Source organism: Paroedura picta, chromosome 10 (assembly GCF_049243985.1).
Source record: "Paroedura picta isolate Pp20150507F chromosome 10, Ppicta_v3.0, whole genome shotgun sequence".
Taxonomy (NCBI): Eukaryota; Metazoa; Chordata; class Lepidosauria; order Squamata; family Gekkonidae; genus Paroedura; species Paroedura picta.
This window is the reverse complement of record NC_135378.1, coordinates 14,838,336-15,073,940: the sequence shown is the minus strand read 5'-3', so window position 1 is coordinate 15,073,940 and position 235,605 is coordinate 14,838,336. Positions and strand designations below refer to the sequence as shown.

Genomic DNA, 235,605 nt, shown 5'->3' with positions numbered 1-235,605 from the left:
AGGCCCGGAAACTACTACTCCCAGCATGCATCGCGGTCAGTTAAGCGTGCAGGCGGCCCGTGGATGCGGCGCGGAGCCTTCTGGGTTTCGTAGTCCCCCAGGGGAGCCCTTCCTTACAATAGGTTCGCCGATGTGTCTTGCCGCCCGTGCCGAACACCCGCTGCCGCCGCCCGGCCTCGGCCTCCTTTTCTCCCCAGGCGTGGAAAAGGCGGCGGCGAGCACCACACTCGCCTCGCCTCGCCTCTGCCGCTGAGGGACCCGTTCCGGCGGGGTGGGCGGGGCGGGCGCCAGGGGGGCGGGCGCAGGGGCGGCGCGCGCGCGCCCGTATGCAAATGAGCGGGCGTGAGGTCAGAGGCAGATGGAAAAGGGAACAGACAGAATGGCCGCCGCGGCTCCCGCTCCCGCGGCCTCGCAGTGCCGGAGCCCCCGCTGCACGGCGGAGCGCAGGGGCGTCCGCCGCGAACTCGACTCCTGGCGGCACCGGCTCATGCACTGTGTGGGTAAGAGAGGCGGCGGGCGGGCGGGCGAGCGGAGGAGAAGCGGCGGCGGCGGCCGGGGATGAGATGGGAAGGGGAGCAGAGCAGAGCAGAGCAGGGATTTCCCCCCCCCCCGTCGCCCCCTCCCCCCCAGCTTAATTATAGGGGCTCTGAGGGGACGCTCTCCCCGGGCGAGGCGCGCCTGTCTCGGGGGCGGCGTGTGTCCCCCTTCGCCCGGGCGCCTCCGAAGCCGGCATGGCAGCGGCGGCCGTGCCTTTTGTGCGGGCAGCGTCTGGCCCGAGCGCGGCGGGGTCTTCCCGGCCGCCGGCGCCTTTAAGAGGGGAAGCCGCTCGTGCGTTGACGGTTGGGATTTGAAGTTCCCCCCCTCTTCTCCCCTCCCTCCTCCCCTCCCTCCCTTGCGCCGGCCTGACCGCGCGCCTCTCTCGCGGCGTTGCCATAACGACGGCGGTTCTCGCGCCCGTCCCCCCTCCCTCCCCTCCTCCTCCTCGCCCCCCGCCGACCTCCTGGGCCGTCCTGCGCCCGGCGGCATTCATCTGGTGCAGGTCGGGCTCGCGGGCCCCTCACCCCTCCCTCGCGCCCGGCCCCCCCTTTTGCAAAGTTTTAAAATAACTTTCTTTCCCAGCTCGTGCAAGGGGGCCGCGCGCTGCTGCTTGAGGACCGGATCTTGGGGGATGGCGTGAAGCGGCCGCCGAGGGGGGAGACGCCGGCCCGGATTTCCATAGAGTAGGGAGGCGGGTGGTCTCTTCTGGCATCTCTCCCGTTGAGGTTGGCAATTCGCCGCTTGGGGTGTGTGTGTGTGTGGCGACACCGTTAATGGAGAGTAATTTAGGCAGATCGTTGTGGCCCTATAGATCAGGGGTAGTCAAACTGCGGCCCTCCAGATGTCCATGGACTACAATTCCCATGAGCCCCTGCCAGCAAATGCAGCGAATTGTAGTCCATGGACATCTGGAGGGACGCAGTTTGACTACCCCTGCCATTGAGAATAAATCGTCAGGAAGATTTAAGTGAGTAGCAGTGTTGGTCTGAAGCCAGAGTTTGAGTCCGGTGACACCTTTGAGAGCAACGAAGTTAAATAAAGGGGGTAAGCTTTTGTGTGCATGCACATTGCCTCTGACACTTTAAAGGGGTGCATGCAAATGAAAGCTTCTCCCCAGCATTAAACTGTGTTGTCTTAAAGGTGCCAGAAGGCTCAAATTATCAGGAAGTTATTCTGAGCAAGCCCCATTGAAACAGAATGCACAAAGTTCCTTCTTAATTTCACTGGGTGGTGCAGAAGACCTTTACTATGAATTGTGACCTGTCCCTCGAGGGGTGCTGGAAGTGGGGAGAGGATAATACCATTTAGATTTTCTGCCTTGCACACTGGAGGATCTTGGCATGACCCTGCCTCTGTCAACATGCACCCCTTTGCCAGAAGAAGAGCAGGATGAAGATTGTTTTGACTCACTTTAGCAGTGTCGTACAATGGTTTGTGCCGGCATTTAAGCATCTGCAGTGTGCTGAATTTCTAGACTGCTGATTATGGTATGAATCAAGCAATCTATTTAGCTCCTTGGTAATCTTGATTTTATCCACATATAGTTTGGGAGCTTTCTTTTATGAAAGTTTAGGATTTCAGCATACTTTTTACCTTAAAAAAAACCTCTTCAGACTTCTGGGGCACCCTGTTGCCTATTTTTTAGAGGATAGATATAATCATGCCCAGCTGCAATGATGGGTATTGGATTACCTTCAGGCTGTATTGTTGATGTGTTCTGTCAGGGGAGACAGTTACAAACAGTTGAGATTTCTTTTTTGCACCTGACTGTCAGGCATCAAGAGCTGGATGAATTCTTAATTTTTTAAATTTTATAAGACCGATATTGTTCTGTAGTTAGCAAACAAAAATCTCAAAATGAGTTTCTATTCATTCACGGTTTAGAATGTGCACATTGGGTAGAGTTGGTGGATGAATTTGTTCAAATTGTGTAAGGTGTGTTGGTTATGGAGTCAGGGGGCTTAGTTGCCTTCAGTCACACTCTTCTGTGGTAGCAGGTTTGGTTGGGGGCTCCTTCAGTTCCTTCCATGTTAGAAAAGAAGCAGTGCTCTTAATTCTACAGTGTGCTTTTGTGACAGGTAAAGGGACTTGCATTATTATGATTTACATACTTGAACCAGACATTTAGCTGTGATACTTTTTGTGGAGTTTTTTACTCATTAATTATCAAAAATACACTCTCATCCAGATTCTGACTGTAACATAAGTCCACTGGAAGAACTGCACAACACATTGCCTGTTCTATTTATGGACCACTTGCACCCAGTTTTCATGGTGGATGTTGACAAACTCCTGGGATTGATGAAGGCCACTTTATGTGCCCTGGACCGTTTCCTATATTGACTTCTAAAATCATGTAAATATCACTTCAGCAAATCCTTAGTATCTGTTATAGATTGATCACTAACTGATGGCACCTTTCCTTGACCACTCAAAGAGGCAGTTATCCACCCTGGTGACTTTAGTTGATGACCTCTGTCATTGTTGCCCCTATTAGATTTATCTGCTTCCTTTCATACAGTGGACTGTGCCATCTTGTTGAAGCAAGGCAAAAGTAGTTATCAGAAATTGTGTATGTTGGACTGGTTCAAATAATTCCTTGTGGATTGAACCCAAAGAATTGCCTTTTGAGACCAGGTGTAATTTGTAATTCTATAACCCAGTGGTCCCCAACCTTTTTATCACCGGGAACCAGTCAACGCTTGACAGTTTTACTGAGACCTGGGGGGGGGAGGGTAGTCTTTTGCCGAGGGACACCACTGCCGCCTGAGCCCCTGCTCCACTTGCTTTCCCGCCGGCGTCCCTATCTTCCCGCCACCCGCTGGTGGGCACTACCAGCAGCAGCTGCACAGTGCCACGCCGAGGGGGAGCCCCAGCCATGGCGGCCGCTGGAGACCACCAAAGGTGAGCCAGCAGCAGAGTGGCAGGGTAGCCCCCAAGGCAACAGCTCGGGAGGAGGATGAGGAGGAGCCGCGGCCTGGTACTGACTGATCTACGGACCAGTCCCGGTTCCCAGACCGGGGGTTGGGGACCACTGCTATACCCCATGCTTTTGAATCTTTATGTATAGGCCTTAGGCCTAATCGTTCCTAGTTTGGGGGTTTGCTGTCATCAATGTAAAGAAGATACACAGCTATATATATTTTCACCCAAATCTCTTGGTGATGCACTAGAAGATCTTAATTGCTGCAGTGGTTAAATAGCTAAATTGTGGAAGGATGGAAATAATGCTGGTTGGAAATTCAGAGGTTTGGGGGGAGATTTTGATCCCCACTTTTGAGGAAGTTCATCTGACACCTGCTGACTCTCTTAGGAGCCCCGGGGTTATACTGGACCAAACATTATACTAGCTGGCATAGCTTATGGTAAACTGGTTACTATGCAAGCTCCCATCATTTAATGTGCATGTTAACACTTGCCGTTAGTTCGGGGTTCTTTTAGATTTGTGATTGGTTCTACAACACATCCTATTTCATTGTTTATTGAATCTTGTTGATTGTACTGACTCACTCTGTCTAATCTGCCTTGAGTCCCAGTGATGAAGGTGGACTATAAATAATGTAAATAAATAAAATAAATGTTTGCACAACAGGCTAAGGGATAAGGGTAGAAATCCTGGTTTTCAGCTTGCATAATCTACTGTGTAAGTATTGAGTCTGTAAAGAGCATAAATAACTTGGGCTTTATTTCTCCATGAACCAGGAAAAATGCCTTGAAAGTGATGTTCTTGGGAGCTGAGAAATAGTGCTTGTTCTCATCTAGATAGTTTCTGAATAAGACATATCTCTCTTGGTTAGTGAGATGTGGGCAAAATCTATCCTGTTAGTTATTCATTTTCCCTATTTTCATTCAGTATATCTGTAAACAATACGTCGTTTGATATGATATGAAGCTACTGTATCTCCAAGTGACCATATACATTTGAAGTAACTCAGGCAAGGCCTTTCTTTGCTAACTGCTGGTGTTTAGACATTCTGTAGCTCACGTGTGGATCTACATACAGTGAACATGTAAGTAGTGTTACCAAAGTATTTTTAAAGGATTACTTGATCTTGCATGTTAATGCACCAAGTAATCACATTCACTAATATGCTGCAAATTACAATAAAGTTTTCTTTAAAAAGTAAACCTTGCAGTTGGTCGGAGGAAACTGCATGATCAGAAGTAACGATGGTAAGCAACAAAACATTTTCAAAGAACAGATGTTGAGAACTTGTTATACAGATATGTACAGTTTATGAGTGATATGATATGATATGATATGTAAATCCTTAGACAGTATTCTCAAACTTATGCCTACAATCTTGACATCTCCCAAGGAAAGCCTTTATGCTGGCAGAAGAATCTGGGATATACTCAGTGGTCCCCAACCTTTTTGTCACCGGGGACCGGTCAACGCTTGACAATTTTACTGAGGCTCGGGGGGGGGGGCGGGGTAGTCTTTTGCCAAGGGACATCGCTGCCGCTTGAGCCCCTGCTTCACTTTCTTTCCCGCTGGCGCCCCTGACTTCCTGCCTCCCGCTGGGGGGTACTGCCAGCAACAGCTGTGCAGTGCCATGCCGAGGGGGAGCCCCAGCCATGGTGGCAGCTGGAGAGCACCAAAGGTGAGCAGGCAGCAGAGTGGCAGGGCAGCCCCTGAGGCAGCAGCTGGGGAGGAGGACAAGGAGGAGCCGCAGCCTGGTACTGACTGATCTATGGACTGGTACTGGTCACCGGACCGGGGTTTGCGATCCGCTGCTCTATAGAGCATATGGGTTTCATGTTGAGCCTTGAGACTGCTTTCTTCAAAGGAAGCAGAAATCTTCCAATTATATCATATTTAATTTTCTTGGGACTACCTAGTTTTTAATGCCACTGTTTCTTGTTTAAACTTGTACTGTATTATAGTAATGCCTTTTAGACACCTTAAACACCCTTTGGAGCAAAAAGATGGCATGTTTACCAATCAAAATGACAAATGTCATGCATTGTGAGAGAAAAAATAAAAGCCAGCATCAGAAAGCTATTTTTCAGGTACCTGGTCTTCCTGTTACCAACATTCCTTTCAAAGAATCCCTAACAAATTGTGTGGGGTATAGAAGTCCTGAGGCATGCGGTGTGACAACTTAGGCAACAGCAGTCTGTGAGGGAGAGATGACATTGGATGTTTCTGTAAGCCACTGGAGAGGACCAGAGTGTTGAGGTCAGGTCACATTTCCAAATAGTGCCTGTTACTTTCCAGTGTAAAATTTCATATACACCAAGGGCACTCTTACATTTTTGTGAACTGTGGTAACCACAGAAAGTCTTGCTGCATTTTTTACTTTTTAATTCATTCTTCATTAACCAGGCAGTTTGACAGTAAAAGTTCTGTCTGCCTGATGTTCACCCACTTCAGTGTTGGCGGCATGCAGAACAGGGACTCTTATGAAGATCTCAACTGGTGAACATGGGAGAAAGGTTCTTCAGATACGCTGGGCTAAAATTCTATACCAGAATGTGTAATGGTGTTCAGAAGCAAACTGGAAACTAGTGCTGATATCTCATCTCAGCGCTAACGTAATATGTCCTCTCTAGCTAACACCAGCAAGTAATCTGGCTATTGCTTTTATGAGAGCCAGTTTGGTGTAGTGGTTAGGAGTGCGGACATCTAATCTGGCATGGCACGTTTGATTCTGCACGCCCCTGCATGCAGCCAGCTGGGTGACCTTGGGCTCGCCAGGGCACTGATGAAAATGTTCTGACCAAGCAGTAATATCAGGGTTCTCTCAGCCCCACCTCCCTCACAGAGTGTCTGTTGTGGGGAGAGGAAAGGGAAGGCGACTGTAAGCTGCTTTGAGCCTCCTTTGGGTAGAGAAAAGTGGCATATAAGAACCAACTCTTCTTTTTCTTCTATGAGGCAGCTCACCATAGATTGCAATTGTCCAGGCTGGATATAATCAGTATGTAGATTACTGCAGCCAGAATATGCCATTGATGAAGAGCTGCAGCTAATAAACCAAACCGAGTTTGTTATAGGTATTACAGTTTTCATGCCACAGAGGAGATAACTGCCTCACACTTTAGCCTCAGATCTACATAGCATATTCCTCCAACTGTGAACCCACACCTTAAGGCAGTGGTTCTCAACCTGAGGGTAGGGACCCCTTTGGGGATCGAACGACTCTTTCACAAGGCTCGCGGCAGGGCAAGCAGCTTGGCCAAGGAGGGCACCATCCACACAACAGCCTTGCAGGGTAGATTGAGATAGAGCGTTCGTCTGTCTGGACCAGCAGTAAAGAGCAAGATCGGCATGGTGGGACAAGGGACAGGACTGAACTGAGAAACCCCGTGGGGGAAATAATTTATATACAATCCTGAACAATGGATCTTCACGCCATTGGTATATGGTTTAATTTGTGTAAAAGAACGCATCATTTTATGGTTGAGGAGGTCACCACAACATGAGGAACTGTGTTAAAGGGTCGTGGCATTAGGAAGGTTGAGAACCACTGCCTTAAGGGTTAGAGTAACCCCATCCAAAACAGATCAACTCTGCAATCCTCACCTGATCTTTATTTGCCAAAATTTCCAATTTCTACCTGGACTGAGTTTTGGGATACTACCCCTCATCTAGCATGTTACTGCCTCACTTTATTCTGTTGAAAATAGAGATGGATGTCATCTACATAGGACAGCTGTCCATGGACTCATAGCTACTCCATTTTCCCTCTGTACCACTTTGTTACTTTTTGTTTTCTGCTGCACAGGATTCTGCAGCATCCCATTTTCCCCTTTTGCGAATTTCATCTCTGCTTCTTGTCATTGAGTACTACAATATTAACTCAGAAAGCATGCCTGCTCCTACAAGTCCTACTAGTGTTATTTTGATGCTGTGCAGCATGGCCAGCTGGCTGAAGCAAGCTAGAAAACATGGAGCTGAGACCATTAAATATCAAAATCCTGGTTGATAACAATTAGTATGGATGTAGCTAGGCAGGTGTTATCCTACCTCATCCCCCATTTCTGGTGTTTGGAGAAGGGAAGACTGCCATTGGTAACCATATTGTTTTCCTTTTGTAGTTGACCCTTATGTGCATGTTTGCCTGTTACAAGGCACTATGTACATGAATTGATGTTCTGGTGTATAGCTGGACAAAATAGGCAAGAGTTTAGAAATGCAAAAATTGACACCTGCAGCACAGTTCACATTCCCCAAAGCAGCTTTCAGTGGGGGGATATTCAGTCAAACCAGAGATACTGTCAATTTTTTCATCTCTCTGGGTTCAGTACAAAAATCTCCCCATTTTTAATTCCTTTCTTTTTTTCATTTTGAGATATTTTCCCCTGTAAATTGTTTAAAATGCATATATATTGTTTTTTAATCAGTTGATTGATGCATAAATAATTGGGAACACCTGTCCATGTCTGTCATTGAATGAAAAAATCTTACAGCAACATAAACTGAAGGACATCTTTGTACATCACTATTATAAAACTGTTTGATTTTTATGTAGGTGGCTTCTTAAATGTGTAGGAAGTGTTGATATTTGGTACAATTATAAGCTCTCTTGTTGAGTTGCATTAGTTTGAGGGAAATTAAATAAATTTAATGAGCAAGAATGATAGCTGGCTATACTTTTAGGGATCTTGAAAGTTGCTCTTAGTTGTCTGCAGTGGCAACTGTTTCCAAAGCAGCATTATTAAAAAATCTGCACTTCTGGTCAGAAGGTGGTCCCACCCACTGTCTAAAAACATGGTGGCCTGCACAGAAAGTGTCAGCAGACACCATGGTGCCCATGTGCGCCATGTTGGGTCCCCCTAAACGAAAGTATTAAATGCAAGAGCTGCAAGACTAAAATCTTCAAGTTGCTCAAATCTTCCAAGTTGTGTCATAATGAACTCTATTGTGCCATAATACACTCTATGCAGGCCTTCCCATATCCCTGTTCTGGAAATTAAAACTGGTCCAGAATGCAGCTGCTCACATCCTTACCTGAAGACCATGGAGAAAGTCACACTACCCCAATCCTTCAGCTACACTGGCTAACAGTTGACTACTGGATCAGGTTTAAGGTACTGGTTGTCGTCTTCAAAGCCATATGCGATCTGGGTCCTGCGTAACTCAAGGACCGTCTGCTTGTCTATACCCCATGAAGAGTCTTATGTTCCATTCACTATAACAGATTGGAAATCCTGGACCCAAGAAGTCTGCCAGGCCTTTACAAGAGCCAAGGGTTTTTCCATTGTACCTCCAACCTGGTGGAACAAGCTCCCCAATGAGATCAGGGCTTTAACAGAACTTAAACAGTTCCATGGGGCCTGCAAAACGGAGCTCTTCTGTCAGGCGTCAGGCGTTTGGCTGAAGACCAGTGACGGAGGGCCTCCTGCAGCCAGCTCCATCCCTGTCAGCCAGCCCCACTGCCCCAGGCTGACAATCTTCACCTTTTCCATTGTTACAGTTACTCATGTTTCAAAGTTATGTTGCTGTTGCCTATTAACTGAAAGGATTATTATGTTCTGGTCTCAATTGTTATAGTAGTTTAATGTACATTCTGTTTTTACTGGTTCTAAGTACACTGCCCTGAGCCATCACAGTGCGCAGCGGTATATAAACTGAATAAGCAGAACTATGTGTATATGTGATAGAATTCTTAGGATGTTATAACTTTGATTTATTTGCTAAATGTTACCTCATGGTATTTGTGAAGATGATGAAGAAGACGACCTCGGGGTTTTCTTATTGCTCTATTTTCACTACCTTAAGAAGTCCCAGAGCTGTTTGCAAAACACCATTCCCTTCTTCTCCCCACAACAGACACTTTATGAGGTAGGTGGAACTTTAAGAGCTCTAATAGGACTGTGACTTGGCCAAGGTCACGCAGCTGGCTGCATGTGGAGAAGTGGGGAATCAAACCCAGTTCTCCAGATTAAGAGTCCACTGCTCTTTAATTATACACTATTCTAACTCTTAAAGAACCAAGGCTTGTGAAGCATGTTTATTTTATTAATTTATATATTTTTGCATGTTAATTGTATGTCATAATTAGGGATGGACACGAGCCAGGCCATCAGTCAATTTTTGGGCTGAACCTTAGGGGTTAAACCCCTCCTCCAATAATAGAAGCAGCGCGCCTCTAGCTTTAAGGAACAAATGGCAGTTCATCTTCTGCTTCTGTGCTGTCCCACCTGGGACTGCTTTCGCAGGCCTGCTGAGGAGAAGAGCTAGCAAGCTTTAAAGTGATGTTTTTAGATCCCAGGAGTGCTCCCGCTCCCTAACAGAGGAGGCTGACATTCCCTCCCAAAGTCAAATGATGTGGGAGGGGTGTGCACTCCTCCCCCAGTTCTCTCCTTTTTTCCCACCGATGAGAGGACTATTCAGACAACTGAAACAGAATGTTTACCTCAGATACAGAATGAGAGGTGAGCAGCTTATAATTCTTGCATTATCAAGTCATTGTTGTAAGGACATGACCTTGTTTATATAAATAATGAATAAAGGTGGAGCAAAAATGGCCCCAGTTGGAGAGCACTGTCACTTCTGTCCTAAGAGAAGACCTCAATATCTCAGCCCTGCAGCGAAATCACCCCAGAAATGGAGGGACGGAAGACCAGTTAAAATGGAAACTCTGAAAAAAGGTCTCAAGCAGGTGATTTATGTGCTGGTAGCCCTGTCAATGAGGTCAATTCCAGTCCCAGTGGAGCCTAATTGGATAAAGAATCTGCCCTGTCTAGGGATGCACCTAATCCCACTGGTAGGGGAGACTGAAGAAGTAGCCAGGGATTGGCCTGCTTGTTCTCATTTAGAGGCAGTTTGTTTCCTCAGTGCTGGCAAGCACCATCTCCTTGATGTTGAGATGAGTTGATGTTGGTGGACTCTCACAATCAGTGCCAGTAACCCAAGGGCTGCCCAGCACAGAGAGTCCTTGATCACGTAAAATTCATGACTGCATGCGTTGCTAAATGACATCATTTGGTGCCCTGAGACACCATCAATGTCAAGACGTAACTCACCGTTTTCTCAGTTCTCATACAGTGATGCCCCCAAGCACACTTATCACAGAAACGTCCATCTTAAGGGCACTGTTTTTCACACATCCAACTGTACATCCAACTGCGTTTGTACAAAGTGCTTTTCATTATGTATCCTGGAGGAACTGCACTGAGCCTGCTCTACATGGAGGAGCAGTATACAAAACTAATATGTGTTGCTTTTTGGCCTGGCGTCTGCAACTAGGTTATTTATGACATACTGCAAACTAGTTAATAAGCCTGCTGCAGTGTTAATTCAGCGGGCGCTAGCGGGGCCTCAGAAGCAACGGGGCTGGTGCGGCCGTAGGGCGGGGCAGGGCGGCGGCGCGCGGTTTGTCTGGGCCCCGGGAGTCGGCGGGGGCAATGTGCGTGGGGCGCAGCGCGGCTCGGAGCTTCCCCCCCGCTGCGCGGGCGACCCGGGGCCGTGTGGAGCGCTCTGGCAATAGGGTGGTGGCAAGGACCAGTGTCAATCAATTCGAGTGTCAATCCTGGACCAAGGAGGCAATGGGAAGGCACGTGAAGCCGCCATTGCCTCCGCTTCGATGTGGGGAAAGGAGCAGGGACACCGCGTCAAAGACGCGGCAGCCCTGCTCCTTTCCACCCGCACACCCGCCGAACTCTGCCTTCTCCCGCCCGCTGGAGCGGCTGCTGGTCAATCCTGGACCAAGGAGGCAATGGAGAGGCGCGCAAAGCGCGCCTCCCCATTGCCTCCTGGGCCGCCATTGCCTCCGCCTCAATGCGGGGAAAGACGTGGCAACCCTGCTCCTTTCCACCCGCACACCCGCCCAACTCTGCCTTCTCCCGGCCACTGGAGTGGCCGCGTCACAGACGCGGCGAGGCCGCTCCAGTGGCCGGGAGAAGGCTGCTGCTAACTCGCAACCTTCTGGCTTCGCCACCGCCGTGGCAACAGACTTCGGCCGTCCAAAATGGTGCTGCGGACTCCGACGCCGCCACCCAGCTGAAGCACACCCACCGGCCCGCCGATGCCTTGCACCCGCTGTGCCGAGCCACGTCGCCGGCCGCCTCGGAGCAGCTCGTGATCCACCGCCACCTCACGAGCAACGAGGCGAGACAGACAGGCCCACTTTCCATACTCAAACCCCGGCCCCGCCGAACCCTTCCCCAGTCCAGGTGTGGGGGGGAATCAGGGGAAATGTTCTGCAGCCTCGCAGACCCGCCCCATGCCATCTAGCACCCATTTTATTTCAAAATAAAATGGGCTTTTTATCTAGTCTCTGACATAATGAACCTACACTTTCTCCCCACAGCAACCCTGAGTGGTTGGACAGGTGGAGAGAGGGTCACTCTGCAGAATTCCATGACAGAGTTGGTACTTGAACCAGGATCTCCCTGATCATAGTCTACCATGATACCACATCTAATTTCCTCAGGGGGACACCACTGTGCCACCTCCCATGACCTTTGAGATCTTCATCAGTGCCCAATTAGATGGCTGGGGAACACATAGTGCTAATATTGTCAAACAGGGTACCCAGTCAGGATATGAAGTTAGACAACAATTAAGAATGTCAGAACTCAGGGCTACTAAACAGTGATTTGTTGGTCCACATGATTCAAGAGCAGCGGAGCCTTTTGCCTACAGATTTAAAAGGTAAAGGTATCCCCTGTGCAAGCACCAGGTCATATCTAACCCTTAGGGTGACGCCCTCTAGCGTTTTCATGGCAGACTCAATATGGGGTGGTTTGCCAGGCCTTCCCCAGTCATTACCGTTTACCCCCCCCCCCCCCAGCAAGCTGGGTACTCATTTACCGATCTCGGAAGGATGGAAGGCTGAGTCAACCTTGAGCCGGCTGCTGGGATTGAACTCCCAGCCTCATGGGCAGACAGCTTCAGGTAGCATTTCTGCTGCCTTACTACCCTGTGCCACAAAGACTATATGAATGTCTGTGGTAGACCCAGGTTCCTTGAGGTTATGTCACAAGGGCACGAGGCTCAGGTTCTTTACAATGTGGCATATTCATGTCTCTGCTACCAACATGACAAGGAACCTCTGTGCATGGTGCTGGTCTCCACAACACATAAGCTAAATTGGATCAATACATGGAAGATAATTGCATACAAGTGTCATTATTGAACATAGTTTCTTTTTTGCTGCAAGATGCACTTACACGGTGCCCATTTGCCTCAGGAAGTAATGTTGTTTGTGCTCTGGGGCATCAGTGGGTTCATAACCGACTGGGGACCATTTCCATTTTCAATGGATTGGATGTCTATTCCCCGCCCCCCACCCCATAGGGCTCTTACATAGAGTATTTGCAAATTCCAAATGGAAAGTGCACAGTGCATTTCCAAAGCAACCTATTGGCCAAGTGAAGTGTGATTCCCGCAACTGAGGGACGTGCTAAGATGCAGATTTGTCCAACTATGACAGAACCAGAATCCCTGCATAGAGACCTCCACCATCACCTAATGGTCAGGCAATTCCTACAGATGGAATTGTTTGCCACTCCTGGCTGGGGTCTAATATTTAGGGTCTTGAGGGTGTTGCTGGCAAGCCACAAACCCTGACCTAGCTGGTCCTTTCAGCATAAATGGAAACTTCCAGATTGGAACCAGGAAATATCATCTGGGTCCCATTTTCTATGATAGCCAAGAAACATATTTATTCAGTGAAGTGTTTTCCTTTTTTTAATACATGTACGGTTTGGAGCAGGGCAATTTACTGTATGTCTTTTTCATTCATAGAATATATCCTTTTTTAATCACCATTAATTCAGCCTGAAGAGTGGGGAAACGTGTACCTTATCCCAGTGGTCCCCAACTCCATGGCTCCTCCTCGTCCTCCTCCCCAGCTGCTGCCTCAGGAGCTGCCCTGCCACTCTGCCGCCAGCTCGCCTTTGGTGCTCTCCAGTGGCTGCCATGGCTGGGGCTTCCCCTCAGTGTGGCATTGCGCAGATGCTGCTGGCAGCACCTTCCAGCAGGCAGCAGGAAGTCAGGGGCACCGGCGGGAAAGCAAGTGGAGCGGGGGCTCGGCGGTGGCGACGTCCCTCGTCAAAAGACTACCCCCCCCCAGACCTCAGTAAAATTGTCAAGAGTTTACCGGTCCCCGGTGATAAAAAGGTCGGGGACCACTGCCTTATCCTATGGCCCTCGTTTTCTAAGATTTCATCAAGATGGGGTACTGTTAAAGCAAAGAATGTTTTTTTGCTCCAAGTTACTCCTAGGTCAAGTTGTCTCCCCTTGTTTTTCAGTCCCCCCCCCCCCAGCTCAGAAGCAGAGAAGATGTTCTCAGGGCCCTACTCTTTGCTTCATGGAGTAGGCGGTTCCAGGTAATACAGGAATCTATTAATTGCTTTACTGACCTGAGAAAGGATAGAAGAGCTTCAGGATAGACATTATCATTTTAGATTATGTCATCTATTAAACTGACTTAATCTTTGCATAAGGTAAATGGCCCTATTGGTTTCTTTCTGCGTTACAATTTGCTTAGAGTATTTTTATGCAGCCTTCACTGCTGGATTCCTGTTGCAGTGGGACAACTTGGTCAAAACCATATTCATCCATCACTGTGGCTTAGATGTCAACTCCTAGAGAGAGGTTGCTGTGGGTTCAAAAATATTTTTCCACTGTATAAGCCCACACCCATCTCCATGGTGAGTGATGTTGCTATTCTCCCATGTGGGACTGCACAGAAGCTGTGAAGATGAAAACAAGGTTGCACTTGTAACTTCTGTTCATTGAGTGGTCTTCAGTGCAGGCACACTTCCCTCCCTTTTCCCCCCACTGTGGGATTATGCTTATGGTTAGAAGTGCTCACCCATTCCACATCATGTGACTTTGGTGCAGGAACGTCAGCCTCCTCTATGGGGGGGGGGGGAAGAGCACGCTTGGGACCTAGAAACATTTTAAAGCTTGTTAGCTCTTTTCTAGGGTAGGCCTGCAAAAGCTCATTCTGTGTGTCTGCAAAGACTAGATGAACAACAAGGTAAGTGTTGTGTATACTTTTTACAAGGCAACCATAATTGTATTGTCAGCCTTCAAGCTTTGGTTTCTGTTAGTAAAAAGCAGAAGGGGGTGGCAGTGCCTTTTCCAGTGCTGTTTTTGCCTTTGAGAGAAGATTCATTGGGGAGACGACCAGGAACAGTTAATGAGTGACGATATTAGGTGACTTACCCAGGGCCAGCTGCTTGCTGCTTTTCTGCAACTGCCCCCCCCCCGCCAGTGTAGTGTAATGATTAAAGTTTCAGATTACAATCTAGGAGATCAAGGGTCATCTAGTCCAACCCTCTGCACATGCAGGGAATTCACAACTCCGTCTCCTGCATTCCCCCAGTGATCCCTGCACAATTCCTAGAGGAAGGAAAGAAACCTCTAGGTTCCTTGGCCAGTCTGGCCTGAAGCAAAAATTCAACCAAATGCCTGGCGGAGGAGCTCCCTTTTGCAGGCCCTGTGGAACTGCTTAGGTTCTTTCAGGGCCCTGCTCTTCTCTGGGAGCTCATTCCACCAGGTGGGGGCCAGAATCGAGAAAACTTTGGCCCTGGTTGAGGTCAAGCAGGCTTCCTTGGGGCCACGGACCACCAGGAGGTTGGAAGTAGCAGAGCGCAAGGCTCTTTGAGGAGTATAGGTGGAGAGGCGGTCCCTCAGGTATACTGGGCCCCTTCCTTGGGGTGGTCAGAACATCAGGCTATTCCCATTATCCCCCGAGGCCCGGGTTGGGGGTTGTTGAGTGGAAGTTAAGAAGGTTGAGCTGGGTTTAGAATGTATTTTTGCCACCAGGGGTCCCATTCACAAATTGGCTTAAAATGCTTAGTGTTCAATTCCTGGACTTCTGTGAAGTAAACAAACTTGCTCTGAACTTTAAGAAGTCAAAAATTGTGGTTTTTGGAAAGCCATGGAAGCTTCTTAAATGGAATGTAAGAGGTAACAACAATGAACAAGTTAAAAGCTTCAAATACTTAGGAATATTTTTCACCATAATTCAAATTGGGCTACACAGAGGAAATATGCAATCACATGTGCAAAAACTAGTACCCTGGCAATTACACGTTTCTTCTACACCAGTGGTAACCAGTACGTGCCAGCAGTCCTCAAAGTATCCAATGGGAAACTAAGTGCTCAACTGCTCTATGGCATCCCTATTTGGATCAATGCTTTTAACCAAGCAGATGAAAGTCTCTAATATGTCTTCCTTCATAAAATCCTTGGGACCCCGAAATGTGTCTCTTACGCAGTCCTATGTCTAGAAACCAGCCAAAGACTATTGGAAACCAGAGCATGGTTGTTAACAATCAAGTTCTGGCTTCGCATTCATTTTAGATCTCACCCCAATAGTCTAATTTCCCTCATGCTATCTGAACATGAGTCATCTACTTGGTTAAGACACATTTAGGGAAAAATTAAATGTATAGGAATCTCTTTAGACTCCTTGTATCTGGTATCTGAAAAGACTTCATTTTATTAAATTAAAGGCAGACTGTTAGACATAGGACTGCAGGAACTTAGCAGTAAAGCTAGAAACGTTTGCTCGCCATTGAGCTTGGGGATCTCACCAAGCTCTCCGCCCCTAGCTTCATATTTCTACCATCTAATCATCCCACAACAGCGTAGAGCATTCATGTTAGCTAGAACTAATGCTCTACCTTCTGCTGTGCCATATGGGAGATTTCAACAGATCCCGCATTCAGCTAGGTTGTACCCTGTGGACAATGCTGTATAGAATCAATTACACACGTTTTCTTCCATTGTCCACTTTATTCCTCGATCCGAGCTAAATTTCTTAACTCACTGCTGTGTAAAAGAGAACTGCATTCAGATGGACATAAGATTGTTTCTTTTGACATCCCAGAAGCCTGATATAATTGAACCAGTTGCAAAGTTTTTATATCATGCCATGAGAAATCATGAATGTATTTTGTCTTACTCTAAAGCATGATCTCTGCCTTTGTTTTCTCTGTGTAGCAGTGGATCCTTTTGCACTTTCCCTCCTTATATTGTACTTTTATATGCTATTAAAGGCTTGATGGGATGGGATAAATGTTAGGATTAATGTGTTTCATTGTGGGGGTTTTATTCTGTAACCCACCACGAGCCAGCCAGTCTGGGGGTGGCAAGTAATAAATTAATATATTAACAACAACAACAACAACAACAATTTCAGCTATTTAAGCTGATTAGCGTTCTGAGGATCTTGAGCTTGAATAAAAGGCCACTTGGGGGGGCTTTTGTTCAGAGACATACAGCTGTACCAATCAGCTGAGGCAATGGGAGCTGAGAGCTCCCATCTGAACCAGGGGGGGGCACTCTCCCTGTGCAGTCAGAGGCTTGGTAAGCTCTGCTGGGCAATCCGGTTTAAACTCAACCACCCAGCAAAGCCTGAATGTAGTGTAGTGGACTTTGCTGGGGCACCTAGTTGAGCCCATGGGGCTCTTCCTGCAAGATCAGCTGCCTGTTTGTTTAAAGCAGTGTTCTCAACCTGGGGGTTGGGATCCCTTTGGGGGTCAAATGACCCTTTCACAGGGGTCATGGCAGGGCAAGAAGCTTGGCGGGGGTGGAGTGTCATCTACATAACAGCCTTGCAGGGTAGATTGAGATAGGATGTTCGTCTGTTTGGAGTAGCAGAAAAGAGCCAGATCGGCATGGTGGGACAGGAGGCAGAACTGAACTGAGAAACCCCGGGGGAAAAAACAATTTATATACAGTCATGAACAATGGATCTTCACGCCATTGGTCAGTTTCGGTTTAATTTCTGTGGAAGAACCCTTGCATCATTTTATGGTTGGGGGATACCACAACATGAGGAACTTTATTAAAGTGCCACGGCATTAGGAAGGTTGAGAACAACTGGTTTAAAGGGACCAAAAAGAAGTCCAGCTAGCAGTGGCTTTTAGTGCCTTTGCTGCTGCTTTTTGTTTCTCCCCTCAGTGATTTTTAGGTTGAGTGTATTGAGCCTGAAAAAATGCAGAAATTCAAAAAAATCCTGGGTCCAAATATTCTACCAGTATTGGGATTCATCTTTTTTCCCAGGAATCCTGACTTTTTTTAAGGTATTACTCTGGGGGTGAGGAGGGGGATTGAATACCCCTAGTCACCTTTCAGTTGTCTCCTCTCCAGGCTGAACTTACCCACCTCCTTCAGACTTTCTTCACAGGACTTGGTCTCCAGACCTCTCCCCAAAATTTGTTGACCTCAGGAGGTGTTCGTCAACATCCTTCTTAAACTGCAGTACTCAGGTCTGAATTGCCATTCTGCTATGGAAACTCACTGGGTGACTTTGAATCAGTTATAGATTCTCAGCCTAAGTTATCTCACAGGGCTGTTTTGAGGATAAAATGGAGGAAAGGAGGATATAAAGTGCTTTATGTGTGTTTGTGGAGAAAGGTGGTATAAATGAAGTAAAACATAGCTGGAGATGGAGGGTACATAAGAGGTAGGTTGATTGGTGGATGGAAAGGAGAGAAGGGAGGGAAGGGAAATGGGACGATAGGGAGGCTACCAGGAGGAGGGAAAAGAAGAAATTGTGTGGAGAGAGTTTTAAGGGGAAAATGAGACACACACATACCCCACATAAACATATGTCAAGTTGTTGCAGGTTCTGCACACTCTTCACTGTGCATGGCCCAGCAACTGACACCATGCAGGATTTTCTTGAGGCAATTGGGGCTTTCATGGAAGGGAAAGTAAAACAGGGAGGGGAAGGGACAATGAGATGCCTCCCGTAAGATCTTGTGGATCTGCTGCTTGGGAAGATCACATCACATCACAATCACAACTCCTATATAATGGGGTTCTGTTGTAAGTGCAAAGTGATACAAATCCAGTGTTTCATTCATCGACTCAGGCAGACATAATGTCCCTCCTGCCCCAACTGCAGGTTACACAATGTGGTCTGGAAATATGCCCGGCACACTGCTTGCTCTTGTAGCGTGGTGGTAAGTACTTCATTGAATAGCCATTTGCTCTTTTCCCTTCATGAGTAGTGCAGAAACAGATGTATTCAAAGTTCGGAATAAGCAAACAGTTCCGCTCAAAGGCCCACCTCACTTCAGATCACAGATGGCTGTTCATGAGGGGAATTTGTGTGCGCGTGTAAAAAATTAGCTTTGTGTAAACAAGATCTAAGGCATTGTGCTTTGAGAAGATACAATCTTTAAATAAGACTGGAGCATATTTTTGATGGTGGTTACTGTACAAAAGAGTGGAAACTTTTCCCTTTATTTCTGTACTTTAATTCTGCATTTTCTCAACATACAAAAGCTTTAGAATGTGAAAAAAGAATAACCTTGAGTAAAAGAAAAAGTATATACATTTTTAATAGATTTTTTGTCTTGGAATTGATCGTTTTACACTGTTACCCTTTGTCTACTACTTAATGCTTAATTTGATTAATAGTATCTTAAAGTTCCCCAAATATCCTGTAAACCTTCCACACAGAAGTAAACTGGTGTCTACAAGAAAGCACTGGAGAAATCAAAGGGAGGAAGAACTAATTTTTTAAAACCTAGCTTTTCCTTTTGCTCGCCACTCTTTCTACCTTTCCCCCCTGTATATTTCATCCCTTCCTTCACTTTCTGTTGCACTTTGGGAAAAGAAAGCACCTGACTGTTGAGAATGCTGGCTGAGGAGGACATATTGCAATGGTTGATTCACACCAGTTGGTCAGGAGGCAGAACTGAAGCTCTTCAATTTCTGGTCTCCGAGATGGGAGTTGCCCCAAGTTCCTGTAGAGTTTACATATGCAGACAGGGTACAGCGCCAGGCTGTTTATAATTGTATTTGAAAGAGAAAAAGCTGCTATAGCTGTTGTCTGCAGTCATTCTTCTTTTGTTCAACTGTTGTTCTGGAGGGAAGTGAGAGGAAGTATGCCCAAACAAGCAGGAAGTCCCCTGTTGAGCGAATCAGGACACTGGAGGAGATAATTTGAAAATCATGAGGAAGTTCCTATCTTATACTAAATATATATATGTTTCTCCAGTGCCCCCTGCAGGATAACCTTTATATTCAGCTCAATCTTGCATATTGCAGATCATGCATATTCCAATTCTTAGGGAGTGCAGCTTTGGAGCTGAGCTCTGCTCTTTTTTATGTGCTTTTCTCCAAGAGCAATTTCATACCTGAGAAAGAGTTTTCTAATCTCCCCAGCCTGTCTCTCTTTCTGTTCGCAACTTCTTTTGCACCTCCTGGTTGTTCTATTGCTTTTTTGGTCTTTGCAAACATTTATCTCTACTTCTCCCTCCTTCTCCTTTCTTGGAGGAATGTGGAAGAGAATGGACCAGTGGCTCTGGAGATGAATGTACCTCTGAAAACAATGGAGATCCTTTCCTCCTCCTTTTTGTCTCTTGTGAGAAGAGCTCCCCCACTGAGTCTAGCCCAGAGAAGCTTAAGAGTATGTGTATTTAAATCTGTACAGCCACTCAGAAGCCCTGCTGAGCAAAAGCCTCACCTGGCTGTACCCACATTCTAAAAACATCTGGCAGGCTCCAGTAATGGTGTCAACAAGCACTATGGTACCCATGTTCACCATAAAGCAGAGATTCCCAACTGGGGTTCTGTGGAACCCCGTGTTCTCCCTTCTGAGAGGAGGGCCTGTGCACTGGGTGAGTCTTGTCTGTTGCAAGGGAGGCAGGAGGCAAACCTTGTTCATCAGCTTCCTGTTTCCCAGCAGGAATCACTCTGACCCCAGTTTTCCCTCCTGCCTTAGAGGGGGAGTAGTTAGCTAGAGTGCTCTGTGTCTTTTTGGAGTATAGTCTGAAAAGGCCCTGGCTCTGGTTGAGACCAGGCAGACATCTTTGGGCCCAAGGATTACCAACAAATTGGTGTTGGCAGAGCACATTGCTCTCCAGGGAACATATTGGGAGAGGTGGTCCTTCAGATACACAGGGCACAGACCGTCTGGACCTTGAAGGTCAATACCAAAACGTTGAACCTGATCCAGAACTTCACCAGTAGCCAGTGCAGCTGTTGGAGGGCAGATTGAACATAAGAACCCATTCATCTGCATGATGCACCAGATGTAACTTCTGAATCAAGGCCAGTTACCATAATTCAACCTGGACTATTGCATGGGTCCATGTGACTTGGTCTCCTGGGGCAAGATCGGACACTAGTCGTTTTGCCTGGCACAGAAGGTAAGCATCTGGCAGGCTACTTTTGTCATCTTGCGCCTCCATTGATATGGAGGCATAGATCGTGACCCCCAGGCTCTTGATGGTGCACAAAGCTGTTCGTTGCACTACATTGAGTCAGGGGGGTGCATACTTCCCTTCTGATCCCTTCTTCCCCTGCTACATTACCTCAGTCTTTGAGGGGTTGAGTTTCAGCCAGCTCTGCCAGAGCCAACCCACCATGAACATCCAGATATCTGGTTAACAAATCTGGGGGACCAGGTTGGACCAGAAGCTCCTGGCCAAGTTCTCTAAAGAAACAAGATAGAAAGAAGGGAACCCAGACGAGCATACCGAATAAGGACTAGTTTAGGACAATTCTAATCAGACATGAACCTAGCTGGATAAAACAAATGAATGGAGGGGGAATGCAAACAACATCGGACTAAACTTTATTGAACGCAATATAATGTTAATTGCAAATATGTATGACTATTCTGAAAATAAAAATATATTTTAAAAAATCTGGTGGGAGGGTGTCTGGCAAGCCACCCATCAACAGACCTGCGTGTCATCAACATACTGTGTCACCCTAACACCTCCAGAGGAGCTGTGCAAGATGGTGCCTATAGATGTAAAATAATATCAGGGAGAGAATTGTGCTTTATGTCACCCCACATGAGAGGGGATAGGGTTACAATTGCTCTCCACCAATGGCTGCCCTCTGTTCCCAACCTTGAAGAAAGGAGGTCAACCACTGAAAGGCTGATGCCTATATCCCCATGCTGCCAAAAACTCATGATTAACTGTGTCAAATGATGCCATGAGCTCTAGTAAGACAAGCATCGCTGACCTATCTTGGACTAGCTGTCTCCGGAGGTTATTCTTGCGGCAACCAACACCGTTTTTACCTCTTGGCCATGCCTGAAATTGGACTGGAATGGGTCCAAGACTGATGCTTCCTCTAGGAATACTTGTAATTGATCCAGGGCTGCCTGCTCAATCACCTTCCCCAGAAACATTAAATGCGAGACTGGGCAGTAACTGATGTGATCCAGCAGATCAAGTGATTTTTTTTCCAGTAAAGAGCAAATCACTGTCCCTTTTAGACTCCCCAGAATGTCCCTGAAGACAGGAACAGATTTACAATCTTCTGGAGAGGCTTCCCAATCTTTTTGTCACCTGCTTTCATAAACCATGATGGACAGGGATGTAGAGGCCCTGTGTTTGGCCTCCCTCAGGTTAGTACCCCATCTGGGGGAGACTCCTGAAATTATCAAAAACAACCCATAGACTGTCACTGGACCCTCAAGTTCATTTAATGTTTGGGGGAAGGTTATGGCAGAACACTGAGATTTTATCTATGAAAAAGTTCTCAAAAGGTATTTACCTTCAAGGCTATATGCGGCCTCGGTCCTATTTATCTGCAGAACTGCTTAGTTGCTTATGCCCCCTGCAGGGCTCTTAACTGTGGTACGAATTTACTGGTTGCCCCGGCCCCCCGAAATGTCTGCCTGGCCTTGACCTGGGCCAGGGCCTTTTTGGTCCTGGCCTCACCCTGGTGGAATGAGCTCCCAGAAGAGCTGAGGGCCCTGTCGGAGTTACCAGCTTTCCACAGGCCTGCAAGATGAAGCTCTTCCACCGGACATATGGTTGAGGCCAGAGTAGGATCTCAGTTTTACCATAAGAATATCCCCCAGATAGGTTAGATCTGGCTCCCCACTCCTATTGGAAGAGAACTTGGCCCTCAGGCTGATTGGGAATTGGGGGGGGGGGTAAAATTCTCTAGGGAAGTGATCGCCGTCTGTTTTGATTGTGATAAGGGGTGTTTTTATGGGTTTTTATGCAAACTATTGTTTTATAATTGTAAACTGCCATGAGACCTCAGAAATCAGCGGGATCCTATAAGATGTTCTTGACGCCTTGTCACAAGTTTTCTTCCCATACCATTCTAGTTGTCTCAATTTCTGCTTTTGTATAGGTCCCTGGTATATTATGGTACCAGCTTGAGATGGGGCTGGAGGCGATGTTGGGATGTGATCTCATAGATGGCTGTTGATTAATGCTGTTTCCAGTCCTTGACTAATTCATTGAAAGAACCTCTGGGAGGTATTTGGCCCCAAAGAACAATCAGGAAGCCGTTTATCCATAAATCTATGCAGGTGGGCATGAATATGAACATGCCCACCAGTTATACAGGGCTCTATGTGTGAATGTGTTTGCTTGCATGCAAAGCTGGGCCTTCAGGGCAGAATGATCTGACAACAGTATTCTATCTATAGCCAACAGATCACATCCACCCCTGTCCCAAAGATCAGATCCAGGCTGTGTCCTGCTTGATGGGTGGCACCAGTAACCAACTGTGAGATCCCTAGTGCTGCCATGGAAGATGCTAGGTCTGGATTAGAGGCAGGATTATCTGTGTGGATGTTGAAACCTCCCGAATTACTCATCCTAGAGTAGAACAACACTCAGGTAGCTGCTGCCTCCAGTAGATTCGATAGGTCATCTCTAGGTGCATTAGGCGGCTGGTAAGTCAGCCAGATGGCCAAAAGACTGAATCCCATCCCAGCCCCACACAGTCAATACCTGGGATTGTTGGGGCAAGAATGGACCTGCAGGAGAGACTCCCAGAGTCAGTTTGGTTCTGATAGATGCCTATCTAGTGTGTTTTGGGGAACATTATAACTTCCAAAAGCAAAATTAAATGGAATTAATTCGGGAGCCTTGAAAGCTCCACCTCTGTTTTACCCTGGGTTACAAGTGACTTGCCATGGTACAGAACCCCCTGCCTGGTTTGCTGCACCTCTTGGCACCTCCCATTCTTGGCATGGTCTTTTTTACAGTAGCATATTGTGAGTTTTAAGCTATTGCATGTTGTCAGAGAAGAACTTTCTTGAGTGCTTACCATTTGCTTAGATGGATATCATTTTGAGACAAGTAATCATAAATGAAGAGCCTCTTGTGGCGCAGAGTGGTAAGGCAGCTGTCTGAAAGCTTTGCCCATGAGGCTGGGAGTTCAATCCCAGCAGCCGGCTCAAGGTTGACTCAGCCTTCCATCCTTCCGAGGTCGGTAAAATGAGTACCCAGCTTGCTGGGGGGTAAACGGTCATGACTGGGGAAGGCACTGGCAAACCACCCCGTATTGAGTCTGCCATGAAAACGCTAGAGGGCGTCACCCCAAGGGTCAGACATGACTCGGTGCTTGCACAGGGGATACCTTTACCTTTACCTTAATCATAAATGGGTATGATTTCTGAACATTGGCTCTTTCTGCTCCCTGAAAATTCATGGAGGTGCTTACTTTAAAATGAAGTTTCAACTAGATTGGATTAAATGGAAGGGATAGGCAAAAAACCATCCTCTCCATCAAGAAAATTATCGTTATGCTAGCATAATTGCTGTGCTGCTGGTAGAGTAGCACCTTTGGGTCCAAATCATGTATTTTAAAATTGAAATGCTGAAAGAAACACATTCAATTTCTCCTTGAAAAAGAGTAAAAGGGAAGCAACTTGTGTCTCAGCTTTAAGCCAAGACTTCTCATATCTCAAGTGTCCGTTCACCATAGTACCTAGAGGCTTTATTTTGGTGTTAGTATTTTTAGCCATTCTCAGAAGGTAGCATAAAAGTCTGGAGCTAAACAGCTTTTTCACCAATGACAAAAGGGTAGAACAGAAATTCTTAGGCAACCAAAAAGGCTTTGCCGTGCACAGACAGACTGCTTGAGCAGAAGCTGACTGGATTCAACCCAAACCAGATTAATATCATTGCACATTAGAATGTCTTGTTGTGTAACATAAAAAAGCGTATGAAGTCCTTGCCATTGTTTGTTTATGTGTAACAACTTTTACACTATTCAGCAGGGGTAGATTAATTCCTTTTTTAACCAGTTGCTTTTTATACTGATTCCAACATTCAATTTAATTGCAATAATAATAAGAGGGGAAAACAAAGATAGGTTGGCTGCTTAAAAGGAGAAAAGGAACAGGAAAGGAGAAGCTGTGGGGGCTTTCAGGGAAGGGAAAGAAGAAATAGTGGGGGAGGGGGAATGAGATGCTCCCCTCCCAAGTCCTTGCTGGTGGCGACTTGCCTCCTAATATTGAAATGTCCAATAGGTAAGGTGTATGATATTTATAAACATTTTCGTTAAATATTTTGAACTACTGCACCAGTAGCCATGATTTTAATGCACCATTTAGTGGGAACTGCATTGTAAAATGTTGTCATTTTAATTTTTGTTAGGTTTTGAAAGTATTTTAGAAGGGCTTTACGGACCAAGGCTACGAAGAGACCTCAGTTTATTTGAAGGTAAGTAATTGTTTTGCAATATATAAAAATTAACTTCAATTATGCAGTGTTCGAAAATGGTTGTTGAAAATTAGACAGAAATTTTGCCTTCCTTTCTTAATGCTATATTGAATGCTCTTTTATGACAGTCTTCTCTGATTACCTGTCAGCATTTTAAAAATGATTTTCAGCAGATTTTAAACTTGTAAATGGCTGAGAAGAAATGCCAAACCATGGTTTGACTTAATTCTGTGTTTCACACATTCCCTCCTTTCCCAACTTGCTGGCATTCCCTTGCTCTGTTCCGATTTGGGAGCAAACTTGGTATGAAATTACATGCCAACTGTGAATCTGTAGTCTGTGTTTGCCTTGCATGCCTTGCATGGGTTCCAGTTCTGGTTTGAAGGACACACTAGCCATCATTTGCCAGTTCAAAGATTGTGGTTCATCACAAAAGGAAGAAGAAAAATGGACAATGAGAAGTAAGTCTTAGTTTTTAAAAAAAGTGTGCCCCTGGGTATTTTCCTCTTTGGAAACAATAAGCTCAAAGGAATTTTTCTTTGACATTACTCTTGTCCTGCCAGCTTGAAGTAGTGGTTAAGAATGGTGGCCTCTAATCTGGAGAACTGGGTTTGATTTACCAGTCTTCTGCATGCAGCCATCTAGGTGACCATAGGCTAGTCAAAGTTTTCTCAGAGACCTCTGAGCCTCACATACCAAGGGTGTCTGTTGTGGGGAGAGGAAGGATAAGCGATTGTAAGCCGCTTTGAGACTCCCTTGGGTAGGAAAAAGCATAGTACAAAAAAACAGCTCTTTTTCTCCCATAATGACAGAACTTTAGTTTTCTGCTAAAACTGAATTAACTGAATTTTCTGCTAAAACTGAATTAATTGTCAGATCAGAATCTATACTTTTCTTAATCCTGTGCAAATGATACATACATGTTCTAAAAATGATACATTTATTATATATTTTCCAAGTTTTTTTAAAATTTAGAACTAGTCAAATAGTTGCCATTTTAAACAGTGAGCAAAATCAAGACGTAGAATCTTTTCTTGACGTCACAACTGCCAGAATTTGAATGTTCCCCTATGAGGTACAGAGCCAGCACACAGAAATTAACATTTAGTCGGAGGGACTAAATGACTGTTCGTACAATCTTAAACAGAGCTACACCAATGAGTTTTGAAGAGTGTAACTCAGTTTTAAGATTACATTGTGAGACACAAACCTTGGGGCATTTTGTGTTTTTAATGTGTATAATTAGGATTACATTTTGTTAGTTAAAAATTTAATTCAAGAATTAGCTTGGATGGAAAATAATTGGTATATGGGTAGCCCCCTCCACCCAGTTAGGGAGACCCTTTCTAGAATCTTGAGCAGGGGTAGTCAAACTGTGGCCCTCATGGGAATTGTAGTCCATGGACATCTGGAAGTCCGCGGTTTGACTACCCCTGATCTTGCGTGATGATGAGTGGTTGGGAGATGATAGCTGAAGGATTGGCAGTTGAGGAGTGTACTAACTCAGGCTGAAGAGAACAATGATGAAGTCTGGGTGGGGGCTTAGAAAGGTGGTACAGAATGGCAAAATGTTACAGTGAAGAAGACTTTAAAAGTTAAGAGTATTGAGATTTCTTAAAATATGATTGAAAAGCTGGGGCAAGGAATTTAGGAATAAATCTTTTTGTTCATGTTGCTATAACAGATTGATACAGTAAGATAAGAACGGCCCAACACTGTCACATGGGCTAAAACCCAGGGCAGGAGGTCCACCAGTGGGGACAGAAGCCCTCAATTGTTTGCTCCCTGCCCCCAGCACCAAACATCACTGCCCCAGACATAGGGTTCCATCTTTGCCTTGTGACTAATAACCATTGATGGACTCTGCTTCATATGTTTATCCAATCCCTTTTTGAAGTTGTATGTGCTTGTAGTCACCGCCACTTCCTGCGGCAGTGAATTCTACAAGTTAATTACTCTTTGGTTGAAGTAGTACTTTCTTTTATCTGTTCTAAGCTTATGCTCAGGAATTTTGTGAGTGCCCATGAGTTCTTGTATCGTACGAGACAAAAGTACATCTTTCTCTACCTTCCCTATCTCTTGCATAATATTGTAAACCTCTATCATGTTACACTTCTTATCGTCATTTCTCCATGCTAAAAAATCCTAACCTCTTTAACATTTCTTCATAGGAAATGTATTCCATCCCCTTAATCATTTTATTGCCCTTAGTTGCACCTTTTCTAATGCTATAATATCTTTTTGAGGTGCAGTGACCAGAACTGTATATAGTATTCTCAAATTACGCCATACCATAGATTTATACAGGGACATTATGCTACTGGCTGATTTGTTTTCAGTTCCCTTCCTGATAATCCCCAACATTGCATTATCTTTTTTTATTGCACTTGCACGTTGAGTTGACATATTCAACAACAAGATTTCTTTCCTGGGCAATAGCTGCCAGTTCAGACCCCATACATGTACTGTATATTTATAGTTAGGATTTTTGCTCCAGTGTGCACTTGCTCATTGTGTTGTTAGTTGCGAAGACGTGTCCGACCCATCGCGACCCCATGGACAATGATCCTCCACACCTTTCTGTCCTCTACCATTCCCCCGAGTCCATTTATGCTCACACCGACTGCTTCTGTGACTCCATCCAGCCACCTCATTCAATATGAACACTTGCTCATATTGAACCTCATTTGCAACTTTGATGCCTACTTGTCTAGCCTCAACAGATCCCTCTGGAGTGTCTCAGAGTCCTCCTTGGTTTTCACCACCCTGAACAACTTAGTGTTACAAACCTAGCCACCTCATTGTTTATTCCAGATGATTAATGAACAGGCTAAAAGGTACCAGACCTAGTACTGAGTCCTGCGCTACCCCCATGCTTACCACATTTCACTGTGAAAATTGCCCATTTATATTCATCTTGTCTCTTGTTAATTAACAAGTTTTTAATCCACAAGAGGATTTGTCCTCTTATCCCATGACTGCTGAGTACTTAGGAGCCTTTGATGAGGAACTTTATGAAAAGCTTTCTGGAAGTCTAGGTAAACAACATCTACAGGGTTACTCTTGTCCACATGTTTGTACACCTCCTCAAAGAACTCTGAAAGTTTAGTGAGATAAGATCTTCCCTTGTAGAATCCATGGTGATTCTTTCTCAATATAGAGCCTTCAGGGAGGGCGGCATATAAATGTGAAAAATAAATAAATAAAATAGCTTTTGTTGATCAATGTATCTACTCATTTTGTCTTTAGTATTGTATTCCGCCAACTTACCTGGTAGCGACATCAAACTGACAAACTTGTAATTTCCCACATCTCCTCTGGAAAAATTCTTTAAAAAGGGAGGGAAATTTTAGTGATAAATGGCCTATTTTAAAAAGGAGATCTACAAGTTCTCATTTAAGTTCTTTCAGAACACTTAGGTGTATGCCATCTGGGCTTGGTAATTCATCAGTTTTTAATTTGTCCATCAGTTGTATGACCTGCTCTCTTATCCAGGTATTTTGAAACACCTGAAATTGGTGGGCAAGTACCTCCTGTCTTCCACAATGACGGCATTCAGTTTGCCATTTCTCTGTTATCCTTTAGTAATCCCTTTATCCCTTGGTTATCTAAGGGCCCCATTCCCCTTAGGGAATGACTGATTTTCTTCTTCTTGTGTATTTGAAGAAGTTTTTATTTTTGGTCCTTATATTTTTACAATATGTTCCTCATAGTCCGTTTTGGCGTAATCACCAACATAGCTGTCTGATCAACGACTTTTATTTGCCAAAGCCTGTGGTCCAATTCATTTTCTTCACACGGACTAGCTGCCTACCTTTTAGAGGAATCCTTCTTGTCTTTTATTGCTTCCATTACTTTGTTCACCCTGCAAGCTTTTAAAAATACCTATTCATACCTTTCCCAACTTGCTGTTTATATTATACCTGATCTTCCAGTAGTGGAGGGATTTGACCCTCCTTACCTTACCTTTCAGCATTTCCTTCATAAGCCCTCTTGTTTGAGAGAAGCTATCGCTTAAAGTTAAATGTTTGTGCTGGTCTTTTGGGGCAGCTCCCTGTTTATATGAACATTAAAGCTAATAGCATTATAGCCACTGTTTCTAGCAGGTGCTATAAACATCTACATCTCTCACCAGGTCTTGAGCATTACTTAGGACCAAGCCCAGGATCATCTCCCCCTGGTAGGTTCTGTTACCATCTGCTTCATGGCGCAGTCATTGCCAATCTCTTTTTCCTGATTTGAACACATATTGACCCAATCAATGTATGGATAATTAAAATCACCTATTATGACACAGTTGTTTTCACCTAGTTGCTTTCTGTAATTCTTTTTCTTTTTTTAAATCATCCCCTAACCTTTAATCTGTTGGGCGATAACAGACTCCCAGAGATAAGCTTCCTTTTAGGCCCACCTTTTCCTCCCATAGCATTTCTGTAAGTGAATCTGTTAAATTCTGTATACCTTTTCTGACCTATAGAGCAACTCCACCCTTGCATCTTCTGTTTTTTCACTTTCATAACTTTATTTTTTAAGAAACATTGTTAACCTCTCATACCTTTTCTCCACTTCCCATGAACAGGGCAGGAAGTGATTTATCACTAAACTGGGATTTCAGTATAAGTCTTGATAAAGCTGATAAAACATGGAGCCCTGGTCAAGATGTACAGTGTGGCTCAGCAGATTGAAGCTGATGGCAGTGCAAGGGCTGAACACTGCATGCAGTGAGGTGGATAGCTTGTCTCATGCATTGCTCAGCCCTGGCATTTCCATCTGCTTTGCCTCTCTTGAGCCAGGCGACACACATCTCACTTCTTGCATGATAAAGTTGCACAGTGGCAGCAAGTAGCTGGAACCATAGGGGTCAGTGAAACACCCTTCTTGGATTTACTCCTAGGCAAAATAAGTAGTATCAGAATGAGATGCTGCAAGCCATTATGTCATGCATAGTAGTCTTCTGGGCAGGGATTTTTTTTTCCATGGGGGAACATATCTAATTTGAAAGCAAGCCATAGATTATGGAGCTAGGGACAAGTGGGTGGGGGTTCTCTATAATCTTGAAGGAATTCCCAGGTTTGCCGGGAAATTTCGGGGGGGGGGGAGGAGAGACATTGGAAGATTAAAACCTCACAAAACAATAGAAATACCACTTGTATGTTTACGAGAAGAACGTCCACTGAGCTCCTGACATCCATTTTGGGGTTTCTAGGTCACCAAAATAATATTGCTGAACCTTCCAAACCTTGGTTTCTGTAAAGCAAAGATGTGAGGGGTGGAGCAGGGTGGATTGGGAGATCAAAAAAGTTCTGGAAAAGGCCCCATTCTCCTCCTGTCCTGATGGAGGAGGACTTGCTGGGTCCCGCAGCCACCATTCAACTTGGGCCTTTAAGTGGTCTCTCTACAACCTTTGCACTTGTCTTAACTTCTCCTGGGAGGAAGCTGCCAGACAGAGGCAGGGGGAATTGAAGACTGGGGTCAACTAAAGGTTGTTTGGCTAGTAGGTAGGGAGAAGGAAGCCAGAAAGGGAAAATGCTGTGGGCCAGTGGTCCCCAATGTTTTTATCACCGGTCAACGTTTGACAATTTTACTGAGGCCTGGTGGGGGGGGGGGGGAATAGTCTTTTGCCGAGGGACGTCACCACCGCCTGAGCCCCTGCTCCACTTGCTTTCCCACTGCACCCCTGACTTCCTGCCATTCGCTGGGATGTGCTGCCATCAGCATCTATGCAGTGCCATGCTGAGGGGGTGCCCCAGCCATGGTGGCCGCTGGAGAACACCAAAGGCGAGTCCCCGAGTGGCAGGGCAGCCCCCGAGGCAGCAGCCATGGAGGAGGACAAGGAGGAACTGCAGCCCGGTACTGACTGATCTACGGACCAGTACCGGTCCCTGGACCGGGGGTTAGTGACCGCTGCTGTAGGGGATGCGGGGGGATAGGGATACAGAGGAAAATAAGATCCTCCTGCAAGCCCTTGTGTGTCCTCAGCTTGATCAAATATATAATCTTACACTGCATTTGAAATATTAAATGATATAATGTAGGAGAAATTTACCACATGAATCTGTTGTTTGTTCAGGTATTTCCTTAACAATAAATGTGGTAGCTAAACCTAAAGAGCATGTTTTTATACATGCAAGTTGTGCATGCATACACACCTCATACTGGAATAATAACAGATCATCCTCATCACACTAATAATTATTCTTTAAAATGTATATCAGCTCGTAGTTTTAGAATTTCATTGGCATAATTTTGCTGACAGCCTGCTTGTGATCTTTTTACAAAGTTATACTTACATGCAAACTTTCTGTGCATGTTGTTTATAGAGGCCCTCCAAATGGGGGAAAAGGCAGCCTTAATTGGTTTCTTTGAAGAAAGAAGGCTGAGAAGACCTGTTTAACAAGGCATACATATGTAGACTTTTCTATTAAAATGTATAAAGTGCAGTCTTTCCAGAGTGAAGTGTTTGATAAATCCCCATTGAATTCAACTTCAGTTAAATTTATCAAAGTGTTTATAATTGGTTGATTGTATCTATTGTATAGAACAAGATCATATTGTTGTATAGAACAAGATTCCCTAGATCAAGGGGTATCAACCTGTGGTCCTCCAGATGTCCATGGACTACCATTCCCATGAGCCCCTGCCAGCAAAGACTTCATAATGGGAATTGTAGTCCATGTACATCTGGATGACCACAGGTTGACTACCCCTGCCCTAGATGGACCACTACAACTCCGTACATTTGACAGGGTCCAGATAACAACTTTGGCATTTGTCAAGAGTCTGGGTGTGATCCTGGATCCCTATTTGTCCATGGAGGCTCAGGTCCCAAATGTGTGCCTGGGCTTCTGCCACCTCTGCCAGGCACAACTGTGAGTGATGTCCGAACTAGCTACTGTGACCCATGCAACTGTCACCTCCAGATTGGATTATTGTAACTCGCTCTATACAAGACTACCCCTTAACTTCTCTGGAAATGCCACCTAGTCCAGAATTCAACTGCGTGGGTCCTCACCGGGACCCAATGGAGGGCTCAAACACAACCAGTGCTCTCCCTGCTCAACTGGCTCCAGATTGGAGACCAAATCAAATTCAAAGCTTTGTAGTTATAACCCTAAATGATCTGAGACCGTCATAGCTGTGGGACTGCCTGTCCCTGTATTGTCCCCCAAAGAGCCTTAAGATCCAGCAAGCAGAATTTGCTCAAGATCCCTGGCCCTAAGGAGATTAGATTGGCCCCAAACAGGACCAGGGCCTTTTCAGCCCTGGTCCTGGCTTGTTGGAATATTTAATAATGTTAGAACTTATTGAGCTATTAACTATTTAATTTTATCATATATATTTTGTGTATGAATTTTGTCTTGATGTAATTCCACCATGAGCCTACAGAGATAGCACAGAAAACAAATATAATAAATAATAGAAGTAATAATCTCAAGAATGCTACTCAGTAGTATCACTGTATCCAATAGCCAAGGGTAACCCCTTGTGCAACAGTAGGCTCGCTGCAGCTATTATTTAGGACTCTACAAATCACAGAGGTTTACAAGAAAATCTTAGTTTAAAAAAATTGGGGTAACCACCCCTATCCATAAATTAATAGTGATGAGTTTAGGAAGCACTTTGAATTACTACAGAATCCAAGATGGCATGGGAAAAATTAGTGGTGGCAGGACAAACAGGCAGCAGCTGAGGCAGCCAACAGGAAGGTGGGTAGAAAGGAGGGAATGGGCATATAAACCAGGGGTAATCAAACTGTGGCCCTCCAGATGTCCATGGACTACAATTCCCATGAGCCCCTGCCAGTCCATGGACATATGGAGGGCCGCAGTTTGACCACCCCTGAATTATAAACCATTTCCACTTTCTCACAGGTCTTCCTCTTGTTTGTACCATTAGAGCTGTGCTTTTGCTTCTCATTATGGCCTGATATACTGGTTCATTGGGAATTGTGACAGTTTATTTGGAGTTGGTGAATCCTGTACCAAGACAGAACAGACTTGGATTCTCTGCTCTGATGCTTTCTTAATTCTGGGTAGCTCACAGGTGCTGGAATTTATTGTAAGGAGCCTCGCACTGCCATTTTTCCCCCATTTCTTCTGGTGGACAAATAAGAACTACTTTAATCTGAGGAGGAAACCTATTGAGATCCATCCTTGTACTCTCCTTTGGGGCCTAGCTCAAGCAGTAGTTTTTCAGGAAATTTCAGCAGCCTCTCTGAGGTTCAAGGCTGTTGCTGATTTGAGCAAAACAGAAGTATTTATCATACCTTTATCCCAGTCAGTCCTATCAAGGGTTTTTTCAATTGGAGGATTGCTTCAAACTCTGCTGAGCAGAGGGGTAGGATAGAGGCCTGTTACTTTGCAGAAGTAACTGCAAGACTTCATAATGCTATGAGGGGTGATGTCAGGGGGAAAATTATAGGGGGTGGGAAGAAAGATGGAAACGTATATATGTACAGTATGGAGTAAATGAATGTAGAGAAAGAAACTTCCTTATTAGACCCTGGGATCAAACTTACATTTAAACATCCTTTTTGTTTTATAAATATGTAAATTAATTTATTCTAAAATGTTCAGTTCCAAAGAGTGGTTAATCAATAGTGTTTAATTACAGAATTATCTGTAGTACAGTGAACTATAAGCTGCTTTAACAATGCATTTTTACAATTTGCATTTAAAACATGTTTACCCTAGACTGTGAACCTGAAGAAGTGACTGACTGGTCTATGGATGAAAAATGCTCCTTTTGTAATTTACATAAAGAAACAGTCAGTGTAAGTATTAATGCCACATTTTTTTAAAAAAAGATTGTATAAGTAATATTTTATAGTTACTTTCATATAGTATTAAAGTCTGTAAATTAATTGTTGCATATTAAATTTTTGAAAATCTAAACCTTGTTTATAGCATGTGTCAACTTTTTTGGATTTCAAAAAGTCTTCTGCAACTTTTAGATCTATTGGGTTATTTTTCTCCTTTTTAGGATCATACAACAGTCATTGGTTCTTTGCAGTCAACCCCTACAGAGGAACTGTCATCTCAGGGCCAGTCCAACACTGACAAAATTGAATGCCAAGCAGAGAATTACCTAAATGCACTCTTTCGCAAGAAAGGTATTACTATTTATTTAGTTTGGAGACGTTGTATAATGCATTCCTCTCAAATTCATGCATTTTAAAGTTGAGATTTTCATGATGGAGTGTTTCTTGTTCCGATTTTTAGTATTTTAGCACTGTTTCCCAGCCTGAGTGGGGTTTTTTGTGTTCTGTTGTCAGCCTATTTGTCCATCTTTATTTCCTAGGTTACTGTAATGGTTACATTTTTATGTTGTTAAACTGTTCAAATGTTATTATTAATTATTATTATTATCTGCCCTAACTTGTGAGGGCAGTTTACAATGGAATACTATTTTATATTAGAACTAATTTTAGGGTGAAAGAATAAATTGCCAAGTTTTATAAATTGGTATTCTAAATTTCCATTTATATATTAGTGACTGTATCTTCAACAAGTACCCTGAATTCTCTTAGTGACTGGACTCCCTTATTAGGGACTAGAGGAATGCAGTGGATGGGGTGTTTCTTTTTAATTTGAAACACTTAGGTTCAGTTTCCCATTTAGCAAGGTCACTTCAAAATGCTAGTTGTGGCTGAAAGCTCTAGTGGTTTAGGTATCTTTGCAAAACATTTGTCCCCATCTGAACCTGTGACACACTTTTGTAGTATTAGGGAAGTCCTGCTTAAAAGGTGATTTCACAGCAAACCTAAGAACCGCCTTAATGGATTAAACCAAGCATCCATCTAGTTTGCCATTCTCTCCATTAAATGTCTAGCCAGTTGATCATCTTTTGTTGTTCTTCCCCCCAGCAACGACTGTTTATAACTGAAATTATATTTAGTTGTTATAGATCCAAATGGCAATTAACGTTCCATAAACTGTATATTTATTTTGTCCTGTTATTTTACTATACTGTGTAAAGTGCTATAAAAAGTGACTATCTACATGAGACTGTTCTTCAGAAAAAGTTGGATTTGTAGCCTGAATTCAACCAAATGTATTAAGAAAGTCCCTAACCTGAGGGAGGTTCGCCTGGCCTTGATCAGGGCCAGGGCCTTTTCAGTCCTGACCGCTACCTGGTGGAATGAGCTCCCAGGACAGCTGCAGACCCTGTCGGAGCTTTCACAGTTCCACGGGGCTTGCAAAATGGAGCTCTTCTGACAGGTGTTTGGTTGAAGCCAGGGCTAGGAAAATTAAGGGCCTCTCACATAGGTCATCAGCTCCTCCTAGGAAGATCTCTCCTCAGGCTTGCTTCCAGATGATCTGTGAGCCAGGAAGGGAGAGCAAGTTTCATCATCGAGGGGGTTAATTGAGGATTTTAATATTGTTTGTATGGGGTTTTATATTTGTGTTGTGAACTGTCACAAGCCTTTTTGGGAGCAGTGGTATAGAAGCTGAAGTATAAATAAATATAAATATATAGAAGCAAGATCTGCTGATTTAAGTGGGTCTTATTCCCAGTCTTTAAGTGCATTTAGGGTTGATGGCTCCCTTGACTCCCCACTAGAAACATTTGCCAGATGTTTGGAAGAGTGATAGCCTGGCTCAAGCAGAGCTGCCTGAAACTCAGTCCTTCTAAGACAGAGGTCCTGTGGTTAGGCAGGAAAGACCCATTCCAGGAAGTGCACTTACCCAGCCTGGATGGTGGGTAGTTTCAGATTGCACAGTCTGCCAGGAATATGGGTGTGATCTTTGATGTTTCCCTTTCTATGGAAGTGCAGATCACCAGAGTAGCTCAGTCACTGGTTTTCCATCTTTGCCACTAGAGGCTACTAGCACCCAAACTGGCCTCAAAGCATGTGGCCACAGTGATCCATGCAACAGTCGCCTCCAGCTTAAACTTCTGAAACTATGCGGGCCTACCCTTGTCCCTGACTTGGAAACTGCAAATTGTGAAAATGCTGCTGCTAGGGTTCTCACCAGAATGCCTTGGAGGACCCACAGCCAGCTGACATTGAGGCAGCTTCATTGGTTACCAGTGGAATTCCAGATCTGGTTCAAGGTATTGGTTTTGACCTTTAAGGCCATATGCAGTCTGGGTCCACCGTATCTGAGGGATTGCCTGTCAATCTATGTTCCCCGGAGAACTGTTTACTGTTTAAACACCAATAGATTGGTTCTCCCCAGCCTGAGAGAAGTCCGTCTGGCCTTAACCAGGGTGGGATGAGCTCCCGAAAGAGCTGAGCACCCTGAAGGAACTAGGACTTCCACCATGTGTTTGTTTGAGGCCAGGATGGTGACATTCCTTCTTGAGCCCCTCCTCGAAACCTTGATATCATATGCTGCTCGAAGACCACAGCCAGAACTGTTATAGTTAACCTCTGTGTGATGATGCTGTGGGGTTAATTTATAGTTTTAGTGTTGGATTTTATTGTATTCTAAAATGTTGTAAACTGCCATGAGCTGGTGACCCCAGGAATGGCAGCATAGAAGTCTAAAGAAATAAAAAATAAAATAAAAATGCCTTAGTCCATATCTACAAGATTTCCAAGGCAATGTAAAACCATTTCGTTTGAGCAAGATTAGGGATTAACATAGTTTGTTTTAGATTTTCCTTGACCTTGATTTGTTGTGTTTTCAATATTTGTTTATTTAATAGTTTTGTAATAATTTCACAAAACAAAATTTGAGTCCAATAGTATCCAACAAACCTTTCTAGTTTATAAACTTACTAGTAATCAAGCCTGCTGTACCTGGAATACAGCGGGCGCTAGCGGGGCCGCGGGTGGCCCCCGAGTCGGCAGGCCGCAATTGCCGGCGTGGCGGCGGCCTGACGCGTCGGAGGCGGTTTGCGCCTCTCGACGCATCAGACCGCCGGCAAGGGAGCAACTGCGAGCCGCGCTGTGCGCGGCTCGCAATTGCTCCCTTGGCAGCGGAGCGGCAATCGGAGAGCCCAATCGGCAGGCCAGGGATTACTAGCCAGTTAACGGTGGCAGAGCGTAGTACTCTTTTGGGGATATAGGCAGAGAGATGGTCTCTCAGGTACACTGGGTCCAGACCACGTATGCTCTTGAAGGTAATTATCAGAACCTTAAGCCTAGTCTGGAATTCAATTGAGAGCTAGTTGAGTTGTTGGAGTACCGGCTGGATATGGGATGTCCATGGTGCATTTGTGAGGATCCTGGCTGTGACATTATCAAACAGTTGTAGTTTCTGGATTGAGGATAAGAGTAGGTCTGCGTAGAGCGAATTGCAGAAATCCAGTCTAGAGGTGACTGTCGCATGGATCACTATGGCTAGGTGTTCTGGGGCCAAGTAGGGCACTAGTAGCTTGTCTTGGTGTAGGTGGTAGAAGGCCTGCCATGCCACACTCGTGACCTGTGCCTCCATAGAGAGGAAAGTGTTAAGGATCAAGTGCACTTTTCAGCTCCCCCATCACAGTGCATCAGAACAAGCCTGGGAAGATGACTGCCTTCTTGACAGGATACAGAGCCCTCTATGAGGGCAGAGAGCATGAAAGCTTTGGTCCCAGCCTGCACATTCCCTGAAAATAGCTGTGCTGGCCATGACAGAGGGAAGAACCAAAAAAAGAGCCCAATTAAGATGCATGGCACAGAAGGCAGAAAAGCATCTCTGGCACTGGCTTGGCGTGTTTCTGTCAAACCCTTTCGGCACAACAGTATGGCCTGAGGCCTGTGGGAGCCAAAACATGTTTTGGAAGGCAGACGGAGACCAGGGTCCCTGAAGCCTTCCGTGGTGATGTATGCCTTCCCGGTTCTTTAATCTGATAATGGGATACTTCCCCTTCCAAGGCCAACCATGAGGGAGAAAGTATATTAACGAGGCTGTGCTTCCCAGTTAAACTAACCTTTCATTCTCTCCTCTCCCCAAGTACAAGGGATATAGAATCTTGAAGTAGGACAAAAGATCCTCCGGATCAGATAAACTGCCTATAAGAAGTGAAGGGTCAGATGTTTACCAGGGCCTGCAAGACGGAGCTCTTCTGCCAGGCATATGGTTGAGGCCAGGTTAGCTCTCCCTCTAATCCATCAGAGGATCCCCTCCAATATTGAGATCTCTAACATCGAGATCATTGTTAGATCTATTGTATTGGTGCCACCCTCTTCTGAATATTATTCTCCCCACCAGGCTGAATTTGGGGGGAAGTCGGGTAAATACGATTAGAATTGTGACTATTGCCGCTTATATGTTATATGTGCCTTGTTGTTGATGTAAATTGGGGTTTTTATGGGGATTTTATTGTGTTTTAACTGTTTATGTTGTAAACCGCCCTGAGACCTATTTGGAGAAGGGCGGTCTACAAATTAAATAATAATAATAATAATAACAACAACAATAATCCCTTCCCAAAGAGTCTAGAGACTTGCTGACAGTCTAGAGGATGGCAGGCTAATTTAATCTCACCTGAGGAAGGGTTCATGCACTCAAGAACTCACACCTTTAATAAATTTGTGTTTGTCTTAAAGGTGGACTCAATTTTAGTTTTGCTACTTCAGACCAACATGGCTACCCAGTCATAAAAGCTTTAAAATTAAATAAATATCACACCTTGGAAGCTAAACAGGATTAAAGGCCCTCTTTAACTCTTGCATGGGAAACCACCCATGATGTCCAAGGCACCATGCAGAGGTACAATTAGTAGTAAAGCATCTCTGAACATCACTGGCAGTGATGGACTGATGATCTGATTTAGTATGGGTGATCACCAACCTTTTTAAAATTTGAAGACTATCAGGACCACAGCCCAGCCCTGATAGCCTTAGAATTCAAACAGTTTCCAGTACCTGATAACTAACCTGCCAATGAGCAGGAGAAAATTGTTATTTAAATTTCAAGACTGCCTTTCCCAGGCTAGCTCAGGGCAGTGTACATACATAGTTATGGATACAGTTATGGATACAGACAATAAAACAGTAAACAATGATACAGTAACAATTAAAACCAATTAATAATTAAAAGGGTTTTTCTGCACAGCATCTGCACAGCCAGACACTATATTCTGGCCACTCTGCATTATGTCACCAACCTCCCCTGTCTGGCCAGCAAACTGCTTGCTGCATCCGCCATTTTAAAGCGCTGGTTGGGGAATCACATAAAGTGGATTCAGCAAACTAAAAGAGCTTTCTCCTAGCGCAGGGGTAGTCAACCTGTGGTCACCCAGATGTCCATGGACTACAATTCCCATGAGCCCCTGCCAGCAAATGCTGGCAGGGGCTCATGGGAATTGTAGTCCATGGACATCTGGAGGACCACAGGTTGACTACCCCTGCCGTAGCAGACAACCAGCAGGCCACGAGCACAAGAAATATACAGGCGAAGAAGCGCCACATCTGCCACCAATGTCCCGCCCTTGCACCTGCCTCCCTCTTCCCGGGACGGGAAGTTCTTTTTAAAAATAGAGAACTGCCTGGATCAACGAATAGGTGGACATGCGCCTTGGTGGTGATTTTCTGTGCCTCTATGAAGATTCAGATAGGCATTTAAACGAATAAGTCTATTAAAAAAAAATTTGGTGGTCACTGGAGGTTCATATGTCAGTCAGCTATGCGAGGAGGGGATTGGTTGGTGACAGTGGTAGGCAGGCCAATGCGCAACAAGACTAAAGCGCCTTGCTCTCCTCGTGTTTCCAGCAGCAAGTGAGGAGTGCAAGATGCGCAAAAAGCACCCAGAAACATTCGGGACAGCTCGAGAGGTATGAAGTGTTAGTCTCGATTATTTTTCGTGCTTTGCCATTCAACAGGCTTCATGCAATGATGCCCAATGTGCAGAAAAGCCCAAAGTATCCGTAGAACAGCAGTATATCATTTTCGGCCAAAAGGTTTATTGCTTCTGATAAGTTTATCCCAGGCCAGATTTTACTAAAGGGAGGGGTGTGTTTGTCGGGAATGCTCACTGTTGCCTGGCACTGAACGAGCTCACCTGGGGAGGGAAGGAAGCGATCAGCTCCAAACCTACCTGAAACTGTGAAATGCAGTTCTCACTCCCCGGGGGGCTGTGGAGAGCAAGTGAGCAGCTGCCAGAGGTCCGTGCTGTCAGGTCTCTGCCTCCTGGCAGGCCTTGGCATCTGCACCAGTCCCAGCCCAACAGTGTCTTTTGCATGAGGAATGATGCTGGTCTCCCTACAGTTCAGGAAGACATATAAATTGCTTCCTGGCAGCTTGTTTTTCAGTTAAATGCTGCTTCAGCAAGTTACTCCACACACACACACACACAAACTTATTGAGGTTGAGCAAAGTTGAAGCAGAAAAAAGAGGTTTGCAGTCATGTTGGTCCAAATGCCAAACACACAATCCAGGTATTGTCTCTTATTAGGATCAACAAAATGGCACAGAACAATGTGCAAACTTGAATTCTCCAAGACTGTTACCAGATCATTGGCTCCATGCAAAAGCTGAATGGAAGAGCTCTGTCTTATAGGACTGTGGAACTGTGCCAGCTCCGACAATGCCTTGGGAGCTCACTCCACCAAGTGGGGACCAGGACTGAAAATGTCCTTGGTTGAGTCCAAGTGTTCTTCCCTAGGTGCCTGCTTGTTCTGAGTGAATTCTTGCGTTAACTCCCCATATTTATTAGCTACTATTGGTGGTACCAGGTTATTCAGAGAGAATGTTATCAGGATTAATGACAAAACAACTCCCAGGGCATTGGCTATATCTCAGTTCTTGCCAATAGCCCCTGGCCAGGGGAAAATAAGAGTTATTTCCCAGAAACATCTCTAGAGCTCCCCTTGGACCAAATTTTTTGGAGTTATAAAGAAAGCAGTGTAGGCTGTACATGTCTCCAGTTGTTGTTTTTTTCAGTATTTAACAACAACAACAACAACAACAAATAGCTTTCTAGCTATCCTAAGTAATTTTGCAGGTTGTTTGATTTGATGACTGTAGATGAATTTCATATATCAAGCTTGAATACAGTTGACCTGAAGTAGGCAAAGTTCCCGTTCTCTGATTGTTGGTTACTTTGAGAGACAGCAGACTACCTAGGCTAATGACATATAGCATTTTTTATTTTACCTATTACCTCTCTGCTGGGATTGCCTTCATCCCAAATCAAAGGTGTTTCTGACAGCACTGGTAGGACTTATTTTCCCATATTCTTGGGGAAAACAGAAGTGTTCGGCTGTTGTGCCTTTGGAGCCAAATTTAAGCAATTTATCTATTCTGTAGGGTTCAGTGTTGGGGGGAGAACGGTAATGACTGGGGAAGGCACTGGCAAACCACCCCGTATTGAGTCTGCCATGAAAACGCTAGAGGGTGTCAACCCAAGGGTCAGACATGACTTGGTGTTGCACAGGGGATACCTTTACCTTTACCTATGGTTCAGTGATAGTTTTTCATATCCAAGAGGATCTGATAGCACCAGTTGTAAAAGCCAGACATCCCAAGTCACTGTTAGGGACTAGGAGAGGCTCCATACCGATTCTCTTAGTTTACACTTATTTCCCACTTTAAATAACTGCACCATGGGACTAAGTCCCTGAAGGGGGTGAATGTAGTCACCACTTGGTACTATAACCTTGCTACAATCCCTTAGCAAGAGATGCTTGCTTCTATGGTCAGTTCTCTTATACTCTATGGCTAATAGTTTAGATAGCACTGCGTGTCTAATTTACCTGTAGCAGTATATGATTGCAGCAATCTTTGCTGGAATGGGAAATGGAGCTTCCTTACTACATCTTCCCTTGATGTCCCCAGAGAGTGGGTCATTATAAACCTTATTCTTTTCTCCATAGAATTTGATGTCCTGTAGCTACCAGGTGGTGCAGGTGACATACATGTCAAACTTGTGCCTTCATCTGGCTCATTCCCCTTAGTTAAAAGATACACATACAGACTGGGATGAGGGACGGTATGCCAGACTTCATACAGTTCATTTTACATGCCTGCCACCTTGTGGATTCAGACCCTAGATCATTCCCATCTCTCCTTCAAGGGGATTGCTCACTTCGGTAATTCATCATGGGACATAAACAAGTGCAAATCTGAGAATTCTAATGGGTTAAATCAGCCTTTCTCAACCTTTTTGCCATTCCCAAAATTGGCCGTTTGGGTAGGGAGGGGGGGCTGCCAGTTATGATTATATATAGTCATACCCCCTCATAACTACCACCCATTCAGGAAGACCTTCCAGGGCTATCAAGAAACCCCAGGGTTTCACAAAACCCTTGTTGAGAAAGCATGGATTTGAGCATACATTCAGAAGAATCTATTATCAGGCCTAAATCTTGTGGAGTAATAAAACTTTGCTTGATTGGCTTCTTCATTGTCAATCCTATGGACCCTGTTATCCCCCACTGTTACAGGTGAAGACTCCCAGTGGTAGAGGTCCAATATTCTTGTTATGCCTAGCTGTCCTCTTACACTTACAAATGGTTCGGAAAAACCCAGTGAGGATATTCTATGGCTGATGTTATCTCCATTGACTATTACTTCTGCTGGGAAGGTGACAGATTTAGAACCACCTTCACTATATTGGAGCCCTGCCTTTTCTCCAAGGGTTTAGAATAGATCTAGGTTTGTAGCCTGAGATCAGTTCCTTGCCCCATAATCCTTACCATACCTTGTCCTAATCTTAGACATCATAAAGAGAAAATCTGGCACATCCTAGATGCCCAGAGAGAGTTCCACACATCCCTAGGTCAATTCTTCACCATAGGTCTATTAGGGCATTAACAGCCTTATATGCTAGGCATCATAAGGAAAAGACAATAAGAAAAATGGGTTTGCATAGATATATTAGAACATCAAAAGAAATACCTATGCAAATAATAGCTTTAAAGTATAACAATTTCTGCAAGAGTTGTTGTCCAAAGATTTTTCATTCAATTTATTACTTGAAGCGTTCACAACAAATCAAGACGATAGTTTCTGTCAATATGACTTTTCTCAATTGATAGTTCTATTAGATATACAATATGTTTGAATATTTTACGTAATGCCAATTTTTAAAAAATGCATTGGAAACAGCTTAACAATAAACAAATATAAAAAAATAAAATTCACCATCCAAACCAAAATTTTTCATATACTCCAAGAAGAACGTTCCAAAATATACAGAGTTTACAAGAAATAAATGCTTCATTTAGTACATGGAAAAAAAATAAATGCAGGATTTAGTACATGCAAAAGTTTCAAAGAAAATAAAGGTTGTATTAAATAAAGTATCCTTGTCCATGGGGTCGCGATGGGTCGGACACGACTTCGCACCTAATAATAACAATTTTTCTTATAAAAAGTTCCCTTACTATTGGCAGCTTAGCCTGCATTTGTCCCTCAGGCTTCTGTGACTATCAAGCTGTTATTGTCCTAAGGTATGCTAAGTCCTTAAGTACAAAAAAGAAAACTGTAAGTGTTGCAGGAGTCTCATCAAAACATCCTTAATGTGGTGGCAATCTCAAAGTGAAATAGCAAACAGCTGTGTTATTACAAGGTGCAAATGAGTAACAGAAAACAGCTTTTGTGATTGTCTGCATAATTGCATTTATGAAGTTTGAACACACAAAAAAAATCAGATCCTCCTCTCTATGTCCTGCTTGAACAAAATGAACTGGTAATGGCATGTCAATATTCTTTTTCCTAATGCATCTATGATGCTCAAGCACATGGACCCGGACTGCCCACTTTGTCATCCCTTTACAAATCGGGGAGCAAGGATATGTGATAGCATATACAACACTGTCAGTTGAACATGTAGCAAAAAATCAAAAGATAAAATTACAATCAAGTTTGTGGTATGAATCCATCTTTAAGGCATAGTTGCATACAACACAATGTTGGCATTTTTAAAAACCTTCCGCAAGAATAGAGACATGTCTGATGGGCATGTCTGAATGAACTGATAAGTCTTTAAGAAAACAAGTCATCCAGAAAGCTACTCTTGGGGGATCGGAGCAATTTATAACATCATCCACAATATGCCAGTGTTTCCGAATAATCATAGTTATATAGACTTCAGCATATAAATATATTCAAAGGAGCAGGTAATCAGATACTTAGGATCTTTTATTTTGTCAATTGTTCTAAACAGAATATGTCTGGGTCTTTCCAAGACTCTACATTCAGCATCTTCAATGATGTACTTGGTATCATAAGAAAAAGGTATGCCACAGGATGTGAATAGGGCCCTGAAAACATTCATCCAGGATAAAGAGCAGGAGAATTGATAATCTCATCATCCAGTGTTCCTATATAATGCAGGCACTAATTTTCAAGCTTTGAGTAGTAGGCATCTAATACTGTATCAATAAAACAAACCAACAAAATGTACCAGTGGGAACCACTAGCCATTTTATAAGGTAGGCTATGACGAATGCAGCATTCACAAACTTACCCCTGTATTTGGAAGTGTGGAGGGCTGTTGCTTGATTTTCTGTTTCAGCTTTATGAGGCACTAGAAATTAAGCCCACTGTAGAAAAAATACAGCGGGCTCTAGGGAATTGGAAGGAAGAATAAAGGAGAGGAAGGTAGAAGAGGGAAGGAGGGATGAGAGGGAGAAAGGAGGGCAAGGGGTGGGTGAAGGGATGGATAGAAGGGAGAAAGAAAGGAAGGGAGAAAGGCAGAAAGATAGGAAGTCCGAAAGAGCAAGTGAGAGGGAGAGAGAGAGAGGCAGGAAGGAGATAGAGAAATAGAGGAAGGCAGGCAGACAGACAGACAGGTAGGTAGGTGGAATGGGATGGGACAGGGGTGTGTGTGAAGAGTCCCTGGGGGGTTTTGGGGGAGTTGTGAGGGGGGAGCGATTTGGGAGGGGGAGGTGGGGGGAAGAGCGTGGGGTAGAGAGGGGTGGGTGCATGGGTGTTTGTGGTGGGGGAAACGGCAGCGGATTGCGGGGACGGCTTGTGGAGGGGTGGGTATGGTAAGCGTGCGGTGGCTCAGCATATGGGGGTGCGTGGAACCAGCGGCGGGGCAGCGGCGGCGGCAACGGGGGCAACTTGGAGTTGGCGGCGGAAGAGTGCGGTGGGTGGGTGGCTGGGTGTGTCGGGTGGGGGAATCAGCAGCGGCGGTGGCGGTTCATAGGGTGACTGGGGGGCACGGCGGAAGAGCTTATCTGGCATGTAGGCTACTTCCTGGCCGGGGCTCTTCTGGCTCGTTGCGGGGCTGGTTCGTGTGGGCGCCTTCGAGGCGGCTGGTGGGCCTCGTGGGCAGCAAAGGGACAGGGCTGGTGCATCAGTGATGCAGTGGGGCTGTCCCTTTGCAGGGGTCGAAGGCTCCTGGGGCTGGGGCGGCTCCAGGCAGGGGGGCCGGCTTGGCAGGGGCGTGAGGGGCCCCCCCGGGTGCCGCCTCCACCTGCTGCCTCCCCAGCCATGCTGTCCATGGCGGTCGGCTGGCTGTGGCAGCAGCGGGCAGGCTGGTAATGGCGGCGTGGGGGGAAGGCGGCTCAAGAGGCGCTGCGCGCCTCCCGAGTCATCATCGCGGGGGCAAGGTCCTGGCTTCAGCAGCGGGAAAGGAGCAGGGCCCTGCTCCTTTCCCGGCGGAGAAGCATCTTCTGGCGGCCCCCTCACCCTCCAGTGGATGACGCAGCAAGTGGGCAAGTGGTCAATCAGGAGCCGCGCTGTGTGCATCTCCTCTGATTGGCCACTTGGCCCCAGAGTGAGTGACACTCGGAGGGCCCAATTGGGAGCCCTCAATAATTTGTTAATTATTAAATATTCAAGTATTAAAATAAAATAAAATAGTTTTTCGAGGTTTTAGAGCTCTGGCTAGAAATAGTAATTTCTTCAGTTGTCGCCCCCAGTCCTCTGCAACATCTTTCTGAAAATCTATTACTGCTCATCCTTGTTGGATTCCTGGGGAAAAGCATAAGATGCACCCATTTGGCATCCAAAAGGGAAAGACAAACAAGCTATAACTGCCACATGTTTGCTGTTTAATAATTGCTGAATTAAGAATATCTTTAATGGTTAGATGTAAATTACTTCAAGTCTGGCTAGCCTGCTCAGATAAGAAGTTTGATTCTGAATACAGGGATTTTTTGCCATTATATACAACCCAATTTGAATTCGGAATTTATCACTTTTATTTTAAGTTAGGGATAGGGATGTTACCCAAGGCAGTTAGCTGACATGGTCCATATGATTAGAAGATCATATATATTAGTTATGCTATAGTACTTCGCCTTATATCCAGTGCAGCATTTTGAGTGGCTTATTCTTAATTTTAATGTCTTCATCAACTAGATCTTTTCTGATTTTCCCTTTCCTTTTGCATCATTATACCGGATTCCTCGCACCTTGCGCAAAGCCCTCCTGACCCTTACTAGTAGGTTTTCGGTTGATTTGAGGTGCTTCATTGGAAAGAGAATTAGACAGTAATTTGTTTTGCAAGCTCTACTCACTGTTGTATGCATTCAAGCAAATGGTATCGTTCATACATAAGACCAAACTCTAGTATGTCACTAATAGAATGAAGAATGAACTCAGGAGTGCTTTGGATTTGAACTCTGTCCACCCTCCTTTTCCCTTGGTACACACAAGGTAGCATTTAATCATTTCATGTTATCAGCCAAGCACAATTTGTGGTTGCTTCCTAACCACAGTTGTAGTTTGTTCTCTCTAAACCAGGATTAAATTATAGATTAGGATCCTCATTTGGAGGAAAGGAAAACTACATGTTGAAATTCAGCTGTAACAATTAACATAAAAGCAAAAGAAATGAATTTCAAAATCATGCAAAAGCAAATATAAACTACAACGAAAGTCATTTTTGTGTTCTTAACCTTGACTCTGAATGGGCATCACTCAATTACCTTCCTATATGAAGTACTATAAATTGTACAGTTATTACTTTTCATTAGATGTTCAAAGAACTTATTTTGTATTTGGAGGTCCAGATGGGCTGTTCACCCCCTTTTAAGGTATTCCCCAGTCATTACCGTTTACCCCCCAACAAGCTGGGTACTCATTTTACCGACCCCGGAAGGATGGAAGGCTGAGTCAACCTTGAGCCGGCTGCTGGGATTGAACTCTCAACCTCATGGACAGACAGCTTCAGACAGCATTTCTTCTGCCTTACCACCCTGCGCCACAAGAGGCTCTTCACCCCCTTTTAATGCACTGCAAAATATCATAGGCATCTTAGGAAGGACATCTAACACAAGCTTTGACACTGGGTTGGATCCCATCCTCCAGAGAGCCTTCCAACTTCAGTGGATCTCTTAATTTGGAGGAAGCTTCTTTAGATTGGTGGAAGGCTTCAACGTTGAGCCAAAAGAAAATGTTGTGTATAAATATTTTAATTAATTAATAAATGAATAGACTTTGTTTAATGAAATGGTAAAATCTACTCAGCTCTTAGCAACTAACTGCTTCCTAAAGTAGCAAAATATTGGTCCTTAGGACAGTTCGTTCTGTATGTTTGTACCAGAGAAGGGGCCCACAGATCATTCTTCTCTCTGGCCTATTATGCACGGCCGCTGAAACAGCGGTATGGAGAACACGGAGGAGGAAGAAGCTAAACAAACCGCTTACGCTCAGGATGGAACGCAATGGCGGCAAAACCCAGAGTATCTGATTATCCATGCGGCTACTCCGGAGCCGCTTCTGGTTGCGCCCTAGTCCCGGGAAGCTCTACTTTCTTCCGCATCTCACTAACGCGGCTTTTTGGGCAGCGTACGTTGACTCTGTATCCGGTTGCCGCCTGCAGCATGCATAATTGGTGATTTTAGCCGCCGCCATTCCACCCTGAATGCGGACCTTCCACTCCGTGCATAATGGGCCTCTTGCTCATAGATCTGAATGAAGTGCATGATGATGAATGTACTTTCTGGTGTGTTCTAGCCTTAATGAGCATTGAGCTGTGTAACAATGAGCCTTGTTTTTGTGTTACAATCTTAATAACCTTTTTTTATAGCATTGACTTAATTTGACTTAATTTGCATTGTGTTTGATTAACAGAGTGCTGTCAAAATTTACAGCTTATGTAAACGGAATCTCGGCTTCACATGCTTTTCTGATTCTCAAAGTTAAATTACAATTAAGTGAGAGGCTGTAACTCACTGGGCTGTTTTTCATGTACACAGTGTTTGTATACATTCTTGACTGCCAATCTCACATCGTCATCGTCATAATAATAAACCAAACTAAACATGTAAAAAGTTTTGTTTTCAGCATCTTGAAGGACCTTTGTTTGGGAATGTTATTTCTTTAGCAGTTTTTGTGCTGGATTCAGCCTCTTGTGTTAAGGATGCAGTTGAAAAAATCCTGGGGATGTACACTTGGGAAACGGATGTGCAGTTGAGGCATTTCTTTGCTGTTTTTACTGCCAGTATTTCCTATGTACAAGAGCTCAATTCCTTTTCATACAAACTGTGGTCTGAGTCTTCAGCACTGGTGATTCTGCAGTGAAACTTGTGGAGAAATGTTAGACTATGTATACAGCTGTCTTCAGCTTTTTGGGTTGTAGCCCTTAACTTCTTTGAACCAACAGTACTCAAAGTAAATATTGAATTAGTAGTTAGATTTCAATAAGTGAAATATTTTGAGAACACTGACAGATTCGCAACTACTCCACAGATCAAGTGACTTGTTTTGCAGAAAGAAAAAAAATAAACATAATGCATTAAGTACTTTTAATTTTAATCCATATGTATGTTGTATTGTTTTTCTTCCCTTCTAGATCTTCCTCAGAACTGTGATCCTAACATTCCCCTAGTTGCTCAGGAATTAATGAAAAAGATGATCCGTCAATTTGCAATTGAATACATTTCAAAAAGTAGTAAAATGCAAGAAAATAGAAACGGTTCATCATATGAAACAAGTCTGATACGTAAAGGTATCCAAATGAACCAAACGGAAAATTCACTTCAGGAAGAACAGGAAAGCCCTCTAGACCTCACTGTGAATCGAACACAAGACCAGAATGCTCAGTCAGGTAAATCTTTTGTTGTTCTTCATTTGATGTGATTGGAAATGAGCTACGTTATATATCTGAGAGGCATTTTAAATTAGGAATTGCATATGTGTTGCTTTGCTGGTGTATATTGAAATTAGTATTTGAAATGGATAAGCAATACCTTTTAGGACATGGTAGCTCAGTTGTGGACATCAGAGCTTCTGTATCTATAAGTAGTTAGTGAATCAGGACAATTCACAGGGAAAGCAATTATTTGTTCTAGATAATGCTACGCATACACCACAGTGGCAAGATCTTTTCTACCCAGGAAGGGCTACAGCTAAGATACTGAAATGTATCCATGGTGAACAGGAGGCCCAGGGCCGTGAGCATCTCTAAGCTACAAATTTGTTTTTTTAAGGAGCGTGTATCCCAATTGGAACAGGGGTACCCTGGGTCAACCCTTCCCTCCACTGGTGGCACCTCTTTCTCAGGATGACGTTTTAGCTTCTTAGACCTCATCCACTCTGAAACTGCCTCCAGGCAGTACATGGTTTCCTCAGCCTCCATGAGATGAGTAACATCTGTACATTGGTGGCAGCTCAGTCCAGATGGCCTCTCTTGTTGGCTTTATGTAGAATGGAGCCTTGGGGAATGGAACAGAGCAGCTGTTACTCAGTTTCACACTCTGAAACTTACTCTGGTATTAAGACTGGAATTGCTGGAGGATGGAGCCAGTCAATCCTGGAAAGCAACCCCCCCTGGTGCCTTCTGAAAATTCTTAAATCCATCAGACTGCACAGGTGGATCATCTTAATCAGCCCCCTATCCCTACAGAGTCTTGGTACCCTTGTGGGTCTCAGCTTCAGCAACTAGAGATCTGTCTATGACAAGGGGGACATCTTTGATCACTCTGCCTTTAATCTTCCTTTCTAGAACAAAACACCTGATCAAAAGTTTGATTCTTATTACCCCAGTGTTGTCATGGAGACCATGGAATCCTGAGCTGTTCTTGACAAGCTAGACTTGGTGATGTTGTTGAAATCCCCTCAGACAACCAGCCTAGGAATTCTCAACCTCACACTAGATATTTGTTTTCTGGTTACTCAGGAAGAACATACAGTTAGGAAGAAAATAACTCGGAGGTTGGAGGATCTGGACATGCAATTCTCAGCCTCAACAAGTACAAGTGTATGCTCTCTGTACCGCTGGGGTGGATTGCCAAAATACAAATGCATGCCTCCATATTTACAAATATTAGATGATCGGTCAACTAAAGGCACAATTAAACATCTTGCCCTCGAATGTAGCGAAAAGTCGATTCTCACAAACTCCCTTAGAGGAAAGACAGTGCTTTCATGGATGTAGAAGGCCAGATACTCTGGCCCACATACTATTTGACTGTGTTAAATTCTCAAAATATTGTCAGCCCCTCTCAGACTATTTTAAGAAATGTAAATTGGATGTGAGCCTCTTGTGGCGCAGAGTGGTAAGGCAGCCATCTGAAAGCTTTGCCCATAAGGCTGAGAGTTCAATCCCAGCAGCCGGCTCAAGGTTGACTCAGCCTTCCATCCTTCCGAGGTCGGTAAAATGAGTACCCAGCTTGCTGGGGGGTAAACGGTAATGACTGGGGAAGGCACTGGCAAACCACCCCGTATTAAGTCTGCCATGAAAACGCTAGAGGGCGTCACCCCAAGAGTCAGACATGACTCGGTGCTTGCACAGGGGATACCTTTACCTTTACCTAAATTGGATGTAAATGAGAAACTTGCTGTAAGCAAGGTGTTGAATGAAGAGAACTCTACCCATATTGTGAGGATAGTTAAGTTTCTGTTAGAAGTTTCTAAAGGAATCTTTTTGTATATGAATCCAGTATTGATTAAATAATTCAGAGATGAAGTTGATCTGAAAGCTGGTACTTCTTATATTGCATCTCTGTATGTATATATAAACGGTAATTAATGGGAAAGGCACTGGCAAACCACCCTGTATTGAGTCTGCCAAAAAAACTCTAGAGGGTGTCACCCCAAGGGTCAGACATGACTCGGTGCTTGCACAGGGGATACCTTTACCTTTACCTTTATGTATATTCCATTGTCTTACTCCTGAATCTAGCAGTTAATGCCAATAACTGAACGTGTGCAGGCTAACCACCAGAGGCTCTCTTACACCCATTCTGGTATTTCTTTAACACTCTAAGGGGAGCTCCGCCCTGCAGTGTTCATTAGAGGCCATTTTCCCACCTAATGGTCACATACTTTGCAGGGAGGAGCTTCCCCTTTCCCTCAGTCTTTTGATCACTGCCACATTGTGAGGACATGTTCTCTTCAGCTGAGTATAATGTGTTTTCACTTGTTCTTATCTTCTAAGTTTCCTTCCTTCATCTGGAATGTTACAGTAGGCTTTATTTTAAAAACTAGCAAGAAAGCCCATTGCAACCAGGAATGCAATGGGCGCTAGGACCCAGGGAACATTGGCAGGCAGAGATCTCTATCTCTTTCTCCCTCTCCATCCCAGCAGGAGCCATAGGAGGTAATCAGGGCTGTTAGTAGCAGGGAATGAGGGCTCATTTGGGCGGCTCTCTCTGTCTCTCTCCCTCCCTCACAGCAGGAGCCATAGCAGGTAATCAGGGCTGGTTTGCAGTTTGGCGGGGCTCTCTGTGTCTCTTTGTCTCTCTCACACACACTGGCTTCTGCAGCATCTGAGAGCAAAGTGGCTAGCGTCCCGGGAGGGAGCTGTAGGTACAGGGCCAATCAGGGTGCGGCCAGCTTTTCTGGCTGCACCCTGATTGCCCCTATTCCAACTCAGACAGCCAGGACACTCTCCACCCCCAGGGCTGTTTCACAAATATTAAGAGGAACAATGGATAAGGATGTACACACTGGAGCACAAAAGTGACTCACTCATATGAGTACCTCCTCTTTTTGCGCTTAAGTGAGGCACATAATATATTTTTGTTATTCCCTGAACAAACAATGCAAAACCAAAAAGGGAACCGAAACCCAACCTGAACAGAAGTCAGGAACCCAAAGATTGAGCTGAAAAACTATATTTTAAAAAATCATTACAAGTATTTATTTGTTTGTTTGATTTGATTTGATTTGATTTGATTTCTATACCGCCCTTCCGTATGGCTCAGGGCGGTTTACATACAACATCATAGGGGATACATGGAACATACACTATCCTCATACACTCTGATTAAGCAAAGTGCACCAATAATATATTAAAAACAAAGTAAAAACAACACATATATAACTGCACATGACAGAACAGACCAAACACGTTTCAAGCCCAAGGGGTCTTCCTCAGTGGTCATTATATTGTGTGACATGCTCTCTTGTATAAGAACAAAATCTAAAGGCAAAGAAAAATCTGTTTGGTGTAGCTCCAGCTAATGTTTCTAAAGTATCTGATTTGGAGCCCACCTTCTAAAATATATATTACTTGATGCCACCACTCTCAGCTTTTGTCTAACTACATCAAGAGTACATTTCCATGTGTGTCAGATACAAGCTGCATACAAGATCTACCTTCCAGTTACCTCAAAAGCCCACTCAGATCAAGCAGTGTGCATGAAGGCAAGTTTATTGAAGAAATTCCTGTAATAGCTGAGCAGTGAAAACATCTGCCCTGGCACAGCACAGTCAGTCCTTGCTTTTGAAATCACTGGTTAGAACCAACCTACTTGTGAGTTCACCATCAAGTGTGTTCCAGGAATAGATCTGAAGCATTGGGTTTTATCACCTGTTTGTTCAGATATGAAGGCCTCACATTGGGACCCTTACCTAAGAAGGCACATTCCAAGTTGAAACACAAGGAGAAACAGTCATCCAGTTCTAGGGTACTCCTGGAGTCAAACAACTTTTCAGTTCCAGTCAAATCTGCATCTGTTCCAACAGAATGGAGGGAAGTCTCCATATGAACACCTTTTCCACATGCCTCCCTGGTCCATTTATTCTCCAAAGGGAAATTGGAGCCTGACCATTGACATTTCTAGCAGTTAGTCATCCATCAGAACCATCCTCCCTGAATCTGTGGCAGAGTTTTGTGCCTCCACCTCCTTGGCAAAACTACCCTTATTATTTTCCTTCCCTTAGACCTCAGGAATGGGGCAGCTGGCAATCACAGAAATCACTTGCAGAACCCCGGCACCTCTCCGCACATAATTGTGACACTGCAAGTCCACCAGTGTGATATCTTCCTGCAATTTCTCCTTACCCCCTGATGGACATTCGGTTTCCAAGGCTGACTCTCCTTCTGGTCCATGCACAGACTTATCATTGTACCTGTCCCCTGATGACACTGAACCTTGATTCTGTGTTACCTAATGAAAATCTGATGCTCCACGCTGAGTGAATGATGCAAATGGTGAAATCATTGGAAAAATCATTGTTGACTTCCAGCAACCCAAGACCTCGAGATAAGAGCTTATAAAGCTCTTTGCTGAGTCTCCTGTATGATTGCTTTCCCAGTCCTGTGGGTTCTTGGGGACATCTCCAGAAATCAACTAGCATGGCTGCCACATTTTTAAAAAGATGGAGAATTTGTATTTGACTGGAACTGAAAATTGTTCAGCAAGGTCACACCTACTCCCCAGTTTTGCCACCCCCACTCCCCAGTTTTATCCCTCATAGCTGAAGAGATGCAGGCAAAGCAGTGTACAGGTGCACATGCCTCATCAGCTGACAGAGAGGAGCAAAAAAAAGATGCACTTAATAGGAAAATTTATTCTTCTGCTGCACTTAACCTGCACATTGGCAACTATGGTGCGATTATGGATATCAGATGTTCCTCTGGGAAATGTGGGTGCTTACATAGAGCTTCTGCATGAAGTCAAGAAGCCTCTGGCTAAAGTTCTCCAAGCGGAAGCATTGCACCTTCCAAGCAACAGATCAATGCAGGCAGACGCTCTGCTGACTCCTCCTCCAGGGCAATGGCTTCAGTGCTGATAGGCATGCTTGGCTGCACTCCTCAGCTCCACCTCCTGACACTCAGCAGAAAGTGGACAATTTTTTTTATCCCTGATGGAGAAGAACAAGCAAACAGTTTGTGCATTTGGATTCACAGCAGGCCCTGTCACAATACTCTCAGAACTTGCATCAGCAGCCACTCTCATTACAGTATCCTGCACAGTGCCCTTTTTCAAGGTCTGTAGCTCAGGGCAGATGCAGGCCGAACCATAGAACTAGAAATTAGGATTCACACCATCAACCGCTTCCTAAAGAGCTGCAGCAGGCTCCAAAAGGTTCCTTCTGACTAGAAAAAGGAGAAAAATCTTAACCCATACAAGAGTCTGGGAACCAAAAAAGATTAGCAAAAAGGGAAATGTCTTTAGCCTATTGAGGGTGTATTGTAGAATTTATAAAGTATTATGTAGTTATAAAAATAACAGTATTTATTAATCATACAATATGAATTAAAGGAGCTAACATTAGTAAATTCATTATACATTTTTGCATGCTGTAGTTGCAGATATATACTCCAGATCATTGATAAAGGTAGCAACACCAAAACGTGTTTGGTCAGTGGCATTGAGGCACTCATTCACAAGGAAAGCATATGTAATATATCCTAGGTCGAGTCTGCACAGGGCTTTTTACCCTCTCACAGCCCGAATAAATCCCTCCACTCTGCACTGAATTCGATTTCCATTTTGATTTTGGCGCTTTAATTGTTCCCTCTGCAACATGTATGATTGATCTGCAGTGACCGTACCTTTCCCCTGCGACTTATATCCAGAAGCGGATATAAGTCGCTATATTTGAAAAACCACCTGTGAAAGCCACCAGTATGTGTAGATTTCTGCTTTTTGCGAATTAACTTCCTTCTCTGTGCTTGCAATGCTGACGTAGCAAAGCAGTCTTCCCTAATTGGCCAGTGTGTCAGTTCAAAGACTTCCTGGTTCCCGGTTGCAAGGCTTCCCTCCCTGTTTTAAAGTGACTGCGCTCCAGAAGCCCACACTTCTCTCACCAGAGATTATTTACTTTGTTCTCTGAGAGGCTGCTGCTGGCTCAAAAGAGAAGAAATAAAGCACTCATGGCTGCTGGACTTTGCCCTCCCCCTCGCTAATTCAGGAAAAGAAAAATAAGCAAAGCAGCTTTGTGACTACTTCTCCCCTCCCCCCTCTGAGCTCCCCCAATCAAGTGCAGAAGTCTTTCTGTTTCAGTTCGGGGGTGGGGGGAGGAAGACCCGGGTTCGAATCGATCTGAATTCAGCAGGATTGCCAACGGAAAGAACAAAGTAAGTGCAGAATCAGCCCTGATCACTCCCTTTTGGCCACAACAAGGACCTCTACAAACACCTTCCTTTAGCTGCAGGTGTAGTTCACGGGTCCAGGACAAGATGAGTAGGCTCAAGTTGACAGCATAATTAACCCAGAGAACTGTTTGAGTTCTCCAGCCAAAGAGTCAGTGCTCTTCTTAAGATATGTAGACACCCCACTAGGAGATCTTATATGAGTAAATAAATCTTGTTTTCTAATTGTGCCAGAGTGCAGGGAGTTTACATTAAAAATTGCCTTATTGACTTGATATTTGAATATTTGCTACTGTTTAAATAATCTGATCTAGTGGTTTCTTTCCTTAACATACATTTAACTGCTATATCTGCCAAGATCCATGACAGAATGTTGTTCTCTCACTCAGCAGCCAAGAGTTTTTTTTAAAGAGGTAATTTAACTTGTTTCTCCCATGGCCACCTATAGTACCACAATGGTCCCTGTCAGTGCTCCTCTCCCAACCCATTTGAAACACTAGGATGTTGTAACTTATGATTCCTCTTTTTGGTGGCAATAACTTAAAGCATAAGAGTGGGAGAACTGGTAACTTTTAGGGCTGACCATCCGTTTATCAAGTTTTAGGCTAGCCATGTAATCTGGAGAGTGAGCTTATATTTTTTACCTAAGCTGTCCTCTAGTTGCCACCATGCTCTAGTCATTGTCCTTCAAGTCTTTTTTCCATCCCCTACATCCCTTGTTCTTTAGATTTATGTTATTTGTTTATTAAACCTATATATGCTGCCCTCCCCTGAAGGCTCAGGGTGGCTTACAATCATTTATAACTTACATTAGTTAAAACAATTTTAAATGGATAATTTATATTTAAAACCATTCAAAGTTCACTGCTGTTTGTTAGAGAGGGAGAATAAAATGCTTTGCTAGTACAATTATAAAGTGCATATTCAGTTGTTTCTGTGTCCAGGTGTTTTTTAATTTAAGTTCTTCATTTTAGTAGGTTGGCCAGCTTGTTGATGGTATATATAGGTTTCAACCATAGGTCTGATAGAACAGCTCTGTTTTACAGGCCTGGAAGAACTATTTTAGGTCCTGCAGGGCCCTGATCTTGCTCGGAAGAGCGTTTCACCGGGCTGTCATCAGAGCTGAGAAGGTCCTGGTTCTGCCTGAAGCCAATTTTATTTCTCTTGGGCTGGAGACCCTGAGTATATTCTGTCTGCTTGAGTGTAATTATCTTTGAGGTGTGAGATGTGAAGAGATGTGGCTTCAAGAGGAAGGCCAGCATCAGCAACAGACCATTTCAAAATGGATAGTCTCAGCTATTTGGTTGGGGTATGACAGGTCAATCTACCATGTCCTTTGGAGTTTTGAAAATAATGAACTGGGAGGGGTGGGTCCCATTGAAAAAACAAATATAGAAAAATATATAGATGCACTGGGAAACCAATATGGAGTTTCAGGCACATTCTACACAGGTGCAGGCAGTGTTAGAGGCATTCCCTTGGAGGACATCTGGTGAGCAGCAATGTGGTCGTCATTGGACTGAATCAATCACTGTTCTGTGGTTGTGAATGCAAGAAGGGTTTCAGCAGTTGGCAGAGCTGTGCTACACTCCTTGTTCCACTAAAACTCAACCCCCTCTGAGGTATGGAGCTCTGTAGTCTCCTGATGAGGAACTGCACAGAAGACTGAAGATGAAAACAGTGTTGCCCTTACTTGTAACTGTTATTCATCAAAGTGTCTTCTGTGCAGGTACACATTCCCTCCCTCTTACCCCTCTGGGAGTTCATAGGATGGAGTTACATTCATAACACTTGTGGTGGTTCAGGAGGACTGAGGGAAAGGGGCAGCTCCTCCCTGCAGACTACATGACCATTTGGTAGGAAAATGGCCTCTAACTAGCCGTGCGGGGAGGGGCTTCTCTTGGAGTGTTAAAGAAATTCCAAAAAAACTTGTAAGAGAGCCTCTGGTGGCTGGCCTGCTCAAGCTCAGTTTCAATGTGTGCCTGCATTGAAGACATCGAGATGAGCAACATTTACAGGTAAGTGCAACACTGTTTATCTACAAGTTTCCAAGATCTACCAACTGTTAACATAATAGTTCTTCCTGGTGTGATCTTATAAAAATATCATCTGTGACAGTTGGGAGTCAGCTGTTGCCCTCTTAATTGGGATCAGTTGTGTGCTGTGCATTCTTTATTCAAGTTGGCTTGCTATGATTGTATGCAATGGACCTATCAGTAATCCTGTACTATAGTTGTTTTCTACGATGGCATATGTATAGTAGAAAATTTTTTGAATGAAATTGAAGAGATCTGCTTTTGGCATTCAGGTCTAGAAATAATTGCCCTGGTATGAATCCTTAGTGTTGGCTCTTTTATTGCTGCTTTCTTCATTTTATCATAAACCTGATTTCAGGCAGTTCTACTTTATGGGTTCAAGAAAATGAATTTGGAGGTATTGTGAATTACTAAGGTGCTTTTTAACTTATGATAACTTTAATCACATCTAATTCTGATCCAGGCCATATAACATGGATCAAAATGTACACACAATCGATAGGTGGCAGGACATTTTCATAAAACATAGAGAAGTCCAAGGTTTGCAGAATAATCTGAAAATAAAAATATTTAGTGGTGGTTAAAATAAATACCCAATAGTAAAAACAGTTTCTGTATTTTTAAGGAATTAGTGCCCTTTACTATCTCACACAACTAGAAAACTTGCTACCATGGGGCTTGCGTGGCTTGCCTGGGCTCAACAGTGGCACAACTTACCTTGGTGATAGGTAACTGTGCAACCTCTGCTTGACTTGCTCAGGTGCACCGTAGACACAGTATGATTAACCTAGGCCTGACAGTGACTACTGTGCAACTCAACCTGAGTGACTCACTACCACTTAATAAGCATGATTTTCCGAGGCTTGGTGGTGGCTACCAAACATCTCACCTTGATGACTTACCTACATGAGATGCTCCTCTGTGCATATCACCTCATGTATGTAACTCATGACCCAATTGAGTGAGGCCTGATGGTGGCCAACTTACAGCTCACCTGATCAACTTTGTCCCATGTCACTTGTGTGATTTGTTATAACTTGGCTGGACTTCTTCTAGGGAGGGAGTGACTAAAAATGATTAATAGTAGGGGAGAGGTGTGGCAATTGCTCCCAAAATTCCCACCCCTTCTCAAGGGCTCTGAACCAATTGTGTGTATGTAGCATCATCAAGTCACAGTTGACTTATTGCAACCTCAGCAAGGAGTATCAAGGCAAGTGAGAAGCTTTGCCTTTCTCTGCAGTCTATCTTGGTAGTCTCCCATTCAAGTCTAACACTACTTAGTTTCTCAGATCTCATGAGATTCTTTTTCTTTAACCCACAAATTACCAATCTCTGAAATTTGGAACATGAGTAAAATAAACAGCCAAGTTGGATCCAGTATAGCAGCAGTATAGTAGTGTGGTATTCCTAGCCATAGCAGATGTAGTAGAATGAATTAAATGTTTCCAGCATCCTTGTAGTCTGCTTTTGGTCTCTCATTCTCACAGAAAATCTGCACAATAATCCTACGTTTACTGCAGGGGAATACCCTTGTTGGTTCTCCTGGACCTCATACAGTATAATTGTTCTTCTGAAGCCCTTGTTCAGATTTGGTGGTCATGGTTCTTCATTGATTTCAGTTTTTCTTGGTGGGTAGGACCCAGAAGGTGTTAGTGGTTGTGATCCTGTGCTGTTTGACACATTGGCCTATTGGTCCCTTGAGGTTCTATTTCATATTTACGTGAAAGCCATTGGGACTTCAAGCTAAGAGTCACTGCTGGCTTGTGTTCATACTGCCTTTCCACCTAGATCCAGGGAAGCTGTGGAAACACTAAATATTTGGGGGGCATTGCAGGACTGGATGACAAGTAAATTAAATCATCCTTAACACTATTTCGCTCCCTTATATATTTCGGAAACAGCCTCCTGGGAGGAGATTGTCTGGGGCCCTGTCTGTCCAGGTCTATTCTGATTGGCCCTCCCCCTCCAGCTTCCACCCTCCCTCCTTTCCTGCTAAGAAGCTTTGTGGCTGCGGCCTCCATTGTCACCTACGAGGAGAGAGGCAGTGACAGGGCTTTGCGGTCTGCAGGTACACTCCTATTAGGAGGGAGCCGGGGGGGGGGGGAGTTTGCAGCCTCCCTGCGGGCCGCAAAGCCCTGTTGCTGGTGGTGGTGTGGGCTTTTCATTCCCTTTAGCCCGTTTTGCGGGCCAAACGGAGCCACGCCCACCCTCTCACGCCCTCCTGCCTGCTGCCCCTTTCAAAGCCCATTTTTAAAATGGGCTTTGATACTAGTAATCCATATAAAACAAAAAGACTGGTTTAGAAATAAATCTGTGTACAATTTATTTTGGGTGGGGTTATATTACTTTTAAGGAACATGTACACAGTTGGACTCCTTGCTATTCTTGGAAGGAATGTGGCTGAAGATGCTGGGGTTCCTGTTCCTCTTTCAGGCTGATACACCAGCTACTACCAGCTACTACCATCACCCATGAGATGGTAACATCCAGAAAATCTTGACTAAACTACCGCAAAATGCCCTGGAAGCCTGGAGCAAAATGTAGTTGCTAAGGTTCTGATAGGATGTCTTGGTTTGGGTTCAGAATACCTTAATGGATCACATTCTGCTATATTAGCTTGGCTGAAATTTGAGGGTGAGGCTAGTGGGAGGAGCTGGCCTTTTCTGGCAGCATCTCATGGGATCAGTCTATAAAATTCATTCCCCTGGTAGGGGAGATATGGGCCATTAAAATAATAGAATCATAGAGTTGGAAGGGACCTCCAGGGTCATGTAGTCCAGTCCCCTGCAGAATGCAGGAAATTCACAACTATCTGCCGACCGCAGTGACCACAATTCCATGCCCAGATGATCCCCCCCCCCCAAAAATAAACACCCCAGAATCCCTGGCCTGGAAGAAATTTGTCTCCCAACACCAAAGTGGTGATCAGCGTTCCTGCAGACCTCCCAGAGATGCTGGAACCTTCTCCCATACCTTTGAAAGATTATTTAGAAGTTGATTTTTATACCCCACTTTTCACTTCCTGAAGGAGTCTCAAAGAGGCTTATAATCACTTTCCCTTCCTCTCCCCACAACAGAGGTAGGTGGGGTGAGAGAGTTCTGACAGGTTCATTGCTGTCACAATCCCAAGGTCATCTAGTTGACTGCACATGGAGGAGCAGGGAATCAAACTTGGCTTGCCAGATTAGAAGCCGCTGCTCTTAACCACTGGCAGTTAGCTGATTGATGGGTTGCTGTTGTTTTTTTTCAGCTGCTAATACATTCTAAATTTAAGATAATTATAAAATGTTATGCTTTATATGAACTTTAACGTTGTGATCTGCCTTAATAACTTTTGTGCTAGACAGGTAGTATAGGAATTATTTGTTTGTTTGTTTATTTATATTTCTATACCGCCCATTTTTTGCAGCTAGAGTCTGTCTATGGATTTGTGACTTAGACTTCATGAGATCTACCAATTGTTGTATTTCATGCAAAGTGGCTGAGTAGTCTGGTAATTAAACTTTGGCATTTGTAAGATTCAAAAGAATATTTCTGAAATCTTGCATTATAATTATTTTTGCTGTTGCAAATGGTAGTCATTTCCAGAGTAATACTTAACTATTTTTATCATTATTATAGGGGATGGAGTGCTAGATCTCTCTACAAAGAAAATAAGTTTGGAACAGTCAGCATATGATGGATCATGTTCTGAAAATTCAGTGTCTGGGTAAGGAATATGTAGTAACATTGTTTTGGCTAATGTAAAGATAATTGAAGATGTAAACCTGTCCTGTGATCTGAAAAAAATGTCTACTGGCACACACAGTTATATTTTGCTTTTACCAAAGAGTTTTCCACTCATAATTGTGTGTTTATGTATAACTCATATGTTTCATTTTTGTGTTTTTCACTTTTTTCTGTTAAAGAAAAGTTATCAGAACAATCACCAAACTTTAGTTCATGCTATTGAAAGTGAACTGAAAGCATAATTACATTAGTGCAAATAAAGGGGGGGGGAAGATAGTAGAACGATTATTTCTGTGCTGCTGAAGCTTTCAAATTGGGGTTCAGGAAAAATATGTATTTTTCATAGAGTCCTTTATCTAGGAAGACGCTTGAAATAGCCATTTGCATCCTTGCTGTTTCCTCATATAAGAGAGGGAGAGAGAGAGAGAGAGAGCTCTTGATGGCCATTCCTGTATTTTGATTCTGCCTCTGGTGTGTGGTGGCATGCTGCTAAGATACCATTTATTAATGTGATGTTTGATGTGCTGAAATCTCACGTTTAACTGAAGTAATAGAGAAATAACCAATGTTATAATTTCGGCATCCTTCCATCCACGAACCATAGCAGTCTTTTTTATGTTACATGTGCATTTTGTTAAAAAGCAAACAAACAAAAAACCCTTTAATGATCTAGTAGAATTATTTCTTGCTTTGTTTTAAAATCTGCTTTTCAATTATATATACACATGTGAACAAATACCATTTTCCTCAAATTTAGGGTATAATTAGTAGTTAGGGCTTAATTGCAACTTATGGCTGTTGAAAAATTATTTGGATGTTTAGGCTATTTTCTGTTAGTAGTTACAACAAAGTTTCTATGAGGGGGTTGACTCTTTTATTACTTGTTTAGCGGTAACGTCACGTTTCTACTAACAAAACTCCTTTAGGAGGGGGGCATTCAGTGGATGTTAATTGAGGAAAGAAAAAGTTCTAAGTGTCGCTCTGCAAGCAGGTGTCAAAAGGGAGTTGTAAACAGATGAGAATGTGACCGAATACTGAGCTATGATTTTTAACACAAGGTCCTACCAGAACTGTAGCATTTGCTATGGTAATCGATAGTTACCACCTCTCAAAGACTTAAAAGTATCAGAAGCAGTGATGTTACCTAAGCAAGGAGTATAATAAAGGAGTGGACCCTTCCCTTCCATAGCTGTGTGAGAGTCTCTCATGCATCAGTTCACCATCGTTTCATTCCATCCATCCAGGAGACTCCACAGACACAGAGAGGACTATGTGGAAAGAAGTGCTGAGTTTGCAGATGGTTTGCTCTCAAAAGCATTGAAAGACATTCAGTCCGGAGCACTGGACATAAATAAAGCAGGCATACTTTATGGCATACCTCAAAAAACTTTACTTCTCCACTTAGAAGCCTTACCAGCAGGGAAGCCTGCACCCTTTAAAAACAAAACTCGCGATTTCAGTGACAGTTATTCGTACAAAGACAGTAAAGAAACTTGTGCAGTGCTGCAAAAAGTAGCCTTGTGGGCAAAAGCTCAAGCAGAACGCACAGAAAAAAATAAACTCAGTCTACTTGAAACCTCAGAATTAAGATTCCCAACAGCTTCCAGTTACCTCCACCAGTTAACTCTACAACGAATGGTCACTCAGTTTAAAGAAAAAAATGAAAATGTCCAATATGAGGCATCGACTCCAACCGTACAGTTAAAAATCCCTCAACTCAGAATCAATGCTGTGTCCAAACAGCAGCCGGATAGTGCTGGACTTCTCGACGTTATGTACCATGTTTCCAAAACCTCATCAGTCTTGGAAGGATCGGCTCTTCAGAAACTGAAAAACATACTCCCTAAACAGAACAAAATTGAATGTTCTGCCTCTGTAACTCAGTCAAGTGTTGACTCCTACTTTCTCCACGGGGACCTCTCTCCTTTGTGTCTTAATACTAAGAATGGGATGGTCGATGGGGCCTCCGAATCTACGGAAGACGGCTTCGATCGCAAGGATAATAAACAGCCGAGGAAAAAACGTGGTCGCTACCGGCAGTATGATCATGAAATAATGGAGGAAGCTATTGCCATGGTAATGAGTGGTAAAATGAGTGTTTCCAAAGCACAAGGAATCTATGGGGTCCCTCACAGCACTTTAGAATACAAAGTTAAAGAAAGATCTGGAACGCTGAAGACTCCTCCGAAGAAGAAACTCCGATTAGCAGACACTGGGTTGCTTAACATGACAGATTCAGGGACTGGCACCTGCAAGAATAGCAGCAAGCCAATGTAGTTGTTAGAAACTTTTGTGCGCCTGTGTGTGTGTGTGTGAGCGCCCATGCGCGCATGTGTATGTGCACGTGCGTATGTGTGCTTGTGTGTAAGACTACACACGTGAGAAACACAAATGTTCACTCAGACAGAAAACAAAACTTTACAGTTCAGAAACCACATACATGCCTTTTTGAAGAATAATTTTATTCAGGGTTTTCACTGTGGAAAAAAATGATAGAATTGATCACTTAATTGTGATAGTTTGTATTTAATATAATCCTTGTATAAATAAGTGAAAAAGATTCAGGTTTTATTTAGTAGTCAATAGCATAAAAATGTTTGGAATAACATGTATTTGTCATGTGAAACATTATTTTTACCGATGAAGAGTGACCCTAGCCATTCAATAATCCATCTTATAAAGGAACTATCTGATTAATGCTTTGAAGACATTTATGCCTCTCAGAATGTTTTCAGGAGTTGCAAGAGCTACTGAGAAACTAACTTGCAAAGTATTAGTTTAACACAGACAGTTTTATGAAAGAGAAATGCTAAACATCTGATAGAGTTAAATATTTCAGTTTTAAAAGCGTGTGTTAGGTATATAACTTGAGTTCTTAACGATTTTTGTTGGTTTAGCAAGAAATTGGTGTTTACAAAATATACACTTGTGAAAACTGACAAATATAGTGTAGCTATAGAATGATTATAAGATGGAATACTAAAGGCATAAAATTATTAACTGTTTTCCTTTAGTGTGGAAAATAAGCTAACTTGTAAGGGTTAAAGACAAGAGTTGGAATGCAGATTAGAGCATGTTCATAATGTGCACAGAATGAGCTTGAGAATGGTTATCTTGGTTTAAATGTGCTGGTTAGTTAGTGTTATGACTACTTACATTTATTTAAGGATTGTGTAACACTCCTACTGAAAAACCTCACTGTAACAGTAATGTACTTGCTGCTGTGACACTTCAAAACCTTTTCAGTTTATCAAAATGAACATCAGGTTTTCATTTTGATGGGCCGATCTATCATCACTTTGCTAATAACCAAATTTGCAGTTCAGGGTCTTGATATAATTACAGATAGAGAACAGTGAAGCTGTTTTGAACTTTCAGTACTAGAAATCCTTTATATATTTACTATTTGAAAGCCGGGCAGTTCATTTTAAATAACTTTTCATGGAACCTCAGAGCGCCAGTTACTTTTAGATAACAAATGAATTTTTAAATGAATTTTGAAGTATTCACATTGGGTCTGACCCTTCGCTGCAGAGATATGCCTGTAGGGCTCATAGAGAGCCCCTCCTTCCCCACTGTGCATGCAGGCAGACAAAGGTCTACTGAAGACTAGGGAGTGTGGGCATTCCTCCCTTCTCTCGAGCAAATGGCAGGAGAGAAGGAAGAAAGTGGGCCCTTGAGATATGGATGGTCCATACCTTCTGAAACAGCTAGTAGCCCACTGTGCTGGAGGTGCAAAGAAGTACAGGAAGCAAATCTCTGTGGGGATTATGCTGCATGCAGGCACTGCACTCCTGTGGAGGAGGATAATCTCTGTTGTATTTTGTGTACTATGTAACTTGAGTATGCTATCAAAACATCTCTTTCTATAAATAAGGGCATCCCTGCCCTTTTTAATAGCACTTAGGTGTTTATGGAAATCTTCGAACTTCCAGAAGCTTTACCTCTCTTGCCCGTATCTCTCACTCAAAACATAGCAAACTACAAACATCTAAACTCGCATGTAATCATATTTTTAGAGTTTGCCATTCAACTCCATTGGTAGCATTCCATCATCAACTGGGAAGGGGAATCAATACTTTCATACTAGATTTTTTAAAAATGAAATAAAATTGGAGCATTAAGTTATATGATAAAAGTAACAAATTCAGCCTAGCAGTCGTTTGGCTTGTTGGGGCCAAACGATACACTACATTGTAAAATCATATTTGGATCTTTCGATGTCTTGTGTTTTTAAATAGGTATGGCAGCCTATTTATGTGGAGAGTGCTTGAACTAAATCAGGAGCAGAGGGCTGCTTTCCCCAATCCAGTCTCCGTGGGGCCAAAGCCGCTACCAGCTGCAGTGGAAGGGGTGGGGTATAGGTACTGATATCGTGCTCGGGAATGGGTTAACCACCAACCCCAAGCTCTGTGACACCAACAGAATTTTGGCATGTCTGAAAGGTACTTTGTACCCTTTTATGAACATAAAGAGATCTGTTCACGCCTCTCCTGTGCAGTGTGTAGTTTGGCCCCTCAATTTTAAATGAATCTTCTTCCGTTCCATTACATTTTAGCAAACAAATGCATTGTAAAGAAAATACTAGTCATAAAGAGTCCATGAAACATCAGTGGTCAAGGCTATTCCTTTTAAAGAACTAAGCCATATTTTGCCAGGTTTAGAATTTTGTTGAGTCTTTTCCCCAGTAGACCAAACCATTCTGCTTGGAGAACTATTGAGATTTTCATTCATGGCTGAATACACGGGCCAGGATCCAAACTGTGGGGTCGGGGATTCTGCCCCACTTCCTAACAGGTCCTTGTGCTCACAAAAGCTCCTTTTAAGAGTTGAGGAAACCCCAGATCAAGCTGTGATATAACACAGAGATGTGCAGTTCAGGGTGGGGGGAACAACATCTTGTACTTCTTATACACAGGGTTCTTTGGATACTGGCCTCTTTTTTTAATTCCACAAACAATAGTTATATTTTAGTCGGAGGTTTTTATCAAAGACAAGTTACAGTACACTTTTAATATCATTTAAAAGGTGGCCTGACCAAAAAGTGACAGAATTCATAAAATCAGGGATCATTTTGCTATTGACTTTAACAGTGATTGGTAGTTTTGTATGTAATATTATAATTTTCAGCATTTTAGTACTTGTATTTATTTTTTGGTCAGAAATAGTATATTAAAATATTTTTTGATAGTTGTAGATAATGCTCAACCTGTAAGTTTAAAAAGAAACGTAATTATTTCTAATGAACACGCTGAACCTTTGATTATACAACTGAGGAAAGGCAGGGAAATATGTAGAGTCCCCTTATCCATCCCTAGTGTATTTGTTTAAAAGGTTGTTTAAATTATAATTTTGAAGTACTTTTTGAATTCAGTTACCAGTCGCTACTTAGAAATTGACAAGTTTCTGAAAATTCCTATTTCAACAGACTTTTAAATGAAGGTGAAAGAAAGCCCTACACGCTTTCTACTTATTTGAATGTTTCTCAAGTATTTTATATTAAAAAACAGTGCCTCTGTTTTTAGAACTACTGCTCAGTAAAGTTGTTTAAACCATTTCTGGTAGCTAATGACTATTTTATATTAAATTAAATTAAATTGTATATTAACTTTAGTGAGACTGATTTTTTAGTTGTTTACAGTACAAATACTTGTATTCTTTTTTTTTAATTGCAGTATTTCCATTGTTGCAGTAATTTAGTAAAACTCTGTGGCTGCCTTGATTTTTGACAGATTTTGTTAATAACTGATTTCTAGGCAATTAGTTCTATTTATGCATAAATCAATTGCACTATAATTCATGAATTATTTATTACAATATTTTCTAATGAATTCCATGTATTTGTCTTGTGTTGTAAATGTACTGTAATTCTGTTTCCTCTTTGTGTTGTTATATTTCTAAATCTGATCGTATGAATTTGTTAATGTGTTTATATGTTGTAATTTTTAGTAAAGCACTTCAATGCTTTTGCACATAAATTTACAGTACTGATGTGTGATTGATTTGCTCATTCAGTAAAAAAAAATACAGTGCGTTGGCTTTTTTTATTTACTTTGTGGGCATAAATGCTTTTGTGTTACGGCAGTGAAAGAGATCTTTTTTATACACTTAAAAGTAAAGCACAGATATTTGATGCAAGAAAAGTTATTTCTTAGTCCTAGGTACAGTTTGCATTTCATGGACATTTGCGCAGGAGAGCTTCCCAGAGTTGTATGCTTATGGCTTGGGGACGTTAGAAATATGAAAATCCAAAATATGTTATGATTGCAATTCACTTTTATATTAGGTTCCCACATGTAATTGATATACACACATCTTTTTGTAAACATATTCACTTACTCTGCCCATTTAAAGTTACTGGGTTGGATCCAGTTTCACCCAGTTCTTCTCTTTACAGCTCCTTTCCCATGATCATTGTTAGAATCTTTTTATGGTTAAAAAAGAACCCTTTCCAGTCCAATAAATAGTTTCCTTTCTCCCCCACAAGTGGATCTCTGAAATGTTTGCAAAATTTCCCCTTAATATCAAAGAGCAAGTAAATCCACAACTTGACTTGTACGTAGCCACTGTGCAGCAAGACTGCATTCACAGAGAGTATAGGAAATTTTTGCAAGATTTCGTTTCATAATATCAATTCCCTCCAACACAAAACACGTTCTTTCTGTTCTTATTATTTATCAGGGTTGTCTTTTCAAATCCATTTAACATTCATCCCTCTGCCATCCTGGATGTCCAGGTAAAATTAAATGTGTGCTCCTCCCCAGGCACAATTGGAATGAGTTATATAATTGATACAAAAGTCTAAAATAATGTATATTAATGAAAAGATGCAGAACTTGTACAAATTAATTGCCTGTGCAGTTGAAACTGAGTCACCTGTATGATGGCTGGCATCAGAAGTACATATGGGTGGGCTTCGCATAGCTTTTATGGAAAGAAAACTTTCCCGTGATGAAGTGACCATTGTGAGAATGTGTCTCTTAATGGGATGTTAGCTTAGTAAAATATGAGAATAATGTTTGCCAAGATAAGAATAATAGCGGGGCGGGTGGGGGGGAGTGCTTTCGCATCCTTACTGAGCCTTCTCTGCAAATTCCGCTCTCTCCCTGGATTGTTCTTCTCTCATAGAGGTTTACTTCCATCCTCACCGTGGTGAGAGCGAATCCATTATACATGGAAAGGTGGGATTCTGAGGAGAGAAAGAAGGCTAGGAAATGTGAAGAACCTCTTATCCGCCAGTTCTCTCATGTCTAAATGAGAAATCAGTGAAATTAAAGTGGAGTTGGAAGTACCATGATTTCCTGTTCCACCCTAAGTTCCACTTTCTTTTCATGGAGCTTCTCTACATTCCTTGAATCGAAGTATTACCAAATTTAAATCAGAAGCAGCTCGGTCTATTTTAGAGATCTGTCTCCTGATCTCTGAAAGGATTGTTAAGGTCATCATGACTCCCTGAAAGCCTCTCAGTGACCAATTCCGCATGGTGGCCACTAGTCCGCCACCATTTCCGTGCAGTGGGGCACGGGATTAAATCTGCCAGTGCACGAGGCCCGTCCCGGAGTTGTGCACGCACACATGGGGGTCAGCGAATGCCCCATTTGGCCCCATTATGCTGTGACACCAAACGGGGCATTTCGTGTCTCTGCAGGGACACCATAGTTGGGGGAGTAGCCGGGCCCAGCCTGGCTATGGGCACCGATGATGCCCGGATTCAGAAAGGGAATGCTGAAAAATAATTCCCTTACTCGGAGGCTCTAAAGCAGGACAGGGCTGGGAGGGGGCCATGCTGACAAAAGCATTGTGCATCTGCGGGGATTTGCCCTGCTGATGTGTAAGTGCTGGCCCGGTGCACCAATCCCATGTATAATTGGTCAGTGCTGTGAACTAATAGCAGCCAACTTCTACATGGGATTTACTGATACCATCAAAAAAAACATTTGTACCAACTGACCATTTAGCACTGTTATATACTTCACTAACACTAATTAGTTACCTGTGAACTTGTTGCCTTACCTTGAATCAGACCGTTGGTCTGTGCTAAGCAGGCTGTGATGCCTTTCTGCACCTGGTTTTTTTCTGATCCTTTAACTGTAGATGAACCTGGAATTTTCTGGATGCCAAACGTGCTTTAACATGGAGCTCCAGGCTCTTGTGACTTGGACTTTTGCTTGCCTTGTTCAGAGCCGCACGAGAATCTGCCACATGGCTATGGCTGGACACTAACATTGCTGATAGCTTTGAAACATCTATTTCTTTTGTTACAACCATTAATTATGACTGGAATCGTGCCAAGCTAGAGGGCGTCCAAATAGTTTGAGGCAAGAGCAAGACTGTTCTGTTAAAACTGGTCTAGCAGAGCAGACATTTCACGGGAGATGATCTGTCATTTCATACGATCGGTCGGAAATATTTTTTCCCTACATCCCACTATTCTGGAGCTGAAACATTGAGGATAGGAGACCGATAGGCTGATCAGTTAGTGCCATGTTCAGAGTTTGGTGATATGTTTGAACATAAACATACTTTTCTGAAACAGAACTATAGTAATATTGTTTGTTTTAATTGATATTTTTAAATAAAATGGATCGACAGTAACGGATTGACATTGATAACTGAAGTTTCTCAATTAAGCAATTTTGTTCTAAAATCTGTATTTTCTACTATAAGCTTTTAAATCTTTTGTTTTGAATTAATGCTTAGGTAAGTAGTAACGTTAGTAGTAGTCTTAATATTACATAGATTCAAGTGGGTCGCCGTGTTGATCTGAAGCAGCAGAACAACATTTGTGTCCAGGGGCACCTTGAAGGCCATCCAAGTTATTTGTATACATGCACACTTCTTCAGATACAAAGATAAGTTACATACATAGTTACTAAGTATTTGTGAGCTGTTTTAGCTGAGCTTTTATTTAGTACCTGTTGGTTTAATCCAACATGTTAAGTAAACTATGGTGGTTTCCCGATATACTTTTGGCTGGCTTTGCCCTTAAATCTAAAATATAAATATTGAATCTGTGCACGCATCAATCTGTGCATTGATTGTCTTCAAGATGGCATTCACACGTCCCTAAATTGCTCTGATCCAGCTGCTCATTGTAGATATCCACAGGGGACTCATTCATGTTCTGTTCCAGGAAAGGGATGCCCATGGGGAATTGCCTGTGCTATTTGAAGACCACCCCTCTATGCACCATGTGTGCATTTGAGTGTACAAAAAGTGGCTTCTGTGGTACATGCTTTTAAGAGGCAATGTTGATCTTTAGTAAAGGTTTCTGTAATGGGTTACTAAAGTAATAGAAAAGAGCAATAGTCCGGAAGCACCATAAAAACTAACAAAATGTTTGCTGGACCTAATCTTTTGTGTCCTCGCTATTTCAATAGAGGTGCAGTCAAATAGTTTTAGCTGAGAAAACTCCTCCCCTGCCACAAATGTTGTGAGTCTTTAAGGTGCTCCTGCTCTCGCTCTTTTCTTCTGCTACTGACAGACTAACACGGCTGTCCCTCTTAGATGAAAGTAATTCCTACACTTTGCAACGTCCTTGGAAACAAGCTTTTAAAGTTAATATTGATGAACCCAATATGCTATGTTCTGTAGCATTGATTATAGGAAAGAAATGAACATAACTGAGCCCAATGTGACCTCCTAGACTAGAGTGAGAATATGACTCACAGGCTTATGATAAACAAAACACTTTTTTGATCCTCCTGTTACTTCCTGTGTAAGCTTGAAAATAGTTACTATGAGTGCTTGATCACCAGTTCCTAAACAGATTTGCCTGGAAGTACCAGCTACTTCCCAAGTGCTCATGCGCCAAGAAAGTTACCTCTCTCATGTAAGAAATTTGTGGGTACACTTTTAGGCGACAATTCTAACGTGTGTCTTTTGGTGCACCTCCATTCTGTCATTTAATTGCACATAAAAATGCAGGGTATTTATGTAGAAAATTCCCCATGAATGTAGCAACCCTAGTACCCATTTCCCATTGAATTCGGTGTAATCGTCTTATGGCTCATGGTCATAGCCTGACTGAAAGGGACAAAATCTTCTCTCTCCAGAGTGATACAGCCTTATTTCTATAATGGGATGATGGAGTGGGAATTGCGGTAAAGTTTGTATTTTTAGCTGAAAAAACCTCCCGCTGATCCTTTTAAGTACAGTTAAATTTTTCTCAGTGGTTGTATCACTTAGCATACTACATAGTAGTGTTCATTTGGACACATTTCCTACTTACTGCATAGCCGACTCTCTGTGGGAATGTAACATTCCTGTAACTAAACTTCCAAATAGTTTTGCTACCATGTGATAATTAGCCTTGGAACTTAACTGTAATTTACTTTTTGTTTTGATCTGCTTTTTTTGTTTTCAGTTCACGCACAGCAGCGGGTGCAAAATCAGAGGAAACAACTAAATTGAAAAAAGGAAAGTCTGCTTTAAACAAGGTTCTGGAGTCGTTGTGTCCATATCATGGCCAGCAAATTGTAGCTATGTTGCAGTTTTTAATCCAAGAACAGAATATCTATTCGCTCGGCCCATGCCAGCCACCATGTCTTATACCTTCTTTGGAAGATGATGTGCGTGATCCCGCTTGCAGCTGCACGTTCACGAATCGGTGCTGTTTACAAACTCAAATGCCAAATACTTTTTTACCACCTCTGCTTGCCTGTGTGAGTGACTCAGATCATTTGTCGTGTCAATCGGTGGCTGCTGGATATTTTAACTCTGTGTTGAACAAAGGGATGACTACGTCTGACAATCATCGGTGCTGCTGCAAACCGTCCCAGCAGTGTAGCATCCAACCTGCAAGAACAGCACTTTGCATGACTCTTGGTTCAGCCAGGCCAAAGATAACCAAAGCCCGAAGAGGACGCAGCCCTTCACCTCCCCCATTATCCCCCGCGGAGGCAGATGAATACGATTCTGTGGAAGAATCAATTGCCGGTTCTTTAGCTTTAGCTAACCAAATAGAAATCAGTGCTAACCAGCCTCCACCCCTGGTGCCAGCTGAGCGAACCTGCTCTGTGTGTGGACATAAAGATAAAACGTGCATTGCTGAAGTCTCTGATAATTCAGAGGAAACTTCCCTGTGTGTAAATCTGGAGAATCGCCTTATAAATTCTGATAAGCTTGAAAAAGTTGAACATGCAGCCGCGTTTCAAGACTTAATGAATCGAATTAATGAGAAATTAAAATTGATCGAAACTACTGACATAGCCAACCCTGCAAAATCGTCGAAGGCTGACGGGAAAACCGGAGCTGACACTAAATTGCAAACTTTGATAGCCTCTCTCTTACGCAGTGCTGAAGCCAATGACTACAATCTGACAGAGCTCTTGAGCCAACACGACACAGAAGCGGAAAGCAAAATCATCCAAACCAGATTTCGCAAGCGGCAAGAAGCCTTGTTTGCGAGGCATAATTCTCTTGCTTCCTCATCTTTCAGGCGGCAGTCTTTGCAGATCAAGCGGGAACTAGCCAGTTTGGAGGAAACCTTTATAAGGAAAAAGGCAGGTTCAGAGAGAAATATGAAAAAGCAGACAAGAAGCGACAAACTGTCACCAGGCACAACTGACAATCGTGTGCTCAAAGATGCTTCTTTACAAAATGATGGAAATAAAGAAAAGCAATTTTCTCCCCTTAATTCGAAGTCTTTGGCAGTTTGTCAAGCAGAGTCGGTCGGGTTACCTCCGAACAATCTAGAAAGCACTTCTGGTTTTCTGGCACTTTCAGAAAAGAACTCTACAAAATCCCATCCCAACTTGGCTAAACTGCATGGAGATTGTGGAGCTGAAGTCTACACAGATCAGATCTCTGTGAAGGGAGAGGATAACGGAACATTGGATGGGGCCAAACGTAGCATTATCCCCCCTGTCTGGTGCTCTGTGTTTGTAACAAACAATTTTTTATTTTCCAAGCCCCCCAAAGCAAAAAAGCCTCCCGACTCTGTTGAGAAGGAGAAAATGTTTAAAGATTTTCAGGCCACAACATACAGCAGTGAAGATATAAATAAGATTGTACGGAACACAAACCTGCATGTGGTGGTGGAACGCTTGGAAGATACAATAAACATGGCTCAGAAGATGAAAAATCCGTTGTTCAGTGGGTTTAAGATATCCAACACGCTGAAAGATGTTCACAAATGTGATGCTGGCAGTTCTAAAACTGGCTTTCTTATCAGCATGAATGAAACTGGAAGCAAGGGTCAATATATACTATCACAGGCACCCTTGCCATGTAGCAATAACAGCAAGGACAGTTGGTCCCCCAAAGAAAAAGAAAGAATTGGGGAAGGTTGTAAAAATATTCCAAAATCATCAGCCTTTGATTCAGCTGTACTGACTTCTGGTATTGAGGACCAGCAACCAAGTTCTAATGCCGGAGATAGTTCAACGGTTCTCAAATACACCAGTCCTATAAAACTGATGTTCCTTTCAGAGAGTAACAGTAGCGAAGGGGTCAAATATACTCTAACTTCTGTACATGATTCGGCTAAATTGAACATTGATCTTTATCCTGTTCAGAAGGGAGAAAGTACAGCTTCAGAAAAGCCATCAGAAATACAAAATCTACCCAAAAACATTTCTTCTGATGAAAAATGTTACAGTGGTTACGGTGAAAAAAGCTCCCCGAATGAAGCGAATGCTGCTGTACCTGCAAAAATTACTGATAAAACAAATTCAGATGATCCTCAGCTCAGCGAAGAGGCTGCTGAACAAAGCAACAGCGGATCTTGCCTGAAAAGAAGACCTGGCCGACCCAAGAAGATAGGCCCTCAAGTTGTGAAACAAGCGAAGCGCCCGATTGGGCGACCCCCAAAACCTAAGGTAGACGTGGCTGAAAATGCAAGCAATCCAGGTGATCCCATTAGCATTGGAAAAGGCACCAAATCCAGTGCAGAACCTCTGGCAGAGGATGGTGTCAACAAAAACATTACTGTAACCGTTGTCTTTGGAAGATCACGAAGGATTAAGAGATGCGTTTCTGAAGGTAGCCTCAGTGGGGTCCCAGGCCCCCCTGGCGATGGTGATGCTGGAGACACGTCTGCTCTAGTGAAGCAGAACTCGCAAAACACAAGCGGCTCGACCAAAGGCAAAACTATGCAGAGTTCTGTTCCCGAAACATCCGGTGCGGCTGGGTATGAATACGTTACACCTCTAGAGAGCGGTTCGGTGCTACCACCCCATTGCAGCAATATTGTAAGACCGAACCAGAAGCCTTTAAATGTGATTCGGAAACCTGGTAGGCCAGCAAAAGTCAAAATCTCCGGCATATCAGTGACTGTTAATCAGATTTCATCTCAGGAAAGAAAAGTGAGCATCAGCAGCTGCCTGCCTCCTTTAGAACAAGAGACTGTGTTAGAAAAAAGCGTATTGCCTACGGAGGATCACGCACAGTGCAATAAGAGGGATGATGGGAAGAATTTTCCATCCGATGCACGGGACGATTGTTCCCACGATAAAATCCCAGTAGCCTCCATCAAGCCTGAAATCCCTTTGAGGCAATCCCTTAGAGAGAGGAAACCGTCAATGCCTTTCTTACATTCGCTAGCGTCTTCTAGCTCGTTGTCTTGTAAGAGTGCCTTTGTACATCAATCGTATAAGTTCTGCGTGAAAAATGCGAAAGATCAAACATTAAAATGTGACTTAAATGTGCCACCCAAAGATACCTCAGCAAATGAAAATTCAAGAAAACCAAATGAAGGCCCTGAGAATAAGCCATTGAGGCCTTTAAATGGAACTTCACCCGACCCCGTTGTTTCTTCCAGTTCTTCCTTTCGGTGGTGGGATCCATCCGTTACCAGCGACTCTCTGTTAAAAGAACTGAACAGTCGATACGAACACATCACAAACACTTGGCTGCAGGTAAACGGAGACGATTTTGACCAGTGCCTGTACAAAGAAGGGTGCCATATGGAGCAAGATTGTAGCATCGACGTATCAGACTCTTTGGACTCTTGCATTTTACATCTTGAACACTCACCTATAAAAATGCTTTTCCGGAAAAAATGTGATCTGGACGAGCTGTGCGCGTGGTTTATGCAAACAACGGAAACCCAGTCCCTTTCCTTAGTGAGAAAGGCAAACGCTCGCAATCCACTTGATGTCATTAGCACAAGACAATTTAAAATGGGAACGAGACAATCTGATTGTGATTCCAATCCTTGCAGGAAGCACTTTAAAAAGTTTGCACTATCCACCCCTTCGAAATCGGCAGGAAAACTAGAAATATTACACAAAATGGTCCGGTCTCGAGTTTTAACCAGGAAACGTAATTTTACATTAGCTAAACTAAGAAGCACAGAATTTGAGAATCTGCACCGTGATCGGTGGAAGCATGTGAAAGGAATGTATAATCATGGAATGAGTAACTGGAAATCTAAAAGAAGAAACTTGCGATTCTTCTGCCAAAGCCCGTGTTTTGCTAATAGATGGAAGATGAATGACAAAATGGGCATGTGCCAAAGGAATGGCAGAGCAGAAATCCAATCACTGGCACTTTCGGTGGGATCCCACAGAAGCAGGCCATCCACTGAAATGGAAAAGAGAGAGACGTACATTCAAGAGGAGAGAGAAATGTCTGACCTCAGCCCATCGTCTGACTCAATAAATAATAGCAAACCAAGCGCACAGTTGACCCCTGGAGAATTTGGGGAAGGAGCATGGAATGGCAAAACCCTCAAGGACTGTAGAATATTTCTGAAGAAAATCAATCCTAGCAAAGACCAACATTCGTTTCATAAAAATCCCACTCTGTGTACTCCAGATGGTCTTGATCGTAGTCCCAGCCGTAGCTCCTTTCAGGGAAAAGGGCATTGTACTTTAAGGTCCCATTCGTCTAGAGAAAATCTATCCAACAGGTATGAAAAAAACCTAGAGGCATCTAAAGAAGCTAAACATTCCAGCAGGGATAAAGGGCTAAACATTGAACAAGGCAGCAGGAAATCAAGCAAACGGGTCACTTTTGATGAGGGCTCTACTGAGGTCCCCAAAAAAATGAACAAGAAAAGGAGAATACAAGGCAAGCTCAGCAATATGGACATCAGAAAAAGGAACAAGACGCGACTGTGCAGCTCTGGCCAAGGGTCAAGTTGTTACACAAAATACCAACTAGGTAAGCTTGATCTTCCCACCCCCTAAAAAACTTGGTTAACTTTGCCTTACAAATGAAAGTTCAGTATCCTGTCCGGGAATGCAGCACATCGTGGTAGAAGTGCAGCTTTAATAAGATGGATTGAAATATTCCATATACTGGCCAAAGGGCGTTTCCGCTGGTGAAGGAAGGGAAGGCTTTCTTTTTCTTTTTCTTTTTTGCCAGTTTACCCTTTTCTGTCACAGATTCCTGTTCTATCTCCCCCCTTCCACAATGCCTGAGGGTCTCTTGTCTTCAAAGAGCAGAATTTGGGGGGCTCAGCGGGCCGCAGGAGGAGTGTGGAGACGGGGAATCCCTGCTCACTGCTAGGCTCAAGTGCTTTGGTGGCCCAAGTGGCTGTTCGAGCGCAAAGCAGCCAGCACCACAGCACTGGCCACTTCAGGCTCGAACAGCCACAAGCCTCCTCACCACCCATTGACGGTACTTTTGCAGGGGTCCCCAACCCCCAGTCTGTGGATCAATCGGTACCGGGCCGCAGCTCCTCGTCCTCCTCCCTGGCTGCTGCCTCGATGGCGGCCCTGCCACTCTGCCGCCGGCTCACCTTTGGTGCTCTCCAATGGCCGCTGGCAGCGCCCCCCAGCAGGCAGCGGGAAGTCAGGGGCACTGGCGGGTAAGCAAGTGGAGCAGGGGCTCAGGTGGCGGTGGCAACGTCCCTTGGCAAAAGACTCCCTCCCCCCCCAGGCCTCAGTAAAATTGTCAAGCGTTGACCGGTCCCCGGTGATAAAAAGGTTGGGGACCACTGGTACTTTTGATCAAACAAGAGGTGTTCCTAAAACACTCTTCTCCTCCTTTTCTTATAGATTTTTTTCAGGTATATGGATCACAGTCTTAAGGAAGTTAGCTTGTCTCGATTCCATTTGACAGCAGAGGAGTTTAAAGAACCTGTTCCTGGATGCGGGGTGCCGTTCTGCTGGGAACTGTACATGCCAACGGGTGCTTGGCATGCCGTCCCCCTGCCTGGATACCCTGGGCAGAGCTTGTGCATCACAGGGCTGGAACAGCACATGCCGTCTAAAAGGGATGACTGTCACAGCAGCGTTCTTTCTTTGTATTTCTTAACAATTTAAGTAATGTTTGCGCACCCTCTCCAGGAACCTAACTGAGGTGGCTTATAAGACAACCTCCATTACTTGCTGGGGTGTGAATGTTACACCCCCCCCCCCACAACCAGCGCACTGACCAGGCGGCCAAACTGTGGGTCTCCAGATGTCCATGGATTACAATTACCATGAGCCCCTGACAGAATGATGGCAGGGGCTCATGGTAATTGTAGTCTATGGGCATTTGGAGGCCCGCAGTTTGGCCATCCTGATACACAGGGCAATCTGGTGAGTGGATGGGCATTCTTGAGGGCAGCCTTTTATGCAATGCATATGTAGGCGTCAGCCTGCTAGAGCAGGGGTAGTCAAACTGCGGCCCTCCAGATGTCCATGGACTACAATTCCCATGAGCCCCTGCCAGCGAATGCTCATGGGAATTGTAGTCCATGGACATCTGGAGGGCCGCAGTTTGACTACCCCTGTGCTAGAGCCTCTTGCATCAGGGGAAGTCTTCCGAAAGAGGTCAGCCCCTCTGTGTGCAGGATGTGTGATCCTCATGCTTCTGGGGATCTGGAGCTACCTGTGACCACATCTAGAAGATCCCAGTTTGTAGCACAGATTTAAAAGCTTCCCCTCATGAATATATAATTAGATAATGAGGTTTGGTAAGAGAGGTGTTTTTGGGTACCCTGAAAACATTTCAGGAAGGTGCCCTTTCACACTTTGCGGACAGGAAAGGAAGCCAGCGATGTACACGTAACTCCTCGTTATGCGCACGTGCATTGGGCATCGTCTTCAGGTCGTAAACCAAATTAGGAGCTTGTTTTGCTCCTTCCAAATTTTTCATCTGTTAGACCTGAGGCCTAACAAGTTAAATCATTCAAAACTTGCTCAGGGGTTTTTTGGGGATTGTTTTGGTGTGTTCTGTAAACGGGACAAAGAAGATAAGCAGCATGAAACTGATTTCCTTTGCATTTATTTGCCTTCCACGAATAAAAGTGTTCTCTAGATGAAGGGAGTGGAGGGGGTAAGGCATAACCTGGGCGTTCCTGCCTGCTGTCTTGAATGTATTCTGCGAGTATATCTCATCTGTGCTCAAATGTAAATGTCCTGTCCCCATTCCTGTCCCCCAATTGTCTTGGGCAGTCTCATAAATCAAACAGCATGCCTCTTTTCTGTCCTGCATGCACAAAGAGCTCTCTCAAGGCTCCCTGTCCAACTCTGATCCTCTGGCTCTTTCTACCCCTGCCTCAGCAACTGGGACTTTGGTGCTCCGCGGGAGCCACGGGGGTCGGGGGGGGCACAAGGGGATGGGCAAGAGACTGGAGGAGGGAAGGGGCAGCAGCTGCTTACTCTGAGCAGGAAGAGCAAGAGCCTCAGGTTGTGAACTGGTAGCTGAAGGCTTCTCTTGGGATACATTTTACTAAAGTCAAAGCACAGATAAATGTCAGCAAGAGCACCTGCTACTCTTCCCTTTCAGGAAACTCAAACCCTGATAACTTTTTCAAAGTCTTCCATTATTTCCCCTTGGACTTCTGTTTTGTGTTCTTTTTCTGTTCATTTTGTGTCGTTCATATTTCCATTCTTGGGCATTTAAAGAAGCTCCTTGGACGCCTCTGAGGTCCAGGCAGGTGACGTTTCAGATCGACTTTATTTTGGCCCCCCCAAGGCTGGTTTCCTCAAGGGCACCCATCTAGAGAAGGTTCAGTGACCCTATTTGGTACATGTGGAGATGCCCCCCACTGTCCCAGGCATGCACCAAGTGAGGGTGTGAGTATATCATGAATGCAAAGTACAAATGTCACAGTTCCAAGGGGGTCATCATGTTGGTGTGAAGCAACTGAGCAACGTCGGAGTCCAGGGGCCTTTCGGACTGAGCCAGTTTGAGTCAAGGTCTAGATTAGATGAGGCACAGCTCCAAGCCAGCTATAAAACCGACACAACTTTAAAAATTATAATCCAATAAATGGCATCAATGAATAGATACTTAATGATCATCGATGGTATAAGATGGTATTCAAGGTATAAACTTTTGTGTGCACGCACACTCCCTTAAATACAATGAAATGAGAGTGACCGGTCCATACTTATAAGTAAAGTGTGAGCAGTAAATGTATACACAGTATAATGGAAATGTTGGATGGATTCCAGAACCAACGAGGAATAACAGGCTCCGTTTATAAAGTTACCATTTGCTTGGATGTGAGGGAAATAGAGATATCAAAATGGGAGAGGAACAGGCAGATCTCAGTTAATTGCTTTCAATATTCCACAATTAAAGACACATCTGCCTCTTACTCTCTGTTTAATAGTGGCATAACCTATTTTGTGAAATGCTACTGCTGTGGTAGGAACACCCAAGCATGCTCACCGGAGCGGGGCCATAAAGTGTTCGTGACCTTCCTAGGTTGGGCCTCGTGGCATTCATGGCTAGCCCTAGTCCCTGACACCTGCTTCCTTGTGGCCAGTCTAGAAGCATAGAGTTGGAAGGGACCTCATGGGTCATCTAGTCCAGCCCCTGCACTATGCAGGACACTCACAACCCTATCGCTCATCCACTGTCACCTGCCACTGTAACCTGTCTCTGCTGCTTTATCACTTGCCATGAACTTTCCTCTTGACACCATGCAAGGTCGCTGTCTCCAGCCACACTGCCCTGCTAATGGCAGCAGAGTCCCCTGGCGTCAAGAGCCTTCTGCCAGCGCAAGAGGCTTTTCCATGGGGATAACAGTCTCTGGTCCCAGAGGCTTTCTTGCCCCAGAGCACAGGAGGCGGGTCAGCTGAGCAGAGTGTCGGGACACAACCTTCCTGGGACGTACAGTGGGCAAGCTCAAACTGTGACAATTTTTTTAAAATATAGCAAAAAGAACCAGCTGGAGACTTTACAGTTGAAACTGACGGTGTCAGGGCACCCAAACGTTCTGGAAGACCAGAAGAGAAGTTGCTAAGAGGATGTTGTTTGGGGCAGTGGTCCTCAACCCCCAGTCCGGGGACCAGTCAGTACCAGGCTGCAGCTCCTCGTCCTCCCCGGCTGCTGCCTCGGGGACTGCCCTGACACTGGCTCACCTTTGGTGCTCTCCAGCGGCTGCTGTGGCTGGGGCTCCTCCTCGGTGTGGCACTGCGCAGCTGCTGCTGGCAGCGCCCCCCAGCGAGCAGTGGGAAGTCAGGGGCACCGGCGGGAAAGTAAACGGAGCAGGGTCTCAGGCGGCAACGTCCCTTGGCAAAAGACCCCCCCTCCATGCCTCAGTAAAATTGTCAAGTGTTGACCGGTCCCCGGTGATAAAAAGGTTGGGGACCACTGGTTTGGGGGATATTTCGATGACAAAGAACTGTGATCGAGTTTCTGTATATTTACTCCTTTGCAGCTTTCCTCTATCATCCTCTTAAACTGACTGTTCTGATTTTGCTCATATTTTCTACTGGAAAAGTCCGTTCAAGGTGTAATTCCCGCCTTCAGTGCCCTTCTGCCCACTGGTTCAGATCATGCCCAGATCCCCTGTGATAGGAAGGGAGCTGGAACTTCCATAAGCTGGTCCAATAAGTCTGAATGAATTTGGATGTTTCACTTTGCATGGTGACAATGTTTTCTTGAAGTAGTTGTTTCATAATTGTGGGGCTGCCAGTGAAAAATACTGAGCCCTGTGGCACCCCACTGCTCACCTCTCTCTGCTCTGATGAAACACCATTGGCAGCTACTCTTGGGGAGGGGTTTTCTAGCCAATTCCCCCTCCACCTAACCCTCTGGAAATCCAGTCTGCAGTCCCCCAGTACACCCATCAGGCCATCATGGGGAACCCTGTCAGAAGCCTTACTGAAGTCCAGCTAAATACTGAGTTTCCACAATCTAGTCAGCTCGATTCAAGAAGGAAACCAGGTTGGTCTTGCACGACCTGTTGGAGACAAATCCATGCTGACTTCCCTGGGTCAACAGACTGTCCTTCAGATGTTTTCAGATTTTAAATCTGCTCCATTGTCTTCCCTGCAATTGAGGTCATACTCACTGGCCTGTAGTTTCCTGGGTCATTTCTCCTCCCTTTTTTGAAGATGGGGATAATCTTCGCTCTCCTCCAGTCTTCTGGCACCTGTCCAGTCCTCCAAGAGGTCCAAAGGATGATGGACAAGGGTTCCACAAGCTCTCCAGAAAGTTCTCTGAGCACTCTTGGGGATTGGGACTCATCCAGTGCAGCCAGGTGACTCTTAACAACTGCTCTGTCCATGTCAACCTGCCACCCAGACATTATACCTTGCCTACTACCATCCCTAGATGTATCCCAATTCTTCTGGGGGGAAAAAACAGAGGCAAAATAGGCACTGAGCCTTTCTCTTTCTCTCTGTCCTCTGCCAGAGTCTTTCCCTCTTCACGCAGCAGCAAGTCTGTTGTCTCATTTACCTTACGTTTGCTCCTTAAATAACTGAAGAAGCTTTCCTTGACATAGTGGACTTCTCTGGCCAATCTCAGCTGACTCTCAGCTTTGGCCTCTGATGGCTGACCTATAGGGCCTAGTAACCTGCAGATACCCTTCTTTAGAGATTTGTCTTTCCCTCTTAAAGGTTTCCTTTTGCTTCCTGAACTCCTCGTGAATTTCTCCATTCATCCATATAGGCTTCTTGGTTCCCCTACTATGTTTTGTCTTGCTGTAATAGCTTGACTTGAGCGTGCCATAGCTCTTGTTTAAGGAGAGCCACTTGCTCCTTTCTCTTCCAGCTTCCTTGTCCATGGGATGACTCTCATCATGTCTCTGAGTTTATTAAAGTCCACCCTATGAAAGACTAACATAACGTCTGACTATTAACTTCCTTGCCCCCCCCCCATCTCAAAAGGAAATCTAGTAGAACACGGTCACTCCACACACACATCCCAGGATCCACCAGCCCTTGCTTGTATTAAGTAGAGTATGGCTGAGCCTCTTGTAAGTTCTTCTACCATTTGATCAATTAAATTGTCGGCCGGGCAGCTCAGAAAGCTGCCTTGCTCTGGAAGCTTAGCAGAGTTTGTTTCCCAGCACACATCAGGAAAATTGAAGTCACCCATAATTACAAGGTCCTGAAGCCTGGGTGGTCTATCAAGTTGCTCAAGGAGGGCGACATCCACATTTTCACCCTGGTTAGGCAGTCTGTAGCAGACACCAACCACTAAACTCTTGGTTTTCCTCTCCATTATCTTGACCCAGATACATTTCAGCGAAGTGTCACTTTCCTCCTCTAGTGTCTCTTGACAGGCAAGCCCCCACCTCACAGTGCCTCTCCACCTCTTCTTCGACCTTCTCTGTTTATTTGGAATAACTCGTATCCATCCATCACTGCATTCCAGTCATGGGAATCGTTCCACCAAGTCTCTGTAATGCCTACTAAATCATATCTCTCTGTCTGCATGAGAAGCTCGAGGTCTTTTTTTTTATTGTCCATGTTTTGGGCATTGGTATATAGACACCTGAAGCCTATTCTGTTTGACCCAGCCTTCCCAGACGGGCCATCGGTATTTGCTCTCCTACATCAGAATCTGTACATTGGACGTCGCCTTTCGCTTGTGGCTTCAGTTTAAAACTTTAAAGCTCTCTTGATGCATCTCCCCAGGTTCCTGCCAAACACATTCTTCCCCAACAAGAGAAGTCCCTCCTGTAGGCCTTCATCTAGAAAACCTAACCATCGTCCCAGAACCACCAACACTGCCAGTGCTTCACCTCCATAATCTTCTGCTCCTGACTACTGAAGTGCCCCCATTCATTTCAGCGGCCTCCCAAGATCTTCGTAGTCAGCCTTAATACCCACAATTGTGTTCACTGCCATGTTGTTCATTCTGACATGGCATAAGCCATCACAAATGGATAACGATCCATGTGTTTAATTGGTTTCAGAATCTGGTCTATAAAACCTTTAATCTTTGCTCCTAGCAAGCAATACAACTCTCATACTAGGGGGCCACATGATGTTCCATGCCCCTTAACAGAGAATCACCAGTGACCAACATATTCCGTTTCCTTCTAATGCTGTTTCCTCTTATCCCCATGCCCTCTTGTCTCCACCTTTGATTTTGTTTTGGTTCATCCTCTGTCCCTGTTGCTGCTTCCATCCCCTCCGCAAGGGCCTGCTATCTGTTCCTGAGTTCCAGTGACTCCCAAGTGCCATCTAGCTGGACGCCTTTAAGCTCATGTTGTAGCAGTAAGGGGACACTCCATAGGGACTGGTCTCTTCATTCTTATGCAGTTTGCACAGCTGTCAATGAAATCCTCTCCTTTCTTGATTTCATCCAGGGTTTTAATGCTTTCCTCCAGGCCCCTAATCTTCTCTTTTAAAAGCCCTATCAATTTGCACTCATGAGAAGTGTAGTCCATCCTGTCTTCAGGGGGGAAAGCAAACATGGCACAATCCTTGCAGGTGACAGGATAGGGGCCTTGAGTATCCATTATTGTCTTCCAAATAGATTTCCTTCACTCTGTAATCTTTATTGTCAAGATAATGTTGTTAGGGTGATCCACAGACAAAGAGCCACAGGAAAAGAGCCCTTTGGCTTGTGCCTCTGGAGAGGAGGAGCCTTCAAGCACACAGGTTCACAGCTCAGCACAGGTTGGGGCTTGTAATCAGAAAGATTACACAACTCCCCTCAATCAGTCACAAACAAAAGCACTTGATAGTACTTAACATAAGCCACTCTCTGGCAGGCTACAAACCCCATTCACCCTCAGGTACTGTCCTCATTCATACACACACAGCACACATACACACAGGTAGAAGAGGCAAAAAGAGAGAGAAAGAAAACCTCTGACATTGCCAGCAACTCTCCATGTGCTTTTTGCCTTCTCCTTAGCTGCTCAGCTCTGCCTCTGTTCTTTCATTACTATCTCCCAATCATTTATCTGGTGGATCTCCCAAAATTTTGAAATTTCTCCTACTTAAAATTTAGCCACTTTACGATAAGAATCTTTTGAAGGTTGTGTAGTACTTAAAATTGGAGACACGCCTGACAATGTACCTCCTGCACAGTGGGCGGGACAGGTCATGGGACCTTGATGTGACTTCATTTCCTGTTTCCTGCCAGCGGAACAATCCCTAGTGCTTCTTAACTTCAGGGGACCAACAAGAAGGGGCAGTGTCATGGGGGAGGGCCTTTTCTCTGCTGGCTCCCAGACTTTAGAACAGCCTCCCTCTGGCCAGACACCTACCTTATATGGGTTTTGGTGCCTGGTGAAAATGCATCTCTTCACCCAGGCCTTTGACATCTAATTTCCTCTGTGTACTGTTCCGCCAGGTGTGATGTAAGGGTAGGACTTTTTAATGTTTTTTTTAATTACAATTTAATTTATAGACCATCCCTCTCTAATGATGGGTACGGAGCAATTTTAAACAGTAATATACATTTAAAACTATAAAACTAAATCAACATAATCAATATACAATTTGTTCCATAGCCAGTATGGCTAGCAGATTCAGCAATCACAATAATGGGGCAAAATCTCCCTTATAGAGGAAGTCCCAGATAGGGGAAGGAGAAGAAGGCAGAGAGGAGTTAGGCCTGTGGAATTTTGAAGGCGGCTTGGACTCAACTATAGGCCTGGTGGAAGTGTGCCGTTTTAAAGGCCCTGCGGAACTTTGTCAGCTCCATCAGCTCATTCCACCAGGCAGGAGCCAGGGCCCTGGCTCTGGTCAAGGCCAGCCACATCTCTCTGGGGCCAGGGATCACCAACAAATTGATGTTTGTGAAACCCAATGTTCTCCAGGGAACAGATTGGGAGAGGTGGGTACTTGTGACCTACTTTACCTTTGGGTAAAGGAGTGGGATAAAATTCCTTTATAAATATATAAGACAAATGACACACGGGCCATTCAGATACAACAGCCGTGGGTATCTGGTGACCTAGAATGTTGTTCTGGAGCTCTTTCAAGCAACTCTGGGAGACTGTGCAGATCAGATTTCGGGGGGAAAGGGCAGGAGGTCGGGCTCAGTCGCCGACATGCCATCCTAAAGACATTGGATGTGAAGGGGGTAGCGTCATTGGTTCTTCCCTGCATCCCTAAGGTGTCACTAGAACTTGGATCCCGTCATTACACGAGGAATGGATGGCCCATCAGTGTGCTTCCTCGAAAGCTCTTCAGCCGTGCACTGTGCACGAATGACCCCACTTTTTGATGCTTGGCCCCTTCCGGCAAAGCACAAGGGAAGCAGACACGTCTCTCACCTGGCAAGTTAGTTATGCATCTGTCAACATTTCTTCTGTTTTTCTTTCGTACGACACACCCACCCTTTCCCCCTCCATAATGTTTTATTCTAGCATCAGTGTCCCGTATAATACCAGCTGAGTATTTATGCATTTTCCTATTAGCTGATCCGACACAGAGAGGGAAAACAAACTCTGCTGACCAGGGGTGGCCAAACTCCAGATGTCCATGATGCTGGCAGGGGCTCATGGGAATTGCAGTCCATGGACATTTGGAGACCCACCGTTTTGCCACCCCTGCAGTAGACACAACTTTTTGGTGAAACTAGGGGGGCACTTACAAAACCCCAACTCCCATGTGGAAGTCCCCCCTCCAGGCACTTTGAGTAGCCTTGTCTTGACTTCCAGGAAGCAAAGCAACCTTGACACGGTGCCTGTGAAAGATTGGTTCCCCAAGGCAAAGCATGCCAAAGGTCTTGGTGATACATCAAATCATGCCATCAGTTTCTTGTCACAGAAGAACCCCCACAAACTCCATTCCCTAAAATCCTCAAGAAGTTCTCCATCTGCCCCTGAACGCTTCATCCGTGAGGCATTATTGCCCAGTCCACAGCACTGTTTGCATTCCATTCCACCATGGGCATGCACATACGCAAAAGGGCGAAGCCTAAGGATCTGGCCCTCCTTTACGTCACAGATAGAGTGGCCTGTGAGTGGTAGGTTAGCACAGCTTTAAGTTCTGTAACACATATCATAATTTAAATCCATTTGCTCTTGAAGCCGAACACCACACGATCGAGGCACCTATATGAAGCACTGGCAGAGGAATACGTAATTCCATGGGAGATTCTGGGCACGATCCAGCCAAAACGAAGCACTCGTTTTCCTTTGATTGCTTAAATCAATAGAATGTGCAGCAAGTCCCAATTATTTTAGCGAGGCTTTCACTCTAGCAAACATCCTTTTTCAACCTTTTGACTGTGGAGGAGCCCCTGAATTATTGTTTAGACTTCAGGAAACCCCGGAAGTGGTGCCTTACCCCTTCAGAGAAGTGGGCACGGAAGTCAGATGCGGGAGCCAGCCAATCAGTCCATTGATCATTTGCCTGTAGAGCAATAGGGGGGTGGGGGGGCTCCAGTGACCTCTAGTGATATCAGCAGCCATCCAAATGTCTGGGAAAGGCCCCATAAGCCCCGCCCCCTGGGAGCCCTCATATAACCCCCGGGTTCTCCAGGACCCTGGTTGGGAATCCCTGCTCTAGCAAGTGTGCATAGAATTGTGCCATAAAACTCATAACAAATGCTTCTCCTACCACATGTATACTGACTGGGTGTGTGCATGTACTGTGTGTGTGTGTGTGGGGGGGGGGGAGTTGTATATAAAGTTTGGGCTTTAATGGCTTGCTTCTTTCCCACAGGGCCTCTTAAACCCCTGGGATTGCCTTTGCTGACAGGATTTGCGAGCAGAGCAGTGGAATACTCCATGATCCCATTTCAGTTGCCTCTTCATGGGAGCTCCCGTGTCAAACAGCAAAATCCATGAAGTCTCAAGCTGAGTCCATCCGTCACCCAGTCTCTAATAAGCATGCAATACTGTGAATGATTGTTGTTAAAAAGCGAGCAGGTCAAAACTGCTGCAGTGAACTAGACCTGAAACTCCTTTGCAGGCTGTTTTTAAGGCAGTTACAGTTGGGGGTTGCTTGAAAGGTGGCATGTCCCCCTCCCCCCTCCCAGGCTACGAGCCGCTTCCAACATCTAGGCACAGTCCACTAGGAAGAACAGCCCTCCCCAGGATTGAGTCCCTTCTTATGACAAGCAGGCACCTTACAGCTAACTGTAGGCCGTGCATGCCAAAGTGTGTTTAGAAATGGTTGGCCATGATCCAGTCGCAGTGCTCAGGCCTTGCATGCTTGACAGCCTGGCTCCCAGAATGGTTATTTTAACCCCCACCGCAGAGCAAAATGGGGGCCCGGTCTACTTTGCTTCAGGGGCCAGTTTGCACACATGTCGAAATGCGCATCTGTTTTGACAGAAAATCGGAAGCAACTTGATAGGATGTATTTGAAATTGCAGCTGCCGAAACATTTCTCTGGTAGTTGAGATTGCTACAATGAGCCCACCATGTGTGTACGTGTGCGTTTTGTTTTGATATTAGTTTTCCCCATAGAGCTTCCTTCCAGTTGCCCCTTTTGAAGGGCAAGTTAGCTACAAAGGGATCTTTACTGGACACCGTAGACTCCTGCACTGTTTCCTCCCCTGAGACAGACTTACAGGAATGTAGAACGCTCAAGAGCTATGGATTCAACCAAATGCCTAGAGAATAAAGGAAGATGATGGAGCAGACGCTCTTCCGCCCACCCCAACTCCTGGCCTCTGAGTTCCCCATCTCGAAATTCAGCTCCTGTAAGCCAAAGGATCCTCAGAAACGGCATGGAAGCAAAGCAGGCATCTGCCGCAAGGAAGGGGAAATTGGGCAGGGGTTGTCCTGCCGCTGGATGAGCGAGTTTTGTGCAACCGAAGCTGTGATCCAGCTCTAGCTCAGCACATGAATGCACATTCCCTTTCTACAGCAAAAGACCTATATGGCTAGTTGGGTCTGGCCTAGTTGAGTGTCAAGAGAGATGCGCATCCTCGTTGCTCTGGCTGAAAGAAACCCCCTTGTTGGGTGTGGGCTCTAGTCTACAGAATGGAACTGAGCATAGCGGGAACCATTCCAGGAAGCATCTTGAAGTCCAAAACCGAAGGAACCGGAAATGATGTCCAATTGTATAATTCTAGACCAGGGGTGGCCAAAGTGTGGCTGTCCAGATGTCTGTGGACTACAGTTACCATGTGTCCCTGTTACTGGCCACCCCTGTTCTAGACCTTTCGGGGGTTAGTGACATGGGGATTCCAGATATTAATGCAGGCAACAAAGCTGATCGTTGTACCTTGTGCATCTTGGATGGGTGAGACCAGTTCTATTGCACTTGTCTCCAAAGCTTTATCCTTTGGAAAAGGTTCTGTCAGCTCAAAGGAACGAGGATCTGCCTCCCTGAGGACTGAAAGAACTCCCTCTCTAGGGTCTCCTCTGGAGCAGGGCTTTTCTTTAATCTCGTCTGTCTTCTCACCCTGAGGGTCTGCACGAGAGGATCAAGAAACTGAGCCGAAAGGAGATGCATGCATGTGGTTGATGTTTCTTTAATCCTTGAGCACAGCAACCTTCCTCAAGCAAAGCTGGAGTGGCTTTTTTTTTGTCCTTGTTTTTTAACGTTCATGGCCGATCCCACTGAGCGGGCATCTTATGGAAGAATTCTATTTTGTGTGTATGTGGCTCCTCTACTCATTTTTTCCAACTAGATGTCCAGCGTATGTACCAAAAGGCAAGAATGTTTTAACGTTTCATAATAATTAACCATAAGCAGAGCAGATGGATTGTTAAAAAGTTACTCTTGGCAAATTCTCTGTAGGGCAGGGGTGGGCAAACTGTGGCCCTCCAGATGTCCATGGACTACAATTCCCATGAGCCCCTGCCAGCAAATGCTGATTTGATATTAGTTTTCCCCATAGAGCTTCCTTCCAATGGCCCCTTTTGAAGGGCAAGTTGACTACAAAGGGATCTTTACTGGATACCGTAGACTCCTGCACTGTTTCGTCCCCTGAGACAGACTTACAGGAATGTGGAACGCTCAAGAGCTATGGATTCAACCAAATGCCCTGTGCAGAACAACTGCATGCCTAGAGAATAAGGGAAGATGATGGAGCAGACGCTATTCCGCCCACCCCAACTCCTGGCCTCTGAGTACCCCACATCGAAATTCAGCTCCTGTGAGCCAAAGGATCCTCAGGAACGGCATGGAAGCAAAGCAGGCATCTGCCGCAAGAAGGGGAAATTGGGCAGGGATTGTCCTGCCGTTGGGTGAGCGAGTTTTGTGCAACCGAAGCTGTGATCCAGCTCTAGCTCAGCATATGAATGCACATTCCCTTTCTACAGCAAAAGATCTATATGGCTAGTTGGGTCTGTCCTAGTTGAGTGTCAAGAGAGATGCGCATCCTCATTGCTCTGGCTGAAAGAAACCCTCTTGTTGGATGTGGGTTGCAAATTTCCCCACCCCGAAATTCAGCTCCTGTGAGCCAAAGGATCCTCAAGAATGGCATCCTCAGCAAAAGCTGGCAGAGGTTCATGGGAATTGTAGTCCATGGACATCTGGAGGGCCACAGTTTGCCCTCCCTCTTGTCAACAGCTTTCTCCAGGGCATTTCAGCAAATCTGGTTGAGATCTTCACCCAGGACGTCGTAGGCCTGTCAGCTAAAGGGACAAGGTGTCCAGGGCTTTCTGACTTTGCAGCTAAAATCCACAAGTATAGCGGTCACATCTCTCCCTCCGAGGGGAGAGAGCAAAGCATCCAAGCATGTGTTACCACTCTTATCACATCAGGAGCGTAATTCTATTTAGGCAGAGTCAGTCAATGACCTCTGCCTGCCACCCGGAAGAGCTTCTGTTGGCAATGCTGACCCCAAGGGTCTGATCATGAGGCCGCTTCCTGTGTGGTCACGAAGGCCCAGGAGTATGTTTGCTGGCTGGCAGGAAGCGGCTAAAAGCCAGGAGCATCCTTAAAGACTCCAGCAGAGCACAGGACCACCTGAAGCATCCAAGGTTACCTTTCTCAAAGCCTTCAGCCATGATCATCCACCACCACGTACTTCAGTCAAGTCATGGAGACGTCATAGTCCTCAACAACAACAACAAAAATCGGCCAAATCTAACAAGAGCATTTTTTAATTAACATTTTTGCTTCAAGCATCACATTTAAAATCTGCCGAGGATTAAGAGAAGAGATACATTTAGCCTGTGGACACAGTAGTGAGAAATGGAATGAATTCAGAAGTGTCAAAGCAGCCCATAAAGTCTGTAGGGTGTCTTCCAGGGAGAGTGCAGCCTGAAGTGTGCATGTCTCTCAAGGCACTGGAGAAAATTATTTGTCTGTCTAAAACTTGTCTTTGCAACCAGTTAAGAGGCTAGTCACCAAGTACCAGCAGCTAACCAATGGAAGCCACTGTGCAGACAGGATTTGTACCAGCATCTGTCCCTCGCTGCTAGGAGGAAGCAGCAGTCCGAAGACCATGAGGAGCAGACATGCCGGGTTCGATTCTGCGCTCCCCCACATGCAGCCAGCTGGGTGACCTTGGGCTCGCCCCGGCACTGATAAAACTGTTCTGACTGGGCAGTGATATCAGTGCTCTCTCAGCCTCACCCACCCCACAGGTTGTCTGTTGTGGGGAGAGGAATGGGAAGGCGACTGTAAGCCGCTTTGAGCCTCCTTCAGGTAGGGAAAAGCGGCATATAAGAACCAACTCTTCTTCTTCTTCTACAGTCTCACCGCATTCAGTTTAATTAGCTAGAAAGGTGGTTCCCTCCCCTCCCAGAATACGGCACGCCATGAAAATAAGAGGGGCCATTGACAAGACTGGCTCTTTAGGGTCCTGAAGCCTTCTGGACCCATGGTACTTGGTCATCCAACAGCAAAAGCAGTCTGGTCACCAATGGCCCCTCTTATTTTCATGATGTCTCCCAGGCTATTGACAACTGAAATGCAGCCTTTAGCTCTTAAGTTCTGAGGAAGGGCATTCCAGCAATGAGGAGTGCATAGAAGGTGGTGCATGGGTACATTTCTGGCCTCCACGAAAATTCAAGCGGTTCCAACTCTGCATTTCAGACCTTGTGCTTAAGTTGTTTGTGACACGCTTGTGTTGAAAACCAAACCACTCCCACCTCTGGGGCTGGATTTGCCAGATCTCCCTTTGCAGTAGAGTCCTTGCAAAAGAAGAAAAGTCCTAGCTCCTCTGTTGTATGAAGTGTCACACAGTCTACACCAGGGGTAGTCAAACTGTGGTCCTCCAGATGTCCATGGACTACAATTGCTGGCAGGGTCTCATGGGAATTGTAGTCCATGGACATATGGAGGGCCGCAGTTTGACTACCCCTGGTCTACACTGAGCTGTTTTCTGTTTACGCAAGGAATTTTCTGCTAGTGTTTTGCTGATTATTTTATCCAGAACTGGGTGCCATCTTTTCAACTGGGTGCTGGTTTGAAACTATCAAAATGATCGCTAGCATTTGCTGCCAAAACTAGCTAGGTGGAGTAGGTCCAGTCCGGGCATAAAAAAACTTTTTCAGCTTGCACATCGCTGGATCCTCACCATTTTTGACCCCCTGGTTTGTGATCAGCGAATAAGCAAAGCAAAGCTGAGCAGTAGCAACCAACTGCAGTTTGCGGAGTCTCACATCGCACAATTCAAGCAAAGTCAATTCACGGGAGAACCAGCAGCAGCTCCCGTTCTTGATAATATGAGGCAGGTTAATGGGTTTACTGTGGATTGGAAATCTAAGCATTCCTTTTAGCTCCCTCCCTCCCTTTCCCCAACATGTCGACGATGATAAAACTGAGAACTGGAACCCACTGGACACAGAAACAAGCGACCAACCTTTGGAGAGAATCATGTGCCTTAAAGCCGCCCTTGGCGTGGAAGCGAAGTCTCACGGCAGCATCCCCTCCCGGCCCCCGCTGTACAGTTTCTAATTAAAAAGCTCAACGAGAACAAGTAGTTTGCAGTTCTTCTTGCACTATCGTTTTGTACATTGGTCATTTTTGCCCCTGCCTGAATAAGCATTTTCTATCATGAAACAACCTTCCGGGGTGTTGGCTTCATAGTACACCATGAACATTAATTCCATTCACTGTACCTCTTTGCATGTAGAAGCAAAAACGATTCCAGTAGAGGTCATAGAATTGGATACTGTCTTTTTAACAGTATGTTGTCATTTTTCTATCCTTTTACTGCTAATTATGATATATATAGATATATTCTCCAGTTTTATTTTGTGCACAGATGTTAATATATTTATGTAATGTGATGTGTAAGAGTTATTCATAAATTCAATAGATAGTTTACCTTGGTGCAACGCTGTATAAAAATGCGAAGGGGGTTTATAAAATCTTACAGATAATTATAATTATCAGAACATATGGTATACTTTTAAACTGTTATTTTTCATTTATTCTATAAAATGATTTTTTAGTTCTTAAAAAGGCCATTGATTGTAGAGGAAACCAATTCTTAAAAGACTGTCATTTAACAAGCCTTCACTTTATCAACATTTTTGCTAAGTGTCTGGAGTTGGGGGTGACAATTTGTATCAAACTCAAATTAAAATGGTTGTAAACGAACGGCTGATTTCTTTGAATCCAGATGCTTAAATTACGAAGAATGAAAGATCTAATTTGCTTAGATTTTACTGTACGATTCTCAGAATCTCCAAATATAATCGACTCCCATTTTATACAAGTTTCAAGTTATAAAATTTTAACCCATCCTTACTCTCCTTTGAAAAAGAAATATTGTCCTCCATTTTAAAACTATACTGTCCTGTTATTCAACATGGATTCTACAGCCAAGAATTCAAGCAAATTGAGTTCATCAGCATTTTAAATATACTGCTGAGCATCCTTGTGTAGGTAACTAAAGGATAAGAATATTCCCTGTCCTGGCTGCCTAGGGGTTGGGAGAGAAGATGAAGAAAACAGGCCTTCACTGGCCCAAGGTTCTCAGTTTGTGCCCCCCCCCCCCACACACACACACCATCATCTTCCCCCGTGCCTCCCTACCTTGTTATTACTTCCTTCCACAAACAATCCAGTTGATAAAGAAGTTTCTCTTCCAAAAGAGAATTTTTTAAAAATGCTGCACAGGTGAGATCTCTCCGAACAAAAATGGAAGAGGGAAAAGGCCAACCTGAAGGCTCAATAAAAAACAAAACAAACAAGGGCACAAAAGGGAATTGTAGGACAAAGGGCAAAGAGAAGTTGGGATGAAGCAGAGAGAAATGTGTGGGCAAAGGAACCTGTTGTAAGGCAGGGAAGGGCCAAGGAAATCCTAGCCAATGGAGGGACAGAGGAGGGAGCGGGTATTCGCCCCCATTGCCAGGTTCCACTGGTGAGGTAGAAAGAGATGCACTGCAAAACAGCTTGCAAACACGACCCCCTAATACTTAATAGATTGCAGAATAAGCCCTCTGAGTTCTTTGTGTCAGGCTGCAAATCCTGTCTCTTATTAAGATCCAAGAGGGCCAAATATAATCGGGGGGGGGGGGGGGGGGGCTCTGACAGCCAGCAAGATATAGTCGAATATTTCACAAACTTCTAGAAGCAAAGACAAATTTGCTTCCCTGAACTAAAACTACAAGCCAAGAAAATGCTTTCTGAACACATGCAGACTTGCTAGGTTTGTGTGAATCACTGTTTGGCCTGGGGCAGGGCTCTCCAGAGGGCAGGACAGCCTGCTGCATCAGGTGAGGCAGAAAGAGCCAGTTGTGCCAGACTTGGAGGTGTGTGGCACAATTCCCTGCTGTTAGAAAAGTCTGACTAAGGAAAAGGTAAGCCTAGGGTGTTAAAAATCATCCGGAGCCTTGGGCAGCCTCCTACCAGGGTGGGTAGCACTGGGCTTGCTGGAAGCCCTCTGTTTAGGCCCATTTCGGGCTCATAGCTCTCACAGCCCAGCGGCAGGCCTGCACAATTCAGAAATGGGCTTTGAAAGAAGCCACTGTAAGCAGTGAGAAAGGGGTGTGAATATGTACATAAGGCCAAGTTACTGCCCACCCACCCACCACTGTGGCATTTCTTGCAGGCACTTCCTCTTCCAGCAGGTGCTCCCCAGGATCTCTCAGGTACATCCACTACATCTTCAGGATACATGTTCCATGTAAACCGCCCTGAGCCTCCGCAGAGGGCGGTATATAAATATAATAAAAATAAATAAAATAAATACGAAAAGGAAGAAGAGACTGCAGTAATTGTGTCCACTGGAATTTACCAAAATAACAGAGCTAGATTAAAGTTCTCTTTCTCCATTTATAAGAACAAGCCATTAATTCCAAACCAAAAAAGAATTCCATTCCCAAACCCTGCATTTTAGACAACTAGGACAAAGGGCAGGCGTTTCCATTAGGACCCTCCGCTGGAACTCGGCTGTATCTAAAGGATAACCTGGCTAGGATTTTTAAAAAGCCAGGCAAGAACGCATTTTGCAAATACAGCCCTCCTGGTTAAAACCATGTCATAGTTCGTATGCATCTCACGTTCTGGTTCTGCTGATCCTTTACAAATAACAGTTACTGCAGGGTTTTTTTGTTTGGGGGTTTGTTGGTTTGTTTGACATAGCCATTAACAAGCAGATCTGCAGCAGCCATTCTGACTACTTGTCATTCAGCTGATTCTTGGTCCAAAAGCTTTGAAAGATTCATGCGAGTTTTCTGTAGAGCTGCTGTTTTTGCCCGGCGAGATGATCTGGAACCGGACGGTGGGACAGGCTGTTCACTGGCTTCCCTGAGAAAGACAGACATCTAGTAGTCACACATGCAAACTGGTCCCATTTGATAGTTTAAAAATAGATGCTACAGCCAAGGATTATTTCTGATCCCCACGAATTCTGGCCTTCCCTGTTGGGGCTCAACACTTCCCAGCTGAGAGCCTATCTGGGCTCATTCTCCACCCCCTTGCAGACTCCTCCCCTCTGGCCTTCCTTTCCTTCATCTAGACCAGGGGTAGTCAAACTGTGGCCCTCCAGATGTCCATGGACTACAATTCCCATGAGGGAATTGCTGGCTGGGGCTCATGGGAGTTGTAGTCCATGGACATCTGGAGAGCTGCAGTTTGACTACCCCTGGTCTAGACCATTTTCTCTTTGCCCACTTTTGCCCTGCCCCTCCCCACACTTCAGCCACCAAGGAAGGACCAGAGCAGCTGCCCAGTCCGTCTGTAGCATTTTCAGACTCCTCAGCCAGTTGCTGTGACATGCTCCTGCACCCCAGCACTATGTCTGAAGGAGCTCTCCAGACACTCCTTGAACTGGCACTCACGAGGAACTGGAGGACCGTGGGAGATTTGTCTCGCTTGTCCGCTTTCTCAGAAACAATGGAAAGACGGTAAAGGGTTTTGAGAAAAGGCCAGAGGTACAAAAGCCACTGGAATGAGACATTTTCTATACGCATGCAGGAATAGTTTTCTACCTGCACCCCTGCACAATCATTGCCACCACATACAGAAATATAGATGTCCCATTTATAGTGGAGTTGGAGAGCTAAGCTTGCTTTATCAAAAAACAGATCTGAAGCATGGATACGTACCTTTCACTTTCAGACCTTGTAATTCTACTGTTTCGTTTCTGGGGCACTGACTTTGCTTCTGCTGTTGCTTTTCTCAGACCTAAAAATTGCAAATGAGAGATTTGTTGGCCCCTTTAAGGGTCTACTAAATTACAGAGTCCACCATCCGGTTGGTGTTTTGAGAGCCTCTTTTGTAACAGGTGCTTGGGAGCTTCTAGAATTTTATAGGTATATAGCTTGCGAGTTCTTCTCTGTGGCAGGCCTGCGATTCTGCAGAACCCATGTGGGACTGCACAGAAGCCACAAAGATGAACAGCTTATTTTATGAGCCCACCCCAACCCTTTCACATTTTGCCCAAATATTACCCTTCCGCCATCACTAAAATTTATCCATCTGTTAGTAGACTGGTAGATCTGAAGCCAAAACTGAAGCAAAGAAACAGGCCTATAAAATGGCACATCCTTCCCTTCAAACAGAGCAGGGTGGGTGTCCAAAACTACAATGAATGTTGAATGGGGAAGGGTAAAACTCCAGTTACAGACCTTTAATGTAGTCAACTTAAACAGCAAAGAAAGCATCCCACCTAGAAAATACCATCACTCACGGGTGCAACATTCCAGAACCTTTCCTCAGGCAGTCTCTGGGATACAGCTGGAAGAGGAATGGACAGCAACTCCTCCCCCAGTAGCAGCACTTGCTCCAGAGAGTTGGGGCAGGCTAGATTTCTGTAGAGGTTCCCCTTTGTCCTGGCTCTCACTCCTCTCTCTAGGTATGATGCAACCTTGCAGATCAACATTCTATGCAAAGGGGCTTTTGATGTGGAACACATCTTCTGGAAAATTTGGAAAACTCAACAATGGCCACAGGATTGGAAAAGGTCAGTTTACATTCCAATCCCAAAGAAGGGCAATGCCAAAGAATGTTCAAACTACCGCACCATTGCACTAATTTCTCATGCTAGCAAAGTTATGCTCAAAATCCTACAAGCTAGGCTCCAGCAATATGTGGACCGAGAACTTCCAGAAGTACAGGCAGGATTTCGAAGAGGCAGAGGAACTAGAGATCAAATTGCCAACATACGCTGGATCATGGAGAAAGCTAGGGAGTACCAGAAGAACGTCTACTTCTGCTTCATTGACTATGCTAAAGCCTTTGATTGTGTGGAACACAACAAATTGTGGCAAGTTCTTAAAGAGATGGGAATACCAGAGCATCTTATTTGTCTCTTGAGAAATTTATATGCAGGTCAAGAAGCAACAGTGAGAACTGAACATGGAATCACTGACTGGTTCAAAATTGAGAAAGGAGTTCGGCAAGGCTGTATACTGTCGCCTTGCCTATTTAACTTGTATGCAGAGCACATCATGAGAAATGCGGGATTAGAGGAGTCACAAATTGGGATCAAGATTGCAGGGAGAAATATCAACAACCTCAGATATGCAGATGATACCACTCTAATGGCAGAAAGTGAAGAGGAACTAAAGAGCCTGTTGATGCGGGTGAAGGAGGAGAGTGCAAAAGTTGGCTTGAAACTCAACATCAAGAAAACAAAGATCATGGCATCCGGCCCTCTCAATTCCTGGCAAATAGATGGGGAAGAAATGGAGATAGTGACAGATTTTATTTTCCTGGGCTCCAAGATCACTGCAGATGGGGACTGCAGCAAAGAAATTAAAAGACGCTTGCTCCTGGGGAGGAAAGCTATGGCAAATCTAGACAGCATCCTAAAAAGCAGAGACATCACCCTGCCAACAAAAGTGCGTTTAGTCAAGGCTATGGTCTTCCCAGTTGCAATGTATGGCTGCGAAAGTTGGACCATAAGGAAGGCCGAGCGTCAAAGAATTGAGGCTTTTGAACTCTGGTGCTGGAGAAGACTCTTGCGAGTCCCTTGGACTGCAAGGCGAACAAACCGGTCAGTCCTAGAGGAGATCAGCCCTGACTGCTCTTTAGAAGGCCAGATCCTGAAGATGAAACTCAAATATTTTGGCCACCTCATGAGAAGGAAGGACTCCCTGGAGAAGAGCCTAATGCTGGGAGCGATCGAGGGCAAAAGAAGAAGGGGACGACAGAGAATGAGGTGGCTGGATGGAGTCACTGAAGCAGTAGGTGCAAACTTAAATGGACTCCAGGGAATGGTAGAGGACAGGAAGGCCTGGAGGATCATTGTCCATGGGGTCGCGATTGGTCGGACACGACTTCGCACATAACAACAACAACAACAACATCTTCTGGTGTGCTCGGGGAAATGTCAATCATCATAAATATGACATACGTACATCCCACACTCCCAAACTACTCCATCTAGTGCTCTCCACAAAGACACAAGGAGCATGTTTGCTTCGAAGGTTTTTAGACTCATAGAATTCTAGAGTTTGAAGAGGCTATACCGGCCACCTAGTCTAACCCCCTGCTCAACGCAGGATCAGCCTCAAGCATCCAGGAGGCATTTGTCCAGCCGCTACTTGAGACCATCAGTCGGGGAGCTCACCACCTCCCTAGGCAGTTGATTCCACTGCTGAACTACTCTGACTGTGAACGTTTTTTTCCCTGATATCTAGCTGATATCTTTCTCCACATAGTTTAAACCCATTTCTGCAGTTCCTATACTCTGCTACCAACAGGAACCTTTCCCTGCACTCCTCCAAATCATAACATTTAAAATCCTTAAAGACAGTAATCCTGTCCCCTCTCAGCTTCTTCTTCTCTAGGCTGAACATTCCCAAGTCCCTCAGCCTTTCCTCCAAGGCTTGGTCCCCAGGCCCCGAATCATTCTCTCTCCTCTGAACCTTCTCAATTTTGTCCATGTCTTTTTAAAGTGAGGCCTCCAGAAGTATTAGGAACTGGAGGGGCAGTAAAACCTTGCAGGGCTTTAACCGTCACATAAAAGACAGGAGGGGGAAAGTTTTCAGCAAGGATAGCTGCTCTGTTTTGCGGGTACCTTTGCTTCTTGTCGATCTCAGCTTCGTGGCTGTGCTCCTTCCCTCTTCGCTCTCTTCAGTCGTTTCTTTTTCTCCTGTTTCAGAGAGAAAGCACCATCAGGATACTGAAAATCAGAGATGCTCAGATCCCGAGCTAGGGAAGGCAGAGCACCACACCTTGACATCTTGGGCTGCATCCGTCCCAAGCTAAGCATAAATCCTTCTGGAAAGCACACTGCTATTATTTGAGCTAAGCTACTGAAAAGGCAAGGTAAAATTCTCCCTCTCCCTCCCTCTCCCCTGTGTAGAGCCAAGTCACAGAAGTCCAGCCTAGAGGTGACGGTTGCATGAATCACTGTGGGCCAAAGACAGGTAAGGGTGCTGGTAGCTGCGCCTGGTGCAGATAGAAGAACGCTGAGCGGGCTGCTCCTGTGACCTGAGCCTCCACAGACAAAGAGGAGTTCAGAATCACCCCCAGATTCCTTGCCAAGGGCACAGTGTTAAGTTGCACCTTGGCCAAGGTGAGTCAGCACACTTCCTGATCTGCCCCCACTTCCCTCCCAGCTACAAGACCTCCGTCTTGAAGGGGTTTTCTTTCAAGTGACTCTGCTCCAACTATCCAGCCATGGCTTCCAAACATCTGGTGAACGTATCCGGGGGTGGGGGAGTCTGGGCAGCCATCCATGAGGAGATAGAGCATCTGCATCCCCAAATGCTAGCCCCACTTGTTGGCCTTAGTGGTCAGAGTATCCCAGCTCCTGCCACGCGGCCCTCCCTGCAGGCCCAGCCTGAACTGCAAGCCAGGTATTCTTGCTTGCTTTTTAAGACTTCAGACAGCCATGTCTAAAGAGCAGCTCTCCCCAACCCGCTGGAGTTCTAATGAACTGAAAGGGGAAGGAACTGGGAACGGCAGCAAAGGGGTCTGCCCTGGGCCTTGACGGATTTTTTCAGCCTGTCCGTGACTCTTTGGAGCCAAATCCTAGGCTGAGTGGAAAAGAGACATTGATGCCTGCAGTCTTCGTACCTCAACAGATGCAATATTTAACCTTTACCAGCGTGTGGGCACCTTCGGGATTTGGACATGGGTGGAGGGCGCAACCAAAAAATGGCTGCCATGGGAGGCGGAGCCACACCCAAGCAAGAAAGCCAAGTGCAGGAATAAGAGGGCTAAATTTCTAAAAAACCACAAACTGAGAAAGAGAATAAAGCCCAAACCATGGTGGCAGCTGACACCAAACCAATGTATAAATCTGTACAGCCAATCAGAAGCCCTACTGGCCAGAGCACTTCTTAAAAACACTTGGCAGCACCAAGAAAGGGGTCAGGTGGTGCCACCATGCTGGGACGCCACGTCTAGTGGAGCAACCTGTTGTTGAGGTTTGCCACACGAGTTCTGAAGAGGGGCTCACAGCAGGTTCTCGTGCTTTCAAACATGCCCGTCAAGGACTATTACCCCCTTCTTGATGCACAGGATTAGGCACCACTCCGTTGGTCTCTGAGCACTCGTCTTGAGTTACTGAAGACAAGCCGGCCTCTGTGGTGGTTTCAGAGACTTCTCCACTGGTGTGGCTTCCTTTATTTAAGCTGCTTTTCACTTTTTCAATAATCCTTAGGCATGTTTTATCCTTCACAACCTGGCACAAATATTAATAACATGTAGAAATGCAAATTATTTAGGAGGTTGCAAGAGATACACATCTGTCACGCATTCTCCCCTCATCCAAGACAGTTTTAATTAACTGCAGACATATACAGTGAAAAAGGAATACTTAATTCAATGTCAGCTGCTGTTAGACTGGGAGAGCACCCCCTGCATGGTTTGCGAGGTGTGGTGCAAAGGGGTGGCCTCCTGTCGGTCGAAGGGTGCCTCGGGAGCCTCAAAGGAGCACACTGAGGATGGAGCTTGAATGTGGTAACCCAGGAGGTCTTACTCTTTTATTGTCTGCAAGAGGGATGTTACAAAAGGCAAGGGATGCAGGGTTTGGGGGGGTTTCGATGAAGCCTCCAATGCATGAAGCCTCCAATGCATAAACGGTCTGTGACTGTTCCCCAGTGAGGCCTCTACCCTTTTCGGGGCTCCATCCCCAAATCACCAGGGGTTTCCTGACCTGGAGCTGGCAACTATGACTGACCCCGTCCTCTGCCAGTGGCCGGGGAGAGCAATGCTAACCCCTTGGGTACAATTTGAAGGGTCAATTAAAGAGCACACAGGCCCACAAAATTTTATTTCTAGGATGCCTGGCCAGGCTTGGATGTCCAGCTCTCCTTTGAGTAACATATGTGGTTTTTGCTACCAGTGAATATGGTAGCAAATCCTCTCCTCTCTGCTTCTGCCCACATCTTTGTTAAACTTCACCTCAAACTGTTCTGCATGTGTCTTTGGGCAAACAGCCCTGGTCTCAGCCATCCATCTCCCCTGCTTTTCCAGAGCCAGGCTCCCCAAGGAACTAGTCCTTGTTCTCATCTAGGTTTTCCTCCTGCTCCTCCCAACTCTTCCCCATCCTCCAGAAATGGCAGTTTATGGACAATTCAAGAATTACATGTAGGAAAGATAAGGCAACCACCAAAGGATAGCATTCAGGGGAGTCCAGAAAGACCAACCTCAGAGAAGCTTTATAGGGATGCAGAATTTCTAAGCACTCCAGTTGTGGGTTTTTTTTGCTTTTTTTGCTTAATATTTACTTTAGCTGTTCACATTTCTTCTTGATACCGAATTCTTCTTTTTCACATAAGTATTTCAAAAGAACAAAAAAAGTAGACCGTTGGGTTTTCCCCTACCTCGAGAACCTCATCGAGCAAAATCAGGAGGTCTTTGGAGAAGTCTTTGTTTAACTCCAGGGAACTAAGCGCTTTGGTGTAGATACGGACATCTGGTGCGCCTGGATCGGCCAAGATTTCATTGCAGACTTTCATTGCGAAGGTATCATGCACCGTTAAACCCTGGGGAGAAAGCCACCACAATGTTGGGATATTTGGCTGCATGTCACCTTCAAGGGAGGAGCTAAACTAAGTGGCTAATAGTACTCTTTCCACACTGCATGCCTCTGAACATGCGACAAGTTAATCTGGTGGAGCTAGGGTTGCCTGCATCCAGGAAGTGGCTGGAAATCTCTTGGGATTAGAAGTGATCTCCAGGAGGGAGGATTCGTGCCCCTGGAGAAAACAGCTGCTTTGGAAGATGGCTCTATGACATCATACCCAACTGAAGCCCCTCCCTGCCCCAAACCATACCCTCCTCTGGCTCTGGCTCCCCCCCCCCAAAAAAAAAAAGTCTCCAGGTTTTTCCCAACCCAGGGCTTGGCAACTCAAGCTGGAGCCCACTTTTAGCACTATGTATGCCAAGATCATAAAACAGCAGCCATTAAAGTAAATTTGGGCTATCCTATTTTTGCACAAGCATAAAACCAAACAAACTAATTTGTGACCATGAGGAATATCCCTGGACCCCTTTTCCCAAGTGCTGCCAAGCCCCAGTGGGGGTCCCCGCCAGGTTTCCAGCCTGCTTTCTGGATGGTTCCCCTCACCCCCTTTTCTGTGAGGAGAGCAGAGCCACAGTCAAGGGACAGCTCCTCAGTCCCAGCATCAAGCAAGATCCCCCCCCCCCCAAGGGGGCTACCTGGCAGTCCTGGGACGCCTTTGCGCTGGGGTTCAGCCCGCTTGGCCTTGTCAAGTCCACAAAGAGCTCGGAGACATTACTCACATCCACTTCAGATAAGGGGGACGAGGAAGGAGCACTGAACAAGGTTCGCAATGTCGGGAGATAAGCTTCCTCGAAGCATTCCTGATTGGCTCTGGATTTTTGAACATTTGTTAAGCAGCGCATTAATATTCTGGGCCTACCAAGAGTTACCAAGAGCAAGGAGCTTTAAAATGCCCCTGCCCTTTAAAGCTAAACATTCCAGGAAGTGTCAAAAGATCTGTGTGCATCTTAAATTCCGGAAAGTTGCTACTGAATAATGATGACCCTATGAATTACTGTCCTCCAAAACGTCCTACGCAAAACCAAAAAAGGAAACCGAAACCCAGCCTGAACGGAAAGTCAGGAACCCAAAGGTTGAGTTGCAACAACAATATTAAAAAATCTGTACAAAAATTTATTAAATAAAGTGCACTGCTTCAATATATTAAAAACATAATAAAAAGAACACATATCTAACTGCAGACGACAGAATAGACCAAATGCATTTCGCCCCCGCAGGGTCTTCCTCAGTGGTCAAATTATTGTGCGAAATGCTCTTTCAAAGAAGATCAAAATCTCAAGGCTTGCTGGGTGGCAAAGGAAAAATCTATTAGGTCTTGCTCCAACTTTTATTTCTGAAGTATGTGATTTGGAGCCCACCTTCTCAAGTATGCACTATCTGAGGCCACCACTCTCAGCTGTTGCCTAGCTCTGCCTCAAGAGTGCATTCCCAGGTGTGCCTCCAATGGTCTTTATTTACATTGCAGGCTGCCTTGACCTTCACAGCCCAGGTTAACCAATCTTGTTAGCTCTTGAAAGCTAAGCAGAGCTAGGCCTGGCTAGTATTCTGATGAGGGACATGCAAGGATTGCCAGGGCCATGGCATGGAGGCAGGCAATGGGAAACCACCTCAGAAAACCCCAGGGGGGATTGCCAGAAGTCAGCTGTGACAGACAGCAAAATAACATAAAACCCTGCCTTGAGTTCCAATAAAACAGAAGGCAGCTAATAACTGTTTTAAGGAAATAAATCCATTCTATTTCTGCTTAAATGGGTTTGTGGGAAGGTAGAGAAAGGAAGCAAGAGCCATACCTATTTGAATAAGCAAACAGAGGAAAGAAAACTCCCAAGCAGTGTCGGAGATGAGTGTCTTCTTCAGTTACGGGATTATACCACAACAAAACAAGTCGAGAGAGGAGTCTGGCACTAATCAGTCGCCCGGAGAACATCAGCTTGGCCAGGCCCTCGGCAGCCTCGGTCCTGAGTTCGGAAACCTGGAGGAGAGTTGTCAGAGGGGCCTGGATCCCCAGTCTAAACAAGGACACATTGCATTCCTACCCTGTAAAGTGTTTCATCCAACCATACTTCCGCAATGGCACCAGACAGCTCTCAGCAAGCCAAAGACACTGAGGAAGCACACTTAGCAAAACTAGAACACAACATAATGTGACTAATGCACTTATTCTTCTGGGCTCTGGACCACCACCAGCACTCCCCTCCCCCTCTGGCTACGGCTGGAGGTTAAGGAATGGAAGATGGTGTGTTGGCCTCTCTTCCAGTGCACTCCCTTTCTCACTACTATGGGGCTGTCCCCATAGCATGTATGGGTCAGCAGGCAGAAATCAGCTGCCCAGAGAAAGGTCTATTGGCCTCTTCAGTCTCGTTCCTGCTCTCCTCCTTCTCATGGCCACGCTCAATGACCAAGGGCACAGAACAATTTGATGGAGTGAAGGGGGCTCTTCTGCATCCTTGTTTTCGTAGCTTGTGTGTCTTTATTGCTTCATTTTTCTTTTCCACAAGTGTGATCCTTCTAGTCATCAATTCAATATTACATTGCTGCATAAAAACCTTCTGTTTAAATCTGCAGGGAGATACGGTGGACATGCAGTGACGGAGTATCGAATAGACCACTAGAAGGAGCAAAACACTTGCTGGACATCCCCTTAAGGGTAAAAATGAGAATGTGGAAGAGTTTTCCTTAAATATTTAAATCAAAATTAAGTATTCAGCTAGGCCACTATATTCCCAAAGCCCATAAATTAGAAGTGTTACAGAAGGTGAAAGACCTCCTTTGGGGACCCAAGCATGTTTTCCCCCTGAAACCACTCTGAGATGTCAGGCCAAACACATCAACAAAATAAACGCCACAGCAGCTCTCCACTCACTTGACAGCCAAACACAGAGATAGCATTTTGAAGACAGAACTACTGTCACTGAACACACAAAACTGCCTTATACTGAAGCAGACATGAAGTCCACCAAAAGCAGCTTGGCAGCAGCTCTCCAAAGTTTCAGGGGAAGTCCTTCACTTCACCTACAGCCAATGTTGCAACTGGAGATACCAGAGATTGAACCTGGGATTTCCTGCATGCCAAGCGGATACTGTGTTACTGAGCCACAGCTTTTCTCAGCCTTTTCACTGTTGAGAAGCCCAAAACATGCTTCAGGATGTTTGAAGCCCCAGAAGTGGCATGATCATGCGGCATATGGTTGGGAAATCTAGATGTACATGCCCACCGGGGGCCCCTCCTCTTCCCACCCACCCCCAGGCCCAACACTGGCCAGGGGGGGGGGGTCCAATGTGGAACATATATAGTTGTACATATATAGTATCACCCAATACATGTCTAACAAATTTAAAAGCTATATATAAGCAATTAATTCCCACCCATTTGGAAACCCCTTCCCGAGCCATTAAGAAACTTCAGGGTGTCATGAAACCCCGGTTGAGAAAGCCTGGCTTAAGGGCTGCCTCCATCTGCACAACCTTTTGTGAAAAGCTGAAACCAAAACGGCATCCTATTCACTCCCCAAACTCGCCCCCCTCCCACATGAGGGCTTGCTGGTGTCCATCCTTTTACCTCGCTGTCCAAGAACCCTGAAAGGAGCTGAAGGAGGTTGTGGGTGGGATCCGTTTCTTCCTCAGATTCCGTTGTCACCTCTGCACGCATTCCATTTTCTTCCTCCTCATTTCCACAGTGGGACTCTCCGCCTTTTTTTGCTTTGAACGGTTCTATCCCAAACATCATCAGCTGGTCAAAGAGGGCCTTCAAAGCGCTTAGCTTTACCTTCATTTCATCAATCTGCAATATCTAGATGGTTTTAGATAAACAACAACAAAGCCATACATTTTTATGTCGGATTTCCTAGCTGCTCCTCCAGAAAACTGATTAGGGCAGCATCACCAAACAACAGCACTGAGACATAAAACCCAGACCCCATACAATGAAGCCCCACACAGGCACCCAAAGAACAACAAAGCAGAGACAAGGTGACCCTCCGGGGAGATGGGGTCCCAACAAATGGGCCATGACTGCTGTGGCCCCAAGTGGCCCCAAATAAGGCAAGACTTCAGTTTTTACTTGGTTCTCTAGATTCTTCCCCCCCCCCCATTGAAGTGCTGACAACCCAAGCCAGAAAAAAAGAGTAAAAGCAGGAGGGAAAGGAAGTCCTTTGAGTAGTTAGCATCCTGCTCAAAACTGGCAGTCAGAACACTGGGGCTGGCCTTGTCCTCTGCTTCCCATGGAAGCTTCTCATTTCTGTTCTCAAAGGAACCTGAATTCCATCACCCAGATTCACCCCCACCCCGCCCAGGGGGGCAAGCTCAAAGCACAACCAGACATGAGGAACAAGGGGAGATTTCCTTGGGGGAGCTGCCTCATGCCTGCCTTCTGAGGGAACCCTCTAGTCTAGAGTCCTCTGCTCCAAGTGCCTTTTTGACTCTCGTGGGGTGGGCTGCTACGGACAAGCTAAAGTCCAAAAAGCTTCCCTGTATGGGAATACAATACCTACCTGTGGGAGAAATCGAAGACACCTGTTCAAGTAGGTACCTGTATTTATTTTAATGTTGTCGTTGATGGATAATAACATCTGCACTCTGCAGAAATTCACCCCCCCAGCCATGTCTCTCTCCCCCTTGGCAAAGGAACTGTTGGCAGAAACTGTCTGCTAATTGCTGAACAACTTGGCTCTGCTCTCTTCCCTGGTCAGTCTCCCTCTTGCACCAACAGGCGCTGAAATGGAAAGCTCAGTGGCCTCGTCCCCTTTGACACACCCCATCATTCTGCAATTACATGCGGAACACTCCTCTAGGTTGTGAATCCCTTGGCATCCCAAAGGGCCCCAAAGCAGTTTCCAGGCAAGCTTCCTTAGGACTCTACTATGGCCACATTCAAAGCGGGGTAGGGTTGTGTGCTTCGGCCTCCTCGGCAATCATCAAAGCCCAAAGCGGCACGTAGGAGGTGTGGTGCAGATAGGAGGGGTGGTGGCAGCCAGTGCCGTGGCATGGGGAGGAGGTGCGATGGTGGTGGCAGCACGCCACAGCCACTGCACCTCCTCTCCATGCCACGGCACTGACTGCCTCAGGATTCGGTGATTACCAAGGTGGACGAATTGAGCTGAAGGGCACAACCCTACAGCGGGGCTATTCAGGTTTGCCTTCTGAGTCGGGTGTCCAGGAGGCAACATCCCAGTTCTGCCAGAATGGCATCGCCAACCGGACTCGGGTCGATACCACATAAGGATGCCTCAGGAACGCAATCCAGACTCGCTGCTTTTCCTGCACCAGAGATAGGCTTTGTCAAGACAGAGTGGGATTTCTCACAATAGGTTCCTGCATTAACATTTTCCTTCCCGCAAAAAGCAGTGCAAGTCAAGTGGACCCATTACGGTCATGAGGAACAGAAGCCTGCTTATTTAAGAGGGATAATAGGAACAGGCCACTGTGTAGCCATCTTTACCTGCAACAGCAAGGGAAGGTGCTGCCTGGCAAAGTCTTTGCTCTGAAGACCACAGGAGCCCAGACATAGAACTGCCATGTTTCTTACGGCCGGATGGATGTTAGTAATTCCTGGAATCACCTGCAGTGGCAAGCACATGACACATTGACAAAAGCCACGGACTAAGCAGTGGGCTGGTCTTAATCTGGGACTGCATGGTAGATACTAGCCAAGTTATTTTAGACCAGGGGTCCCCAACCTGGTGCCCGGGGGAATCCTAGTGCCCAGCAATCTATTTCTTGGTGCCCGCCAAGTGGAGTTTTTGCCCAGCAAAGCAAATGGCTGAGGCTTTTTTCTTTTTGTTTTCTTAATGTTTCTTTGGCAGCAACGGCCACCACAGGACAACGATCTTCACTGTGTAAGCCACAGCCGCCATTTTGCGGCTGGTGGGGCATCCTCTGACAGCCGCTTTGTGGCTGCTCCTCCCACCAGGCTTTGCTAGAAATCCAAATGTGCTTGCAAGCCCACCAAGGTTGGGGATCCCTACACTCAACTAAACCAAGAGAACTCAAGGGACTCAGACGACAGGAAAACAAGACTTGATTTCTCTATCCACCTCCCCTATTTTTCTGTCTGTCAAGGTGCCCCAAACCACAACAAATCCTGGGAACAGCAAACTAGTAAATGCTTTCCTGGGCTAACTATTCCTGTTGATACATTTACATTTGCTGAGTAGAATAGCACATGAATGGTGGTACTAGAAATTACCAAGCCAAATCTAATGCAAATTCCAGCCAGCCTCCCACTTATTGGCTGTGGGACCCTCCTGCTCAACAAGTCATGCCTAGCACTCCTTCTGTGAGGGTTGGAATTCAGGGTGGTTTGCCACTGCAAGCAGAAGCTGCAATAGAGTCTCTTCTTCTGGTGGACCCTGATGTTTCTGTATGGGCACAGGCTGACAGAGACTAGAAGCAGGACGCAGACACAAGGATGACCGCCTAAGGCAGGGGTAGTCAAACTGTGGCCCTCCAGATGTCCATGAACTACAATTCCCAGAAGCCCCTGCCAGCAGAAGCCCCTGCCAGCGAGGAAAGGGAAGGCGACTGTAAGCCGCTTTGAGCCTCCTTCGGGTAGGGAAAAGCGGCATATAAGAACCAACTCTTCTTCTTCTTCATCTTGAGGGCCGCAGTTTGACTACCCCTGGCCTAAGGGAATCTCTGAACCCACAAGTGATATCTACTTGCAATACATCATTTGAACTCTTGCACAGGTTACAGCCTCTTGTGCTGCCACATACCAAAGATTCGGTTATTCCGTCCATTGTTGGGCCTAGTCCTTTGGAAAGGGAGAGCTGTTTGAGGAGTTCGTTGCACATGGCCAGACATTTCAGCAGCGTTTCGGGATCATCCTTTGAAAACATAAAGGAGCGTTGTGAAGAAGGGAAACAAGCACTGTCTCATCTCCATCACACCACCTCCAAGCAAAACTAGAATGATGCTGCTTTCCATATACGCACCCAAAATGAATATGCACAGATATCACAGTCTGAGAAATTCAGCAGTGGAATCGACTGCCTGAGAAGGTGGGGAGCTCCCCCTCATGGCAGCCTCCAAGCAGCAGCTAGACAGATCCTTATCCAGGGTGTAAACTGCACGGAGCTTTTATTCCAACCCCAGATCGATTCAGTCCCTGCCCTCTACACAGAATGCGATTTCCGTTTGGATTTTGGGCGATTTAAATTTTCCTTCTGCAGCAAGAAGGATTGATCCTGAGTGACCCTACCTTTATTGTGCGATATCTAAGAATGCTGTTAATCCTCAATATCCGGATTGGGAAAGAAAGCTCTGTGGTAGAGAACCTCTGATAGGCTACACCTGGTCATGTGACACACTTGCCTTAAAGGAGAAGCCCCTAATTTCTCTCAACTTCTGTCTGCCCTGGATTTTTCCTCCCTCCTCTGCCTTTTTCGATCCTCTCCCGCTCCCCTCCAAGAAAAGAAAGAGGTTCCCTGCCTGGTTCCTCTCCCCCCCCTTCAAGAAAAGAAAGAAAGAGGCTTAGCTCCCCCCCACCTTCTGAGCCTCCCTAACCACGTGCAGAAGACTTTCCTGTTTCAATGGGGAGGAGGGGGGGAGAGGAAGACCTGAGTTCAAAGCAATCTGAATTCAACAGGATTGATAATGGAATAAACAAAGTAAGTGCAGACTCTGTCCTGGATGTTTGAGGCTGATCCTGCATTGAGCAGGAGGCTGGACTAGATGGCCTGTGTGGCCTCTTCCCACTCTAAAATTCTATGAGTCTATTTCAGCAGTGGAATGGGCTGCCCTCAGCAGGGGGTGGGACTAGACAGCTTGTATAGCCCTTTCCCACTCTAGCATATGTTTATACCCAAAATAACCACAAAACGGCAACAGATTAGTGGCAGGACCTTTTCCACCATGATCTCCTGAGTCTGAGGCTCTTCTGCCTCTTTTAATAGGTCGCTTTTAGCATTTTCCAACTCCAGGATTCTCTGCTTCAGCAATGATGCCTGGCTGAAGTCCTGGACAGCCACACACTGCTCGAGCTCATCTTTTGCTTCCATCAGCTTCACTTTTAATTCAGCCAGCTGGAAGGAGAATCATACATTAGGCCACGAGGTCACTGAATGAGCTGCTTCAGAAGGGGTTCTAGAGACGGTGAACATCTGTGCCCAGTCCCCTTGAGCGGTGCCACCACCACTTACTCGGAGTTGTTGCTTTCTTATTGCAGAGGCATCTACAGGCTGGTCGACTGTAACGAGTGCTTCACGAACCTCTGAAATAGTCTCCGCCACCTAGCAAAGGAAATCAGAGTAAGACGGAGCCACAAGGGAGAAGCCAGCACCACTACCCCCTCTGCAGGCCCTGGAGAGGCAAATCCATGCTTTCTAGAGTGGGGCTCCTTCTGCATTCAGCTCCCCACACAAAGCTCCAGGCAGAGCAGCCCATCTGAAGAAACACCGTTGGTTTCTTGTAGAAAAACACCCAAAGCAAATGAAACCAAAAGGCAAAAGGTTGTGTCTTCTTGAAATTAAATGGAATCCTGAATCATTTTGCAACTAGAACGGGGTCCCGGGTATTCAGTCCTGCTTTCTAGTGCTTCTTCGGTGGTTGAAGAAGTGACCCCTTTACTGAAGAGCTGTTGCCTATGTGATATCCTGTACCTCTAATACTGGTGATGTTATATGATAGTATATTAAGACTATAATTGCAACTACTGAAGAAGAAAGCGGGAGTGAATATCTGGGACCTTGTTCTGGTTGCAAAATTATTCAGGATTGCATTTAATAAATTCCAGGCAGAGCAGCAGTCAACTGATCCCTCCCTTAGGAAGGGGGCTATATTAACTTGTAAACATCAAATCTGAACTTCTGCAATATAATTTGGGGCAAGTTATTTCAATAAATAAATGCGACCTTGTCACACACAGAGGCTGGATCTGACAATGGGGGGATGGGTTCCTTTACCAGGGGTGGCCGAACTACAGTTATCTAGATGTTAATGAACTACAATTCCCATGAGCCCGTGTCAGCAATTGTAGTCCATGGATACCTGGAGAGCCATGGTTTGGCCACCCCTGCTTTATACTCTTCAATATGTACACATTAAGCTAAAAAGCAAAAGGGAGTATTGATATTTTTTTCATATGGTCAAAGGAAAATGCTAAACGCTAGCGAATGACATACACATGAAAGGAAGAAACCCAAACGGAAGCCACGAACTAATGCAACTGCTTACAATCTGAATTCTTCTGTCATCGTCTTTCAGAATACCGAGCAATTTCTCTGTAACTGGGGGCACGAGGGATGCTGAAGTGGTCGGAAGCATCAGGATTTCTTGTAAGACGGCCAACAGTCTTTTCCTTCATCATAGAAAAAAAAGACACACGTTAATGAAGTCTTGGCCATCTCTCATTATTTGGGGGGAAAACTACTAATATGATTTTTTGGGGAAAACATTATTGATCTTGAACATAGACAAGATGTTGTCTGATAATGATGCCCTGATAATACCAAGAATATGCCCCTATTTGATGGGTGGAAACAGGAAATTCACGGATCATTAACATCCATTGGAATGAATTAGCTTGGTTGCCAACTCAGGATTGGGAAATACCTGGAGATGTGAGGTACGACCTTGGGGAGAGCCTGCATTTGGGAAAGGGAGGGACACCAATGGGAAGTATTATGTCTTAATGTAGGTCCTTATGGTCCACATTTGGACTCATTTCCCCCATTACTTGTGGGCTAGATAACAACCCTGGATAGCCAGTTCTGCTCCCTGGGCCATATGCTTGACATGACTGCCCTAAAGGATTACACCAGAAAGAATACAGTTTATCAACTCCACTGCTACTGTAATAATTTAAACCAGTGATTTCCAAACTTTTTCGGGCTGTCACCCCCTTGGCTCCCAGGTCACTTTCCTAATGCCCCCCCCCCCAACACACACCTCTTTCCTGGTGTTAGGTCTATTGCAAATTCAAAGCAACTATATTGCCTACACTTCTTTTTGGGTTGTTGTGCAGTGGCCATATTTTTGTCTGGAAAAATTATTTATAGTTCTTTGTAAAAGTCATTTGTAAAAGCCACCTTGAGGAGACAAGACAGACAAGCAATGAAAAATCTCATGGCCAGGAGCAAGCAGGAGAAGGCTTTTCAAACTACCCAAAGATGGAGACTTATAGGGAAGGGTTGCAAACCTTGGGCTAAGTAATTCCTGGAGCTTTGGGGTGGAGCCTGGGAAGGACAGATGCTGAGGAGGGGCTCAGCAGGAATAGGATCCCCTCCAGCCCACCTCCTCAACAAGAAGAACCAAGGTTTGCCACTGCTGTTGAGCTCCAGTTACCTTCCTCCCTCTTCCGTGGTATCCATGCAGCCTATCATAAGAATCAGCTGCCGACCTATAAATTCTTTGGTCATCAGGTGTTCTATACAGGTCATGTTCTCCTTTTCTTCTTGACTGAGAACCGGCAGATTCTGAAGGTAACTAAATTAAAAATAAGTGGTTATTTAATTAATGGAATCTGAGCAATGCCTTTCTGCCCTCCCCACCCCCCCAAAAAAAATCAGTGACAGACTAGTCCTTTAACTGATCTGCTGGCTGCCAGCTCAGACTCATCTACAGCTGCCGGTGCTTCAAGAGGAGGTGTCTGGAGAGCCTGTTTCCAGAGTCAGTGCAGAGAGCAATGTTTGAAATGGGTCAGGAGAGGCAACCAACTGTTCTCCTGCCCAGACAACCCTATTCCCATTCCTCATGAGGAGGGCAAGTGAGGCAGCAGAAGCCTACACTGTTGCTCTAGGTTTTGGGAAAGCCTGGGGTTTCTTGATGGCCCTGGAAGGGTTTCTTGAATTGGTGGGAGTTAACTATGGGCCAATGATGGGCCTGGAGGGAGTAGGAAGGGGAGGGGCCGCAGGTGGGCGTATACATAGATTTGCTTCCCCACCATGTTCTGCCCAATCATACCACTTCTGGTAGAATGTATCTGAAGAATGTATCAGGGGTTTTGCAAAGGTAAAAAAAGTTGAGAAAGGCTGCTCTAGGACAACCTTGTGATGAGGAAGAGGCTACAGCTACAAGGAAGGGTCCATGATATGAACTGATTCTGTGACACAAGGGGCATTTTGGCCTCCCACTCCATTCCCTGCTACTGATCCTAGATTGCTTTACTAGGCCAGGGGTTAAAACTCTAACTTTGTCTGCCTATGTATCAATGCTGCCTCAAATCTCCATAGTATTATATGTTTTAGCAGTGATGTCTTACACTAAAAGAAAATCCCGGGCCTTGCAAAGCTGCTTGGGAGCCTTCTGAGACCTTTGCTTACTCTGCCTGTACTGGAAGAGCCTCTCTCAAACAGGCCCAGTGCTGTCAAAACCACTTTGCCCTACTTAGCAGTTTCAGCATCTTCCAAAGCAAGCTGAAAGGCTGGTTGTCCCATGCAGGAGGAGGGCCACCCACTGATTTCAGCTGCAAGGAAGAACTAACCGAGGAAAAGCAGAGTGAGCTTATAAATTTCTGACTTAAATGCATGGATTTACCTTAACACGTAATCTGCGTAGACAGCAGGTTCTGGCAGAAGGTGCTCTAAAAACTCTTCCCCTTCTTCTCCTTTGGATTTTAGGTACTCACAAAGAGCCCTCCAGAATAGAGCATTCTCTGCAATTAGTTTCTCTGCTGGGATTACTTTCCTTTAAATAAATAAATAAATAAATAAAAATCACCTCTCCATAAACATATTTCACATTATCATCAAAGGAAAACACACAGCCAAGGTTCATTTTATCAGTTAAGAAGCAGCGATTTTTGGAAGGAAGTCGGAGCATTTATGAAATTCAGAAACTGCAGAAGGGCTCATAAGCTGCTGAAATAAGACTTCTCAACCTTGGACAAGAGGTTTGGGGTGGGGTCTCTTGAAGTATTTGAAAGGCTGTCATTTAAGAGGAGGGCAGGGAACTGCTCCTGCTGACAGAAGAGGACAGAAATCACAATAACTGATTTAAATTAAAAGTGTAGAAAGATACTGGCTGAGAGTATTAGGGAAAGAATGTTCACAGTAGTTCTGCAGTGGAATCAGCTGCCCAAAGGAGTAGCGGGCTCCCCCACATTGGCAGTCTTCAAGAGGTGGCTGGATGAACCTTTATCAAGGATGCTTGAGACTGATCCTGCACTGAGCAGGGAGTTGGGTGTGATGGCCTGTATGGTCCATTCCAACTCTAGGATTATATGCCAAACAGTGGTACTGAAACAGATGCTCAAAGCACAGACATTCCCAATTCCGGTTACCACACAGTTACCAGCAAGAACATTGCTTTTAAAAGTTCCATGCATGCTAAAAGCCCTTATGTCACTAAGCATGATCACCTCCTTTATTCCCAGTTAATGCAATTTCTATATAAATTATATAATATATACAGGCACACACACAAGCCAGTTCCCAATTTCTTAAAATTTCCTTTTATTACAATTCATTCATAACTATATATACCAAGAGGAAATAGCAATGTACCATAACTGGAATATTCACTCAACTTCTGAAGGTCTTAATACCGTATTGATTCAGTTTGCCGTGCAACTCTCCCATTTCTAGAGTCTCAGCTGAAGATTCCAGAAAGAGAATCCTCTAAATAAGCAGCCAAGTTTTCTCCATATGCTCCTTAATCCTCAATTTGAGAGATAATCTTCTACTTTTATAGTCTCGTTCTTCCAATTTGTTCTCTAGTTCAATAATTGTGTCATCATTTCTATGGCTAATAACCTTATTAATATAACATTTGGTTTCTAATATCTATGATTTATTCTTCAGTTCCTCAACTAAATGCTTTTGTTTCTTCAATTCTTTAAACTCCGCAGGATTAAATTTTACTCTTTTTTCTATGAATTCCACATTAGTATCTAATACTGTTATTGACTCTTCAAACTTTATTTTTTCTTCAGCATTGAATTTTCTTCTGCACTGAATTCAGTTTTAAGAAGACCTCTTATGCTGTTCAGAGAAGAAACTACATTCATAGGAGTCTTCTCCAGAAGAATGCATGCAATTGGAGGGGAGGAATTTTAATTCATTATTATCATTTATTTATTTATGATACTTATATACCACCCTTCCCAGAGGCTCAGGGCGGTTTACATAAAACGTAGAAAACAATACAAGAAACAATCTATAACATACAATCATAACATTAATACTAATGATAATTGTAACAATGGTAACAGTGCAACAGGTCCAGGAGCAGAATGCATTGATGGATTTCTGAGAGGGCGTATCAGGGGCCCTGCAGATGTTACTGGTTTCTCTCAGTCTCAACCAAATGCCCGGTGGAAGAGCTCCCTTTTGCAGGCCCTGCAGAACTCTTCTGGTTCCATTAGGGACCTGATCTCCTCTGGGAGCTCATTCCACCAGGTGGGGGCCAGACAATGCTCTGGCCCTGACTGAGGCCAGGCAGGCTTCTTTAGGGCCAGGGATCATTAGCAGGTTGGTGGTGGCAGAGCGCAGAGCTCTTTGAGGGGCATAGGCAGGGAGGTGGTCAGGTATACTCGGCCCTGACTGCGTATAGTCTTAAAGGTATTACACTGTTAATTTTTTTCTTACGTATATTTTTTTACTTCTCATACCTGAACTTCCTTAACAAAGCTGCAGGATTTAAGTTCAAGGACAAATCTACAAATACCACTATAATTCCTTTAGAACATTATCAATAATGTTCACTGATATTATTTCGAATTATCAGCACATGCTAGAAACTGAAGATTATTAGGGATTGGACACAAGTCAATCAGTACCGTGATAATGCCCTGGAATAAATCTATGGTGCAGCCTCACTTGGAATGCTGTTTTGGTCACTGCACCTCAAAAAAGATATTCTAGCCCTGGAAAAGGTGCAGAGAAGGGCAACTAAAATGATTAAGGGGATAGACGCTTTCCCTATGAAGGAAGGTCAGGGTTTTTCACTTGGGGAAATAAGGGGGGGGGGGTGATATAATAGAGTGATGCTCTGCCTTCATGATGCTTCGGGGGGGGGGCAACAGTGTGTGTGTGTGGGGGGTGTTTCTTGAGTTCTGTCCCCACTGGTAGACCTCCTGGTGGCACCTGGGTTTTGGCCACTGCGTACCTATCACAACACTGTTTGGCAATTTGGCAGGGTGTCAAAACTATATTCTGGGGTATTTCACAGCTATTCGGAATATTCACCATCCCCATCCAAATCAATAAAAATCAAAGCTTTACCAGCAGGTTTTCCTGATTTGTCTCTGTCCAATAAGAAACAGAACCAAGTTGGAGTTCAATGGCACCTTTAAGTACAACAAGGCTTTCATCTGGGTATAAGCTTTTGTGTGCACACACACACTTCTTCACATGCCAGGCACGTGAAAGTTTATACCCAGAATTAAGCTTTGTTGTTTTTAAGGGGCCACGGGACTCAAACTTCGTTCTGCTGCTTCAGACCAATAAAGCTATCCACCTGAACGATAAAGAACAATTCTCTTTTACCCAGGTTCAGTAAACTCTGAAGTTAAAAGTCTGGATAGTGGCAAACTTTTTTTGGTCACATACCTTTCGCTGAGGTCTGAAAATTTTTGAATCAGGTCACCGCATGGAGACAGTGAAAACATGGCATTGAGGGCTGAAAGCCCCACTTCAGGGCAACTTTCCACGTCCAGCCGATGAAGGAGCTCCAAGGCATCCCCCTCAGCCAGACGCAGCCAGGCCTGCAGAAGCCGTTTCTGGACCACTTCTTTCACAGAATCTGTGGAGCAGAGGAAATTCAGCTCAAATGCTCTGCTTACGTATTTTTGCAGAACACTGGAGAGCTCAGGGATTACCCAATTGTGTCTTTTGACAGTAAGTAAAATGGACACAAACACGTTAATCAAAAATTAGTAACAACCGAGGCTTCCAGAAACAGTTAATATTTTGCATGCCTTGTGCCTCTACTTCTGCTGTGCTTTAGCTTGCTCTCCATGTTGCTCTTGAGTCTTAGTTCTCCTCACCCAACAGGTCAATGTGTGTCTCTTACAAGACTTGCAAAACGCTGCCCATTTTCACTGACTACCTGAGAGCCAGCATGGCATAGTGGTAGATGACTGGCGGCCTCTAATCTGCAGAATCAGGTCTGATCCCCCCACTCTCCCATATGCAGGCTACTCTGTGACCTTGGGCTACAAAAATTTTTCTCAGGTCTGTTTTCACAGAGCAATTATTTTAGAGCTGCCTTAGCCCCACTCACATCACAGAGTGTCTGTTGTGGGGAGAGGAGAAAGGTTTTTACAAGCTGCTTTTGGACTCCTTTGGATAGGGAAATGTAGGATACTAAAAAAACAGCTATTCTTCTAACAATTTTATTTTGTTTTTTTATCATTCAATTTGTATTCCACTCCCGCCACCCCTGGGGCTTTGGACAGCTCACAACAATACATAAAACAAAGTTAAAACATTTTAGCCTTAAAACATTAGGGCAGTATAGAAATTCAAGAAAATAAATTAATTAAAACACTGAAGGAATAATAAAAACCTAGGATCACATGCTCTATACTAGAGGATTTTAACTAGTGGCAATGACTTTGCTTCTTTTTATATTGTTCCCTTGTGTTTTACATACTTCAAGACTGCTGTCATCTGACTGGGGCACTTTGTTTAGAAAAGTGGGATAAAAACGTATTCAGCAAAATAAATGGTATAGTAGGGAGAGGCCCATGCCTAGAAAAAGAGCTGGAGTCTGGTAGAAAATATGCCTTTTGTCAATAACATGGTGGGCATACAAAAATTAGCAAATATTGCAGCTTTGAGCCTCCTTCAGGTAGAGAAAAGCGGCATATAAAAAGCAACTCTTTTTCTTCTTCTTCTTTAACTGGAGATGCCAAGAATTGAACCTGGGCCTCCTGCTTGTCATGTTGAGGCTCTACGACTACAGCTACAGCACTTTGGGCTGCCATACCAATCCGTAAGGGTAAAGGTATCCCCTGTGCAAGCACCGGGTCATGTCTGACCCTTGGGGTGACGCCCTCTAGCGTTTTCATGGCAGACTCAATACGGGGTGGTTTGCCAGTGCCTTCCCCAGTCATTACCATTTACCCCCCAGAAAGCTGGGTACTCATTTTACCGACCTCGGAAGGATGGAAGGCTGAGTCAACCTTGAGTCGGCTGCTGGGATTGAACTCCCAGCCTCATGGGCAGAGCTTTCAGACTGCAGGTCTGCTGCCTTACCACTCTGTGCCACAAGACTGGTGGATTACGGATTACCAATCCATAATGAAGCACAAAAGCCATGGGGAGAAATTCATGTCATCAACATAATCCCTGAACAAGGGGAGGAAGAAACAAGGGCAGAGGGGGATGATTGCTTGTGGATGATTCCTCCCATGATTCCTTGTGGATCCTCCCATTCATGTTTCCAAGTGGTATCCAGGCAGCTCGCTAGGAACTAAAAGCCTGAAAAACATTTAAAAGAGTAGATAAAACAGGCAGGTGGCAAAAGAATAAAAATTAAGTTATCTTACCTGATCTATCATTAAGCCCTTGCTGCAGCAGTCTCACTCTCTGAGCTATTGTCAAAGCTTTCATATGAACCTTTTCGGCCAGAACCTTAAAACATAGAAACACACACACACAATCAGGCCTTAGCACTTGGTGGAGAAATCATTTCTAAAAATCAGATATTTGAGCAAAGATATCTAGGGTCCTAGAAAAGATGACTGACGCTCCATGTTTAACTTTTCAAGCATCCTTCCACAATAAGCAATAAGTATTTCCCAGCTTCTGGGTCTAAATACACCACTGAAACTATACTTGAAACACTGGCCCATCAGTATCTCATGCATGCATAGACCTCATCTGTATTTTGTCACATAGCTTGGGAATGGAAACAGGCTAAAACTCAATGGAAAGGGAAGACCCACTAAGGTTGCATTCACTTGCAGCGTGCTTTGGTCCCAAAGAGACTCAACAAGTAGCTTCTTTTTTCTGCCCCACAACGTCAACTCCAAAAACCTTCAGAGAACCATCTGTTGGTAACCAATTTTTGGCGTGAGGCAAAGTATCTTACTCTTACCACTTATTTTACTGATACCCTTGGGATATCAGTACCCCAAGGTACAGAAGGAAACTTCCATGGATATAGACAGGATATTTCTATAGCTTGCTCAGGCCTACAGGATTCAGCAGTGAACGAACCAGGCTTTTCTAATGTCAAGGGACAACTGGAAACACAGAGGAGGGAAAAGCCTCCCAACCCCCAATTCAACCCCATATCCCTCTAAAATTGACTTAATTATCTTATCCCAGCATACCTTGGGCCTATATACACTTCCTCTTGAACAAATTTTAAAATAAAAGTAGCATATCACCTGGTATGCTAATTTCCTGACTGCTTCTTTGACATCCATGGTACGGCCAACAATTCTGGGCAGAGTTTTAGCTGATGGACCAATGCATGACAACACGGCACGCCTGACTTCTGAATTGGAGTCATTCTCAATCAAACTGCAGTAAACTGAAATAAAAGGGGTTTGTGTGAAGCTAGAAAACTAAATTACATCACTTTTTAAAAAGGGAAGCAAAATGGGAGAAATGCTGCCATACCTTGGAGCACAAGCGTTAGAAGAACTGTCCCTACAATACTTAAGGATGCATCTGGGAGCCCCAGCCAATCAGAACTTCCCAGCATGCTCTGTGAAAGTTCCGGAGACAGAACATCTTTGTCCATCATACCTCACATATTTGCTACATGAAGCACTATGGAACAGCAATACAGCAACAGCAAACAGGCAACAAGTTTTGGACTGAGCATACTGACAAATACCTGTTTTGTATTAGAGAGATATAATAGCTATGAGAACTGGGCCATGCCTTTGTTTCCCTTAGATCTAAAAGGCAGAAAAGATCTTTGTGAGAGTTAGTTCTGAAGGTTAAATGCTAAATACTTTTAGCCAGATCTTCATTTACAGTTTAGAGACAAAAAGGCCGAGGGAGAAAACAATGGAAAATACTCAGCTCCTCTTCAGAGGACTCCCCCACCCCTCCTTCTAGTTTTTCCATTTAAGATTGTTTTGGTCCAATGGAAAATGGGAGAGCTTTTTTAGGAAGGAAAACCCCTGTGAATTTTCTCCTTTGAAACAATGGAAATTCTTATGATATTTTTTTCCCCACTCAAAACATACACCAAGAAAAGAAATCTGAATATTGATTCAATTTGACTCAAAGGAAAACTGGGAAGTTGGGAGGACACTGAAAAAGCATCTATGATTTCCCCCTATTTTGGTCTGAGTGAAGTGCTTTTTAAGGCCAAGTTTCATTTTAAATATAGTGTTATGAACATTTTAATGCAAGACAATCTATAGCATTATATCTATTGTAGGCATGTACAACATATTTTCAAGAATATGTTGTTTAAATTAGAATAGGTTTGCCAACAACATGATAATATATTATTAATGAGTTCTGAAGCAGTCGGTAAAGCAGTAGGTGCAAACTTAAATGGACTCCGGGGAATGGTAGAGGACAGGAAGGCCTGGAGGATCATTGTCCAGGGGGTCGCAATGGGTCGGACACGACTTCGCACCAACAACAATGAGTTCTGTGTTTGCAATGTTAAAACTATACTGAGATTCAAAAATGCTGATAGGCCTACGTACTGCAAATGTATATGTTCAATTTAACGCAGGATTTGTTTCAGAATTTGCTTCCTGCCTTTGATTTTTACTTTTTCCTACCTCAAAGATGGCAAAATGAAGATATCTGGGCAGCAATTTGCAACTCTCTCAAGAATTAATTCTATTTTTCTTATAAAAAACAGTGCCTTTACAATTTTAAATTTCATATATTTTCCAAACTGTACAATTTTAACCCTAAAAGTTAATTAACAGTTAACTTCACTAAAACATTGTAAAAAGGATCTCAGATTGAAAAATACACAGCTGAATGAAATGTCGACAACATACCGTTCACTACAGGACAGTCACTGTCCTTTGGATCTTGAAGTCTGGACAGGGCCAGCACAGCCTGGATTCTCACGTTCGGAACACGGTCTTTCACTCGGACGAGCATGGCACTGTTGATCTTATCAAACAGCTCGTCTTCAATCTGAGCATTCTCTGGCAGGCTCCCCAGAAGCTTATTAATCAGTTGGCACACCCGAAATCTAACTCCTTTGCTGTTAGCATTATGACACTTCAAGCAAGGGGGAGGGGAGAAAAAGAGGGATATCAGAAGGACATTTTTACCAATGTTTTCCTGTTTACAAGTTTTCATTATTCATAGATACAAATTACGTGTATGTGTGGAAAAATTTCTTAGGGTCACATTTAATATGGATTTAATATCAAATTTCCCCTGATTGGGATAGCTCAGGCTAAATTAATCGCACCTGATCTTAGAAGCGAAGCAGGGTTGGCTCTTAATAGTATTTAGGCAGGATTTCTCCACGAAATAGCGATGCAGTGGCAGGCAAGGACAAACCCCCTCTGAACATCTCTCGCCTTGAAAACTCTACAGCAGGGATGGGCAAACTGTGGCCCTCCAGATGTCCATGGACTACAATTCCCATGAGCCCCTGCCAGCGATTGCTATCCACATTTTGTCCACCCCTGCTCTACAGGGTTACCAGAAGTCAGCTGTGACTTGACTGCTTTAAAAAAAAAAAATCAAATTTACTCATTGATTTCAGGGGGTGGAAATCTCAATTATTCTACAGTCTTGACAGCCACAGACCAAATGAAGACAAAGACTATTTTCTAAGCCTAGAAGATATCAGCCAGAGATGCTGGACACATTTGCCTCCGTTCCTAAAGATGCTGCACACTACAGCTACTGCACACTGATGTGCAATATCACTCAATGAAGGCACTAGTAGTCCTCAGAGGGTCCACTACAGAAACCCTGATCAAAGTGACAGTGATTAATAATGGAAGTTCTGATAGAGGGTTGGGGACCAATCCATTTCTGCCTATGCTTTTCTTATTTTTGTGTGTGTGTGTGTGTGTGTGTGGGGGGGGGGGGGGGAAGATAACACCTATTCTACCCTAAGTAATGCTATCAAATAATACCAGATATTGAGTTTGCATTACTGTTAAGAACACACAGGTTTAATCTTGCTGAAATGTGAAAGATTAACTGTAAGTTTATTCAAAGAATACATTGAAAGTTTCTCTTGGAATGGTTGGAAAGGCTCATAAAACCCACAGATCATTATCCCTTCCTCCTCATTCAAGTGGGAACGAATGAATGCTGCTGAATGCATCTGGGCATGAAACTGGGGTCACTATGGGTGGGGCAGGTAGTGGTAAATTTCCTGCATCCTGCAAGGGGTTGAACTAGATGACCCTGGAGGTGCCTTTCAACTCTATGATTCTACCAGTTTTTGGGACAGGTATTCCCCACCCATATTCAAGCAGAATAAACCATTCCTAAGCAGATTCATACGTCTGTGCGCTAATCATGTCACAACGGGAAGCGATCTACCCAGCGCTGGTTTTAGGATTATACGGTTTTCGATACCTCAAGTAGAAAGTTGAAAAGATAATTCAGGAGCGAATTTTCTACTTCCTCTTCATCTTCAACAGCATCTTTCTCAGACTCATAAAAACAAACCAAAAACTTGGCCACAAAATTGATCACTTGTTCTGCGGCAGGTTCTCGTTTGTAGATGATCAGGACATACTTCAGGTAATGAACAAATTCCTCGTGAAAATGGATCTTGTCCTGCAACTAGAATCAGTATTTACACAGTGAGTAACACAAGCTCACCAAAAAGACATGGGTTAGATTGGTTGGCACAGGGCAGACCCAAATAAAGTTAACAGTCCATTCATGTGACAGCTCTTCCATCAAGCAGAACTTTGCTTCCCACTGAGGGATTCTGTTCTTTGGTGATAACTGGGAAAACCTCAACTGTGACTAAAATCCTGAAATATCATTCAGCCCATGGTGCTATGCTGGTTTCTAAATAAGAAATTCTGATGCCTAAGAATATGATACTTGTTTGCAGCAGAGCTGTTCCAGGCTAAGACTACAGATGTCAGTGGGAGTAATTCAGGCTGGAGTAATTCTGCAGTGCTGCAAGAATGCAATCAACACTGTATTAATAGGAATGCTAAGAATGCTCTTAGACATAACTCAGATGACAGTCAGCAGACTGCCAGGCTGTTACACTTCTGTTGTAATGAGATGCTGTGACAGATTAACGACCCAAAGATTGATCTTTCTGCAAGACCAATGTAATGTTTCCCACCTGCTTCTAGTAGTTATTTGCATACTATCAAATGGGTTTGATTTTGCTGAAATGTGAAAGCTAAACTGTACATTTATTCAAAAAACATTTTGAAAGTTCCTTCATTGTTGGTGCAGGTTATCCCCACCCATATTCAAGTAGAATCAAGCAGATTTTCAAAACCTCTGCAAACTGTTATTTTAAGAACATTTTGAGGACTTCAGAGTACTAGTAAACAAGAGCACCACCTTGCATTAACAACATCATGCATTTTAGGGCTAAGGTGAAAAGAACAAGCTGAAAATTAGTTATTACAGTTGCTCAAGGCCAAGAAAACACAGTCCCATGAGCTGACAAGAGCGCAGCACATCTGATTGTACCTTATTGTACGTTTGCTTCAAAGACATCACTAGCTTCCCATGACTCTGATGAGGTTTCTGAGCTTGCTCAAATGCCTCCTTGATGCAGAGTGTCTTTGCCATGGCTGCAAAGAAGCAGATGATTAAACAAAAATGTCAGTGAGATCAGACCACTGCGATACCCACAGTCCACTTCATTTATTATTTCTTACCTGCCTCTCCCCAGAGGCTCAAGGCGAGTCTCCGCACATAAAACCCCAGTAAAACCATACAATAAAACCCATAAAAACAAGAATATATATAATTAACAAGCACAATACAAGCACAATAAAAACAAGATGCAGCAAAAAGCTAAGCCATCTATACCACTCCTCAGTAAACCATCCTGGGGGGGAGGGGGAGACAGGGGGAACTAGTTGGTCTTCGCTACTTCAGCTATAAGGGAGGCCAGATCATCCTTGCAGCCCAGCCTCACCCGATGACCTGGCGGAAGAGCTCCATTTTGCAGGCCCTTCACAAATTACTCTGTAACAATTAGCCTTAACTACTAGAGTTTTTCTAGCAAGTCTTTTCCATCAGACCTATGGTACATACAGCCTTTTCCTGTTAGGAATGGGAAAAGGCTTGCCGCTAGGACTAACACATGCAAAATTCTCCAGAAATATTACTCCATCCTTGTTTACCAGTTAGCTAATAAACAAACAGGAATAGGCTAAAATGGTAATGAATACATCTCCTTAGACTTATGGAGAATTGCTAAAAAACAGAATCAGCATTTGAAATATGTTCAATTATGTTTTAACTGGGGGGATTATTCGTGGCAGTTCTGCCAAGTAAACTCCTAGTAAGTACTACTAGAAGAGTCTACACAGCAAAGCATCCCTGAGATAGTCTCAAAGCTTGTGACAGATGATCCAGCTCTTCCTCCATCCCACCTCATACACCATAAAGACAGAGCAGTTGATCCACATAAGGCCTGTTATTATAATGGAATCGCAATTAATGAAAAGATTTACTGATTTACTGTTGCTGCCATACTGGGTTTTATTACATTTTATTGTTTTATTATTGTAAACTGCCACCAGGTGGTTAATCTGGGTGGTAAACAAGCCAAATCTCTAGACTTCAAACATCAATTGTGCGGGAGGTAATGGCAACTTCTGAGAGTGGTCTCTATATTCTGAAAGCCAGTCTCGAGGAGAGGCCTGGAGATCCTAGGGAATCACAGCTCATCTCCAGACTACAGAGATCAGTACCCCTGGAGAAATGGGTGCTGTGGAGGGTGGACTCTATGGTATTGTACCCTATGGAGGTATCTGTCCTCCCAGGCTTAACCTTCAGATTTCCAGGAGTTTCCCAACCTGGACCTAGCACACACACCCCCGGTGGCTACAGGGGACCTGGCAACCCTATCTCTATGGAGTAACATCTTCACTTTACTCATTTCTTTCTCCAGACTGCACCCTCCTCAGATACTGGCCCCAAAATCTCAAGGAAATTCCCGAGCCAGACTTGGCACCATTACAAGGCCTTTCAATTGCGGGTAAAAGTGGTAAACAGTTGACAGTTGTTGCCACTAAGAAGCCAGCTTTAACATTTCTACCAGCTGCTTCAAACCTACTGGCAGAGAAAGGGCAGGGAAAAACCATCAAATAATAAAAACACAAGTTTCTAAACCTCATGGCATCATAAGCCACTGTTGCTCAGCCTAGCCTACCTTGCAGGGCTGATTATTTTATGTATGTACGCAATTTATTCACCACCCCTCCCAGGACAACCAGCTCAGGCTGGTTTACAGTTGATCAACGAAACAGTTCATAAAACAATCAGATTAAATAAACTGATGGCATATATTATTCTTGGGTACTGCTGAGTGGTTCCAATCCATTCTGGCCATAACTTCTGGATATTGATTTCCAACGTGTGTTTGGAGGGTATCCTTGTGAACAGAAGCCCAGTGATATTCTGGATGTTATTATTGCAGGAATTCATTGGCTCCAACCAAATGCCTGGCAGAAAAGCTCCATTTTGCAGGGCCTGCAGAACTGGGTCAGCTGACAGGGCCCTCAGCTCTTCCCGGTGGGGGCCAGAACAGAAAAGGCCCTGACCAAGGTCAGACTTATCTGTCTTGGGCCAGGCACCATCAGCCTGTTGGAATTAGTGGAGTGCTCGTCTTCAGGGTACAGTTAGTTGTGGGGGCAAGGCAGTCAGGATGGTGCTCCTGCTTTTAGGAAGAGAAGCTGGAAGGTAAGTCAAAAGGGGGGAGGCATTTCTGCTGAAATTTTTACAGGCTATGGCAGGGGGAGCCAAACTGGCTCTCCACTGATGTCCACGGACTACAATGACCATGAGCCCCTGCCAGGCAGGGGCTCGTGGTCATTGTAGTCCATGGACATTTGGAGAGTCAGTTTTGCTGACCCTGTGCTTTGGGATGCAGTTAGATGTTTTACTCAACCTGCATTAAAGAAAAATGTGAATTTTAAGGTTGGGTTTCGCGTACAGCCTTTACAAAATACAAAAAAATTTTTAAATAACAGCAACGGCGCTAAAGAGAGGGCGGGCAAAGCCACACCTGGACCGCAAAAGCAGCAAATCACCACAGGGGGGAGGGGCTTCCCTTTCAGCCCACTGGCTGTCCCTCACGCCAATCCCCGAGGGTCAGCCCCGCGCGCCGCGCAAGCCCCGCCCACACCGGCAAAAGTAAGCGGAGCGCTGTGAGGAGATTTTTCTCCAAGCCCCTCCGGGGCGGTTTCCTGCGCCTCTTACCGGAGACCTCGTCGCCAGTCAGGAAGCGGCCGAAAAAGAAAGAGGCTCCCGCGCTCCACTCCCGCCGCGTCTCTTCTTCTCCCGCCTTTGCCTTCAAAAAAACGTCAGCTCGAGCGGCAGCGGTTGGAAGTCTCGCGAGACCACGGGGGACGGCGGGAACGAAGAGCTAGTTCTGAAAAGGCGGGATTACTAATAAACCCTGAGGGGGCGGGGCGTCGGCAATGGGGGCGGAGCTTTTCCCCGCGATTCAAGGCGGTGCTCTTGGCGGGGCCGACTAACAGTTTTTTGCGCATGCGCGCTGGCAAAAAAACGCGTGGTTTTGAGGCCTTTAGCGAGAATTGGCGCGGCTGTAAGAAAGTTTTTGGTCATGTTTATAAAAAGAATATTATTTCGCCCGCAGTGCATATGGGGCTGCCGGCCGTTGCTCTGTTTTATTTATTTTGACTGAAAACGTCAACATTGGCCCCCTACCAGCCCCTCAGGCTCGGCCTACGGAAGCCGACAGCGGCCAGAACCGCAGCCGGCTGGGCGTTTAGCAGAAGGCGCGCTTTCGTTCTCGGGCTCTGGCTTCTCTGGCCTAGGTAGATGGAGAGTACCTTGAGTAATGCACTTTCCAAAATATGTTTTTGCAGCTGTGCAGAACAGGAAAATCTGATTTGATAGTGCATTAACTGTTGTGTGCAGAATGGACTCCTTGGAAGGAGATGGCAGGTTAAAACTGCCATGTAACATGCAAGCCCAGTGCACCATTTCAACTTATCCAAAGTTGAAATGGTGCACTGGGCTTGCATGTTACATGGCAGGTTTAACCTGCATCTCCTTCCAAGGAGTTTGCTTCCATTTTATCTTCACAGCAACCTTGTGTGAGGTATTTATCCTTGATCTGGAAACTACAACTGGTCCAGAATACAGCTGCCTGGGTCCTCACAGAAACACCTTGGAGGTCCCACATCCTCTGGCAGCTGTGCTGGCTTCCGGTCCAATTCCGGATTTGGTTCTTAAGGTTTTGGCTTAAAGTTTTGGTTCTTAAGTTTGCAGGTTCAGTGATCACAGACTCTAATTCTTCAGAACAGCTCTTTTTATTTAGCAACTACTGAACTGAGAAAAACAGGCAGACTCATGCACTTTTATACCTTTAAGGCAGTTAGCTGCTGCCTCTGATTGGCTGTAAGCAGAGCAATCTGATTGGTTTTAGCAGAGCAATCCGATTGGCCCAAATGCCCACAGACATAACAGTGATCACCTTTAAGGCCACACGCGGTCTGAGCCCAGTGTAACTAAAGCATCACCTCTCTGCCTATACCCCCCAAAGAGCGGCACCCTACTACCTCCAATCTCCTGTTGGTCCCTGGCCCCAAGGAAGCCCGCTTGACCATGACCAGGACCAGAGTTTTTTTCCATCCTGCCCCCCCCCCCCGGTGGAACGAGCTCCCAGAGGAGATCGGGACCCTGATGGAACTTGAACAGTTCCGCAGGGCCTGCAAAAGGGAGGCATCCTCCACCAGGCATTTGCTTGAAGTCAACCAGTACCACCTCTTCCGATCCTACAACCATCTCTTCCCCTCCTACAACCATCACTGCAGACTCGCCCACCCCGCTGGGCCATCACTAAGTGTTTATTTATTGTTCTCCCCAGTGTTATATTGTTCATATGTTATCATTAGTGTATTATGATAAACTGAGTTATTTGTATTTTTTCTATTTGATGTAAACTGCTCTGAGCCTTCGTGGAGGGTCGTATATAAATATAATTAATTAATCAGTTAGTTAGTTAATTAATTAATTAGGGCCCTGGATGGGCTAGTGCCTGCCTGTGAGCCTTCTGTTTAACGCCCCTGCTGTAGATTCATTTTGAGAAACATTTTTGTTTAAATAAGTAGCCACTAGGGGTCAGTATAATTATTCATTTGGATGTTGAGTCGGCTTTCCCCTCTCCTATTACTATACTCACATTCGGCCTTGATTCCAAGGTTTACAAAAGGTTCTGCCAGAATGGAGGTGGGAAGGGTCAACTCTGCACAGAACAACTTCTTAATGCGTAAAGAAAACAAATGGGCATTAGAGACACTTCTACTCCCTTTAGACGCATACAGGTGCATACAGACACACCAAGAAAGAGATGGGGGGGGACGACATCCAGTGCTATGGAAACGGGGTGATAATTTGACTGAGTTCCACACTGTTAATCTACAGGGATGTGGCTGAGAATCCTCAAGGGAGGCACAACAGCCGTGCCCTCCATTTTCAGACCTTGGAAGAAGCATCGATAAATAGAAGATGAAGCTAACATCAGGCGTGTGGCCATGAGGGATAGGCCAGCCTGCTCATCAGATCTTGAAAGTGAAGTGCAGTTGGCCCTGATTAGCTGTGTGTGTGTGTGTGTGCGTTTGCATTTCTACACCGCCCTCTCTTGCAGCTGAGGGCGGTTTACAGAGAACAAGAACCATATAACAGTATACAATATAAACTAGGCAATTGTAATTCTCAGCAATGAAGCAACATTATTGTAATTCTCAGCAACATTAACCATAACTTTTTAATTAATTTAGATTTCTATACCGCCCATTTCTTTGCAGCTCTGGGCGGTTTACACTGAACATTATATAATACAAATTACATGGAACAATATAGACTGTAACATCAACTTTCAAATAAGGCATCAAAACATTGCAAAACCACATTAAACAAAAGGTGGATGTTTTATTCATTTCAGGTAACATTATGACAGGGTTCAACTGCCAGTTGGAATTAGCTGAGCATACAGCTTTTTTGGGGGGGGGGCGTAGAAAGGTGGTCCCTCAGGTACATTGGGCCCAAATTGCATATAGCCTTAAAGGGATTACCAAGACTTAAAATTGATCCAGGATCCAACTGGTAACCAGTGCAGTTTTTGGAGCATGGGCCAGGTGTGGGTCCTCCAAGGTGTCCTCGTGAGAACCTTGGCTGCTGCATTTTGCACCAGCTGTAATTTCCAGATGAGGGATAAGGTTTGGCTCATATAGAGTAAGTTGCCAAAATCCGGTCTAGAGGTGACCATCGCATGGATCACTGTGGCCAGGTTTTCTGGGTCCAAGTATGGCACCAGTAGTTTGGCCTGGTGCAGGTGGAAAAACACTGGCTGTGCTACTATTGTGACCTTAGCCTCCCTAGAGAGGGAGGCACCTAGGATCACACCCAGAAGTGAGTCACTGACAATTGCACTCCATCCAAGTTGGGTGGTCAGCTTCATCGCTTGGACCCTTTCTGCCCAGCCACAGGACCTCCGTCTTTGAAGGCTTGAGCTTCAGGAGACTCTGCTTGAGCCATCCTCTCACAGCTTCCAAACATCTGGCTACCAACTCTGGGGGTGAATCCAGGCGGCCATCCAGCAGGAGGAAGAGCTGCGTGTCATCTACATACTGATGGCACCCATGTCTGAACCTCCGTACCAGCTGGGCAAGAGGGCACATGAAGATATTTTTGTCTCTTTCTAACAGGGTTGTGCTCATTTGTGTAGTGATGGTGCTATAGCTTAATATTTAATAATAATAATAGTTCATAATGTCATGCTATTCAAAACTTCATTATTTGGAGAACCTTGTTGGCATAGAACATCATGTTGCTAGGAAAGTGCTAGGTTATTTTGGAAACTAGAGGTTTTGAAAATACTACAATTACTAGTTGCACTGTAAATTTGAAATGTCAGTGATGCAGATTTCATGTATTTTTCTGAGGAAATTGTCTCTCTAGTAGGGCGGTATGCCTTCCATGAGCTGGTGTTTAGCACATCCATTCAATCTCCGGCTAGAACATACAGAGCTCAGACAAAATTACGAGAATTCTGAGTCATCCCTTTTCAATGTGCTCATTCTGTAGAATTGCCAAATCCCCCCTGGCCACTGGGGGGGGGGAATGGGGGATAGTGTTTCCAGACCCATATTAGGAAACTCCTGAAGATTGGGGATGGAACCTGGAGAGGACAGGAACCCCAGTGGGGTACAATGCTCTCCAAAGCATCCATTTTCTCCCCGCGAACTTATCTCAGTAGTTTGGAGATGAGTTGCAATTTTGGGGACCCCCAGTTCCCACCAGAAGGCTGGCAGACCTGTCATTCTATAGAACAAGTTGCCTGCTGTAATCTGTGAGTGGAATTCGGTTCATTAGGTACCCAAATGGAAGACTTGACTGCTTTAAGCAGCTTATCCCTTCTGTTTATTGATCATGTAAGCAGAGTTTAAATATGCAAAGGAGCAGAGAACCAGCTGCTTAACTAATAGATAGCTTTATTGAGAACAGAAGCAACTTTGGAGAGAGAGAGGAGAGAATCCTAGCAGTCTAACTGACTAACTGTTGTTCTTCCTCTGAAAGCAAACAAGGAGTGAAGGTGCTCAAAGGAGCAGGAAATCTCAAGTTGAACCAATCAGGACACAGGAGATTATTTTAAAAACACCAGGAAGTGATCTAAATATGGTAACTATACATATTCTCTGATGCTCTTCATATATGATGCTGAATCATGCATGCTGTAGATCTTGCATATTCTAACAGACCAATGGTTCTGTGAATCAGGTTTTTCACTATGCTTTATACTACTAAGACTTAGGGTTATATTTGAAAGTTGCTGTCTGATTCTTCAAGTCATTGTTCCTCAGGGTGTACTACTCCATTTTCCTTGATCAAATAGGCCTTGAATTACCACAAAACACAGGAAAATACATTTCACAAGAGATTATAGTGAAGCAGGGGGAGTGGATATTTGTACCACAGGCAACCATAGGTATGATTTTCACACCTTACCTCTTCTTTATGATCATCAATAATAATCATCAGTAAACCTTATAAAACCCAAACTGACAAGTCACCCACTACCTGATTGGCCTTCATTTAGGAATGTCAGGCTCAGGCAATTTGGACCCAATCAGGAGGCAGCCCTCAGCCAGGAAGGGCTTAAGTTCTCCACTCCAACTTCCTGCTAGTTTCAGACGTTTGCTGGATGGAAGAGGAGCCAGGCTCAGAGCATGCCCTGCGGCCACTAAGTTGATTCTTTCAACATGGGAGTGGGGAGCTGGGGCAGCCTCTGAGAGCCTTCTGGAGGTAGGGGGCTGCAGAAGACCCAGAAACAGACCCCTGCAGGCCCTCTGGGACCCAGGCTGCCCAGGAAAAGCCTCTGCCCTGAGAATGTTTACTCATGAGTATGTCATTTGAGGTTTGCAATTTGCAGTCTGAAAAGAGAAGAATGCTTTGGGGGTAGCCTAAGGTGACCAGGTGACTACATTGGTAGAGCGGGACACCATTGACGGGGGGGGGGGGGCTTGATTAAAAATTTGGTCTATATGGAGCAACAAAAAGTTTCATTGAACGCATAGAACGCAAAAATAGTATTGTAATATATATATTTTAATTTCAACATAAGTACAATTTGCCAGGTGCCCCCAGATGTCCCTCCAAAAGTGGGACAATCTGGTCACCTTAGGGTAGCCATCATTGTCAATTGCAGCAGGGAAAATAATGCTGATGTGGGAGGGACTGGGAAGATGTAAAGTTTTTCTTTCTTGCTACAATCTTTCTAAGACCATTACAACAAAGCAAATTTGAGGCCAATGGCATGAAAGATGGGGAAACTGTAGAGGGGGCACAGAAGCACCGTGAGGCCATGGGGACATGTGGAGGGGGGAGACACAGTTTCCAAGAAACACCTTCCCAGTAGACTGAGAGTTATATTTATACCCTGCTTTTCATTGGCCAAAGGAGTCTCAGAGTGGCTTATAATCACTTTCCCTTCCGCTCCCCACAACAGGAACCCTGTGAGGTAGATAAGGCCGAGAGAGCTCTGAGAAAAACTGCTCTGTGAACAGTTTCTAACAGGACTGTGACTAGCCCAAGGTCACCCAGCATGTGGAGGAGCAGGGAATCAAATCCAGCTCACACATTAGAAGCCACTGCTCTTAACCACTACACCACGCAAAACATCCCCATTGCCTGAAAGAGTTGTAGCTAGAGCAGCGGTCCGCAACCTTTTTTTGGTCGCAGACCACTGCCAAGGGGTGGGGGGAGAGTGCGACCCGGGGGCCGCGTAAACGCGCATGCGCAGACTTGCTGCGCACATGCGTATGTGCCCCAGCGGGGCTGCAAACACGCATGAGCGGCTCTGCGCATGCCACCAGGTCCGCACATGCGCATGTGCGCTGTTGGCATGCCAGTGGCCACACTTCCCTCTCCCCCCCCTTTCCGCAGCAAGAATCTTGCTGGGCCGCAAACTAATCAGCCGCTTTGGCAGCCGATTTACTCGCGGCCTGGTGAGCTTCTCGCTGCGGGGGGGGGAACGGGGAGAGGGAGCCACGGCCCGCTGCTGAAGCTCTCGCGGCCTGAAACTGGGCCGCATACCGGGAGTTGGGGACCACAGAATTAGAGCACAGGCAGAAGAAGCTGTTGCAGGAGGATGGAGTAAGTCCTTTTTGGCTTGCTCTTTGATTGTTATGGGATTCTTTTCCTTTAAATTTGGACCTTTTGGCCAATGGCTTCTCAGAACAATCCAAGGAGGGAGACACTCTTATATGGGGAAGTGATTGTGCAGTTAATAAGGTTTGCAGTTTCAGAAGAACGGAATACTTCTATCTTCTGTGCTCTCTCTCTCTCTCTCTCTCTCTCTCTCTCTCTCTCTGTGTTTACAGGGGAGTGCCACACAGCCCCCATCTCCGTCCCAAACAGCCCTTTCCTTCAGGGGAAGTGACTTCTGCAATCTGAAGAGGAGCTTTCATTCTGAGGGTTCTCTGGGTTCCACCGCAGATCCCACTTCTGAGGTTTCTTGAAGCCTGAAGAATGTTTCAGGGATTTCTCAATGGTAAAACAGTCGAGAAAAGCTGACATAAGCTGACATAGAGGCATTTATTGAGAAAAACACTGTAAGTACTTTTCCATCACTTGTTTTCAGTGCCACAGAGACCTTCCCCATCCAAGGAGCCCTTTACTCAAGGAAGACTGATCTTTGCAGTCCCCAGGTACCATCTGGAGGCTGGCATGCCTGAACAGTGACAGGGATGCCATTCTCCAGCTGGGACCTGGCGATCCCACTTCTGGGGTTTCTTGAAACCTGAAGAATGGTTAAGGGGTTTCTCAATGGTAAAAAAGTTGAGAAAAGCTGACATCACTATAAGAGTTGGTTCTTATATGCCGCTTTTCCCTACCCGAAGGAGGCTCAAAGTGGCTTGCAGTCACCTTCCCTTTCCTCTCCCTACAACAGACACCCTGTGAGGTGGGTGAGGCTAAGAGAGCCCTGATATTACTGAAGAAGAAGGTTGGTTCTTATATGCCGCTTTTCTCTATCTGAAGGAGTCTCAGAGTGGCTTACATTCGCCTTCCCTTTCCTCTCCTCACCACAGACACCCTGTTAGGTGGGTGAGGCTGAGAGAGCCCTGATATTCCTGCTCTGTCAGAACAGCTCTATCAGTGCTGTGGTGAACCGAAGGTCACCCAGCTGGTTGTATGTAGAGGTGGAGCGGGAAATCAAACCCGGTTTGCCAGATTAGAAGTAGGCACTCCTAACCACTACACTAAGCTGGCTCAGGAAGAAACTGTGACAAGTTTGTGAATCATTGATTGTTTCCTGTTGTTAGCAATTTCTCTTTGTTTCCTACCTGGAGCCTGGCATCCCTGCAACTCCATGGGATCCAAAGCTAGGGCTTTTCTCCAGGGGGACTGATCTCTGTTGCCTGGAAACGACCTGCAATTCTAGCAAATCCCCAGGTCCCAATCTCTCTGAGACAGAGTCCCCGCCTCCCAAGCAAGCCCTTTCATCTCAGGAGCCTGGAGTTGTTGTAGTGTCCCCCCTCTAAAACAGCCATGTTCCCCTAGGGAGCAGGAGCTTTTTGTCATGTAGGAAGGCCACAGTGCAGCTTTTGCCCCCAGGAAGGCCACAGTGCAGGTTTGCATCCTAGCGCCCCTTGCATTCCTGGGTACAATGGGTTTTGCATCTATCTAGTCCATAATGTAGTGGGTTTTCCCCCAGTTAAATAGAGGAAGAACTTGGCAGAGATATCATCATAGCACAATCAAAAGTATTCCAGACATCTATTTAAATACATGACAGTAGCATGTTGCTTGACATTCTTGTATGAAAAATAATTTCCAGCATTTCCCTGTGCATTTTATTCGTTCCTAGCAGCTGTGACATTCCTAGGTTGTTTTGCAGTCATCCAGTATTAGGGGCTGGCCTGGTGATCTTCCGGAATTACAGCCCACTACAGAGAGCTGTTTCCCTAGGAAAATGGATGCTTTGGAGGGTGGATACTTTGGCGTTATGCCTCCTGAGGTCCTCCTCCAAAATCTGCGAACATCTTCCTACTGAGTTGGCAACCCTATCAGTATCCATGGGAAACTCACCACAACCATTCTTGATTAATGGGGAGAAGGTAGAAAGTAATTCTGCATGAAAATAATTCCGCAAACAACGTCCCTCCCCCATTCCCAATGTCAGGGTGCCTGTTAAAATAAAGGGAACCAGATAACTTTGGCTCAGGCTCAGGAGCACTATTTTATATGGGGGGGTGGGGGAGGTAATATGACTCCGTAAGATTCAGTGGCCAGCTCTTGAATGCCGAGAAGGTTAAACTGGGATTAACATGCTTATGATGCTTCCTGAAATCTATAGCAGTGTTATCAGCACAGAGCAAATGGGCCACTTAAAAATGAAATAAATTATACCTTTGCAGGCAGACTGTGCCTGTGTGTAACAGCCACACATTGGCCAGATGTACATCCCCTTGAGGACGCTGTAGTGTGAAAGAAGAATCCTCAGTGTACATGTTTCCCCCTGAAATTCAGTCCCGTGGAATTGAATCCCAATGAATCCAACTAGCTTGTCGTTCATATTTATCTCTGGAATCTGTTAACCATTTTCATTATGCTGGACGGTAATTTACTGCATACACTTTGCTGTAAGTAAGAGCGGATAACTTCCATTCCATGACATGGCATTGGAGGAAGCAAGCGTGCACACAAAAGCTCATGCCTTGAATAAAAATTTGTCCTCAACGTGCCACTGCTTCAGACCAACACGGAGATCCACCTGAATTATACCACTACTAGAAATAAAGCCCGCTGTCCTTAGAATACAGTGGGCACTAGTACCTGTAGGCCCGGGGTACGGTCGCAGGCCAGAGGATCGGGTCGTGCAGCAGGGCGACGGGCAGAGGAAGAGGGCAGCAAGGTGTGGGCACGGCCGCGGCTCGGTTTAGCAGCATTGGACGGCGCGGGCGCGGCCTGTAGCCAGCGGTGAGGGCAGGGTCCGGGGGCGATATGAGGCAAGCATGGGCCGGCTCCGCGTAGTTCGCGGCCGCAGCCCCGGCCTCTTGCGATCGACGCGGCCAGGGCCCAGGGGCGATGTGAGCGAAGCGAGGGACAACTCAGCGTAGTTGGCGTGCGCGGCCCCGGTGTGACACTATCGGCGTGGCCGGGGGCAACGGCGGCGGCAGCGAGGGCGCGGAGGGAATCGGACCGGCGTGTGGGAAGGCAGCCCTGGTGGCGTGGCGGCGGCGGCGGGGAGGCGACAAAAGTGGCGGGGAAGCGGCCTACGGGGCAAATGGTAATCGAATGGTGTCTGGGAAGGGCCATGCGGGCCGGGGTGGGAAGGGCTCGGCGGGGCACGGAGAGCCGTTTGGGGAGGCGTAGGGGGGGTAGGGGCGAGCGCGGAGGTCGGGGAAGGGGTGTCGGCGGGCGGAGGGAAAGGAGGTTTCGGTCAGGCCAGTGGCGTGTGGGGAGGATCCTCCGCGGCGGCCATGGCAGCGCCCGTGGCCGACTAACGGTGCTGTGGGCACTGAGGTGACGATGGCGGCCTCGGAAGAGTGGAGAGTCGGCGGCGCGAGCCAAGTGGCCAATGGAGAGGCACGCAAAGCGCGCCTCCCCATTGGCCACATGGCCCTCGAGTGGCACTTGGAGGAGCGAATCAGGAGCCGCTTTGCGGCTCCTTATTTGCTCCTCCGAGTTTTTATCCTAGACAGTGCCCGCCCACTCTCCTCCCACTTACCCCTTACTCTTTTATTTAATACCGCAGAGCAGTTTAAAGATGTTATTACATGTCAATATGCAATTTTTTTTTAAAAAGGTGCTCTTGAGGAATAAATGCATATAGTGTGAAACATGATAACCAGTCTAAGCACAATCCCAAACTATATTTTTATTTTGTTTCATATTACTTCATCAATCTAATTAATTAGATTACTATCCCACCGCTCCCGGTCCAGCCGGCACCCAGCAGCACACAAGCATGAAGAGCCATACAATCCTAAGAAAGACAAAGCAATAAAAGAACATTCTACATTACTTAGTAATCAAGTAGGCAGGGCATGAGCAGGGACAGATTCTGGCATTTCATCTGACCAAGGAAAGACTCTTTAGATCCCTGTCGCTTGGCAATCTGCTGGGTTAGCCTAGGACAGTGGTTGTCAGCCGCTTCAGTATGGTAACTCAGGAGTCCAAATTTACTTGCTATGGTGACCCACCGGCTGGGAAACCCTAGCCTAGGACATGTCAGACATCCGGAACGAGTACCTGTAATGGTCGGCTGAGCTGGTGATGTGGAAGAGAGCAGCAGAAACGGGCCTCAGAGTATCATTAGCTCTTCCTCCCCTCAAAGTCCCCCTGGGCATGTGGCAATGGATGCCATAACCCCTGGTTCAAGAGGCACATCCTGTGCCTTACAAGGGAAGACAATGCCTTCTCGCCAAATGGCCCTCAGTTCACCCTCACCACTGATACACATTATGAAAAGAAAATCTTCAGGATACAGGAATCCTCTGATTGGCTGAACTAGTGTGATGATGTTATCCATTCAGTCATGTCTGACCCTCGGAGATTCTATAGGAAAGTTTTCACCATTCCTCTCTGTCAATGACCACTTCTTTCAGCTAGTGGTAAATGCTCCAAATTGGGCATGGAACTTGTCAGAAGGTTTGCAGAGGAAGCAAGGACTGGGGTTAAAAAGATTTAATAAACACACCTTGCAGTTCTTAATGTCTGTCTGGACTGTGTCTTTTGTTATGTAAGAAGAGGGGCATGGTGTGGATGGACTGCCTATAAGTAGAGAAGAAGCAGAAACCTTCCTGTTGCACTGTGGGTAAAAAGAATTAAAGTGGGTAGTTCACCCTTTCTCAACTTCTTTACTGAAACATTCTTCAGCTTCTGAGAAACCCCAGAAGTGGTGCAATTATGCAGAATATGGTGGGGAAGCAGAGCTGTGGACACACATACCTGGGGCCCCTCCCCCTTCCCACCCCTTTCAGGCCCATCTGTGGGAGGGGGAGGTCAACATGACCATATATGGCCGTATCATCCAATAAATATTGAACACATTAAAAAAATATTAATTTTTCCCATCTATATGGGGAAACCCTTCCAGGGCTGTCAAGAAACTCCAGGGTTTCACGAAATTCTGGTTGAGTAAACCTTCGGGTCCATTCCGCACACATAAGATAATGTACTTTTAATGTGCTTTGGCAGCTGGATTTTCTTGTGCGGAACAGGAAAATCTTTGAAAGTGCATTGAAAAAGCATTATCTATTGTGTGCTGAATAGGCCTAGGTGTGGTTCAAGGGTTATGTGAGAGCTCTCCAGGGGACACGCGGCCTTTCTCAGAAGTTTTGATGGCCACTGATATTGCTAGATGTCACTGGCGCCCACTTCTCATGTTGCTCTACAGGCCTCATCTTTTTCTCCACAATGGAAATAGCAAACGATGGATGGATTGATTGGCTGGCTCCTGCATCTGACTTCTGTGCCCCCTTCTCTGAAGGGGCATGGTACCACTTCCGGGGTTCCTCCAAGCCTGAAAAAGGTTCCAGGGGTTCCTCCCGAGCCAAAAGGAGGCACTTAGGAGGATGTGTTGGTTATCCCCATTTATTATATTTGCAACTACCAATGAAAGAGGCAGGTGAGGCTCAGGGTGGGGTTTAGGTGCAGAACGTGGGAATGAGCACCGTGATAGAAATCCTGAAGGAGCACCATCCAAGTTGATATGGGAAATGCAGCATTCTCTCTCTCCTGTTTCCAGGATATGGCCAGTGTGGCTCTCAGCAGCCGCAGCAGCAAAAGTAACACAAGAGGATGGTTATTCGTGTTCACAGCTACCATGAGCAGCGCTGGTTGTTGGGAGCATGGACCGTCGATGCAACATCCTTGTTGGAGTTCTAGGCAGCCTGGCCAAGTGAGAAGCCAGTTGGAGGGGCAACCTAGAGACGTGGGGCTGAAACACAGAGGCCCAAAGAACCATGAGTGGTTCAGGATTGGAGATGGGGCCAGAGGGAGCCAAGAGGCAGAATTTCCTGGCCTCCTCAGAAGGAAGGCCGTTTGGCACTCCCGGCAGGAAGGGAGTGGGCAAAGGCCAATGGGAAGCCTGTGGGCTGCAGACGGTTATCAAGAGGGCACCACCCTGTAATCTGGGCCCCGCTGAGGGATCCTGTTCCTTGCACAGGAGGGGCATTCTGTCTGTTTCAGCTTCATCTCTCCCTGCAGTATTGCAGCCTGACAGCTGCAGCAGAAAGCAGGGAGCAGGGAGCTGAATTTCACCTTCTGAACCGACCAGCCAGTACCTTGGCTGCCAGCGCCTAGCAGAATTGATTGCAGGCTCTTTAAAAAATTTATGTCCATTGCCTTGCCAGCCAGGAGGAAGTGTCTGCTGACCTCTGAATCAGTCAGACAGAACAAATGGCTGCCGATCGAACTGGGGGCTCAGGAGCCCGCCACAGCCTTGTCCTTATGGCGAGAGCTTTGGAAAAACACATCAAAAGAGGCGTGTTATGCTTTGCCCCAGTGCAGCCATCGCCTCTCAGCTCACAACTTCCTCCCCTAAGACACTCGATTCTTTCCTTATCGATGTTGCTCTGCTGCTCTTCTTGAGCCTGGAGCACCACAGAGTCTATCTTTAGTCGAGATATCTCAGAGATGTCACAGATATCTAAGAAAGTTCAGGTGTGGCCAGAGGCAAAAGTCAGAGAATCATAGAATTAGGGCCATTCCGCACTCGTTCAAAATAGCACAATGGTTGCAAATTGAAATCGCTACTGTTTTGCTGTTATGCACAACGTCGTTGACAATCTGCAACACTCCTGAAACATCATAGAATCATAGGATAATAGAGTTGGACGGGATCTCCAGGGTCATCTAGTCCAACCCCCTGCACAATGCAAGAAATTCACAACTACTTGCCCATCACTGTGACCCCAATTTCATGCCGATGATGCCCCCCCCCCCAAAATACCCAGAATCCCTGGCCAGTCTGGCCTGGATGAAATTTGCCTCCCGACCCCAAAGTGGTGACCAGCATTTCCCTGGCATGCAATAAAGGGACACAAGACCCAACCATGGACACAATCCCTTCCTAGCCACCCACTTACAATCTGCCTAAATCCACAGAATCAGCATTTCTGCCAGATGGCTATCCAGCTTCTGCATAAGGACTTCCAAAGATGGAGAACCCACCACCTCCCGAGGAAGCCTGTTCCACTGAGGAACCGCTCTAACTGTCAGGAACTTCTTACGGATGTTGAGTCCTTGGGCAAGAGTTGAGGGGCAGGAGCCCAAAGGCTCCTGGTCAATGTTCCCTCTAATTTCCCCCCAACTGAGTGGAGTAGTTGCTATCCTGAGCAGACTAGAACAGCTCTGAATTTAAAATGGGCAATGCAAAAACCTGCCTGGCTCCTGGTGTTAAAAAGCGGCCACTCCTGCACCCAGCTTAGAGTAGGGGTGGCCAAACTGTGGTTCTCCAGATGTCCATGGACTACAATTCCCATGAGACCCTTGTAGCCCATTGGTTCTTACTCCTGTGGCTTGCACCCACGACTTGTAATCCTAACAGTGGGAAATACTTCTGGGGGAAGCATTTCCAAGCTCTTAAAAACCAGTGGCCATCCCAACATCTTGCGGGAGCAAACCCCACTGATTTATGATGCAGTTGTCCTGACTTTTCCTTAAAAGAACACCCCTGTGGACTTGTGGAGACTGTTTTAGAGACATACAAAGAAATCTACACTCCTTCCTAGGGAAATCTTCCATCCCTTTGCTGCAGGACATTTTATGGAGGGGCGACAGTCTCTGGTTTGACATAAATGTTAGGCATGTGTGTTTAGACTTAATATTCACACCCACTTGTTGCTCTCCCCGTCTTCCCTTGCTGTTAGCGTTAAAAATATTTTTCTGCCTGCTACAACTGTTAGTGGGAGGAATATGCTTGTCTTTAAACAACTACAACTCCTTCATGTTCATGCTGGCAGCCTTCAGTCTTTCGTATCCCACCCCCACCCCCTTTTCTCTCTCCTCTCTCAAGGGTGACCATATTTCACCATATTTCAAGCAAGAAGGTGCCGATCCCCAAGGCAAGCCAGACAAGATTGGGCACCATCATCTCTCCCCCTCTTGGAATGTTATTCAGGAGCTGGTATGGTGGTGGAAGTGGTAGCGGGCCTGGAGTTGCCAATGTCCAGGTGGGAGCTGGAGGTCTCCCAGAATCACGACCACTCTCCAGACTAATATAAATCACTTTATTTATTTAAAACAATCCTTCCAGCTCTCCTGGAGAAAAGGGCTGCTTTGGAAGGTGGAGTGTGTGGCATTACAGCATACAGGATATCCCTAAACCCCTCTCCCCACTCAAATCTCCAGGTATTTCCAAACACAAAGTTGGCAGCCCTAAGGCTCCTGAAATTATAGGAGGAGAGTTAACCCTTTCCCCATGCCAGTGCTTCTTCAGGGGTGGGGGCCAGGGCGACTTCCGGGTCTTTCGTCCCCTGCTGCATCACTGACAGCTGGAGGATCCATGACCTGCCTAGATCTGAACCCAACTGGGGGCTCCCTACATCCACTCTTTCAGTTTAGGACGTCCAGAGCAGCAGTTGCTGGTCTTTTACAGCTGTGTGTGTGTGTGGTCTCTAGAACAGGGGTAGTCAAACTGCGGCCCTCCAGATGTCCATGGACTACAATTCCCATGAGCCCCTGCCGCTGGGAACTGCCGCTGGGAATTGTAGTCCATGGACATCTGGAGGGCCATAGTTTGACTACCCAAGCTCTAGAACAAGGGGTCCTGAACCTGTTAGAGTCTGTGGTCAACTGCTGAATTTTGGCCCAGAGTGATGGGTGAAAGCATCAAAGGACCCTGCGGAAGGCAGAAGCAGCCACAAACAGGGGAGCCCAAGTGCTGGACTCAAGAAGAGTGGCAGGAAATAAAACAACAACAACAACAACAACAACAATAACAATAATGTGGAAAGTCAGATGGGCGGCCCTGTTAGTCTGTTTGTAGCAGCTGCAGGAGCCAAGAGGCCAGGAGCACGTCTGAGACTAACGCCATTGGGGCAGGGAGTCAAAGGAAGGCCATGGGTGACCACCTGGGCGGAAGAGGGAAATGTTGGGGGGGGGAGAACTCCCAACTGCAGGAAGACTAGAGCAAACGTGCAGCACCCCACAGGAGTGCAAAGCGGATATAAAAAGAGGCAACCCTGTACTGCGGAAAAGGTCAGAGAGAGAATCAGTAGAGGCAGCTGTTGCTGAAATGTTATTTTAAACTGCACAGCCAATCAGATGGCAAATAGGGTGCCTGGGCACCCCCCAACACTTTCCTGGCACCCAGCAAGCCAATGGCCCCACCTACTTTCTAAAAACACTTGCTGGGTGCCAGGAAAGCGTTGAGGGGCACCCAGGCACCCCAGTGGGGACCCCCGTGCTAGAAAGACACTGACCAGCCAAGCCCGTTGCAGGGTCTGGGGGACACTGGTCCAGATCTGTGCTCTGCTGCAGAAGCTGGCTGGGTGACTTGGGGCCAGGCTCACATACTCACACTAGCCGACCTCACAGGGTCGTTGTGAGAATAAAACAGAGGAGAGACAAACACTGTCAACTGGTTTGTGGCTCCTTGGACAGAAAGGCAAGCTATAATCACAGTGCATAAATAAAACCAGGAATGGGATGAAGAAAGCAGGGAGCAAGCATGTTTGCCCTGATCATAGTTGCTACTAGCCAGGGGGAAAAGTTCTCATCTGTTTGGGAAGGATTTTGGGAGTGCCGCTTGAGGAGGAGGGTCTTCAGTTTGGCGTGATGCCGCAGAATCCCCCTGCCAGTGTGTGTGTGTGTGTGTGGGGGGGGTGGTCTGATCTTTCCAGACTGGCGGTCAGTTGTAATCCTGGGAGATCTCCCGCCGTCACCTGGAGGTCGGCAACCCTGTTCCCGCTACGGCACCTGGGGTTCCCTAACGCGGACAGCCTCGGCCAGGGGCGGGCGAGGGACGATGAGCCCGGGTGGGCCAGCTCCGCCTCCACCTTCAGCAGCAGTCTACCTTCCAGCAAGCGCCGGCAGCCCGGAGGAGGGGGGTGGGCTGTTCCCTCTTCCGCCCTCCTCGGCCGGGTCGGCCCTTCCCGGGCTCCTCCTGGGACCGGGTCGCGCCTCCCAGGGAAGTCCTTCTCCGGCGCGCTCCGCCAGTCGGCCGCCAGAGCCGCTCCTCGGGGCGCTGCGCAGCATCCCGACGCGGAGCCTTCGGGGGAGAGAGGCCGAGGGAGAGGCGGCGCGGGCGGGCGCAGAGCCGGGCGGGAGCCCCGCTGCCGGGCGACCCCAACTCCGCCCGCCCCATGGCCTCTCCCCAGCAGCCGGGGACCCCGCCGGGCGGCGCCACCGAGGGCGGCGAGCAGCGGCTGCACCTGCAAATGTGCAAGAAGATCGCGCAGCTCACCAAGGTAAAGGAGGGAAGGGCGGGCGGGGCAGGCGGGCAGGCAGGCAGGAGTCCGGCCGGGGCAGCAGCGAGAGCCCACGTGGCGCGGGCAGCCGCTCTCTCCGGGGCGCGGTCTCGGCGCTGGCCGTGCGGAAGAGCCGCCCGCGAGTCGTGGCCAACCCGCCCGCCCGCCGCGGGGAAGCGTGAAGTCCCCGGGCCGCCGGCATGGCCGCTTGGGGGGGGGGGGGGAGGTGATCCGTGAAAGTTCTTCAAGAAGCAGCGCCGGCCGGGTGGTGGGTGAAAGTCCCGGGCGAGACTCTGGACAGGCTTGCCACCTCCAGGGCGAGGCTGGAGATCTCCCGGTCACAGGAGAAAATGGGCAGGAGGACGGTCGCGACGGCAGGGGTGGCCAAGCTGTGCCTCGCGAGGGGCCGGTGAGCCCCCCTGCCCGCACCACCTGGATGGTGCTTTGAGGTCCCATCCCTCCCCGAGCCCCGCCCTCCCCAGGCTCCACCCCCAGAATCTCCCGGGATGGCCCAACTGGCAGCCCGACATCTGGGAAACTTGGGATCAAATCTCTATTCCTGCCAGGGAAGCCGGCCGGGTGACTTGGGGCCAGTGCCATGCACCCAGCCTCCCCTACCTCGCAGGGTTGTTGTAAGGAGAAAAGAGGGGGGAGAGAAAGATGTGAGCCGCTGTGAGTTCCCATTGTGGAGAAAGTGGGACGCAGATAAATAAAGCAAATCAATACAAGAAATACATGACAGATTTTGGCTTTCCAGCGGGCAGCGATGCTCTTAAAGGGCCACAGTCATTTTAACTTCACCCCACACACCTGATCTCCGGGATGAAGAAAAAAAGGAGGGAAAGGGACAGGAGAGTGACAGATTACAGTGCTGCTCTCTCCCCCCCCCCCCTTCCAAATGCTGCAAACCTGAGTGAAATAAGAGATCAAGGTAGCAGAGTGGCAGAGGGATGTTCGAGAGCAGGCTGAGATCTGAAAGAGAGATTCCCCGCTTCTCTTGTCCCCCTGCGAGGACTTGGCAATAAATCTTTGTGCTGCAGCCCAGCAGCTCGGCCACATTTTTACTGAGCTGGAAATGTAATAAATGCACTGGGCTACGGCTCAGCCTCTTGCAGTTTCACTTTTCCGAAGATGCTTTTGCGTGAGGACGGTACTTGCTCGCTTCCTCAAGCTGAAGGTGGCTGACAATGGCTGTGGCCGTGAGGGGTGGGACGGCTGGCCTCTCAGCTCTGCATGCCTTGGGTTCCCCTTGCTAGCTCCGGGGCAGGGTCCCCCAGCCCGGTGGTTCCCAGACTTTTCCGGGCTGCCGCCCCCTTGGCTCCCCGGCCCCAACACACATACGAACACTGGCCCGCTGCAAATTCAAAACACTCCATATCGCCTACAGTTCTTCTTCGGTTGTGGTGCAGCGGTCATATTTTGGTCTGGAAAAAAATAAATATTTTATTTGGAAAAGATTTTGGCCACGCCTGCCCAGGATAATAGCACTTGATGAGGGCTCTTGTGCTTTAATTCAATAGATTGCTTCATCTGCGTTTGACTTGTAGAAGAGGGTGGCAGGTGACAGTGGATGAGCGATAGGGATGTGAGTGTCCTGCATAGTGAAGGGGGTTGGACTAGATGACCCAGGAGGTCCCTTCCAACTCTATTATTTTATGATTCCATGATTCCTATGAAACTGATCTAGAATGGCAAAGCCAATTTTTACCAGCCTTCTGCCTCCAAAGTGTAAAATGAAACCATGGCTGCATTCATGGGGCATGGGTTCTCAGTTTTGCGTTCACTGCTGCTATCAATGTACAGGTATTCACATTGGTAGTATAGCATCTGCACAGGGATGCCCTGCATCCATTACCCCGGTTTTCCCCCACTGTTCTACTACAGGCCTTTACAAATGGATAGTTCCTATAGCGTTAGAGCTATAGCGTTAGAGCTATAGCGTTAGAGCTATAGTTAGAGCTATACCCATACACAAAATGGATAATTGCTATTAGCGCTGTAGCATTATAGCGCTATAGCAATTGCCTGTATGTGTGTGTGTTTTTTACTGCAAACATTTTTTATACAGCACCTGTGCAAAGATACTTGGGCCATCTTTCATACTTCAGAGCAGGGGTAGTCAAACTGCGGCCCTCCAGATGTCCATGGACTACAATTCCCAGAAGCCCCTGCCAGCATTCGCTGGCAGGGGCTTCTGGGAATTGTAGTCCATGGACATCTGGAGGGCCGCAGTTTGTCTACCCCTGCTTCAGAGCATAGATAGGAATGTGAGCACTGAGCACATGTGACCACCTTTTGCTCCCTGTGTTTCCCCCCTCTCCCATATCACTTGCAGGACAGACATGACACATGCTTGACTTGAGGAGGGCTTTAGAGTTCTACTTGGAAAGAACCAAACTGTTTCATAAGAATCCCAGTATTTTTATCTCTTTCTTGGTCCCCAAGAAGGCAGAGCTGTGAGGGCTCAGACACTGTCCAGATGGATTGTGACACTGCACAAAGTGTTCATCTGTCCTCATTAGGAACCCCAAGCAAGCAGCCTCCCGACATACGCAACCTTTGCATATGCAGAGCCTTGGCCCACCCTCTCCTCCTCTCTTAATCCCTCAAGAAACTCACGCTAGCAACTATCAAGACATCTTTTGCTTGATTGACACGTGCGCACAGTGAAGAATAGCAACTGCTGGATGACCTGGAAGAGATGGTTTCCAGGGTCAGGTCTCAGTTTCCAAGACCCAAAAGAGAGCGCTGAAAAGGGCAGCAGGGTGGGGAGACTGTCCAGGCAAGCTGGCCCGCAACACACTTTCAGAGGTGTCTCGACTTACTTTTGGGTTCCGACCCACAGGTTGGGAGGTGTGATTGTATTAGCATGCTGGCTTTGTCCCCAGATTTCCTTAAGGAAGTCCCACTACAAGATATTTGTCAGGCAGGGGGACTGATTTCTGTAGTCTGGAGATGAGCTGTAATTCAAGGAAGTCCCCAGGTCCCACCTGGAAGCTGGCTTCCCTCTATTTCAGGGGTGGCCAAACTGTGGCTCTCGAGATGTCCATGGACTACAATTACCATGAGCCCATGCCAACTGGCCGTGCTGGCAGGGGCTCATGGTCATTGTAGTCCATGGACATCTCGAGAGCCACAGTTTGTCCACCCCTGCATCTATTTTATCTTCACAACCACCTGGTGAAGAAGGTGGAGTTAGGGTTTGCCAGCTCCAAATTGGGAAATCCCTGGAAATTTGGCGTCAGTGCCCAGAGTGGATGGACACTGGGCAAGGAGGGAGCTCTTCAGAAATGTGAGACCACAGGGTCTGCCTTCTGAAGCGGCCCCATCCTACAGGGGAGCAGATCTCTGTAGTCAGAAGATCAGTTGCAACCCGTGGAGATCCCCAGATGCCATCTGGAATTTGTTAACCCAAGGCAGAAAGGGGGTTCGAACCTGGATCTCCCAGATCTTAGTCCAGCACCTCCCTTTCAGGTGGTCTTTCCTCCTTTGCCATACAGAAAGGTACTGACATGCTCACTCTTTCTAGAGAGGTTCCATTCCTCTTGTCCTCCAGGCAGTCACAAGAACTTCAGGGGTGTGAGGTTTCTACTGATTGCCACAATAACAGAACTTGATTTGATAGGAAGTCATGCAAGTAGACCTGATCAATACGTTGCCAAGACTAAAAAAACCCCAATAGCAACAGAGTGCTTATATCAGCCCCACCCCGCTCCAGTTCCAATTTTTGGCAATCGTGGGGGATACAACCCAAAGGCTCCTTGCATATCAAAGGACAGGGTTACCGTGAATGAATGCATCAAGAAATACATGGCATAAGCAACCACTTCAGGCAGGGAGATGCCTCGGCTCTCCATACGTGGATTGCACAGAGTTGCCATGTGTCCTGCCATGTGCCAGGACTCAAGATGATGGACTGGCTCTTTGTCCCCCCCAATCCATTTCAAAAATGGGCATTTTGCACTTAATTAAATGAAAGTCTTTGAGTTCCTTGCGCATGAAAGCTGCCATGTAAAATACCACAAGGAATCAGGCCCAGCTATTAATAACTACCTGGTGGCTATATTAAAGCATGTCAAATTGGCAATGAGAAGATGACGAATTTTATTAGAAATCCGGCATAACAAGGTCTGATTCACCGGAACCGAGGCTGAGTTTGAAGTCCTACGTAAGCCTGGGCACCTCGAGTGGTAGTAAAAAGGAAATGTGATTTCTTTTTCTTTATATATGTACCAGACTTGGAGGGATTCTATTTGGTTTTTGCAGGCGGTGGCCTTGCTTTATGGCTTCATTTTTATGCTGGATCCCTTCGCTCTCTTTGCTTTATGGTGTGATGGGAATCTTTGTGCCGACATAGCCATAAAACAAGGTTGCATTTTTCCGAGTTAAAACTGGTATCTGCTTTTCAATGTTATCTGCTATTCTGATGTTTGGTATTTGTGAACCAGACAGCAAGGGGGTAGGGGGGTCAGGCAAAGATGAAGTTTGCTTCCACTTGTGTGGCAGGCCAGCTTTTATTTATTTATTTATTTGATTTATGTATCATTCCTCCCCGTAAGAGCGGTTTGCAATAAATAATTAAACCAAACAAAACCAATCCTGTTTTTTTGTGTGTGTGGTTTAATTATAGAAAATATACCGAATGTATTAAGCAGGGGTAGTCAAACTGCGGCCCTCCAGATGTCCATGGACTACAATTCCCAGGAGCCCCCTGCCAGCGAACGCTGGCAGGGGGCTCCTGGAAATTGTAGTCCATGATCTGGAGGGCCACAGTTTGACTACCCCTGGTATTAAGTAACAAAAAATGTAACTAGATTCAGGTGAGTCACCGGGTTGGTCTGAAGCAACAGAACTAATTTTGAGCCCAACAAAGTTTAATTCTGCATCCACACAAAAGTTTATACCCAGAATTAAACTTTGTTGGTCTTTCGGGTGCTACTGGACTCCCAAAAATGTTACTGTATTGTGCTGCATCACTTTGCTCCGTTGGAGCTGGCCAGCCCACAACAAAAACACCAATCCTTGTGAGCAAAGGCTGAGGGACTTGGGGACATTCAACCTGGAGAAATGGAGGTTGAGCGGGGACATGTGGAAGGTTGTCACTTTGAGTGGGGGTCGTCAACCCCCGGGCTGCGGCCCAGTATTGGGCTGCGAAAGCCTCGGAACCGGGCCAAGGGCAGCCTACCTCTCCCCCCCCCTGCAGCAAGAAGCTCACTGGGCCTTGAGCAAATCGGCCGCATGCACAGCGCCCGGGCCTCACTCTCCCCCCACTCCCGCAGGCCAGTCCGCAGCCTTAAAAAGGTTGGGGGCCGCTGACTTGGAGGAAGGCAGAGAAAGGTTCCTGTTGGCAGCAGAGGATATGATCTGCGGTAAAGGCTTTAAGGTATGTGTTGAACGATATTGGTTAGATATCGGAGGGGGGGATTTCACAGAAAAGTTTAGCAGTGGAATCAACTGCCTAAGGAGGTGGTGAGCTCCTCCTCACTGGTGGTCTTTAAGCAGCCGCTGGACAGACCCTTATCCTGGGTGCTTGAGGCTGATCCTGCCTTGAGCAGGGGGTGGGACTGGATGGCCTGTATGGCCCCTTCCCACTCTAGGATTCTATTAATCTAGTTCAGCAGTGGAATGGGCTGCCTAAGGAGGTGAGACCTCACTGACAGTTTTCAAGCAGCAGCTGGACAGATCCTTATCCTGGATGCTTGAATCTGATCCTGCATTGAGTAGGGGGCTGGACTGGATGGCCTGGATGGCCCCTTCCCACTCTAGGATTCTAGAGCATGGAAGATCTGGCCCCCTTACAGTGGCAGTAGCGTACTCCATCTGGCACCCTCTGTCCTCCCTCCCGCTCGATAGTCGGTTACCAACGGGTAGAGTAGTTATGAACTGAGTTTTTACCACATCTTGTTCTGTTGTCTGGGGATTTATGTATGATAAATTTTATTGTATGTTTTTATTGGGGCTTTATATGCCTGTGACTCGCCTCGGGCCTCCGGGGAGAGGCAAGGAATAAATCTAATAAATAATAATAATAGGATTCTATGAGTCTAGTTTAGCAGTGGAATGGTCTGTCTAAGGATATGGGGAGCTCCCCCTCACTGGCAGTCTTCAAGCAATGTCTGGACGGATCCTTCTCCTGGATACTTGAGGCTGATCCTGCATTGAGCAGGGGGTGGGACTAGATGGCCTTCATGGCCCCTCCTACTCTAAGAGTCTATGGTTCTGTGCAGCCTCCCTTACTGTGTCATGATAACCTACAGTGCTAACATTTTCTGCCACTTTTGGGAAGGCTCTGATGTTCCTGTCCCTTGTCCCTCTTTCCACACATGCTGAAGCAGGCGAGGAAAGGTAAGGTCACTCAGTAACACAGAGTTTCCCATTCAGCATAAGCAGGTTGAGAGCTGGCCTTCCTTGTCACCTCTCCTTGCTTTCTTCCCCTGGCCAGACCATCTCCTCACCGCCATTCAGTCCAACAGGGCCCTTATAATGTGAAGCCCCTCCCCATCTGTGAGGCCATAACACTAACCCTCCACATCCTGTCACATGACTCTGATGTCATGTGGTTGTAGCTGTTTGGGCACAAGCTCTTTGAGCCACCTGTGAATCCTGGAGCCAGGTGGCAACACCTGGGGAAGACCTTGGCCTCTCTGCCCTGTTGTTGGCCCTCCACTAGAACTGGTTGGCCACCCTGTGGGACAGAATGCTGGACTGGATTATGTTTCTGTACCATGTGGCCACAATGCCCAATATAAATATTTATGACCTATTTCTTCCAGATTACAATAAACAACTGACTACATACATTTTGGGACTGTGCAATTGTGCCTAAAATAATCATAGTTGTTCTGGTTGTGGGGTTTGTTTATTTGTTTGTTTGTTTTAGGGGTATTTTAGAACAAAAGGGTGCATTGTTCTACCAACTGCAAGACGATGGCACAGGGAAGTTGGGCAAAATATAACTGCATCTGGATGGATTTGGAATATACTAGGCTGGTCGAGGTTTTCTCCTATGTTTTTAATTGTCTCGGGGCCCTGATGAAAGCAGAAAGATGGGATATAGATTTTGTCGATAAATAACGGAAATTCTTCGACCCGTAATGGGAGGCGATGGCAGTAACACAGATAGAGCATTTTCGTTTGGAAGAGTCGTGCCTGAGAAGCCATGGGTGCTTTCTAAAGTGTTGGTTGTCGCAGAGAGGTTTGTTAGTGCTCCTCACCAGACATTCCAGACTGGAACATCCAATAATTAACAGTGAATTAACACACGTAAATCCCTGCTGCAAGAAGTAGACAGCTTCATGAGGGGACTGGAGCAACATCTAGAACAGGGGTAGTCAAACGGCGGCCCTCCAGATGTCCATGGACTACAATTCCCAGGAGCCCCCTGCCAGCATTCGCTGGCAGGGGGCTCCTGGGAATTGTAGTTCATGGACATCTGGAGGGCCGCCGTTTGACTACCCCTGATCTAGAACATCTAGAGTCCCATCAGTGGCTGCTATAAATATTTTGTGCATTTTTCTGGTAGGGATATTTTGGCCACAGTGCTGCAAGACAAAACTCACTCTTGTAAGAAATAACTTGTCTCTTATATTCCTTTAGGATTAGGATTGTGTCTGTCTAATGTGTTTCCCTCTAGTTAATTTTTACTAGCAACTAACTTCTAATTCTTATTTGAAATGTTCCATAAATGTTTAATTTAATTTAATTCCTATTCTAACTTTATCTTGTTATAGCCATCATTCTCTCTTTCGCTTTTATTATCGCTGCATCACAAATATCTGTTTATTCCACCTAATCTGAATATATTTGGTTATTAGGTGCTTGAATTATTGTTACTATGCCATTGGTTTTTTTTAATTACCTAATTAATAATCTGTATTTTTGCCCTTGCTTTACCCTTTGAATCTTTGATTTTGCGTGTGTAGCAGCATCAAAGGTGTGCAGCTCACAAGCCAAAACCCTTATGGAACAATGAAAGGATATATCTCCATGGGTGTACGGGGTAGGTAGGGACCATAAACAGGCACTTTGTCTGGGGCAGGGATGCTTTGTCCTTGGGGCCCCCTGCAACTACAGCTCATCTCCAGACTACAGAGATCAGTTCCTGGAGAAAGTGGATGCTTCTGGGGAGGGACCCCACTGAGGTCCATGTCTTCCCCATCCTCCCCCAGCAAATCTCCAAAGGTTTCCCAACCAGGAGCTGGCAAACTTGCCCCCTTCCCCGCCTTGCATTACAGCCATCATTCACAATTGGGTTGTCTTGTTCTCCCTGTGCAAAGAAGTTCTGTAGCACGGTACTAGTCCAGTGCTGTGGATCTCGCCCAAGTAACCAGCAGCCCTGTCATCCCATAAAACATTTTTGATTCTTCCCTTGGGCCTGATTAAATATGCGCTGCACCTCTGTGCTGTATTATGTATTACCGGTCGTTTTGTATGCCTTGCATTGCTACATGTCCTAATCCCTTGAGATGGAATTACTTTTCCCCCAGATAAGTAAACATAAATATTTCTCACTGCCAGTTTGCAGAGGAGTCTTGAAGCATTTTCCTCTTGGGAGAGCAATTCCTGTTAAATCCTCCAGCCCCTTCCCCCCACCACCACTGATATAGCTACATATTTAGGCTACTGCATAGGTAGGATAATGAACGTGGACCATCGATACATCTGCAGCTCAGAATAAGAAAAAAGAGGCTGCCAAGGGCATTACTGCGTATTACATTATTCTGCCAAAACAAACGAGCAAGAACGTGTACTAAATTGTTGGGTATTTCTTCTCTTGGGAACATTTAAAAATACTTCTGAAACATTTTCTGTATGGCGGTATATTGATCTTTGAAGGATTCTTGGAAGACCGACTCACCATTTCCTACATCTCCTATAAACCTTCCGTTTATGATGTCTGATGTATTATGGTCTATTTCACGGGACATTGCTGTTTAGTTAATATACATGAAATAGAGACAGTGTAATCCTGCTTTGCCCTTGGGGCTGCAGTTGTGTGATTCTGTGTGGAAGTGCTGAGCAATATTAAGACTCCAGTGTGCCCATATGAAACTGCTCCGTCCTCCATAGTTGATTGTGGGAGGAAGGAGTCCAACCGGAACCTTACTAGGTAACGGGCCCAGTCAAGCCCAGTAGCAAAGAACAAGTTTTCTGGAGAACTTTGCCTCTCCAGAGCGTATCCCCTGTGAATCTTTATCCTGCCTTTATCCTGCTAATGGACTCAAGTCATGCTCCTCTTCTGCTGATCAACCCCACCTGAAACTCACAAGATGACGTGGTTGTGAGATAGCAAACCAGTTGTGTCCCATCTCTTGGAAAAGGATCAGAGACTCAGGGGTGTCTAGGACAGTTGTGGAACTGAGACCCCTCCCCCTTGTAAAGGCAGGATAGGTATCTGTATGTGTGGCAGGGGGATGGTAGCAACAAGTTCTAGCAGCCCGTTTTGGAGGATGGGCGGAGCTTTGGCTGACCATCCTCTACCTCAGGGGTAGTCAACCTGTGGTCCTCCAGATGTTCATGGACTACAATTCCCATGAACCCCTGCCATCAAATGCTGTCAGGGGTTCATGGGAATTGTAGTCCATGAACATCTGGAGGACCACAGGTTGACTACCCCTGCTCTACCTGACCCTCCCATCCTGTTCCCATGGAGACAAAATAATTTGTACAATGTGGCCAGCCATGGCTATTGTGTGGGTTCTGATATCCCCAAAAGACATCTTGCAGAATACCTGGAGTTTGTGCAGCATATAGAATCCTAGAATGATGCATTGTGACTGCCTGTCCAATACCTGTTGTTCAAGCTCTGTTACAGAGAGACACGAGTAGGAGTTATTTCAGGTTTGGTGCCCCTAAATAAAAGGGAGCCCAGATTGATGAAAACCAGGTAGGGGTCCCAACCTGCAGGTGGAACCTGGAAATTTCCCCAAATTACAGCTGATCTCCAGATTACAGAGATCAGTTCCTCTGGAGAAAGTGGCTGCTTTGAAAGATGGGATCTCTGGAAATCTACCTTGCAGAGGCTGCTTCCCTTCCCAGGCCATATCCTAACCAGGCTCCATAACCAAATCCAGAGATTTCCCAACCCTCCATGGGTGTACGGGGGAGAGACCATAAACAGGCACGAACCTGTTAATTTACTTCCTCTTCAACATATTTTTACTTCTCTGTTTCACCGACTGGCTGCCCAAAGGAGCAGTTATTACCTTTGAAGGTTTTGTGTGTGTATCTGTTTCACAAGCAAGCCACTCTGGCTGCCCTATTTTTCCATCCCTTGTGCGATTAGCAGAACGGTGCAATAAACAAGCTAGGCTTTGTGCCTCTTGTCTCTGGAATGCCAGGAAATGTCAGCTTAGATAAGTGCAGGGAGTGTTTGGGACGTAGGAAGAAGGTATGGTCGAAGGAAACAGATGCAGCAATTTTTGATTTTTTTTAATTTTGAGAAAAAAAGTCAGAAATATAAGAGGGGTTACAAAAGAACTGAAGGTTTCTGTATAACAAATCATGGATTCAAGCGGGTAGCCCTGTTGGTCTGAAGCAGCACAACAAAACAAAATCAGAGTCCAGGGGCACCTTTAAGGCCAACAAAGATTTATTCAAGGCGTGAGCTTTCGAGTGCTTGCACTCGAAAGCTCACGCCTTGAATAAATCTTTGTTGGTCTTAACGGTGCCACTGGACTCTGATTTTGTTTTATATAACAGATCATGTCATTCAAAAATTATTATCCAGTATATAAGGTAAGGTGACCAGATTTTAACATTGGTAAAGTGGGAACACCCTTGAACGGGGGGGGGGGGGTCTTGATTAAAAATTTGATCTATATGGAGCAACAAAAATTTTCATAGAACGCATAAAATGCAAAAATAGTATTGTAATATATATATATATAATTTCAACATAAGTACAATTTGCCTGGTGCCCCCAGATGTCCCTCCAAAAGTGGGACAATCTGGTCACCTTAATATAAGGGATATAAAACAAACGCACCCAAAATCTCTCCCCAGCATCTTCCTCTTTACAATAATTCAATTCCGTAATTTGAATATTATACCATCTAAACATTATCGCTGGCCAATTTTACCACAATATTATTAATTTTTTTATCATTACTACATATTCCATATTATACACCTCATTGCCCCCCCATATCAGCTAACATATAAACATTACAAAATCTAAATCCAAAAGGAAAGCAAAATCCACTATGTAGCCATAATGTATCTCACAATAAAAAGGAAAGTTGTGAATAAAAGAATATTCTTATCCAAATTCCAGTTCTTTATACTGATATTCAAATTTTGTTCTCATTCTGCTTTAACATTACAATACACGGCAACATATTTGTTTTATATTTATACTAGATATTAAGCCCGCTGTGCCCCAGGGCCCGGCAGAAGGCTCAGGAAGGCGGCGGCAGGCTTTGAGGCCTACTGCCGGGCCGAGGAGCAGTCTCGGCTGCCCCAGGGCCCGGCAGAAGGCTTGGGAAGGCGGCGGCAGGCTTTGAGGCCTACTGCCGGGCCGAGGAGCAGTCTCGGCTGCCCCAGGGCCCGGCAGAAGGCTCGGGAAGGCGGCGGCAGGCTTTGAGGCCTACTGCCGGGCCGAGGAGCAGTCTCGGCTGTTCCAAGGCCTGGCAGAAGGCTCTGGACAGGGGCGGCAGGCTTTGAGGCCTACTGCCGGGCCGAGGAGCAGTCTCGGCTGCCCCAGGGCCCGGCAGAAGGCTCGGGACGGCGGGAGTGGGCTTTGTGGCCTTCTGCCGGACCCAAGCGCAGGCGAGCCTGCCCCAGGGCCCGGCAGAAGGCTCGGGAAGGCGGCGGCAGGCTTTGAGGCCTACTGCCGGGCCGAGGAGCAGTCTCGGCTGCCCCAGGGCCCGGCAGAAGGCTCGGGACGGCGGGAGTGGTCTTTGTGGCCTTCTGCCGGACCCAAGCACTGGCGAGCCTGCCCCATAGCCCGGCAGAAGGCTCCGTGGGCGAGGGGAAGCCGGCCGGAGGACTTACCGCTGGGGAAGGCTGCTTCTTCTGAGCGGTGACTCTCTGGCGGGGCCAGGTGAGGCTGGGCCAACCAGCCAATGGGGAGCCGCGCTTTGTGAGGCTCCCCATTGGCTGCTTGGCCCCCGAGTGACACTCGGAGGGCCCAATCAGGAGCCGCTTCGCGGCTCCTGACTGGGCCCTATGAGTTTTTATCACAGACAGGGCCCACCCTAACTCCTCCCCACCAGCCCTTACTCCTTTATTCCTCCTGCTCCTCCGGAGCGGGGGGAGGTTTAAAGATATACTATTTCAAATTCTCATCCTAAGCAGCGGAGGTTGAGACCCTTTTAATGCATCTCTCCTTGAGACATTTTGCATGGGTAAGCAGTACGGATTGCAATTACGGTGAGTGCAGCTGGTAGGCCAGATTTCAAGATCCATCATTTCATTCCAGAATGAGCACTGGATGATTTATATGGCTTTCACAGGCACTTGTTTAATTGCTCGCTGGCTAGTCGGTGACTGTCAAGACTCCTGTAGTCTAGAAGAGAAGCTTTTTTCTCATTATTTCTTTGAACTCTCAGGAAAAGCTAAGAATAACCCTGCCAGGTTATTGCAATTTTAAACTGGCTGCAAAAGCAGGGAATTATCCAGAGGTAGTCAAACTGCGGCCCTCCAGATGTCCGTGGACTACAATTCCCAGGAGCCCCTGCCAGCATTCGCTGGCAGGGGCTCCTGGGAATTGTAGTCCACGGACATCTGGAGGGCCGCAGTTTGACTACCCCTGTCCTAGACTGTCCCACATTGAGGTAAATTTTTCCTCACAAAAGAAATGGTGCTCTCCTCAGAGACTGAATTAGCCTAGTAGCATGGTTTCCCTTGTTAACGTATGAAGCTGGCTGTACCAGCAGCAGAGACCACCCTGTCTCTCTTAGATCTTTCTAGGTTTATTCAGCCCTGTAACTCTTTGGGAATGTGTAGAACCATCTTTTCTTAACAAAAACCCTTGGTCAAAATGGTCGCGAGGCATTTTTTACCAACAAACAGGGTAGTTAAAACAGCCTTTCCCAATTTTTTTTTTACTGTTGAAAAACCCTTGAAACATTATTTAGGCTTCCAGAAACTCCAGAAGTGACTTGATTGTGCAGAATATGGTTGGGGAATATAGCTGTGTACATGCCCACCCGAGGACCCCTCCTTTCCCACCATCATTGGCCATGGGGGGGTGTCAGAATGACCAGATATGGTCATATCACGATAACTCCCGCCCGTTCAGGAGACCCTTCCAGGGCCGTCAAGCCCCAGCGTTTCATGGAAACCTGAGTGTGAATGAGGAATCAATTTACTTTCAAAAAATCAGTTATTTCACAGTTTCTAGTACTTAGTTACAGGCTTTTATTTCAGATGTTATAGTTTCCTTACACTGAAAGGTTCCTTCACGGTCTTTATACCAGAAAACGTTTGTTTTAGTCAGGGGTAGTCAAACTGCGGCCCTCCAGATGTCCATGGACTACAATTCCCAGGAGCCCCCTGCCAGCAAATGCTGGCAGGGGGCTCCTGGGAATTGTAGTCCATGGACATCTGGAGGGCCGCAGTTTGACTACCCCTGGTTTTAGTGGTCCACTACCTTCTGAGGTGACTAGAGCTCTACCTCACAGACACATATCCGAGGAAATGCACCCCTGAATTCCCCTTCCTAACTTGCCACGGTTCCTTCTCTTCCTTAGAAGGATTCACCCTCCACTTTGGCCTAATTTGGGGGGAGCCACCTGACTCCCCAAATTCTCATTGCCAGATAACTGCTCTAGTTGTCCAGACACTGGGTGGTTTAGCTCTCAATAGAAAACACTGCTCTTTCACTAGAGCAGGGGTGGCCAGTGGCAGGGGATCATGGTAATTGTAGGCCATGGATGGCTGGAGAGCCACAGTTTGCCCACTCCTGCGCTGGTTTCTCCTCAGAGAAGTTTATCAGCTAAGAGTCAGAATCTGCCCTCTTTCACACCAGAATGTCTTCCCTCCAGCCCACAGCCAGTAGATAGTCTCAGCTGTGGCTAGCCAATCACAGGCTCAGAGCAGCCTGGAGCACTGTTTTTCATGTTTTGAACCTTCCCTAACTTGTTGCTATTGTTACAGCACCCTGAACCTCGTTTACTAGGTTTTGGCCATTTTTGCCACCTTGCCAGGTCATTGCAATTTTACACTGGCTGCAAAAGCAGGGAATGTACTGAGCTCCCATCTTGTATCCCTATGGTCCAAACCGATCCTGTTTCCTGCCAGTTGTTGACCAGAGTGCTCCTTGATATATCTGTGAGTGTTGTCTGCTGCCCATCAAAGTAGGATAGTTTCCCTGTCCTTCAGCGCTTTTTCTTTATCTTTTAAAATCTTTTCCCACACCTTTTCAAGACACCTTTTACTCAGCTAATGAGTTGTGCTGCTGGTACAGCTCTTTTGATGCTGACAGGTCAGTTCTCACAAGACTAATGTGACAGGAATAACAGGAATAAACCAGTGGGACCCACAAGAGAGATTGGTTGCTACTGCATTCGATTGGGCAAAGGAAAATGGACTGAAATTTTGGTTTGCGGTTAAGAGGAACTCAAACTTTCCCTCCCACAATCATTACAGATCTGCCCAAACCACTGGGCTTTAGTACGAGTTGATCCATGTTCTAGTATTCTACTGTTCTACAGTGTTTATTACTATCATTATCTTGTTGTTACTATTCCTGTTGTTACCACATCACTTTAAATTGAGTTAATTGTATTGTTCCTGTTTCATGTAAACTGCCCTCAGCCTTTGGGGAAGGCAGTATATTAAATAAATAAATAAATAAATAAATAAATAAATAAATAAATAAATAAATAAATAAATAAATAAACCTCCCCCTCCCCCTGAGAATCACCGGTGGCCCCACCCCAACAGTGTCCTCGAGTATACCCCTGTGGATGAGCGGATGACTTATACCATTCCAGGAGGGGGGAGGGAATATAAAATGTCACTTGGGAATATCATTGTCGTGAATGCAAAATATGGCAGTACTACCCAAGCAGGAGCATTTCCGCACATCAGTAAAAATAGCGTTACGCCAGCTGAATGGCAAAGTGCTAAATTTTATCATGCTTCCCAGCCCCTCTTCACCTTTTTGCTGTCTTGCCTTTGTCTGCTGCCTTTTTGCGCATCTCAACCTCCATATATGCTGCTAGAAATGGTGGAAGAGAACAATGCACCTTATATGTGACCCGCCTGTCAATCAATTCATGCAACCAATCCCCTTTCTCCAACTGTTTAAAGGTCCTGCGGAGCCTGCTAATTTTATTGTGTAAAAATTCATACTTTGCAGTGCCTATTCATGGAATCATTTATGCATAGTGCTTTTTTAATGCCACCCCTTATGGGATCATGAGTCCTTTGACACATCTAAAAATTAATATTGTTCCTGATTTTTTTGGGGGGGGGAGGGGAAACTTTTGAGAGGTACACTTTGTGTTGCAACTCTGAAAAAAAATTCTTTTATTTCTGGCATCGCCTGCATGCATTTCCTCCTGTTCGTTGCTCCAAGAAGTTAGACATTGGGATAAGTTGCCTGAATTGATTGACAGGCAGAAGCACGATGCGTATAAGGCACGTTGCTCTCTTCCGCTACGTCCAGCAGCAGATGTGATGGGTGAGATGCGCTAAAAGGTAGCAGACGAAGGCAAGAGAGCAGAAAAGGTGAGGTGGGGCTAGGAAGCATGATAAAATTTAGTGCTTTGCCATTCAGCTGGCATAACGCTATTTTTATTGATGTGCGGAAATGCTCAAATCCTTGGTATTGGCATTTAGAAACTACATGTGCGGATGCCCAGGCGCAAAAGCAAAGTAGACCTCCAGAGGCCAATACGAAGGAGACCCGGAGAAGAAGGACAACTATGGAAACAGAATCCCGAAGGGGCCCTTGGACTCAAGAAAGGTCGGCCACCCAGGCAATAAGGCAGCTGAGTTTATGAAGGTGTACAAGTGGGACTTTTTAAACCAGGAGAAGTTCAGCCGTGACAATGGGAAACGCTTTGGTCACTGAAACCCTACTGGCGGCAAAGGGTGTTAGGGTCCAAAGGAGGAAGGGTTTTGGATGGCTGGGGAGGAGAAGGTGATGGTGGTTGTTATTATTATATTTTGATTTTTAGACCGCCCCTCCCTGCACACAGGCTCCAAACAGCTTGCCATGCCTTCTGTAATCCTTTGCACAGGGACCGACACCCTCCCCCCCGCCCCCCCCCCCCAAGCTCACAGTCTGACAGCTCCATTATGCAATAATATTCTCAGTCTGCCATGCTGTCTGGACAAATTGCCTGACCCCTTACTCCTTGTTGGTGGCATTAGAATTATTTAATCCAGTTTACTGCTATTTTCCAACCATTGTTGAATAATTAAGTGGGAATCACATACTTCCGCTCGTTGTTACTCTCTTAGGATGTAGAGTCCAGGCAGTCAATTTATTTTGGATATATAAGAAAAAGAAAATGTTGGTACGGGAGAATTCACAAGGGGGTGATCCTTAGTGCACTCACAGTTTGAGGCACTTGTTTCTCTGTTCCTCGAACATGTTGTGGCCTCTATTTTGCAACTGTTAATTTGTCCAGAATGTTCCCAGATCTAGCCGTAGAACTCATGTTATTTCTACTAAGTCTCCTGTCTTTAAATATCACTGGGGAGTGAGCATAATGCATGTGGCTCTTACTCTCACATCTGCTCCTTTTGCATAATGGATGACAGACATGAGGAATCCGATAATCGTAACACAGCAATGAACTGACACTTTGTGTGACTGCTGGAAAAATACCAAGGCATATCTACACTTCCTCAGGAGAGAGAACACGGAGCCCCTTGACACCTGCCACTTCCTGGGCAGTGCTGGGGACTTATGGCCTGACTTCCATACTGAACTGAAATTTCTCTACTTTCTTTTTCACTTCTAGCAGGGGTGGGCCAACTGTGGCTCTCCAGAGGTCCATGGGCTACAATTCCCATGAGCCTCCTGGTCTATAGGAACGCCTGTTCAGGAAGGCATGTGAGGCCCTTGCAGGGTCACCTCTCCTCAAGGGCCTCTTGAATGTCATAAATCTCTTCATCCCATTAATCCACTCTTGGGGCAGGGTTGCCAATCACCAGGTGGCAGCTGGAGATCTCTTGCTGTTACAGTTGACCTCCAGATGACCAAGATCAGCCCCCTTTCCGAAAATGCTGCTTTGGAGGGTGGACTATACCATTATATTCTGGTGAGGTCCCTTCCCAGCCCTCAAAATCTCCCAACCTAGAGCTGGTAGCCTCCTTGGGGGAGTCTGTCCACTCATTGATGGCATTGTTCAATTTCTCTTGAGTTAATCAACCATCTGAATGTAGGTCTACCATTACCAAACATCACTCCCTTTGTTTTGTTATCATTGGTTCTCAGATGTTCTTAATTTCAGTAGGTGGCCAATCTGGGCAACATCCTTCTCAGCCCTGCTGTAGTAAGAGTGAGGATTACCACAGTGGTCCTCAACCCCCGGTCCGGGGACCGGTACTGGTCCATGGATCAGTCAGTACCAGGCCGCGGCTCCTCCTTGTCCTCCTTCCCGGCTGCTGCCCCGGGGGCTGCCCTGCCACTCTGCCGCCGGCTCACCTTTGGTGCTCTTCGGCCATGGCTGCCATGGCTGGGGCTTCCCCTCGGCGTGGCATTGTGCAGCTGCTGCTGGCAGCGCCCCCCAGTGGGCGGCAGGAAGTCAGGGGCGCCGGCGGGAAAGCAAGCAGAGCAGGGGCTCAGGCAGCGGCAGCCCTCTGCAAAAGACTACCCCCCCCCCCGCCCCCCGGGCCTCAGTAAAATTGTCAAGCATTGATCGGTCCCCAGTGATAAAAAGGTTGTAGACCACTGGATTACCATATCATCTGCTCAGAGTGGACCTGGAATTTTCCTGCCAGCTAAGGATGGAGGGGGAGGTCAAGGAGCGGCACCTAGGCCACCAGGGCAGTTGCATTTGAAAATTGGCCCTAAAATGTTGTTTCATTGATATTAAAGGTAAAGATAAAGGTATCTCCTGTGCAAGCACCGAGTCATGTCTGACCCTTGGGGTGACGCCCTCTAGCGTTTTCATTGATATTACATCCTAACAAGAGATGTGCCAGTCACAGTTCTTTCAGAGCTGTCTCCTACCTCATAGGGTGTCTGTTGTGGGGAGATTCAAGTGGGCAGCCGTGTTGGTCTGAAGTAATGCAACACAATTTGAGTCTATTGGCACCTTTAAGAGAAACAGATTTATACAAGGTAATTGTAAGCCTATTTGAGACTCCTTCGGGTAATAAAAAGCAGGGTACAAAAAAACAGTTCTTCGGAATTCCTGCCTTTTAAAAAGAGCCTCAAACCCTTTCCTTTGTGAAGATATGCCTTTTTCTTTATACCTCCCCAACAGAAAAGTCTAGAGACTTTTTCAAATCAAAGTTGAGAATTCAGAGAACTGCCTGCACCTATTGTTACAATGGCAAAGCAATATAGTGATATTCTATTAAGAGAGGTTTAAGTGGGTCGCCGTGTTGGTCTGATGTAGCACAAGAAAAATTGAGTCCAATAGCACCTTTAAGTCCAACAAAGATTTATTCAAGGTGTGAGCTTTTGAGTGCTTGCACTCTTTGGCTCAGCCATTGAGTGAGTGGCGTGCAGAGGGTTCAAGGTTCAATCCTTGGCATCTCCACTTAAAAGGAACAGGGAGAAGGTGATGTGAAAGAGCTTGGACTGAGACCCGGGAGAGTTGCTGCCAGTCTGAGTAGATGATGGACCTTGATGGGCCAAGGGTCTTATTCAGCATAAGCCAAGGGGCCATGGCTCAGTGGAAGAGCATCTGCTTTATCTGTAAGAGGTCCCAAGTTCAATCCCTGGAAGTATCTCTCATTGAAAGGACCAGGCAGGGGATGATGCAGAAGGCCTTCCTGAGGACCTGGAGAGCCACAGCCAGTCTGAGTAGATGACCCTTACCTTGATGGGCCAAGGGTCTGACTCAGCATAAGCCAAGGGCCATGGCTCAGTGGAAGAACATCAACAAAGGAATCTCAAAGCAGTTTCCTATCGCCTTCCCTTCCTCTCTCCAAAACAGACACCCTGTAAGGTTGGTGGGGCTGAGAGAGCTCTGAGAGAACTGGGACTGGCCCAAGATCGCCCAGCTGGCTGCATGTGGAGGAAGAGTGGGGGATTCAACCCAGTTCTCCAGACGAGAGGCTGCGGCTCTTAACCACGACAACAAGCTGGCTCGTACACTGTGCTGGCTCTTTAGCGTCATATCACTCAACTTAGAACCGTCGGGTAGGGGAGCGTGAGGAAGAAAGGGGGGAGAAAGGGGTGTATTTGGAAAGGCCATAGCACTTCAGAGACTTGTTAAGGGGATGACACTTGCTGTATTTGTCCCAATACGGCTTAACTTGGAACCAGGCCAACGATGGAGAACATCCAGTTTAGAGTGGAAATGGGGAAGGGGCCTCTGTGTGTATATGTTAGGCCTGCCAGATCCCATCTGTCTGTCCTCCCCTCTCGCCACCAGAAGGTTGCCAACTCTAGTTCTGGGAACTCATGGAGATCTGGGGGTGGAGTCGGGGGAGGACAGGAGGACAGGGCCACAGACTCCAGTCTCCACAGCAGCCATTTTGTCTTCGGGAACTGATCTCTGTAGTCTTTGGCAAAGCCTTTGGTTTATTAATACAACCCTAGAGAGCCTCTTGTGGCGCAGAGTGGTAAGGCAGCCGTCTGAAAGCTTTGCCCATGAGGCTGGGAGTTCAATCCCAGCAGCCGGCTCAAGGTTGACTCAGCCTTCCATCCTTCCGAGGTCGGTAAAATGAGTACCCAGCTTGCTGGGGGGTAAACGGTAATGACTGGGGAAGGCACTGGCAAACCACCCCGTATTGAGTCTGCCATGAAAACGCTGGAGGGCATCACCCCAAGGGTCAGACATGACTCGGTGCTTGCACAGGGGATACCTTTACCTTTAGACCAGAATTTACATTACAATACAAATACAGTAGATATACAAAGATTAAGATAGGAAAAGATTCCCAATCATGGAAGTTAATAAAATTTCAAATTAAAATACAGTGCACCTAATAACACAAGAAGAGCCTCTTGTGGCGCAGAGGGGTAAGGCAGCCGTCTGAAAGCTCTGCCCATGAGGCTGGGAGTTCGATCCCAGCAGCCGGCTCAAGGTTGACTCAGCCTACCATCCTTCCGAGGTCGGTAAAATGAGTACCCAGCTTGCTGGGGGGTAAACGGTCATGACTGGGGAAGGCACTGGCAAACCACCCCGTATTGAGTCTGCCATGAAAACGCTAGAGGGCGTCACCCCAAGGGTCAGACATGACTCGGTGCTTGCACAGGGGATACCTTTACCTTTAATAACACTATCTCCACTCCGGTATTTCCCAGGCCTTCCTCATTTTAGGTGCCCTCCGTGCAAATTTAGCCACGGCAGAGGAGAGTTCAATATTTTTATCTGACGGCATGATTTTAATTCTCGGAATTAAGCCTAATTTGTGGGGAAGATGAAGTAAGTTCTCTTCCAGTTTGATCGCACGAATGGCATTCAATTAATATATGTTCTGATGTTTCAGTACTCTCATCCTTATCCTTAAAGGAAAAGGTATCCCCTATGCAAGCACCAGGTCATGTCTGACCCTTGGGGTGACACCCTCTAGCGTTTTCATGGCAGACTTAACATGGGGTGGTTTGCCATTCCCTTCCCCAGTCATTATCGTTTACCCCCCAGCAGCAAGCTGAGTACTCATTTTACCAACCTCAGGATAGAAGGCTGAGTCAAGCTTGAGCCGGCTGCTGGGATTGAACTCCCAGCCTCATGGGCAGAGTTTTCAGACAACATTTCTGCTGCCTTGCCACTCTGCGCCAAAAGAAACTCTACAGATACATAATCACTTGTAAATAGGTGTTATTTTAAATCAGCCTCCCCTGAAAGGAGATGGGAGCATATCATAGCAAAATAGCACAAATATTCTCCTATGTTCAGGGATGACAAAACTTGATAGATAGGAGAATGGCCTCAGATAATTAGGTGGAAGCAGTAGAAAAAGGGGACTGTTTTATTGAGGTTGACGGTGAATATCAAAGAATCACAGAATCATAGAGTTGGAAGGGGCCACACAGGCCATCTAGTCCAACCCCCTGCTCAACGCAGGATCAGCCCTAAGCATCCTAAAGCATCCAAGAAAAATGTGTATCCAGCCTTTGCTTGAAGACTGCCTGTGATCCAAAATCACTTTGTTTTGATCTCTGTAGTCTTGATATCAGCTGTAATTTCAGGAGACCCTGAGGCTCTGTCTGACATCCCATGTGTGTGAAGTATTTTTTTATGCTTCTTGACTTCGTAATAAAGGCCTTCTGAAAGCGTACTGCCTTATATAACAAGAGTTTTTTTGTTTCTCTTGTGGGAGCAGGTGATCTATGCTCTGAATATGAAAAATGACGAACATGAGGCCAGCATCCAAGCTCTCAAGGAGGCTCATCAAGAGGAGATTCAACACATCCTTGCGGAGACGAGGGAAGCCGCCCTCCACTACAAGAGGGAAGTAGGGAATGAAGAAGAGCTCCGGCAGCGGATCCAGGCCCTTGAGAAAGCTTTGGAGCAGTGCAGGCACTCGAAAGAAGAGGCCCCAAATGAGTTTGCCACATCCAGGAAGCTGGATGACAAGAGAGGGTCACCAACAGAGAAGGAGGACATCTTGCCCCCCAAGGAGGTGCTGCACATGGACCCGGACTCTGAAAACACTGCCTGGAATTCGAACAAGCAGTCAAACGGTCTCTTAAATGAACAAGGGCTGTTTGAGAGGGAAAAGCTGAACTTCGAGGGGAACTTAAATGAAAAGGGCAGTGTGGAAATGTGGACTTTGATCACGGAGACAGAAGCCCTCAAGCAGGAGAACCAAAAATTAGTAGAAGAATATGCCGAGAGAGCGAGGCAGCTCCAAGCCTCCCATGAGAGAGAGAAAGAGCCCTGGCAGAAGGATGATCCAGGCCAAGGGGGGCAGCAAAGGGAGATGGAGCCCAGGGGAAACGTTGAGGCCCAAGAAGTGGGGTCACAGCAGCACTTGAGGAAGCTGGAGGCTGATCTGGAGACCAAAGGCCAGCGTATCAACGATCTGATGAAGCATTCCCAGAAGCTGGAGGAAACAATGCAGGTAGAACGTGACATTCTTGCACATATGCTTGTAAATTTTATCTCATTCAGTGTCAGACGTACAGGAAACTCACAACAGGCTTCTTAATAATAAAAAGCTTTATTGATTAGAACTATACGTAAGCGACTGAGAAGTCAAATCTGACCAGAGGCCAGATTTGCCTCAGCTTATCAATACATTTCTCCCGCCCAAAACTTGACAGTTCCCAAGGGAGGGGGCAGAAGAGAAAAGACATATGTGTAACATAAACAGGATTTCATTCTCACAACCTTGAGGAGGTGACAACAACCCCAAGAGCCCACAACAAGATAAGGTTAGCATAACATCACTACTCATTTTTATAGCTAGAAAAACTACAAGACCTGGGGCAAGCAGGCGCCAGGCCCAATAAAGCAATATAACTGACATGGAGGAACTCAGGCTAATTTATGACAGAGATTCTACAATCCTGACATCCCTCCGCACTAAAACAAACTTCCCTCCCCCTCCTAGCCCGCATCGACAGGGCGAGGACAGTCGGGGAAAGCTCGGTGGAAAGCCCGGAGAAGGCGGGGCGCCTTCACATTCACAGCCTCAACCCACTCTTTGTCCCCTGAGGGGAAATCCTTCCAATCAATCAAGTATTGGAGGCGGCCCTTGTGCATACGAGAGTCCAAAATCTGGTTGGCTTCATAGTGGGTGTCTTTATCGATGTAAATTGGCACCGGTGTAGCTGGAGGGGGGTGCCACCCATCCGGGGTAGGGGCTCTCCGCAGCAGGCTGGAATGAAAAACCGGATGCACATTCCTGTAAGTTTTTGGCAAAGCAAGTTCCACAGTTACAGCATTAATCAGTTTCACAACCTGGAAGGGTCCCACATATTTGGGGCCAAGTTTCTTTGATTTTTGTTGGCAACGCAAGTTCTTTGTGGACAAATAGGCCAAGTCACCCACTTTCCAGGCGGGCGCTGGTACCCTTTTCTTGTCTGCCTGGGTTTTGTAAGCCCATTTTGCATCTTCGAGGCTTGCAACTATTACTGGCCACCCTGCACTAATAGTCTCTGCCCACTTGCTGACATCAGGAGCCTCGGTGGACTCCAGCTCCCAGGTAGGGGCAGCCACTAAATCCGTACCGTACACCACCTTAAAGGGGGACACACCCGTGGAGGTGTGGGCCCCATTATTGTAGGCAAACTCAGCCAGAGGCAACAGGGCAACCCAGTCATCCTGTTGGTGGTTGACAAAACAGCGCAGGTATTGTTCAAGAATTTGATTCACCCTTTCAGTCTGGCCATTCGACTCCGGGTGATAGCCCGAGGTTAGGGCTTGCTCCACCCCTAACAGTCTCAAGAGCTCCCGCCAGAACTTGGCAACGAACTGGGGGCCCCGATCCGTGAGCAGGCGCCCCGGGATCCCATGTAGGCGTAGTATGTGGGTCACAAACAACGAGGCCAGCTTGGCCGCTGAAGGCAGGCCAGCACAAGGGATGAAATGGGCTTGCTTGGAAAATGCGTCCACTACTACCCAAATGACGGTTTTCCCCTGGCTGGGAGGTAGGTCCGTGATAAAGTCCATTGTGACATCAGTCCACGGACGGGAGGGGGTGGGCTGGGGCTGCAACAATCCCTTTTTCTTCCCACCAGCAGGTTTGGAGACGATGCAAGTGGGGCACCCTTGCACGTAGTTTTCTACATCCTTACGTAAGGTTGGCCACCAGTAATGTCTCCTGACCAGGTGCAGAGTTTTCACAAACCCAAAGTGTCCAGCGGTTTTTGCATCGTGACAGAGTTTCAAAACGTCCCCTCGCGCCGCCCCTGGGACATAGAGCCGCTCGCCTTTGAAAAACAACCCCCCTTTTTCAGTTAGGTCTGGGCGGAGGGAGTGGAATTCAGAGTCCTGTGACACTTCCTTCTGAACCCAGCCCCCCGGGATTGACGCTCCTTGCTTTGTTTGGCTGCGTGTCACTGCGGCCATCCCCAGTTGGGCGGGGGTAAAAACTGTATCCACCAATGGGTCACGCTTGCTATTGTACTGGGGCAAGCGCGACAGGGCGTCCGCCAAAAAGTTCATTTTGCCCGGCAGATGCTTAAGGGAGAAGTTGAACCGAGCGAAAAACTCCGCCCACCTCATCTGCTTCGCTGAGAGCGAGCGGGGCTGCTTGAGCGCCTGCAGGTTTTTATGGTCCGTCCATACTACGAAGGGGACTGCGGACCCTTCTAACCAATGTCTCCAGGTGGACAAGGCTAATTTCACTGCAGCCGCCTCTTTTTCCCAAATCGCCCAGTTTCTTTCAGCTCCGGAAAACTTTTTTGACAAATAGGCCAGCGGGTGCAACTTCCCATCCTCCCCCTCTTGTAGGATCACTGCCCCCATTGCTACATCCGACAAATCTACTTGCACCGTGAATTGCCTAGTAGGGTCGGCATGGGCCAGCACCGGTTCAGAGGTAAACAACAGTTTCAGCCTCTCAAAAGCGTCCTGACACTGGGAGGTCCACTGGAGCGGCGCACAAGGGCGGCTTGCCGCCTTCCCCCCCTGTTTTGTCTTTAACAAGTCAGTGAGAGGCAATGCTACCTTGGCGAAACTGGGGATGAACGTTCTATAAAAGTTTGCAAATCCTAAGAAACTTTGCAGCTGTCTCCTTGTGCGGGGAGGTTCCCAAGCCAGCAAATCCCGCACTTTGCCTGGGTCCATCTCAATCCCTCGCCCCGGTCACCGTCTTCGAGGGGCATTGCGCGAGGAAATGACCAGCTTGGCCACAACCCAAACACAGCCCCTTCTCCATGCACCGAGTGCGCTCAGTCGGCTCCAACTTCGCTTTCGGCTTGGCTTTCACGGGTGTAGAGGTTTTCACTCCTGCCTTCCCTGCAAGACCCTGGAATACTGCGGCCCTTTCCAGACGGTTTTCCATCTTCTCGGCCAGCTGGACCCATCCGGCCACCGTGAGGGGGTCGTCCAAAAGGAGGCATTTGCTGGACAAGTCCCCTGAGAGGCCCCCCACGAACGCGAGCACGCGTTGGGGCTCGGTCCAGTCCGGCACCGAGGAGGAAAGCTCTTTGAATTCTCTGGCGTACTCAGCCACCGACAATTTTCCTTGCTTCAGGGCCTTGAGCTTTTTCTCTGCCGTCTCCCTCTCAAACGGTTCCACGTACATCTGGTGCATGGATCGCAAAAAATGGTTGTAATTGCGGATGGCTCGTGGGTTGTAACGGTACAAGTCCATGAACCACTTCACTGCCTTCCCCTCCAGGGCTTCCCCCACAAAGCGCACGCGCTCGGCGTCATCATGAAAAGTGAACCCCATGTCCATCATGTAGGCTTGGAGGTGCACCAAAAACGAGGGAAAAGTTGCGGGGTCCCCCGAAAATTTAGCCTTGAATTTGTAGGTGCTCCGCATTTCCACTCCCCGGAGGTGGGGAGGCAGACGTCCCTGGCCCCAATCTGCCGGAGCCGGGGGTCTCGCACCACGGCCGATGCCTCGTCCCAACCCCGCTGCCGCTCTCGCCTCCGCTGCAGCCCTTGCCGCTTCCGCGGCTCGCGCGGCCGCTGCCGCCGCCTCTCGTGCCGCCGCCGCCGCCGCTGCTTCCGCTCCCGCAACGTCTGCTGCCGCCGCCGCTGCTCCGTCCGCTGCTCCCGCGCCGTCGGCCGCCCCGGCTCCGTCCGCTGCACCGCCTCCGCCGGCGCCCTCGCGCTCCTCATCTTCGCCCTTTCTCTGTGCTCTCGCCAGAGCCGCCGCCTCGGCCTCCACGGCCGCCTGCATCGCTGCTGCCTCGCGCTCCCGCAGGGTGGGCAGACCTCCCGATCTCCGACCACTGGGCTCGCGTGTGCCGCCGTGCACCTCTCGCAGCAGGCGTTGTGTCTGGCGTTGCTCCTCTGGATCTAGCCGACTCGAGAGGTCCTGCAGCCAATTGGTCACTCTGCCCAGCTTGTACTGCAGGTCTTGCGTCTCACCGGCGGGCTCCAGCCCGTAGCTAGGCATTCCAAGTTGATCCGGCCACTGCTCATCCCCTGTTGGGCGGTCATACTTCGATAAACGCCTGCGTTCGGTGACGTGCCTTTCCAAGAAGTCTTCGGGTCCAGGAGTTGCTCCCTCCACGGCCCTGAGCATGCCCGAGCTGTACGGACCCACACCGGCTCCGTCGCCCTGGGAGAGGTCCCAATCCAGGCCCTCTCCTTGTTCTGTAAAAGTATTTCCTTTGCCCTGCATGTTGGCAGGTGAAAGGAGTTGTGAGATTTGACTTAATGTCAGACGTACAGGAAACTCACAACAGGCTTCTTAATAATAAAAAGCTTTATTGATTAGAACTATACGTAAGCGACTGAGAAGTCAAATCTGACCAGAGGCCAGATTTGCCTCAGCTTATCAATACATTTCTCCCGCCCAAAACTTGACAGTTCCCAAGGGAGGGGGCAGAAGAGAAAAGACATATGTGTAACATAAACAGGATTTCATTCTCACAACCTTGAGGAGGTGACAACAACCCCGAGAGCCCACAACAAGATAAGGTTAGCATAACATCACTACTCATTTTTATAGCTAGAAAAACTACAAGACCTGGGGCAAGCAGGCGCCAGGCCCAATAAAGCAATATAACTGACATGGAGGAACTCAGGCTAATTTATGACAGAGATTCTACAATCCTGACATTCAGTGCCTTGACTCATCTGGCAGCATCCAGGGGAATAAAACCAGTTCCCGGCATTTTGTCTCACTCTTTCCAAATTCTTTCACCTACCCCTCTGATAAAAAGCAACCTAAATCTAGGCTGGGCCAATGTAATTAGGACTAGGTGTGTTTGCCAAGGACAGAGAGCAAGTTGAGTCCCTGATTTAATGTCTTGGGACATCTGAAGGCAGGCTGGCCCTTGAGCTTCCTGGGATTGTTTCTGGGGGGGCACCAGCCCTGAAGGGTGGTCAGGGTCAAGCTGATGCCCTAGTCTCAGTTCCCTGCTTGCACTATAATGCCGAGGGATGCCAGCCTTTGGGTGGGAACTGGGGATCCCCAGGAATTAAAACTCATCTCCAGACTCGAGAAGATGGCTGCTTTGGAGGGTGGACTCCATGGCCAGATCTCCAGGCATGGCAACTCTTCCTGGTCCTCAGTGGAAACCTGCTTGTGTCTTTGTTTCCAAGTCCTGTATTTGCTGGGGAACTAATGGAAAGAACTCTCCCAACAAGCAGATTTCCAAGAGTGGAAATGAACACAAAGTGAATGACCTCACTGTCCTTGTATTCCAGCTCATGCAGGGTAGGAGAAGAAAAAGAGAAGTTGGTTCTTATATGCCGCTTTTCCCTACCTGAAAGAGGCTCAAACCAGCTTACAGTTGCCTTCCCATTCCTCTCCCCACAACAGACACCCTGTGGGGTGGGTGAGGTTGAGAGAGCGCTGATATCACTGCTCAGTCAGAACAGCTTTATCAGAGCCGTGGCGAGCTCAAGGTCACCCAGCTGGTTGCATGTGGGGGAGCGCAGAATCGAACCTGGTCCTAACCGCACCAACCGCACCAAACTGATACCAAGGAAAGCAACAGTTCCCTAACAAAATTATGGCCAACCAGAATAGAAGGGCTACGTGGAATGCCGTTTCCCAGATTGTACACATTCCTCACAAAAATCTTGTTTTGTTTATAGTAGATTTGGCAGAGGCTCCCTTCAATCCAGTGAGATTTTATTCTCCCAGAAGGAAATGTAGGATGAGGCGTTCTAGCAAGGACAATCCAGTGACTGAATAGCTCTGCTTGTTAATTAATTCTTTCGGCAAAGTTATTTTATGTAGATATATAGATATTGAAGATTAAAGATAAGACCACCAGTGTTTATCAGTGGGTTTCTCCCTTTCTTGGACTTGAAGCAACCCGAAGCATATGACTGGTGTAAATTATTAATTATTGCTTATTATAAAGCTGGTGTAATTAAGTAGCAAAGAGAATCTGCTGGGAGGGCTGTGATTCAGATCTCACTTTTGCTTACTAGGCTGCTGCAAGCCTAATAATCCATTCCTGAAATAAAACGTACCCAGCATGCACATTGCTTGTAATTAAGGATTAGCTATAATAGTGGGCTTTTCAGCATCCTCATTTTCCTCACCTGTAAGTTCCCGTTTCTTTGGGGTAGGGGTCTTTTTGCACGTCTTCAGCACCCTCTGTTGGTCTACTTGATATTACACCAGGTTGTGTCTGGCATAAAAACCTGCTGTTTAAATCTGCAGGGAGCTATGCTGAACATAAGCCAGTATAACCACTAGAGGAAGCAGAATACATGGAGAACAGGGGGAAATGCACCTGAAGAAACAGAAACTTACAAGTGAGGCAGAAAAGCTCAATGTGCAGGAGCAGCATTTTCTGGATGTCAGTGGCTAAGGCAGGATCCCGCTCTCCGAATCTTGGTGAGCTAATCTTACAAAACAGCGGAGGCCATTTCTTCTTGTAAATATGAACAGGTAGCACTGAAGTCCACAGAACCTGCTTGCACCTGATAAAATAGCATGTTAAAGATTCTTGGAAGTAGAAGAGTTGTCATTAATAGAAGTGTGCTTGCTAGCTGTTGGTACAGGTTGGCACTAACCCACAAGGAGAAAGCTACAGTGGGCACGGCCTATATACGACAGTGAGTAACAATGGAGTTTCCCCTAGTAGTCAGCCATTAATCTAGGAAGTTGGTACTGGAGGTTAGAGTGTGGATCAGAAACCATAGAACTGGGGCAGTCCTAGAAGAGAGGGGAAGTGATAGGAGGAGACCCCCCACACCCCTCATTTCATGTGCCTCAGTGAATGTCCTGAAAGGTTGACATGTGCTCCTACAGATCTCTCAGTTTTGTGGTTTTCAATGTTAGATTTATCTCCATTTTTCATCTGGGGTATGGTTCGGCCTGTTTACCCTGTGCAGAGAACGGAATGGCACTGCTGTCATGTAACGGTGGATGCAGTGTTAGAAGATCAGCAAGTGAGTGAGATGGTACAATGGATGTTGCTGAGTCCAGTGATTGTGTGGTTTGGGTGTCACTGCAATTGAAAACAAGCTTGATCCCATGAGGAGAACAGGGCTGATTCTGCACATACTTTGTTTTTTCTGTTGTGGATCCTGATCGATTTGAACTTGGGTCCTCCTCTGTCCCCCCCTCCCCAACTGAAACAGAAAGTGTTCACTTGATTGGGAAAGCTCAGAATGGGGAGGGGAGACAAGCACAGCAGGAGTCTCTTTCTTTTCTTGAACCGGTGGGTGGAGGAGGATTGGCGACAGCAGAAGAGAGAGAAATAACAAGAGGCAAATCTCTGCTGAGAGAAGTTAGGGCTTCAGGAGCACAGTCACTTTAAGGGAAGCCTTGCAACCGGGAACCAGGAAGACTTTGAACTGACGTCCTGGCCAATCAGGGAAGACTGCTTTGCTACAAGGCATGGAGAAGGAAGTTAATTCGAAAAGAGCAAAAATCTGCACACTTCCAGATGCTGGATTTTTAAATATTGAGGCTTATATCCCCTTCTGCCTCTCGCACGGGAAAGGTAGGGTCACTTTGGATCAATCATGCATGCTGCAGAGGGAAAATTTAAAGCGTCCAAAATCAAAATGGAAATCTAATTCAGTGTAGATGGGAGGGATTTATTTGAGCTGGGAAAGGATGAAAAGCCCGGTGCGGAGTACCCCCTGAGCAGCAAGGGCCATGGCAGTCCTTTCAGGCTTGTAGAACATTAATATGTGCTTACAGGACCTGGAAATGCAGCTCAGGGAAGCCCAGCAAGTGGCTATGGAGTCAAAGAGGACCATGAAAACCCTGGAGGAGGAGCTGACGAGAGCCAAAGAAAGACTCCTGAGACAGGATAATGCAATTCTGCAGAAAACGGGTGAGGAAAAGCATGCAGTTCTCGAGAGCCAGAGGAGCATTGTGTGGGTGAGCTGGGGAGTCCCCAGAACTAACACAGAGTGCCAGAAAAGGAAGATGGTGACCCAGGCTGAAATTCCAGCTGAGCCAAAAAGCTCACCAGGTGCTTTGGGGGTGGTCCCCCTCTCTCAGCTCAGCTCACTTTGCGTGGTGAGGGGAGGGGGGTTCAGGATAAATGGGGAAAGGGCGAAGAACCTTGTATGCCACTCAGACCCCCTTGGAGGAAGAGTTGGGTGAAGGTACAGAAACAGACAGAAATCTCCCCTGAGCCATAAACCAGCTTTGCATAACTCACTGAGTCTCCTTGTAGGAAACAAAAACAGAGTCCAGTCACACTTGTAAAACCAACAAAGATTTATTCAAGGCATGAGCTTTTGAGTGCAAGCACTTGTGCACTTGTGCTTGCCCTCGAAAGCTCCCACCTTGACTAAATCTTTGTTGGTCTTAAAGGTGCCATTGGATTCTGGTTTTGTTGGGCTACCTCTGAATCTATCCTTGTATGATGTGGGAGAAATAACACAGGCCTACCTTACAGGGCTGTTGGAAACATGGGTTGGATCCTACAGCTTTGCTGGAGCGTCTTGCATCAGGGGAAGGCTCACTGGATGGAGTAAATTGGCAGGATTGCATGCTGGGGGGGGGGATTTCTGGCTGCCCAAAATATGTCATTGGAATGTCAGACATGTGCATCAGTCATGTGTATATGGAAAATGATGGGCCATGTGTGTGTTTTGTGGCATTCACAGAGGCCATGGAAGAGGCACTAGAATCCCAAAGCAAAGCCAGGACTAAAGTGGGAGAGCTGAAGAGCCAGATCCTGCACTTCCAGCAAGCCTTGTCCTCCGAGCGGAGCCGTGGGGGCCAAGACCCGCAGGTGCATAAGCATTGCTCCCCCCCCCCAACCATCCATGATGATCTGATGAAGCAAAACATTTAGTGGCAAGCCCCTGAGAGCTGATTCACGAGTTGCAAAGTCCCAGAGTTCCGGACAGTGAATGTGGCCGGGGACCTCTTTGCTTGGAAGTTAATTCCCAGGCATGCAAAGGCCCTATTCAGATTGAGGCTCCAGCACACGGAGAAGGAATTGAAGCCTTCCTGATTTTCCTGACTTGCATCAGACACAGAGAGAGGCCATTTGGCCCATCGGGGCAAGTTTCTAGGGGTAGTTTCAGGTTGGGGGAAATCGCCTTGGAGGAAGGGGAGGCTTCGACCGTGTTCTGTGGTCCGAGTCAAAATTGGGCCCATGCATGCCTGGGGATGACGCTCTGATCATGGAACTCTTTGAAGATATTGATTGACAAGCCCCTAGGGACCCAGTGGGTGACTTCATACCTAGAGAATCTGCCTGGATTCCCTTCTGCCCTGATTCCCGATGCCTCTGCTTGGCATGCAGAAGGTATCTCCAGCCCAGGTATCTCCAGTTATGAGGACCAGGCAGCAGGCTATGGGAAGTCCTGAGGCTCTGGAGAGCCACCGCCAGTCTGAGCAGATGGTTCTGACCTTAAGGGACCATGGGTCTGATTCAGTGCAGGGTGGCTGCATGCATTTCTGCTGTTTCCACATCATGACTCCACTGGACAAAGCCGAAGCCTTCTTGCCTATCCAGGCAAGGCCTAATTTAGGGATTGCCCCCCAAAGGTGTTGACCTCTGATGCTTTCTTCAGACAGTGTTGGAAAGTTGTCCTATGGCTGATTCGGGCAACACAGGCCACTTCCTTCTCCATGCCTAGGGAGGCTTGCAGGATAATCCCCTGGGCTAGCAGTAGCCATTCCCTGAGAGTGTGCATAACAAGCCTCATTGATGGATGTTGTATAGCTAACCAGGCAGACAGTAACAGCCACGCGGTTGTGGCCACCTTTGAAGCCAGCCTTGTGTGGCCCTTCTGGAACGCCACAGCCCTCTGGGGTTTCTTAGGGTCTGCTGTCGATCCACAACCAGCTCAGAAGTTTAGGAAACAATGATTGGGGCCCTGACCTGGATGGCCCAGGCTAGATGGGTCTCATCTTATCTCAGAAGTTAAGCAGGGTCAGCCCTGGTTAGTACTAGGACCTCCAACAATACCTGGGTTGTGATGTGGAGGAAGGCCTGGAGGTCTCCCTTCCTAGTATTGACCCTGCTTAGCTTCCAACCTACGGTGATGTCAGCAAGGGTCTTTCAAGGCAAGTGAGAAGGATAGGTGATTGGCCATGGCGTTCCTCTGCAGATTCTTCTTTGTTGAGCTCCCTTCCTAGTACTGACCCTGTTTATCTCCCAACCTATGGTGACCCCATCAAGGGGCTTACAAGGCAAGTGAAAAGCAGAGGTGGTTGGCCATGGCGTTCCTCTGCAGATTCTTCTTTGGTGAGCTCCCTTCCTAGTACTGACCCTGTTTATCTCCCAACCTATGGTGACCCCATCAAGGGGCTTACAAGTCAAGTGAAAAGCAGAGGTGGTTGGCCATGGCGTTCCTCTGCAGATTCTTCTTTGGTGAGCTCCTCTCCTAGTACTGACCCTGTTTATCTCCCAACCTATGGTGACCCCATCAAGGGGTTTACAAGGCAAGTGAGAAGCAGAAGTGGTTGGCCATGACCTTCCTCTGCAGACCTTCCTTTATGTTCTCTCTTCCAAATACCAAGTCTACTTCGTTTCTGAGATCTGACAAGATCAGGTTGCCCTGTTCTGCCTTCTCTGCACATAGCTGAGAGCCTCCACCCTTTTGTTAACCATTTTGGCCTACTGCTGTGTTGCAACACGGGGCTGTTTTGATCGACTTTTGCATCTGGATTGTACCTTGTAGCTCAGAGGAAGCTCAAGGGCAGAAACTGAAGCTCTTCTGGAGCAGCATAGGGAAGAGGGTTGCAAAATCAAGTGCAAATCAGGTGAGGAGAAGAGGCAGCCAGTGAAAGGCCTGGAGGATCTGGTCCAGAACCACGTTCTTGAACTCCAATCCACCATGGATGTCAGCAGGGAAAAAACGCAGAAGGTGGGCCCACTCTATTAATAGTTTCCATGATTCATTTGTTCGTTTAAATCTCTCTGGCTGTGGTGACATCATTCAAATTATCCTCCGTAGACGAGGGGCTTTAAATCACAAGAAGGATTTTATGGCTCTGTTTTTCTCTCTAAAAAGAATGAACTAAGCTGATGTCTTCCTATTAAGTAGAAAGCTTCCGAGAGATGGAAGGTTAACTTACCCTTGACAGAATTCCTCTTTTCCTGGCATTGCTCTTTCCTGGCTGCTCAGCTGGTGGCACCACCCTGACAGACAGAAACCAATTCAAGTGGGTGGCTTCCCTTGTCTTCTTACAACTTGGATTGATACAGTTCCTAAGTTGGCAATTAGTTTAATTCATTCATTCATCCATTCATTCATTCATTCATTCATCCATCCATCCATCCATTCATTCATTTTTATGGCTGGACTCCTTTTTTGGACTGATCCAGATCTGAAGCCCAATCTCAACAGCTGTGCAGGGTCAGTCCTGGAAGTCACAGAGAGTAGTTAAAATGTGGAATTTGCTGCCAAATGGTGTAGTGATGGCCACAGGAAGAAACAGCTTTAAAAGGTGGTTAGATAGATTCATGGAGAAGTCTATCAGTAGCTACTAACCTTTCTGGATGAGGGGAATCTCCATATTTGGAGACACTAACTTAGAAGACCAATAAAGTTTTATTCAAGGTGCGAGCTTTCATGTGCGGGCACACTTCTTCAGACAATGAAATGGAACTCACTAGGCTACATATGTCTGGAAAAAATAAATTAGCAGTAAATTAGTGAGCAGCACTATGAAAAGATCCAACAAATGCCCAGTATCATGAAGATGTTTAGAACAAGTTGAGTTGATAAGATTATCAGGTTATCTGTCCTTTGGGTTCAACTCCAGTTCAAAAAACTATAGTAGAGGGAATAAAATTGTGTGTAGTCTAGTGATTTCCATTTTATTGTCTGAAGAAGAATGCATTTACACGAAAGCTCACACCTTGAATAATGCTTTGTTGGTTTTAAAAGTGTCCAAAACTGCTCGTTGCTGGATCTGAGACAACGGGCTAAATCCAGCCAGTTTTTCCATGGGTAAAGAAAGGTTGTTGTTCAGCCATCAAAAAGGCTGTACTGTGCTGGGGACAATGTGACCTACGTGGACAGTACCTGTGAGAAACAGGGCCTCTACTACAGAGATGAATTGGGTGGAACTGAGCAGAAAAGCTGCCTGGATCTAACCCATGATGTTCCAGGGGGATGCGGAAAAGATTAACATCAGTGTCGGAAACTGAACTTCAGTGAAAAACAGGGGACTCAAAAAATCTGCAGTTCCACTTGATGGGTGAAAAGGCAGAGCTTTCATGTGGTTTGTGGTGATTTGTCTATTTTAGGGATTGGTTGGTTCTGTCGATGAGAAACCAGATATGTTCTGGAATTAGTGGAGGAGGTTCAGTCAGCTTGAAATGGTTGATAAAGACCCCGAATGCCTGGATAAAAGATGCTCTAAAAAGGAAGCACATACAGAGGATGAGGAAAAGACAGAAAGGGAGCATGGGATGCTCATTAGATGGTGACAAAGAGAGAACGTCTACCAGATTAGAAGAGGGAGAAGAAGATTTATGGATTGTCATACATACAAGTTTAATAATTCCAGATCTGGTGTAAAAAGCTCAAGAACGGCTTAGTAAAGAGAGAGTCATGTTCCTTTGTTACCAGGAAGAATTTATGTCAAAATGCTCCAAATCTTTTAAAAGTTGCTTCTGTTCTCATCAAACTTTTATACTGATTTGTTTCTTGTAGAATTTAAACATTATATGATCCCTAAACTTCTAGGCATGCTTTTGGATGTTGGCAGGTTCCTGTCTTTTGCAGACTAAATATTTGGATGCCAGAGATTTATATCCTCATTAAGGCATTGACCCAAATCTACTTGTGGGTCTAGCATGGAATGGATTGCAGGGCCTCAACGGTGACATGGTGCTGCAGGATATGAAACGGATGTCTGGGTGGTAGTAAGGAACTGGGGTGAAGACAGCCATCCCTAACATGCCATGGAAGCAAATGTCAAAGGATGAGCCAAAGTGCGCAGAAAGGAGAAACAATGGGTGGAATATCCAATCTTAGGAATGCATAGCAGAAGAACCTGGCACGTAGGTGCACTGCTGTAGAGAATAGAGTTGCGTGTGGAATCTACACCTCAAAAGGGTTGCTTCAGAGCAGGAGGAAGGATGGGATGCCCAGGTCCTGACCTGCTCTGTCCATTACTCCCTATCAACGCCCTATGGAACCAGTGCAAAGTCCTCTACTTCCAATCCAACAACTCTATATTCAGACACTGGCTACAAACCCAGCTGTGTGGTGTGTCAGGATCAAAGGTCCCAAGGTCTCTGTGTGAGACAGGATGCTGAACTAGCTGGACCACTAGTCTGATCCAGCAGGGCTCTTTGGTTCTTATGAAGGCCTCAGCCTCTTTGCCCGGTTGTCAGCTGTGCACAGGAACTGGTTGGCCACTGTGCGAGTCAGGAGGCTGGACTAGATGGAGCACTGGGCCATCTTGGTGTAGTGGTTAGGAGTGCGGACTTCTAATCTGGCGAGCTGGGTTTGAATCTGCGCTCCGCAAATGAGGAAAATGTGAATACAGAAAAGCCAATTCTCTTTTTTTCAATGGGTAGGGCACCGTAGCCATAGTTTTCCTAGGGCATCAAAAAACTTTGGGCTGCCCTTGCCTGCCCCAAGTTTTGCTGTTTTTCTCTTGTACACTGTTGATGGAAGTCTTTGCTTGATGGTCATTTAGAGTTTGGTCCTGTGATTTTAACAATGCTGGGCTTATTAGTACTGTGAAAGGAGACACTGGAGACTGTTTTTATCAAGAAATTGGGGTTTGATTGTAATAGTAGGAAAGGTTCTTAAGTAGAAAGATGGGATATCACTGTTTTGATCATTAAAAAATAGCAGCAATGCCTTTTGAACTATGCCTGCAATCAAAGCTGTAGGAAATGAAAAAGAAATGTGCTTTTCTTTTCAAAAGCACTTAAAGCTTCTTGTTGAGAAATTCCTTCCAAAGAGCACAGCTGATCCTGAAACGCCCCCTGCTCACCTGTCAAAGGTGGTACAGTCTGCTTTAAAATGTATATTGCCAGGTTGGGGTGGTGGTGATGGTTCAGTGGTAGAGCCTCTACTTTGCCCACAGAAAGCCTCAGTTCTGTCCCTGGCTCCTCCAGTTAAAAAAAAGGCTCCTTTGGAAGTAATTTGAAAGACCTTGACCTGAGACCCTGGGGAGGCCCTGCCAGTCTGACTGGACCATACTGCCCTTGATTGACAACGGGTCAGTCTCAGTAGAAGACAGCTTCGTGTGCTCATATAAACATTTGACTTTGGGGCTTTTTCTCATGTGCTAGATTTGAGAAATGAAATACGGGCTTTATTCATATTGCCCACTTTGGTAGAGGGCTGGTGTGAGGTATTTTGTGTCCGTCCCCTCCGGATCGCATTTCTTCCTAGACCCAGCCAGGAGCGTGAAGGGTTCAGGAGGGGACACTAGTGGAAAACAGGTGACTATCAATGGCTACTAGTCATGGTGACTAAAGAGAACCTACATATCCTAAGGCAGTAAACCTTTAAATGCCAATGCCAGAAGGCAACATCAATAGAAGATTTCAGCCTCTCTGCCACCCACGCACTCCACTCCACCCCAACCTACCCCACCCCAGCAACTGGTTGGCCACCGAGTGAGACAGGATGCTGAACTAGATGGACCACCAGTCTGACCCAGCAGAGGTCTTCTGATGTTCTTATGAAGGCATTGGCATCTATTCCCTTTGGTGGCCCTTCAGTGAGACAGGATGCTGGACTAGATCGACCACTGGTCTCATCCAGCAGGGTACTTATTTTGTTCTTAGTAATCTTTGCTGTTGCTGTTGCTGCTGGCAGGAAAGCCAACAGAGTCACTGCAATGAATCAGCACCCTCTGCATTGTGCCCCCCCCCAGCAGGCACTTAGGTAGTTTGGCTCAAGGCTTGGCCCTGGCTCTGTGTATGACCATTTGCATGCAGTTGTGTTTTTAAAGGTAACACTTTCTCCATCATTTGCCTTTAGAGTCCATATTTTCTGAGCCTATAGAAAGATTTGGAATTCTGACTCTGGGTGGTGGGTGCAACCACCAAATGGTTTCTGCAGTAAGTGAAACCACACACCCTGTGGAAGGCCAGGGTCAGGGGGTAAGGAAGATAATCCAAAAAGTGCACTGGGAAAGAAAGAGGAAGGAGCACTGTGGTGGCAGCCCTCACAGGTGCAACATTATTTTAACCTACATAGCCACTCAAATCTTCAGTGGCAAATCAGAAGCCCTGCTGGCCTGCCTTTTTATTTTCTTTTTTTTTTTGGTTCTGTCATGTGACGATTTTATGCTCTTCTGTTCTGTTGGCCCCAATCAAATATGTAGTAAATCCTCACAGAACTTTCCCTGCTTTGACCTTGGGTGGTTGAGGTCGTCTGCTTGGAATGTTGCTTCATCCAGTACTGCATATATGGGTTTCAGTGTGGGAACACAGATGAGAAGATCTTTCACACCTGGCAGTTGATTTGTGCACCAGGATTCAAATCAGGGGAGGGGGCTGCAGGTGACCATATAGCTATGCTAGGTTAATAGTTTAATTGCAGATCAGTTTTAGCAAGGGACACCTTGCTCTTGTTCACCTAATTCCTTGGATAAAGAGATTTCCTTTTGCACCAAAGAGTCTGCTTATTGCGAACTTGAAGGGACATAACAGAGCCCCACCCAGTGTCTGTGGGTGCCCATGGTGCCCATCAACAACTTCCTTGGTGCACACCAAGCTTTTAAAGGAAGTAGATGGGGCTGGGTCGGGGTTTGGCCCAGCAGGGATTTTGATTGTGCACAAAAAATCTGGCTGGTTCCATGTTGGAGACCCCTGGTCTAGGATATAGTCCAATGGTATAACATTCCATAATGAGCATGGCTTAATTTTTCAATTTCAGGAGGCCCAGGCCCAGTTAGAGGAGTTAAAAAAGAAACATGAAAATGAAATAAGGCAGCTGCAGAGAGAGAAAGATGCAATGCATGGAAAACTTCGGGACCGTTCTCAGGAGGTATGTGAAGCAGAAATCCATCCATGATAATAAATGTGATGTTAATTTCTTTTCTCTCCTAGGAAGATTTTTTAATGAGATTCGTGAGTGTCATTTGTAAAGATGAAATTTTGCAGCCCCCCAAACAATGGGTATAAACCACAGATTATTTTCCACGTAGATCTCTCAAAGAGGCTCCTCCTGGCTGCATGCATTGTTTCCCTGCAGAAGAGCAAAATGGCACTTTTCCTTCCTCTCTGAGATCTAGCCCTTGAAGTCCCACTAGAGTGCTGTGTGTGATTTTGGCCTCAAATCTGAATGGTGTCAGCCAATCAGAGCCCATGGAACTCCAGTGGATGGGAGGGGGTGACCAAGCCTCAATGTAAAAAGGTAGAGGAAGAACTCTGTCAAAAGAGCAACCATGGACCTAGAGAAGATGCTGTCGGTTGTGGAAATAGGTTACTGTTGAAACTTTGTAACCTGAGGTAACCTGTCTGGAGGAAGGGGAATCAAATCCCCCTTCAGAGTTTACGTACATTAACTGAGCTGCAAAGAACATAAGAGAAAGCTATGTTGGGTCAGCCCAGTGGCTCCTCCAGTCCTACACTCTGTGTCACACAGTGGCCAAAACCCAGGTGCCACCAGGAGGTCCATCAGTGGGGCCAGAACTCCAGAAACCCTCTCACTGTTGCTCCCCACACACGAAGCATCCCTTATACCTTGTGACTAATAGTCATGGATGGACCTCTGCTCCAGACGTCTATACCAGGGGTAGTCAAACTGTGGCCCTCCAGATGTCCATGGGCTACAATTCCCAGGAGCCCCTGCCAGCATTCGCTGGCAGGGGCTCCTGGGAATTGTAGTCCATGGACATCTGGAGGGCCGCAGTTTGACTACCCCTGGTCTATACAGTCCTCTCTTGAAGCTGCCTATGCTTGTAGCTACCGCGGCTTCCTGCAGCAGTGAGTTCCACAGGCTGATGCCTCTTTCTTTGGATGAGGAAGTGCTCTCTCAGTGACTCTGCTCATTGGGAAAAGCTTGTAAACATTGAGGAGGGTAAAGTTGAGAAAGAGCTTACTTTGTATACTGAAACATTTCCACACAAGATACTCATAAAGAAAGAAATTATAAAGGTCTTTATCCTGTTAAATAACTTCACTTTCTGTTAAATAAACATAGGCTGTTCGTCTCCATCTGTGTCTTCTAGGCAAACATCTATGAAAAACTGGTTTCTACGTACCTCCCGAAGAATTACGGCGGCGTCCGAATCAGCCATTCCAGGCCGACGCAGCCAACGCCACGGGGCGGGGGAAGGGGAGGCGCGGGCGCCGGTGTGTAACTCGGTGCACACACGCAGGCTTGCGTGTGCCAAGTTACACACCGGCACCCACGCTTCCCCTCCCCCCTCCCCCGCCCTGTGGCGCTAGCTGCGTCAGCCTGGAATGGCTGATTTGGATGCCGCCGTGCACAACCTTAGAAGGTTCCCAAATCAGAGACCCCTCTGGAGCACATTGCTTACACAGTGCCAATCCTTTAATCCAGGGCAGGGATTCCCATGATCACATGCTGGTAGGAACTCATGGGATTGGTAGTCCATGGACATCTGGAGAGCCACAGTTTGGCCACCCCTACTTTAATCAAATGGCTGGGAGTTCAATCCCAGCAGCTGGCTCAAGGTTGACTCAGCCTTCCATCCTTCCGAGGTCGGTAAAATGAGTACCCAGCTTGCTGGGGGGTAAACGGTAATGACTGGGGAAGGCACTGGCAAACCACCCCGTATTGAGTCTGCCATGAAAACGCTGGAGGGCGTCACCCCAAGGGTCAGACATGACCCGGTGCTTGCACAGGGGATACCTTTACCTTTACCTTTTTACTTTAATCAAATCTTGTGCCCTCCCTTTTATTTGATTGTCAGTGGCTGGGCTTTAAAGAAAGAGTTGGGGGGTGGTGGTGGTGGATAGTCTTTAATTTGCCCCCATAGCTGCCACAGCTTTGCCAAGATTAAATAGCTGAGAGTGAATAGCTTTCATTGGTCAGGGGAGAGCATCTACTTTGCATGCTGGTCCCAAGTTCTATCCCTGGCCTCTCCAGTTTTAAAAAAAGCCACAAAGGGTCGAGCAGTAGATGACATGAAAAACCTGAGACCCTGAAGACTGAGTAGACTGTACTGACCTTCAAGGACCAAGGGTTTGACTGAGCACAAGGCCTCAACATGTGACCAGCAACTCACCCCCATGGCTTCTGTGCCGCTAGTTCTGCCTTTCAAATGTCCTCCTGACCTGGCTGTGTGTTCTCCTAAGTAAACGTTGTGGATCCTGGATGGAGAGGGGAAATGCAACCCAGAGTGTCAGAAGAATTCATCATCCCCTCTTTCTCCATGCATGAACTCACCAGTTCTTCTTGTCCCCCACATTTACTTTGCAAGGCAATTGCAAGGTTAAGCCCCCACTGTTTCCCCTCATAGTTCCATACGACTACACCAGCTTGGTGTAATGGTTAGGAGTGCGGACTTCTAATCTGGCGAGCTGGCTTGGTTCCCCATTCCTCCCCCAAATGCAGCCAGCTGGGTGACCTTGGGCTAGTCACAGCACTTGGTAAAGCTGTTCTGACCAGGCAGGAATATCAGGGCTCTCTCAGCCCTACCTCCCTCACAGGGTGTCTGTGGTGGGGAGAGGAAAGGGAAGGCAAATGTAAGTCGCTTGGAGACTCCTTCGGGTAGAGAAAAGTGACATATAAGAACCAACTCTTCTTCTTCTCCTTCCACTTGGGTCTTCTTCCTCTTCCTGTCCCCAAGGGATTCTGTAGTGTAGATGACCATGAACATGGAAAGCACTGTATAAATCAGTTGGCTGTCTAATCTTCCATGGCTAGTGATGGCCAAGTTGTGGCGCAAAACAAGACTGTGTAGAAGCTGAGGGAATGTGATCCCCTTGAGCCCTTCACCTGTTACAGGTGGCTGTGTGCTGGTAGCTGAATGGATCATGGGCCTGAGCACTCGGGCTCTGCTGTTGTGCCATTTTAGCAGCGCATCTAGTTAATATCCACTGGCTATTCTAGCCAAGATTGGAAATTCTGTCACATAGCATGAGTAACACAGAATCCTGCGGGAAATTGTGCTAACCGATGGTTCCTATGGAATAGCTATTGCATATTACTTCGGGCTGTGAATATTTGCATAGTACGGATGAATACATTTGCCAAAGGATTTCTCCAAGAGAGCATAGCCAACTGGTGTGTGTGTGTGGGGGGGTAGAGTGTGGTTAATCTGAAGTGGCCGTTCCCCTGCCACAGCCTGCATGCTTCGTCGGTATGCTAAGTGGATAAGCTTCCTGGTCCCAATCTTGCCTTGGCTTATGCTCGCTATCTATCTATTTATTTTTATTTATTATTTATTCCTATATTTATATACTGCTGCTCTATAATGTCTCACAGCGGTTTACAAAATCTAAACCCCTGATTTTGTAAACCACTGTGAGACATTTGAGAGCGGCAGTATATAAATATAAGGATAAATAAATAAAAATAAATGGTGAGCTTATAGCCAAGTCGAAGATCATGCATCTATTTTCCTCCATTAATTGCAAACTGCTCATGAATTCAAGAAAGGTATGGTAGGGAGAGCTAAACCAACTTCCGCTTGGTTTTGCCTTTCAAAGCCATCACCTTTGCTCTGCTCCAGGCACTTCAAAGGAAAAGCTGTTTTGCTTTTGAAGGACACCTGTGCATTCCAGTAAAAGTGCTAGTAGTAGCTAGTCAGTTCTGAATGACAAAGATGAGTGGAAATTGAAGGGTTAAAAACTTTCTCCTACTCCAAGGCAAATTGAAGCTCTGAGTTCTGCTCCTGCTGGTGGGCCTCCTGAGGGCACCTGGGTTTTGGCCACTGTGTGACATGGAGTGCTGGACTGACCTGGCCTGATCCAACATGGCTTCTCTTATGTTCTTATGATGATGTGAAGATAAAATGGAGGAGAGGAAAACCAAAGTTAGCCATTTTAAGTAAACAAATAAATAAATATAAGAACATAAGATGAGCCCAGCTGGATCAGACCAGGGGTCCATCTAGTTCAGCATACTGTTTCACACAATGAATGGTTTCACACAGTAAGCTCTGATGGCTTAGTTTGAAAAATGATCTCAGTTGTATTGCGCTGTGTAATTCTGCCCCCAGCCATCCTGTTACCTGGCTGCTTTGTCCAGCCATACAGGGGAATCATTTTGTTATTGGGGACATTTAGGATTATTTCCATCAGCATATGTTTCGCATGTTATATAGATTTTTTCCCTCCAGCTCCCCTGCCTCCCCATTTTTCCTTGTTCCTGGCAGGTTTTAAGGTTAGAAGATTTCATCAGACAAAACCGAGACATCGCCAAATATGCAGAATTTTTGAAATATCTCGCCAGGAGACCCTGCGAGAGGCAGCAGGAGGTAAGGCACTCAGCGGCCGGCGCTGCTGTTTCTGACTTGGGTTTTAATTTAAGCGTTCCTGATTTACAGTCCTCTCTAAATGAATCCAGTCAACACAGGCGTTTAAAATAGCACTTTCCCAGTCAGCTCATTTCAATGTCTCATGTCAGGATTTTACAGATTCCAGATGGTTGAAACAATCTCCGTTCTTGAGTTAACCCAATTAAGCACAAGATCTCGGAGGGAGACCAGCCAGATCCCCCTCTCTCATATTGCCGCCTGCACATCTACGTTTATTGCCATGCTAAAACCTCCCTGCTTTATTTGTCCACAACAGAGCTGAAGTTCATGGGCACTCACTACACCACTATTCAGACTCCCGAGAGTTTCTTTATGCCCTGTTCTGCTTTACAAACTCTATTTGTCTATCCATGATAGGTTTTTAAATGAGTTAAGTCAGTGGCTTCCAAATTTTGCTGCAGCACCTAGCAGCATGCCTCCAGAAAAGTAAAGCAACAAAAATAGAGTCCAGGAGCACCTTTAAGACCAACAAAGATTTATTCAAGGCGTGAGCTCACACCTCGAATAAATCTTTGTTGGTCTTAAAGGTGCCACTGGACTCTATTTTTGTTGTGCTACTTCAGACCAACACGGTGACCCACTTGAATCTATCCAGAAAGGTAAAAGTGTGAGAGAGAAGAAAGTCCCCTTATAAATCATTGATTCCCTACTCTTCCGTAATTACCTGGGAAATTACATCATACTGGGGGAGGGAATAAGAAGGTGCCCCCAAAGGGGTGACTTTAGCCCTTTTTTCATGGACTTCTGGCTAGGATGGGAGGGGGGAATGGTGCCGCTGTCTCCACCCCTTACCTTCCCTGCATTGACTGAGCACAGAGTCCACACGTGTACATAGTCCTAGAAAACGTAGCTTGCTCAATTGCTCAGAGAGCCAGTCAGTGTATGCGTGCAGGATCAGTGCAATGCAAGCACAGTCAAGACATGGAGGGTGGGGGTGGAGACAGAAACTAAAATCCATGTGGCTCACTGCAAGAGCCTCTGCATTGCATGCAGAAGGTCCCAGGTTCAATCGCTGGCATCAATCCCACATGAAAGGACCAAGTAGTAGGTGATGGGAAAGACCTCAATTTGAGACCCCTTAAAACCTCTATCAGGAATTGCGGGGGGGGGGTGATCCTTGATGCTTCCTTTTCTATAGAGGTTCAAGTCACAAATGAAACATGCAGGCATTTACCATCTCTGCCAGATGAAGTTACCAGTGCCCTATCTGGCCCTGGAAGACCTAACCACAGTGATCCATGTGACGGTCACCTTCAGGCTGGATTAGTGTAACTCGCTGTTGTCAAAACCATGATTTCTGCTTTTGCCATGTAGCCTGTTTCCTGCTATTTGCAAGCCTTAGTCTGCTCAACTCAAACTGTAGGGTTTTTTTTACTCTCAAATGACATGGGGGGACCCTGTATATGGGGGACCGTATAGACAGTGACCACAGGGTCCTCCGTGTCACGTGAGAGTAAAAAGCCTACAGTTTGAGTGGATATTATTAAACAAGAAAGGTTGACAACTTTAACAACAGAAAGATCATTTTATTTGAATGTAAGAGTCAGTGAAGGAGAAACAGAAACAAGGAATGACCCGGGAATCTGTTTTGACTTTATTCATCATCCACTTCAGTTTCCTCTCAATTGTATTTGACTGATGGGTCATTCTATGCTTCGTTCTACAAAGAGACATTTGTGGCAGATCCAGCCTTCCTAACAAATACTTCCGACAACTCTGGAGTAGTCATGGCTGACCTTGATAGAGCAAGGGCATAAGGCAGCATCACGTGTGTTCATTCTCTTTATTAATTGAACACAGACAGAAGAGGGTTTCAGCAGGGCTTCGATCTTGTGTTAAAAATAGCAATATAGTTATTGGGCAGGAATTAATTTCAACAAATGTGAGTAAAAGATTTTTGCCATTTACCTTGGAGCGTGGCCAGAGAAAGGTGTTACAGATCTTGTCCATCCCCATCACCTCCCAAGACCAAACCCACACATATCATCTCTGGAAACAGGGACTTCACCTGGTAGCCTTCCCTGAGTCAGAGGTGGCCCCTGAGAATAGGGCATCTGAGGCTGCATTTGGGTGCTCAGCAATTACAGAGGCATTCATAGATCGTTGGTCATTTCTTAGCTCAGTTTGTTTGCTTGGCTTGGAATAAAAACCTGGGTCACTGTGGCCATGAACAAAGGAATAGAAGAGCTTATTCTGTTACCTTACATCTAAGGCGGTCTTGGGAGGAGCAAAGTTTGCATTCTTGGTGCCTCTTGGTGCCAGAAGCGGTGGAGGTCTGGCCTAGGGGGTAGGGAATCGCACAAGCCCTTTGAATTCTCTGGGGTGTGGTTTTCAGGTGGGCGAGAAACTTCACAGCTGGGAGGCCACCATCAGCCACATGGAAAGGCTGCTTTTTGCTGAAGGCAGCATCTCCAGCTGAGCCCGCCGAAATGGAGCAGGCATTCCTCTCTGCCTGGCGGATGAAGCAGCCGTGATGTCACTAATGCAGCTGTGACTTGGGCACGACTTCAGACTAAAAATAATCTCTCCCAGCCAAGTGATGCACATTTGGGCTTGGCCTAACACCAAGAGTAGGGAACACAGGATGGATGGAAATTATATAATTAAAACACTTAAGAAGAAGAAGAAGAGTTGGTTTTTTCATGCTGCTTTACCCAAAGGAGACTCAAAGTGGCTTCCTTTAGCCTTCCCTTTCCTCTCCCCACCACAGACCCCCTGTGAGGGAGGTGAGGCTGAGAGAGCCCTGATATTACTGAAAAGAAGATTTGGTTCTTATATGCTGCTTTTCTCTACCCGAAGGAGTCTCAAAGTATCTTACATTCACCTTCCCTTTCCTCTCCCCACAACAGACACCCTGTGAGGGAGGTGAGGCTGAGAGAGCCCTGAGATTACTGAAGAAGGAAGAATTGGTTCTTATATGCCGCTTATTTCTACCCAAAGGAATCTCAAAGTGGCTTCCAATGACCTTCCCTTCCCTCTCCTCCACCACAGACACCGTGTGAGATGGGTGAGGCTGAGAGAGCCCTGATATTCCTGCTCAGTCAGAACAGCTTTATCAGTGCCCAAGGTCACCCAGCTGGCTGCATGTGGTGGAGGAGTGGGGAATCTAATCTGGCATGCCGTCCGTACTCCTAACCACTACACCAAGCTGGCTCTCTGAAGGTCCTGCACAGACACATCCCACACTGATTTATTGACACATTGCCAGGTATATTATTTTGTTTTTAAAAAGTTCTCTTCCAAAGAAGGGCCTTTGTTTTCCTTGAGGTGTTTTTCCCCATGAAACAGTGCCTGTCTCTTTGCAGAAGAGCTGGGCAGAATCCTGAGGCACAAAATGACAGAGGTGGAGAGTCTCAGGGCCTCTGGAACGTGACCAAGGCTGGGACCTAGCCCACATATAGTCCCAAAGCCTCTTTTGGAGAGCCAGAACGAAAAAGGGAAATTTTAAAACAGAGGCTGGATAGCCGTCTGACGGAGAGACTGATTCTGTGAAGGCTCACGGGGGTGGCAGGTGACAGTAGATGAGTGATTGGGATGTGAGTGTCCTGCATAGTGCAGGGGGTTGGACTAGATGACCCATGAGGTCTCTTCCAACTCTATTATTCTATGACTAGTAAAAAAAGCCCATTGTATAAAGAAGACAATGGGCTCTAGTGGACGGGGACAGAGCGAGGTGCAGGCGAGGGACTGAAGATACCTGTAAGAGGAGGCTGGCGGCGCCTCCGCGGCTCTTCATGGGTGCTCCTCGGCGGCTGCTGACACGGCTCGGCAGCGCTTGTAGGCTGTTTTTTTTTTCTTTGTTTGGGTGGCTCCTCAAAGGTTTTTTTTGTTCTGCAAGCAGGAGGGCAGCGAGGGCCCGGCAGGCGCGCTGTGCGCACACGTTGGAGGAGGGGCGCTCCTCGGCGGCTTCTCATGCGGCTCATCGGGGCTTTTCGGCTGTTTTTTTTTTTTCCTTTCGGTTGCTCCTCGAAGTTTACTTTTCTTCTTCAGCCAGGAGGGCAGGGAGGCCCCGGAAGGCGCGCTGTGCGCACGGGTCGGAGGAGAGGCGCTCCTCGGCGGCTTCTGTCGCAGCTCGGCGGCTTCTGTCTTTTTTCTTTCAGTTGCTCTTCGTAGGTTTGTGTTGAAGGGAGCCCCCGGCAGCCGCGCTGCGCGCGGCTGCCGAGGGCTCCCTTGCGGGCGGCGACAAAAAAGCAACTGCGAGCCGCGCTGCGCGGCTCGCAGTTGCTCGGGGCTGGGAATCGGAGGGAGCAATCGGCAGGCGCTCCGATTGTCTGTCCGATTGTCTGTCCAGAGGAAGGGTCCAATCCAGACCCTTCCTCATCACGGACACTTCCCGCCTCAGAACGCCTTACCGTTTTATTTAGTCTGTGGCGCCCGCGGCGCCACGGGCGGTGTTAAGATTCTATGATGGTTCTATGAGGGCTGTACAACATCAGCCTAGCAAGATCCTGGTCACTTTAAGCAGTTTCTTGTTCAAGTCCAACAATGATTCAGACTGAGGCCAAGAAAAAATGGCCTTTGCTTTGTCTGGAATGTAGCTGAAGCTTCTCATAGCCTCAAAGATTCGTAGGTGGGCCGTAACTAAGGGTGTGCATTTGGCTTAAACTGAGATGAAAAAATATTCTGCTATTTAAGATGAATGCAGAGCAGAGAATCTGATCAGCTACTGGTACAGCTGAGCAAATTTTATTGGTTTTTATTAACGGATGTTCAGCTGCTATACCAAAGATCAAACAGCAGAATCGTCATTTCCTTATGGATAGCCAAAACTGAACATAAAGGAAAAGAAAGGGCTAAACGCTGAGTAACCTTTCAAGCATGTAATTCCATTTTTTAAATTAAAGTCACTTTGAAAAACTTAAGCAATCAGAACAAGGTCCCAAGTATTCAATAAACCGTTCTTCTGAATCTTCTTCAGTGATTGCTTGCTGTTCTGGAATACAAATATAATTCCCAATCACATATTGTTTTATGTTATGCAATTTTCTAAGGCATAAAAATATTATAATCAACAGGAAGCAATTTAAAGCGTACCTCGGTATGGAGATTCTTTTTAACAGTAATAATTATCACCTTGGCAGTTGCTCCTGAGTGAGGGGGTCCCTCTTAAGCCTGCCCAAAATGAATTTAATCCACATGACATTTAAAGCGTACATTCACACAAAGTGAACAGGTGCAATTCATTACAAATTAGTATAAAACACAGTTATTGGTATCACCTTGGCTGTAGCTCCTAAATATTAGAACCCATTATAAACATTTACATCCTTTATGTTCAATTTTGGCTGTATGAAAGATCAGCAAAGGCAGTAGAAACTGAGAGAGCTGGTTTAAACCAAATAGCAAGACAAGCCAGCCCAGGATCGGCTGAGGTGGCAGGAGCTGAGAGACCTCCCTGCCACACACAGCCAAACTAGAGTTGGACTAGCCTTTAAAAAAAGTATTTTTCTTCAGTATTGGGATCTGGGATGTTTCAGAAATACTTATAGATTCAAATGGGTAGCCGTGTTGATCTGAAGTAGCACAATAGAATCAGAGTCGTAGCACCTTTAAGACCAACAAAGATTTATTCAGGGCGTGAGCTTTTGAGTGCAAGCACTCTTCCTCAGACTAAGAACACCTTATATGACCGTGCAAATATATAGCAAATTTTAATTCTGTTACATTAGTAAACAAATTAATTCTGTTACATTAGTAAACTAAACTACATTAGTGTCACACATCCAAATACAGCCAATGATGATTCTTTGCTAAAAGAGCCAGTCAATCCCCTTGAAATTCAGTTGTTATTCACACAAACATGGGAGAAATAAAACTGTCTGTGAAAGTGATCAAAGGCTATCAGATCACCTTGTAAGAATGTTTCACAGTGGTATGGGAACAGATGGGGCAAGCAACATATGGTGATGAGAGAGCCCTGATATTATTGAAGAAGGGTTGGTTCTTATATGCCCCTTTTCTCTACAAGTAGTCTCAAAGCGGCTTCCAATTGCCTTCCTTTTCCTCTCCTCACAACAGACACTCTGTGAGGCGGATGAGGCTGAGAGAGTACTGAGATTACTGAAGAAGAAGAGTTGGTTCCTATATGCCACTTTTCTCTAGCTGAAGGAGGCTCAAAGTGCCTTACATTCGCCTTCCCTTTCCTCTCCCCACAACAGACACCCTGTGAGGTGGGTGAGGCTGAGAGAGCCCTGAGATTACTGAAGAAGAAGAGTTGGTTCTTATATGCTGCTTTTCTCTACCCAAAGGAGTCTCAAAGCGGCTTCCAATTGCCTTCCTTTTCCTCTCCTCACAACAGACACCCTGTGAGGTGGGTGAGGCTGAGAGAGCCCTGATATTACTGAAGAAGAAGAGTTGGTTCTTCTTGCTGGCACATGCTGGCAGGGGCTCATGGGAATTGTAGTCCATGAACATCTGGAGGACCACAGGTTGACTACCCCTGCTCTAGATAATGTTTACATCCCTAATTAGTTTCTTCACAGTTTAATTGCAGAGTGACAACCCCTAAACATATAAAAAACTGCAAGGAAGGTTTTTGGGTTAGGACATGATTCCATCCTGCAATTCCCCCCTCCCATCCTGATTGTTCCCAGGGGCTTTGCCATGCTCACCCAAGAAAGCTGGAGAGCAAAACAATATCGCTTAGCTCAGACCCAGGACTTTCAGTCTCTCTGGCAACGAATGCCTCGGCTTCAGATAACCACGGAAACCCAGCTAATGGTTAATGGCCTTGCAGCTTCACCTGGCCCCCATTGCGCAGCAGATCGGGCACTGCACACCCCCCCCATCTTTGACAAGTGACAGAAATCATGGCATGGGCAGAGGAGCGCGTGACAGCTTGCAAATGTGCTTAGTTTAGAGTTACAACGTTGTCCTTTTTATCCTCCCTGTTATGACGTCCCTTCTGGATCACAGGGGCAGTGACATAGAGACGTCCCTGCATGTCACGTGGCCCTCTTTTTGGGGGTACTTTGCTCCTCACTGAGGACTGGCCGCAGGGGGTTGGGGCCTGTCCATGGTGGCAGGGGGTGGTGGCGGCAACCCTATGGGAAAGTTGTAGCAATCCTCTGTGATTATTCTTGAAAGGTTTGGGAAAGGGAAAAGCTCCCCCCCACACACACACATCTGTTTGCCACTGATTTACTGCCCAAATCTTCTCATTCAGGCATTTTCAAGGCACATAAACCTCATGCATGTAGGAAAAGGAGAGCCAGCGAGCAGAGAGCAGGCGGTCTGAATGTTGCCTTTAGGACCCGGCTTTTATGGCATTTCTGCCTATGGTTGAGTGCCTCTTCTTGGATTGGAAGATGACACCCACTCCTTTGCAGCCATCAAGGGGCCCATTTGGGCTAGGAAGTGGGAGAGGCCTGCTGATTTGTGTGCTCATTCTGGGGTTACGGTGCTTGTCCCATAAAACGGGAGTCTTCCATTAGGCAGAGGCCTACTTCTACTCTGGCCCCTAAGCACATCTTTAAGCGCTCCTGCGGTTAAATAAAAGGGTAAGGCCACTTGGGGAGGAGTTAGGGCGGGCCCTGTCCAGGATAAAAACTCAGAGGGCCCAATCTCCTGATTGGGCCCTCCGAGTGTCCATCCAGGGCCAGGCAGCCAATGGGGAGGCACACATAGCGCCTTCCTATTGGCCCCTCACCAGGACAGACCAAAATTCCATTCACCCAGCCCAGTCCGGCTGCCAGTCTGCTCCTGACCACCGCAGGGAGAAGAGGTCAGTAGGGCTGCCAAGGGGGATGAGAACAGAGGCTTGGACAGGCTGTGCCAGCCCTTTTCACCCCAAGGCTGTCCTAACTGCCGTGTCCAACTGCAAATGGCCTCAGAGCCCTGACAGAGCTGGCAGGAGGCTGCAGAGTGCTCCCCCCCCCTTCAGGCCTGCTGCGAAGGAGCCTCTGACAGGCCTCGACTGAGGGGAGGAAGGCCTTTCCAAGAGCAACGCAGGGGAGACTGAGGGCCTTCCTTTTGAGGGGGGGGACTTTCCCCTTCTGCCAAACAGTTGCCTGACAGGGAGGCTACAGAAAAGCCCCATTTCACTTAAAATACTGCTCTGGCCAGCGGTTAGACACAGCCAAGCCATGTGTCTTTCTTCTTTGCAAGTCTCTGCAGGTTTGAGGCCACTGCACAGCATTATTCTGCAGAGGAAACTGGCTCTTTTGTCTCCTATTTGATCTGCACAACAACCCTGTGCAGTAGACCTCAACATTCAACCCCATACCCTTACAGACTGGACAACTCCTCCCTTTCCTCTTTCTACTGCCAAGCTCTAGCGCCCGTTGTATTCTTGGAGACAACGTGCTTTGCCCCTAGTTCGGGGAATAAAGCGGCACTAGTATGAGGTCTTCCTGTGAAGTGTAAAAAGCATGCTTGTGCCAGATAGATAACTGTGCTTAATGGGTATGTGGGGGGGGGGGGGTAGGGAATCATACAGATTTAAACCACACTCCCTCCCCTCTTTTTAATCCATCCAAAAGCAGGTTGCTTTTTTACCATTTAACATTGCCTGTGCCTGAAGAATGGAACTCGTCTCATGCAAATGTTATCCTGTTTGCTGCTGCTTTATAAAAGTTCCTTTGTCACGTGGAGCTGCTTTCATTATATCAACGTGCTGATTTATCAAAGACAATTCTGTCTACTCAGACTCCAGTGGCTCTCCAGCACCTCCGGCAGATCTCTCTCGCATCGTGTAACAGAGCAGACCCCCTGCCACTCAGCCACAGCCCCTTCCTCCCTCTGCTGCCCCATCCCCAGGTCATCAGAAGGGGTGACACTCACAGTATTTATTGAGCGCTGTGGCAAATTTGAAATTTGCTGTAGGAATGTTTGACATGGCCCATGTGTCTTACATGGCTGCCTCTGTATCTAAAGGCTAGAACTGCATCTGACGGAGATCGGGGGCCATTCCGCACAACTTAAACATAGCAGAAGTCTTACCTTTCGTAAACACTACAAATGTAGTGTTTGACGTTTGACGCGTGACGTCGCACACAATCTGCAACACTCCTGCAACACTCCCGCAAAAGCGCTTAGTTGTAGCGCTTTTCGGTGAATTGGGAAAAGTGGATTCCCCCTGAAAAAAACGCTACATTTCTGCACACAAGTTGCAACACATCAGGGAAAGACATGTGCATTCTCAATGTAGCGGTAGAAATAAAGTCTCTCCCCCACTCTTGCCCCGAACTTCCGGAGAAGCGATCGTCATTTTTTCCCCTTAGACCTGTGAACGCAACGAACAAGCAAGGCTTCACTGGCTAAAGTCCCTCCACAGAAGTGATTTAAAGTAAAACAAACCTCCCTAAGTTCCCAAACACAACACAGCCTCCTGTTCGGCACTGCCCGTAATTTCAGCCACAAATTGCACCCGTGGAGGGGGGGATTTTTTCCTGCTTGAATGTGTAAACGATTAATTGCCAGCTCCTACGCCAGCAAAAAGGTCTTTCCAATGCAATGATTGAACGCATATTTATTGCAACTGTGTGTTTGGTTTAAAAAAAAAACAGTTCTTAAAGGGAAAGGGGCTTTTCGGGAGCATGAACACAACAGCCCATTGGCTGTTCCATTTGATTGACGGCCAGGAGCGGGAAGAAGCGCAGAAAAAAATTGCTTCCTTTGTTGCGGTTCCAGCGAGACCGGAAACCTGTAGGGAATGAATGAAACGCTACTGGGACTTTTATATTCTATTGCAAATAAAGGTATGCGGAATGATGAAATTCCACTATATAATATAGCATTTCTGCATTCTGTGAACATTTGGCAACATTGGTCCTTGTGCGGAACGGGGACTAGTTCTGTTCCCCTCTGACCTGCTGCTGTCCCAGTCATTGCTCTTAGAAGCAGAATGGTATCCCCATGCTCAGCTCCTCTGCCGGAGCATGCAGTACAAGGCTGATGTCAAATAAGAGACCGTGAGCACTTCCCCAGGATCAGAAGTGAAGCCCTTTTAAACTGCTTAAGCATGATGTCGCAGCAATGCTCAGCTGCGATGAACACGGGACTACAACTGGTTTGGAACTGCTCTTTCCGTTCTCACTTCAACAGGAGTGCCTGGTTAGCCATACCTTTCACCAATATTCCTTCCAGTGTGGTGTTATGGTTAAGAGCAGTGGACTCTAATCTGGAGAACTGGGTTTTATTCCCCACTCCTCCACATGCAGCCAGCTGGGAGACCTTGGGCCAGTCACAGTTCTCTTTGGGCTGTTCTCACAGAGCAGTTCTCTTAGAGCTCTCTCGGCCTCACCTATCTCACAAGGTGTCTATCATGGGGAGAGAAAAAGAAGGCGATTGGAAGCCGCTTTGGGACTCCTTCAGGTAGTGAAAAGCAGGGGACACCAAACCAGCCCTTCCTCTACTTCTCAATTTCCCCCACCTCCTGAGCAGGAGCAGTTCCCCTCCTGAGCAGGCTATAGCTGGTGTAATCTTAAAATGGGCAACCGCCCATGCAGAGCTCCAGATTGTAGCTGAGTGTTCATGAGGGTTCCTGGGTCAGTGAGTGGCCAGTCCCGCACAGAACTCAGATTGCAACAATATTCAATGGCAGTTAACACAGACATGAGGCTGGTTTGGGGCTGTAGTTTTCAGTTCTCACCACAACAGGAACCCTGGTTTGCCATACCCGTGAACAATGTCCACACCAAGCCAGGTTGAGCCGTGATTAAGGCACAACGAATTCACTCCCGAGAGGAGGAGAGGTGCAGTGTAGAGCTGTGTAGGTACAGCTGTGTAGCCCGCTGCTCAATTCCTTAACAACATTTGCTCACCCTGAGAAGAAGTGGGAAGAAGGTGGCAGGATGGTGCTGGTGGTAGAATGTCTTATCATTTTACTCATTAACCACCCTGTCTCATGAGACTCAGGGTGGTTTACATGATGGTAAGACATAGGAAATTAGTGTACAGGTATAAATTTAAATAAATACCTCAAATTATAATATTAAAGTAGATATTGAACAATTGCTCTCTCTGCTGTCTTGGGAGAGAAAACAGACTTATGAAGATGATCCATCATGGGTTTCCCGCCCTTCTCCCTGCAGCCGGCTGCCCCAAGCCACCCACACGAAGCAGGGAGGAGGCACCTGGCCAGCCAGTCCCCAAAGCCACCCACGCCATATAGGGTAGAGCTGCCTGGCCAGGTCTTCTCCTTTGGTAGTGCCTACCAGGACCAGAGATGCAACACAATCATCCAGTGTAACAGTGATCTGCAGTCAGCTTGGCTTGTCAACAGGAGACAATCCAGTTGCTGTTTTTTGCGTGATCCCCCAAGTCCAGAGGCAGTCCCAGGAATCCCAGAGCCAGCAGGTGATCATCTGGCTACTGGCAATTGGCCAGGGGTCTTCTATTGGCCCACTTTCGCCCACCCCAGGTGTGCAACATTGCTTTTTGTCCTGTGGTTCCCTTGGGGCAGACCAGTTTCTTGAGGTCTTGACTCAGTACTAAAGCCAAAGTACAAACGTGGGTGGAATGTGCCTACTACCCAAAGAAGTCACGACTGACCCGTTCGACAACCAGGAAGCTGATGTTGGGGGCGGCAGTTGACTGCCTCCACCTCCTGAGTGACTCACTCGCTCTGTACCCACGGAATTTGAGCTTCCCCTTGATGTTCGCAGGGCGCTGAGTCAGCCATTTCCCCCTGATAGTTTTATAACCTAATAAGCACAAGCAGAGTTGCAGGGCTCGACTTAATTTTCTTCATTAATGATTGATTCACAAAGGGGGGGGGGATGTGTCTTTTCCTGTGAACTGGGGAAATATGAATCCTTGCTAACATTTTGGTTTCAAGTTATTCTGTGTAACTTCAGCTCGCTTTGTTACCCGGGCTTAGATGAAAGAGCAGGCCCCAAGGGGTGCATTAACATTAATGCGCTTCAGACCTACACTCTGGGAAGAGATTAAAAACCATTAGCAACCTTCCAGGGTAGCTCAGAGAAAGCAAACGAAGGGAAGACTGCAGTGTTTCCCTTTGTGGGGTTCTGATTGAATCTGGGGGCTGCAAACAGCAAACGGGAGACCTGACCCCCTTCCTCGTAGTGTCTTTCTCTCCTCTGGCCGCTTGGTCATGGCCTCGTGTACATCCCATGGGGCAGATAGTGAAAAGTGCCATCGAGTCACAACCCCACAGGGCAGGCATTCCCAAGCGGGGATCCGTGGGAGCTCGAGAGAGACGGTCCATGTCCTCCAGCCTAAGTGGACTTGGTCGTATGCTAGGGAACTATATGGCTCTGCCAGGCTCAGTGGGTAGTCAGTTGTGGCACGGTTTGGGGGGTGCAGGCTGACTCCTCAGTTTCTGCCCTTTCCAGCCGAACAAGGCAAAGCCAGCATAGTAGAAGCGAGGGTGGGGGAGGGAGCAGAAGAACAGCAATGGATGTGGGTGGTTATGCCACTCCCGGGGTGTGTGACAGCGAGGCACGTCCAGCTGACATAGCTTCTGGGGGTCCTCTTTCCTCCAGTTCCCTGCTATCGTGGGCCTGTTGAGGAGCACTAGGTCTTTTCTCTTTGAATTCTTGTCTTTGTTGCTGGCTGCTTTGCTTTCATGGTATGAATCCTTGGTTTCCTGACAGTGCTGATAGCTAAGGTGTGGGAGACTGCGACAGGCTGTTTTCTGGTTACGTTTGGATTCGGACTGATAGAACCAGTTTCCTAATCTCCTGAGGAGTCCTCCTGTGTAGTGGGCTGATGCATTATGTTGGGTCTTCTGGGCCAGTGGTCCCCAACCTTTTTATCACCGGGGACCACTCAACGCCGGGGACCACTCAACGCCTTTTACTGAGGCCCGGTGGGGGGGGGGTAGTTTACTCCTCTACTCTCAACCACTGCCCTGGCGCTCTCTGATTCTGGTCACTATGGTAATGTTTAAACATCCCTTCAAAATGACACGCCACAACAATGAAGTGTGTTGTAAAGGACTGGGGGGGGGGATGAAGTAAAGGGCGGGGGGGAGGGGAGGCGTCCTTCGGCAACCACATCCAATTAATCGAAGGACCACATGTGGTCCGCGGCCCACAGGTTGGGGATCGCTATTCTGGGCAAAAGATATTCAGAAGTGGATTGTCATTGTCCCTGCAGTCAGTGTGCATAAGCTGTGTCCCAATTTATGTGTGTATGGTGGAGGGGAAAACACATAGGGAGGCCAAGTGTTTGAATTTCTCTCCCGTTCTTGGAGCATTGATTGTACGCCAACTTAACCCCTGCACCGTTATCTTGAGAAAAGGCTTTGTGTGGGGCAGCCATGGAAAACAGCTAGATTTGGTTCTGTCTCCAGAAAGGAAGGGCAGAAAGGGTTACATGTTCAGATTTTCATGGGGGAGAGGAGGGTGTGTGTTCTACCCACAGAATTTTCTCTCCATGGCCTTGCCCAAACTATGCCTGATTTTGCCATTTTTTATTGCTTTGCTCTATTTTCTGCCCATGTAATTGATTATCTTTAATCCTTTAAGCCTTAGGGGTGAATTATAGCCGTAGGGGTTAGTTGGCTAACGGGGAATTTCCAGTCCTCTCCTATTGCTCGGTGCCACTATCTTTACTGTAGCCTTGAAGGGTGGCTGTGTCTCTCTAGCTAACTGAAGAATGGCATCCTGGAATCTTTGTACCCAAATGGACAGATGGGGAGAGCAGAGGGTCCTAGTGGTTAAGACAGAGCAAACGACAGCGGCAGTTTAGTCTTAGCAAAGTTTCTAAGTAGTTAGCATCATTGTTATCTTCAGTAAAGAGACTTCCCTGCAAATGGAGTTTTCTTATGGAAAGCAATTGGCTAAAACCTCAAAGGACTTGAGAAAGGTTTTATGTGTGAGCAGCTCTTTACTGTCATTGGCTCCTTGTTCATTACTCTGGGAGAACCAGGGAGAAGAAGAAAACCTAGCCTGAATCTTCCAAAAGGCTGTAACTCGCGTAGAGGTGTAGTGTAACAGGAAGGGAGAAATACATAAATACACTTGGGAAACTGCTCCCGAACTGAGAAAATTCTCTCGTATTCATTCACATAATTTCATGTGAATATCTGGATTCCTATTAGGGTTGCCAAGTCCTACTTGAGAATTCCTGGAGATTTGGGGGCATAGCCTGGAGAACATGGGTTTTGGGGAGCAGAGAGAGCTCAACAAGGGCAGGATGCAGAGACTTCACCCTCCAAAGTAGCCGTTTCCTTCTGGGAACCGATCTCTGTCATCTGGAGATCAGTTATCATTCCAGGAGAACTCCAGATATCACCTGGTGGTTGGCAAGTCTAGTTCCTGTTTACTGAGCTAAGGGGTGGGATTCAACTGCTTAAATTATATCATAGTTTAGTACAAATTAAATAAATCTGTGTATGTTAGCTAACTTGGTGTAACTAATTTGAATAGGCTGTGCATTTAGGTATTGAATGAGTGAACGAACGAACGGATGCACAGTTCTTTTCATTCAAAGTGAGCTGTATTTTTTTTATTTGCCTATTGTGTGAGAAATGAGAAACTGACAAGCACATTAAACTGGGAACTCAGACCACATCTAAGCCTCATAAGTGAAACCGATCCAATTTGCTATGTCACTGTAAATATTTGTCCAACTACAGGTTTCCAAAGTGGGCGGTACATTCCCCCACACACTGGGGGCAGTGGAAGGATCTGGGGGGGGAGTTGAAGAATTTGGGGGCAGTAGTCTAACTCTTTTGCTGCAGCTGCATTTCCCTAGTGCATGGGGTAGTCAAACTGCGGCCCTCCAGATGTCCATGGACTACAATTCCCATGAGCCCTTGCCAGCATTCGCGGAATTGTAGTCCATGGACATCTGGAGGGCCGCAGTTTGACTACCCCTGCCCTCATGAGAGACATTCCAAGGAAACTTGCCATTGCCTGCCTCTAGGTAGTAGCAGCCTTGGACTTTCTTGGTGGTCTCCGATCCCAGTGCTGACCAGAACCAAGCCTGCTCAGCTTATCTTCCTGAAGAAAACAACAACTTGAGAGGGTGGGCTGGAAGGGATCCTATTCCTGTTGAGCTCCTTCCCCTCCTCAGTGTCTGTCCTTACCCAGGAATATCTTAACCTGGGGTCGGCAACCCTTTCCCAAAAATCTCCATATTTGGGAGGCTGGAAAGGCCTTCTCCTGCTTGCTCCTGGGATTTTCCATGGCTTGCCTCTCTCTCTCTCCCCATCTGTCTTTCTCCCAATGAGGATCCAAAGTGTAATATAAGTTCTTTGTAAAATATTTTTCCAGACTAAAATATGGCCTCTGCCCCGCAACCAGAAAAGAAGTGTAGGCAGTATAGTGTATTTTGCATTTGCAGTAAACCTAACCCCAGGAAGGAGGTGTGTGTTTGTTGGGGGTGGGGGCTAGGGATGTGTCCTGGGAGCCAAGGGGGTGGGTGGCAGCCTGACAAAATGTTGGAACCACTGGTCTAAACTACACCAAGCCCTTAGCATTATCTTTGTTTTTAGGGCCAAGACACATCTGTGCAGCCGAAAAATGTTTCCAAACAGTATAAAGGCAGAACAAAATGCAGGGAGCCATCAGCACCACCATCAAGCGGCAGGAGCGAAGAGAGGCAAAGGTACCGGGGAAGGGGGGAGCGCTGTTCTCATCTGCCTCTGAGGACCACGACCTCTGTAGACGCCTTGACACCTCCGATAAAGGTTCTATCGGAATGCATTTGTATTTCTTTCCCTCCGTGAAATGAATGCTGCTGCTTCTAGGTCAGACTCCGGAAGTGGCCTGAAGCGGGAAGGGGAGCAGTCTATGGCGAGTTTCCAGAAGGAGAAAGCTGAAGAAGTCCAGGCTTTGCAAAAGGCGTGGTCTCGCCAGAAGGCCGGGCTACAAGCTCAGGTACGGTGGAGAGTTGTGTATCGATAACATGACAGCGGCCCTCCTTGGAACACAATGGCAGGCTTTGGCTGTAAAATGGCTCATATCCCTCACTCTGCCGTAACCTTGGCCAGGTCACATGTCCTCTGCCTGACCTACCTGGCAAGGTCGTTGGGATGAAAAAACAGAGGAGAGGAGAACAATATGGGACATTTCAGGTCGCCACTGGGGAGAAAGGTGGATATAAAGTGAATAAATAAAAAAAATAAATCCACGAAAATCAGGCTTGGGAGAAGTGGTGCATAGCCATGTTGGCTGGTTTCCTCAAGTAAAATCATATACAGTTTAAACCTATCAGCTTTAAAACAGTATTAAACAAGCCACGGAGCCTAGCAGGGTTGGCCGAATGGTGGCTCTCCTGATGTCCAATTCCCATGAGCCTCTGCCAGCATGGTACTGGCAAGGATTTGTGGGAATTGTAGTCCACGGACACCTGGAGAGCCATCCCATGCCTACTCCATCACTAGGCAGGGGACGGATGTAAAAGAGTTTCACCCAGGCCTAGATCGGAAGGGGGGGAGTGGCAGGGGGCCCATTTGGATGTCAGTAAGCCCAGTGGTTCCCAGGCAGGTTTCACAGGGAGGAGTAGTGGGGAAGCAAACCCCTCTGGTTCCCCAGATCAGGGTCTGCCACGCTGGGAACGATGCAAAGGCCAACCATTTCTCATAGAGCTCTCTCTCCCACCATTGCACAAAAGCCAGCTCTGCAGGCTGTGCAGCCGGTTGTTTCATGGGCCATACCAGGTTGAAGCATCAGCTGTCCTCTTATCCGTGCAGCTCTGCCAGTTTACCAGGCCGTGCAGCGACGCTTTGTGCCGACGCAAGGACTCCTGTTCCTTAGTCCTGCGTTCCTTTCAAGCAGCTGGGCTGCAGTGACCTAAAATAAGCTGCACCTTATGTCAAGCTAAGACTAGGTCAGACAGCCCTGGGTCAATTTGATATGGTAAGAAGACCCGATGCAATTAAACAGGGATCCGTCTAAGCTGTGTCTTGGCACGACAGGGGTCAGCACCCCTTTCTGTAATGAGAGCTACCTGCGAGTAATGCAAACCATCCAGCGCTTTTTCCTCCCCTCCCTCTCCACCCACCCACCCAAGAAGGGTAAAAAGTTTTCTCCCATGGTGGAAACGGGGCTGAGAGTAAGAAAAGCAGCAGAAATGAAGCCGTCAGCCAAGCCGCGTGGAGAGCAATTCTGTGAGATAAAGACCTTGTTTAAACTCAGAGCAGATCTTTTCATGGACTTTTTAGGGCAGGCACAAGCTACCTTGCAGTGTCTACCATGTTCCCGGTAGCTCACAAACTACATTGGGGACCCTTGCTGCACAGTTTTCCAGCCCACAGGGCTCTGTCCTAGCTTGAGGGAGAAAACTTGGCTGCCCTGGCTAAATTTACTTATTGTATGGCATATGTAGGCCACAGGACCTAAGATTGTCTGGCAGCCGAGCAAGAGGCGTTTGGAGGTGATTTGCCATTGGCTACTCCTTGAGTCACAACCGCTAGTGTTCCGTAGAGGTCACCCTTCCACCCCTGCTTAGCTTCCGAAATCTGATAAGATCAGGCTTGCCTGGGCTACCCAAGTTGAGTTAAAGAAAGTGTCCCTTCTTGATACGTCCATCTGGCACACTGTTTTTGGCCTGAGCAGTGCAGTGCTTCATTCATTCATTCATTCATTCATTCATTCATTCATTCATTCATTCATTCATTCATTCATTCATTCATTCATTCATTCATTCATATCCTGCCCTTTTCCTCAGTAGGGACCCTTCCCATATATCTTTCTCCTCTCCTCTGTTTCATCCTCACAACCACCATGTGGGGTCGGTTAGGTTGCAAGTATCTGAGTGGCCCAAGGTCACCCAGCAAGTTTCTGTGGTGGAGAGGGGAGTCAAGGCCAGGTCTCCCAGATCCTAGTCCTGCTGGCTCCTTCTCCGGTGGCCCCGATCACGCGTGCACTCCTTCTTGCCTAATGGATCCCATTCCCATCTAGAAGGGAGAGGTCTTCCCAGTAGCCTTTGTTATGACACATGGCTGGGAGGGGCATCTGCTGGGAAACAGGCGGAACATCTACCAGAGATGGCCACCTAGATGCAAAGTAGTAGTCAAGCCAGGATGTGGCCAGCCAGCCAGCCAAGCAGCTCAAAGCAAGGACAGGCAGTCCAGAAGCCTCTTTTTCTCAGATTGAGGAGCCAAGGCAGAAAATGCCATCTTTCATGCAGGGAATTAATTTTGTTGTTTTCCCCATGGCGGGTGTGGCTGCTGATAAAGCATAACAGCCACTGGGGGTTGAGGCAGGTTCCCCTGTCGTTCCCCTGCCTCAACCCCCAAGACGTTGCCAGCAACCCCTTCCCTGGGTTTTAAAATTCAGCACTAGAGTATTATTACATCAATATCCCAATTACAATAAGGTAAAGGTAAAGGTATCCCCTGTGCAAGAACCAGGTCATGTCTGACCCTTGGGATGACGCCCTCTAGCGTTTTAATGGCAGACTCAATACGGGGTGGTTTGCCAGTGCCTTCCCCAGTCATTACCATTTACCCCCCAGCAAGCTGGGTACTCATTGTACCGACCCCGGAAGGATGGAAGGCTGAGTCAACCTTGAGCCGGCTGCTGGGATTGAACTCCCAGCCTCATGGGCAGAGCTTTCAGACTGCATGTCTGCTGCCTTACCATTCTGCGCCACAAGAGGCTCATCCATTTACGATAGGCATAGCTTGTTTTTTTTTTTTTTAATTCAGTCTCTGGCCCCTTCCCCTGCAAAGGTGTATGCCCTTGGGGAGCAGAGAAATTTAGCTTGGGAAGACACGAGAGAAGTTCAGGGTTGAACAAACACCCCCCCTCAGCCCTTCTCTCCTTGGCTTCAAAGTGGCTGTGGGGGGCCACATGCAGTCAAAACCGGAGCCTGGCTTCAAATACACTTTCAAAGTTCCGTTATAAACTGGAGTGTCTTTTTTTGATAAAGCCACACTTTGAAGGGCTTGTAATGGTGCCGTTGTTATGATGAAGCGTGGTCACTCATAACGTGTGTCCCCCTGAAATATCCCAATGAAATGAAGGTTGCGCAGCTGAAGCAGAGTTTAGAAGAACAAGTGAGCGCTTTCCAAGAAGCCCTTCATGAGCAGAACAGACAGTCCGGCAAGGAGAAAGAAAAGCTCTTGCAGCAGCTTCAGGACACCATGAAGCAAAGCCAAGATACTAAAGCACAGCTGGAGGCATCTCACCAGACAGCCATGAACCTCTTGGAGACAAGCAAAAATCAGGAGCTCAAGGTTAGATCTGTGTGACAGTGCTGGTTGTACTTTTAATCAGGGCTTAATGACTTGAGCTGCAAAGCTCCCGTAAATTCTGTGCCGAACAGCTGGGAGAACGTGTCACATTTGTCTACCACTAAACACCTGCGATGTGGGATTGAGAAAGCACGTAATGTATGGAAAAGACTTCTGATATGATGGATGTCCATTAACTGAATTTGTGCTGTATTTCCAGTATTTTTCACAGCCCATCCCTTCTCACTAACCACTCCGGGGAAGGCCAATGCTTCCACAGCTGCCAATGACGCGACCCCCTTTGGGTCACCGAGGCTACCGCTGCGACTGTGGCTGCCATGACTACCTTTGGGTGGCAGCGGTGACCTCGGCAACCCAAAGGGGGTCATGGCATTAGGAAGGTTGAGAACCACTGATTTATAGCCTGCCAGGTGCTGGGTATTAAGAGAATGGAAGAGGAAGGGTGGGCAGAAGTGGCGGGAGGGAGGCCCCAGGGTTAGATATAGTTGGCCTCACGCATAGGCCCAGCGGAAGAGCTCGGACTTACAGGCCCTGTGGAACTCTTGCCTCCAACCAGCCTTAGGTAAGGTTGAGGAAGTGTCAAGAATCAGGCTGAGCCCAACCAGTAGAGTTCATGATAAAGACACATCCGAGATCCAACAAGTGGTTGAAAATCCAAGGAAGAACTTTATTGAACAGAATCTACAGAGTTGCTAGCCAGGGCCAAGATCTCCCAAGCAAAAGATCTTGGCAATAACAAAGAACACCTCAGAACAGATATAGGTTCTTCTCGATAAGGGAGGGGGGACATAGGCATTTCGGCGGGAGAGTAGAGGGCACCAAAGGTGCTGGAGTTCACTGGCTGCCAGATGGCCAGAACCTAATCTCTACACCTATATTTCTGTTGAGTCTTTGCTGTCTATGCAGGGTCACGGGAAGAATTTGATAAAGCGAAAAGAAGAAGATGCCCCGCTGGGAAAGTAGGGGAGTCATGGAACCTGAGGATATATTTACAGTTTTACAACACCCGGCCTTGCCAGGCTTCAGAAAACGAAACTAAGCAGGCATGAATCGATGTTCCTGACAGAGAGGCTGCTTTAGTGTACCTGCACACGAAAGCTTCTACCCAGAATAAAACTTGGTCTTGCTGCTTCAGACCAACACAGCTAGAAACGTTGGCTGATGGTGACCAGCCTGGGTGAATGGTCAAGTCCCAGACACATTTTCCTTTGTTTCAGGAGGCCAAGGAGATCTGGGAGAAGGAATCTAATGAGAGCGTCAGGGTCCAGCAGGAATCCTACCGACAGGAGGTGCAGGCCTTGGAAGAGAAGGCAAGAGAAGCCGTGCAGAGCGAACTGGGGAGTAGACGGCAGCGACAGTCTGTGCTGATAGGTACCATCTGTGAGGCCGGGGCAGCGTCCTGCTCTCGGCCCTTCATTTTATTCATTGATTTATTTTTAAAAATGGGGGCCAAGCCTGTTGCATTCAGGAATACAATGGGTACTAGATTGGGAGGGGGGTAGGTAGGAGAACTCTGTGGATGGCCTCTCCCTCCCCCCAGGACCTGGAAAGGCTGCAGGCAGCTGTTAGGGATCTCACTGGCAAGGGCAGCTCTCACACGGCAGGGATCAGCAGCCTCCGAGCCTCAGAGGGAAGTGGAAGGAGAGGGGGTGGTCAGGGGTGGGGACAAAAGGTGATTGGCTGGCTGCTGGACAGACAAGGAAGCTGGTTGGAGGAGGAGGCACTCAGGGGCGGGATAGCCGTCCTGAGTTGGTGTTAAGCGCTAAGTGGCACTTAAGCCATGAGACATGCTCCTCCTCCAAGACCTTACCAGAAATATATTATGTGGGACAGATTTCTATGCCACCCATTCCAGAGGCCTCATGGGAGCTCACAACATTAAATATAAACAAAAGTTATAACTTAAAAACCCAAGCTCGTTGGCATGCAGATGTTCTCTGTGTAGGGAGGCCAGTATTAATGATGTCCCGTGGGCCTCAACTGTAGGCCCAGTGGAATAGCTCTGTCTTGCTGGACCTACAGAACTGTTTTAAGCCCCAATGGGCCCCGATTTTACCTGGGAGAGCATTCCAACCGGCCAGCTTTGGTTAAGGCCAGTTTGACTTCTCTGCAGTGGTCCCACAGGTGTGATTATCAGCTATCCAAATGGTCTTAGAGAGCTTCAAGTGTTGCGTCAACCTCAAAAAGTCAAGACCCACCCAAAGGGTCTCCTTCCTAGGAGCCCTCCGTACTCTGAAGGCCTTCCCGTCCCCAGAGAGAATCCTACTTACATGTTCAGCAGTCCTGCTGCAGTTCGCTACCACAGTCTTTCAAAGGCTCCTTGAGTTAATGGCATCTACCACCATTGTAGTCCCAAACACTCAGCAACAAATGCACAGCTCGTGGGGGTAGCTCCTAAGGGGCTTTGAGCCCTCTGTGACCCCCAGTCCAAGAAATGGAATGCCCTGAGATAGGTCGTTCACTCCCTGTTATGGTGGACCCTTTCCCCAAACCTCTTGTCAGGAGTTCTGTTTCAGCCACACCAAACGTCACCCTTACCACAGTCTCCTCACAGTCATACTCGTGTAAACTGAAATATGTCTCTGTGATGGACACCAACAGAGCCAGTTTGGTGTAGTGGTTAGGAGTGCAGACTTCTAATCTGGCATGCAGGGTTCGATTCTGCACTCCCCCCACATGCAGCCAGCTGGGTGACCTAGGGCAGGAATATCAGGGCCTTCTCAGCCTCACCCATCCCACAGGGTGTCTGTTGTGGGGAGAGGGAAGGAAAGGTGATTGTAAACCACTTTGAGACTCCTTCAGGTAGAGATAAGCGGCATCTAAGAACCAACTCTTCTTCAGTAATCTCAGGGCTCTCTCAGCCTCACCCACCTCACAGGGTGCCTGTTGTGGGGAGAGGAAAGGGAAGGTGAATGTAAACTGCTTTGAGCCTCCTTCGGGTAGAGAAAAGAGGCATATAAGAACCAACTCTTCTTCTTCAGTAATCTCAGGGCTCTCTCAGCCTCACCCACCTCACAGGGTGTCTGTTGTGGGGAGAGGGAAGGGAAGACGATTGGAAGCCGCTTTTAGCCTCCTTTGGGTAGAGAAAAGCGGCATATAAGAACCAACTCTTCTTCTTCTTCAACAAGAGTTATGTCTTGTTCTGCTTCCAGGCAGCCTAGCATTCCTTCTCACCTTCCAGATCCTGTGGAGATAGAACATGTTCTACTCCTTTTCCCTACTCCCACTGATGTCACAGATATTATGCAAAATGTGAGCAGAAAACATGGTAGCCGTAGTAATTGTCCGTCTGTCCATGTCCTTCTGTCGTTAGGTTCCATCAAGTCGTTTCTGGCTCAGGGTGACTTTCTGAACAAAGGCTCACCATCCAACTCTGTCTGCGGTTGTTTTTTTAAGTATTTGTACGGCCAACCCACTTCTGTCATTGATTGGATCCCCCCATCCTGTTCCTTTCCTGCCTCTTCTTCAGCTTCCTTCAGTCTTACCGAGCAGAGTCGTTCTTTGTCATCCATCATTCGCACGCATACTGTGGCCCAGGCATGAGAGTTTTAGCTGACAGATCCTAGCCTCAGGAGAGCAGTTGGGCTTAATTTGGCCCGGAACAGATCGATTGGCTCTTCTTGCCGCTCTGGTATTTTCAGTCATCGGCTCCAGGCCCATAATTCAAAGGCATCCGTCTTCTTTCTCTCACACTTCCTTAGGATCTGCTTTTCATATCCATCCATGATCAGTGTTGCCAGTCAAAATTTTTTGTCTTTCAAAATCATTCCCAGATTGTCCTACCCCACCTCAATCTCCTATGGCCCCTTGCTGCACTCGAACTTTCAAAGTCTGCATTTGGCAGTACATCTCCTTTGTTCCCCACCCACTGCAGTTCAGTACTGCTGAAACTCTTTACACGGTATTCTCACTCCTCCGAATGGAAGCACTTCTTGTCCTGGACCATTGAGAAGCCCACTGTCTGGTCCCCTTGGCTACATTTTCACCTACCTCCTACCCCTAGGGTGTGGCTTTGGTATGCCCTTGTCCTCTGTGTGCTAGGGTTGTGCACTTCAGCCACCAAATGCTGGCAGGGGCTCATGGGAATTGTAGTCCATGGACATCTGGAGGACCACAGGTTGACTACCCCTGATCTAGGCTACCTGCTTCCCTCCCCAGGAAAAGGCACAGTTACAGAGTGATGCTCCCAAGCAAGCCAGGCTTTCTGGGAGAATGGACATGGCCTTGACCAAAGTATACCAGGCCCAACACAGGCAGGCCCCAAACCCAAGAAACGGCAGGATTAATGCCTAATCCTGACAACACCCAGTGAGGTAACTCGCAGAAAGAGCTCTGGGAGAGCTGTGAGTTGCCCAAGGTCATCCGGTATGCAAGAGAGCTGCTCTTTCAGTGTCCCTTTTTAAGAGCCTCCTAGACTATATAACTGTTTAGCTGAAAGGCATATTCACCATTCTGGCTGTCTGCCTCCACCTCCTGAATGCTTATCATTGGTTCTAGAATCGCTGAGGACAGAGCTGGCTGAACAACGGGCAACTTGCGGCATTCACAGAACCGAAAAAGATGAACTGCAGGAGGAGCTGAGGAACGCGATGGTCCTGAAGAGGCAACAGGCAAGCTCCCAGCTCTTTCTTCACTGAAATGCAGCCCTGCTCAGCAGGCGGTACAGATTCCACTTTCGATATTAGATGGCCTTTCCATGGCTTCTGGGGTTTAGCGGGGCATTTTTATGGATATCTTGGTGCAAAAAGACCCCCCGGTGCCCCCCTTTGTGATTTCCTGCCTGCTCCTGAGTATGTCGCTACTGATCAGGTGTGTTTGCTGAGTCACGCCACCCTTAGAGTGCCTGGCCTGCCAAACCTCTCGCTGCTAACTACTCCTCGTAGCTGGGTAAAGTGTCAGCAATCTCCCTTCTGAAAAAGAGAATAGTAGAGCTAGATAGGAGAAGTCCAGGGTGCAGAGCCCACAGGGTTTGTTCATTATTTTCAATTGGTCTCTGGCCTCTATCTGCCCTGCCAGCCTATTGAAATTTCTAATTGCTGCCTACAGGGAAGTCTCTCTTCTAGCACTCCCATTCACCGCTCTGAGAGGCAGCTGTATGAAGATCGCACACACTGCTGCTGTGGGCGGAGAGAGCGTGAAACACCGGGTCATGTAGAATCATAGAATCATAGAGTTGGAAGGGGCCATCCAGGCCATCTAGTCCAACCCCCTGCTCAAGGCAGGATCAGCCCTAAGCATCCTAAAGCATCCAAGAAAAGTGGGTCTCCAACCTTTGCTTGAAGACTGCCAGTGAGGGGGAGCTCACCACCTCCTTAGGCAGCCTATTCCACTGCTGAACTACTCTGACTGTGAACATTTTTTTCCTGATATCTAGCCTATATCGTTGTACTTGAAGTTTAAACCCATTACTGCGTGTCCTCTCCTCTGCAGCCAATGGGAACAGCATCCTGCCCTCCTCCAAATGGCCACCTTTCAAATACTTAAAGAGGGCTATCATGTCCCCTCTCAACCTCCTTTTCTCCAGGCTGAACATTCCCAAGTCCCTCAACCTATCTTCATAGGGCTTGGTCCTATGTGAACATGGACTGCCGATGGTGCGGCCGCCTTAGAGGGAAATGGCTGGATCCAGGCCTGAGGAACAGGGCTAAGATTGTGCCATTCCCCTGAAAGAAGAGGATCCAAGGATTACGCAGATGGTGGTGGGAAGGGCTGTCAGGTCACTGCTGACTTAGGGCAGCCCTTTTCAACCTTTTGACCCGGAAGGTAGTGCTGGAATATTTTTTTTAGGCTCTGAGGTACCAGGAAGAGATGTCAGCTGGCCATGAGGGAGGAGCCTCAGGCAGCAAAGGTTGACATGGCTGGAGCCCCTTCCCTTCCCAGCCCCTCCAGGCCCGTCACTGGCCACTTTGGGAGGACGTGGATCAACTTGCCCAAATAAGGGAAGAGCTTTTTTTTTTTTTTACAAAAACGTAAAAGAACCTTTTTAAGGAAAGGAAATGGCATGCATAGGGTGGGAGAACTCTCCCCAGCCGCCATTTTGAATCCCCCTCCCCCGCTGCGGTACCATTGACGGTTGGAAAAGCCTGCCACAGGGTTTTTGGGGCAAGGGACATTCAACCACCTCTGCTTCATGGCCCTGGTCTTCCTTGGAGGTCTCCCAGGAGCCAGGTCTGACCAGACTGAGCTTCTGAGGTGTGACAGGATCAGACTAACCAGGGCAAAATTCTTCTCAGTGGTGATTCTCTGGAAGGAAAAGGTGGAATTTTTAGGACACGTTTAAGAACAAATTATAGTGTGGATTTCAAATTTAGAAAAAAGGGGCAATTATTGATAGTAATACCAGTCTCGATAAACACCTGGACATTCTGGGCATGGAACCGTTCCGCAAGACAGTGTGGCCTGGAAAAGATGGTACCTGTGCAGTTCCCAAGACTCTCACATTGCAAAAAAGGATGGCCTGGCTAGAGACCTCAGGGCAAATGTGTTGAACATTCAAGGAAGAAGTATTGATCATACACAGGCCTCGATATAGCTCCCATATGATCAGGAGGGACATACTTACGATCGGTTCTAAATATTTTTTTTACATGTTCAATCAAATTCTTTTTTAAAATCAGAACTCTATAGCTTAGATCAGGGGTCGTCAAACTGCGGCCCTCCAGATGTCCATGGACTACAATTCTCATGAGCCCCTGCCAGCGTTCGCTGGCAGGGGCTCATGGGAATTGTAGTCCATGGGCATCTGGAGGGCCGCAGTTTGACTATCCCAGGCTTAGATGAACTGTGCAAACAAAGCAGATTTGCCTGATCTATATTTTGTCTCCCTTATCCTGCTGCTTTTACCTTTCTTTGTGCACCAGTTCTGGCGTTTGCTGTCTGCAGAAGGGTGAGGGAGCTCATGCAGAGCCCTGAAGCTCTGCCCTTGGACCTTTCGAAATCTTGTTTGGCAATCCCTTTGGCGCTGAGATTTCACTAGACATTCCCCACAAACATCAGGAAGCAGGCTAATTGTGCCGGTGGCAACATCCCTTGGAGGAGTGCTGTATAATCGTGATAACTGCAGGAATCTAAGTTCAACAGAGCGCTTGATACAGCTGCAGATTTTCTTGATTGGAGAAAGATTGCTTCTCAGTAAATCCCATTGTCGGGCAGAAGGTCCAAAAACCTGGTGCCGTTCCATGCCCGTATTTGCTGTGTGCATCCCGTAACGGGCCAGCAGCACTCTCTGCAAATGCCTCTGTCTGTTCTTCTCCTTAGGAAGAAAGTGACCATGCTCAGATACAGTCTCTTAAAGACCAAGTGGTGAAATGTCAGAATGAAATTAGTGGGCTCAAGAAGGAGAACGCACTTTTGAAGGGCACGGTGGATCTGCTGAGGGCCGATGCGGCATTACACAAACAAGTGTCTGGACCCCTTCAAGAACCAGAAGGCCAGCCGGGAAGGTAGGCATGTGGGGGCTGCCTTTCACGTAGCACATCAGAAGGCGCACTGTGAGAAAAAGGCGGAGGCTGGTGAGGCAGTCCCCAGGCCTAGCCTGTGCCCCCCCCCCCTTCCCGGCTCCTCCTCTCCCATTCGATAGATCATCTTTCCCCATGGGAGCCAGATGGTGTTTTTCAGGGGGCTGGAGTCCTCCCCAAGAGCTGCAATGAGGGGTCTAACCATCTAGCCGAGGTTCTCCTCTGTCACTCAGCTCCCGATACAACATTTGAAAATGATTTTGCAAATATTCAGATTTTGCACCAGATGCATGCACAGAATTCTAAAAAATAAATGTGTTCTTTTAAAAAATGGGGGGGGGGATTTAAGAGTCCTTCTCCAGATCGAGTGAAGTACCTCTGAAGTCACATTAATATCAGGGGAGAGCTTTTAAGTAGGTGGAATTTTAAAGTGCGGGATTTCTCAGGGGATCATGCCCTTGGCGGTGTATTTGAGAGCTTTCGGAGTGACAGTTTTAGATTTCCTGAATTAGAAAGACATTTAAGAAATGAACAAGCCTCTCGACAGCCTATCCTTTAGAATTTGGAAACGTGACAAGTCACTAATGGTGCTGCAACCTCTACGACAATACAAATGGACCCCAGAGGAGTCATGAAGCATTTTTCATTCTTTAATCAACACAGATTTAAAGAAACGGAAGAGACACCAAGAAAGAGGGATCCCCGGCCGGAAGATATACACCTTATAAGCTGCTTGCAAGACAAACTAAATGAAAAAGAGGCAATGATCCAGGAACTGATGGTGAGGTTTGGGGCAGCCAAGGTGGGTGGTTATGGGATGCACAGAAGTTAGGAAAAGAACATGGGTCAGGATCAACAGCCCCTTTCTTTCCACAGGAAGTTCTCTTCCACCAGTCATTTGGTTGAGGCTAAAGAAAGCACTTGGGCCCCTCCTCTGACACCTGGCACGTGTCTTCAATATGGCAGCCAGGGGTGGTGGTGGGAGTTTGGGGGTGTTTTGTTTTAGTGAGTTGTAATGCTTGTAAATGTTGTAATTTTCATCTCTCTATTATAAATGTTGTTGTTAGCCACCATGTGGGCCGCCACGTGTTAGCCGCCATGCCTTCCAGGAGCAGTGGCTTATAAATTCAATAAATAAATTACAGTCTGCCTTTCACACGGAAACTACAGGCAGATCATAAATTGTACATCTGTGTAATGCACAGGATGGCACATCCAGTAAGCCAGGGGTCCGCACCCGTTGAGTGCTTTTAAAGGGGGGCAGGGCTTGGTGGGGATTGGCTATGCACCTTCAAAGTCATCCTGTAAAGCTGAGCTGCTGGCTGCCATGCTGGAGTTGTACGATTGGAGTTATATATAACTTCACTCCATGACCTTTTGTGATTGGCTCCGCCTCCCACGGCAGCCATTTTGTGGCAGTGCCTACTGCCCTGGGTCAGAGTTCCAAAGGTGCCTGTCGGCTCAGAAAGGCCTGGGAACCCCGCAATGAGCCACATAAAAGGATTAGGATTGCAGACATTCTAGACAGAGCTGAAACACAGCATAAATATTCACATGACAAATAAAGCAGGAATTAAGACGGTCTCATTATTCTCCGTGCCATGCCACAATGCAGCACTTCTTCGTAAATCAGTTTGGCTAATGATGCTTGGAAATGGGGAACTTTCACAGCCCAGTCGAAGGAGGCTGATTTTTCAATCCCCTTGATTTCATTGGGAGACCTGAGCATGCGCTTAACACTGTCTCACTGAAATCAAGCTGACTTTAGCCCATTTGCATCCCGCATGAGTTCAAAACAAAAGTTTGTTGGAATCTCCATAGTGAAGAAAAGCAAAATCTTAGTGGGATTCTGGGAAGATTTCTCGGTTCCAGTTCAGTGTTTTGCTTTGTTCTCCCATGTACTCTTTTATTAAAGGAATGATCCATCCCTTTGTGGGAAGAATCAACATGGGGCCCTCTCTGCTGCATGCCCGTCTTCAGACCCATGTGCTTGCCATTACCTGCCACAGCAGGTTGGTGCACACCTCCTGTACACCTGTGCAGCCATCTCCCTCAACAAGGGGTGTGCACGTGGCTAATCCAATCTGAAAAAACTCTGAAAAATATTATCGGTATTTTCAGGAATTAATTCAGCTGAATTTTTATTTATTAGCTATTTTTATCTGCTATCAAAATGGCCAAGTCTGAGCAATCCCAAAAATATTCAGGATAGCCAAAGCTAGAAGGCATTTAAAGGAATTGCAGTCCATTTATATGCCTTCCAACTGAACCACCAACTTGCTGAAGGCATTTAAAGGGTCTGAAAGCCCTGCCTTCCTGGTCGCGATTTCATGGCTTGGAGTGGAGAAGGTATTTAAAAGGACCAAGACAGCTTGGTGGAGTGGAGTGTCAAATTCTAATCTGTCAAGCCAGTTTTGATTCCCCACCCCTCTGCATGCAGCCAGCTGGTTAACCTTGGGCTACTCACAATTCTGATCATACTGTTCTCTCAGAGTAGGAATATCAGGGCTCTCTCAGCCTCACCTTCCTCACAGGGTGTCTGTTGTGGGGAGAGGAAAGGGAAGGCGACTGTAAGTCGCTTTGAGACTCCTTCGGGTAGAGAAAAGCGGCATATAAGAACCAACTCTTGTTAAAAAAAATTTCCCCTCCAATGGAAATAATGGAGTATGGGGGGCCCATAGAATTGGACCCCCTGGTCCAATCTTTTTCAAACTTGAGCAGGTGTTGAGGAGAGGCACCAGCAGCTTTGCTGCAGATTTAGTGTCTTTGCCCTGAAAAACAGCCCCTCTGGAGCCTCAGATAACCCCAGAACACAGACGATGAAATGCAATGGTCCCCATAGGCCAGGGGTAGTCAAACTGCGGCCCTCCAGATGTCCATGGACAACAATGCTGGCAGGGGCTCCTGGGAATTGTAGTCCATGGACATCTGGAGGGCCGCAGTTTGACTACCCCTGCCATAGGCTATAATGGAAATGAAAAACATTGGCATTGCGGGTATTTACCGAATCCTGTATTGGTTATTGGGAGTATCAAGAAGTATCTATTTTTTGGGTTCAGTATATCCAAATCCCCCCAAAATACTATGGGAGGAGGGCGGTTGTACACCCCTTCTCTCCACTTCAGGGCTCCTATCTGGGTAGAACAGTGTAAGAGACTGTTTTTCTTAATCATTTCTGCTTTTATTAATCATTCATTTTTTAAAAATATTGTTTTATTTATTACAAAAGTAAAGGAAAAATAATATATAACAAATACAGTAACAGTTACAGTGAACCTCCCCTTTGGGATTTTAGAACTTTAGCTTTTTCCAAACCCACCATTAGTTCTGTTTACCAAGAAAACCTAGATAGTAATGCCATTGTTCTTAAGATTCTTGAATTGGTCTCCCATTAACTTGACTTGTCAATTTGGCCAATTTTGAGAGGTCTGCAAGTTTATCAATCCAAGCCAATAAAGGAGGTAATGTTGACATTTTCCAACCCTTTGCCAGAATCATTTGGGCCGCAGTCGTAGTGTGGAAGACGAAGATCTCTGCTTGACGTGGTAGCCTCTTTGGACAGACATTTGTTTTATTAATCATTCAGAGGGCAGCTCTAGCCTTCTGTGTTTATGTGTCCAATTCTAATTTACCATACCAGCTTGTATCCTCTTTTCTGTTGTTGGTGCGTCTTCAAAGGTAAAAAAGTTCAGAGACAATCTCTACCTGCTTTCCCTTGACAGGATGGCAGAAACCTTCAGCCTCCCTTGGTGTCCAGTACTGAACCTCATCGCAGCCGGTCCTTTTCATTTAACGCAAATCCTTCAACATGTTTGGCTCCTATTGCAAAGGTAACACAAGTAAATGGATGCGAAGTAAAGCCAATGACTTCCTTATTCCTTCCACTATGGGCAGCCAGATACCAAGGCCATGTTAAGAAAGGGTGTGATACGGGTGGGAAAAGTATTCCCATCTATTTAGTACATTTTTAAAAGAATTTCAGGGACTTACATGGTAATTCCTTCTTCATTTTTAATTCTACCAAATACTATGCAGTGCGGTCACCTTAGAGCAGGGGTAGTCAAACTGCGGCCCTCCAGGTGTCCATGGACTACAATTCCCAGGAGCCCCTACCAGCGAATGCTGGCAGGGGCTCCTTGGAATTTTAGTCCATGGACATCTGGAGGGCCGCAGTTTGACTACCCCTGCCTTAGAGGAAGTACCTGTCCTAGGATCATCTGTGATAAGAACATAAGAATAGCCCAGCTGGCTCTGACCAGTGGCAAGCCATTAGAGTGAAGCATTTGATGAAGGCTGAGGTGCCTTTTCAGAGTAAAGCAGGAAATGCAAACAGATTTGTGGTAAATTCACAGCAACATTCAAAATGTGGATATATTCCAAATGAAGCACATTCATTTCATAACTGCAATCCTGCACAAAGTTAGGCAAATGGTTTAGATTTGTTGTCAAGTGAAAACTAATTTGGACTCCTTGAACAAAATTTTTCGTCTCTCATTGGAGTTTTTGCACATTTTCATTTTCCTTGCTTGTTTCTTCAGAGACTATTTTTTGTTCCACATGTGCTTTGCCCCCTCTAGTGGTCAGTTCAATATTATAGTATTTCATGTCCGGCATTTGTCCCTGCAGATTTAAACTTCAGGCTTTCATGCCAGATACAAATTGATATAGTACCAAATTAGCTACCAGAGGGAGCAAAACTCTGTGGATCAGAAAAACCAAACATGGAGTAACAGGAACTTTCAAGCAAGGAAAATGAGAAGGCAAAAAAACAGTTTTAGCAAATGATAACGTATTGTTGTTGTTGTTGTTGTTGTTGTTATTATGTGCTACTGATCAAAGTGAGTTTTTGTAATTCATATTCTAGATTCAGTAAATCCCTACCTTATCCACTGGAATTACAGTTTCTCTCCAGACTAAGTGCCATCCCCCCAGGCTGGTGGCCAGGGGGTACCTGGCATCATCACCACTTATGCCTCCTATGATATAACAGTGTCTCTGGTTCAAAAGTTGCTTTTTTAGACAAGCTGTTATTCCTTGAGCCCACATATCTAATATGTGCACAGCAGTCTTCCAGGGTTTTTTGAAGGATTACAGATACATCTAGATGTCCACCAAGAGCCCTTAACCTTCTTCAGTTCAGAGCAACAAAACTAGATTTGGGGAGAAGCTGCACTACCGCCAGCATAGATAATATCCAACAACCTTTAAGTGTATGTCGTGTCCTTTTGTTTTTATCATAAAGCAGAAGAAGAAAATGGACGACACGCCCAGCCGTATCGTCAGCGTTCCAAATTTAGCCTCCTATGCAAAAAGCTTTTTGAGCGGCGACTTAAGACCTAAGAGAAACCCGCCTCAGATTACAAAATCGACGAGTTTAGACCAGCATCCGGGGTGTGTCAGAGTGCGTTATCCACCGGTACAAGTCCTGGAGACCAAGCCAGGCTCATGGTAAGAAGTCCGTCTGCACTGACCGGGAGACAAGGGGTGACAAGGAGATAATGCTTAAACTCGGAAAGGAAAGATCACCAAGATTTTTACCTCTCAAACGAGTTTGGTAATTCTTTGCATCATCTGCTGAATGGCATGTTAAGCTTCAGAGCTTTCTGACAGTCAGAGAGAATACCCCCCCCCAATTGTTTTTAAAACAGAGGCTAGATAGCCATCTGACAGAGAGGCTGATCTGTGAAGGCTCAAGGGGGTGGCAGGTGACAGTAGATGAGCGATTAGGATGTGAGTGTCCTGCATAGTGCAGGGGGTTGGACTAGATAACCCATGAGGTCCCTTCCAACTCTAATATTCTATGATTCTACTAAAATTGTGTGTCTATTTTAGAACAAGATGTGTACAGTGCAGTAGCTTAATTTAAGTACCGTTAAAATTATTTTAAAAATAATGTTGTTTGTGTGATGGGAATTTTGGGGTGGCCCCTCTTCACATCAGATCTCCGTGATCTTCAAAAAACCCCACTTGTCTGATTGGGGGGAACTTTTGGAGCAGAATCCATGAGAGTCTCAGGGCCCGTCTGAAGCCAGATGCCACCCAAGCCCACCCGAGCAGAAACATGTTTGGGGGTTCTTTCGATCTTGGCTGCTATTTTTAATGACTGGATTTCTCCCTCCCCAGTGCTGTTCTTGGTCTGTATATAGGTAACCAGAAAGACTGAAGAAAGAAAGAAAAACATGTTTTTTTTAGTTTAATTTAAAAAGCTTTAATTCAATTACAGATATTAAAACCATGCATCACAATACACAATCTTTGGTTACAGATAGATGCCTTCCCCATTTTTCATTTGTATACACAGGAACGTCACACAGTTATGTATTATGTTAATCCGAGCAAGTAGCCTTGTATTGGTATGTGTCAGCATCTTTACAGTTTGGAAGCGGAAGGACATTTGCCACAAAGAGAGACTGTTGAGAAACACAGATTCGGCTTGGTAGCCACGTTGGCCTGAGCCACTTGAACGAAGTTAGAGCCCCTTGGCACCTTGAAGACCAGCAGCTTTGACCCAAAATTAAGCTTGGTTGGACTTCAGGATGCCTCTGGACTCAAACTTTGTTCAGAAACATGTCAGCTGAATTCTGTCAGTGGTGTAGGATCAACACTTAAGGGAGCAGCCTAGAACAGGAGAATCCATGCAGTTACTCACTGTGTTCTGGAAAGTGGTTTGGCCTTTGAAGAATTCATTTCTTAGGCCTTCAATATCTGGATTACATTTGCTTTATGTGCAGGTCCATGAAATGAGAACCAGTGTGATGTAGTGGTTAAGGGTGTGGGACTAGCACCTGGAAGACCTGAGTTCAAATCTCCACTCGTGCCATGGAACCTCACTGGGTGACCTTGGGTCAGTCACACTTTCTCAGCCTCACCCGCCTCGCAGGATTGTTGTGAGGACAGAACGGAGGAGAGGAGAATGATGGGAGCTGCTTTGGGGCCCTCATTGGAGAGAAAGACAAATTATAAATGAGATAAATAACTATGCTTGGGGGAAATGGCAAAAATTTAGATGATAGAAGAAGTGCAACCCTAAGTGTGAATACAGAGAAGGAACTTGATCTGAACTGTATTGTTCCTTGTTCTCGCTGAGCCACAGGGGAGGGCAGTATATAAATATATAAGAAATAAAATAAACTCAAAGAAATCCCATTGACTTACTTTTTAGTAAATGTGTTTAGGACTGCAACCTTCAGCTACAGCAGAGCTTACTCCCACTGGCTACATGAGGATATTTCTGAGGATGTTTGCTTAGTGCCCCACATTCAAGGAAGGAAGAAGGTAGAGATGGAAAGCAGGTTAGAATTCATATTTGTTCATGGAAGCCTCTTTTGAACTGTGCCACCTTTGAAGAGGGCCTGGATATTCAGATGTCCCATCCCCATTTTAGGGATGATATGAGCATCCTAGTCCTCAAATGAAAACATCCTGCCTAATCCTTCAGGATGCTTCGATATGGGGTGACATCTAAATGGACACATCATGGTTTGTGCTTTGCCTGCTAAGCCAGATTTAGGAACCACCAGTAAGGGACTCATGAGGAAGATCTCCTTCCCCTCATGTTTCCCTCCACGATTTCCTCTTTTTCTCCTACTGGCAACCCCCAGACCCTCCCCCTTTTCCTTGCTCCCTGTTCTTCCTCCCCCCAAGCTGCTGTCATTTGCCCTGCCCGCAGCATTCCCTCATTCCCTTTCTCCAGCTCAATTAACCAGGTGGTTGTGTTCTCTGCCCCCAGAGCATCATGTTCTCCTCTTCTCTCCCTAATTCCTGTACTCCCTTTCATCTCTGTTTGATAGCCTAGTAGCATCCCCCACCCCACGCAGATCTAGGTGGACATCTCAATGGGTCAAGACCTCTTAACGCTACAGCATTGTTTCTATTGCTTTGAAGTTATGGGTTTGGTTTTAAATGTGTTTAATATTAAGACTTTTCTGCAAACCTTGCACTTCCATCAAGTTTCTAGCAAATACTCCTCTCACAGGATAGATTTTTGATCCACTAGGACAGGCTTTCTCAACCAGGATTTCCTGAAACCTTACTTGATGGCCTTGGGTTTCCTGAATGGGTGGGTGGGAATCCATTTTTAATTTTTTTTTGTTAAGCATTTATTTGTTTTATTATTTATTTATTAAATTTATAGGCTGCCATTCCTGGCCAGCCAACTTGCAGCAGCTAACAACAGTTCATAACGATAAAGTACAATAATTAAGCAAATAACATTAAAACTATCCACATCTTATTCCCTACGTACCCCACACTAAACTTGCCCTCCCCATCTGCCATACATCCAGGGGAAGATGTCCTAATTTGGACCTGTCAGCCCGCCCACTCCTCCCAAAATGGCCAATGATGGGGTGGAAGGGAGGAGGTGTCCACAGCTATGGTTCCCAGACGTATTCTGCAGGATCACATGACTTTGGGGGTTTCTCAAAGACTGAAGAATGTTTTAGGGGTGTCTCGATGTTAAAAAGGTTGAGAAAGGCTGCTCCGGGGCCTGATATGGCAGTGATTTGGGCTAATCATGGATTGGATGAGGTCTCTGAGTTGACAGACCACAGCTACCCCTGCCACTCTGCCCCCAGAATTTAGTGCCCCCCAGAAATAGGCACAAACCTAGGAATTGAGCAGCTGAACAGATAGGAAATGAAAGCTGTAAATCCTGGTTTGTCTCCTGTCTGTCAGAAAAATCAAACTGCAGCTGAGGCCAAGGCAGGTGCCAGGTCTGAACTGAGCCAAGGAAAGCAGGGAGTGGACACCAAATGCAGTGTGTGAGGAATGTGAAGCACCCACACCATGGATTCCATTAAAGGGCTGGTTTGCTGCCAGCTGATCTTTGGAACTGCATGCAGCGCATGAACATCATCCTTCTGCCATAGAGCTACTTAGGCCACAGTCGCATGTGGTTGAACATTGCCTTGTCAGCGCACTATAGCAATTGTTCCCCTCCTGGATAGTGGTAGCCACACAGCTGCCGTTGCTGTAGTTCACTGAAACTGTAACAGACGTCACGCACCCAAATCTGAATGGCAATTATTGCTGCCTATGACTTGTCAAATTTTGCTTTGTGTGTTTTCCAGTCTGCAACGCAACGAAGCAGTGAAACCCAAAGATGTTCAGAAACCGGACCCTCGCCCCCAGGAGTGGTTCACCAAGTACTTTTCCTTCTGAGGAAAGCCATTTCGACATCTCTCCATGCGCCATTCTTGTTGCTGCTGTTCTGGAAGTCTGTGGTGCCCTTCCGAAGGCTCTTCACTGAATGCCAGAAGCCAGAAAATGCTGGCTCTTTGGCCTGCAGCATTTACAACTGAAGGGGGGGGGGAAGCAAGTCCCTCCTCCGGCATGCTTTGAAGCTGACATTTTAAAAACTGCGATGGGTTGACCACCATCGGATTCTCACCAGGCCTAGAGACTACGAATTACCAGTATTTTATAAATACCTATTCAGGTGGGCAGCTGGGTTGGTCTGAATCAATAGAACAAGGTTCAGCTCCCCGTGTTATCTGAAGACGTGTGCCTGCACACACAAGCTCATACCCAGAATTGGTCTTAAGGGGGCACCGGGACTGAAAATTTGTTCTTTACAAACATACCAATAGGCAATTCTGTAGGATTATGGGGAGCATATCTCAGCTGCTTTCCATTTGTTCTCCAGTTCAGATCCTTCTCAAAATCCTTATAGTTTTTCATGCAACTTCCACTTGCTGTATGTATGTATGTATGTATGTTAGTTGCTTTTCAAATGTATAATGTACAGAATCTGGGATTCTGTGTGGCAGACTGGTTCAGGAGCAGATGCTATGGAAGTGTGATATTTATTTGTATTTATACTGAATGCACGATAAGAATACTGATTGCCTTGCTTTGGTTACGCACACCAATCCTTTGGTCACCCAAATACAGCAGCTCAGGGCCCCCCTCCTTTTTGAGCCTGTGGGCACATTTGAAATTCTGACATTGTGTAGTGCAGGGCAGCCAAATTGTGGCTCTCCAGACGTCCTTGGATTACAATTCCCACGAGCCCCTGCCAGCACATGGGAATTGTAGTCCATGGACATTCGGAGCCATAGTATATCCCCTGGTATAGTGGACTCAGCCCCAAAATGCCTGTTGTAGGAGGGAAAGCCAGAGAGAAAAGTGAAGAACCATGTAAGCAACCTCCATTGGTCTGTGGGGGAGGAGAGTCCCTGCTGGCTCCTCCCACTTTCTAAAAACACTCAGCAGGCTCCAGGAAAGATGTGGGGAGCACCGTGTTGGGGATCCCTGCAGTAGCTATTAATTTACTTAAGACATTGCTAAATGGTCTTGGGTGAAAATACACGTCTTTCAGAAATTACCCACTGATATTTTTTATTTTTAACATTTTTACACCACCCTTCCCTTGAGGCTCAGGGCGGCTTACAAAAGTTTAAAATACATACGTTATAAAACTCAAAAATTCCTAATTGAAATGAATATCAAGCCCGTCTCTTCCACCTTCAGACTGCCGCCTCTTTATGGGAGCTAGATGGTCACAGAACTGGGGTGGGGGGTGGCATATAAGGCCTTAGAGCAGTGGTCCCCAACCACCGGGCTGCGGCTCCCTCTTCCCCCCCCCCTCCGCAGTGAGAAACTTCCCAGGCCGCAAACAGGGCAGCCCGGCAAGCTTCTTTTTGCGGGGGGGGGGAGGGAAGCTCAGCTGTTGGCGCAAGCGTGCATGCATGGCAGGTCCACGCATGCGTATTTGTGTCATGTGAGGCCGCAAGCACGCATGCATGGTAGTTTTATGTACACACGCTTGCGCCATGCACGGCCGCAAAAGTGCGTGTGCAGCAGTTTCGCACATGCACAGAAGTGCCACGCATGTGTATTTGCTGCTGCAAATGGCACAAGTGTGCATGTGCAGAGCAGCCGCGCATGCGCAAAATTACGGCGCATGCGCACTTGCGGCCACGCATGGCACAAACACTCATTCACGGCCACCGGATCGCCCTCCCCCACCCCCACTGGTCCACAGCCTAAAAAAGGTTGCGGACCACTGCCTTCGAGAACTTGTTCGGGAGGCCAGCATCTCAATGTTATTTCTAGATAGGCCTATATGACTAGGTCCAGTTTGAAAATAAGGTAATAGCTTGTGTGTGTTTGGTCCACAGTGGGCCAAGAGACTTACTGTGCTGCTGCATACCCAGAAATACCCAGAATTGGCTGCCTAAGGAGGTGGTGAGCTCCCCCTTACTGGCAGTCTTCAAGCAAAGGTTGGATACAGACTTTTCTTGGATGCTTTAGGATGCTTTGGGCTGATCCTGTCCTGCATTGAGCAGGGGGTTGGACTAGATGGCCTGTGTGGCCCTTTCCAACTCTATGATTCTAAATCAAATCAAATCAAAAAATAAATTATCCAATGGTCCCATCAGCCCAGGGCTCTCTGCTGCAGGGGCCCCTACTCTTTTTGAGACTGTATCTACTTCAGGAAGTTTGAGTGCCAAATGGACACTGCTGTGAGGGGCTGGAGCCAGACTTCAGACGTTCCCACGCGAAGCCTCTCCCCATGCTGAAGGACAGTCTACCAGGCCTCCAGGGTTCTTGTGAGAGGCTTCTTGGGCCAGAGAGGGCGAGCAATTCCACGAGAAGCAAACGGGCGCTAGGAAGCCCACGAGCAGGTCAAATATTCAGAGTGGCTGCTCTGCTATGACTGGGACCTGCTTTCTGGGGCTTGATGTGAAACAGCTGTACTATGGAAGCCCTTCTTACCTGAAGATACCAGGGATCAAAAACAGGCCCATCTGCAGGCAGAGCATTTTCTGTCTCTGTACCTGGGACCCATAAATTGTCTCTGACATTTCAGGATGATTCTTTAAGTATCTGCTTTGCACAAGCCTCTCCCCTTGGTATACATTCATCTACTGCTATAGTGGTACTTATTATTTTTTAAGATCTTGTACCCTGCCTTCTGGCTCAAGAGACCCGAGTTCATGACTTGCAGACATGCTGTCACAGTGCAGCTGTGCCCTGAAGGGAAGGATCCTTGGGAATGGAGTGGTGCTGGTGGTGAGAGCTGCAGCAAGAAACCCGAAGTTGCCAAGATCTCTACGTGTACCTGACACAACCACTGCCCCACTGGCAGGACTTATGCACAAGGGGTCCACACGCCCTTCCTGCCCACTTTGTTCTCAAAGGATCCCTGACTCTCAGGAGCAGCTTTTCAGGGAAGAAGGAAGAGAGATCCCTTCAGTGTCCATTTATGAGCCATCCAATCTAATCTGCAGCAGCTGAAACAAAGCCAGTTTTCTAAATGCAATAAACTGGGTTTCACCAAGACACCCTGTGGAGATGGTATTAAAGGGGAAAAGCTGGCTTTATTTCTGTTTGTTTACGTGTGATTTTATTCTCCACTTCATTGATTCAAAATATTCAGCAAGTAACTTGTGGCTTGCTGAGAATTCCACTGAAGTAATCCCATTGGGGTTAGCTATTGATTTCTCTGCTCCTATTCATCCACTGTGTGATGATGTTATCTTGAAGCTGCAGAACCAAAGGACATGACTTCATTTTAATGCCCCAAACTGCCGTGTGTTCAGTTTACACTACAATTTTTCTTGGCCCTGGGCCAGTTTTGTTTTGAATCAAGTATTTGCACTAAAGCAGGGGTAGAAATGCACACAAAAAAGACACCTGCTCTCTGAGCGACACATTGCATGTTCCACCTTAGCAATACTGCTGAATTTTTTTGAAGTTATATCTTACAAACTGTACAAAGTTTTTAAAAGTTCCACTTCACTTGGCCTAAGATTTGAACGAGCTTCCTTGTTCATGTCTGCTTCAGGGGTGCAGGGATATTTGCTGAAGCTTGCTCCAGGTAAGCCAGAGGTCCTTGAGGCATTTCAGCAGGCTTCTTGTGCTGGACACTGAGGTCTTCTAGGACTTGATGCCAGTGCCGCAGCTTCCCCAAGTGCTTCTGAATCAGCGCTTCTTTCCTCTGCAGCTCGTTCCTCAGTTCTGAAACATCCTGCCAGAGTCAGGCACAGCAGAGTCAACGCAGAGCCGGAAACGGCCTCACTAAAACATGCACACTTCCTAAACTCTATGAACCCCCTAAGCCCTAGAAATCCTTTTCTGTAACACATCCTTTTCATACGTTTTCTACTGTGGTAAATACTGAATCAAGTATTTGCACTAAAGCAGGGGTAGTCAACCTTTGGTCCTCCAGATGTCCATGGACTACAATCCCCATGAGCACTGCCAGTGTTTGGTGGCAGGGGCTCATGGGAATTGTAGTCCATGGACATCTGGAGGACCACAGGTTGACTACCCCTGCACTAAAGGACTCTTTGCAAGTATGCAAGGTCCATTACTTTAGACTGTTCCTACGCACATCCATTTTTGAACACAAAGCAAGGTTGCATTTGTCTGACAATGCTCCTCTTGAGAGGATTCTGGTGGGCAGCACCTCACCTGCTTCGCACACCGACTGGAACAGAAACAAACTTGGCAAACCACATGACATTTTCTCTAAAGTTGGAAAGACCAGCACTTTGACAGGGAAAGAGGAATATTTATTCATTTCTATCCCACCTTTCTCCCCAATGCGTCTGAGCTCCTTCTCCTCTCCTCAATCTTATCATCCCAGGAGCCCTGTGAGTGACATTTGGCTGAGGGTGTGTGACTGGCTTCAATGGTGGTGGTGGGGGTTTTAACCTGGTATTCTCTAGCTGTGGCACTACTGACTCCCACAGTACTTGCAGGAGGGGGCATGCCCAGGCTCCAACTACCTTTCTTTCATATTATAGTGACCCAACACTTCAAGCCAAGTGCTTGCAAAAGTAGAAGACCTAACATACAGATGTAAGATATTATATGTAGCCTTGGCCAGAAAATGCTGTAAGGCAGCGGTCCCCAACCTTCTAGTAGTCGGGGACCGCCTCCGAGGGTGGGAGAGAGCCGGCGGCCCGGCCACCGCCGCTCACAAACATGCACGCGCAGTTGTCGCGCATGCACGTTTCGCCACTAGGTGGCGCTAACGCGCATGCGCAGAGCTGCTGCGCGTGCGCGTTTTCGCCAGCAGGGGGCGCAAACACATGCGCGGCAGCTCCGCACGTGCGCATTTGCGTTGCTGGCGTGCCGGCGGCCGTGCTTGCTTTCCCCCCCCTCTCGCTGTGGGGGGGGGGGAGGAAGGTGCGGCCGCTGGCGGCCCGGTACCATGGCCTTTATGGCCCGGTACCGGGCCGCAGACCGGGGGTTGAGGACCCCTGCTGTAAGGCCAAGTTGTCATTAAAAGAACAAATGGGGAACAACAAATGGGGAGAGGCGGGAAATAAATCTAAAAATAATAATAATAAAAAATAATAAATAATAAAAAGAGCTACCTGAGAAATGCTGGTTTACCTTCAACCCCCAATCCCCCATCCAATAAATCAACAGTGGAAGTGAAATATGAATCTGGAACTTCCAAATGCCCTGATTAGTTTCTTCACCATGAATCTACATTAGCTCCCCAAAGAGATGCTAGTGGTGTGGTCTAGAGTGGGAGCTTCTAATCTCAGAAACCAGGTTTGATTCCCCACTCCTCCACATGCAGCCGGCTCAATGACTTTGGCCTAGTCATAGTTCTCTCAGAGAGCTCTCAGCCTCACCTCCCTCACAGGATGTCTGTTGTGGGGAGAGGAAAGGTAGGCGATTATAAGCCCCTTTGAGACTCCTTCAGGTTGTAAAAAGTGGGGTACAAAAACAAACAGCTCTTTACTATCCTGAATGATATCTGCTGGCAGAGCAATGGGCGCAGCTTCAAAGCACTGCTTTCCTAGGAGAGGACATTTAAATATAAAGTGCTCTCTAGAGTCCATCCAAAGTTCTAAAATGCTGATAATATTTTCATTACTCTATATGGAATTGTGGAAAATATGCTCTTTGGGTCAAAACCTGTTTTTAAACCACAGTTAAATTTCCAGCATAGTAGAAAGATCTCCATCGGTCATTCCGGACTTCTGCAAAAATGAACAGTCGTGAACAATCTTAATCTGTACTTTTACAATTTTATTTATTTATTTGCTTAAATAAACACACCAGGCCAATCTGTACCCAAAGTAAGCAGAAATACCTCAGGTTCTCTAAAAGCCTGCCACATAAACGTCCTTGAATGAAGATTTACCTCAGCTTCAATGAGCTGACATCCAATGACAGCAAAATATTAGAGCTATAGTTCTGATCACCTTTATGCAAAACAGCATCACAAATGGAATGCACACAATTAAGACTGAGATTTACACGTTGATAAATTCAAAGAAGCATCTTACCTCTTTAATTACTTGCTCTGGTTTCTGGACAGAGAGCTGTAACCTTTTTTGCAGGAAAAAGCATTCTGTTTGTCTGGCAACATCCAAAAACTTCTGAATACACTGGTCAACACCTGATGAATAGGCAGAAACACAAGATTTTAGAAATGAGTAGAAGGGGAAAAAATCCAGGACAAACACATTTACAAAGCAAACCATCTACAAAATCACTTGAGAAAGGGTCAGCGTTATTGTGTGAAAACAGTATTTAAAAGCACATAATGGAGATAACAGTTTCTCTTATAAAAATTTAACTTTAAAAAAAGATGATGGTCAATAGTTAGACAGTGAGCTCAGAAAGAATAATTAGAGATTTCTATTTGGCAACCATCATACACAACATACAGAGTATTTCAAGGAAGTTTCACTTCCCATCATTAGGAAGAAAAAATAATAATCCTGACAGAGACAATTAAAAGCCACAACACTCCAGAATTTCAGGTTTTGACCACAATGAAGTACTGTGATATTACTACATGGAAAGAAGATACACTGATGTGTTTCAGAAGATCCAAAGGATAGGAGTGTCAGGGCACAGTTTAGCCAAAGTTTTAGATGTATCCACACAGTGGTCCCCAACCTTTGTATCACTGGGGACCGGTCAACACTTGACAATTTTACTGAGGCCCGGGGGGGAGGGGGTAGTCTTTTGCCGAGGGAAATCACTGAAGGACCCCTGACTTCCCGACGCCCACTGGGGGGCGCTGCCAGCAGCAGGTGCACAATGCCACACCAAGGGGGAGCCCCAGCCATGGCGGCCACTGGAGAGCACCAAAGGTGAGCCGATGGGAGAGTGGCAGGGCAGCCCCCAAGGCAGCAGCCGGGGAGGAGGACGAGGGGGAGCCGCGGCCCAGTACTTACTGATCCATGAACTGGTACTGGTCCCCAGACCGGGAGTTGGGGACAGCTGCCCCTTTGAGCGGCGATGCATTTCTCACTCCTCCCTTGAGAGAATATGGGCACTGACATTGTTCCAATCACAGTATGGAGGCATCAGGATTCCATGGGGAAGCTCAAGTGACCGACACAGAAGAGTCCATGAATCACGCACAAACAGCACAGTCCCTTAGGGATGTGAGCTTCGGCTCGGCCACCAAGGCAATCACCGAAGCCCAAGGTGGCACATAGGAGGCCAGTGTCACGGCGCCGTGGCACTGGCCTCCTACCTGCCGCCTCGGGCTTCGGTGATCGCCAATGCGGCCGAGCCGTGCCAAAGCACACATCCCTAGTCCCAATCCTGACACCAGACTGAATGACAAAGTGAAGACGGGATGCCATGTGGCAATATTCATTGGACTACTTGGAGATGATGCCCACCCAATGTTTGGGGGAATGAGTTCTGTATTGTCCTGAGCATACAGTGAAATACGCCTCTTCAGAGGAAAAAAATCAAAATTTGTGAACACTGAAGCAGCCAAAATTAAGAGCTTTCCAGTGCTAGTGATCCACACAGCTAAATAAAGACAGGTGCACATGCTTACCAGTTCTAATTTCTTCCTGGTCCGTTCCATTGACATAATCTTGACTCACAAGGGAAGCAAAGCAAGCCTACGTAATCAGAAAAATATATAATCATCACTATAGCCAGTGTGGTGTTGTAGTTAAGAGCAGTGCACTCCCATCGGGAGAACCGGGTTTGATCCCCCACCCTTCATCAAGCCTGCTGGGTGACTCTGGGTCAGTCACAGTTCTCTCAGAACTCTCTCAGCCCCACCAGGTGTAAGAAGGTGACTACAAGCTGCTTTGAGACTCCTTAGGGTAGAGAAAATCAACTTTTCTTCTTCACTACAAATACAACCCCCTTCAAGGATCGCTGCCTTGTTGTGGCAAGGGGGCTTGCGTAGCTCAGTGAAGCTATGAGCTATGCCGTGCAGGGCCACCCAAGACGGACAGGTCATAGCTGAGAGCTCTGACAAAAGGTGATCCACTGGAGAAGGAAATGGCAAACCACTCCAGTATCTTTGCCATGAAAACTCTATGGACAGTTCCAATAGGCATAACGATATGACGCTGGAAGATGAGCCCCTCAGGTCGGAAGGTGTCCAATATGCTACTGGGGATGAGCAGACGGCTAGTACGAGTAGCGCCAGAATGAATGAAGCGGCTGGGCCAAAGCCGAAAGGACGCTCAGTTGTGGAAGTAACTGGTGGCGAAAAGACAGTCCGATGCTGTAAAGATTTTTATTCCATAGGAACCTGGAACGTCAGATCCATGAATCAAGGCAAGCTGGACGTGGTTAAACAAGAAATGAGAAGACTGAACATCGACATTTTAGGAATCAGTGAACTAAAATGGACAGGAATGGGTGAATTTAATTCAGATGACCATCAGGTATACTACTGTGGACAAGAATCTCGCAGAAGAAATGGAGTAGCCTTCATAATCAATAAGAGAGTAGGAAAAGCAGTCTTGGGATACAATCCCCAAAATGACAGAATGATCTCAGTTCGAATCCAAGGCAAACCATTCAACATCACAGTGATCCAGGTCTATGCCCCAACCACTGCTGCTGAAGAGGATGAAGTTGATCAGTTCTATGAAGCCCTACAACACCTTATAGAAGCAACGCCAAAAAATGATGTGCTTATCATCATGGGGGATTGGAATGCTAAAGTAGGAAGCCAAAAGATAACCGGGATAACAGGAAAGTTTGGCCTTGGAGTACAAAATGAAGCAGGGCACAGGCTGGTAGAATTTTGTCAAGAGAATACAATGGTCATAGCAAACACTCTTTTCCAACAACCCAAGAGACGACTCTACACATGGACATCACCAGACGGTCAACACAGAAATCAGATTGACTATGCACTCTGCAGCCAAAGATGGAAAAGTTCTATACAGGCAATAAAAACAAGACCAGGAGCTGATTGTGGTTCAGATCATGAGCTTCTTGTTGCAAAATTTAGGCTTAAATTGAAGAAAGTAGGGAAAAGCACTAGGCCACTCAGGTACGAACTAAATCATATCCCCGACGAATATACAGTAGAGGTGACAAATAGATTTAAGGAATTAGATCTGATAGACAGAGTGCCTGAAGAACTATGGACGGAGGTTCGCGACATTGTACAAGAGGTAGCAACTAAAACCATCCCAAAGAAAAAGAAATGCAAGAAATCAAAATGGCTGTCTGAGGAAGCTTTACAAATAGCTAAGGAGAGAAGGGAAGTGAAAGGCAAGGGAGAAAGAGAAAGATACACCCAATTGAATGCAGAATTCCAGAGAAAAGCTAGAAGAGATAAGAATGCCTTCTTAAATGAACAGTGCAAACAAATAGAAGAAAACAATAGAATGGGGAGGACCAGAGATCTTTTCAAGAAAATTGGAGATATGAAGAGAACGTTTCATGCAAAGATGGGTATGATAAGGGACCAAAATGGTTGGGACCTCACAGAAGCAGAAGAGATTAAGCAAAGGTGGCAAAATTATACAGAAGAACTATACAAGAGCGAGCTTAACATCCCTGATGACCACAGTGGGGTAGTTACTGACCTGGAGCCAGACATCCTGGAATGTGAAGTCAAATGGGCCTTAGGAAGTCTGAGCAACAATAAAGCTAGTGGTGGTGACAGCATTCCAGTTGAACTATTCAAAATCTTAAAGGACGATGCAGTAAAAGTGCTACACTCAATATGCCAGCAAATTTGGAAAACTCAGCAATGGCCACAGGATTGGAAAAGGTCAGTTTACATTCCAATCCCAAAGAAGGGCAATGCCAAAGAATGTTCAAACTACCGCACCATTGCACTCATTTCTCATGCTAGCAAAGTTATGCTCAAAATCCTACAAGCTAGGCTCCAGCAATATGTGGACCGAGAACTTCCAGAAGTACAGGCAGGATTTCGAAGAGGTAGAGGAACTAGAGATCAAATTGCCAACATACGCTGGATCATGGAAAAAGCTAGGGAGTTCCAGAAGAACATCTACTTCTGCTTCATTGACTATGCTAAAGCCTTTGATTGTGTGGAGCACAACAAATTGTGGCAAGTTCTTAAAGAGATGGGAATACCAGAGCATCTTATTTGTCTCTTGAGAAATTTATATACAGGTCAAGAAGCAACAGTGAGAACTGAACATGGAATCACGGATTGGTTCAAAATTGAGAAAGGAGTTCGGCAAGGCTGTATACTGTCGCCTTGCCTATTTAACTTTTATGCGGAGCACATCATGAGAAAGGCGGGATTAGAGGAGTCACAAATTGGGATCAAGATTGCAGGGAGAAATATCAACAACCTCAGATATGCAGATGATACCACTCTAATGGCAGAAAGTGAAGAGGAACTAAAGAGCCTGTTGATGCGGGTGAAGGAGGAGAGTGCAAAAGTTGGCTTGAAACTCAACATCAAGAAAACAAAGATCATGGCAGCCGGCCCTCTCAATTCCTGGCAAATAGATGGGGAAGAAATGGAGATAGTGACAGATTTTATTTTCCTCGGCTCCAAGATCACTGCAGATGGGGACTGCAGCAAAGAAATTAAAAGACGCTTGCTCCTAGGGAGGAAAGCTATGGCAAATCTAGACAGCATCCTAAAAAGCAGAGACATCACCCTACCAACAAAAGTGCGTTTAGTCAAGGCTATGGTATTCCCAGTTGCAATGTATGGCTGCGAAAGTTGGACCATAAGGAAGGCCGAGCGTCAAAGAATTGAGGCTTTTGAACTCTGGTGCTGGAGAAGACTCTTGCGAGTCCCTTGGACTGCAAGGCGAACAAACCGGTCAGTCCTAGAGGAGATCAGCCCTGACTGCTCTTTAGAAGGCCAGATCCTGAAGATGAAACTCAAATACTTTGGCCACCTCATGAGAAGGAAGGACTCCCTGGAGAAGAGCCTAATGCTGGGAGTGATCGAGGGCAAAAGAAGAAGGGGACGACAGAGAATGAGGTGGATGGATGGAGTCACTGAAGCAGTAGGTGCAAACTTAAAAGGACTCCAGGGAATGGTAGAGGACAGGAAGGCCTGGAGGATCATTGTCCATGGGGTCGCGATGGGTCGGACACGACTTCGCACATAACAACAATAACAACAACAAATACAAGGTTATGCACAAAAGGTCTAAGCATATAACTTTGCTTTAATTCAAATGAATGGCACAATCTGTCTCTCCAATAGCCAAGAGGTATTATCTTTGCAGTAATAGGAAGTGGGGATGAAAAATATAGTCAATTCATTGACCAAAATATTTTGAAAGTTAATACAGATTCACCCATTTATTTAAAGTTTATACAGATTCACCCATTTATTCAGACAGCTTTTTAAATATACTTTTTGAATTCAAGTCTTTACCAAAACAGAAGGTAGCAAGCACTGTCTCAGAGGACAATAAAGTCAGGCTAGTCTGAGGAAGAGTGCTTGCACTCGAAAGCTCACGCCTTGAATAAATCTTTGTTGGTCTTAAAGGTGCTACTACAATCAATATGTCTACATTAAGAGAATAAGGGCGACTAGATAATCAACTGCTGACAGCAGTAGGCGGTCTCCCATCAATTACTGACCTTGCCCTTCTGCTAAACACATAACTGCAAAAGGTCAGAAAAGGTGGCTCATTCTACAGCGGGGCAGTCTGAACACCTGAGTCAGTCAGAGGTGCGAAACTGTTTGAAAGGGCTTAAGCAGATGCCACAATCCTGGGCCAGTATTAGGGGAAACTCCTGGAGACTGGGGGCATAGAGCCTGAGGAGGGCTAGGGCCTGAGTGGGAGAAGTGGCACAGGGTCCACCCTCCATTTTCTCCAGGGGAAGGGATCTCTGTAGCCTGCAGATGAGCTGTGATCCCCCGGTCGCACCTGGAGGCTGGCATCCTTAAGGGAGACAGTCAAACAACCCGACACAACAACTTCCGGTTCCGGCTTGAACCCCCGTTCACAAATCGTCGAGCAGGGGTGGGCCAAGATGTCCATGGACTACAATTCCCATGAGCCCCTGCCAGCGACAGCGAATTGTAGTCCATGGACATCTGGAGGGCCGCCGTTGGCCCACCCCTGCCGTAGAGCTTTGGCCATTCTGCGAAGGACCGGAAGTGACGACGGCGCCCTGTCCATACGGCAGAGAAGCCCTTCCTTTCACCCCCCCCCCCCGAGAAGACCTCCCCTTGGCGAAGTGGCCTCTTCGGGCTTCGCGGAGCCCCGCCCGGCCCACCTCACCTCAAAGGAGGCCTCCAGCTCGTCCACCAGAGTGCCGTTGGGGTTTCGCGGCCCAGCAGGGTTCAGGGGCAGGAGGCCAGCGGGGCCTGGGCCGCCGCCGGCGACGGGAGGAGGAGGTGGCGGCGGAGGAGGGGGAGGCGGGACCGGGCCCTGGTTCCCAAACATCCCGCTCAAGCCGGCCGCCATGGCAACCGCCGGGAGCCCAATAGACAACACTGCGCAGGCGCGCTGTCGTCGAACGAATGCGCAGCGCGTGTCGCGAGGAAAAGGCGGGCCTTGGATCATAGACTTCGAAGTCGTAGAGTGGCGTCTTGTGCGTAGTGGGAGGCCGGCTAGGACGCCATTTTGTGAGCGCCCGTTGCTAGGAAACAAGAGAAGAGCTCAGGCTTCTGATTGGGCTGCAGCAAGTACCTCTTCCGGTTCCCGGGGTAACGGTTGGGCTTGGCCTCTCTTGCAAAGCTTTGTGGGATTGGGCGCGTGGCCACTTTTGACTATTTAAAAGCCAGGCTGCGAGCGCTCTTTGGCTGGGGCTCTCCATCCTCCCCTCGTCGGCAGGAAAGGGCCTGGGCCGGAGGCCGCCAGTGGGCCCTGCGTCCGGCCTGGTCTAGCCGTCCTTGGGACGCAGAAGCCGCCAGCGGGGGAGGCAGAGACGCGCTGCTCGGCTGCCTGGAGCAGGGTTAGTCAAACTGCGGCCCTCCAGATGTCCATGGACTACAATTCCCAGGAGCCCCCTGCCAGCATTCGCTGGCAGGGGCTCGTGGGAATTGTAGTCCGTGGACATCTGGAGGGCCGCAGTTTGACTACCCCTGGCCTGGAGGATCCATGGAGGGAGGAGGGGGGAGGGGGGCGGGGGGCGGGGGGCGGGGTGGTCTGAAGCGGCACCTTGGAGACAGTCCTAGATGGATGCCAACTGGGGGGGGGGGAGTGTGGCCATCTGCTGCGGGGATAAGGTTTGCATGCGTTGTCACCGGTCAGTAACACCATTGCTTTTCGGCGAGGAGAAAGGGCCCCGTCCAGGCTTCATTGGGAGGCCAGCTGGCTTCCTCAGTCCGCCGGGCCATCTAATACAGCCCTCAAGGCCTGTGCAGGAGGCCTAATACAACTTTTATACCGCCTATTCTTAACGGCCCTGGGCGGTTTACATGGGACATTATGTAATTTTACATTAAGGTGACCAGATTGGAGGGACATCTGGGGGCACCTGGCAATTTGTACTTACGTTGAAATTAAAAAGTATATATTACAATACTATTTTTGCGTTCTGTGTGTTCTATGAAAATTTGTGTTGCTCCATATAGACCAAATTTTTAATCAAGAATCCCCCACCCCGGTCAATAGTGGCCCTCTTAACCAATGTTAAAATCTGGCCTCCTTATTTTACATGGAACATTATAATAATCTATAACATACAAGTTTCAATACAACACCATAACAACCAAGGAACAATTTATAACACAACATAAATAACAACAACACTGGGGAGATCAAATTTGTTCAGTCATGGAAGGGCATCTGAGGGGGGGCCCAGCAGATGTTCTCGGTTGGCCTCAAGCAAGTGCCTTCATTGTCCCCTCTCCAGCAGGCTTTCTCTGCCAGGGATTTATGGAACCCTAGGCTTTATTGATGGTCCTGGAAGGGTTTCCCAGATGGGTGAGAGTTAATTAATTTGTAAATATATATTTTTAAATGTGTTAAACATGTATTGCATGGTATGACTATATGGTCAGATTGACCTGCCCCCCCCTCTTCTGAAATGACCGAAGACCCGCTCTGAAGGGGGAGCGGAGGGGCCCTGGGTCCACAGCTGTGCTTCCCAATGATATTAAGCACAATTGATCATGCTGTTTCTGGTGTTTCTTAAAGCCTGAGCAACGTTTCAGGGGTTTCGAAATGATAAAAAAGTTGAGAAGGGCTGTTCTAGTGTTATGAGGCAGGGAACATTTTCTCTTCACTCACCTGCAGCCATGACTCATCAAGTAGCACCTGGAGATCTCCAGCTCTTAGAGTTGATCTCCAGGTGTCCAAGATGTTCTCCAGGAGAAAATTGCTGCTCTCTGTGTGTGGGATGTTGGACTGTAAGGTGTGATACCCTACTGAGGTTTCCCCTCCAGGCTCCTCCCCCAAAATCTCCAGGTATTTCCCACCCAAGTTGGCAACCCTAGCCATGAGGGGGCTTCAAAGCCTGGTAAGCAAGAAAAAGGGGGAGGCTGCCTGCCTCATCTGCACCTCCTGTTCTACCCTCACACCTCCACATTGTCCCGTGCTCATGAGCCTTCCTGCCACATGCCCTCACAGCTGCCCACACACCCCTATACCCCCTTTGCCTGACTGTATTGCCCTCATGGCTATCAGAAGCACTGCTGCTCTGCACCATCCACTGGTTCCTTCCCAAGGAGATGTTGCCTGTAAGAGGATCTGGGAGGGAAAGTGTTAAGACTTCTCTGGAGTGCACTTCACCATCTCACAGAAGCTGAGGCCCTGGCTCTTGCTTTACCTTGTTTCATTGGATATGGGACCTCTCTCTCTTGTCTGGGCTTGAACTCTAACAAGCATACCCTTTTGGAGTGAATATGTTCATAGTGTCATGTAATATGTGCTATTTTTGTAAGTAAAATTTCCTTTTCTTGTTACCATCAGAATCAGATCATCTTTGTCATTCCCTTAACTGGGAAACATGGGGATACTGCATAAAGCTGTGTTTCCAAGGCAAATCAATAGCATACTGGGCTGCATGTTAAGCTGGGGGGTGTGGGCGGCAGAAGAGGCACATGGCTGGATGCAGCGGGTATGCCTCTTCAGGGTATGCTGGTGCCAGCCCTACCCATAACCTTCACTCCTTTCAGCTGTCCTATCTCGGGACTGCCCTTTTGGCCTTACCCTTCTGCCTTGAATGACTTCACACACCGCTGGGAGCCATCTCTCCCTCCACCCTCGTGTTTCCCTTGAAGCCAGAGGCACAGCTCCCCTGCTGAAAT

General features: G+C 46.4%; 4 protein-coding genes and 1 long non-coding RNA gene across 14 annotated transcripts; 2 read left to right on the top strand and 3 right to left on the bottom strand.

The window, feature by feature from the left end:
* Positions 1 to 342: 342 nt before the first annotated feature.
* Positions 343 to 92,310, top strand: LCORL (ligand dependent nuclear receptor corepressor like). Of its 5 annotated transcripts, none has more exons than XM_077301444.1 (8): positions 343 to 500; positions 24,832 to 24,897; positions 33,591 to 33,670; positions 33,880 to 34,009; positions 48,525 to 48,779; positions 60,656 to 60,743; positions 71,130 to 75,871; positions 86,521 to 92,310. In XM_077301444.1, the coding sequence occupies exons 1-8, from the start codon at positions 359 to 361 to the stop codon at positions 86,643 to 86,645; spliced, it is 5,628 nt and encodes a 1,875-aa protein (XP_077157559.1). In that variant the 5' UTR covers positions 343 to 358; the 3' UTR covers positions 86,646 to 92,310. The 5 variants fall into 5 exon arrangements, with proteins under 5 accessions (XP_077157559.1, XP_077157563.1, XP_077157562.1 ...); XM_077301445.1 differs by having other exon boundaries at positions 366 to 496; XM_077301448.1 differs by lacking the exon at positions 71,130 to 75,871.
* A 1,622-nt stretch (positions 92,311 to 93,932) lies between these two features.
* NCAPG (non-SMC condensin I complex subunit G) lies at positions 93,933 to 125,568 on the bottom strand. Its single transcript, XM_077301450.1, has 22 exons — positions 125,404 to 125,568; positions 122,659 to 122,762; positions 121,567 to 121,776; positions 120,012 to 120,240; positions 118,419 to 118,564; positions 117,573 to 117,657; positions 115,630 to 115,822; positions 112,616 to 112,765; positions 111,425 to 111,565; positions 110,315 to 110,438; positions 109,282 to 109,371; positions 108,985 to 109,164; positions 107,857 to 107,967; positions 106,581 to 106,700; positions 104,703 to 104,933; positions 102,934 to 103,115; positions 101,779 to 101,953; positions 100,941 to 101,102; positions 99,616 to 99,796; positions 98,183 to 98,257; positions 95,265 to 95,343; positions 93,933 to 94,464 (listed from the first exon to the last, which is right to left on the bottom strand). Exons 2-22 carry the CDS (start codon positions 122,758 to 122,760, stop codon positions 94,341 to 94,343), a joined length of 3,090 nt encoding a protein of 1,029 aa, XP_077157565.1. The 5' UTR covers positions 122,761 to 122,762; positions 125,404 to 125,568; the 3' UTR covers positions 93,933 to 94,340.
* Positions 125,569 to 141,717: 16,149 nt separating this feature from the next.
* Positions 141,718 to 221,825, top strand: FAM184B (family with sequence similarity 184 member B). Of its 5 annotated transcripts, none has more exons than XM_077301467.1 (17): positions 141,718 to 142,091; positions 163,500 to 164,240; positions 171,921 to 172,056; positions 172,841 to 172,968; positions 180,050 to 180,160; positions 184,464 to 184,565; positions 200,032 to 200,144; positions 200,287 to 200,416; positions 203,509 to 203,721; positions 204,957 to 205,110; positions 208,237 to 208,349; positions 210,997 to 211,181; positions 211,860 to 211,977; positions 214,919 to 215,026; positions 216,439 to 216,644; positions 218,372 to 218,488; positions 220,268 to 221,820. In XM_077301467.1, exons 1-17 carry the CDS (start codon positions 141,987 to 141,989, stop codon positions 220,356 to 220,358), a joined length of 2,871 nt encoding a protein of 956 aa, XP_077157582.1. In that variant the 5' UTR covers positions 141,718 to 141,986; the 3' UTR covers positions 220,359 to 221,820. The 5 variants fall into 5 exon arrangements, with proteins under 5 accessions (XP_077157582.1, XP_077157583.1, XP_077157584.1 ...); XM_077301468.1 differs by having other exon boundaries at positions 216,442 to 216,644; positions 220,268 to 221,819; XM_077301469.1 differs by lacking the exon at positions 218,372 to 218,488 and having other exon boundaries at positions 220,268 to 221,814.
* LOC143819628 (uncharacterized) lies at positions 189,433 to 190,010 on the bottom strand. The gene is made up of 2 exons (XR_013225022.1): positions 189,660 to 190,010; positions 189,433 to 189,558 (listed from the first exon to the last, which is right to left on the bottom strand). It is a non-coding gene; the product is annotated as an uncharacterized LOC143819628 (long non-coding RNA).
* Positions 221,826 to 223,844: 2,019 nt separating the features above from the next.
* On the bottom strand, positions 223,845 to 232,890 carry MED28 (mediator complex subunit 28). Of its 2 annotated transcripts, none has more exons than XM_077301475.1 (4): positions 232,631 to 232,890; positions 227,977 to 228,043; positions 226,457 to 226,569; positions 223,845 to 224,172 (listed from the first exon to the last, which is right to left on the bottom strand). In XM_077301475.1, exons 1-4 carry the CDS (start codon positions 232,814 to 232,816, stop codon positions 223,975 to 223,977), a joined length of 564 nt encoding a protein of 187 aa, XP_077157590.1. In that variant the 5' UTR covers positions 232,817 to 232,890; the 3' UTR covers positions 223,845 to 223,974. The 2 variants fall into 2 exon arrangements, with proteins under 2 accessions (XP_077157590.1, XP_077157591.1); XM_077301476.1 differs by lacking the exon at positions 232,631 to 232,890 and adding an exon at positions 232,274 to 232,453.
* Between the last annotated feature and the right edge of the window lie 2,715 nt (positions 232,891 to 235,605).

Coding starts and splice junctions, on each gene's coding strand:
- LCORL (XM_077301444.1), top strand. CDS start 359: ATGGAAAAGGGAACAGACAGAATGGCCGCCGCGGCTCCCGCTCCCGCG. Junction 34,010..48,524: donor TGCACTCTTTCGCAAGAAAG/GTATTACTATTT, acceptor CTTCCCTTCTAG/ATCTTCCTCAGAACTGTGAT. Junction 48,780..60,655: donor AGACCAGAATGCTCAGTCAG/GTAAATCTTTTG, acceptor TCATTATTATAG/GGGATGGAGTGCTAGATCTC.
- NCAPG (XM_077301450.1), bottom strand. CDS start 122,760: ATGGCAAAGACACTCTGCATCAAGGAGGCATTTGAGCAAGCTCAGAAA. Junction 110,439..111,424: donor ACCACGGAAGAGGGAGGAAG/GTAACTGGAGCT, acceptor TCTATGATGAAG/GAAAAGACTGTTGGCCGTCT. Junction 109,165..109,281: donor TAAGAAAGCAACAACTCCGA/GTAAGTGGTGGT, acceptor TTCTCCTTCCAG/CTGGCTGAATTAAAAGTGAA.
- FAM184B (XM_077301467.1), top strand. CDS start 141,987: ATGGCCTCTCCCCAGCAGCCGGGGACCCCGCCGGGCGGCGCCACCGAG. Junction 203,722..204,956: donor GCAAAAATCAGGAGCTCAAG/GTTAGATCTGTG, acceptor CCTTTGTTTCAG/GAGGCCAAGGAGATCTGGGA. Junction 218,489..220,267: donor AAGGTAGAGATGGAAAGCAG/GTTAGAATTCAT, acceptor TGTGTTTTCCAG/TCTGCAACGCAACGAAGCAG.
- MED28 (XM_077301475.1), bottom strand. CDS start 232,816: ATGGCGGCCGGCTTGAGCGGGATGTTTGGGAACCAGGGCCCGGTCCCG. Junction 228,044..232,630: donor AGCTGGAGGCCTCCTTTGAG/GTGAGGTGGGCC, acceptor CTGATTACGTAG/GCTTGCTTTGCTTCCCTTGT. Junction 224,173..226,456: donor CAGAGCAAGTAATTAAAGAG/GTAAGATGCTTC, acceptor TGACTCTGGCAG/GATGTTTCAGAACTGAGGAA.